The sequence below is a fragment of the Chionomys nivalis genome, chromosome 6 (genome assembly GCF_950005125.1).
Source record: "Chionomys nivalis chromosome 6, mChiNiv1.1, whole genome shotgun sequence".
NCBI lineage: Eukaryota > Metazoa > Chordata > Mammalia > Rodentia > Cricetidae > Chionomys > Chionomys nivalis.
This window is the reverse complement of record NC_080091.1, coordinates 66119245-66407602: the sequence shown is the minus strand read 5'-3', so window position 1 is coordinate 66407602 and position 288358 is coordinate 66119245. Positions and strand designations below refer to the sequence as shown.

The following is a 288358-nucleotide window of genomic DNA, read 5'->3' as shown; positions in this document are numbered from 1 at the left end:
ATAACCTTACATGGAAATGTGATAATAAAACACAAGCTAAATCCAGGACCAGAGACTTGGTCTTTTATTCTTCTTTGGTACTAAGGAGGATTCAAACTAGAGCTTTCTGCTCATCATGCAAGTGATGTCCCAGCTGAGATCAACCCACAACCTCTTTCCAAATCAAGGAAAATGGACACTTAGTCAAAAGAGGCAGACAGAACCCAAACAAACATGACCAATGAGGAAGATCTCCATGACATATTTCGTAGTTGTGATGTTAAAATACAAAGCAAAGAAACCACACAAAAAGATGGCAGGGAGGTATGGTTGACAACCACACTCCAGTGCATGGCTCCATAAATATATAGGCAACACAAATTGGACTCAGAAAGTTATTTTTTAAAACAAAGAAAGGACATGAAGTTGGGAAGGAGGGAGGATGCAGGGGTGGATCTTGGAGGAGTTTAGGGAAATGTCAGGATAAATGCGATCAGAATGCATTATGTGAAATCCTTAATAATAAAAAAATATATTTTTAAATTATGGAAAGAAGAATTTTATCTGGACTAGGTAATAAAAACGGAATTCTGACTAGCTTAGGAGAGGGGAGGCATAGGAAAAATGAGCTGGAGATGGAGAGATGGCTCAATTGGATGCAAGCACAAGGTCCTTATGCCCCTTCCCCACCATGAAGTCACAAAAACAATAAAAAAAATGTAACAAAAAATTATATGCACCAAATACTGGGGATCATAGTTTTATAAAGTAAACACTGATGGATATAAAGGGCCAGATAAGCCCTGATACAATAATAATGAAAGATTTCACTTTTAGCTTTTATTTATTGTGTGCATATATGGCAGTGGGGTGTTGTGTGCGGAGGTCAGAGCGCAACTCAAGGGAGTCGTTTTTCTACTACCAAATGGATTCTACCAGGCTTGGTGGCAGGTGCCTTTACATCTTAAGCCATCTTCCCAGACCATAGCAAAGGATTTTATAACCTGCTCTCTTCTTTGCTAAAACCAACAAATAAATCTTAAGAGTTAAACTACGCCATAGATCAAATGGGCTTAACAGATGTCTACTGATTATTGTGTCCAGCAGAAACACTGCAGACACTTTTCTCGGCAGCCCCTGGAACCTTCTCTAATCTAGACCACATTCTAGGCCACAAATCACATGTTCCCAAACACAAAGGAATCAAAATAGTCTCTTGTATCTTATCAGATCACAGAGCAATAAACTAGAAATAAACAGCAATAAAAACTATAGAAACCATACAAACAGACGGATACTGGATGCTCTTGAATGACAAGTGAGTCACTTGGGGAGGGAATCAAAAGGCCTCATGACTAAGTTAAAATGAAAGCAGAGCCAGCAGAGCCTCCCAAGGTGGAAGATTTAAATCTGTGCATGCTCATGTTAAACAGTCAAAAAGATCTGATAACTAACCCATTCATGCACCCCACACTCTGAGGAGTAATCCAGACCCGAAGCAGTGTGTGGTAAGAAATAATAGAGATCAAGGCAGATGTGAATAAAAGGGAGGCTGAAGGAGCAGCACAGTAAACCTATCAGAATTTATACTTTGAAAACACAGACCAGAGTGCCAGACCTCCAACCAAACCACTGAAAGAGAGAGAGAGAGAGAGAGAGAGAGAGAGAGAGAGAGAGAGAGAGAGAGAGAGAGAGAGAGATCAAAATCAGTAAAATTTGAGGTGAAAAAGAAGAAATTCCAACCTAACACAGAGAGTTACTGGGAAGTACTTTGAAAATGTTATATTCCAAAAACCTGAAAAGTCTAGAAAAAAAATGATGAATTTCTAGACACATCTGACCTAATAAAATTAGATCAAGAAGATATGAAGAACAAATCAATAATGCTCAGATTAAAGTAGTAATAGAAAGTCTCCCCATGAAGAGAAGACCAGAGCCTAGTGGCTTTACTGCCATATTCTACCAAACCTCTATAGAGGAGCTAACACCCAGGGATCTCAAATTGTTCCATAAAATATAATGGGAAGGGCTACTAACAGATATTGAGAGCCACCATGTGGATGCTGAGAACTGAACTCCTGCCCTCTGAAAGAGCAGCCAGTGTTCTCAGCTGTTGAGCCATCTCTCCAATCCTGACAAAACCCTTAAACCTGGTAAACACTTTCAACAAATTATCAATATACAAGCTCAACATATAACAATCAGTGGTTTTATTATATGCCAATAATGAGCTTACTAAGAAAGAAATCAGAGATGAAAAGTCCCATTCACAGTACCTTCCAAAAATACCCGGAAACCTACCAAAGAGATGAAAGACATTTACAGTGAAAACTTTAAGACACGGAAAACATTGAAAGGGACACTAGAGTATGGGTAGATCTCCTGTGCTCATGGTATGAAATATTAATATTGTGAAAAAGGTTTCAATGCTGAAAGCAAACTACAGGTTAAATGAGAGCTTGATCCCCACCCCCACCCCCCCGCTTTTTCACAGAATTAAAAAAAAAATCTGACCCCAAGTTTTATTGTAGAGTTATAGTAATAAAAGCAGCACAAGGCTGGCCCTAACACAGACCCATTGATCAGTAGAATAAAATGAAGAGCCAGAAATAAACCAACACAGTCACAGCTTCCTAGTTATTCAGAGAGCTATCAAAAACAGACATGGGGGAAACCGCCTGCTGCAGTTTGGATGATTATGGGATTCTTTGGCCTCTTGAATTGGTTTATGGGAGGAATGTGTAAGAGTTTAGAACTTTGGTGTAGAAAGATCTCTGCTTCTGTAAGCATGTGTGTGTATGTGTAGGTGTGTGTTGATATGTTTGTTTGTAGGTCATAAAAAAGTAGGGATCATCAATAAGAGGATGAAATCTTAAAGGGGGGTGGGAAATACAAAGGATAATGGGTTACTCTGAAGGAAAGCAGAGGAGACAGACTCACTGGAGAAAGCAAGGGAGCCAGCAGGAGGGGAGGAAAGGACAAGGACACCAGGGAGGTCAGTGGGGGAGGGGAACACGTGAGAACAGCTATGATGCACTCCTGTATGAAGATGCTATGATGAAACCTATTAAGTTGTGTGCTGACCTAACATTTTACTTTAAAAAATTACTAGGCTCACCAAAACCTAACGAGGCATGCAATATATGAAAGAGAAGTCACGATAGTTAAAGGCACAATCCGAAAAATGTAGACTAGTCCTGAAGGCTCTACTCTCATCCCCAGTGGTAGCCATAGCAACACACCTTGCTGGATTCCCCACAACCACCAAACTCCATGAATTAACCATGAGAAACAACTGAGCCGGAACAATCCATCTTCATTATTGTATCTTCTCAGTAGCTGAAGAAAACAAATGAGAGAAGTTGTCTAATCGGAAACTGGGAAACAAGAAAAAGCCAAACTATCTGAAACTGTAACATATCCAACTAGAGTTACAGTTATGCTTACAGTTATACCCATAAATTGTTAACTACTACAATAAGTATCACAGTGAAACGCCACAACCATCTACACATAGGGTATGATTCTATGCCATAAAGGATTAACAAGACAAAAAGAAATTCCTGACCCAGGATTTTATTTATTTACACATTCACTTGAGATGGAGAGTTCACTATTGTAAAAGGAGACTGCTTGTTTGTTTCCCAGTTGCCCAGACCTGAATAATCACACAGAATCTAAATTAATTACAACACTGCTTGACCAACAACTTAGGTGCATTCCTAGCTAGTTCTTACATCTTAAATTAACCCATTTCTATTAATCTGTGTATTGCTATGAGGCTGTGATATACCAGTAGGTTCTGGGGTATGTCTTTTTTGGCAGCTACATGGTGTCCCCTTGACTCTGCCTACTCCCTCTTTATATCTCTGTTTGGATTTCCTGCCCGGCTTTTCTCTGCTAAGCCATTGGCCAAAGCAGCTTTATTCATTAACCAATGGTAATAAAACATTTTCACAGCATACAGAGGGGAATCCCACATCATCTTCCCTTTTCTGTCTAATTAAACAGGAAGGTTTTGACTTTAACATAATAAAATTACATATAACAAAAATAGGTATCGAGCAATAATTACAGTTACAATATTTAGTCATCTAGCCTATCTTTGTGAATCTAAAGTTTTATATCTAATTTATCTCTTATCATAACTAAGGAAAACTATAATTGTCTTCAACTCTTCAAAGACCCCAGAAGGATATAATATTATCTAAAACTTCTAAAACTTTAGAATTGACAGAGACATCTCACTGCCTGGACAGTCACCCAGAGTTCTTCTGTAACGTTGGGGTATCCATCTTGAACCTACAGGCCCATAGTATCTAGCAGACTTTACCATGAATTTGAAGATCTGTTTAGCCTATATTGGCAGTTTGTCAGTTACTTTCTTCTGTGTCCTGCAGAATGTCTGAAAGACTCTTTCATGAAGCAGGAACCTTGAAGGACAGTCTCATCTTTTGGAAAGTTCAGCAGTCACTTTTCTGTGGATCCTGAATGTCCAGTTCATACAGTAGACCATCAAGCATTCCAGACAAGAGCAGTTTCTTGTTCAAATGTCTAGCCTTGTCATATTGAAGGCAAATTTCATAATGAGTTTCTTCAATGCCCATCAACATCTCTGAAGTAATTGGTGCTGCCAGAATCAGACATGACTCACTGTTGAGAAAAGTCTAAGTTCTTAAAACATTTTAAGTGACATATTCTGTAGGTCTTTGGAGTGTTGGAGATTATCTGTCTAACTGAAATATATCTCTATATGTTTAGAAAAGCCTAACTGATATGATGAAAATTTGATTATTATAAATGACTATTAATCCGTAATTTTTAATTATAAATGAACTGTATAAACATAATACCTTAAAAAAAGTAGAAATGTGCATACAACAAAACTAACGTTAAATTTGTATCAATAAACTAAAGTCCATACCAATGTAAAGTATTCATTTCTATATCACATGCCCCTTTAAATAAAAACAAACATTTATAGACAATCATTTTGGGAATTTGGGCACTGCTTCTAGACTATTTCCTGCTGATTGCTAGATGATGTATTCTTAGGGTTCACAGAGACCTTTCAGGGGGTCTTGTTCTTTCAAATCATATTAGCCTGGAAGGAATCCATCGCACTGTATTACCAGGGCCAGACTGGAGCTCTTGGGCTCAGAACCTTAGTGGTTTTGGAAGGGAAACTGTGTGCCTCCCTGACTGGCTGGCCAGAACCATTCTTTTTGAGAAGATAATCTCACAAGAGACACCAGAGTTCTATGCTTTGATACATGAGGAAGCAAAGATAACAGAATGGCGACTTGGGGTCATCCTGGACCCCCCAGTGCTCCTTACTCCCAGACAGGCAATTCCACCAGACACGTGCATGGGCCAAAGCATGGGATGTCAACCCCTCCAAAAAAAATCTGTGAAATTAGGACTAGTTTTGGAAGAGAGGTTTCCAAAGCTCAAAATAATGACCAGAAATTATACATTAAAATAAATGTTAAGTTTGCGTACTAAATTCAACATGAGGTTGTTCCTTCCCCTCATCAAACTTAAGTCCACTCTCCTTAAGTGACATGATCAGTGAGAAAAACATATTCTGGGGATGGGAATGGGAGGGGAAGTAACCTTCGGCTCGTGGGGATGATGGCAGGGACAAGCGGGAAGGCTGGGAATGTGCATGAGTCTCCTTTTCTTACTCCACATAGAGAAAGGCCTCCTGTGCTTTGTTTCTCGCAGAACTGTTTTTATTAAGAAAGGACAATACAAATTTAGGAGGAAGATTTTGAAAGAGATAAAATTGAGCAAGGAAAGTTTAAAAATAAATGTGAAGTGGTATATATTCTCAGAAGAACAGTCTGACCATATCTATTAATATATAAATGACCCTAATGGCTTCCCTGTGAGCCAACAACATCATTCTTGGGAATGTTAAGGAAATAAATTATGACTTCCCCAAAATACTTATATATAAAAGTGCTTAGGACCAAGGAGATGGATCAGTGGATAAAAGCCTGGCATTTGAGGTCCATTACAGAACCCACGTTAAAAGCTGGGTTTGGTGGCAAGGCACTTGCAATCCCATCCCATTAGTCCTGAGGTAAGAGGGAAAGCAGAGAAAAGAGAATCACTGGGAATCTCTTGGGCCGATTAGCCTGAAGTAAGCGTGCAACACCAAGAACAGAAAAGACCTTGCCTCAACAAGGTGGACGTGAAAACAGACTCCCGAGCGTTATTCTCTGACCTCTGCCAGTGTGCTATGGAGTGGTATATGCACGTCACACACACACATACTCACACACACACTCGCATAAGCATACACTATAAAAATAAAAACAAATAAAAGTGAAAGACAAAACAAAAAAATAAAATCCTCATTGTATCACGAGCTATGAACGTGACAATCTTCAGACAACCTAATCGTCTAACGATAGAGGATTCCTTGAGAAACTGAGTGCATCCTACAATAAGATTCCACAGTACATGGAAGTGCCATAGACAGGAGTCACGATGCACACACAACACTAAAAATCAGACTGAAGTGTAGCTCAGTGGCCGAGTACTTACTTGGCACAGGTGAGGCCCCGGGTCCATGCATAGTGCACCAAAAAAAAAAAAAAAAAAAAAAAAAAAAAAAAAAAGTGACAAAATTTAAGCAACCAATGAGACTTCTATTTAAAATATGCCTATCTGTGGAGTTGTGAATTTGGCCATCTCCAATCATCTTAATTACGAGTGATTGTACATTGTATTATCATTTGTTTTCTAAACTCTGTTGTGAATTTGATTTGGTTGCCTTTTCCTATATTTCAATTTTTTTTTAGATTTCTTTATTTGGGTTTCTGTTTATGAATGTTTCACCTGTATATATGGATGGGCACCATGAGAATGCCTGGTGCCCATGGAAATTAGAAGAGAGTGTCTGATCCCCTGGAGTTATGGATGGCTATGGGATGTGGGAATTAAACCCGGGTCTTTTGTAAAAGCGAGTGCTCTCAACCACTAAGCAGTATCTCCAGCCCTTTTTCCAAGTTTTGAAAATGAAGTAATGTTACAGAAATGCTGGATGATTCTTTTAAGGTATAGTCTGAATATCTAGAAAACAATTGTCTAGTGTATTGTTTGGGTTTTAACAACATATGTGCACAATGAAGGTATAGAAAACGCCCCTTGAATGGCCTCTGTAGTCAGCACCCTCTCCCCTCTGTTCAGCCCCTGGCGGTCACTGACCTATATCTGTTCTTCCTGTGGTTCTGACTTTCCCAGAACATCACAGAAATGAACCATAACAGTGTGTGGTCTTCTGAATCTGGCTTCTTTAACATAGCATAAGGCTTAATTAAAATATTCTAGCATGAGTATCTCATGATAGAAACAGATGAAAACTTAAATACCCACTCATGAACTGACGGACACTTCGGGGGCAGTCTTTCCATTTTCGTGTTTTGATGGCCATATTCTCCGACTGTGTCCGATGCTGCTCTTCCATGTTTCACACACACCGAGAGGAGTGCTGGCTAGGTTTTGTTTGAAGTACATACCTGACTCTCAGAAGCAGCTTGTTGTGCAAAGTTGACTGCAGGATTTTCCATCAATTGCTTTGTAGACCAGTTGGTCTTGAGAGTTTTGTTTCCTTGCATTTGCATTTTGACATTTTTTTTGAAGCTGTCCTGAGAAGTGTACAGCCACATCCTCTGGTTCAGGTTTGCATTTCTTTTGATGAACTGGACCGTGTCGAGCATCTTTTCATGGGCTTCTTAGCAGCTGTCTCTTCTAGGAAAGTCTCTTCTACCTTTCACCTAGTTCTAGAGGAACTTTGTGTTCCTTTATTGGCTGTGCTCTGGAGATCTCTCACGAAGGGGTGTGTGTGTGTGGTGTTTTCTGCCACTCTGTAGCTTGTCTCTCAACACTGCTTTTTAAAGAACAGGTGTTCTTAATTTTGATGAAGCTAAATTAAATAATTTTTAAAAATCAGTTGTGCTTTTGTGCAGTATCTTCCCCACCCAATGTCACAAAGATCTCTCCTATGTTTATTTCTGGAGTTTATGGTTTTAGATTTACATTTATATTTAATTATATTTAATCGATTATATTTAATTGGCTATGTATCTGAAAATAGCCTATTCATCCCATCCACGTTCTTCATTTCACGTTTAAGGTGTTCTTAGAGGGGTTTTGAATTTCAATGAAGACAAATTTATTTTTCATTAGTTTATTATGACCCTTTTTACCCTTATATTTAGATAAAAACGTTCTAATTTTTGTTCTTCTTCATCCTTCCACTTCCCCCCATACTTTTCTCCTTTCTTCCTCCCTCCCTTCCTTCCTTTTCCCTCTTCCTTTCTTCCCCCTCTGCTTCCTCTCCCCAACCTTCACCCCCCCCTCTCTTTGGAGAAAGCCCTCGAGAGTGGTCTCTAAAGGCAACCGTGGTCTCTAAAGGCCAGTTTCTCTGAGGTTTCCACTCCAGTAGCTTCTCAGGGCTCAATCAGAAGCACTCTGAAGAAAGAAGAGCAAAACTGCTGATAAGATCACCAGCAGATACAAAAGACAAGTGTGTGGTTCAGGGGGTCATTAAAGCCACACACTTCCTATTCTCTCTTCAAAAGCAAGAGGAGCACAAGCCTGAGTCTCACGGTCTCTATCTGGAAACGAAGTGGAGCAGAAGGAGAATCACTGACTGTCCCCAAGGGGGTCTCCCACAGCTTCCAGCCCAGCAATCCATTGTAGGCAGCCATTGAAACAGTGGCCAGTGGAGTGCATGTTTTAGGAGGGAGGGTTTGCAGTGCCTCCTATTTCCTGGGTCAAATAAGACCAGAGCCACTTCAGACATGTTCTATGACCTGTAAGGATCCTGGGATCTAAGGCTGATCTCTACTTTTCATATTTCATATGCATTAAGAGTCAGTTTTAAAAAGTGTGACATGTCTAAACAAAATTACCTGAAATCAGCGATGAACTGGCTGAGAGAACAAATATCAAAAATTTAAAAGAAAATTTTCTTAGGATGTCATTTAGGGAGAAAAACTGAGACTTTTTTGTATTTTGTATATCAATCTTGTTTGGGAATTATAATAGTCCTCTCTCTAACCCAGCCTTGGCTCAGGCATGGGCTTGGTAGAAACAGTAAAGTCATGAACTGAAATGAACTTGAAAATTCTCTATTCATTTCCACACAGATGAATCTATCTTAGAACCTTGGGGAAAACAAATCAAAACACCAGAGTGAACAACAGCAATGGCTCCTGGAGCAAGTACATCCCCCTCCAAGCAAGCACATTCCCTCCATCCCCTCTAAGCAAGTACATCCCCCTCCATAATCTCCTTGCCCTCCATCCCCTCCATCCCTTCCGAGCAAGTGCATCCCCTCTGAGTAAGCATCCTCTGCCTTTACTTGGCTGGTCTAAGATGCAAGAGGGAAGGGTTGGTGATAGCCAATGAGTGTCCTGACAGTCACTGGTGAAACATGCTTGCTTCCTGCTCTCTGAGAAACCCTTAGACCCCACGGAAGTGACACCACAACTGTGGACTCACACGTCTTCTTCTGAAAGTCCAGAACAAAGAAACCTCTGGCCAGGAAACAGCTGGTGTGGGATGCCATCCTGCGCTGTAAAAACCCTGCAATGGCTAGGACTTGAAATATTTTGTGGGGAAAGACATGGGCCAGGCCTGCCTGGAACTCCTATTGTTCTCAGCCTGCAGTTAGGCCCTTGTTCAAAGGGTCACAGTGGCTCACATGGCTTCTCCCTCTAACTAATCCTTCCATTTCCTGAGGGCATGGAAACCCCACTGTATAGCACAGTGCAACACTATATAGGAATGCATGAAATAATTGCTGACTAATACCCTATGATATAAACTTTCAGAGGCTTAAAAATAGACAACTCTTACAATACTACAAAAGATTTGGACCCATTCCACCATGAGGTGTGTGTTTGAGACAGTGTCTTTCTGTGTAGCCCAGACTAGGGTGAAACTTGCGACCACCTCTCTCAGCCTCCCAACTGCTGGGGTTATAGGAGTGTCCCACTATGCTCAGCTATTAAGGAGGGTGTGTTTGGTTTTTTTTTTTTTAACAGAATTGTTGAAAATGAAAATGCACTTTCCATGGATTTTTCATATTATTTCTGTGTAACTTTCCATTCCCTTTCAGCCCTAAAAAAATCTAAGCAAAAATTTCTTGGCGTTTTATGACTTCCATTTATTCTCAAGACTGTCTGAGAAAGCATTATTCAACCCAATGCACTTAGTCTCAAGGCATAATTAACTAGAGAGCAAAGTTTTAAAATGTAGAAAAATCTGAACATTTTTTTCACCAAGAGGCACAAAACCCACAAATGAGTGCATGCAAAACTCAAGGGCACTAGTTAGGAGAGATGCAAAGGAAAACCACAGAAAGATGCTATTCAAGGGGAAAATCAAAGGACAGACAACACCAAGTGTTGGTGAGGCAGACAGCCAGAGGAACTGTCACACAGAGTAAGCAGGAATGCAAAGGAGTGAGGTCATTTAGGACAACCATTGGGTGGACTCTACTATAGATGTGCTGTTGGACCTAGGAAGCTCAGTCTGTGCTTTCCCTCTAGAGAAAACAAAGTATACGTATGCAAAGATTACAGACACTTCTTTTTACTAACAACAACAACAACAACAATAAAATACACATTAACTGACATGTAAACAAATTGTGATATATCCATACAATGACAAATATATTCATTAATAAAAAGAAACACAATACATGTAACAGATGGATAAATATGATATATTTTATGTAAATGACTAAAGCCAGACTCAAAAGCTATAGATTGCATGCTCCATTTAAACAATCTTCTGAAAGGGCTGACATGAGATAGGGCCAGAAAATCCATAGCTGCCATAGCTGCAAGGGAAGCGGGGAGGGTGAAGCATGAGGAATATAAAAGTGCCAAAGTATTCTCTGTCCAAATTATGATGGTCTCTTGAACTTATGCACTTGTCAAAATAGATTCACAAAAACAAGCAAAAGAGACTAGTAGTCTGGGCTAGGATTTACACCTTGTCTCTTACATGGGGAGGATCTGAATGGGTTCCTTGAATATTGTCCACAGAATGGCTGTGATCTCTGCTTTCTCCATGCCCTTTGCTATAGCACTGCAGTGGAAGCTGTCTCTGGAACCTGGGCACCAACTCTGTCCCTGAACTGCTGTGTAGCCCCTAGAAAGTCATCCCTGTTCAGTCCTGTTCTCTCTTCTGTAAAATATCTGTTATAGTCTAACCAGGCAGAAAGAAACAGGAGCAAATGAGATGAAAAAGCCTCAAGGAGGTGCCATCTGGTTCTTAAAGGGCATAAAACCTGAGTACAGAGGAGAAAAGAGCACAGTGATGAGAGCAGGGAAGGAATCTTCCTGCTATGTCATCTCCATGTCAGCCCAAACATGCACATGCATACACATACTCACACACACAGCCAGATGGATACATACAAACAACATAGAAACACACAGAGACAGACAGATACACACAAACACAACATAGAAACACACAGACAGACAGAGACACGAACACAACATAGAAATACACACACACACACACACACTACTGCCCAAGATCACTGGTCTCTCTGTTCTTGGCTCTGTTCACTTTGTGTTTATTTAAAGTCTATTTTAAATAGCTCTGAAGAGGAGGAGTTGGGGGTCAAACTTCTTACAAGAGTTTAGTGATTAGAAAGGAGCCAAGATTAACAAGTGGGAGAAATCAACTCTCTCTATTTCTCTATTTCTCTCTCCCTCCCCCACTACCTCTAATGCCTCAGGCTTTTCCTGCCATAGCTGCCTTTATGTTGAGTGAGAAACTCTGAAGATTATATCTACAGAGACCTCAAAGAGCAAGTCATTGTGAGAAAATCTCTGATGGTAGAGATTGTGGTATCTTTTGACAATACCTGCACTGAGAGACTGGGACAGAGGCGTGCAATCCGGGTGGACAGCAGAGTGGAGAATGCTAAGAAAGCCACCACCACACTGCTCAGTCCCTCAGATTCCTCATCCAAGAAAACAGCATCTGCCTTGCCTCCCTGCGGCAGGGCTAAGGGCAAGACATGAAACGTAAGAGTACAAAATTGTTTTCCACAAATGCAGGAGGATGATAGACACCTAAGCAAGCTTGTACTGACTGACAGACACCTGAGTGACAGCTGATGCCAGAGGACAGCACTTCCCAGCTTTGTTATAATTCCTCAGAAGCTAAGGGATTGTGGGGACAGGCTTCAGGGGCAAAGACATCATTACAAACATCACACTGGTTGAACGCTGTGTTCTGACCAGAAAGCCTCCTCGCTCTCCTCTAATGGAATGCCTGTCCCATTTAACGTGATGTGTCTGGTATGGGGCCTCTAATTAAAGACTTGTGAGAAAGATAAAAAGTTATTATGTCTCACCTTAGGAAGCACTTGCCTTACTTAGGGCTTTCAGTGAATGGCCCTAGGGAACATCTGTCTTCTCAGACTTGGCAGATGCACCAGCCTTCTAGACTCTTCTGCACAGCATAACCAAGATACAGATGTTCCTAGGCTCTAAGCGCCCCTGTCAGCAGCACTCTTGTGTGCGCACAGACCTTAATCCAGGGCCCTAAAAAGGACTAAGAGAGGAGGATCAAGAGCCATCAATCTCTAGTCCCTGTGGAAAGAGCAGGCAGGCCACTCCTGCAGCAGGTGACTCAAGACACTGAGCAGGGCGTGGGAAAGACAGAGGGAAAGGAAGCAAAGGGGGACGAAGTAGCAGGGAGAGGAGGAAACCTCACCACCATGTCTGACTTGTACACAGATGAATGGAAAATAGAACAGACTTGGGCAGCAGGCTGGGAAAGGGAGGAGGTGTAGGACTGGGGAGAAAGATGCAGGAAGGTATTGAGGGAGTTCCAGGGAGAAATGAGAAAGATCTGAGCCAGGATCAGCAGGGGGCTGAGAACTGGTTGGGTTTTCATTCGCCTTAAAGACCTCTCGAAGCTCCATCCCTATGCGGTCTCAATACCTGGTCACACGTGGAAGGGAGTTTGTACTTCCTGTCATGCCAACCATATCCCAGGCCGTGGTTTCTCTGAAATTAGGACTCTGAGGAGCAGGGCGCCCTAGATCCATGAAAGCACAGTGCTTTATAACTCAGTCGCTCTGATGCTATTCGCAAATTACACCAAACAAACTGAAGAGGGATATTCTGGCATCTGCTTGTAATCCAGCACTTTGCAGGTTCATCTTGAGTTTGAGGCTAACCCAGCATATATAACGAAAACCCTACCTCACAACAAAAACCATATCTCAAATAAATAAACAACCACAAGGTGTTTTAGGAGTGTATCAAGGGTGGAGCATCCCTTTGGAGCCTTGCTTTTGAGGCTATATGGACAATGCACGCATTACTCATAAAATCCTCTTTGACTGGGCATTCGGAAATGTGTCATGTTGTGGCTATGATATTGACACTGTGGGAGGCTTCTGGCTGGATAGCCTATGATACTGATTTTGATGGTTCCTTTGAGTCCTTAAGATCAACTATTAGGTACTCCCCAACTCCATTTCCCTACATACTGGATTGACTTGGCTATTGTTTTTAATTCAAGTAAAAAAAAAAATAGTACTTAAGCAAAGCAAATTCCCTTTCTCTTTGAGATCCAGTAATCCATCACGTTCTGTTGGTCACCTGTGTCACCACAGCACGTATCTCCTCTGTGTTTCCAGGGCATGTCTCTTGGTCATCTGTCCACCTCTCTCTGAATACCTCTGTGTCTCTGTCTTGTTCCCATCTATTGACTCAGCACAGTGTCTGAGCTTACAATGTTGTGCAGGAGAGATGAGAAAAGACTAGGGATTAGAACAGGTGGTTTCCATGCTATTGAGGATTGTAGGACCAGTGTAGAAATTTAGGGAGTATGGATAAAGAAAAAAAAAGCAAGGAACAGACACAGTGGCACAATGCCTGTAATACCAGCACTTGAGAGATGAAGGCAGGAGGATTGGGGTTCAAGGCCAATCTTGGCTAAAGAGAGCCCTGGTATTGTTTCTCCATTGGCTTGGTGGCTACACCTGAATCTACCTATCTGATTTTTAACTCTTTTAACTACCATGGCCTGGTGAGATTTCTGGCCCTACTGGCACCAGTTCTCTTGCTGCCTCCAAATGCAGTTTTTAACTAAGTCTCTATCATTCTATCTACCAAAAAAGACTTGAGAATCAGATGTTGGGGTGAAAACCTGATAGCTCAGAGGGGCCAAAAAGCAACCAGCTGACCGTCCTTTTGGCCAGAGAGCCAGCAAGAGAAGCGTCTCTCCATTCTTCCCTAACCAAAAAGACCTCAAATCTCTAAGTCCTCCCTCCTCTTTCTTATGCCTCTCTCTATTCTTCTTCCTGGGTCCTTCATACTCTATGGCTAATTCTATCTCCTAGTTGTTGGCTCTACCTCCCGATTCAAGAATTTTCTAAAACACAGTTTGGGGGTTTCACAGTGCCATCAAATATCCCGCAACCCTCCATTCTGTCCTGGATTACATGACGCCATATTTAAAAAAAAAGAAAGAAAGAAAGAAAGAAAAGAAAAGAAAAAGGAAAGAATAGAAAGGAAAGAGATGAGAGGAAGAAAAGAACAAAAGGAAATAAAAAGAGGAAGGAAGAGAGGAAGGAAAGACAGAAAGAAACAAAATGGCACCATTTCTAATATTAACATCTTTAGTTGTCTTTAATGATTTCACTGTGATCTTTCTTGTTTACTTTGGTGTATGTTTGTGTGTGTGTATGTGTGTGTGTCTTTGTGCGTGCATGTTTGTGTGTATGTGTGTGTACCTGTGTGTAACTAAAGTGAGATGGAAGAGTTGCACAGCCCACTTTTAAACCACACATTAAAAACATTTCAGTGCTATTAAAGTCTTTCTAACATTTAGTTTTTAACATTCAGCACTGTTTTTTTGTTTTGTTTATTAACAACTTTCTTGCACCAAGCATGTGGGCCATTTCTATCTTGGGGTCCTTATAACAGGTACAACAGATTTTTCAAGGAGCATATTTTCCTTCCTTCCTTCCTTCCTTCCTTCCTTCCTTCCTTCCTTCCTTCCTTCCTTCCTTTATTTTTCTTTCATTTTTATTTTTTATTTTCAAGACACTGTTTCTCTGTGCAGCCTTGCTTGTCCTAGAACTCTGGAGACCAGTCTGGCCTTCAGCTCGTCCAAATCTGCCTGCCTCTGTCTCCCCAGTACTGGATTAAAAGGCATGTACCACCAACAACTGGCTAAAAGAGCCTCTTTTCAGCTCAGAGATTCTCCCTGTAGCTTAAAGTCTTTGAAGTCAATCCTAGGTCAAAGAGAATGCTAAAGTGAGGTAGAACCAGGTGCAGGGGTTCCTTTCAGTCAGCCCAGCATTTGGGAGCTTGAGACAGGGGAATCACTGGGAGTTCCAAGCCAGCTTAGGCAACACAGCAAAACTCTGCCTCAACCAATAAACAGAAAGTGAAACAGCTATTCTAGTTTTATTTTAGGAAGTATAAGCATTTACCTTGGGTTTGCTGAGAGATTTTCAGTAGGGCATGCTACTCTACCCTTTTAATTCTCTGTGTCCTTGGTTCTCACTAAAGAATGACCTCAGTCATTGACCTCAAGGTGGCCAGGCAGACAGGTGCATGGAATGAATCACCCAGCACAGACTTTATTTTCCTGTCAAAATCCCCAGCAGCTTGGTACTTCCTGTGCCCGGACCCTCTGTCTTGGCCATGGATGCTCAGACCTTGCCCTTCCTGTTTTCTGCCTCCCGAAAGATGTGTGCACTTTGAGTCACTGCTCTCCACACGGCCAGCTCTCATCTGTCTGAGGCTGTCTTTTAAGTTCAGGGGCATTTTTCATGGACAAGTCTCTCATCGGTCTCCCTCTCCCAGAGGTTGTAACTCCTTGTCATCTGATCGTCCTGGCCAAGCTCCGAAAGATGATCGCATCGTAGAGATCATTAATAAAGACGAAATGTGTAACACCAAAGTGAGCTCCCAGCCCTACCCAGCACTCCACCCTGTGTCCGTGTCATCCCTACACTTCTGTGCTTTCTAATTTCAGCCCACGTGACCAACGCTGACTTAACAAGCTGGACTCTGCATCCTGAGTCCCCTGCAGGGTCTGCATCACTGACCACACCGCCTGTTTGATTTCTTTCCGCCTAGAAGTGACCTGTAGGACTTGCTGCAACAGAATTCCACGGGGTTCCGGTTCCTTTTTGGGTTAGCACAACAGGAAGCCTTGAGCTAGGAAGGAGGTCAGGCAGAGATCTCTCAGGGCCCTCTGTAAAAGTTGCAGGGTAGCCGTTGCCTCTTCACACAGTGGTCCCCCCATCCCGATGCTCTCTACCCTTTACAGCCCTGGGCTGGTAACAGTCTTTGGAAATCACTCAGTCTTGCACCCTCCCTCCATCTGGTGGCTTCACTACGCCCTGGCCATTCTTAACAGACATCCTTTAAACCTCCTGAGCGGAGCCAGCATGAACACGCCAGCTGCTCTTTACTGGGTTCTGACGAATATGCCACAGAGTGTGACCAGCCCCAGGCTAATGCCACTGCAGGGCTGGGCTGGCCACCACACCTGCCACCTCTGCTCCCAGACATTCAGCAGTTCTGCCAAAACCCTCTGGGGCACCAGCCCCCCTCCTCTCAAATCCACAAATGTTCAGCGATTTTGGAGTTCTTACATTTGTTAATATAAAAGGGCTTTGAAATTCTCCTGGCAAGAACTGCTTTCGATGTTCCAGCGTTTTCCATGTATTCATTTAACAAATATTTGTTGAGCTCCTCCCATGTGCCAGACACTGAGCTAGACAGCAAGCACACATCTGTGGGCAAAGCAGACTCAATCGGGGCTGTGGGAGGCAGCAAGAAGTGTTGACCAAGGGGCTGGAATATTCTACAGGATTATTGATGCCCTCCTGCCGCACAGGGTCAGGGGCTGTTTCTAATGGAGAATGTTCCGGTTCTTACCGGGGACTTATCTCCAACATATCACGATGTCCTAAGAGAATGTCTGAACAAGATTATATAAAAGTAATACTGCCCCCCCCCCCGAAAGAGAAGCTTAGGAAGTGGGAATAACCAGCTTCCCTTCATCAGCTTCACGTGTTAAGGGCTGCAGCAGGGCTGAAAGAGTTGATGCCTCATGTCATCTGCCCTCGCCTGTCATCTTTCTGTGCCTGCCTGCTCTCACTTCATCTGCCCTACTTGCTAGACAAGATGTGTGTGTCCCAAGACACCTGCCGCAGCCTTTGCTCCCCTTTCTGCATTCTGGCATGGTCTCCCTCCCGCCCGTTTCTGGATGCCGAGCCGCAGACGCAGCTGTCTCCAAGGGTGTGCCTACTGTACCTGTAATGGGGTGCTCTCCTCTTGCCCATTTCCTGAACTCAAGGTTTCTTTTCAATCAATCCCTTATTACCTTTTCTTCAGAAGCCACGGAAAGCCGCTCCCCTGGCCCCTGCCCTCTCCCTGCCCTCTTCCCCCTGCCCTCTGCCCTCTGCCCTGCATTGCAGCACCTCTCCTTTCCTACCTTGACAATTTTGCCCCTCGGTCTTCCTAACCAGCTCTACAGCATTTCTTATTTTGAAAATAGATGTTTAGGCTGGGAAGATGGCTCAGAGAGTAGGAGCATTTGCTGTGAAAGGAAGAAGGCCAGAGTTCAAATGCCTAGCATAAAAAGTGGGCATGGCCGTGTGAGCCTATAACCCCAGTGCTGGGAATCAGAGACGGGCAGATTCCAGGAGCTTCCTACTTAGCTAGGCTAGTCAAAATAGTGAGCTTCAGTTCAGTGAGAGACCTGTCCTAAAAATGAGAGAGAGAGAGAGAGAGAGAGAGAGAGAGAGAGAGAGAGAGAAGAAAAAAGGGGAGGGGAGAGGCTCACCCAGCAACTGATGGAAACAGATGCAGACCCCAGCAAACATTAGGCAGAGTTGGGGAAATCCTGCAGAAGAAGGGGAGGAAGGTCTGTAGGAGTCAGAGGGGTCAAGGACACCAGAAGAACATGACCCACAGACTCAACTAACCTGGGCTCCTAGGGCTCATAGACACAGAACCGACAACCAGGGAGCCTGCATGGGATCAGCCTAGGCTCTCTGCATGTGTGTGGCAGTTGTGTAGCTTGATCTCCTTGTGGGACTCCTAACAGCGGGAGCAGGGGGCTGTCTCCGACTCTGTTACCTGCTTTTGGGACTCTTTCCTCCTCATTCAGCCTTAATAGGAGAGGAGATGCCTAGTCTTACTGAAACTTGTTATCCCATGGCTGGATGATATCCATGGAAGTTCCACCGTCACTATATTATATCTAACTTATTTTCTTTTTTAAAAATTCGTGTGAGTGTGTGTGTGTGTGTGTGTGTGTGTGTGATGGTGGAACTTCCAGCAACAGTGTTTTCTCCATTCCAGGCAGGTACTGTAGTGAGAAGGTTGTACGTGCATGAGTCTGCTTCCCATTACTGCAGCACACTGCCTGAGAAAAACTCATATTGCATTACTGCAGCACACTGCCTGAGAAAAACTCACATTGGTTTACAGTTTTGAAGGTTTCGATCTGTGGTCAGTGGACCACTGCTTTGGGGCCCATGGTAAGGCAGCAAACAGTACTCGGAGCGGTGGGGAAGGAAACCCTGACCTCATGACTGGGAATAAAAGTGAAGAAGAAACCTGTGTCCCATCCTCCCCTTCAAGGGCAGCCCGCATGACCTAGAACCTCTCATGAGACCCCACTTCTTAAAGGCTACACCCCAATCCAGGAGGATCAAGCCATTCACACAGGCATTCTGGGAGCCCATTCCAGATCAAAACAGTGCAGCTAAAGCCCATGCTACCATTATCAAGTTTCCTGCCGACGAAACTGAGAGAGATGCTGTGCTTCGCCATGGTCACAGCCTAGAGCGGACTCCATCCCAGTTTCCAGCTTTGCTGTACTGTGAGTGTCGCTCGTTCTAGCATCCCTCGAAGGAGAGGCGGCGGTAGTGGAAATCCCCCACCAGCTGCCCACCTTGGGAGGTTAACGTCTCACACAAGGGGCATCCTCAGTAGGCAAAACCATCCTCCATCTTGGTGGCAGAATACCTTCTTGGTTATTCTCCTTCTTCTGCTGGTCCTGTACTGGGTGTGGGCAGGGGGTGGGGAGCTACCAAGCCACCTCTTCTCTCTTCACCCACAGCTCCTCTTCTCTGGCTAGAGAGATGACTCCCCTGTCAGCTCTACCCAGGAGCAGCAGTAAATACATGCACACTTGTGACCAGGATTCTATCTGACCAAACCAGCCTCCTTATAGCCTGTGTTTCTAAAAGGAAGAACTTCATAGAGAGCAGATGCAGACAGGAAGTTGTATACCTACTAAAATCAGGCCATACAAAACATCTATAGAACACTATTAGTGTGTCAGATAAGGAACAAGGCATAGGGAAGTTTCTTTGAGGAAGAAAGAACATCCCACGTGTCCCTGGGGTAGACTGTATCTATCACCCCTTCTCACCCTGTTTTCCTGCCCCACTGACATGGGATGTGACTTCATAGATTACGTTGGTGGTCTGTGATGTCTTATCTCAATTGTTAACTTGATGAGGTCCACAGTCAGCGGGAAGATGGCCTTCTAGAGAATCCCATGGGGATTATCTTGATAGGGGTTAGAGGAGGTGGGAAGACATGCCTCCTGTGGGTGGCGCCATTCCCTGGGCTGGGATCCTTGGCTATAAGAAAAGGAGAAAGTGAACTGATAACGATCATCCATCACTCCCCGCTTCCTGATTGTGTATGTGATGTGAGTGGCTTTGAACTCAAGCTGCCTTGACTTTCACACCACGATAAACTGGACCCTTGAGCTGTGAGCAGAGCAAACCCTTTTCCCCTTAAGTTGCTTGTCAGAGTCTCTTACCCCAGTGGGAAATGAAGATGTCCACAGTTTGTGGGTAGAAATAGCAATATGCCAGTGTCAAGTGAAATCCCTGAAGAGGTATTGTGGTTATCAGTCAGCTTCCTCATCCTTCTCTCCAATAGGACAGCACGGCTTGCTAGTGGGTGTGGCTCTTAGAAACTAGAGAGGGACAGCTTTGAGTTGCACCATATACCCCACACCACTGCCGGGCATGTGAATAAACAATATCGATCTGTCATGGAAGGCCACTAGAGTTTAGGGATTGTTTGTTACATGGTATCATCACAATAAAAACTGACTCACTCCCATACAGAGCTCTCTACTGAACCTCTCCTAAGATGTTAATAAGGCTTTAGTACATAATAGGGAACATCTTCTTATAAAAGAGAATCTCTTCATTCAAAATAAACTATGTATCATACACAAAGATGCTTTTCTAATTGAATTGTTGTTCCAATGTCTCTGATCCACCCAAGAGATTTTCAAGTGGTGGAAGCTGTCTAAACAAAACCTTGTTCTCTGTATGTCATATACTCTACGTGCAAAAGTTCCAGATTCTAATGCCAGTTCCTCTGTGAACCACATTATTGGCCAGGCCTGATGACACAAGACTGTGATCCCAGCTATTTGAAAGACTGAGGAAAAATTACAGGTTCCAGCTCAATTGAGAGAGACCCTGTCTCAAAATAAAAAGTTTTTCAAAAAGGCTGGAATATAGTTCAATAGCAGAGCACTCGCCTTATATGCGTGTACAAAACCCTGCGTTCAGGCCTTAGTACATATACATACACACATAGAACCACACACACACACACACAGAACCAGAATATTGTCACTCATACTACCCACATGTACTCTATTTCTATTGGTCATTATTGATCTATCTTTTTTTCTTCACTATGTGTGCAGGCAGGTACACGTGTGCTGTGGCGCTCATATAGTGGTCATAGGGTAGCTTTCAGAAATCCATTCTCTCCTCCTACCTTATGAAGACAGTTTGTCTTGTTTCTGCCATGCTGTGTACTCCAGGCTAGCTGGCCCCTGGGCTTCCAGGGAATCCCCCTGTCTCTGCCTACCATCTCACTTTAGAAATACTGAGATTACAACAACATGTCGCCACATCTGGGTTTTTACGTGGGTTCTGAGACTCAGACTCAGGTCGTCAGGCTTGTATGGCAAGTGCTTGTTGACTGAGTTTCTGTCCTGCCCAGTCCCCCAGCCGTTTAGTCCCAAAAGCAATCACACAGAGGTCTCCATTAATCATAAACTGATTGGCCCATTAGCGCAGGCTTCTTATTAACTCTTATAACTTATATTAACCCATTATTCTTATCTATGTTAGCCACATGGCTCGGTATCTTTTTCAGTGAGGTAGTCACAGCTTCCTTCTTTTGTGTATGGGCAGGACTGCAGAAAAATGGGCTTTCCTCTTTCCAGAATTCTCCTGTTCTCATTGCCCTGCATCTACTTCCTGTCTGGTTGTTCCACCTATACTTCCTGCCTGACTACTGGCCAATCAGTATTTATTTTAAACATAATTGACAGAATACAGAATTGTCCCACACCAAGTGCTCTTACCTGCTGAGCCATTTTTCAGGCTTCATTGTTGTGTTAACACAACGCGGCTTCTAGGGCAAGTCTTTGTGTACATTGTCTGAAGATATAAACTACTGTCTCTAATCCAGAAGTTCTCCATCTGGAGACCCCTGTGGAATGACCCTTTCACAGGGGTCGCCTAAGACCATCAGAAACCACAGATATTTATATTATGATTCATAACAGTAGCAAAATTACAATTATGAAGTAGCAACAAAAATAATTTTATGGTTGGGGGTCACCACAACCTGAGAAAATGTATTAAAGGGTCCCAGCATTGGGAAGGTTGAGAATCACTGCTCTAAGCCAAGACCAAGTCAGGAAGACTATGTATGACCCCTAGTCCCCCAACTCTGATACCATCTGGTACACTGAGGAAGGCCAATTGTCACCATTCCCTCAGTCTAACAAATAGATTGTGTCCTCCCATAGAGCAAACCCTGGGGATAGCAAAGTGACCAGGGCAGCTTCAGGTCACATCAACTCACTGGACTGCCATCTCCTGTACAAGCTTAAGTATCAAGATGTCCTGGTCCTGGGAGGCAGCCCTGGGGCCGAGCCCTTGCCAAGTGTGCAGAAGCCCTGGGTCTCATCACAAACATCGGGAGTCTGAGGGGACAACAAAGGTAAACCCTGTGAGAGAGCAGCCAATGTTAGCCAGAGGGGGCCAGGTCCAGCAGGGGTGGGGCGTGCAGAGAACACAAAGCAGAAGGCAAACTGCAAAGGCTGAACCGGCAGGAGTAAGAAATGTGGAAATTCATAAGACAGGTTGGACAAGAACCCCATGTGGACAACTTTTGATGTCAGGTTGCTGTATCCAATTGCAGAACGACTGAAACATTATTTTACAGCCATGCCCTTGACCTGCTTCAAAGCCAGGTTCATGAACCCCTTCATGTCCCTGTCCACAAATACCTCCATACCCATGTCTGTGAACTCTTGCCCATCTATACCCATGAACTGTATCATCCATGAGCACAAACTCTATTCATCCATATTCACAAATTATTGTTCTCTCCATGTTCCAAACCCGCATTCACGCATGCCAACTCCACCCCACTAATGTTCATATACTCTATACCACCCATGTCCATGAGCTTTCTAACCCACCGTGCCCATGAACCCTTGTCCATTCATGTCCACCATCCCTTCACTTCCCTTCACTGGACCCAAAGTCTGGAGTTGTCTGAGAATTTAAGTCATAAAAGCATTAACCTCTGTAGAAACACGAGATAAAAGCTACCAGTGGGAAATGTTTATGACAAGATGGTTGCCATGATGGCAAGCAAGAAAGAGCACTCTACGCAGCCTGAGAACAGCAAGGAAGAACTGCTCAGCTGCTCCACAACTGCCATCTCTCCATGCCTGAGATGAGCTGCTCTCCCAGGCCTGGCTGCAAGAGGAGGAAAGACAGCACAAAGGCAGATCCCTGGTCTACCCTCGGAGCCTGGCGTGGTGTCTCTCCTCCAGGAAGGAGCTCCCAGAGCTGCTTAGGGAAGCCAGGGAAGGTTGAGAATCACTGCTCTAAGCCAAGACCAAGTCAGGAAGACTATGTATGACCACACCCTCCATCTCCCTCCAGCTCTTTGCCAGGCTGCACCTGGCCTCTGGCCTCGCCTGCCCCACCCAGTCACACCCATGTTTCCAACAGCATTATCAGCAATAACAAAACAAAAGGAAGAAATTCAAGTCCCGCCAGGTTCCAGCTGCGCTCAGCTGAGTTCCTGCAGGACTGCCTGGTGCCTCAGGCCCTCTGCTCCTTCCCAAACCCCAGGTGAAGGGCCGGAGCCTATCTGACTTCTCTCAGGGCCACTAGGGTATCTGTGTGCAGCAACTATGCCTGACTGGCACAACAGGTCCAAGAGTAGCTGCAGATTTTATCATCTGCAAATTGTAATATCTTCTCTCAGTCCACTTGACATAGTACCTTGTTTCATTCTCCCCACAATTCAGTCTTATGGGGTAATTTACTAGCCTAGTTTATAAACAGAGGAACTTGAACCTCAGACCAGAGTCGTCTCCAGCACACACAGTTAAAAGCAGAGGTAGAACTACCTGATTAGAGTAAGGCCTTTCTTGGAGGATCTGATTTAGATGTCATGAACAAACCTGATTTCCAAAGCAGGTAAGACTTAGAAAGTCCATCCAGATCCTATCAGGTGGGTTCATCCCAGGCTGGAATGTGGCAGGAATTATTTTGCCAACTCCTACCTCCGTCTGATGTGTAGCTCTCGGTCTGAGTTACTCAGAATTACCCAGTCTCACTTTGCGATCCCTTCTTCAGGGTCACACATGCTAGACCAGGTGAGAGCTGAGGTAAGAGCCAGGGCAGGTCACTATAGAGCCACAGGGACCCAGAGACCAGCAGACAGGCTGGTGCACGCATCCATGCAGATTCCAGAGTAATGAAGAGAGACAAGAGCCGTTTCTGGACAGACACTCAGAGAGCTCTGGCTGGAGACTGCTGGGAATTCAGGAATAAACACATCACGGGAGCATCAAAATATCACTTGTCCAAGGACATTTTTTTTCCTAATTCTCTGGGGAGTGCAGCCACAACTCTTTCAGATTTTTCTAAAAAAGAAAATCATCCATTAGCCACCACTGAACATAGGTCACCATCTACTGGTTCCTGTAGCCATCAGACAGCACAAAGTATGTCTAAAACAAGCTGTTTTATTGGCACACTGACCCCAGGTCAGAATCCAGAGATAAAGTGTAACTCCAGGCTTCTGCCTTGGGGCTTCAGGAACAGCGAGCAAGCAGGAACCCACCCTGCTTACACCAACTGGCCATTCTGGTTCATCAAGATGAACTTATTTTCATTTGCAGTCACACCCAAGTGCTCCACCCGAAGAAGCATCCAGGCTGGTTTGACCCTTAGACAAGGGCTCCTGCCCAAAGCCCCATGGAACTCACGTCTGCCGCCTGGCCAAGAGCAAAACTTCCGGGGAAAGGCATGTGGGTCCCTTAGAAGCCATAGTAGAAGAGAAAGGCCTCTGGCCTGGAAGCTTTCTCTTTCTCTACCTGTGGAAGATCAGTCCACAACCAGGTTAAGCTTTAGCTCCCAGCATCTCTCACCCACAGAGAGGAAGACAAACTCAGCTGAAATGTGAGGTTCCAAAAGGCTTGGGGACGTGTGGAGGAACAGGTTGATAACTGTTCCTTTTCCTTTTTTAGCCTCTCTTTGCACTCAGACTCTAAGGAAATCAGCCCCATTAGATTAAAAGCTGTTTTCTCAGACACGCCTGCTGTTCCTTAACATTAGATGGGAGGTTTAAGTAAGCGGTGAAGTGATAAGGCAGGGAAGAGCTGTATGCCTTATTATAATCAGGACCCTGACCCACCTGGCTCCCTTCTTCCTTTCCCATCCATCGGGTGCGAAAACCCCCAGTCAGGCCACTCCCAGGCTCATGATCTCATTTTTTTAAGAACCCTCGAGAAATGTTGGAATGCTGAATTTATCAGATGCAGGGGGAAGAAATCGACATTTGTGAATATGGGTAAATTAAACTCACTTCAATTAACATTTTTTTCCGCAACATTGATCTAGAGACAAGATTGGGATATTTATCTTTCTTCTCCCACCAGGAACTGTCTTGTGATTATTTCATTAACAAGTATGGGTCTAAAATCAATTGAAGTGCTGGTGGGGAGTGGGGTGGGGGTGGGATTTTGGAGCTTGGGAGTAGATAGTGGAAAAACCAGAATCAAAATACACAGCTGTAGTCTTATCCTAGGTGTAATGGTCTGTCCTGTTCCTTTAAGAGACAAGCCCCGCCCAGATGGCTGAGGCAAGGAGATCTTCCTTCTGCTTCCAGCCTGAGTTCCTTCCTTTCCATCTCTCTCCCAAAGAGGCAGATTCTGCCTCTCTCCCTTCTCCCCACTTCTCCCATACCCCCCTTGTTTCTCTCTCTGCCTCTCTTTGCTCTTTCTCCTTCTCCCCTTTCCCCCCTTTCCTTTTCTCTTTCATAACCCACTAAATAAATACCCACATTCTTTGCATGGCATGTCTCTGTCTCTCATCTACCACACGGCTCCTGGCCTGGGACCTGCTGGCCCTTGTGGCCCACGGGCACTCAGGGAACTGCAGCATTTTACCATCGCAGTTCCACATGGCCCACTGCCCACTGCCCACTGCAGCCACTCAGGGAATGGCGCTGTTTTATTTTTACCATAACACTAGGCTCTTTCTGAAAGGTGCTGTTCACATCTCATCAGAAGAAGGCAGGTGTAGGGCTGACCTTCAGCCACTGTCTCCGGAGAGGACTCTGGCATTTTTCTGGCATGCTGATTACCTTCCTGGCTGAAAATATGACTGTCATTTCTGGGAAGTCCTCAAGCCCTGGAGAGTGGGTGTCATTTATTTTGGTTGTTGTCCCTCCCATTGTTTGAGCCTTGCTTAATGTATCTCTCCTGGCCAATTGTGGGGAGTCTCTACACACAGATGGGGGCTGGGGAGATAGCTCAGCCATCAAGAGCACTGCTTGCTCTTCCAAAGGTCCTGAGTTCAATTCCTAGCAACCACATGGTGCCTCACAGCCATCTATAATGAGATCTGGTGCCCTCTTCAGGAAGAGACCTGGTCAGTCATCCTCATCAACTTAGACTACGAAACCCAATATGGACAAGTTCAACAGAACCACCATCTACAGGCTGCCCATGCATGCTTCAGCATTGCCAGGGCATAAATTTCATTTTTCAAAACGTCTACAAACAGGCAGCTAATTCCCTTATTCTGGTCTTGTTGTTTAATCTTCTAAGTGTCTCATATCCAGAAACTTTCTATTTAGGGGCTGTCATGGGACACACTCCAGCACCTTTTGGTGATAAGAGAAAAAGACCATCAAAGACATGCCTGGATTGGAAGGTGGTGACCTAGAGGTCAAAGGTTTCTGATTTCATAACATTTCTCATATTAGATGCCCCTTTGGCCACAGTTGCAGAAGCACCTAAGCTTTCTGTACCCAAGTCACTTTCTTCACTGCCTCCTTGAGAGGTGACATCTTCCAGGGCTAGAGTTATAGTTGAGTGATGACATGCTTTCAGGACCAGTGATGCCCTTGGTTCAATCCCCAGCCCTGAGAGCTGTGGAGCCTTCCAATCTGCTCAGGCCCTTGTCATGTATCCTATTGACCAGCTTCCAGAATGTTGTTGTTGTTGTATCTTTCCTGGTCCCTTGACCTTGTGGGTGTACGCTTTCAAAGAGTGTCTTAGGATTTCTATTGCTGTGAAGAGACACCGTGGCCATGGTAACTTTTATAGAAAGTATTTAATTGGAATTGGCTTGTAGCTTCAGGATATAGTTCATTATCATCATGGCAGGGAGCGTGGTGGCATGCAGTCAGACATGGTGCTGGAGCAGTAACTGAGAGCTTTATATCCTGATCCACAAGCATCAGACTGAAAACCACTGTATCTGGCATGGACTTTTGAAGTCTCAAAGCCCACCTCCAGTTATTTCCTGCAACAAGTTCACACCTCCTAATCTTTCTCAAACAGTCCGGCAACTGGGGACTAACCATGCAAATATATGAGCTATGAGGGCCATTCTCTTTCAAACCAACACAAAGGGGTGTAAGGCTGAACGCCTGAAATCTCAGCACTCAGGAGGCAGAGGCAAGAGGATCACAAGTTAGATTCAGTCTCAAAGAAGAGGGGCCAACGTGTCAGTGGATGGCTTCACATCCATACACATTTGAGTGACACTCATTTTTGATGCAGTGACTTATGAGGGAGGAGGAAGAGGAAGGAACATAAAATGGAGAGGATAATAGTCAATCTTGGAGGATTTGAGGGAGAGTTGTGGGGGCCCACAGAAGTAGGTTTGTTCCACCCTGACTGAAGGTCAGAGACCTTAAGCCTGCTCTTGCTCTTTTGAAGTTATTGACAAGAAGTCTAACTTCAGGAATGGGTACAAACAAGATGTCCTGACCTAGGGTGTGCTTACTTGGTGTTTTGAATATTAAGATGGCCCATAGAGGCGAATCTGCTCCATTTTGACCAAAGGTCAAAGAATTCAAGCCTATTCCTGCTCCTTCAAGGATAAGGCAGGAGGTTTGACACAGGCAGTGGCTGCCTACAGGACACTTGGACTAAGGTGTAGTTACCACATGTCCTTCTTAAAACATCAGAATGCTTAACTCAGGAATTAGTGGCTTGACGTCTCAAGTATCGTTCTGGTTTGTCCTTTGTGTCATATTAAAGCAGTCTTTTGCCTCCCCCCCTTTTTGGATTTGGGTGTATAAGTATATAAAAAATAAATGTGGGCATATTCAGCATTCAGGATTCACTGGGTTGCCCTCCCAGTACTATCTATGTCTCTGTATTTCTTTCATATCTCTGTTCCTCTTGACTGATATTTCTAATCCACATGCCCCTATACTGAGACATATGAATCTGTCGAGGCTGGACCCTGACAGAGAGTGGTAGTGGATATGATCAAATTATATTTTATTTGTGTATGAAATTCTTTTTTAATGTAGTTTTTAAAACTTAAAATTATAAAATGCAATTCTTGAATTTTTTAATTATAAAAAAGTTGTAGTTCAAGTGAACAATTCAAAGTCAAAGTGCAAAGTGCACAGACACAAACACAATAGAAAGACTAAGATGAAAGGCAAGAGGGTAGGAGAGATGGAGTCACAGAGAAGGCTGGTGTCCTGGTAACATCTTCATGGATGTCCTTTTGGAGATGGCAACTTGGAGCGACTGAAAAAGGAGCATTCTAGAAAGAAGAGTGAAGAATATAAAGTAGGGCTTGGGTTGAGGAGCAGGGTCAACATGTTTCAGAAACAGCAAGAAATCAGAGAAAGGCAGGACGGCAGGAAATGAGGCCATGAAGGGAGAACAAGCAAAACCTGGAAGGCACTAGACTCTCTGGTCATAGGGTGGGATTTAGGAAAGCCCTGGAAGGTTCTGAGCAGAGAACTATGGGATTGACTGACCTTTCCACACCATTATCCTGAATCCTGAGGGAAGACCATTTGGATCAGTGTAATGACAGGAACTGGAAATCAGACCAGGGCTTCCACTCAACAGTCCCTGCAGAAGAGGCAAGGCCAGAAGCAGAGCCACAGTGGCAGCGGTGACGAGAGGGGCTGAGAGGGGCGTAGGCTGACTCTGGCTCTCTTCTGAAGCACAGCTGATGAATCGGAGGTAGAGCTGGTAAGAAATGTAAGTCTGACTTTGCCCTAACTAATCTGAGGGCATGGAGGTTGGATCTGTTGCTTGCTGAAGCAGGACAATCAGGGGAAAAGCAGGTTTATCCCAGGCAAGATCGAGAATTTGGAAGAACGGACAAGGTTTAAGAAGCACACCAGACACGCATAGGGAGACGTTATGGCAGCTGAGGTGAAATTCCAGGGACAAAGACAAGATGAACACCTGAGCTGCCTCTTTAGGAACACCCACAGATGTTCACAAACCCACAGAGCTGGAGAGGCAGACTCAATCCCCTGGGCCTGGGAAGCACCGCAATAAGCCACGCTGATCCTTGAGGCTGAAGCTCACTGTTATTTGCACTATGTGTTTTGGGTCTTTCCTGGGACTTGTCACTCACTTGTCCTTTTCAACCCTCCCCTTTTGGATGTCTAGCTTGTGTCTGTGCCACCACTGCATTTTAGAAACATGTGACTTATCTAGGTCAGCGGGGTCACAGCTAGAGAAGCACTTCCTGAATCCTCCTTTGAGTCTCCTCTGTACTCCATTTAGTACACCAGACACCCATTAGATATTTAGACCTTTGAGATGACTCCAGAACAGATTAGGACTTGAGGCTATTGAAGGATTGGATGTATTTGGAAGGAGAGAAGAGCTTTGGGAGAGGGCAGAGACAGAATACAGTAGGGTGAATATTCATTCCTGCATTCATTTTCAGAAATATCTTCTCCCAGTGTGATGAGCTTAGGCAACAGGCTTTGGACTGTGATTAGTCCAGAGGGGTGGAGTCCCCACAAAAAGGATTAGTGCCCTAATTTTCTTTTTCTTTTTCCATTTCTTTTGGTGTCTGTATCGTGTGCATGTATGTGTGTGCATGCTTGTATGTGTGGGGACACATCTATGAGTATGTGCTCACATGTAAGTGCATGTGTGTGAAGGCTCCAGGTTGACGTTGGAAAAGACCTTCAGTTACTCTTCTACCTCATTCACTGTGACGGGTGCTCTCCGTCAAACCCGGAGTTTGCAGATCTGACTAGTCTCCCTCGTCAGCTTGCTTAGTACACCCCCTCTTTCTGTCTTCCAAAGCCAGGATTACAGGTGGGTCCCCACAGCTCTCCAGCATTTATACGGCTCTGGGGATTAGAACTCATCCCCAGACTTGCACAGTAAGTACCTTAACCACTGAGCCAACCCCCTCTGCTTCCAAGGAGTGCCCTCTTAAAGAAACCCTGGGTAGCTTGTCCTGTCCACAGCAGGAACATGGCGATGAAGATATCTGTGGAGTCACCAGACACAGGATCTGAGGAGGTCTTGATCTTAGACTTGCAGCCTCACGAACTCTGATGAACGAAGCTGCTGAGCCTACCCTGCTCAGGCTACAACACTGTGTTACAGGCAGCCTTTTGGCTGAACTGAGAAGCTTCCTTGTAGTGGACTCTTTAGCCAGCAATGTCCTTACTCAGTGTTAGCTGGAGCACAGAAACCCCTACATATCAGCCCTGAAAACAAGAGGAAGTAATGGAATGAAGTCCATAAACCAGTCTGCTCCTGTGCACAGCAAGGAGATACTTAATGCAGACACAGAGAACTATGACGTGATGTATCCTCTGGCCCTCTCCCCTCCTTCTATGGTGTCAGAACCAGTCTGAATGGGTTTCAAAGAAGGCATTAGGAGGTGGGGGTGGTTTTAACCTCGTTTCTGGCAGGATGGGGAATGCCAACAGTTGCTTTGCATTTTCTTGCTTAAATTTGATCTGGTTCCATAAGAGACTAGCAACATGATGAGGCGCTTCCAGAAACTTCTTGCCTCCACTGCATACAGAAACAGTTCAAAAGAACAGTAACATACAGATAATGTTTGCTTTACGCAAATGAAACATTTTAAGCTGAGCCAGGTGACATCTTCCTGCCATCCCAGTAGCTGAAAGGTTGGAACAGAAGGACCTCGGGTTTGAGACTAGTCTGGGCTATAGTGAGAGACCCTGTAGAAGAGAGGAGGGGGGAGAAGAAGGGGAAGGCAGAGGAAAAAGAAAGAAAGACGCCTGGATTCATGAGGGGTGCAAAGCATCCTATCCTGGATCGACATTGCCCAGTGCTGGGCCTGCAAGCCATCCAGACCTAGCACAAACAAGGGAGCTGTTATACCAAGCTCTGAAAGGCTCAGGAAAAGCCTCTCGAAGGAGCAAAGGAAGCTGCCAGGCCCCCTTCTTCACACCAGAGGAGGGCAGGCCGGGCCTCAATCCCGGGCTGCTGACAGGGGTCTGCTGATCTCCCAGTTTTCTCACTATCAACCCACACAACAGCCATAGGACCTCCACCACCCAAATAAACACAGGGCTCAATTATGTGTCTAATAGTTAACACGGGGTGTAAATGCCATGGGTCACATGGGTTAATTCAGAAAGAAAACAAATGCAATCATGCCATTAATCATTGACTGGCGATCTTAACTCCCACGATAGGCTGAACACTGGGACTTTCTTCAGAAGAACAGTAATAAAAGAGGGTGGCCCCCGTGGGGCTCCTGGCAGCTCTCTAATCAGAGGAGATTGCAGGGACCATAGATTTCACACTGGCAATTAAGCTTCGGGGCTAAAGCAATGCTCAGTCCTGGCATATTTCCCTAAACCCTATGTTCAATAATTCCAGAGATTGGAAGCACACTACACAAAGGCAGCTGATTCTCGCGGCTGCAGAGCAAGGGCACGGAAGTTCACATTCCCCTTGGCAGGCCGAGGCAGGGCACCTTGGCAACTTTGCTGAGTCTGGTTTCAATTCCCCACATCTGCCCCGAGGACTCTGTTCTCAAGAGGATGGTTGGCAGCAGGAAGGGCCTTCCGTGATTGATTTATTAGCCCCCATACCTTATTTACAACTTTACAGACATTGTAGCAGGGAATGAAATCAGTTCCATGGAAGCGGATCAAGCCTCCTGTGGCCTGGTGTTTTGTTGATCCTTGTAACCCTCACCCCTAGAGCCCTTAGCTTTTGGAGCTTGTGTGAGGAGATGGGTTGAGTGTGGAAATAACCAAGAAGCAGTGTTTTTGCTTTAAAAACAACAAAATAAAATAGACAAACAAACAAAAACGTAAGCTAAACTAAAACTGCCTTTATTTCCAGACCTCAAAACACATGGGAAGGACTATGTTTTAAAAAGAGGAGGGGGCTGGAGAGATGGCTCAGCCATTAAAGGCTAGGCTCACAACCAAAAAGAGGGAGGGAGGGGGCTGGGGATGTAGTTCAGTTCAGAACTCTTTCCTAGTATCCATGAAGTCCTGGGTTTAATTCCCTGAGCTTCACAAACCTCATAAAAGGCACTGTGGCACACACTTGTAATCTCAGCATTTGGTTAGTAGAGGCTGGAGGACACCCTTTTCTGTCTAACACACTTGAGGCAACCCATACCACAAAAGAGCCCATCTTTATAAGGGTGGGGGAGACCCCCCCAAAGTGTGGCCTTGTCCCTGGCACTGAATAGAGGCTGAATGAGTATATGAGGAACTAGGCACAAAGCCTGGGCCTTTCCTGGGATCCAAGACATTTGGCTATTCACTTCCAATAGAGTCAGATCTTTCTTCCTGCCCCCAGCAGACATTCCAAAGCAAGCATCACTCAGAAGTACACGCACAGAATCTGCTACAGGTGGAAGATGAGAGCCAACTCATACACACACACACACACACACACACACACACACACTTCAAACATTTGCTACGAACGTTTCATGTGCCAAACAACGGACTCAAATCCTCCAAATAAACCTGTAAACTAACCGCAGTACTTTTAATACTTTTTCACACATCTGGGTGAAGAATTGTGGAGAAGTGAAGTGGCTTGTTAAGTCGGCACATGGCTGTGAGGACGACAGAAATGAAGGTAGAACCTAGAGGTTTTCGCTCTACCGTTCGTTCCTGTACTTCCCCAGTCTCCTGCAGTCTGCCTGTCCAAATGTGGGGTCTTATCAGTTCATCAGGCTGAGGTGGCTTATCCATTTGAATTCATTTCCCCTCTTAAAATATTTGTTGATTCCACTAAAGGAAAGAGCAATAAAACTTCATAAACCTTTTTCTTTAGTAACTGAACATCTCAACAGAAGGGGAAAATCTCAGGTGATGCTGGGTTTGGGTGGTAGTGGGTGGTTATTTTGTTGTTTTTTGTTCTTTTGTTTTTTGTGTCCCCCCCCCCTCCGCCGCAAGACAGGGTTTCTCTCTGTAACAGTCCTGGCATCTTGGAACTCACTTTGTATACCAGACTGGCCTCGAACTCACGGAGATTCGCCTGCCTTTGCCTCTCGAGTGCTGGGTATTTTTAAGAGTGATTTTTCGGTCATAGCAATATTGCGCCATCTGCCGTATTCCCGTGTCTGCCCTTTGTCTCCCCACTAGCAGCACGTGCTGTCAGAGCGGGACTTTGGTCACAATAGGCCTGCAGTGGCACATTATCATCCAAAGTCCACAGTTAGTCCACATTAGGGTTCCGTTTGGCGGCGTTCAGCTGTGGGTGTGGACAAATGTGCACTGTCACACATCTGGAAGTTGGCGCCATAGTAGGCACCGCAAACAGCCCTTCTTAATCAGGGCAAACTAAAACCGCCAGGAGCACAGCAGCCCTGGGCAGACAGTGCGCCATCTTCAGAGGTCTCGGTTTCTTGTCTCTTTCTGAGCTCTTCCTTTCAGTCTTGTTTTCCTCCACCAAGAGCACCAGCAGAGTCAGAGAGCTGGGTCAGTGTTCAAAGCATTGGCTGTGCAGGCGGGAGGACATGAGTCCAGGTTCCAAGGACCTATGTGCTCTATTTTTATTTTGTTGTTATGAATAAACACGCAGACCAAAAGCAAATTAGGGAAGAAGGGGTTTGTTTCACTCACGCTTCCAGGTCACAATCCATGACTGAGGAAAGTCAGGGAAGGAACTTGAGGCTGGAGTCGTGGAGACACACTGCTTGCTGGTAGTAGGTTTTCTGTTCCATCTGTCCCTCCCACCATAATGGTTTTCTCTGCCAACAGAGTAAGTCAGATTAAGCTGAACTGAAAAAGTGTAACAATAGGTTTATTTGAGCAAAGCAATTCCCTGGTGGGTTCTCTAGTTCCTGGGATTGAGGCTGGAGAAGCTGCGCCCACAAACAAAAGCAGGGAACCTTTATAGGTTGTTGGTGAGGGGTGATGATGTGTCCACCACAAGTCGGGTTTGTGCCCAAGTTGAAGGCTTTAGGCAGGGACATGGGTGGCTAGGAACTTCAGGGGAGGAAGCTGTCATAGCCACCAAGAATCCTGAACTGGACTTTTTGGTGCCTTCCCTTTGTTTGCATAGTCTCTGAGTGGGTGGAGTTTGGAAAGACAGGAATGGGGGGTTATGGATTATACAGGGACAAGCTGGAGGTTCCAAATGAACAACTGGCTCTCTTTTTGACCTGCTGTGGGATTGGTTTAATGAAATGCTGATTGGCTAATAGTCAGGAAGGAAGTATAAGCAGGACAACCAGACGAGGAGAATGCTGTAAAGAGAAAGATAGAGACACAGTGGCCTACCAGACACAGAGGAAGCAAGATGAGAATGCCTCACTGAGAAAAGGTACCAAGCCATATGCCTAAACATAGACAAGAATTATGTGTTTTTAAGTTGTAAGAGCTAGTTAATATAAGTTGTAAGTGCTAGTTAATAATAAACCTGAGCTAATAGGCCAAACAATTTCTAACTCAGATAAGCCTCTGTGTGTTTCATTGGGACTGAATGACTGCAGGACCAGGCAGGACAGAAACTCCCATCTACATTGGCCCATTCACTTGTTCATTCTTAGCTAGCTTTACTATACAGCCCAGGAAGACCTACACAGAAAAGGCAGTGCCCACATTATGCTAGGTCCTCCTATAACAACTAAGACAATAAAATCCCTCATGGACATACCAACCACACAGACCAACATGATAAATATACTCAGTTGAGACTCTTATTTCAGGTGATTCTAGGCCATGCCAAGTTGGCAAGTTAATACACATAGGACACTCCACCCCTTGTCAATTGACACACATAGATCATTTTAAGTCAAAACCTTTTGTTGTTTTTTTGTCATCATGATTTTATATTAATATTAAAGTATAAAACATAGTCCAACTTTTAAAAATTCCACAGTCTTTACATTTTTCAGATTGTTAAAAGTACAAGGTACATTTAAAAATTCAAAATCTCTTCATTATTAGTTCTTATAAGATCAAGAATAAATCACACACTTTTTCACTCCAAAAAGGAAGAACCAGGGAATATAAACAATCACATCAAAGCAAAACTAAAATCCAGCAGTTTAAATCCAAATCCTATCTTACAACTCAGTGTCCATCATCTTGGATGCAGTCATGATCTTCTGGCCTCCAAATGAACTGTGCTATCCATAGTACACACAGCTTGTCTTGTATGCTCAAGTTTGCTATACTCTATGTTTCCCACTGTCCTTGATGGATCTCCCAAGGTCCTGGAACTTGCAACATTCTGAAGTCTCTACTGCAACATAATGAACTTCCTCTAATGGCTTCTCCTGGCCTCTTCTGAGGGACTTTGACTCTGCCACATGGTTCCAAGCTTCGGCTGCTCTCTATGACCCTGTCAGTTTTACATCTTTCATGCCTTTAAAATAAGTGCCAAATTTATGACTCTTACACATTGCAAAGTTTGCCTGCAAGTCTGAGATGCGGCCTTTGCTACGTGAACCACAGCATCTATGTACTGGCCCTGAAAATACTTTCCAGAAGATTTCATCTCAGTAATACTGATCTCTTATTAATCACCATTAATTTTTCAGTCCCAGCTAACTAGCGAAACATAAAAGGTTTCACTCCAGAAGTTTCTGGTTCTTCAGCAGAGTGAACCAGCTACTACAAATACTTGGAAAACATATTGGACAAATGACCCCTGACCCGATTCTTAATGAACTCCTTGCTCCTCTCTGAAACCTCACAAGTCAAACCCCCACAGTTCACATTTCTGTCTGCATTACTATTGTTCAAGCTCTCACAAGTAATGCCCCCCTCAGTCTGCTTGCCATTTGACATGTGAGCTCCCTGCTGCTGCTCCTGCCAACATGCCTACTGCTTGTTGTTATGCTGCCCTACCAAGATGGACGCTAACCTTCTGAAACTATAAGCCAAATTAAGCTCTTTCTTTTAGAGATTGTTTTGGTCATGCTGTTTTATCACAGCAATAGAAAAATAAGTTATGCCCAAGTGAGCCTAATACTAGAAAGTGGACCTGCTGCTGTGAAGAACCTAGTATGTGGGGTTCATTGTCCTTCATGGCTTTTGTGGAGTTTTTTTTAATGTGGACTTTGAACTAGAAAAACAGCTGAACGAAGCAAGCCAGGCTTAGCAGGTGCCTTAGTAGAAGCCTGGGAGACAATTGATGAGAACTATGTGGATCGACTCAAAAGGGTTCAGAGAGAACTACCGGACTTCAGACTATTCTGTGATATTTTGACAAAGAATATGGCTGCTTTTTGCCCATCTCCTAAGAACTTGCTTGAAGCTAAATTTAAAAGTTATGGACTAAATTCTAGGGTAGAACAGATTTCAAGGCAGCCTAACATTAACTCTATCATGTGACTACTAATAATTACTCTTATGCATGTCAACAGTAAAAAAGAGCAAGTGGGTCAGAAAGAAATACTAATGTACAGTTTGAAGAGAACAAGAGCAAGGCTTATGCTGAAAGAGCTAAAGAGAGGCTAAATTTACTTTTGAGTAAAGGAAAAGGTGCTCTCGGGACATAACCCCAGGAGGCTAGGCTTCCAACACATAGAAGGAACCAGCTCAAAGAAATTCCTGCTCTTGAAAAATGTTAACAAAGGAATGTTGCTATAAATGTAGTGGGGGAGCAGGATCCACCCTAAGAGAGCAGACAAACTTGGCAGTGTTGTCCATGTGGATCTGGTTTTAGAGTCATGAAGAATTCAGGAGAAAAGGGGTTGTGCAATGATTTTACCCAGCACTGGACTCTGCATGTATCAACCTGCCAGGAAAAGTAAGCAGTAGTGGCTTGACTATTATGGGCAACCACGTTCTGATCAGATTTGAAGACTGCTCCACAGGAAGGAATTTATGCTGGTATTGTAAATCTAGTCAAAAGTCTATGGCCGGAGAGGCCTAGACCCTCAGCAGGAGCCTAGTTCTGATGTTCTAATAAAGAGACATATTGTCAAACTGCCCTTTAATATTGAAGTTTATACCAGTAGATTAACGCTGCTCTTTGAGTTGATCAGAGAATTTGTTTTACAGCAAATATGGAAACACATAAAAGGTCAAAGGATTGAGAATAAATTACTGTCGCATGTTAGTCTTAAATGAGATATCTACAACACCCTCGCCAAGGTTCAGGGAGCATTAAGAAAAGGTGAGGTGAAAAAAATGTAAGAGCTGGAAAAGGGGGGCAGACTGCTGTGCACTGCTGTGTTCTGGACACGAGTGACTGTTGTGCTAATCAGCAGTGGCTACCTGCACAAGGCCAGGTCTATCAACACCTCATCCTGGTCAGAAGGTCTCCATCCTTCTCGCAGGAGCTTCTGGCTATGCTTGAAACTTTTGGTTGACTGTGTATGGTTTCTGGAAGAGGAGTCACATTCTTTGGTGGTATAGCCGCTGGTGAGTTGTTCTTCATCAAGTGAATAGCCCCCAACTCATGCAAATAACATTAATGAAATGCAGTGAGTTACCAAACAGAAAGAAGATATGAAAATGGGAGGGGGTTGGTGTGAATGGAAGGGAGTATGAGAGAATGGGGACAGGGCTGAAGAAATGACTCAAAGGTTAAGAGAGTTTCTGACTTTGTAGAAGACCTGAGTGCCTTTCCCAGCACCTACTCCAGATAGTTCAGAACCACCTATAACTTCAGCATCAAGGGATCTGATGTCCTCCTCTAACCCTCAATGGGCACCTATATTCATGTCACCTGCATGCATGTGTGTGTGCATACATACATACACATGTGCACACACACAATTAAAAGTAAAAAATAAATGCTAAAGAGACAATAATGGGAGAATATAATCAAAATACAGTGTATGTATAATTTTAAGAAATAAAAATTAAATTTAAAAGTAAAAGAGATTCAGAATACAATGTATAGCATAAATAAAAACCAAATATTAATATCTATAATATAAAAAGGAAATTATTGAATTTGCCCAAGAGAGAGAAAGAATAAAATATAACAGAGAATAAAAAGGCAGTTCAGCAGAGAGTTCATCCAAACAGCAAAATCATTTCATTATGACCAGGAAATACAAATTTTTACCACAGTGAGATTATCAACTGACTCCTGTTACACGCCAAAAAACATTAAAATTGAAAATATCAAGTGACCAGAGATGCCACAAAAGAGGTGACTTTCCATATACTGATGGTAGACACAAGCCATAGTGGCCTTCATGAAGAGCAGCCTGACGATGCTATTAAAATCCAGTAAGTGTCATCTCCCCTTCTGCCTGCTAGTCCCCTCTGCAGAATCCATCCTGTCAACATTAACAACACACTGGAAAGCAGTGTTTACAAGGATCTTTATTGTAGCCTTGCTTGAAAAGACAAAATGTGAAGCAATGACCATCAATGGGAGAATGATCAAATAAACTGTGTTTATCCACACAAAAAGAGATTTTTATCACCACTGGGATAAATAAAGTAGAGCTTTTTCAGTTGTCTTTGAGAGGTCTTCATGAAGCTTTACTGAATGAGACCTACAAGGGTGTATAAAATGAACCTATTCTTAAAGGGTGAATAATGCCACATTTTCATTTGTATAGTTACACGGCCATGAATGAAAATTTGTCAGATTATATCCTAGCCTATAAACATGACAGAGACACATGACCTAAAGAAAGAAGAGAGGAAGAGAATAAGACACAAAACAAGGGAGATAAGACTATGGGATATATTAATACATACGAAAAAAATCACATGTAGACATTTTTCTATAAAGTACCTAATTTTTATTATTTACGTTTAAGTTGGAGAGAAAGGAGAGGTTGTTCACTGAACATTTTGACTTGTTGGGGGAGAAATTGACTTCATAAAGCCAGGACATGATGTGACCCATGTGTGTGTGTGTGTGTGTGTGTGTGTGTGTGTGGACATCAGAGCATCTCTAATCTGGGTACACGTAGTGAGTTTTGTTTTATCTCTCCCTCTACCTCTTTCCTCTCCCTGAAATCCTCTCTTCAGAGTGATCTGACCTGTAAACCTGGAAAGTCATCAGAAGCCACCGATACTAACAACACAAAGAGTTCTTACGGCTTAGAGGCACATTTGGAGTCTACAAAGCCACCTTAAGAAGACACACAAAATGCTGGCATCAGGTGTGAGTCCAAAGGCCTGGAAGCAAAATGCTGGTGAGAACTGGGAAGGAAAAGAGAAAGCACGAACCAGAGTGACTGCTGTCTCGTGCAATGCAGTGGAACAAGGTGACCAGAGCAGCTCCCTTGCCATCCGTAAAACATTTTAAAAAATCATTTCTGTAAATCTATCACCAAGCTGGGGAGCAAGAAAGGCCTCTCTCCAGGCCAAATATAGAAGAAAGTGAGAGCTTAGACGGCTGAGCCGCTTTGTTCGTGGAGCTTGAGACACACCTCGGCGTCCCTGAACCTCTGTTTTGACAAGAGCTTTAAAGCTAGCTTTCAACCAGCATAGGAAGAATTAGAAATGCCCTGCCCAGGTCTGAGACCTCAGAGACCGGCACTGTCAGCATTGGGGGAGACTATAAATAAATTAACTCCAAAGAAGAGGAAATAATATCAGGGCAGAAATTAATGCCTGTAAATATACTTATGCAGTAGACAGGATGCATAAATCCCAAGCTATTCTTGAAGTCAGGTAAAGCTGACAAACCTCTAGCGATCTCAATCCAAAGAGAAAGGAGTAATAATGTTTTTAAAGCCCCATTATACCAGGTGGTGGTGGCACACACCTTTAATCCCAGCACTTGGGAGGCAGAGGTAGGTGGGTCTCTGAATTGCAGGCCAGCCTGGTCTACAGAGCAAGTTCCAGGATAGCCGGGGCTGTTACACAGAGAAACCCTATCTCTAAAAACCAAAAAAAGAAAAAAAGAAAACCAAACCAAACCCCAAAAAACCCTGCATTATGTGTGACTGGAGTAAATATAACTGTGATTCTGTGAATATTAAAAAGAGAGCGAGGGTTTTAGGTCCTGATTCCCTTTCTTTGCTTTGTAGAGGATCTTCCTCCCTGTATGCTTGCTGTTTCCTCGCCCTGAGAGAAACCTTTCTTCACTGGCAAAACAAGTAACAGGTGTGACAACTAGAACTGGGTCTACCAAACTGGAGGCAGAAAATTCTAAGAAAATCTAAAACACTAAGTGAAATGTTGCCCAAAAGAAAAGGGATAAAAACTGTAATTTTATGAAAGATTCTAAAAATTTTAAATCTTCTAACAAAGTAAATATATTGTCTCAGTCTTAAAGAAATCCTCTACACAATAGGAAAATAGACAGCTGTTCCCACTTCAAAATCTGGACTACACGCTAGAAACCAAGGCTGCTTTGGAAATCACACAGCAGTTATCTGCTGCTGTGTCCCCACCATGATGGTCATGGATTCTCACCCGCTGGAACTGAAAGCCCAAATAAACTATATATGTATATGTATATATATATATATATATATATATCCTTTATCAAGGTGTTTTGTACAATAGAAAATTTACTAATATACATGTTACATGAATTCAAGTTGCTAAGTCCAAGGCATCTGCCATAGCATGGCATTCTTACAGAGACGCTTATAAAAGGCCCACAGGCTCTTCCTGATATTATAGGAAAACTATAGCGTAAGGTTCTGGCTAAACTTATGCCAAGCTGACATACAAACTAGAGCTATCTGAAAAGAGGGAACCTTTTCAGGCTGAGAAAAATGCCTCCATAAGATCTGGCTGTAAGGCATTTTCTTAATTAGTGATTCATGGGGGAAGACCCAGTCTATTGTTGGTGGTCCCATCTCGTGGCTGGTGGGACTGGGTTCTATAAGAAAATGGGTTGAACAAGCCAGGAGGAGCAAGCCGGTAAGCAGCATTCCCCCGTGTCCTCTGCATCAGTTCCTGTCTTCGGGTTCATACCCTGTTTGAGCTTTTATCCTGCCTTCCTTTGATAATGAACAGTGATACAGGTATATAAACCAAGTAAACCCTTTCCTCCCCAGTTTGCTTTTTGGTTGTGGTGTTTCACCAATAGAAACCTTAAGCAAGATAAACAACATTGCACACATACAAAAAGTTATCAGATACTGTTGAAATCTCATATATTATTACCCAACCACAATGAGCACAACACAGTCCCTCATTTAAGAGACCACAGAGCTCCTGTTCCTCACTTCCAACCCTCAACGTACTGCTGTACAGACATCTGAGAGCTCCGTGAAGGTTCCTTCCACTGACTGCTTGAGGAACCAGACCCCCCCATCTTAGCCGCACACACAGCTTCTGCTGTTAATTCCCACTAGTAGTTTCTAGAAACAATGAAAAGAAATATCTTTGTGTAAAATAAAACCCCTTTTCCAGTCGTGAATCTGGTCTTGTGGGCCTAAGGTGCTTTCAGTAACATACTGGGGCAAAATAAGAAGAAGCTTTTGACTGTCCTCATCATGAGCCTTTTATGATTACTAATGAAATGACAATTTGTCAAAGCAGGCCCCCTACAGCACCACCTCACACTGCTGCTCCGCCCCCATGTCCTCTTCTACACAGAACCGCTCCCTCTCCTACCAAGTCATGGTTTCTAGCCTTACTTGCAACTTAAAGACTTAAGTCCAAGCGCACGGTTTCTCAATTTTGACATTCCCCAGACTCAGGACAAGGCAACACTTTCTGTAATGACTGGGTTCCCAATTCAGGGAAATTTTGAGACTTCTGAGAGCTTGAGTTCTGGGACAGCTTGAATTTCCTTCCTCTTTTTTTTTTTTTTTTTTTTTGTTTTGTTTTTTGAGACAGGGTTTCTCTGTGTAGCACTGGCTGTCCTGGAACTCACCCTGTAGACCAGGCCAGCAGACCTCAAACTCAGAGCCTGCCTCCTGTGTGCTGGGATTAAAGGTGTGCACCAGCGCCACCACACCCAGCTCCTTCCTCTTTCTTGATCTTTGTGTTTGAGGAAGGTTTTTCCTTTATCTGAATCATTGTTAAAATGTTTGTTGTTGTCATTAACAAAATCACTGTTAAAAGTAAAACAACCCTTGCCTATCTGCTAGAGTTTGGACTTTAAATATCTTCCCCAAAGCGTGTTAAAGGCTTAATTTCAAACTTGGAGATACTGAGAGATGGAGTATGAACTTGTCTGTGGAATTCTGGTTATTGTGGGCTTGTCCTTGAAGAGGAATATGGTACCTGGGTCTCTTTGTTTGTGTCCTGACCATGGGGTAGATGTCTTTACTCCCATCATACACCTACCATCATGTGCTAGCTCATCATAGTCCCAAAGTAACTGGGCCAATCAGTCATGGACCAAAAGTTCCCAAACTGTAAACTGAAAGAAATCTTTTCTGAGTTATTATCTCAGGTATTTGTTTCAGCCATAGAAAGCAACTAACATAACTTCCTACTCCGGCCTCACCTTTGTGTTCCCTCTGGGGCCTGGGTTTCCCAGAGTCCTTGAACATTTCCAGCATCCTGGGGGTGATCACACCGAGCACACCCAACTAGATTCAGCCAACAGTCGTTGTGGAACAGTCACTCTCTGGGTGTGGAAGGAAGAAGGCTAGGGAGGAAAGAACTGGGTTCAAGTCCTAGCTCAGATATGTACCAGTGTAGCCAATCCTGGACAAAGAGCACCCCCTCGGTGGGTCTCAGTTTCCTCAACAGCAAAAGAAACATCAGTCTATAGGATTGGTTTTAGAGCCAGGCAGCTGATGTTCTGCAGAGACAGGGTAAATGTGATGGTTACTCTTCATGGTCAATTTGACAGGATTTAGAATCACCAAGGAGACACATCTCTAGGCATGTATTTAGAGTGTGTTTTTAGAGAGGTCTAACTGAGAAGGGATGACCGACCCTGAACAGCAGTGGCAGCATCCTTGGGCAAGAGTCTCAGATTAAATAAAACATGGAAAAGGCACAGTGTCTTTATAAATGAAATTCTCAAAGAAAAATTCTTTTTCAAGAGAGGAAAGGAGAAAGTATGCTGAGCAGCAACAATAATCTGTGTTTCCCAAGGATTCAGTATGACAAGCTATGCCATATTCCCGCCACTTCTTCCCATCACACCTTCCCACCATGAAGGACTGTGTCTCTTTAAACTGTGAGACCAAACAAACCTCTCCATTTGCTTTCCACTGTTTTTGTCACAGAGCTAAGGAACTCATTGCTCCAATTTGATTTCTGTTGCTGTGGCAAAACACTCTGACCAGAAGAAACTTATGGCAGGAAAAAATTTAATTCATCTTACAGTTCACAGTACATCATCCACGGAGCTCAGGGCAGGAGCTCAGGGCAGCACAGGGAAGTTCAGGGAAGGAATACAGGGCAGGAGCACAAGGGAGCTCAGGACAGAAGCACAGGGCAAGAACACAGGGCAGGAAGGGCAGGAGCACAGGGAAGCTCAGGGCAGAAGTACAGGGCAGTAACTCAGGGGAGGCACACAAGGGAGCTCAGGGAATCTCAAGGCAGGAACATAGGGCAGGCGCTCAGAACAGGAGCACAGGGCAGCCATATGGGGCAGGAGCTCCTTGAAGCAGAAACCATGGAGGAACACTGCTTGCTGGCTTATTCTATGGCTTGCTCACAGGTTCATGCATAGCTAGCTTTCTTATGCAGCCCAGGACCTCTTATCTAGGGATAGTGATTTGGTCCTATGTTGTAGGACATTTGCACACCATATAAAGATGTATTACTGTGATCTGTGTAATAAAAGCTAGATGGCCAATAGTTAGGCAAGATGTATAGGTGGAACTTCTGGACAGAGAGAAAACACTGGGAAGAAAAAAAGGTGAAGTTTCCAGCCAGATGTGGAAGAAGCAGGACATGCAGGAGAAGAGGTAACAGTCATGAATCATGTGGCAGGACATAGATTAATAGAAACAGGTTAATTTAAGTTGTAAGAACTAGTTAGGAAAAAGACTAAACTATAGACCAAGCTTTCATAATAAGACGCCTCCATGTCATTATTTGGGAGCTGGCTGGTGGGACAGAGAAAGACTCATTATAGTCCTGACTATGTCAATTAGAAATCAAGATAATGCCCACTGGCCAGGCTGGTTTTGCAACTCTTTAACTGAGGTTTTCTCTTATCTAGGTAGTGTCAAGTTAACAATAAAACTAGTGTGAAACTAACATACTGACTATAAACTCTAGAAATGCCTGGCTTCCACTTAACTCTAGCTACTCCATTACTGAGAAAATATGAGCTATGTGTTGTTGATGCTTCTAAAATTCCAAGATGGACCTCCTACATAGACCAATATTTGAACTCTCTTTATTCTGTTATCAATAGTTCAAAGTTGGTTTTTTTTTTTTGGGGGGGGGAGGTTCGAGGCAGGGTTTCTCTGTGGTTTTGGAGCCTGTCCTGGAACTAGCTCTTGTAGACCAGGCTGGTCTCGAACTCACAGAGATCCGCCTGCCTCTGCCTCCCAAGTGCTGGGATAAAAGGCGTGCGCCACCACCGCCCGACTAGTTCAAAGTTTTGTAAACCATTGTGGTCTTTTTTGATGAGACCTTTATGGCCTCCTTTGTATAGCACACCCTCTGATCGTCAGAGCATGCCTGACCTGCACGCTGCCTGGAACTGTCTACAATTTTCCATCTTGTCCACATCCCCAGGCTTCCCAAAACCATTACCACCAAGTCAAAAACTATCACAACATGCACTAAACCTATATCCACAAAGAGGAAGCAAAAGAGAAAGAAACTCTTACAGCGTCTAGCTAACCCTCGGCTGACCTGGAAGGGATTCTGACAGCCAAGCTCAGCTTCTGTGCCTTCTACAGCCTTCCTCTCTCCAGTACAAACCCACTTTGGGGGAAGATCCGAAGACTTCCTGCCCCTCCCCAGCAGGCTGCTTACTGGGAGTGGCAGCTGTGGGTTTCTGCACTCATTGTTTTTTGCCTGGACAGCATATGCTTTTACAAACAGATCCTAACTGCTCTGAAGTTGTTCCTGTTCAACATTCCCATAACAAGCTGCTATATTGTTTTCATTTCCTGTGCTTTTAACTCCCTTGTCATAATATTATCCTATATTCATGGCGCCGCTAGTCCACGGGTCAGAGTGATATACCATCACTTGGAACCGCTCAAAACCGTTTCATCCTACTTCAGTCACGACCATACTGAGGGGCACTGCAGAAGGTGTTCAGGATGCAGGGAGAACGGTGCCGGAGAGACGGCACAGCAGTTACAAGCACAACCTTCTTTCTCAGGTTCGATTCCTAACATCCACATGGTGGCCCACACCATCTGTCACTACAGTTCTTGGGGACTTTTGCTTGACCTCTATTAAAGTAACCACACACATAAAATAATTTTTTAAATGTTTAAAAAAGAGATAGGGAGTAAATGTCACATGAGTGCAAGGCACGGCTTCCAGCATGCCATATGGTTTCCAGATAGGGAACTCCATGTTAAAAATGGTTTGGAAGAAACCAGTGTGCCCAGAAAGCAGCCTAGAGGCAAGTGTGAACCACACACGGATGAAAGGGGTATAAATGCATGCTGAGCCTCTTTCGCTTCCGTCTCCTAAGTCGGGAACTCAGAGAATACATGGCCATAGGCCTGACCTCTCCCAGACTTCTTCTCTCTCCCGTGGCTAAGCTGTCCATGCTGCTGCTCCATATAGTGACCAGACAACCCTAGTCCCAGTTACTGTCACAGACCCACACCCTGACTGTGGCACTCAGTACGTATAACACCTGACACAGGTGGACTGGACAGTCCATCTTCACCTAACAGCACTCTGAATGTGATTTAAAAGGCGTCAGAAGCAAGGAAATGGCCAATGGCAGCTGAAAAGCATGAGGCAGTCTTACATCAAAAATGTTAAAGCTAATGCAGTATTATGGATTTTTGACTCTAAAATGTTAATATTTTAGCTGTTCAGTTCTTTGGAGTACAAGGCCCCCCATTCCTGACAATCTCAATGACTAGGAGAACACTAACATTTTTTACATCTTAGAATGTGGATGAGATGAAACCATCAGGTTTCCCCCACTGATCCAGTCTGGGGTTACCACCCTGATTGTCCTCTTCTTTCAAGAAGAATTGTCTCTCCTGCGAGAGAAGCCGCATGGATTTACATAATCAGAGGCCGAGGAGAGGGGAAAGCATTGAGGAAAGGAGAGAAATAAGCCACCAGGATTTGGGATTGGGAACTGAGGAGCTGAGGCACGTTGGGGTGCTGAGAGAGAACTCTTTATTGCTGGGCATGGTGTCTTCTGCCCTCTGTACTGTCCTTCAGGAGACAGAGGGAAGGAGCGAGATGAGTTTCCATTATCTGTGGCCAGGGCTTTTCAAGACTGACTCTGAGACTGAGCCGCTTGGAGCCAGTTTGGGCAAATTAACTGGGACATAGGTGCTCTGATGAGGCAATGTAAGCCTCATTCTGCCGCATCACTGAAGAGAACACAGTCTCTGAGGCATTAAGGGATGTTGTCCAAAGGATTTCCCGGGTGAGCAACAGAGACTGAAATCAAATCATATTTTTTTCTGATTCCAAACTAAGTCGTCATTCTCTGTGGTTTTTAAAAGGGGGCATTTAAAACATAATTTCAAAAAAATTGTTAAGGATTTGATCTCATTTTTTATTTTGTACATGTGCGTATATGCACATGAATGCAGTTGCTAATGGAGGCCAGAAGAGAGCGTTAGATCTCCTGGTTGTGGAGATCGTTGTTAATGGTTGTGAGCCACCCAATATGGGACTGAACTGATCCTCGGTAAAAGCAGAACATGCTTATAAATGTTGACCCCTCTCCAGCCCCTAAAACATAATCTTTAAAATGCTTCTGGGTCTAGTAGTACAGGCCTGTAATTCCACCCACTATGGTGGCTGATACAAAAAAAATTTATAAGTTCAAGGTCTACCTTAGGAAGACCTTGTCTCAAAATAAAGAGGGGGGCTGTGTCTGGGATGTAGCTCACTGGTAGGAAACTTGGCTAGCATGCATGAATCCCCACATTCAATACTGAGGACTGGGACCTTTCTTTTAACCAAGAGATAATCTTCACAGAGTCAAACTGATAGAAAGAATAGTCAGATAAGTATCAGCACATCCTACGACAGAGAAGATTTCACAACTGAATGGTGACGCCTGAATTTGTAAATGTTCCAAAAAGCATGGACAGTCACGACACTATGAAATGTACTGCTAAGAGGAAATGCGCCCATCAAATCTACTACTGAGTGGGTTTCCACAGAAATCAAAAGAGGTCCCTAGAGTGTCCTATTGGCCAATGTCATTCTCAACAGCCGGAAGGTGGAAGCAGCCCAAATATCCAGCAACTGGTACAAGAGAACAGAGTGCGAGGCGCATGTGTGCACTGAGTGCATTCAGGAGGAAAAAGGAAGGAGCAGCTCCTATGATCTGCACCTCGAAGAGCTTCACACCTCAGGCTGAGGGAGAAAGGCTGATGGCTCCGTAGGGAGCATACGCTGGAGGGCAGTCCTGTGACACACCTGGACAAACCAGTCTCTACTGACAGAAAGCAGACCAGTGAGGCTGTTGAAACGGCCATGAGGTGTTCCACTAGGGCAGTGGAAAGGTCTGTAAACTGGACCATGTTCAGGATTGTTCCCCTGTTCCTTTACTGAAAGTCATTGACCTATCATACAGTTAAACGCATATGGAATACTGATTGGGCCTTAAAAACCATTAAAAGAAGAAAAGGGGGGGAAGGTGAGAAATAAGAAGTGTGCAATTCTAGTGGACCCAAAACAGATTAATAGAGGTAAGAGAACTGGATGAAACTGGCTTTGTGAACAAAAGCGTTTCTCAGCTGGAGGAAGGACCAGCAGTGTGTGTAGGCTGAAGCAGGCGGAAAGCATGCAACTGGTTTGTTAAGGGGGCTAAGAGTGATTGACAGGAAGGTGAAATTTTGAATGTAAGGCTAGAGGACCAACACCAAGCACCAGTGTCCGATGTTGAAGAGGCTGGGTGGACCTCAGAGGCAGAGCTTAACACAGACTCTGACCGGCATGCTTCGCTGGAGCACTGGGTTAAGTCAATATCGCTTTTGAACAAAAGAAATTAATCACCTCTATAATCTAGCAGCCAAAGGAGTTTATTTCTTCCCATAGGTAAGTCCTTATTCCCTGGATACAGTTTCAAATGATTGCTTTGAAAGTAATTTGTGCTGACTTTTATGATATATAAAGTTGTATGTCTTATTTACAGTAGGGTTTTATGAACCAAATGACTTAACTTCTACCGGTGGAAACTTCAAAAACCAAGAGAAACACCTGGTCCTGATAAGGCTTAAAGCAAACAGAAGAAAGTACCAAAGTCTAGGCAAACAGTAGCTTCCTTGTGCTACCTGGAAGCCAGAGGGACTCAGAAAAAGTCAAAAAAAAAAAAAACAAAAAAAAACCTGAGAGCTTCACAAGGGTGCTCGCTCCCCACAACTTCTGTACCTGCTTCCTGTCCACCCCTTCTCTGTCCCCTCTCAAGATGCAAAGGAGAGGAGGGTGTTACTCCATCCATCTGCCTGCCTGGTGCCCCTAGAAAGGGTAAGTTTACATGAAATTACAAAATATTAAAGGGTCCTACCATTATCTCCACTCTCTGCCATACTCTACAGCAGAAGAAAAATGGCCACCCCTGTGCCGGGCATTCCCTTACCCTGTGAGTAAAGAAGGCCTTCTACCAGAATCGACAAAACCTACTCAAGTCTTCAAGATGGCTTCCACCAGGGCCTTGCTCTTATATGGATGGAAGGGTATACCATGGCGTATGAGAACATGGCAATCCTGTCTCGGCAGTGCAACAGCCTGGGACTCGCCCGCTCTGAAGATGAACTTTGTCATGTTCTTCCTGGGGTTCCCATGTAGTCCTCAGAGCTACCTACTGAGATGTGTGTCCTCTCCTTTGGCAGAGAAAGAAACTGAGGCTTGGGAAGGCTTGTTTAAGAACATTCAACAGATTACAGGGACTTCTAACCTCATGTGCTGCTTCTCCACCGTGCCACAGCTTCCCCTGAGCTAGACCAAGAATAAACCAAGGTTGGTTTATGAAAGTGGCGGCCAAAGTAGAATCCTGTTCCTCTCCATCTAGATAAGCCATAGTGGTAACCTGAAGGGCATCAGGCTGGACAGGAGGATGGCAGCAGTCACAGTGAAGCTGGGAGCTCCATTACAGATCTGTGAGTCAGGTGGCCAACGCTGACAGAATTACATGGCAGCTGATACTTCAAGTTCCTCCCAACCTGGGCTTGACTTTATCATCATCATCATCACCACCACCATCATCACCATCATCATCTGTTTATATTTATTTTCTCTTGTGTGTTTTGTTTCATTTTACTTTAATTATTTTGAGAAAGCGCAGGCTGATCTTGAACTTACTAGGTAGCCACGGATGACCTTGAATGTCTAATCAACTTGCTTCTTCCTCTCACATACTGGGATTATAGGCAGGTGGTACATAGGTACATATGATTCCAGGGCTTCCTCCATACATGTCAAGCAAGCAGCCTACCATTCACTGAACTACACTGCGTGTTTCGGCCCATTTTAAAGAGGATAGAATTTGGAGTTAGAAGAAGATAAAAGTGTATTTTAAACCAGGGCTTTGCAATATAGTGTTGTGTGATCTTGGGGAAGTTGCTGAAGCTTTAGGCCTCTCTGAAAATGAGAACATTTGCCCCTCCTCCCTCACAGAGTTGTTTAGAGACTTAAAGAAGATTGAGTTTTCTAGAGACGAACCTTGTAAGGTGTTGTCCTTATAGTAATGAACAGTTTTAAAGTATTGACCCTCTTATTTTGTTAAATCGGTCTAGTTCCCTGTTGTTTATGCCAGTCCCCAATTTTATAAACTAGTGTCTGCTATCTTTATCCAAGTTGTTCAAACAGAGAAGAGAGGGGACAGAAAGAAAGGTGGAGAGGCAGGGAGAGGAAGAAAGCCCAGGCAGGTCCCGGCAGAGGACAGAGTTCTATTGTTTGATACTGGCAGCCACACTCTGGTTGGGGGGAGTACCCATGATTCCTGACATCACAAGTCTCTAACCAGCCAGGCACTGGTCTCCTTGTCAGCTTATGTTTCTCAATGCTTTTCTGAAAGAGATCATGAAAGCCTGTGTCAAAGCCCTTGATGAAAGTCGGGGTTCTCCTTGTGACCCTCCCTTGACCTGGCAGTCAAGTTTTAAACAAAGAAATCGGGTCTTCTGTGCCATCTTCGCCCCCCCCCCAATCTCCTTCAGAAAAGATTGTGAGTGGGGGTGGGGAGATGGCTCAGTGGTAGGACCACTTTCTATACAAGCATGAGACCTGAGTCTGAATTTCAACTCCTGCATAATAATTTGGGTGTCACATATATGTCTAGAACCTTAGTTCTGTGTAGGGAAGAGAGACAGGAGAGCCAGGGTTTGTTGACCACCAGCCTAGCTCCAGATGCAGTGAGAGACCCTGTCAGTGGAAGAATGTGGAGAAGGATGGAGAAGGATATCTTGTAACCTCTTCTGGCACTTAGATACACTTGCATGACCACTCACCCACACATACATTTGTATAACACATACTCACACTCAGAGAGAGAGAGAGAGAGAGAGATATGCCCATGAGACACTTCTATCAAACTTGTTTTAGAATGGTCCTTGGGAAGTTATTGGTCCTTGGGAAGTTATCACTCCTCGGGGTGCCAAACATTGAGAAATCTGCCCTCAAAGTAAAGACAATATGTGGTTGGCATCAGACTTTGTCTGAACAACATGAATGAGAAACAGGATTTCATGGGCATTTGTGAGGGAAGAACACATCCATGAAGGGGATCAAATCAGAGTTTGGGGTATAAAGACGTTGAAGATTAAGGTCTTTGTACATCAAGACTGGGAGCAGAAGGGGTGGCTGAACATAACCCACCCTTGCTGAGGGTTCCATGATGAAAGCAGGCTTTCCCCTAGAGTTCTTACAAAGCATCTGTCCTTGACACAAGAAGAAAGAAACTCAAGCTTGGATAGTTTCCAGAGCCCGGTGCCTCTCGCTCACTGAAAACTCATCTAGTTGTGTCTCCTGGTGCTTACTTGTCAACTCTAGTGCCTGAAAATCATAACTAACACTCTTCTTACATCCCGTTTTTTCAGTTCATTCAGTGGAGTTGAGTCCAGGTTAAGAACATGGGTCTTGGTGCTACACAGAACTGGGTGTGTGCACCTAAGAGTTCACTAACTCTCTTGGGAGTTAATGTTGAATGTAGATTGCTTCATTGAAAAATAGGGATAACAGTCAGGCGGTGGTGGTGGCACATGCCTTTAATTCCAGCACTTGGAAGGCAGAGGCAGGTGGATCTTTGTGAGTTCAAGGCCAGCCTGGTCTACAGAGTGAGTTCTAGGACAGCCAGTACTGTTTCACAGAGAAACTCTGTCTCAAAAAACCAAAAGAAAGAAAGAAAAATAGGGATAAGAACAATCAAGCTTCACAGAATGGCAGTGGTGTGGGGGTCATGGAGATGACTGTAAAGCACAGTACACTGCCTACATTCTAAGCATTCACCAATTGCTCATGCCTCCCAGAACCAGCATCTATCGCCATGTGACCTTGCAGTCCTCCCCATAAAGATGGAGTGTACTTGGTACCCCAGTGGTCTTGACTTGGCTTGCTCCAACTGGTAGAATGGAACAATGAACACCTTCCAAGCAGAGGCCTTGAGTGTTCTGTATTTCCACTCATCCTATTTGTATTTCCTTCATTGCCAAGAGAAGAGCATGCCCCACAGGGACACTGGATCCATGATAATGGAAGACTCGGGCAGCTGACTGGATGCAAGCCACAGTATAGAGCTATGCCAAGAAGAACTCAGCATAGATTGGCCAAACCCTTGTTAGACCATGAACACATGAACGAGAAACAAGGACATATTGTTATAGACCACAGAATCTGAGGGTGTCTTTAAGTTATGTCATTGGGATCATTTCTAGTTTCCTTGCAAATAAGACCTATGATTGAAGCTTGTTGAAAGCAGTTAAATGGGTTCAGTTCCCATCAGCCCTCTATACAATGAAAAGAGGCAAGGTTTTGGGAATCAGAGAGATGTAATTCACATATGAGTTCGGCATCTAACTAATTGAGTAAGTAGCTTGGGGAAAGTCTATGCTCTGAGCCTCTGCTATTGTTTGCTCTGAGCTTCTGCTATTGTTTGAATGGCTCCTCCAAAACTCATGTTGAAAATTAATTGCCAATGTAGTACTGTTGTGATGTAGGGATTTCAAGAGGTGATTGGCTGTGATGGCTCATGCCTGTTAATCCTGTTCTCAGGAGACTGAGGCAGGAGGATTTCTATGAGTTCGAGGCCAGCCTGGGCTCAACAAACGGAGTTGTAAGAACAGAACAGCCATGAATGGATTCACATCACTAAGTAGTGAGCATTTGGGGGAGATGTCCTGGTTACTCCTCTGCTGCTGTGGCAGTCACAGCTTAGAGAAGAGGGACTTTGGATACAGTTCCAGGGGAATAGAGGCCATAAGGTGCAGAAGGCATGGCAGAGGGAGCTGGAAGTCAGCCTGGCAGTGGGTAAGTAGAGAGATTACTTCCCTCTGCATATGGGAAGCGTGGGAGGAGGGGAGAGGGAGAGGGGAAGAGGGAGAGAGACAGAACAGGAAGTGAGGCCAGACTATAAACTTCAAAGCCTGTCCCCAGAGATTACTTCTTCCAGCAAGGTTCCACACCCAAAAGTTCCATAAATTTCCCAAACAGCGCTACCAATGAGGAACCGAGCACTCAAGTACGTGAGACTCTGGGGAAATAGGAGAGCAGGCCTCTGATAAAATGATAGGTTTATCCCTCCCTCTTCCATAAGTTACTCTCTGTTGCTGTGATAAACAGTATGACCAAAAGCAACTTGAGAAAGGAAATGTTTATTCAGCTTATGTTTCTAGATCACACTCCATCACTGAAGGAAGTCAGGGCGGAATTCAGGTAGGAACCTCAAGGCAGAAACTGACGTATGTGGCATCTTCAGTAATAGGGTCTTGCCATCGAGTTCTGGTGGCCAACCAAGAACAATGGTGGTAGCCTGTAATGTTGGGGGGTGGGTCTCCAGGAGGCCTCTGATCAGCTCCTTGAGAAGGTATCTGTGGTGGTTTGAATAAAAATGACCCCCATAGGCCCACAGGCACACTATTAGGTGGCATGGCCATGTCGGAGGTGGTGTGGCCTTGTTGGAGGAAGTGTGTCACTGGGGGCGGGCTTTGAGGTCTTAGATGCCCAAGCTGCACCCAATGTGACAGTCTCTTCCTGCTGCCTCTGGATCCAGATCTGGAACTCTTAGCTCCTTCTCCATCTCCATGTCTACCTGCACATCACTGTGCTTTCTGCCATGATGATAAAGGACTAAAGTTCTGAAACGGTAAGTCAGCCCCAATTAAATAAGAGTTGCCATGGTCATGGTGCCTCCTCGCTATACCCTAAGACAGTATCCTATATCACACTACCTCTGCTACTGTACTTTTTTGGTTTTGCAAATTATGGTTTCTGGAAGGATGATTATTTCCTATGTAGGGTAATTCCGATTAAATATGTATTCCATATATAGGCTCCCATATAAATTTTCAAATATCCTTAGTATTAGTTATTCCTCCCCTACCCTATCCCTCCATTCCCTGTCGCCTTCATGTCATCTGTGTTCTGTCACACACCCCCTTAAGATCTTTCTTCTCCCTGCACACCAATGGTCCCTTTCTAGTCTCCTGGGTTCTAAGGAACTCTGGATGAATCACACAAATCTAAAGGTTCAATGCTGAGAGTCATATATGGAGCAAGATGAGCAACAGTTGTCTTTCTGGGTGTGGGGAACTTGAAATCTTAAGACAAGAAGGTAAATCTATAATATGAGGGGTTGAGGCTTATTTAGCCATTATTTCCTGAATGCCCACGATTTTCAGGACTGGTAGATAGAAACAGAAGACATGTTATAGAAAAACAAAGGATCTAATTTGGGACAAAGAGGATTCATCAAGCTCAGCCAGTAGTTTGCTTGAACAGGTATGAACTCTAGAAATGAACTTGGTTGGGAATGTTAGGGGTGTTGAAGACAACACTGTAGTCTTGCTATGAGCTGGCATTGGGCATGGAAGCGGGAGGGGGTTAAACGTGATGACATATTTTCATTGGTCGGTGTAGTCAGGGTCTGAGGAAGAGTGAGGACAGATTCAAAGAAAACAAACACCCCTAAGAAAGGGCAGGTGGAAAGGAAAAATCAAATGCTCACACTCACTCCATAGGCATGCCTACAGCTCTCGGCCACACACAGAAACGAGGGCACAGGTGCAAGGACAGCTGCCATGAGGCGACAGACCAGGTGAGTGCAGAGAAATCTGTGCACCCCCTGGGCAGAGGCACCCAGGGAACCCACACAGCCAACACAGCTGCCATCGGCTCCCCTAGGCTTAAGGGAGCTAAATCCAAGGTATCTGGTCAAGGGGCTACTTATTTTTTTAAGTGAGTTATTTTATTGAACTCAGTCACTAAAGACTGGAAGATCTGAATGGGAAACAAGAAAACCTTAGATGGAGAATTAGGATTCCTAAATATCCATCCAGACCCGAGTGATACTCAGCAATGGATACAGACTAGTAGGAAGGACTTCTCCAGCCACGCTATAGACGATGCAAAATGCTTCTCAGCATCTTGGAAAACGACTTTTCAGGTGACAGTGGTTGACAGAAATTGTGCCAGATGCCACACTCAAACCCTAACATGACTAGACTAAGGTTTTGAGGTTAACAGGATGAAAGCCTGTCTTCAAGAGAGATAAATGATGGATTGCACCTGATTAAACAATCAAACCTGCAAACAGTCAGGGAATGGTAGACACGGCAGGTGTTCGTGTAGGAAGAAAAGGAAGAGCCTTGGCTACATTCACAAAAGCACACAGGACAGAGGAAGAAATTTTCTTATAAATCTATCACGTCGGATAATCCCAAAAACTGTTCACATTTAGGCCTCACACTCTGCATTTTTTAAAATCGTATTTTTAAATGAAAACTAAGGATAAATAGTGTTAAATTGGTCTTAAGACTACATGTGCCAAAGGAACACCCATGACTGAAGAACTCTAGTACAATGAGAAAATGATTAATCCCAAAATGTATCAACATGATGCTGTATTTTCAGACTTTTCCAAGTCTAAAGTCACAGAATGAGGGCCCCCAAATGCTACGGTAGCTCCTAGAATGTCATTCTGGGTCTAATGCCATTTTCCCTGATTTGAGTGGACAGGGGGGTCATTTGTCCTCCCTCAGCAGGGCCTCTTATACATCCTTGAAGAAGTTGCAGGGACCAAGGCTTTGGTCACAAAGGACCGAGCTCCTGCATCTGAGTCCTCTGCCTCAGCATGGAGTACACTGGATTACTACTCACTGACGCACTTTAAGACTAACTTAGACCTTCCTGCAGTCTCACCTGGCAAGTATGAATCACAAATACACATCAACACCAGTGTATGAGTTAGGGTTTCTAGTGCTGCACTAGAACACCAGGATCAAAAAGTGAGTTGGGGAGGAAAGGGTTTATTGGTTTAGACCTCCACAGCACTGGTGATCACTGAAGGAAATCAGGACAGGAACTCAAACAGGGCAGGATCCTGAAGGCAGGAACTGACACAGAGGACATGGAGGGTACTGTTTACTGACTTGCTTCCTATGTCTTGCTCAGCCTGCTTTCTTATGGAACCCAGGACCACCAGTCCAGAGATGGCACCACCCACAATGGGCTGGGCTCTCACCCATCAATCACTAATTAAGAAAATGCCCTACAGTTAGATCTTATGGAGGCATTTTGTCAACTGAGGTTCCCTCCTTTCAGATAACTCTAGTTTATGTGTCAAGTTGACATAAGACTAACGGGCACAGATAGTAAAGTACCTTCCAATCAACCACGGTGTTGTTAGAATCTCAGCACTCAGGAGGGGGAGGCAGAAAGATGAAGGATTCAAGGGTAGCCTGCCCCACAGTTGAGTCAGGGACGGCGGGGAGAGAGAAGAGAAATGGCTCCGTGGTTAAGAGTACCCAAGTTCCATTCCCAGCCTGCAGAAATTCAACAGCCTTTTCTGGCCTTCCTTGGCAACTGTCCTCACAAGTGCACATTCCCACACAGACACTTATGAATACACATAATTAAAAATAAAAATAAAGGAAGTAAAAGGGAAGGGACAACGGTTGCGGGAGAAGAAAAATAAAGGAAATAGAAAGGGAAGGGAAAATGGAAAGAGAAGAAAGCCTCCTGTAACCTTGACACACCAACCTTTCCTGTGTTTGTGCCGTCTGTGTCTTTTCTTGGTTGTCACAGCCCCTTGAACTGTAAGACTCCCTCTCTCCCTGCATTCTCGCATTCCTACAGCCTTCCTATCTACTCCCTTGACCAGTGTACCATTTCTCCAGGGGAAAAAATTATCTCCCCCTTTCCTGGTTAAATATCCAGTTTTTGGAATCGAAAAGACTTGAATCCAAGCTCTGGTTTTACCATTTGCCATCCCGGCAACTGTGGTAGACTTGGGCCCTCAAAGTGTGTCCTCATCTCTAATAAGGGGACAGTGACCGCGACATCCCAGAACTGCTGTGAGAGTTCAATTGAGATGTCGGGAAGTAGACTAAGCGTGGTGACGGGCCTATGAGAAGGGTCTGATGAACAGAGACTAGTTGATCCATAACATAGAGCGGGGTTCCTCTACACTTCTCAACACACAAGGCTGACTGTGTCTCGTGCTAGGAAAAAGAACCAAAAGAGTGTAGAGAAGCCATGTGCTCCCCCCTCGAAAGAGAGCAAGGCAGGATCCAGATACTTGGGCCTCATACTTCACACTTGCTCTCCTTCCTGGGTAGGGATTTACCTGCCTAAGCCCCACTGCAAGCCTGTAGGTCAACCTAGCATCACTTTCAGTAGATGTACATTCACACTTTAGGGAAACCAAGTGTTAAACAGTCCTGTGAAGCAGACACATCTGGTCAGGCTGAAAGGACCTCTGCAGCTTAGGAAAAGCTGCTCCTTTAGAGACAGGAGCCCCATGCTTAACAATGTGCTATTCATAGAGACTGCTGGGACAGCTAAGCTCTGAAGCCAAACGCGAGAGTGAAGCCCCTTCATTAAGTACTCAAAGGTGCTCCCTGAAGTACAAAAGGCAAGTTGTACAGAAGTGCTGACTAGTGTTATGTCAGCTTGACATAGGCTACAGTCATCTGGGAAGAGGAAACCTCAATGAGAACATACACGCCCCACACAAGATTAGCCTTGGAGTAGCCTTCTCTTGATTAGTGGTTGATGTGGGTGGGCCAATCTTCAGGGTGCTGCACCACTCCCTGGTGGGTAGTCCTGCATGGTACGGGAAAGCAGGTTGAGGAAGCCATGAGATGAAAGGAGCCCTCCTACAATGCCTCCACTTCAGATCCTACCTCCAAGTTCCTACCCTGCTTGAGTTCCAGCCCTGACTTCCCTCAGCAATGAATTGTTGTTACCTGTAAGCGGAAGGCTAAATCATTCCTTCCCAAGTTGCTATTGGTCATGGTGTTTAGCACAACAATAGAAATCCTAACTGGCTGGTTCGTTTGCCTCTGGTGGAGTCTTTAGTATGTATCTAATGTATGTATGTAGACAATGTACATGTGAAATAGGTCAATGGGACAGTTATCATTTCTCTAGTGTGAGAGGAAGAACCCTCTTAAGTCAATTAAACATTCATCCATCTGGCTACTTTTTAAAAAAAGATTTATTTTTATTTTGTGTGTGTGTGTGTGTGTGTGTGTGTGGGTGTGTGGGTGTGATATGTGTGCCAGTGCCCTTGGGGGCCAGAAGAAGGCCTGGGATCCAATAAAGCTGATATTACAGATAGGGGTGAATCACCCTACATGAGTGCTGGGACCAGACCTTGAGACCTCTTCAGAAGCAGCAAGTGTTCTTCACTGATGAGTCATCTCTCTGGCCCCAACTGGTTACTTTTTATTGAACATTTATTGTGTGTTGGATGATGAGCAGGCATAGAAGCCATTTTTGGATGCTGCTATGACATATATGTGACTTGTATGTGTCTACATATACACTTTACACATAAAGGATAAAACCATGAGGAAATTACCTGGTGAAACTTTGGGTCAAACAAGGGGCCCAGAGGCCAGTCATGACCACTCTGTTACATAGTTCAACCTGCCCCAATCTCCACACACCCAGTCCTTCATCTCCTTGACTTTTTCCTGAAGCATCATGCATATGTACATATATGTAATACAATATGTTCATGTTTTTATGTGCTTATATAATTTGTTTATTGCGTATCTATTTTACCCTGCTAGAATGTAATCTCTCTGTGTGCAAGAAAAGAGTTTCTTTTGCTTTTGCTTTTTTTAACCAGCTTTGATACAACCCATGTATCTAGAATAAAGTCTGGCATGGAGGAGGCACCCACTAAAGTTTCCCAGATGCAATAGATCAGGTGGGGTGACAGCCATCCATCCATCCATCCATCCATCCATCCATCCATCCGTCTGGCCATCCATTGAGTATGTATCTGTTCTCTAGGTAGAGAAAAGACATTTTTATCTTCTTTAGGGTGTGGTGATCTGTACAGAGGACAAAGATATCCCGACTGGTATCATAATATGAGCCAAGGCTGCAGAGACAAGTGCACAGGTCACATTCTCAAGCATGCCCGACCCTGGGTGTGGTGGTGACTTGCTGGGAATGAGGTTGGCCAGACACTGTGGGCGCCAAGTCTGGAAAGCTAGTCCCTTGACTGAGCAGCTGAACCTTTACCATCCTCAGAGACATAAGCTTCCTTTTAAAATAACTCTCTTTAGATACATACTTAAGACTCCACCAGAGCCAAATAAGTCAGCCAATTGAGAGGCAGAGAGCCAGATGGTAGGAATACAAGAACACTCTTTTCCTCGCGTGGCCGATGTTGGTCAAACTTCACGTTTTGCCACTCTTTGAATCACGGAGGAATGGGCTCACGTTTGCAGGTACATTAAGAACCTACTCAGGCTTCCTCCAACTGTACACCGATCATTCCAGCCGAAGGAGCAGGAGGCCAGGTGGGGAGGAAACACTCTGTGGCTCCTGGATGACCAGCCGTCTCCAGGGGAGGAAGACTGGCCCCAGTGGAGCAGAATGCTCCTGGGTCAGCCAGGTACCCTGTGCAGCTAGAAAACCCATATGCTCCCTCAGCTCCAGGCTGCAAGCAGCTAGTCCCAGGAGAACTTGCTGAACCTTGTTGGATAATGAGCTCCTTGCCGGGCACCAGGAACAGCTACAAGAAAACCAAGACAGGTGTGGAACAGTTCATGACTGACCCTATGGAAGGGAGACAATGCTATAAAAATCAGTTGCATACTGGCATCAGGAGACAGGCTGGCTGCTCTAGCAAAAACAGCATATAAAAATAATTCTGTTATAAACCGACTCTCTCCTATATATAGTAAAGACAAATAATCACCCACTTCCCCCGTTAATGTATTTTGCAAGTTCCTGTTTTTAAATACCAGTTTTTCTTTAAAAGCTCACCTCACAGGCTGAAGTTCTAATGATGGCCACAGAGGGACTCTCCGGCCATCATGGAGGTGACCTGTAAGTCCCTACAGGGGTACAGGAGGTAACAAATGGGCTGGTGCAGGAACCCTGTAGCTCATCCACAGGGAAAATCAGGCCACTTAGGAAAAATTCTAAAGCATCAGTTCCAGACTTTCATTGCTGCTGGTTTCTGTGTCCTGGCAGGCTGGAGGACTCTGCAGAAAGGGGACCTCCAAGAACTCTTCCAACCTTCTTGTCATGTGTGACCTGCACCTGCTCTGGAGCACTAGGAGCAACACGGGGACAGGAGGAACCTAAGCCGTGTGCGTGGTCAAGGTCTAGGAAACGTACCGATCTCTAGGCTGTTGCGATGGTACCAAAACCATGTGTGCAGCTCAAATGAAAAGACCCAGACTTCCTTCCCATGAGTAGCTCTGCCCAGGAGCCACATCCCAGCAAATGCACTGAGAAAGATAGGTCCAACAGTAAGCTGGGACCGTTTCCTGCGGAAGTTCACGGCTAGGCATGAATGGAAGGAGCCATAGTTAGCCTTACAACTTCCCAACTGAGTCCTGCTGGGAAATGCCTCCTCCTGTGTACCTTGTCTTCCTACCCAAGAAACTTCACTCTCTGTCCTTTTTACCTGTTTCCTCACTCCATCTTGGGAAGAGGTTCGAGTCCCATTGCTTTTCCACAACATTCTACTGGGAGACGACTTGTCAGATAAGAAGACGTTGCAGTAATAGGAAAAACCATGAAGAATACCTGTCTAGAGTTTCATTAAGCCCCAGGTTACGGGGAATAGGACACTAGTAATGTCACTGTGATGACTGTAAAGGGAACTGAAAAAGCTGCAGAATATATTGTTGGCGATCTTCCCGCTACTTCAGTCGGAGGCTGGGAATCTACCATTCACTTGATAAGCACGCATGGAGTGCAGTGTCTGCACCACTCCAGGCATTGCCAATAGCTCAGTGAACCGTTCTAGACCCAACCCTCCCAGACTCCTACCAGTCTTGCTATTATGGTTCCCAGTGTATGATCAAGACCACGGTGGACCTTGAAGATTGAGTCATTTCTCTAGGAGCACCCAGGTACATCCCGAAAACCCAGAACCAAGGTCCCTTCAGGTGCCACACTTAACTGTCCCACCACCTCAGTGCCCCAGGAGAAATGTCCAAGGGAGACTGTGCAACCCACCCTAAGACATTGGTTCCAGGCACTGCCCTCAGAAAGTCCCTCACCGAGCATATGAACCTCTCCTGCTCCTTCCTGTCACAGTCCATTTCCCCTTCCTGGACTCCACGCTAGAGAATTAGGTGTGGCAACTTCCGAGAAGGAGGAGGGGGGCAGCCTGCAGGACATCCTACAGCTCGGAATGTGAGCATTCCTTCACGGCCGGCCGTTGTACTGGAACCAAAGCCCTTCCTGTGAAGGTCACCTGCCCCCATAGGAAGTCCCCCACCCCTTTGTCTTCTTGTCAAAGCTCTCCACACACTGCCACCCTCTCCACCTTGGAGAGCAAAGGTTCATTAGCCTGCTAAGAAATCACATCTCTCTGCCTCTGATGCAACCTGTCTGGGGGCTTGTCAATCAACAGCATCTATTGCAAGGGGAAGGGGGACTTTAGGGCCTCGGGCAAATGGTACTTTTGGTGCCTTTGAACTTCTGTAAACCTGGGGTTCCATCTGATGGCATTAAATAGCCTTCTTACATTTTGGAGCATGCTCAAAAGTCAGACCCACCACAGGGCTTGTTAAAATTCGGAGGGCAGGAGGGAGGGGGAATGGAGTGGGGGAAGGAGAAGAGGAGTGGGGATAGGGGGAGGGGAGTGGGGGGAGGGAGCAATATGTGGGAGGAGGGGGAGGGAAATGGGAAACGGGGAGGAGGCGGAAATTTTAATTAAAAAAGAATAAAATAAAATAAAATAAAAAATTCGGAGGGCAGGACCCCAGATATTGGTAGGACCCCAGAGCTTGCATCTCTAAGAAGTTTTCAGGGGATGCTGATGCTGCTGGTCTCGGACCACATTCTGTGTCTCCAGAGATTCCTTTGTGGAGTTTGCGGTGCTGTGTTAGCCCCAGCTATGCCATTTCCATCAAGCACAGTTTACAGCATGATTCCAGGATAGCATATTACGTAAAATCCCAGAAGCACAAGTTGGCATACAAGGTCACGAGGTAGAGGAGAGTGAAGAAGTGGAAACAGACAGACAAGCCCCAATCAAACATTTAGGAAGAAAACCCTTGAAGACTGCGTCTCTGGTACCCAGCACACTACAAGGACTGTGGGGAAAGCCATGTTTATAGTCAGGCTTGCCACCTCATTCCTAAGGCGACCAGAGTGGATCTGGGTAAAACAGGCCTGCCCTGCCCAGACCTGCCCAAGTGTTCCCTCATTCCTTGCAGGTGGTGATGGTACAGGGTAGGGGTGGGTGAAGGCTATGTGGGCCGTGGACTGGACCATCTGTCTGTGCCAACCTGCCAGCCTAATTGGGCGCTAGCATTTCGATATGAGTGTCTGAGAAGAGAGGGTTCTGATGATTCTTTGCTACAACCCATGTCTAGAAACATAGACATTAGAAGCTAGAACATGAAAAGATTAACGACTCAACTTCTTTCCAAATTCCTTTGCCCATTCCGTTCCTTCTGAATGGAAATTCCTTTCTTGTGACCACTCCTAGTCTTCCCTCAACAGCCAGTTATGACATTTCTGTATGGGGGAGGGGAGGTGGGGGAGGGAGAGGAGGTGGGGGAGGGAGAGGAGGTGGGGGAGGGAGAGGAGGTGGGGGAGGGAAGGAAGGGGAGGCCCATCTGCTCACCCTCTTCCAGGACCCCTAAGCCCACAAGCATCCCCAGCCAGTCAGCACCACCTTTGCCTGCTCCTTGTTCCAGTATCTCCTCTCTGTCCTCTCTGGGGAGAGGGGTTTTCCTTTCTGAGTTATCCTTTCCCCCAAAGACATCGAAAACAAGAACAGAGATAAGGAACCGAGGAGACAAAAGGAAATGTGGCTGTGTGCCAAGCAGGGCGGCAAAGACGTTTTCTGTCAGAGAGGAAAAGGAAAGTGTGAAAGCTTGGCAGGTCCCTGGAGGTTTTGAGGAACAAGTACTCAGTCAGGTTCAGGGTGAGCAAGCTAAAGAAACAGGGTGGAGGCTGTGTAGCAGGGGTAGCTCTGCCGAGTGTTCACAGAGTGTGAAAAATGTAGGGAAAGGCCTGTGGTTATTGTGACACCTCTTTGGGTCCCTAGGACCCTTGCCATGTGACTACATTGTCACTCTGGAGCTAGATGGCCTGGCCTCAGCCTCCCTTGGCTCAGGTCCTCATGTTCCTTCCATCTTTGACCTTGCCCTTCCCTGTCTGGCACAGGGCCCAGGCCCTGGGAGATGCACAGAAAGGGCTCCCTTCTTTCCTCTCCTCAGCTCCAGGGCACCCTTCGTGTTGACATGGTGGCAGAATGGAGCCGAGGCTGCTAGGACAATGGGGGACGAGGGAGGAGGCAAATAATACATCCCACTGAGCCTCCCTGGACCAAATACCAGTCGCACAATGCTGATCTTGGCAGGGAGCCCACCATCTACCAGCCCCCTGCAGGCCTCTGGGGTATGGCTAATTAAAGACATGGTTACTCATTTCATTCCCAAGTCACTATTTAAGGAAGTAGAACCATGCCATTCCTATAAGGCCTCTGACCCGATACTAGAGCGAACAATGCCAGGGCTTGTCCAAGTGGCCATAAACGCAGAGCTGTTCAAAGAGCAATTGAGGGCCAGAGAGGGAGGACAGCGCAGGCCACACAGCTGGACCAGCTGCTGCATGGTCCCTCCTTCCATTCTCCCCCTTTCCAACTCCCTCCCCCTCTGTCCCTCCCTCTGTCCCCTGCGGAATCTGGTGGCAACCCCTCCCAGTTCCCCTGCAGTTAGCTCCTGGTTTTCTGAACTTATTCAGTCTCACAGCTGACTCAGAAAAGTCCCCCCCCCCCCCCCCCCCCCGTGATCTCTGAATTTAAAGCAGAAGCCGTGTTAGGGTTTTTTTCCCCCTAGATTTTTGTTGTTGTTTTTAGAGTAAAGAAAAACATGGCTTTTGTATGTATGTGTGGTGTATATGCATGTGTGTTCAGGTGTGCAGGCCAATGCACACATGCAGGCAGAGGTCAAAAGACATCTGGTGTCTTGCTCTATTGCACCCTTCTTTATTCCTTCTAGACAGGATCTCTCTCAGAGTCTGGGTCTGGACTGGAGGCCAGGAAGACCTAGGGATGCTGTCTACTCACTGGGGTTAGAGACAAACACATAGCCATACACAGCTTTTTATGTGGATGCTGAGATCCAAACTCATGTACCACTGCTTAGTGCTCTTTCTTGTTGAGTCATCTGTTCAGTCCCAAACACAAACCTTAATCAACAAACTCTTGACTGAGATCTGTTCTGGTATCAGATCTGGTACTGAGAAGGAAACAGACAGAGAATACAAAGTTTGTGACAGACAGTAGAGGACCCCAGTCAATAGCGTCCAGAGGCCACTCTCTGCTTCCTGCACTGGGTTGGAAGCCTCCAGCTTATTCAGGTACTTGCCCCTGCAGTCATGGGCTCTGCCATACCTCCCTGCTGGGATGGACTGAAACCTCTGAAACCATGAGCCAAAATAAACTTTCTTCCACTGTCTCTGCTTTGGCAGTGATGTGAAAGTCACTAATAGAGAAAACGATAGCGGAGAAGTGGGTGATTTCTGTGATCACCCCAAAGACATACGCTTAGGCACTGGGAACTGATTTGTGGAAGGAATTTGGAAGTTTGGAGCCGTGGGATAGAGAAGCCCTAAAATGCTGTGAACCTAGTGTAATGGATGATTCGGGTGAGAGCATAAAACACCCAGAGCACTGATAGAGACACAGATGGCAAAGGCCAGGCTGGGAGGCTCAAGCCAAGAACAGGGCTTCTATTGGGAAATAGATCGCAAGCCATTTGTATTACATCTTGGCAAGGAATTTGTCTATATTCTTCCAATGTCTTTAAAACTTGGAATGAAGCTGGATTTTTGCTTGTTTGGTTTGGTTTTGGGAAGCGGGGGTTTCTCTGGGTAGCCTTGATTACCTTTGGGACTCTCTTTGTAGACCAGGCTGACCTTGAACTCAGGGATCTGCCTACCTCTGCCTCCTGAAGGCTGGGATTAAAGGTATGAGCCACCACCTGACTTTGAAAACTGGTTTTTAAAACAGTAGGATAATTTATTTGGTTGAGAAAAATCTCAAAACTTCAGAGCATTCAGGTTGACACAGGGTCATTGTTGGCTGCTTTTAGTCAGGTTTCTAGTGGGGACTGGGAACAAAATTCTGAGCAAAAAGAAGAGGGAAAATATGCAGTTTGACAAAGAAAAGAGCACAAACTTGTTTAAAGATGGAGATAAAACAAGTACAGACAAAGCAGCTAATCTGTTAACGAATGAGACTGGCATCCTTAACGAAGGCGCAGACGGAACTAGGAGCTAGGAGTGGAGAGTGAGACCCAAGACTCAATGGTACAAAGTACAAATTCACTTGAAAGAACTTCCTTTAAAGAGAGTCAAAAACATGCCTTCCCAAAGAGGCTCTTGGGCACAACAGAGCTGCTGACGTGATCTCTCGGAGACTGTGGTGCCCAAACTAGACCTGTACACTTTCAAAGCAGACAAAAGCCATGTACTGAGGCAAGGGTCCCTCTCCTAACCAATCCTAAGCAACAAGCTAGTTGCAACTGAACCTGTTGGGAAAGGGAAGGTCTTTTATCTTCATTGGAGTGACACTCAGATCAACCACACACTCCAGGGTAGACTCCAGGCCCCGAAGTAGTTGGTTAATACAAAAATAGACTCCATGTTTGTTGCGCGGTGGCAGGAACACAGCCCGCAGCTCCGTCTACACATGTTAGTGTATGTGTGTGTGTTTTGTTGTCTTATCTTATTTTTTGTCTTATTGAATCTCTCTTCGTTTTTGTCTGTTTTGATTTTTTGGTTTTCTTTTCTTTTAAAGAGAGAAATTACATAAAGTTGGGTGAGTAGAGAGATGGGAAAGATCTAGGTGGAGTTGGGGGAGAAGAAATAATATGATCAAAATATATGGAAGGAAAAAAGTTAAGGACCTCCTAGAACTGCACCGACTAGGCGCATTTTCTTTCATTTAGCCAAGCAGGCACTCAAGATGTATGCACCTGGATACTGCAAAAGCGGGCACTCGGGGGCCGCCGTGCCCAGATAGTGCACAGATGGGCACTCAAGGGCTGCATGCGCCCAATACTGCACAAGAAGCTACAGGATTGAATGGTTGTTACGCTGGGCTTTGGTTTTCCTTGGATCCGATCTTTTTCGCCGTCCTACTGTTCCTCCCATTTCAGAATGACAATATTCGCCCTATGCCGTCTTATACTAGAAGTATGTCCTTTTGTTTTTGACTGAATAGCTTACAGCTCAGAGTTTCTTCTGCTCTTCAGAAGAGACATTGGACTTTGGCACTTTGTTAAACTATTATGGCAGAACTACAGGAATTCTTAAAAACTGACAAAATGCAGTCAGGCAGTGGTGGCGCACGCCTTTAATCCCAGCACTCTGGAGGCAGAGGCAGGCTGATCTCCGTGAGGTCAAGGCCGGCCTGGTCTATAGAGCGAGTTTCAGGAAGCCAGGGCAACACAGAAAAACCCAATCTCGAAAAACCATCAATCAATCAATCAATAAATCGATAAACAAGCCAAGATGTAGCTTGTGTCCCGAGATGCCCATGAGCCTTTGGGTCCAGGGGCAGAATATTATGGTTTGAATTTGAAGTGTCCCATAGGCTCAGGCCTTGATTGTTCATTCTCCATCTGGTGGTACTATTTGGGGAGGCCGTAGAATTTCAAGTGGAGCCTGGCTGGGGGCAGAAGGCCACTTAAGTCAGGCTTCAGAAGGTAGCCCAGCCTCTAGCACTAGCCCAGTGTGATCTGAGAGTCCTCCATCACCCTCCTGCTGCCATGAACTCTGTCACGTCTGCCCGGCTCTTCTCAATCCTGGAGTCCAAGGAAACTTTCCTCCTTAAGCTATTTCGGGCAGCTCTTGTGGCCACCATGGTATGAAGGTAGCTGACACAGAGAGGAAATCAGATAACAGTAAACCACCTCCAGGATTTCATGCCAATCAGTGTATATTCATCAGCCAAAGACAGCGTGTTCATGTCATGCTGGAGACCAAGGAAGAAGACATTAGGTGTGCCCTTCCACGGAGCCTTTCTGCAGGTGGTTGTGCAGTCATTTACGATGGTCTGACAGGATGTAGAATCTCCTTAAGGGCAGATCTCTCCTTCTGTCCATGAGGGATTATCGACTTTAGGTTAATGGGGTAAGAAGACGCATGGGGACAGTGCCTTCCAAGGACTGGGGTCCCACATTGAATGTTAAAGGAGAAAATCAGTTGAACTCGAGTGTTGGCTCCTCCCTGATTTCTGACTTTGGGCACACAGTACCCAGTTAGCTCTCTTAATTTTCTTCCACCACACCTCCCCACCATGATGGTCTGAACGCTCAAGCCAGGAGCCAAAGTAAACCCTTCCTTCCTTAAGCTGAAGATATATTGTCATAGCAGCAAGACAAGTAAATTATATGCCACTTAAGAATAGAAAACATCTTTCAATGCATCAATGTCCCTAAGAAACTATAGTATTATTATTAATTATTATTATGGATTTACTTTGGTTTATTTCCATTTTAATAAGAATATATCTGTACAACATGAATTCTTTTTCTTCTGTCTAAATTCATAAACCTCAGTGACATTTTAGACTAGTTAGAGCAGACAGGATGGATGGCTCAGCAGGTGAAGGTGCTGGTCACCAAGCCTAACAGGCTAGGTTCTCTAAATCCACATGGCAGAAAAGAAGAACCAAGTCACTGGGGTTGTCCTCTGACCTCTACATGGGAGCCTTGGCGCATGTGAGGAAATGGATTTGTAACAGAAACAGTGAATTTTAAGTTACTAAATAACTTTAAAACTTATTCTCATTGAGTTAATCTCACAAAATAGCTTTAGTCCAAGCGAAGAGCTTGTTTCTTAGTTGATGAATTAAAACCCATTCAGTCTGATAAAGAAGACCTCTGGGAACCGGACAGTGTCTTCTCTGAATTGAGCTCAGGCAGGAGCTGAGAGGAGATAGCTTGGCCAGCCTTTGAGAGCGAACCAGACTAGCTATGTGGGGACTCCTGCTGACTTCAGGCAGTGCCTCAAACCCTGTGTGTCTGCCTTCCCTAGTTGGGAACTGGAAGTCACCTTTCCTTGCCAGAGGGATGACAGGGTTGTTTGTTTGTTTGTTTGTTTGCTGTTTTTGTTTTTGCTTTCCCCCTTTGAGAACATAGCGTTTCCTCTTCTTTCTTGAGGCCAAGATCAAACTGACCTCTTTGTTCCACAGACTCCTGTTGAAAAGGGAAACCATTCTGGTCATCTAACTTTTCCCAGCCCCACCCCACCCCAGCAAAGGAACTTAGTGCCAAATCTAGCACCGACCTCCTCTCCAGGGATCCCAGAGGCCTGTGAGGTGCAAGAGTGGATCCCAGTCTCTGTCATGGCTCCCAGGACTGAGCCTGTGACATTCACGAAGTCGTATATGTGTGTTATGGGAGTCTGCCTCTACAAATGCCTCTCTGTATTTTCAAGAAAAGGGCATGAATTGCAGTTTCCCCAGACCCTGGAGGTCTCTAAGAAACTGTAACCATCTAGAGTTGCTTTCCAATGGCACATCGAACCAGCAGATGAGTGACTGGTGGGGAAGTCAAAATTAAGTTTATACTGATTCTTTTTTGGCTGAAGAAGCCCTGGTAACACCTCCTTACATCTAAGTTTGCTGATCTGTGAAATGGGTTCATTTCCCTCTCCAGGTGGTTTCCCAGGAGAAATGAGGCAGTGTAGATGAGATCATTAAAGAGCCTACAAATCCAGCACTCCCAAAGCCAGCCTGGCTGCACAGTCAGTTTCAGACCAGCCTGAACCATGCACGTGTGAGGCCACATCTCACAACAAAGTGATGACAAAATCCAATGATTGACATGAAGTAACGCTTATAAACAGGAGCTTTTTTTGCTTATGCCACCGTTGTTGAAAAAGAGTTCACATGGCACACCTAGGTGGGTTTCAGGAAAGAGGACCGAGGCGGGTTAACCGGAAGGTCCTGCTACCCATCCCTGTAAAGGGATACTTTCCATAGCAACGCGCGGCTTAAGTGGGATCAGTCACCTGGTGGTCAGATGTTTCCAAGTTCCTGGGGGTGAGACAGTTCTGCCGTGGAGCCCAGGAATGCAGTCTGATTTCCTGGTTCAAAAATCACACCTGTGAAATTCTATCCAGGTGGGAAATTCTTCTGCTTGAGCCTCCTGAAGCCATGGTTCATTATCAAGTTATTTTTTTTCCAGGTCACTCTGAGGTTACCTCCTTAATACCATAGTCAGGGAGGATAGTCACCCCGGTCAGCAGCGGGGCTTTGCCTAAAAATCTGCTATGACACCTCTTTTGCTGACCATTTACTACGCACCAGGTACCACACATAGAGCCCTACCTGCCTCCATCTACCTAAGACTCTAACTACTCTCCAGGGTCCGGCTACAAAAATCTAGCTAAGACTTGGGAACGCCCAGCCGTTCATCTAAGATCACAGTCAGCAGGTGGAAGAAACAAGGCTCCAGGTCTTTCTGATTCCGGTACCTGTTACTATCAGTCTCGACTTCACAGAAGCCCATTGTCTCATGTGTTTACACTGCAGCAGAGAGCCAAAGGGGTTTGGGAATCTCATTTTTCTCACCTGCTAAGGAAGCAACCCAGCCTGTGGCCAAAATCAGGTCCTACCTAATGTATATCTCCGTGCTATCCAGAGGATTCTCCTGGTCTTCCTCTTACCAGGTCACCCTTGACCCCGGTGTCTGCTCAAGACACAATATACTATCCCGTTTTGAGTTCTTTGGCTGTCCCTTTCTGAAACACCTGGTTGGAGCAAGAGTGCCACCTGGTGGAATGTCTGGGTCACTGCTAACACTAATTCCTCCAGGCGGTAAAGCAGGTTAGCAGGACAGAGTTTCTGAAGGTTGAATGTTTTTTTTTAAATATATTTATTTATTTAGTATACAATATTCTGTCTGTATGTTTGCCTGCAGGCCAGAAGAGGGTACCAGACCCCATTACAGATGGTTGTGAGCCACCATGTGGTTGCTGGGAATTGAACTCAGGACCTTTGGAAGAGCAGGCAATGCTCTTAACCTCTGAGCAACAGTTCTGTGAGGGCTGAGTAGCGCTTGCTCATGCCTCCTGGACATGTTCCTGGACAGCTCCTAGAACTCACTCCTAGAACTCCAGGTCCTGATTTCACTGAAACAGACAGGTGTTGCTCAAATACAGGTCTGAGACTTCGACGGTGTTCATTGCCCAGGTTCAAAGCCCAGGGCTGGGATTAAGAAGACAGAACCCAGAACCATGCTAGTACAGGACTGTATTCTATCTTTCTGTAACATTTTAAAAGGTTATTCGTTATACCTTTTGGTATTCATTTTAATGCTTTAAAGATATGACTTAGCTTGTCTGCAGAGTTTGAGGAAGCACCGCTCTCATTGTTTTTGTACTCAGTCAAATGCCTCCCTCACCTTTTCCCAGTAACCACCCTGCCAGAGCCCTCTAGGGAAGGATTCTGCTTCCTCGGGAAGCTCCTGTTAAAAACTGACAGTACACAGACCTTGTGTGTCCACATACCCATCTTCATTCCCGCTGTCTAACACTGGCCTGACTTTACCATCTCGTCAACACACACCTCCTATCTGCTGGAAGCACCAGCTCAAGTCACCAGCGAGCACACAAGCCAGCACTCACGGCAGGTCACTCGGGACTGATCTGGTAAAAACACACAGTCATGGCCTTGCGGCACACCACTGCTCCTCTTGCTGTCAGTGGCTTTATCAAGTTACGCGATGCTTCTGGTCTGGTATATTCAGGACCACCAGGCCAAAAACCCAGGCAAAGACTCCGGTCTGCACTCTGTCCTCACCTGACAGTAGCCACAGCAAACTGCAGTCTGTCCAGGGACATCACTAAGAGTCGCTGAGTTTTAACGTCCCCACACAGCCCTGTGCCTGCTAGACTGGATCATCCCTGATCCACATCAGGCCAAGTAGGGAGCTACCAACCTAGAATGTATGAATGGCTAGCGGTGGAAGTGTCCAAAAAAAGTTGAGGGTTTATGCCATGAGTATTTGTATTTTCTGGGGAGATGGTTTATCATGTCCTGCCTACTGCCCAGGAAAGTTTTGACTTAGTAAGGCATAGTCTTTACAAAATCTGCAAGCTTTATCAAGCAAATCAAAGACCAGCAGTGACCAGCTGTCATAGGTGGAGGTTACTTGTTTAATTCCCAGCCGCCCAGACCCAAATAATGATTACTCAGAAACTATATTAATTAAAACACATCTTGGCCTATTAGCTTAGGCTTCTTAGTAACTAACTCTTACATCTTAAACGAACCCATTTCTACTATTTTATGTTTTACCATGAGGTTGTGACCAACCGGTAAAGTTCCACGTGGCATCTCTCTGACTCCCCCTACTCCCTCTATATCTCTGTTCAGATTTTCCACCTTGCTATATTCTGTCCTGCCACAGCCCAAAGCAGCATCTTTATCAACCCATGGTATTCACAGCATACAGAGAACTTGGACTGCCCGGACACAGAGACCCAGGCATTTCCCACTGTGCAGAGTTGAGGCGGGGTGAGGGAGGCAAGGACAGAGTAGGGGTGCTCTTCCATATAAATAGAGTCTCAACAGCGTGATCCACACGCCCTTCTTTGCACCTCACTTGTTGCTCCCAGTCATCTCAGCCCTACCATGGTACTCAAGCAGAGTTCTTGGGAAGCTGTAGACCCTCCTTGGGAACCCACCCACCCCAGAGTTTCCTGCCTTCTGCAAGGTGGTTACTGGGCCAGCCCTTACTATGTTTCCAGGCAACCCTGAGCACTTCACAAACACTCCTATTAGCAAACAATTGTTTTTCCATATTATATTCATGTTTATCTATCTTCTTCACAATATGGTAGGCTGGGAGGACAGGCTACCAACTCTTATTCATTTTGAAATCCTTAGCACAAGTATTAGGATGTTTCAATGAATCAATAATTTAATTGTTATTGAGGGAGAAAATACTTGTAATATTCTTTTCCTAAAAACACTGCTTGGCTCTTTCAGACTTGGTGTATCAGCCTATACATATCAGCCTTGGCAGGGATGACAGACAGACCCCACCCCCATGCTCAACATTTCCCAGATGAGGAGCCAGCCCCTGGTAGTCACAGCATGTGGGTGTAACTCCCCGTTTGCCAGAGTGCTCAAGAGAGAGACCACTGACTAGGGGAATTCCCAGAAGAGAGTGGTCATCGGCTGAAGCCAGCTGCCACCCTAGCAGGGCCTGGGAACTCACAGCGTTGCTGTTAAAAGGCCCAAACAGGAAACTAGTTGACTCAACTTACTTCCACATCAGGATAAAGAGAACTGGGTCTCATGACCAGAAAGGCATCCTCCACGAAGTTCACCGGCTAGCTTTATTCTGCTCCTTCTGCCAGAACAAAATTCATAAGAAGTCTGATAAGATCTTGGGTTGACCGCTCCAACCTCTGCTTCTCCCAAAGACACGTCAGTGGAAAGCAGCTCGAGGCAGGAGGCCTACCCAGCAGGCTTATGCCCACCGTGGAGACAAAGCTACCGGGAAATGACTGAGGCCCTGCAAGGCTGTGGTTGCCACCGAATCGTCACTCTTGCCCCACACAGCAGAGGACATTCCTGCGCTCTGCAGAATGAGGCTTCTCACTCTGTTCTGGGTTCTCCTGGTGATATGGTGGGGCCTGGTAAAGTTTCCTCACACTAGATTCTCTTGTCTCAAAGCCACCGAGCCACGGGGCAGCTGCCCACACCACTTCACAAAGATGCGGCTCAGCTTCCATACACGGAACCCAAGAACTCAACCAGCCGTGGGCAGAAGAAATAGTTAAACCTACCATCTGCCCTGACTATCACAGACTCTTTTCTCATCTGTTTGCTCTAAAATATACAGAAAAACACCAACTTATACAGGATTTGCATTGTATTGCCATCTAACGTAAGATGCATTCAAGGTTAGAGGTGATTTAAAGCATGCAGGAGAATATGCACAGGTTATTTCAAAACTGCACCTTATTCCATTTGTTTGTTTGTTTACTTGTTTGTTTATTCATCTACTTGTTTGGGACAGGGGAGGACATCTCACAATGTTGTTCAAGCTGGTCCAGCCTCTGGGCTCAAGGGATCCTCCTGCCTTAGCGTTCCTAGTGTTGGGACTCCGGGTAGAAGCTGCAGATGTGACATGCAGATGTGGCATGCAGATGTGGCAGGCACAAGAGTCCTGTTTCCAGGAAGGAACCTGCAGAAGACTCAGTGTCTATCTGCAATTCCCTGAGTAGCAATTTGACTGTCTCCTCTTCACTCCTCTGGGTTAGAGGCCTCTCTTAAGAGCACAAAAATCCACGGAGAAGGAAATGAGGCGAGCAGCCCAAATTCAGAGTTAGCCATGGAGAACTCGCAAGACAATCTCCCTTGGATGCTTAGGCACTTTCTGGAGCTGCAGTTACAAAGGGGCCACCCTGCCCTGACCAATGGCTTTCTGTCCTGTGCTGGTCTTACCCGTGGCTCCAGGTCTCTTTCCGCTCTCTTTCCTACTGGTGAAGTCGGCTTGTATGGATTGATTTCAGCCTCAAAATCTAAAGTCAAGAACACATACACACACACACATATATATATATAAAATTAGCCACTTCCAAATGTTGTCTAGCTACGCCCTTTATCTTATAGTCAATGCTTACTATAAGCCGCCAGGTAGGTGGCTGTCACTGGGAGGCTACGGGCTTCAGCATCTTGGTCCTGGAGTTTGGATTTGGGGGGCAGGGTCTGACTTATAAAGCTGTTCTCATCATTCGGGGACCCCTGGTGTTGCAGAAAAGGGCCTAGGAAATCTTTCAGTGCCTGAGCTCATTAATAATGGCACCTAAAAACAAGGCCACAACCAGCTCTGGGGGAGTCACACCAGCAAGTCAGGGTACCACTCCTGGTAGAGTTTCAAATACTGCCCAAGCCCAGCCCTCCTTCCTAAGGTCCTCCCACTGCCCTGCCGTGTAACTACCCCTGCACCTGTGCGTCTCAGCCCTACGCCCTCTGCGTTCCTTTCTCCAGCTTTTCTAGTCCTAGGACAGACACACGGCAGAGCCTGACGTTTTTGAGGTTATATGCTGCTCTTAAGCTCACCCCAGTTATGTCCGTAGCTAACTAAGTCTACGCACCACTGTAAAAGGCATACTGGACCCCCCAAATCCTTCTCACCACAGCCCTCCAGGTGGCCACTGCCAATCAATCAGCTTTATTTCTACCTGAAGCCTAGTTTCACCATTAGCACAGCAAGTGACCCATGGCATTTCCTTGCTGGCTGCTTCTAACCTTCCTGCCTGAATCACCTGGTGTTTCTTAGGATGGAAAGGATGAGGAAGGGAGGGAGGGAGGGAAGGAGGGAGGGAGGGAGCGAAGGAGAAAGGGAGACTCCCTGCTGAGGAGCCTTAGTTGGGACCACACTTTATTCCTGACTTCATCCAGTTCCAGTATCACCTTACAAAACTCACTCTTCGTGTGCCTGTCACAGGAACTGGTGAGATCCGGGGGTCACCCCGAGGCCAAGGAGGCTCCCCTACGTCAGCACTTTGTGCCTCACTCACACTTCCATCTTCTTTTTAAAGCTGCAGCTGACGGAGAGGTTTCTTGTCCCGCTTCCCCCTTCTCTTGTCCCCACCCCCGCCCCACCACCTTGTGTAAAGAAGTAATTGTGATGGCTTTCTGGGGAGGAATTAAATACTCTTTGGGGTTCTGGGAGCCTTCCGTGTCTGGACCTTGGACCACACAGCCCTGCATCTCTGAATCAGCCCGTGCTTGCTGTTGCTCTGGGTAGCAACATTTTCCCAAGGCCTCTCTAGAAGCACTGGCTTTTGCTTCTGAGTCAGTTCAGCATTGGTGCTTCCGGGTTTCTTTTCTTGGCAAAAGACCACTTGGTGTTTAAGGAAAGGAACGGATGAACTATTGAGGAGAACTCGGGGAAGACTCGAATTGCTCTTCTTAAACAACATTTTGGTGATCCCAAAATAGGGAGAGCAAAAGCCCTGGGTAGCATGCTGTCTAAACACACTCATTTCTTCAGAAAAAAAGAAGAAAAATTTGCCGGGGAGAAGTATATTGTACAAAATGGTATATACTGGAAGATAGCTGTGGAGTTTTGGAAGAAACCTGAAATGTAAGAGGGTTAGCTCAGACTTAGTTATTAATATCTTGGAACCAGCTGGGGAGTAAAATTAGGCTGTAAAATCATTGCACCATTTGCTATGCCGAGCTGGAAATAACACGTTTCTCGCATACTTCTCCAGGGGAAAAACAACACACTGGAGTGCAGGAGAGATTTGTTCTTTGTCTTCTTGTTGGTTGGGTTTCTAACTTCATTCACTGAGTTCACAGATTGAAGGGTCAAAGTGCAGAGGTGAAGGCAGGGTCTTGGAGTCAAGCTGCTGGCTCTGTCGCCAGTTGTGGTAGGCTCGCACTCTGCCCTTGTCCCCTCATCTAGAGAAGGAGCTAATGACAGTTGATCCACTTAGCAACCAGGTGGAGCACAGAGCACTCTCCGTCATGCTAGCCGCTCTGAGGTGCGGTCTGCCACCGGTCTGCTTCAAAAACTGACAGCCCCTTAGGTAGCCTGGTAAAGAACAAGAGAAAGTACAAACAGCTGAAGGAGGGATGTCCCCGCCAAGCTTACAGCAACAGACTCCCAGGAGACAGAGAAGGGTAGTTGTATGCCAAGGGCTCAGACAGCTTGGATGGAGCGCATCTCTAGAAATGCAAATCACCTGACTATCACGGGTAGGAAGAGAAAGTCACGAGAGATCTACATCAAGAAACTGAGCCAAGAGAGAGAAACCTCTCTGTGAAGAAATCTCAGGGCCAGGTGGCCTCCTTTGTAAATTCTCCAGAACATTTCCAGAGTAAACACCCACTCGGGTCCAACGCTCCCAAACAATATAACAAGATGAGCAGTTCTGAACTCACTCTGGGAGGTCAACATTGCCCAGAAGCCATAAACCAGTTCCTTAGTCCGGTTAGAGCTCTGCCCTCCCTGACCATTAGCGCCCTCCATCTTCCCTCACGCCACACTGTTTTCTTGTTAACGTTGATCCCCACCTTAGAGGTATCCTATCCACCTTGCCTTCCCTACTAGAATTCAAGTTCCATCCCAGCGGGGCATTTATTTGAGTGTTTCTTGGTAACTTCTCAGTGCCTGGGACGTTGTTACCTATTACATAATAGATGCTCCGTAAAAGTTTACAGAGTAAGGAAGTGAACACACCATCTCGTCATTCATGGCCGGGAGACTACTGCACAAACAAGGGGGTGGGGGGACGGTTACGGCTGCCAGGAGAAAATGAGAGATAAGCCAGAAAGTGCCCTGTCAGGAGGATCCAGGAAATGAGTTTCTTAAAAGCAAGCACACTCATTGTGTCAATCAATGCCGGAAAGTCAGAACACAAATGTCCACTGGAACTTCCTGTGAATGAAGATTACTAGACACATCAGAGGAGCCACGTGGGGACGTGGGGGGGATGAGTAGGTGGGACAGATTTGGAGAGAGCCAGGTCCTCGGATAATAGGTGTGATTTCTTTTTTACTGGGTACAGAGTGATAACTTGATACATGTATATAATGGCATGTAGTATGTGATGTTGCGGTTGGGGTAGTGAGCCTCCCTTCTCCTTCAACAGGATTTCTTAGTGCTGGGACCCTTTGAGATACTCTCTTTTTGTCTTTTGTTTTTCTGAAATTGTTTCAGTTCCCACTCCTGTGCCCCCAACTTAACAATGTGTTCCCATTGTGTTCTGGCTTCCCCTTCGCCTCTCCTCCTTCTTGCCTTTCCCAGCCCCCATTTCTACTTCTGCTCCTGAGAAAATAACTGGTGTAGCCGACACGAATGAATAAGGGACCACGGCATCGTGTGTAGCACTTCACCAAGTAAGATGCCCACCCAGCTTCACCTCACTGCCACCAGAGAGGCAGGGATCCAGTTGCTTATATCTTTAGGCAAGGTTCTGAAGTAGTTTTTTTCCTATAGAGAAGGAAGTACAGAGATGGGGAAAGTGCTAGAAAGCCTGAGGGACAAGTGAGGATATTGTTTTCATGTGGTAAGGACTTCTGTAAGTCTGAGGGCCTGTGGAAAAATACCACCGAGAGAGGAAGGGTGCTAGGAGAGCAGCTGGATCCCAAACCACAGGACCAGTGTCTGCAAGGAGAAGCCATCTTGCCTGCACCTTAGTCTGCAGGCAGGAAAGTAAGATGTGGTCCAGTCAGGACCCAGTCTCCCAGAACACAGTCTGCTTACTGTGTAACTCTTCTCTGACTCGTTTGAGAATGCTTTTAAGGGGCAGGGCAGAGGCTGAAGGGGTGGGGAGCAAAGCTGAGGAGTGGAAAATGCCCACTTCAATACTGTCATGTTTGTGAAAGACACTCCCCATCCTGAGTGATGTTCTACCTCTGGAGTGATGCTCTCCCTCCGCTGTGATGCTCTCCCTCTGGGGTGTGGTGTCCACCCTCTGCTGTGATGCTATGTCACTGGTGTGAATCTCTCCCTCTGCTGTGACTCTCCCCCCTGGAGTGATGCTCTCCCTTTGGAATGATGTCCTCCCTCTGGTGTGATGCCCTCCCTCTGGTGTGATGTCCTCCCTCTTGTGTGATATCCTCCCTCTGGTGTGATGCCCTCCCTCCGGTGTAATGTCCTCCCTCTGGTGTGATGCTCTCCCTCCGGTGTGATGCTCTCCCTCTGGTGTAATTCTCTCCCTCTGGTGTGAAGCTCTCACTCTGGTGTGATCCCCATTACAATAATAGCCTCCCTTCCAAGTGTGAGGAGAATTACCCAATGGGTAAATTAGTGGTGAGAAATTGGACATGCACAGCCTTCCAGCTCCTTTTCCTTTAAGGAAGCAGATGATAAGCATAGGCACAGAGCTTCATTCCACACCTGTGGGGAGGGCAGGCATGGTCTGACCTTGCCATGGTTCTATGGGTATAAATGGACAACGCCTGGGTTCGGCCTTAGGAAATCCTTCACCCACAAAGACTCAAGTTCTCCAGTGCCTGCTCTAATGCAGGAAAGGTGGTATTTTGGGTTCTATCTCTCTGCCTTTGTTCACCACTCTGCTCTCTGCCACCTCCACAACCACCACTATTGCCACCACCACCTCCACCACCGTGGCTGCAGCCACCACCACCATTGCCACCATGGCCACCACCAACAACCACCACCATCGCTGCAGCCACCACTGCCGCTGCCACCACTGCCGCCACCCCACCACCACCAACAACAACAACCATCCAGAAGGTTCAAAAAGAGACAGGGAAGAAGCAGGAGGATTACCACACTGGTAATTATACTATCAAATGTTGTTCCTGGAAGATGTTTCTCAAAAATCATTCCTTTTGAAAGATAGCCCCCCCCCCCAAAAAAACAAGAAACAAACATTTTCTGATACCATTTAATAATGGACCCATTTTTCTTGAAGAGAATAATTGCAGTGTAGAAATGAGAACCAGACGCTTTGATGGACGTGTCCAAGCCCCGGGATCTGCTTTCTCAATTCAGCCAGATCAAAGCACAAGCCAATCGTTTCTTCAGCTCCTTCCAGGATTCCACGGTTTTCTTGAAACAACCATCACCACATGCACCGCTTCAAGCTTGAGAAAATGCCCCCAGTCGTCCCAATATGTGCAATATGTGCAGACTCAGCAAAGCGGCAACCACACTGCGAAGGCAGGCGAGCGCCTGCCAAGGCTCATTCCTGATGGGTGAGAGATAGCAAAAGCAGGTGTTGGCACCCAGCATGCACCGCCCCAGGCTCAGTCTTCAGAGCTGTAATCGCTTTATTTTTTTAAACTTTTAAAACAAGATTTATTTTCTTACATATTTTCAGTATATGAGTGCGCTGTTTGCATGTATGCCTGCATGACAGGAGAGGGCATCAGACAGGCGAGGGCATCAGACAGGAGAGGGCATCAGACAGGTGAGGGCATCAGACAGGCGAGGGCATCAGACAGGAGAGGGCATCAGACAGGAGAGGGCATCAGACAGGAGAGGGCGTCAGACAGGCGAGGGCATCAGACAGGAGAGGGCGTCAGACAGGCGAGGGCATCAGACAGGAGAGGGCATCAGACAGGAGAGGGCATCAGACAGGCGAGGGCATCAGACAGGACAGGGCATCAGACAGGAGAGGGCATCAGACAGGCAAGGGCATCAGACAGGACAGGGCATCAGATCCCATTACAGATGGCTGTGAGCCACCATGTGGGTGCTGGGAATTGAACTCAGGTCCTCTGGAGAAGCCGCCAGTGCTCTTAACCACTGAGCCATTTCTTCAGCCCCCATACTCATTTTAAAAATGGTCACTCTTCCCTTCCCCAAGTCTTTACTTCAGTCTCCACACTGCAACTTGAAAACTATGGGCTCAACTGTCCACTCCCTCTCTACAGCGTCTGCTGTCTGTAAGTTTACCAAGCCATCATCAGGTCTGTGCGTGAACACAAAGAACACCCGTGTAATCGCTCTTACAATTCAACTAGTCTGCTCCCTCCAGAATCAGAGGGATGGAGGCTGTTCAAAGTGTGTGTAGAGGGGGCATTGGAATCTGTGGGAAGCTAAAACAAATCTGGGGCTGAAAAGAGTGGGTGGGGCCCCCACTGTGAGCGATGCTGCTAAGGCTGGCGCTTGTGTGTGGTCCTCACGCTCACTGTGCTGCCTATGGCGAATAACCTCCTGCCATCTCACGTTATCGTGGCTGTTGTTTGATGTGTCCAGTGGGAGACACTGGCCCCTGGTCTTTCCAAGAAGCAAACATTCCCACCCCACCCCCAATCAGACAACAGTCCACAGGAGCAAATCTCCTAAAAGGAAGATGGGATGCTGACAGAATGATGGGACTAGGGTGACAAATGCCGTCATCCCTGGGCTCTGTGAGGACACTGGGTTGTGCAGGCATCAAGTCAAGCTCTTGTTTCACCCAGGACTGCTTGCTGCAGGCAGCCTGGCAGCCTGGCAGCTCTCAGCCCTTCCACCTTCATTATCTTCCTATTGTTGAGGCCCTTCTGAACTGAAAGTGGGGACATGCTGGTAACCTGACTCACCCTTGACCTTCATGGAGGGCACAGTCACGTCAATGCAGCTGGCTTAGAAATAACCACCAGCCTCTCTCCCCTTGTTCCGAGCCCACAGCTGATGGGAAAGAATTATATCCAAAACCTAGGCTCAATCTTGAGGAAGTTGAGTTAAAAAAAAAAAAAGATTCCATCAAGACGGGACTTGAGATTCTAAAGATGGAGAGAGCTTCAGGTTTGAATTATCTAAAACTGAAAAGGCTAACCACTGTGAGGTGAAGGAGATGGGAGTGTCACCATGTCACAGAGGATAGCATCGTCATCCAAAGATCACGGTCAGTAAACACAGCTTACTGGAAACATTGCTACATGCAATTCCAGAGCACAGTGATTCAAATAAACACTCCCACCTCAAAGATCTGTTGTAAGAGATATTAACTTTGAACTCAAAGAATGACGTAGGGGGAAGGGGGCAATGAGATGGCTGAGGGCAAGAGAGCTTGCTGGCAAACTCGATAGCCTGAGACCATTCCCCAGCGTCCACACGGTGGAACGGGAGAACTAACTCTGTGAGTCGTCTTTTGACCTCCACACAAGCACTATAACATCACACACACACACACACACACACACACACACACAAATAAATGTGAAGAATGAACTGAGCTAGTTAAAAAGTGGGTGGAGAAGGTGTTTGTGTGGGGCTGTGCATCAGGCAAAGGCTGAGCTAACTTTTCCTTGTTTTTCATAGTGACATTTGGCTGATGACAACGGTCATTGTCATGGAAAATCACAAACCTTCCGGGTCTGACTCTCTGTGGCCTTAGTGAGCCATCATAGCTTCCCTGAGGCTCACCTCCCCACTATGACACCAGCAGAGGACTGCCTAGCACTGGTCATGCCCCGACCATGTGCCAGGCTCAATGCTGGAAAATTTCATTATTTGGTTTGGTTTGGTTTTGACAGGCTTATACTATGCAACCCAGGTTAGACTGAGCCTCATGATTCTCCTGGGTCAGCTTCCCTAGTGCTAGAATGACAGGCATGAGCTGCCACTGCTGGCTTCATGTTGAAATTATATATATATTATATTATATATGTATATTATATATTATATTATTATATATATAATACATATATATAATTATATATAATTTGTCACAAAATCTATTAAGATTTTATTTCTACTAATTCTACAGTAAAGAATCAGACACAGAGCACTGATACAATTTACATAGGGCCCCAAAGCTGATAAATCTAGGAGAGTCAAAACTTTTAGCCCAAAGTTGTGGCCCCATAACCCATGCTCTCCAATAACTCGTTCCACCGTCTTCTAGCAACATGTCTGGTTGGAAAGCCCAGTCATGGCTGCAAAGGTCTTAAAACTCCCCTCCCAGCCATTGATCGCACACCGAAGCTCCTGCTTCACACTTAACCAGCAAGCGGTTTTCACTTAGGGTGTAAGAAGGTTGCTTCTGTCCAGCATTCCAGCTGGCAAAAGGAACACCACCTGAAAACAGGATGAAACATTCTTCCTTGACTTCCAGTGACCACGCAGCTGTCCATTGCTGCAAAGGATGCTGGGGAAAGTGGTCTGGTTGCAAGAAGTCATCTGCCAAGCTGAAACAATGGGATCTTATTGTTAGGGAAGAAGGAAGGAGTGACCCTGCAGGGCAACCTCAAACATTTGGTGTGCGGTCCGTCGATGACATCAGGCACTAAGTTTGCCGGGTTCCTAATGGCTACTTCCTGACTATAACTGGTTGCCTGTGAAACACACACAGAAAAAAATAAAACAATTCCGACCATGCAAAGAGAGGTAACAGCATGGGGAAAGGAGGAGTTTTAAAGTCTGCCCAGGGTTCTATGTCGGAGCCTCCCTTTCCAGGTCCCCAGCACATAGCCTTTGCCCTCTGAAGCAGCTCCAGGTCCACGTGGAGGGTGGTAAGGAGAGGCTTCAGCAGGCAGCTCTGCAGAACCAGGCCTCCCAGTAAGAGCCAGGGCGCAGCACGGTGCAGGTGATTCTGTTAGTAAATAATTCCTACTGCTGCAGTTAATGGAAATGCAGTTTTCATTACAGTAAGGAAATTGAAATCGCAGCCGCCCTCTGTGGGTTCCATCTGGCCGTCCTTCATTTCTCATAAGACGATGTGTTGTTTGTATTCCCCTCTCGGTTAACCTTTACTGGGAAGGGTAGGAAGCCGGATGATTGAGATCCTCAGGACCTTTTCACCGTGCTGCCATAGTAACAAGGAGGAGGCGGGAAGAGACTGATTTTGTTGTTGTTGCTTGTTTGTTTTGTTTTGTGGAGATGTTATTTCGAAGAGAAGGTTCCAGGTGGCCATCCTGAGTTGAAGAACTGACAGGCATGCAGAAAGAGGAGAAATGAAGGTAAATGAGAGCAAAGTTGCCCACGTCCCTAAAACCCTAAAACTTTCCCAGATGTACCTGACAGCCTCCCCTGGGTGAGGGATATCCGGGGCCTCGATATTGTGAATGCTCCCGCTGCAGTCTGAAGACTTACAACCATGATGCCCAAACTCATACATGAATATTCTACCTATGCAAGTGGTGATCTTAGCAGGTAGAATCTTCATAAGGACACTGAACCATGGGCCGAGCTCCAAAGGAAGTGCCTTCAGGGCCCCCAGGAAGACACGTTACTTCTGACACATAAGGGTGTAATAAGAGGCCGACTAGGAAGGAGCCCTCGGCAGACATCAAATCCCTATATTTCTGTTGTTTATAAGCTACCCAGCCTGCGGCATTTTGTTATGGCAGCCCAAATGGACTAAGAACTATTCCAACGCAAAACATGTTTTCGGCTCAGTTTAGCTCTCTGAATTGCAATGGTTTGTGGCTGTGCAGATCTTTTCCCTCACTAGAGACACGAGCTGGGAAAGGATGGTACAGGCGTGCTTCCCCAGCTGCTCTTTCCTCTGCGTTCTGGGTCACATCCCAGCTCCTGATGGCTCAGAGGACCCTCCCTGCCTTTCTGTCACTGTCGGTTTCTCCCTGGCAGATTTGATTTTTGCACCACCCACTCGGCAGAGGAGGCACGGAGCTAATAGCTCTATGACAGAGGGGACATCTGCTCAGCCACAGCAGACAAAGTGCTGAATCTCATGATTTTGTTGAGAACACAAAGAGTAAAGACACCCTCTGTTGGTGGAGACCTATCTTAGGGTGTTAGTTCTTTCCTGTGGTTTCAGTGTCTGTGTTCCTTAAACTGAACAGTTTCTGACTTTATTTTTTTTTCTCTCTCTCTCTCTGACCAGAACTGATATTGTGTCAACCGTTGGGCTGGCTAGTTTTATATCAGCTGGACACAAGCTATATGTTGGGGTCCAGCCTCGACTGAGTTCACACATTCCAGGGTATGGGCACATGGATTAGAAAAATTAGGTAGTAGGAACAGAGATATGAAAGGAATACAGAGATAGGATAGAACTGGGAGGGTTATTCAATGAATACTGAAAACACCCACATTTATTTTCCATGTGCTTATACATCCCAATCCAAAAAGGGGGAAGAAGGCAAAAGACTGCTTTAACATGAAAGAAAAGACAAAAAGAACAATTATTTGTTTCAATATTTGAACTATCAAGCAACTATATCCTTTAGTTAAGTATTCTGTTGTTTAGGCAGGATGATTAAAGAATGACCACACCTTAGACCAAGCTTTCTAAAAACAGCCACTGCCTGGGTCAAACCTCCTGTCATATCCTTGAAGGAGCAGAATAGGTATGAATCCTCTGGCCTTTGGTCAAGGTGGAGCAGATCCACCTTTATGGTCCATCTTAATATACAAAACACCAAGTAACTACACCCTAGGTCAGGATATCTTGTTTGTAGCCATTCCTTAAATCAGACTTCTTGTCAGTAACTTTGAAAGAGCAAGGGTAGACTTGAGGTCTATGACTTTCAGTCAGGGTGAAGCAGACCCACTTCTGTGGGCCCCTGCAGCTATAGTCACCTGAGAGATTCCCTCAACTGAGAAAATGCCTCCATAAGATCAGGCTGTAGCCAGGCAGGGGTGGCACATGCCTTTAATCCCAACACTCAGGAGCCAGAGGCAGATGGATTGCTGTGAGTTCAAGGTCAACTTGGTCTACAAAGTGAGTTCCAGGACAGCCAGAACTGTTACACAGAGACACCCTATCTCAAAAAACCAAAAACCAACCCCCAACCCTGAAAAAATGGATCAGACTGTAAGTACGCTTGTAGGGCATTTTCTTAATTAGTGATCATTGGGGGAGGTCCCAACCCATTGTGGGTGGTGCCATACCTGGACTGGTGGTCCAGGGATGTTGCTGGTTGTTTTTGAACTCTTCAACTTTTTGACTCTTTGGGGGGCCCACCACCCAGCTCCCAAATAGATACACACAGAGTCTTATTATTTAAGAATGCCCAGCCTTAGCTTGGCTTGTCATACTTAGCTGCAAGAGAAGCTGGCAATGGAATCTATGTGGGAAGTCATCCAGAAAGCAAGAAAGACAGAAAGATATAGGTTCAAATCCATTGCTTCCCATTGGTCACAATGTTGATACAACTAAGCCTCTTTCTGCTTCACTTTGTTGACTTAGTAGCAGTTTTCTCCTATTGGACACTCTCATTCTGGGGTTATTTTCTAGGTAGCTTTTATGTTCCAGGGGCTGTTGTCTGATCTGGTGAACTGGCTGTGAACAAAACAGATCATGCTGCTAACTCTGGAATCAGACGCACCACGAGACTGTTGAGAAACTGTGCGAGGACCTTTTCTCTCTATTCTCAGCTAATATTCATTTTGATGTCTCATTGTCTTTCCAATTTTTGTTTTGTTTTGTTTTTTTGAGACAGGGTTTCTCTGTGTATCCCTGTCTGTCCTAGGACTAGCTCGGTAGACCAGGCTGACCTTGAACTCAGAGCTCCAGCTGCCTCTGCCTCCCAAGTGTCACCAACACCCCGCCAAATTTTTTTCTTTAAAAACACCCTTGGATTTAAATGTGCTTCAAAGCACAGAAAACAAATTTTCATAGAGCACACATCTTAGTTGGGTTAGAAAAAAAAAACCTAAGATACATATACATCAAATAGTGAAAGTATCGATACAAAATACAGACAAGGTCAAAAGACAGGGATATGTGTATTCATGTGCATGTACGTGTTTGTGTGTGTGTGCGCACGCGCGCACACGCGCATGCATGAATATATGCACGTGCAGGTAGAGTTCAGAAGTTGATACCACCTGTCTTCTTCAATCTGTCTTCACTTGCTTGCTTTGTTTGTTTATTTGTTTGTTTGTTTGGGGGGCAGGGTTTCTCATTGGATCCGGAGTTCACCGGTTTGGATAGACGGCTGGCAAATGAACAATAGAGATCCCCCTGTGTCTGCCTCTCTGACATTGGGATACAGGCACCTGCCACGCCTTGTTTTAGAACATATTTTTAAAATGTATGTGTATATGGGCATTTTGCCTGCATGTATGTCTGTGAACCACATATGTGCAGTGCCTGCAGAAGCCAGAAAAGGACACTAGACCCTGACATTGTGTGGGAATCGAACCCAGGTCTTCTGGAAGAATAACCGATGTTCTTAATTACTGAGCCATCTCTCCATCTTGTTATGTTGTCTGTTTTTGTTTATCTTTTTTTTTTTGAGATATGTTCTCTCTATGTACTCCTGGCTGTCCTGGAGCTCTCTATGTAGACCGGGCTGGCCTCGAACTCACAGAGATCTACTTGCCTCTGCCTCCTAAGTGCTGGGATTAAATGTGAACACCACTATGCCTGATTCATTTTGTTTTGAAATATGGGTTCTAGGGGACCAAACTCAGGTCTTCTTGCTTATGCAGCAAGCACTTTGCTGACTGAGCCATCTTCCCAGGCCTGACACTGGTCCTCTTTAAGCTGTGCAGTTGGAAACCCTTTCTAAGGGCAGTATCATGTGTGTAGAAACGAGATGAAGGGAGGCGCTTCTAGTTTCTGCGGCTGTGAGGATGACTGTGATTCACATCCCTGTGCATAGATCTTCATGTATGCTTCTGATTAGTTCTTTGAATCTATTTCTGGTGTGGAGTTCATGAGTCAGAAGAACAAATGTTTTAAGGGTCTCGAGACAATGTGCTGAAGTCTCTCTATTGAACCTTCTCAGTAGAGTTGAGAAAGAAACAATTAGCAGAGACCTCAATTTCAAGGCATTTTCGGTGTCTACTTAACCTTTTGCAATGTCTGAAGATGCTAGAGATTTCATGGGTTTATACCAGTCTGTCTGAGCCCGGCTGTGCCCAAGATCCTACCTAGTTCTCTCTGTCTCCCATCTCCACATCCTTCCAAGCCATTCTTCATGCTAGAGCTGTGTTAGGCCATGAAATATTAGTGCAGGAAAGGACCTTGATGATTACAAGCCCACCCCCATTTTATAGTTGGAAAAATTGAGACCCTGAGAGAGCTACTGCTCAACTTCCTAAAGCCTCATGGTAAGTTCGTGATCAATAAAGCCTCACTCTTCTGGTTCCTGCCTCTGCCACAGAACCAATGGGAAGGGAAATGTCCATGAGGTGATTTGTATAAACACACTGAAGGCAGAAGTTTAGGGTCAAAGCCATGAATATGGATTGCCAGATTCACCTATCATACAGGGTGGTAGTGAGCATTAATTCCATTAGACAGTGGTTGTAAAGGACATAGGGCAGTGATGGACATTGTGACCTTTCAGTGTTAGTAATGGCCACTTCTTTAGTGACAAAAGACATGTCCCCACACTAGATATGGGGCCATATGGGAAAAGGCACAGGTGAGTGTGCCATGGCCTTGGGCCTAAACAGAAGACCTCTGTAGAAAGGGGCCAGTTCTTCGGCCGTCAGATCCCTTCAGCTGGGGAAGGAGTCGCACAAGGCCGCTTTGAGGCTCTGAGACTCTTTAGCCTAAGTCAGGGACAACAAGAGAAAAAAGCCCAGCTGGAGGCCTCTGACAGGGTCAGCTTTCATGGGCTGCCAGGTCTCTCCAGGGAGGCCAACTGTCCAGCCCAAATGTCTTGGGCCACCCTGCCACGTGAGAAGAATCTTGTTCCCTCACCTCTCCCCTTTCTGGGCTCCATTCCAGACATACAGGGGAATGGCGCCTAGCAAGGGGAGGAGGTGAGCAGAGAGAGGCAAGGAGGAGGAACATGCTCCCTTCCCAGGGCAGGCTTCCAGAAGGAGGAAGTCAATGCCAAGAGAGAAGAGAAGAGTTAAGGTTAAACCAGTTCCCAGTGTTTTAACTATTACTTTAGACTTAAAAGGCCAAGATCTGAATGGAGGCTATTTTTTTTTCCAATTCAAAGGTTTTTTTTTTTATTGCCTCAACCCAACACAGAAGTTAAAGGCCTGCCCAAGTCATTGAGGAGGGCAGCAGAATTCTACCTGTAGTAGATAACTCTCAAGGAGACAATGAGAGACACCTAGTTAATTTTCTCACTGATGTGGTCAAACAAAGGAAACAAGAAAGGAAAGGGCTTGTTTTAACGCATTGGTACATGGCAGGAGCCGACCAGCTCGTGCCCATGGTCAGGAGGCACAGAGATGGAAGCCGGCACTCAGCTCCCTTCTCCTCGTATTTTCTGTTATTTAGTCTGGGACCCTAAAAAGCCTCCCATATTCGGGGAATTTCTCTCCTCAGTTAAACCCTTCGGGAAATACAGTCATGGCGTGAGTGGCATGTGTCTCCTGATTGATCCTGAATACAGCCATGTTGAAAGTAAAGACTACCAACCATCAGAGAAAACCACAAAATTTGGATCTGCCCCTACTGCTTTCACGGGGTAAATAGGCAATAGATAACAGTAGATAGGTTGGTAGGTAGGTAGGTAGATAGATGATAGATAGATAGATAGATAGATAGATAGATAGATAGATAGATAGATAATAGATAGATGATAGATGATAGATAGATAATAGATAGATGATAGATAGATAATAGATAAATAGATGATAGATAGGTAATAGATAGATAGATAGATAGATAGATAGACGAATGATAGAGATGCCTTGTGTTCACCACCACTATCTCATGCTTTTCTGTGACTCCAGATACATATAAGGTTGACTTGACCTGCATTCTGGCTGTCTCACTTACACACAATGGGGTTTCCTAAATAGCCCTTGCCTGCCAACTGGACATTATTCTAATCTCATGCACTGACCTATGAGTCAAAGTAATTTTTAGACTCCTCTGTTAAGCTTCAGCTGCATGACTGTGTTTTTAAAATGTTTTCTTTTCTTTTCTAAAATCTTTTCACCCTTTAGAGCCCCAGATGCATGCACGATCCAGGTCAATGTCACTCCAAATAAAACTGTGAGTTGTTTCGCGTCTGAAGGCCACAGAGGTTCATGAAGCCTTTTCCTGTCCTTCTACTGAAAGTCCACGCAGATCCCAGTCCACACGGTATTCATCTGTCCCGACTTTGGTGGACTGGCTGCCCTTTGTCTACAGTCGCTCTCCAGAGAGCTGGTGTGCACACCTGGGAGACGAACAGCAGCCCCTGCTCTCACCCGTGTCAGGACGGTACGGATGCAGAATTGTGGTGAGTAGGATGCCTCTGGTGTAGTCAGAAGACAGGAGAGCAGGAGTGTTCCCCCTAAACTTCATGCTGAAACGTAGGTCCATTGTGTGATGCTAAGGGAGTAGATACCTAATCTGACTGTCTTTGGAGGTGGGGCATTTGAAAATTAAGGTTAAATGAATCAAGTGGCTGGACCTTTAGCCCATAGACCTATGGCTTTATAGCACAGGATAGACCTGAACACAGGTCCTTCCCACTACGTGATGGCCTCCGCCATGTCCTGACTAACCACAAAGTCTCTCACCAGGTGCCAACGGATAACAGCAGCACTCTCTGTGGGGCACCCTGTGCCCCCACACCCCTAGTTTCAACTCTAAGCTCCAAGCATATTCATGGTACCTGAGGGTAGAGAGTATAGATTTCAGCATCAGAGCCTCAGCTAGGCCTGCCCTGGAACCGCTCAAGGCAGAGATGTTATATATGACCAGACAAAGGGCCAGCGATCTCACCGCCAAGCTTTAAAGATGCTGTGGCTTCTGCAGTACAAGGATCCTCCTTTCTTTTGTCTGCTAGAGAGAGATCTGCACACTTTGCATTTCCTATTGCTGCAGTCACTCACCTTTGCAAAGATTTTAAAAATATGCTACTATATAGAATTGTATCAGGTAGTGCTTTCATTTAAAAACATTTCCAGTATCAACAACAGCTGGTGGCCGGGTGGCCTGCAATCTATTCTGCTCCTCCTGCAAGTCTGAGAACGCCTACCTGCTCTCTGGCTTTGTGTCTCCCCCTAACAGGAAGCCAGTGAAAGTGATCATCAGAGAGTCCCCCTTTATGTCAGGGGAAGCTGCTAGCCCACCCTCCCCAGGACGTTGGCAGGCACTCTCATCCCCAGTAGGGCTATGACATAGCAGGGAGTTCCACAGTATACCAATACAGCACACAGGAGATCAGCATCAGTGAGTCGTCAGTGCCCCAAAGTCTGTGGTAGCTAAAAATTCCAGAACTTTCCAGGACACTGGCAGAGGCTTCAGGTTGAGACTTCCTCAGACACCAACAACTGAGGCTCCCCTCTCTAGGGGAAGCATGGTTCTCTCTCTCTCTCTCTTTCTCTCTCTCTCCCTCCCTCCTTCCCTTTCTTTCCCTCCCTCCTTCCCTTTCTCTCTCTCTCTCTCTCTCTCTCTCTCTCTCTCTCTCTCTCTCTCTCTCTCTCTCTCTCTCTCTGTCTCTGTCTCTCTCTCTCTTCTTCCCTCCCTTTCTTTCCCTCCCTCCTTCCCTTTCTCTCCCTCCCTCCTTCCCTTTCTCTCTCTCTCTCTCTCCCTTCCTCTCTCTCCCTCCCTCCCTCCCTCCCTTCCTTTCTTTCTTTCCATTTTTTTAAAATCCCAAACGCCTATGCCTACGTCCTGGAGGCAGTAGAGAAGTGCTGGTTCTCAGTTGCTGCCCCACCATGGCCACCATCACCGGTTCAGAAGCTTGCCAAGAGTCAGCCAAGCATAGACAGCTTGTGTTCAAAGTTGCTGTGGGCCGGACTCACCCCACCCACCCCACCCAACCTCCTGTAAAAGCTTAAATCAACAAGCATGGAAAAAAAAATCAAACAGGCCATCTTAGGATGGGGGGAGGAAAAATCCCAACCGACAGCTGCTGCCTAATTGGCCTTCTAAATAGCTAGAGGGTTGCCAAGTGCAGAAAGGAATTAAATAAGCCTTTTCCCCTTCAGGGTGGAGCGGCAGGCTCCAGGTCTCCACCCAAGTCACACCCTAGCTGTGGCTATTTATAATATCTAAAAGCCAGATGGAACCTGCCAAGGGGAACAGAGATCGTGACAAAAAGCACAGACCCAAACCCAGCTCCCCCTGGAGCAGACACAGATCCTGAGGGGTCCCCTGGGACTGGAGGGGTAAGGCAGAGGACTGTAGAGGAACCTACCCCTCTGCTGAGCCTTCCGCAAACTCAGCCTTCTGGGGGGCGGGGCACCGCACAGGTTGAGAATGGGGTGCCTCAGGCTGTACCTGCGGGAGCCGCAGGGAGCCAGCTGATTCCAGCAGTGTTTGCTCCCTGGCAGCTTGAACCCAGTTAGCAGGCACAGCAACCAGATGTTGATTTGCTAGGTGGAGCGACTGGGTTGACCCTTAGTGGGACAGAACCCCCAGTAAGGTGGTCTAGTGCTTGGTGGTCTAGAGTGCTTCCAGGGAGCTGGGAGTAAATCCTGATTTCTTGTCTGTGAGATGTGCTTGTCAGTCAAACCTAGGAGAGTTTGTGTCCTTATTTATGAAACACAGGAAGTAATCAAGCCAGCCAGATGGGATGTTTGAGAGCGTTCAACAATCTCCAAGTGCTCAGGATAGTTTTGCAGCCTAGAGTCCACAGCTGTTACTCTGGTGTCTGCACTTAAATGTGCCTCTGTGTTGACCACGGAACACCGGTCTCTGAGAGGGCAAGTCCCCATAACCCTTCCGGGCTGAAGCATCTTGGAGAGAAATTGCATCTTGACCTCCTACTTCCTGCCAAATGAACAAAGGCTGGTTTGAGCCGACAAGCTGTCCAAAATAGGCACCTGTTAAAATCCCGCTCACATCCATCTTCCCAGGCTGCCCTAGGCAGCTAGTTTGGCCCTGGCTCCTCCAAATTCCAGCCCCATCATGAGACACACATTCCTAGCTCAGCCCCGGCCTGTACTGTCCAGTTTTCCTAACCCTCTACGGTGCATCTTCTGTGTCCCCCAAGGGCTCACGTGTTGACTGAAGGCCCCAGGGTACTGGGTTGGAGACCTTTAGAAACTGACTGATCATACTCCTGTGGCTAAGACCTCCTGGGGGAATTCATCTACTTATGGGCTCCTGGCTGAATGAGTTTTGGAGGCGGGGCTTTATACAGCAAAACATGAGGTCCTCCTCTGCTTCCTGGGCGCTAGGAGGTACGCAGCTTTCCCCCACCGCATACTTCTGCCATGATGTGCGACCTCAGGCACAGGCCTGAAAGCGAGCAGGCCAAGTGGCCACACAATGAGTGAGATTCAGGAAACCGTGAGCCCAAATCAATCTTCTTTTCCCATATTTCGGGTGTTTTGTCAGAGTGATGGACCGCGAATACACTCTCAGACCGCACTGACAGGTCTTCATTTTCACTACTCCTAGAGCAAGACCACACAGTGACACACACGTGCTCCTTCAAGTTTCTTAGTAGCCACATAAATAAAAGTCAAAAAAATTAAAGGTTAAATTAAGGACAACGCTCTATTTAATCTACTCTCTCAAGAATAATACTATTTTGGGATGCAATTGCTATTAAACATTATTAATGTACGCTCTCTTTTTATCTGAGGCATCTAAGCTCTGATATTCACTTTACACCATCTGTCTGCTCTTGTTCCCCGTCCAGCGCTCTGAGGCTGCCTGGGCCAGGGCTCCCGAATGCCTCGCTACCATTCTAGAGCATTTGCGTGACTTGCATTGTCTTGTGTGGGAGTTGAGGCTCCCCATTCTGTTAGGAGGATGACAGGACTGTCTGAAGAGCCTGGAAGGAAGGACTACCACCTGAGGGTGGAGCTAAATTAGGTATAAGTCAGTCTCAAAGCACCTGTTGCTACTCCCAGGACGTCTGGTTGTCCCCTTGGGTCTGGGGTGGGGATGCATGATGGGAGTTGTAAACCAAAAGCATCCTCCCACCTCCAGAGAGTGGCAGGTCAAGGGGTGACGGCTGCTGTCCTTGGAGCCCCCTCTAGGAGAGGGTAGGTTTTGGTTGCTGTTGCTTCCTCTCTAGCTCTCACAGCTAAAGTGAAGTTTCTCAAGGGGGTGTCTCCCAGAGAGAGGATGAAGTGGGGCTGGAAGCCAAAGGGATGGGAGAGATGCTGGGACCACCGTCTGGGAAGCCTGTCAGGTGGCTTCAGAAGACAACGAAAGCTTCTTGGCCTTTTGGGGTGTCTGCAGAATTCGGAGGGCTCAACGGACCTTGGCAGTGGATATTTCCCATGTCACATGAACAGTAGCTTCTTTTAGTGAGCTGAGCCCCCTTTGATCTGCTTCTCTCAGCCAACGGTACAGCACTTCCTGACTAGGAGGTGTCTGTGGTGGCAGCTGCCCACAACCCACTGTGCCCCAGGAGGACGGATGCTGGGACCTTCTAGCAAAACCTGGGAAGGGCCAAGCGGTAATTTTGTGGTTGGTGCTTACCTCTCCCGGAGCCAGGGAGGGAAGCCACGTTCTCATTAATTGTTCCCACACCCTGCCAGGCCGGCCTAGCGTTGACCTGTCTTTCCCAGGCATTCACTGCTCTCGCACTGACCCACACAGCACAGTCACCAGAGAAGATCTGGAATCTGGGTGTAACCATCCTGGCAGGAGGGAACATATTCTAAAGAGGGATATTTGTGCCCCTCCCTTTGGCTATCAGATTATTGAAACAATAGTCCCCAAGGAAATGGAATTTCCCTGAATCTCCTGCTGTGAGAAGGCAAGGCTGTGTAGCCTGGTGTCAGCCGTGGGGGGGGGGGAGGCTGGGGTAGGGGGTGACAATGACACACTTGTCTCCCAGGAAGACGCAGTTCCCTGTGTCAGACTCACTTACATACTTCTTACCCTCTGCTTAAACCTAAACCTCATGAAGTAACCTTAAAGTGGGACTCAGGGAGAATGTGCCTCTTCGTAGTGCGGTCACACTGAGTTAACACTTCCCACCATCCTATTCTTGTCTCTTTAACTGGTCTGTTGAGGATGGTGCCTGAGCCTGGCTGGTGAGGGCTGCCAGGACCCAGGCTCTGACCCTAACTCAGGCAATGTCGGGGAAGGAGAGAAAACACACAGCGGGATTGACAGGTCAGATCATCTGGGGGATTAATTTAGGAGGAGAGCCTGACCTGAAATGACCTCTCTTGGCTAAACTGGCCTCTGCGGACCAGGCCTAAGGGCATCTCTGCCCTGGGGGAGCTGTCGGTACTGGGAACAGAGCCGTGAACACAGCTAGACCTCCTTTGTTTCAGTTCTCATGGGCAGCAGGAGGGATGGCCAAGGGGTACCTTGCTCCTGAAGATAGTTTCCTAGGGAGATTGCTACATCTCCATCCCTTGAAAAAGAATTTGTTTCTCCCTGATCACTATAAAATTTGAAAATGTACAAGCTGAGGAAATGGGGTTCTTTGATATCCCCCTTGGTCACAACCCTTTTATTTTATTTTAAGTGATACTGAAAATGTTTATCGCATGGCTTAGCCTGTCTTTAATCATTCACGACCCACTGGGTGGCAGGACACTGGTATTCCAGACAGCAGTAGCCACAGCCAAGCTATATACAGCCACCAAGTCAAACCCGATCTCAGGCCTGCCATCGGCCGCAGTGCCTTGTTTCTGTAAGTGCTTTCTGCCAGATCCCTTCAATGAGTTCATTCGGCAATAGCATAGGTACAGGATTCAACACAAGGGCTTGAATCAGTTGGGTTCTGCTGGAGGCCTGGCTAGGGTTGAAGTCAAATGCTTTTGGCTCCCACATGATGCCTGACCGCCTTTTAACTGTGGAATGACTTTAGCGTTCACTTGGCAAGGGCGTTTCCATTTGGCTCCCGATGAAGTCACAGAAATTCTAGCTATTTCTGCAGTGTGTGATTGCTGGTTATTTATAAGAAGCACCCAGCGGACTGAGTGTCTCTTGCATCTGGAGTCACTTGTGTTATCGCAGTTACAAAACGTTTATTTTCTTAGATCAGCTACAGCTGACAGGGCACTCTGGCGGTCTCCATTACAGTTCTTCTGACCTAAGGCGGTTTAGATAAGAACATGACTTTTGGGGTGGGGTTAGAACGTCCAGGGAGTGTCACTGTCTCACAGACCCTTCGAGACCTGGAGTCCCCTGTGAGGAAGATCCCTGCCAACATCCTTTGTTCCCTCTAGCTCCCACCCTGGCCTGGGAAACAGCCTGAGGAACCGGAGATGAGGTCACTGCTGAGGCAGAAGGACAGAGGCCATTTATTATACCCAGGGCACAAGAAGCCCCCAAAGGATATTCCAGATTACCAAGGGCTTTTGTTGTTGTTGTTGTTGTTGTTGGTCCAGGGTTAGGATTTAAAATTTTAAGAGTAAATTCATAGCTCTCAGTCACTGAGTGATGGTGGTGGTCTGGTTGCTCCTCTGCCTGGGTGCTCCAGGATCTAACGTTGAGGAGGACAGACCTCAGTCTCACTGACCTTACTCTCTCCTGGCAGGGACGAACAGAAAAGTAAGCGTGGAATCTGCTGTCAGAGAGCAGTGGGGGCAGACGGAGAACAGGCCTCCCCGGGAGGGTGGTCAGGAGTTAATGCAGGCCAGAGGCTAGACTGCAGGGATTATCTTTAGTGACAGGATGAGGTGGAGGGAGCTGGAGTGCCCTTTACTTTCATCTTGTACATGCCTGTTCACACATGTAACATACCCATCACTGAGAAGTCGTTTCAGAAAGACCATATACTGAAAGGGTAGAAACTAGGTTTCTCGACTGTAGGTCTTCTTCAGCACACACAACTCACGCTAACAAGCATTCTAACAAGACCTGGGAAAGGATGGGCTGGCACTTTTCTGGGCAGTCCTGAGGTGGTCGCTGCTGCTTCACAGAATCTTCCTAGGCCAGACAGTCGTCAGAGGAAGCTATGACTGGCTATGGTTGTAGCAAAGTCTTTCCCAAGGTCTTTGCAGGATTCGAATTGGCTTTCAACACTTAGTTGTGAAATCTGCCCTCAGATATGATAGCTCTTTCAGACAAAGAAATCCACTCTTAGTCAAAATCCCACACACTGGCTTTGCATCTCTGCTTACCTCCCTCTTGCCTGTGTGTGAGCATCACCCAGTCATTAGACTATGGGAAGGTGTCTGTTCTCTGTCTACACCCCAGCATCCTATTTCCCACCAGTGTCTCAAGGTGCACGCATGTCATATGAATGCACTGGACCAGGGAGACTTCCGTTACCTGTAGTATCTTTCCTGACTTCCTTGTGTCTTGTGGTGGTTTAAAAGAAAATGGCCCAAGAGCTGGAGAGATGGCTCGGAGGTTAAGAGTATTGACTGTTCTTCCAGAGGTCCTGAGTTCAATTCCCAGCAACCACATGGTGGCTTACAACCATCTGTAATGAGATCTGGTGTCCCCTTCTGTCATGCAGGCAGAACACTGTATACATAATAAACAAATAAAAAGAAAGAAAGAAAATGGCTCCCAAAGGGAGTGTCACTATTAGGAGGTGTGACCTTGTTGGAGGAAGTGTGTCACTGTGGGGGCGGGCTTTGAGGTCTCTGTTGCTCAAACTTGCCTCAGTGTGGCTGAGATGACTTCCTGTTGCCTCTGAGTGGAGATGTAACACTCTCAGCTCCAGCCCCACGGCTGCCTGCACGCTGCCAAGCTCCGCGCCATGGTCCGCGCCATGATGCTAATGAACTGGACCTTTGGATCTATAAGCGAGCCCCCTTAATTAAATGTTTTCTTTATAAAAGTTCTCATGGTCATGGTGTCTCTTAGCAGAAATGAAAACCCTAACGAAGACATGTCTCTTCCAACTTCCTTGCCTTCTCCTGTTCCCTCCACACACTGAGGCAGAGTTTTCTAATAACTCTCAAATAATGTTTAACTCCTGGCAATCATTCATTTTAAAGTATCTTTACTGTTTATCCCAGATTCTCAGACACAAGTCTCAGGCAGGAGCTCCGATAGTCTATGTATGACAAACAAGGAAGTGAAGTGACATTACCCTCAGCACTAATGCTCCAATACCATGCGCACATCTTTCCGTTTGATTATCCATCTGGCTCAGGACAATGCCTGGCACACGGCAACCGGTATGTTTCCATTGTTACTGTTTCTTGACACTCTATCTACACTTGCTGCTCACCAATGGCCTTTCTCTGGAATCGCTCAGATTTACAATGAACAGATCTGCAATGTGAATGTGGAACCTGGAGATTAAGCACACAGCACGGCCTGACAAATAGGAATTTCCCAGCACTTCTTTTTTGCAGAGGATCTGGGTTCAGTTCTCAGCACCTACATCAGGAGGCTCACAACTGCCTGTGACTCCAGTTTCAGGTGCTCTAACGCTCTCTTCTGGCCTCCTTAGGCCCCTGCCCACATATAGTGCACACACAAACAAGCAGGCATTGACACATATACATTAATAAAATAATAAATAAAAAACAGCAACAGTATGTGTGTGTGATTGTGTGTGTGTGTGTGCACACGTGCACATGCGTGTATGTGGGTTCGTGGATGTGCGTATGTTCATGAGAGTGAATTCTGGAGTGTCAGAGGACACTCAGAGGGGTCGATTCTTGCCTTCCACCTTATTTGAGACAAGGTCTTTTTGTTTTCTTTCCTCTGTGTACACCAGGCTACCTGATTCCTCCTGTCTCCACCTCCCATCTTCATTTAGGGGCACTGGGATTTCAGATACACTACACATTCAACTTTACACAGCTTCTAGGGATTCAAACTTAGGTCCTTAAGCTTGCATGCTACTTTTACCCACTGAACCATCTCCCCAGACCAAAAATAGCACCTCTTAGCAGTCATCGCTATTGCCAGCCCAGATGCCTCCCATTCTGTTCTTGTCCAGGGGCCTTCTCCCCTCCACACTATGGTTTTTAATCTTTAGTATGTGGCAGGAGTCTCTGGAGGATTAAAGAACCAACCTCGCCTCCAGAGTCCTGAGTTAATAGCTGAAACAATAGCTTTGGTCCGAGTCTACACTCAGCACTGCTGCCTACCTTCAAACTTAGAACCTAATGTGTCAGGTACGTGCGGCTCAAATCAGATTACTTGTCAACACCAGTCTCAAAGCCCTGTCTTCCACCGCATGTGGTCTGAGGAATCTGAGAGGCACAGTCCTGAGTCCTGCGTCCAGGTCACTGATGCAGATGTGCACCCAGTTGGTTAAGGACCTATAAATAATCTTTAAATAAATTAAATCCCAGCTCATCCATTATCAACTAAAGCACTTGCTTCCAATCTTAGCTCAACTTTAAAGTCATTGAGCCCCATCACAGGGAGTCTGGTTTATCAGCGAGAGCTCCACATGGCCCTGGGGTTTTACAGTTTCCTCTGGTTCTGGGGGGATGTAGCTCAGTTTATAGTGCGTGCCTAGCATGCACGAAGCCCTGGGCACCGTCCCCAATACTGTATAAAACAGGCATAGCAGCATCCGTGTTATCCTAGCGCTGAGAAGTTGAAGGCAGAAGGATCAGAAGTTTGAGTGTGTTGGGCAGATAGGCAAATGGCATGACCTTGGCCAGGCAAGGCTACGTGAGGACCTATCTTTAAAAAACAAAAAGATTTCTGGGTGAGTCTAATGCATAACTGGGGCTGAGGACAACCATCAGGGTTCCGTTGGCTTAAGCACTCACAGGACACTGCCATGGAGCTTGAGGTTTTAATAAGCTTTGACTATTGTGAGAGCTGTCCTCAAAGCACTGTTGATATCTAAGAACGGTGTCCTACCGCACATCAAATGTTTGGCCTAAGCACTCTCAGCAACAGTTACACTGGCCTAGCATAAACTGATCTTAGGGACTCATAACAGTGATTCTTAAAGATCTCGATTTAAAATGTTTATACCCTGGGGTGGGGGGATTTCAAGCTCAAAGACTAGATGCAGTTGGTTTATGGTATCGGAACACAACGACAACTAACATTTACTGCTTGCTAATGTTCCCTCAGCCTCAGAACTTTGTGCTTTCCACAAAGAAACAAGCAAATCACTTCCTTCCATTTTACACACCCGGGTTGGTTTCAGCTGACTCCAGGCCTCTGCTTGTAACTATAGCATGTTCCTTCTGTTACTGGCACTCAGTTTCATTTTGCTCTTGATATCTTGAGAGTGTATATATTTAAAGCATAAACTAATCAAGGCCAGCCTAGGCTACCTAGCCCTGCCCGGGCTATATAGTGAGAAACCATCCCTAAAAAATAAATCAAATCAAATCACAAATTCAATGGATTTAAGTAAAAAGTGGATAGAGTCAGAATGAGTCATGGGTTAGAACCAAATGCCCGCACACCGATGGTGGGAAGGCTACCAATTTAGCTCTGAATATTTATGTCAAGTCACAATAAGATCCTATGATTAGTTGTGCAGTTGGCATTCGATTAAACACAAGTTTACCTGAGAAGTTCCCGGGGCTTCTTTAGAGGGTGCCAAGGATTAAAGAAACATCTGCTAAGAACACCATGGTCCACAGACGAGAGTGCCCCCAAGGTCAATGAGCCATGATTACACCGCTTGCTATTGTTCTAGTTTTATTTGTTGCTATGAGAAATATCCTGACAAAAAAGCAACTCAGAGAACAAGGTATCTATTTTAGTTCCAGAGTCAAGGTTGTTTTTCATCACTTCAAGAAAGGCATAGTACGAGACCAGCCTGGTCTACAAGAGCTAGTTCCAGGACAGGCTCCAAAACCACAGAGAAACCCTGTCTCGAAAAACCAAAAAAAAAAAAAAAAAAAAAAAAAAGAAAGACATAGTCACATGTATAGCCAGGAACAAGAGAAAGAAAGTGTGCGTGCTTACTGTGCTCAGCTCAATGTCAATGTTCTTACATAGTCCAGGATCCCTTCCTAGGGAATGGTGCTGCCCACATGGGGCTGGGTCTTTTCACATCAGTTAGCCTAATTAAGACAGTCCCCCATAGTCAGCCCAGAAGCCAACCAAATCCCCCACTGAAATTCTCTTCCCAGGTGATCCTAGGGCCTGTCAAGTTGACAAAGTTAACCATCACACACTTCCTACTTCGTTGAACAAGCCGGGAATTTTAGATAGCTCTGTGATCTTCAAAAACATCTGTGTTCTCCTTTCCAATACTACTTTCCACCACTGTCAACTCATTTTGAAATAGTATGGAAAGCAACTGGGGGAACTTTTGCTCATATCTTCTTAGTGCTCTGTAATGAAATTTGGATAGTCTGTCCCCTCATGTCAGGAAATCACGCCTGAGTTCTCTGTCTTATAAGGTGTGTTTTCCCAAGACTTAGATTCCCCGTGTATACTACTAGCCACATCATAAAGTGGACAGGGCACTGTCAACAGCCTGTATATAAGACCTGAAGGCCAGGCCATGGTAAGGCAAGCAATAGTGTGACCTGCCACCAGGAACAATCAACAATATCCATGTCACTAACTCATCTTTTCTCATAGCCTATGCTAAGTTGAGAGGAGAAGATTTCCTGTGTCCATTTAAACACTCAATGGAGCAAGAAAAATAACTTACAGTTTCTATTTGTGGGCTAATATTGTTGTGTTTTGAATGAGAATGGCCCCCATAGGCTCATATATTTGAATACTTAGTCCCTAGTTGGTGGAATTGTTTGGGAAGGATTAGGAAGTGTAGCCTCATTGGAGGTGGGATTGGATGTTACAAAAGACTTCCACCATCCCCAGTGTCTCTTTCTGCTTTGCTTTGTGGTTGTCTCAAGATAGGTGCTCTCAGCCCCTGCTCCAGCACCATGCCTACCTGTTGTCACTCCTTGCCATGGTGGTCATGGACTCTATGTAATGGTCTGTCCTATCCCTTTAAGACACAAGCGCCCTTGCATCATCTTCCTTTTGCTTTTAGCCTGTGAAAAGAAGTAGCTCGTCTTCTCCTCTCCTCTCCTCTGCTTTCTGTTTCTTTTTCTCTCTCTGCCTCTCTGCTCTTCCCCCTTCTCCCCTTTCCCTTTCCCCTCCACAGCCCACTAAATAACTATCCAACCTCACTCTGCATGGCTCTGTCTCTGTCTCTCACCCACCATGACTCTTTGTGGGCCTGGCTGACCCACCAAGGTCTCTCACCAGCCACGCAACTCCCTGCCTGGGGTCCGCTGCCGCCCTTCAGAGAATCAGGGAATGGTGCTAAGGATCCAACTGAGGTTCCAGTTCCTTTAAGGAGATAACTTTGGATTCCACCAGTGAGTGGTTTGCCTACAGAATGTTTTGGTCTAGGGTGTAAATGTGACTTGTTTTGTTCTAGCAACAGAATGTTTAACTATGAATGTAGCCGTGACCTTCAACTGGTCTGTTCATTTCCTTGTTTCAAGTTAATGTAGTTTTTTTTTTTTTTTTTTTTTTTTTAATCTTTTAATCTTACTCCTACCTCTTGGGGTCAGGGTATTTTAAGCAATTAGAAATTAAATGCAGGTGATTTCAGTATTCACTGGGACTCCCTCCTGATACTATTCATGTTTTCTGTTTTTATTATTTTCACATCTTCATACTCTTTACTTATATTTCTGGTCCCTAAGCCCCTTCCCTGGCAAGTAGTATTTTTGTTAAGTCTGGTCCCCAACAAGAGTCCTGGGCTGTTTAAGAAAACAAATGAGGGCTGGGGAGATGGCTCAGAGGTTAAGAGCACTGACTGCTCTTCCAGAGGTCCTGAGTTCAACTCCCAGCAACCACATGGTGGCTCATAACCATCTATAGTGATATCTGGTGCCCTCTTCTGGTGTGTACATACATGCAGGTAGAATACTGTATACTTAATAAATAAATAAAATCTTTTTTTAAAAAAAAAAGAAAAAAGAAAACAAACTGAGTAACCATGGGGAACAAGTTGGCAGCATTCTTCTATGGCCTGGGCTTCAGTTCCTGCCTCGAGCTCCAATCCTGACTTCTCTTCATGATGGGCTGAGATGTCTAAGTGTCAGCTGAAATAGCCCTTTCATCCCCAAGTTGCTTTCAGTTAGTGTTTTATCACAGTGACAGACAGTGATCTCATCCGTGAGTGGAACCCTCAGGACTTCATCATTTCCCAAGGCTCTGCAACTCAATACAGTCAAGCTGGATACTAGGATTGAGCAAATGAATTATAGGGGAGGAGACATCAGGTTTCACAGTAGCAGATTTAGGGTTTTTGAAAGGACTTGGTTCATGTGACTCAAGCTACGGCATAATCATGCATCACTTGGACTCCACCCACTAATAATCAGCCCAGGACACACCCACTCTATTAGCTGCTTCCTTTTCTTCTCCTTCCAGTGTCACCTGAACACCAGCACCGTTGAGCCTTCTCTGATCACTCTGTGTAGGCAGCCCCCACCCCATGGGTGACTGGTGCTGATTACCTACAGCACTTGATGAAAACCTGAGTGACAGCAGACACCCACCTTGTAGTCCCAAGATCAGGTTTGCTACATGGTGAGGGCATCCTAACCATTGTTGGGGTGAGTGAGCAGGCAAGCAGTCATACTTTGTACATGTAGTCATATCCAGGGATGTAGAGCGGTCCAAATCTATTCTTTGAATGTGTGTATGTGTGTGTTCATTATAGAAGGAAGATCCTGGGTGAAAAAGTAGATTTTTACCCCGCCTAGCAAACAACCCACTGAGATGATCTGAGTACATAATGTAGGACTCAAGTCAACAGTTGTGTATTTCTAACAATAGCTACTGACCCTCCAAACGTACTTGCCTCTACTTCCCTAATACACAGCCTCCCCGAATGGTCCATCATGGTATCACGTCAAGGGTGCTGAGAATCCCAGGCTCAACTTAACAGTAAACGAGAGCCAGCTTTTCCACACACTCAAAAGAAATTAGACACATTATTTAGGATCACAGGATTTAGAAAGAGTTTCCAGAGCAGGAAGGAAACACTCAAAATTGGTCAACATAGATTCAAACTTGGAATAAGAGAAAACCAAAGACAAGAAATTACTGTCAGAAGAGTGAGGAAGATGAGCTGGGTATGGCTACATATGGCTGTCATCTCATCCCCTATGAGGCTGAGGCAGGAGGATCATGAGTTTGAGGCTAGCATAGGTAACATAAAAACAAGGTAATAGGGTTGATTATCCATGGCCATGCCTGGTTGTCCAGAATCTGAGAACGGCCATTGTAGTAGTAAAGTGCCAAGACTAGGGGTGCAAGTGGGGCACAGGGCACTCACAGCTTTGTTTTCTAGATCTCTCTCTTCCTCCACTTCTCTCTCACACACGCATATTGCTCTGCACAACCATGAATTTCTTGTAACTTATAAAAAAAAGTTGCAATCCAGACATGTTACTCATGTATCTAGATGGTTAAAAACAAATAAAAAACTGCAAACCAAAAACCCAAGGACTAGGACATTCTTCCACTCCCCCCGCTTGACTGTCCAGAGCAGAGGTCTCCAAGGAGGCTGAACCCAACAAACATTTACTGAGAAAGTACTAAGGGAGGACTTGTGAAGGGCTTTGGGAGGGGCTCCATTGTTTAAGTCATATTTTGGCAAAAATCATGGAAGGGTGTAACTCAGATAAACTTGGAAAACTTTTATAATTGGTTAGGGTTTTTTATTTAAAGAAAATACTTACAATGCATTCTTTGATGTTTTCATGTGTGTATACAAGGTGTTTTATACCACCCATCAAACCCAAATGTTCTGTCCTATTCCCTCCTGGCCCCTCCACTTCTTTCTTATTGGATCTTGTTCTTTCACAACTTTATGTATTTGCACAATATGCTCAGGTTACTTTTCCACCCTCCCTTATTTCCCCTCCCACTTCCCCTTCCTTAGGAATCATTTTATCATATATACTAGTTTTTTTTTTTTAAGCTTATTTAATGTCCCACAGAGTTTAACTACATCTTTGTGTGATCCTGAATTGGAACTCAGGATCCTGGTGGGCTCAACTGTAGGTATAAAGCTGGCTATTATGCCTCCCCTTTCCCAGAGCCCGTTAGTTGTTAATGGGGCAACAATAACTGAGTTCCTTTATCCTCTGTAACTATTAGGAAGACCCAACTTGTGTGAATTCCAAGTCAGTAGGTGTAGCCGACATTTCACAAACCTTTTCCCTATGGTTTTTTTTTTTTTTTTTTTTAAACAATCTTTCTGCTGTAGTTTCTGGTTGGGAAACACCCAGAGGCTCCCAAACAATACAGGCTTTTGCCATTTGCCATTACCCAACAGAACCAGCTGGTAAGACCCTATTGCTGAAGATACTACACACTTTAGATGCAAGATATAGAGACATCAAACTGGACTTGAACTGGAAACATCCTCCCTGTTGGCTAGCTCTCAGTGCAAGAAGGTGCTATGAAGGTGGCTGCCTGGAGAGGAGGGTAAGGGCATCAGTGGTCTAACCTAATCCTGTGAGCTATATCAACCTGGCGAGATACGCTTATTAGAGCAATAGTGGCAGGACTGCTATGGGGCTGACCAACCACTCCGTGTTTGGATTTGAGGCCCACTGTACAAGAGGAAATCCTCATCCAGAGCTGTAAACCTTGTCTAAAACCCATTACTGAAGAGGTTTTAGGTCCAGGAGTGCAACCTAAGGCTGCTGTTTAGCAGGATTAACATCCTTTCAAACTACCTCCTAAGTGTCTTTATGTTTATACTCACATATAGAAGCTACTTAGTCTTAAACAGAGAAACATTTTCTTGCAGCGAAGGGGGGCAAATTAAGCAGAACTTGAGTAAAACAATGAAGTTCTGTTTATTTTTCCTTAAGAACACTGGGTAGGGCTGGGAGGAGAAGCTCAGTGAGAAAGCACCTACCTAGGATTCATAAAGCCTTGGGTTCAAACCCAAACTGCAAAAATAAAAACTACTCTTCATCCTTAGCTTTCAAACAATTTCAGTTGACTTCACTAATAACTCTTATTTTCTAATTTGCTTCATCACACAGCCAAGCCCGGTGCCCCTAGCAGAGTGCCACCCAGGTTCTACACAGCAGTGCTTGAGGGTTTGACACAAGTGTCCAAGACATAAACGATATCAAAAGAGGGACAACTTCCAAGTGCACATGCAGGTATGGAGTTGTGCACGGGGAGAGAAATTGAACATGGACCTTGATTTAATAATTTGCCTGAGATTGCTCATAGTAACATGAGTTGCCTCTGTGTATTTCTCTCCTTGCTAAACAGCTGTGACAACGTCCAACCTATACCTATAGGTTCACTTAGGAATTTATAAGAATAGTATGCTGGCCCAATACAGTCTTGTAATGACAGGTGGTGTCCACACAATGGGAAAAGCCAGTTGCCTTGGTGCTAGCATGCATAGCCCTAGGGAAAGGTGTCCCAACATCATAGATACTTGGGCACTGATTCTGGAGGGAGAGCTAATGTCTCAAAAATGACTGCCAGCGATGAGGTGAGAGGCACACTGAAGCCACGTTCACTCCTAGCTGCCAAGCCAAAACTCAGAATTTGAAAACAGACGCCATGAAGACACAGGTGTGAAATACCGGTTTTATTGCTTTCTTGTTTCTTATTGTAGAGTCAATGTTTTGAACAGTAATAATATGTCCAAACCTCAACATTTTAAAACATTCAAATAATAAAATACAATGTGGAAAGAAGCCCCCACAGTTGCCTCCTCTAACTACCCCTGGTGGAGCCTCCTGGAAGAGAGGCAATGGGACTGTTGATGTTGTTTTGTGGAGAGAACAACTTTCCCCTGAGCTGGAGGGAGTCTTCAGTACCACCTGCCATTTGGTGTCCCTCTGAAATAGCAAGGAGATACCAAATGACACCAAGGATGGTGGTCCCTCCTTTCACCCCAGGCTTAAAAGGCTTGTTTCCTACCAAGAGAGCTGCAAAAGACTTCTGTGGAACAGGGGGCCGAGTGGTAGAGCCCAAGGCAGGACCAATTCCAATACTCAGGAGGCTTCCCGTGCCCGTGGTTCTTCCCCATGCTTGCTGTGCATATGGGCGATGCTCTCTGCAGGACCAGCTGGAAGCAGGGTGACTGTGAGCGGCACTCTGCCTGAAGGCACAGAGTCCTCACCATCCCAAGGGAGGGGGGTCACTGTATTTTGAGTGCTTCTCAAAACACGCAGCCTACCTCGGGAAAACTGTCAGCTGCCATCCGATTGCAATTTCAGCCGGGGTTCTTCTGCAATGTTTCAGAATCTTAGGAGCCCCTTGAAATCTTGATGTGCTCTACTCCTTCTAGGCAGAATCAGAGCTCCAAGGGGTCAAGACTCAAAGGAAGACATGGCTGTGGTACATCATCCATCCCACAGACAAAAATAAATAAGTGACCCTATAGTGTGGCTATGAAACAGTCACAAATAAATATCTCAGACCCCATAGCGATAGTTCACACACTAGAAAGAACAGGGAGTCTAAAAACTGTGATTTCTTTACGAAACATTTATCTACCAGGACTTGAAACAGTGAGTAAAACCATTAAAACACTGGGTAAAAGACGAGCTTCTTCAGTACCCGTGGGAGCGACTGTGGAGTCGGTGACGATCAACACATCCAATTTCAATAAACCCTTCAGTCCTTTCCCATGGCCACCTCTGGTCTCCATAACAAGAGTAGACAAAGGCCCCCACTGAACCTCATGGTGACACCAAGGGCATGGTCACAGGAACCTCTCCTTGCAGACTGACAAGGATCACACTTTTGCCTGAGGAATTACTTCAGGTCCTTCTTGCTTTGCTCTCTTCAAACAGTGTGCCTCTGGAGGGGAGGGAACATAAAGGGACATTACTCATGTCCATGCCATCTAAAGCTACAACAACCAGGACTGGACAGGGGGTGAATTTAAACCAAAACAACAAAAACTCCGGGACTTTAGCCCTCCCAACTCCAAGTCTGAGCGCAAAGCGTCTGCGGGCTGGCGAGCCAGTTTCCTCCCTGAGGAGTCCTCTCTTCTCTGCCTCCAGCTTCTGTCTCTCTCCATTAAGGCCTGGACAGTGTTAGTGGTGTGCAGTCTCTCCGGGGAGCTGTCAGTCACCTGTCGGTTCGGGCTGGGTACAGTCCGGCTCCTGAGTGCTGGGCTGGGCACCCTGCCCTCGCAGGTCCTCCACCATCTGCAGCAGGGCAGAGCGCTCCAACTCCAGGGTTAGCGCGGTCTGCTTCAGCTTGCTCTCGCTGGCTAGAAGCTTCTCCACCGTAGCTTCAAGGCTTTGGATCCTAGCGTTTGCCACCTGGAAAATGGAAGGAGCAATGAGAATTGTACCCACCTGTGATTACACAAGAGGGGGTGGCTATGAAGGCCACCACTCAGCCTTTGGGGGCCTCTGGAGCAGAATCTGGGCAGCAACAAGCCAACTGACAATCAGTTCTGGTCATTCAAGAACTATCCCTGTTTCCACTGCAGGAAGGCTGGGCTCTTACAAACACTGTGACATTCTCCTGTGTCTTTTTCCCTGGTTTGACTCCTCTGGAGATTGAGAAAGCAGCATCAGAGAGCAGAGGGAACAGAACCCCCACTCTCTATCTGAGTACACGCAGGATGCTGTAGCAGGCCAGGTGGAAGACACAGCATGGCCTGTCCCAGCTGACCATATATCTCCACATACAAACTGGTTTCCCAGGAAACAAGGCATTTTCCTTGAGACACAAAAAGTCAGAAACAGTAGTATTCTGCTGAGGTTTCTCTCTACTGTCGCTTACCGGCCACCGCCAACCTTGTAAAGAACAAGTCCTTGGTCTCTCTTGGAGACAAAGCATTGTCTTAGGTCACATCCTTAACACCCAGCACATACCAGGTCAGGGAAGTGCTTCGTTAGCCCTAGCTCCCATCTCCTGTCCACTGGGGCAGGCATCCCAGGGGTGGTCGGTTCTTGTGACCTGAGGGGCCCTCTGAGAGTACTGAAGCAGCTCAACCTTGTACTTTATATTCAGGCCTTCTGAGCCTGCTCTCAGTGCCCAGCTGCACTGACAGCACTCTGGACAGGAAGGGGTGGCCCACCTTATCAGTCCAGCCTTTTTGTGTGTCCCATTTATTTTAGCTAGGGGAAATAATACATATAATTCCCCACTTCATTTTCAAAATTTGGGAAACTGATTTTGAACAAGACAACCCTTGTGTTAGATAGAAAACCTGTGACTCCAAGTCTAGCTCCTGCTGTAACACCAGAACCCTGAAAACCAAAGGGGAAACAGATTGGAAGGCGCAGCTCTTCGGGCTCAGAGAGGGAATGGGCAAGCCTGGTGCATATCCTTAAGTGGTACCTCCCACTCCAGAACATTCCCCACTGTCCAGGCTGGGCTGGCCCATTTCTGTTCTGACGGCTGATGGAGGAGGGTCATCTTTCTATCTGTTACTTTCATTGGTTAATTAATAAAGAAACTGCTTGGCCTCTGATTGGGTAGAATTTAGATAGGCGGAGTAAACAGAGCAGAATGCTAGGAGAAAGAAGCCGAGTCAGGCAGTCGCCATGATTCGCCCACCAGACACAGACGCAAGTTAAGATCTCCCTGGTAAGCCACTAGATCGTGGTGCTACACAGATTATTAGAAATGGGTTAATCTAGATATGAGAGCTAGCCAGTAAGAGGCTAGAGCTAATGCGCCAAGCAGTGTTTAAAAGAATATAGTTTCCGTGTAATTATTCCAGGTAAAGCTAACTGGGTGGCGGGACGCATGCCCCACCGCTCCCACTTCAACAGATGGCCATGTAGTTCATGGAGTACTTCCCAGTTTGCACACTCACTTCCCATGTGACTTAGTAGTGAACCAATCTGCAGGATGCTTTACCAGTGGCACAGACGGCAGGTCTCCTCAATAGACTAAACAAAGCATGTCTGATCTCAAGGTCTGGTCCCCAAGGCTCTTCAGCTGGGGACCACCTGTAGCTAGCAGATTACTAGGAAATGCGCTCATGCCACCGCCCAGCACACAAAGTCATCGGACATACGGCTAGCAAATGGCAGAATCAAGACTTTCATCTCTTGTTTCTGGACAACTCTTTGTTTTTGAGTCAACCTATTTTTACTCTGTGTGCTTATTTTAAATGTATAAACTCTGTGCTAACCTGTGAATATTACAGTTTAATAGGCAAAGAAAATTTTAGAAATTTCTCAAGTACTTTATAAGTAAACCTGTAATAGCATTTTAAATTTTGAAAAAAATTATTTCTAGTCTGCTAATTTAGATGATATACATTCAGTAACCTAAATTTGGCATTTACAGTTTGAGAATCTATTAAATGTCAGGAATAATTTCTGGCAATAATCTACTATTCCTTTATATACATTTACATGCCCTCGAATAGCTTGTGCTACTTACAAAGGTAAAAATGCCTTTGGACTTAAAGTAATAGCAGAATGCATATACTTCATAGAACACTAAACTTAGCCTTTGGTAGCGGAACACTGAAAACTAGTGCAGGGTGTCTGCTGTTTCCCTCGCAGCAACAGTTGCTACTGATATTTAGTGCATGATCTTTCGTATTCTTTTTCCCCCAGAACACACATCATACTTTTAAAGAAAAGCACACCACACGGTCTGTTTAGTAATTTGTTTTTCTGCTTAAAACATCATGAACACAGCTCAACACACTTGAAAACAACGGATGCAAGTTCGATATTTTGAATTAAAGCACAATCCAATATAACTGCGAACAGTGTGCTGTTACCAGTTTTATTCTCTCTCCTACCCCTTTCTGTATAGACCCTGATATGCTGGTATGCGTACTGAGGCATGCGGGCAGGGCCAATGTCACTCATTTGAGAATTTGCCCGACATTGCTTAAGGCTGCAGAAAAGAGAGCCCTTGCTCACAGTACTGGGGGACAGTATAATTTCCCCATGCAGTCCCTTCCACTGTTGTCTTTGCAACCTAAATTTTAAGAGCCATAATTATTAACATACATTAAGTGTCCATGTTAACGGGTTTCACTGTGGCATTTCCATACAAGCAAATACTATGTTTTGATCATGTCTACCTTACCCTTTCCAACTATTTTCCTTCCTCTCCACTCCCATCTTCCCTCTCATGCCCCCTCCCCCCGTGCCCACCCTGTTAGGCCATCTTTCTTAGTTTTTTCCTCCACATGAGAACTAACAGGCAACACTGTATATTACTTGTCTTTCTGTATGACATCACATCAAATGTTTAAAATATAGATAGATAGAACTTTGGTCTGTCCATCAATGATATGAATGGAACCAAGCTAAAGACCAGGTAAAATTTGATACTCAAGGTGGGGAGAAATGTACTTTAAGATCATATTGAAAACCTTCTCATACAAAAAACATGAAATACATACGGGAGACATAACTTCCAGAGAGGATCATGGGAAAACTACCTCTAAACCAGCCCAGGGCCCAGTAACTATCCAACTACCCTTGCCTGTGTTTCTCAGAGCAGCTGACTCAGCTTCTGCCCAGCACAGGCTCAGTAACTACAGCGGGCTAACAAAACTATAGCCCTGTATAAGATGCTCCTGGAGCCACTTGGCTCAGAGAGGAAGGAATTCAGGAGACACCAGCGACCTTTTCTTCAGTACAAAGGTTTCTCAGCAGCATGTCACGAGGCCCTCTCCTCACACAGAAGCAGTGTATATAACTGCTTTCAAAACTCCAAAGACAGACACTGGCATCAGCTTAAGAAATGAGCCCAGAATATACTTCTGCTTGTTGCAAGTGGAAAACTTTAAAATGCAAACGTGAGCTCAGTGGGAGGTGCTCCCGTCAAGATCCATGTGTGTGGGGGGGGCACTGTTGCCTTCCAACCTCTGGAAATGACCATGTGCACAGTGTGCCCTCGTGGGACACAACAGGCTCTTTGTCCCCTATGGCTTCCCTTCAGGTGACAGCTGAGACTTCCAGGGAAGAGTGTAAACATATTTCCAGTAAGGGCAAATAAACCAGTGTGGCTTCCGAGGTGCCTGGTGGTTAGGATGGGTGAGGGGAGCTTTTGTTTCTGGGTGCTACAGTAAGGATCTACTGGTCTCCTGTGGGAGAGCCTGCTGGGAGGAAGGTATTTGAGGCAGGGAATGAGTAAAAGACTCTCAAATGCTCACCTCTTTTACATCATTGACAAACTCAAGTCTGCAAGGTGGCAGCATCTTATGGAGAAAGATTAGAACTGGGTAAGGATGGAGAATATGTTCTATGGAGCTCAGGGACCCCACGAATAACCCGTTTTAAAAACATGCCTCCAATAATCTCTGAACACTGACACATTCTCTCATTTATACTATTAGCAAGAAGAAAGCAGGGTTACTTAGTGCTGTTTGACTGACAGGGGCCACACTCTGCAGTGAGGGTTTTGTTTTGCTCCCATCACACTGATGAGGGACAAGCCTGGGAGCCATGTGCACGGGCCACCTCTGGACTGTGTCCCAAATCATTCCCTCACCTTTCTGCATGTACTATTTACACGGCAGTTCTTCTGTGTCTCACCTGCACTTACCCACTTAAGATGGAAAGGTTCTAGGGGGAGAATTGTGCTCTCAATAAACAGATCTTTGCATTTGTACTCCACTTATTTATAAATAACTATCATATGTTCTAGTTTACTCTGTCAGACAGACTTCTATGTCACTCCCCTCCTTTAATATCTCTCCAGGGACCCAGGTTGTCTCACCCCCAGGCAACGAAAGCTCAAGACCATCCCATCCTTATTCAAAGTACAATTGCTGGCATTCAGCATCCGGGACTAAGCTGGTCTCTGGGTCTCTGGGCCCATCTCCTGCAAAGCTAAGTGTAGAAAAAGCCTCTCAGAAAGCTCCAGGACTGTCTGACCTTAGCAAGGACAGCCTGTCTGCTCTACAATAAAAGGGCCGATTCTCCTGGGACACCTCTGATCGCAACTACAAACGGCGCAGGGCTGGAAAGGTCCTCCAGTCCTGGGAAAGCCCAGGCTGCTGTGGCCTTTGCTGAGTTAATGAGCTACTACACAGAGGCTCAGGAAGCTGCTTTGCAAATATGCTCTACCTGCAATTGTTCCAGGAGGTCAAGGTTCTGTTTGCGTAAGCTGCTGTTGGTTTTCTCCAGTTTATCCATTCTTTGGTTGTCACTGAGAGGAGAGGAGTCAATGAGTTCTTCTTGGAGCACATGATACTCAACCTCGTAGGCCTGCAGCTGTTTGGCGATGTCCATCTCAAACACCTATTAGAGACAGAAAAATCATCAGGCTCCGAAAATAAGACAAGCTTCCACATGCATAGGTACCTGTGCACACATGTGCTCATGCCAATGTGCATCTGTCATCCCTACATGCTTGGCAGCATGACTGTAATACACATGACACATGATAAGGAAATTCAGCTCTGAGGTCATGATTTTACAAAGAGAAGATAACAACAAACATCTAGAAATGATTTCAAAGGATAAAACAAGTATAGGTTTCAATACCCTTTTTCTAAAAGGCCAAAAAAAAAAAAAGTCTTAAAAGACTTTCAAGGGGCTAGAGGACAGCTCAGCAGGTAAAAGCACTGGATGCTCTTCTAGAGGATCTGAGCCTGACTTTCAGCATCCACATGGTGGCTAACAGCCGTAAGTTTATTCCAAGGGATCTGGCACCTTCTTCTGGCCTCCATAGGCACCAGGCACTCAGGTGGCATGCATGCATACATCCATACATACACTCACACAGACAAAACACCCACATACAAGTAAACAAGCAAAACAAAAGCCAGATCTGAATGAGACTTTCAAAAATTTTAGTTCTTGAATGTTTTCTGTGCAAATTCTATTTCATAAATATACTGACTCTGGGTTAAAAGGTGGCAAAAGAATCATGTCCTGCTTGCAAAGTCTCCAAGTCCAAGTTACGATCCAGCTGCGTCTTCAGAGTTGCAAGAACGACAAAGTAACAGAACTGTTAGTGAAAACATCCTCTTGACACAGATATGCAAAAATTAACCAACCCCAATTGTTACCCACACGCATGAGTGAATACAAAACAATGCTTGAGCTGTCTCTGTCCACAACAGCATTGGTGGTGATAGAGTCACACGTGTGAAACAACCCGCAGTGCAGAACTGACTCAAGCGGCAGTGTCTGCACTTTCTCCTGAAGAGGAAGTGACAGGGCTGCAGTGAGGTCAGAAGACAGATGTGGTGTTGCCCAGTGCAGCCCCTTCTCAGGGAGTGGGCGAGGGAACCCCACGGGCTGAAGCTGCTCAGCACAGGGCCATGCTAGTTAGCCTTCTCATTGCTGTGACAAAATGCTCAACAAAAGTCAGAATGCATGACAGGTTTTGGCTCAGTTCAAGTGTGCTGAGTCCATCAGGGTGGCAGGAGCATGGGGTGGCTGATCACAGTGCAACCGTGGTCAGGAAGCAGGGGGGGGTGGGGGGGGCTGATGCTCAGCTCCCAAGATGGAGCTGCCCACATTTAGGGTAAGTCTCTTCACCTTTTAAGCTAATCTGGACACTCCATCAGGCAAGGCCTGAGGTCCGTCCTCTAATTCTATCTTGTCAAGCTGACGGGGCTCTGATGCTAATGTTCCCAGGACAGGAAATGGCCTCTAGAGTGGCATGTTTGGGTATTCTCCAATTCCACATGAGCTTTGAATACCGGGGACCTCGTGCCTTCCACTACCCTGTCTGTCTCTCAGTCTCCAAGGTTTCAGGAAAGTTCCAGAATTTTGGTGCTGAAAGGAGCACTGTCTTCTGTTTGTCAAAGCAGGAGCTATTCTTTCCCTTATGTTCAGGATTTTGTCAAAAAGATACATTATCAGTTTTGTTACCAAAGCAAGAAAACTAGAATGCAGGGGGCACGGAGAGGAGGAAAGCTCAGCACGGCGTCCTTCACCGTTAGACTTTCTCTCATCTTTACTATTAGAAGCACATTTTCTTCTAATCGTAAACAAAACTAACACCAAATATCCTTCCCCATTCACTTTTTCCACTTAATTTTATGTTCTAAGGGCTTTCTTGTGTGGCGCCATGTTTCCATAACCACCACAATAAATGGCTTTATGGTTCTTTACCAATTCAGCACAGCACAAACGTATAAGCCCACTCGGTAAATGCTGGACATCTTGATACTTCCATTTTTTTTTTTTTTATTATTACAAATGACAACTCTAAGAAAGTTTCCTTCTATATAGGGCTCTCCTAGTGTTTTGGCCCAGTTCCTAAGAACGCATTCCAATAGTTGGGATTCCGGCACCAGAAGGGTCTGATGGCTTTACTGGCACATACTGCCTCTTGCCAAACTACTTCCCACGTAGGAACAATCAAGCCACATGTACTGATGTGCCAGGTGCTGCGTGCCCTTGGCACTGCAAACTGATGTTAAAAAGTTGTTTTGTTAGTCTAGCAGGCAAGGCATTATATGCTATGCAGAAATTTAAGTTACACATGAAGCTAAATAGGTCCCCAGATATGTGTCTGCTAGATGGCTCCCCTTGTATGCTTATATTTTTGACTCACTGCTATTGAAGTCTTGGTGTCTCGCTTTGCAGCCTCTGAACACGGCATAATGAAGGCACTGACTTGTGGCTGGCAAGCCATACTTTCTGGCTTTCCTAGACCCTTCCCAATCTGTTGGTCTCAGCGGCCCTTAGTGCAGGGCAGAGGAGCAGTCTGCTGGGGGATCTGAGACAAGGAACACACTGTCTAAAGTAAACGTCACACTGATAAGAAAGCCAACTAGAAGTCAACCTGACTTTAATCATCACAACATGTGGCGGTGGTAACGCATGTGTCCCCAAGGCACACCACTCTCTTGGTGAGGCACTGCTGACTGTCCTTTTGCAAACTACTCATTTCTACCAATGCAGTGGCTCGAGCTAGGGCACAGGGCCACCCTGCTGTGGTAGCCTCCTTTGAACACAGGGACTTTGTGAAGATTGGTTTCTGCCCCACAAGGTCAGGTACAACTGGGAACTTCTCTTAACACTACCCAAGGCACAGCTTCCACACGGTCTTGTGGCTCTAGTAACCCTGCAGATTCCTGAGTCAGCAGGCCCGGGGTGGGTCCCAAGATTCCTCTCATAACAAGCCCTTACACATCCGACAGTGCTGGTCTGGGACCGCAGGGCAGAGACTACAGCAGGCTGCAGGCCTGCCTCTCCAGGCAGCCCTTTGATGTTTGCTGCTGTGAACTGAATCAAGGCTTCAGAGTCAGAGCGCTCACTCACGGTTACGTGACTGTCACTCCGGCTCCCACAACACCTTTCAGTACTGATGGTTCCCAGAGGGCCCTCTTTCTGGGTCAGCAGACACTTACGGCCTTTTGCATCTGACAATTGTGGTGAGCACAAGGCCACACCGAGGAAGGTAAGTGGCTCCAGAGACCCCAGCTCTTCCGTCCTGGACAGTCAACCTTGGAGATATGTCTGATGCTGCTCCCAGCATGAGCCTACTAAGGCAGGGTTCATCCAGGAGCCAGGCTGGGACCCAGCTGCTCAAGTAGTCTACAAAGGGCATCTACTGAAATGGGGTTATAGCACCAGAGAGGACTGCCCGTCCACCACAGCCTATCTAGACACGGGGCTACATGCTGCCAGAGTCAATACCTGTCCATCATTTCCACCGTGAGGACTGCACAGGTTTGAAGCTGGGAGTTCCTCCGACCACTGAGTAATCATTTTGCACACCTCAGACTTGCTCTCTAGTCTGTCCAGACGTAGGTACCTCTGGAGGGGAAGGGGCAGCAAGCCTGAGTTCTCAGAGGTCAGGCTCCAAACTGAACCACGAGCGAGAAGGAGGGCAGAAAGCTGTTGGCACTTGACCTGTTTTCTAACAAGACTGTTTCTGGAATGAAAGCTTGGGTTCCCAGTGTCAATTTCACCCAGCCCATGCCCTCATTACCTCACCACACACTGAACACTTGTGGCACTAGAACTAACTACTTTCTGTTCTCTTTCTCGTCTGCCTCTGGCATGTGGCTCAGCCAACCACAGCCCGCCTTGCTAATATTCTGTTGTAACATGGCTACTTCACCCCTTTACCCGCTGCAAAGGCAGAGCTGTGGAACTGCAGCAGATGCCTTCTGAGCTTCGGCTGAAAATCTAAAACATTGTCACACAAAATGCTGGCCGTCCAGAAACTTCTCATTCTTCTAGGCCCAGATGAACCCAACTCTGTCAGCTCCAACACTCGATACCCAGAACTGGTCTTTCCCAGTTAGGCCCTGCCATTGCATATGGGGTGCTGGACCTGCCTAATCTCACTGAAAATGGAAACTGGAATTTCATGGCTTAGATCTGCTAAGGAGTCTGGGGAGTACTGTCTGTCAAGTTCAGAGCAGCTGCACGAGCCAGTTCATGTGCACAGATACAGATGGGTGTCTTCCGGTGCTGAGACACCATAAGCTTCCGGTATTGAAGGGTACCTGATGCATAGCAGAGTATGCAGTGCTCCCAGTAAGTACAGCTCTTCACAGAAAAGGGGAGGAACAAACAAACAAACAGCCATTGTTCTCCTCTCTCTCTCTGAGGCTGTATACTCAGGAGGTAGATCAATGACATGCCTTGGAGCTGGGACAAGAAGTCAGTACTCAGTGGGACACAGACTCAATCTAGGCAGCCAAGACTCTGGGTTCACCTCAGAAGCTGTGAGCCGCTAAGTATATTTAACAAAGACTATGAAGGGAGTAAACAGTGCAAACATCAGAAATAAAGAGCACCAAGAGTTTATCCTGTGTTAAGATTCAAATATAATCTTGAGGTATGTGGTGTGGGCAGCTGCTGAAGCTCTCTGAGGTGAGGTACACCCGAAACCTCACCTCTCCCCTCTGCTGCAGTGAGTGTAGGCCAGCTAATAACCACTTTCTGTCCTCGGGAATGTGGTCACGCCTGCAAGAACTCATGTGATATATAGATATCTTAGGACCTGGCAGAAAGGATGGACTCGGCAAGCGAAGCGGTCTACACTGAGCGAGTGTACCAGGCAGGTAAGACCTGGAGCCAACCAGTTAGCCAAAGATAAGTACAGAGTGGCCAAGAACTCCTCACCACGGGCACAAGCAGTGTGCAGAGATGCAAGGTCATGTGCAACAGGAAGTCCCATCCTGTGCCAGGTTTGCACCTTTTTTCAGTACTTAACCCCTAAGGTAGAAGAGCAGATGAGCATCACAGCTGCAACTAGTTACAATTCACTGGACCAACCGGCCTGAGCTGGTTCTGATCAGGAATGATCAGAAATCCTTACATAAGCATTTACTTTTTAAAAAAAGCTTTATCTCACCATCTGTGTTTAAACGACTTATCTAGATTTGTATCTACAGAAAGCATTCTAAGCTTAGGAGAGCTGACTGCTGACTCTGCAGTGTGACCCAATGACGACACCCCTTCGAGTACACTCTGTGTGATGGTTTATTTTGCTTGTTGATGTGCCTGGATTGAGGGATGTTGGGTGATTAGTAGAGCGTGGCTGGGTGTGTCCGTGCAGGTATTTCTGAAGATGACTGGTGTGTGTCAGAACAACTCAGAGGAAGACTTGTCCTAAATGTGAGCAGTACTCCAAGAGGCTGGTGGTGTGGGTGGGGCAGTCACACAAGAGCAAAAGGTGGAAAAACCTTTAATCCTAGCAGCTCTCTGTGCTGATGCCAGCCTACATAAGTGAATTCAAAGGCAGCCAGGGCTACAAAGTGAGATCCTATCATAGGGGGAGGTGTGCAGGGAAGGGGGAGCAGCCTGCAAGCAAGCCGAGTTCTGCTGCTCCTGGGCAAGTACGGTTACCGCTGCTGCCACCCACTGACACCAAACTCTAGCTCCTTTTGCCTTCAACCCACAATTCTCCAGGAGGATTCCAGACCTTCTGCTGCAGACTAGGACCACATCGTTGGTTTCCCTGAGGCTTCTGGCTTTGGGAACTGCACAGCTAGTAGACTTTCTGGCTCAAAGGTATGCAGATGGCAATTAAATTACCTAGGTTCCAATCATGCAAGACAATTTAATAGACACCCCCCAATAATTATGGCATAGCCTATTGGTTCTGTTCATGTAGAGAAGTCAGATTAATACTCTCAGTCACACAGCCTCTGGACGCTTCTAGTAGTGACTCCCTCACTCCCACTAAGTATCTTGCTTTTCCAGTGCAGCAATCATTACCAGAAGTCTTTGTTCCCAAATTGTTCATGTTCTGCTTTAGTTGTAATTCCCAGCTAAATCTACCTAAAACATTCACCATTTCAGAGTAATGGTTCTATTGCATATGAAAGCTAGAGATGCCAAAACCTTCCAACAGTAACAACAGATTAGATAGAGCAGAGTCATGAAATCAACCTTATACTGATTACAGAAAAGTCATTTTCTGAACATTTCAGTTAGTACCACTGAGTGGAAAAATCAAAGCATTCATTTTTACAAAATCTGGCACCTTACAAAAGTTTGCATTTCTGAAGAACAAAAGACAAGAATGGAAGCCTCCTACATGTAACAAACTACTGATACTGGTCCTTCTTAGCACACCTGGTTTCCTGGTGCCTTCTGCCATTAACACACACACACACACACACACACACACACACACACACACACACACACAGAGTCAGATATTTCTTCTTCTGATGCATATCTGTGATGTGCCTTCCATATGCCAGGCACTGGGTAAGATGCCACCCAAAACACAAAGTGGTCAGAATCAGCTCCTCTTTAGAAAGTGACACTCCAGACCTCAGTGGTGTATGGAAGCCCGGAGCAGGCCATACCTGACTGACACACTCCAGACCTCAGTGGTGTATGGAAGCCCGGAGCAAGCCATACCTGACTGACACACTCCAGACCTCAGCGGCATTTGGAGATCTGGGGCAGGCTGTACCTGTTGACGGCACTCCAGATCTCAGTACATTTGGAGACCTGGGGCAGGCTGTACCTGTTGACGGCACTCTAGATCTCAGTGCATCGAGAAGGCTAGTACAGCCGTACCTGATTGATGGTCTTCTCCATTTGCACTAAGCCCAAGTTGGGTAGTGTGTTCTTTATGAAGTCCACTATGGTTTCCAGGTTCTCATGCTGCAGAATCAAGGGCTTATGGCTTCCCAAAAGACTTAAAGCCACTTTAAATATGACCTCTGATCCCTGAAGAAAGATCATATCTAAGAAGACACAGAAATGCAGAGTTAAGTCCTGCCAGCTCCTGACAATATACCACCCTCTTCTCTCTTCCTCACACTAACAAGTAGAAGGGTTGGAAATTGAATCCAAGTTACAAATTTTGTTTCCTTTTTAAGAGCCTGTTATTTCAGACAGAGTTGTCAAGACACTACTGCAAATGATAACAATTAAAAACAACAGATAAATATATGGCTTAGGTTTTGTCACGGGTTCAGATAAAAAAATTTATACTCTGAAAAAACAATTCAAAAGATCTTCAAAAGTTGAGAAAATTTTTATTAGCTTATGATTTTCCATAAAAATTATTTTAAAGGAATTGCCAAAACATGTTTTTAAAAGACCAGTTTTTAATTATGTATATGTGTGTATGAGTGTGTGGAGTATGCACATCTATACACCCATGTGCATTTATAGAAGGCAGAAAAGGGTATCAAGTATCCTCCTCTTCTCCCTACATATTCCTTTGAGGAAAGGTCTCTCCCTGAAGCAAAGGCTCATGTTTTCCTGTCTAGGCTGGCAGCCAGCCTGAGAGATTCTCCTGTCCTGGTCCCCCTCAGGGTTGGGTTACAAGCATGTCTGGGGCACCCAGCTAGTTACTCCGGGACTCACGGCTGTGTAATAAGATCTCTTCACCACTGAGCCATCTCTCCAGCCACTGCAACAGGCTTTCAATTAGTAAAGCCTAAAGACTCTTGTAGATGGGGAATTATATTTTGAAATAAAAAGATAGAATGAAAAGATGTTTAAAGCTTTTAACAGGCATACAAAAATTCAAAAGCACCCTGAACTTCATCAGAACAATGGCATCAAGAGCCATTCTTCCGTCTGAGGAATTTAAGTTGGGTGAGGCTACTCTCCAGTTCTTGTTGTGTTTTCTCATGATTGTTGGCAAGCCACAGTAATTCCTATACTGAATTTATACAGTAGGATGAGGCAGTGGACAAAGCAACGAACTGGAACTGGAGCCAGTACAGATGAGCATCAGTGCCTGAGCTGGAGCAGAGGAAAACTGGCTACTGGGTGTCTCGGCTCGGGCACGTTTGACCCAGTGACTGGAATAAAGTGAAAAGAAAAAGGTGAAGTTTGAGTACAACCAGGGGCAACTAATCCGTTTCTCTCCTTCTTTGATACTCCCCACCCCACCCTTGGCTGCGACACAGTAGAAAGGGTGAGGAAATGGCGCCGATGCAACCGCGACACCAAGGCAAACCAAAGCACCCCAGAGAAGACTCCCCGCGATGCCCCTCCACGTGAGTCAGAATGACAGCACGTGAGATCTGTTCATAAACTGGAACAAGGCTGGACACCGCTGGAAAGGTGAGAAACTGAGTCAGGGCAGCATCTGGACAAGGCACAGGTGAGGGGGTGCTGATCTGTAAGCTTACTCAGCAGGCTAGTCCTCAAGATATCTGAAACGTTTACTGTGTCCCCGGCCACACGACTGGAGTTGGTGCCAACTGGGATGGTCTGTGCTGGAAAATGAGGGCACCAAGTGCAGTCTGAGACTGCTGACCACATGGGGAGCCCTTAGCTACTGAAAACGCCACACCTGCTCAGGGCTCAGTCTGGCCCTAGCTATGGGATGACCTGCTTCCTCCTCAGGGTTGGTTGTTGAGGCTCAGACAATAACTTCAAGATTGGCGTGGCTTAGAGGAAGTATATCCATACCAAGGCTGTGTCACTGGAGAATCTGTGACATGCCTAGCTTGTGGAACACACCTACATATAAACCTCACCATGCTAGGAAATGACAAGATGGAGAATAGCGCTATAGGACTTATTTTTATTAATTTGTGTGTATGTGTGTGTGTATGCACACACACACACATGCCAGCCAGAAGAGGGCAACAGATCCATGGGAGCCGGAGTTACAGGTGGCTGTGAGCTGCCTGATATGGGTGCTGGGAACTGAACTCAAGGCCTCTGGAAAGCAGTAAGCTCTCTTTACTGCTGAGCCATCTCTCCAGCTCTTACAAGATGTATTTTAAACATAAACGTTTTGTAAAAGGACAATCAAAATGATAAAAGTTTTATGTACTCTGAAAAACTTTAAGCCTAATTTGTAAGTAACTGAAAAAAAGTTACCTACAACACAGCCCCTCTATGCCAGCCCAACTATTTCTATTCTGGTCACCTTCCCATGCTCACACCTCTGCATTTGGGAACTAAAATAGTCAACAACAGTAATTGTCCTTGGAAAGCCCCTGCAGGCAGTGACCACTGGGTGGGTGGAGGTCCTGCCAAGCTGCAGCTGAGCTGGGGCACAGCTGCCCACTTCCCCCTTCCCTTCCTTCGCTGCATTTTCGAGCCATTCAGAAACAGGCAGGAAATAGAGGGTGCCTTAAGTTCAGCTGACCTCACTGCAGAGCACAGGACTTGCTGAGAAGAACACAAATAACGACTTTCCCTTTGAAGACATTCCCACAGCTCGGGCTCTGTGCCCCATCACACCTGGGACCTCTGTTTACAAGCCCATGATCTGCAAGTGCGATTTCCTTTGGTGACCTCATTTGGAATCTCTCTCCCAGCCACATGATTGCTGTCCAGGACAGCCCCACCCTCTCCTAACGTTCTCCTAGGAGGTTGCAATCCTGTGCAATCCTAACACGAATGTGACAATCACCGTTCAGGCAGATTTTGCCAGGGCACACTGTTGCTACTATGTCATACTGCAGAGCCGACGGTTCCCTGGCCATAGGAAAACTCCCATTTCCTACTCTTCTCACCCTAAGGCTTCTGTGCCTTATGTCAAGCCCTCAGTTTTATGCCCCACTTTTATCTCCTCAGCAGGGCATTCTATAGAAGGATGCAGAGCCAGACCCTGCAGCTGCCTCCTCTAGCAGGAAAGCCAGCTCCTATTTCTCCCAAAGGCAGATGTGATCAGAAGGTGAAGAGGCATTTCTTTCCTTCCTTTTTAAAAAAACAGGGCCGGGCGATGGTGGCGCACGCCTTTAATCCCAGCACTCGGGAGGCAGAGGCAGGTGGATCTCTGTGAGTTCGAGACCAGCCTGGTCTACAGAGCTAGTTCCAGGACAGGCTCCAAAGCCACAGAGAAACCCTGTCTCGAAAAACCAAAAAAAAAAAAAAAAAAAAACAGATGTATTTTACTTTATATTTATGTGCCTGTGTGTGCAGGTGCTTGTGAGGCCAGAAGAGGGTGTCAGACCCGCTGGAGCCAGAACTATGGGTGGCTGTGAGCTGCTTGAGGAGGGTGCAGGTGTAAACACCGGGTCTCCAGCCTCCATCTTTGGAGGCCCCACCCCTGTGCCCCTTGAATCTTGACCTCTTCCCAGGAAATGTCAAGACTACTCCCTCAGGCTATTTAAACTGCCCCCCCCCCCAAATAAACACGTGTTTTTCCCTCTTTCCTCCAGTGGTCCTGTGTTGGCGGCTTTCAGGTTCCCCGCGGGAGTCCAATTAAACCTGGCTATCTTTTAATTTGGTCTGATTGGGATTATTTTGGGTCGGCAGAGAGCTCGTGTTAGAAAATATTCCTAACAGCTGGGAGCTGAAGTCCGGCCCTCTGCAGGAGCAGCATGTGCTTTTAATCTTGGAGCAAGAGCTAGTGTTTCAAGGTCCATGCTCCACTCAGACTAAAATCATCCAGACCATGGGGTCTAGGACAGAGGGCCACATCTACCTCAGTATGAGCACCATGAGGTCACAGGATGTCCTTTTTTTGGAGGTGGCCTATTAATTAATATGGGAGCTATGCTGGTGCACGCTGGGAATCTCTTTCCATTTGTTTATTTAATGTATTTGTACGTGTGTGCCATGGCACTACTCATGGGAAAGCCAGAGACAACTTGCAGGAGTCAGGTTTCTCCTTCCTCCACGTGGGCTCTGGGGACTCAACCCATGTCATCATGTTGTGTGACAAAAACCCTTAGTTGCTGAGTCATCTTGCTGACCTTGCAAACTGGAAACCTTCAACTCAGGTATAAAAGAGAGAATATCAACAAAGGCTCATTGCTTTAAGATTTATCCAGGTTTAAAGGCTTAAAATGGGAAGAGGTCCCAGGCCAGAAAGGCCCAAGAGCCTGAACGGCAGAAACTATGCAGCTTAACTACTGATCCGTATGGAGCTCAACGGGCTTGGTCCCCACCGCTATAAACGGAAATGGCCGTGAGAACGCTACCTTTTCAGTGGGACCAACGGCTGAGCTGGACCACTGAGATGTGAGCCAGCCAGGAACTCACTAGTACAGCGGGGAGCTGTGGGACCCAGGAATTTTGCAGACATTGGCATCTTTAGACACACTGTATATAAAACTCTAAGACTCATCACTCCTTCAGAGAAAAACATCCTGTCTGAACTGGCTTCAGCTTTTATTATTAGACTTTAAGTCACGAGAACGTGTTGCACGGAGCGCCAAATTATCCTGCAGCAGAAAGGCTCTCCTCTCCAGGGAGGAGGCTGCTTGTTTTTCCTGCCCTTCACCAGCCTAAGCAGCCTCACTTGGCTCTCCTAGGGACCGGAACTCTTTCTCTGTAGGTGGCGGCTCCAGTTTGGCCCTGGGCAGGAGTGCCTCACTCATCCCCTGTAGCTGAGTCTGTGGTCAGTTCAGCCCCCTTGGCAGAGTTTCTCCCACAGACCCTGGAATTCAACTTCTCAGTTGTCTCCACACTACCAACAAATTCTCCCCACCTCCTGCTCAGCTCTAGTCCTCACACAACCCGCACAGCTAAAGGAGCGAGAGAGAAAGGGTGGGTGAAGCGGGGCACCCCCACCCCATTCCAATTTATAGGAAACTAAAGCTCAGAAAGTATTGGCAAGAAAGACTGAGGCCCACAGCTAGAGATGCATCCTGGGATCCTTCTGTCAGTGTAGCAAGCGCCCAGTTCTGAGGCTTTTATTCTTTACGTATGGTCTGAATGCCGTGAAATCTCACAGCTGGCCAAACTGTAAGACAGCTTTTACTACCCATCTGACTTTAGTGATCCACCTTCCCTCCCAACCCTGAACGCTAGAAAATAAGTCAAAAGAGTTACGCAGAAAGGAGTTGTTTTACGGATACAGATCCCTGTCACAGAGGGAAAGTCTCCAAAGGTTCTTGTGGACAGACAGAAGGAAATAAAGGTAATAAACAGTTCAGCATTCTGCTGGGAGGTGAGGGGAGAGGAAACCAACACCCACTTAGCCTCAAAGACCAGCGTTAAGGGAAGGAGAGACAGCTCAGTGGTGGGGAGAGCTTGCTGTTCTTCTTCCAGAGGACCCAAGTTCAACTCTGAGCATCCACGTCAGGCCCTTCAGATTACCTGTAGCTACACTTTCAAAGGATAGGTTACCCTCTTCTGGCCTCATGGAAATTCACACACACACACATCTACTCACACAGGCACACACACATACACAAATAAAAATAAATTTAAAAACCAAAAAGCTAGTTTCGTACTTTTAGGATGTAGAATCTTAAGATGTCTATTCAAAGCATATGTATAGCAGTGTACACGCAATGCAATGCTTCTGAACAGTCCCTCAAGACGCTCTCCGAGGGGCTGGAGAGATATAAGTACTAGCCATGCAAGCATGAGGGACTGGGTTTGGAACCCTAATGCCCACAAAACGGGGCATCATGGGGCAAATCCCAGCTCTGGAGAGGGAGAGATAGGAGATTCTCTGAGGCTTCAATGAGACACCTTGTCTCAAAAATAATGTGGGGAGGGATAACGGAAGGTTACCAACCTCTCGCTGCCACATGTATGAGCATGCTACGTGTGCGCACGTGCGCACACACACACACACATCCTCTTTGGTTCTGAAAAGAAATCTTTGAAATTATGAGATTACACGTGCTTCAAAGTAAAAGAGGTGACTAATGGGCGGGACTGTGTAGAACAGGGTCTGACCTGCTCACAAGATAAGGACTCCTAGGCAACCAAACCTGACTAGACAGTCACACAACCAACAACGACCACAGGCTGACAATACAAGCTGCTCACTGACAGGAGAATGCTGGCTGGCAGACACATGGAGGAAGCTCACCAAAGACCCTGGCGACAAAGCCGAGTGGGAACTGTGAGGCGAACACCGTGAGAAACCAGGGAGCCGCGTAGAGGCTGGGGCCAATCTCCTGCTCTTCCAGGTGGTTGTAGAGGTCTCTGTGGTAATCATGGAGGAGCCGTGACAGCTGGTACATCTGGATCTGCAGGAACACACATCCACAGGGCTGACAACTACGTACCTACCACATGTATGGACTTACTACTCATCATCTCACAGGGTGGGAGGGAACTTTCTGTCCTGCTTCTCTTCTACTTGGCTTAGGGTATCCACTGACTTCAGTGACTAATGCATCCCTGGAGCTCTTGGGAACAGGCTCACATGAGGTCAGTGGAAGAGCCCCAGAGCGATAACGTTGGGTCAGCTTCCACTTCCTTCTTTGTCCCCTTGTGTTCCTTGGCTAAGAGGCCCTAGATGCCTGCCTGTAAAAGCATCATACAAATTCCCTTACAAATGCACATTCTTAGAAAAACTCCAATCAAGGGGAATTTGAAACATAAAATTCCATCTAGGTAGCAGCAAACCAACATCACCTTTATTATGGTTCCAGAGCATAAATCCACTGTCCGCGCTCAACAGCCAGTTCCCTCTGGACTCCCAGAATCACTCCAGCAAACCAATTTCTTAGGTTTATTAACAAAGAAACACAGATTCTGAGCAACTTAAAACAAGAAATGCTTAAGATGAACAAAAAGAAAAACAAAAACTTCAAGCTAAAGTTCCACTCTGGGGTCAAAGGCCACTTCTTCAGAGAATGTTGCAGCTCTGGTAGGAAGCCTACCCCGTTCCGTGTAGCCTGTGGCTCACACAGGACCTCAAGCAGACTAGAGCCCAAAGACAAAATAACTCAGAGAAGGCCGGAATCTGACATGAGGCACTGGGGTGGATATGTACGTCCATAACTGGGAAAACTGAAATACAACTTAGATCATAAGTTTTCCTGGGCACCCTCCAAGCTTCTGAATGAAAAGCAGGAAAAAGCCTGTAAAGTAGGCTAAGTGCCGTAAAGCTGAGCCACTCCACTCTGGTGACAGCTGCCACACATAAGACAGTGGCAGGGCTTGCCTTTGTGAGGTTCATGTTCACAGGGTTCACAACTCCAGCGAGAGTCGAATGGACTTTCAGTAACACATACTGGTGTTTTCAAACCAAGCCCTCAGTTCTGACAGTACATTTTAAAGCCTCAAGTTAAAGAATCCTCCTGGGAAATGCACAAATGAACAGGCCTCCCGACAGTTAAGCAGTGCTTAGGGACACCTCCAGATCAGGGCCCAGAGCTTTCTCCGCTTCTGGAAAACAACAAGTATAGTGCCTGTCAAGCCAGACACACAGCTGTGTCGGTTTCTCTCCTTCCTTCCTTTCCTCCCTCCCGGCCTGGAAGCTGGGGCTAGAACCCAGAACTTCACCATGCGTTAGCAAAACGCTCAACTGCTGAGCTACGTCCCTAGACATTTTGTTTGTTTTTGAGACTGGGCCTCATTATGTAGCTCAGACTAAACTCATGTGTACAGGCCAGGACAGCTTACAACTTTGGATTCTCCTGCCTTAGCCTCCTAAAACTGGGGCTTGGTTTTCTTTGGATATACTTGTTCATTCACTGACAGGGCTTCTATTCCATTCCAGGCACTGCTGGAAACTAGTGCACAACTCGACACAATCTTTTCCTCTCGCTAAGGAAATCAGAACACCAGACGGTAGGAAGTAAGCGGCTAAGGTGATTTATGGCAGGAAATGTCTTGTCCTGAAGGCATGGGACGAGACAGTATGAAATGGCATGTCTAGGATGAGGGGACACAGGGTCAGTACAGGCAGGAAGAGCTTCTGTGGTACAGTATGTGGTAGTGCAGCTGAACCCTGGGCGACAGGCAGTGGGGATGGAGAGAGGATCCCAGGCAGAGGATAGAGCAGATCACAGGCTTGGGACACCAGTAACATTGCTAGGAAGGGAAGGAATAGGAGTTAAGGTCCTAGAGCCAGACAGACCTGGATTTAAATTCCACTTCTGCCACTGGCTAGCTGAGTGCCCTGGGCCAACTTCATATTCCTGTCTACAAGCTGACCCAACTAATAGCATCATCCGGAGAGCCATTATGGGAAGCACACAGATGAATGCCTAACACACAGTGAGTCAGCGGCGGCCATCAGTGGAGAAGAACCTAGATCCGCCCAAGGGGAAGGATGCACATCTCCAGCATCTCTTTATTTACAGCACAGGGAGGCCTGGTACCTGTAAAATGATCATGTCTGGCCGGTACTGTTTCCGCAGCCCCATGTCAAACATCAGGAACTTGAGCATCTTGAATGCCTCCTCCTCACTCATATGAAGCAGCAAAATGCCTGCCACAAAGCTGAGGCCTTGGCAGTATCCTACTTCCTGGTCCAGAAGTGAATAGGCCTTCAGGATGTTGTAAAGGGACAGCTGACCTGCTCCGAGCTGGGCAGAGAAGTACGGGTGCGTTGGAAATGTTCGGCCTGGGAAAAGAACACAGGTCAGGTATAGCATACACAGGGCCTACGGAACCAGAGAAGCAGCATGCTGAAGGCAAGGGTGCTAACGTCTGTGTCCTCAGCACCACCTCTGCCCTGTGAACGTGGTCAGCTGGCAGTAGGTCCTAATATAACATCTGCAACAATAAATGGTAAGTTTGATAGCTCTGTTGTTGTATTTAGTTTGTTTGCTTTTGAGACTGGGTTCCAGTTCACAGTTCTGGCTGGCCTAGAAGTTGTTTGCTGTGTAGACCAGGCTAGACTTTAACTCTCAGAGAGTAGCCCATCCCCTCCCTCCCAGGCACTGGGATTAGAGGTGTGCACCACCGTGTCCAGTGAGTGGTGGTTTAGGTATAATTACCTTTTATCTGGTGAATATTTGTGTCTCGATCACATTTGGATTGAAACAAGAACAAGCCGCTAGTCCCGACAACAGAGCCCTACTTCTTAAGAGCACGGCTCTTTCCAGACGTCAACCCAGCCCCTTGTCATTCACACACCGGGACAGATTGTTGAGGGAGCCGCGGGCCTCTTCCCACAGCCCGGCTCCCGCATGGTTAGCTTTATACCCGAAATAACAACACAAGCATTGTATTCTTTTAAACACTGCTTGGCCCATTTTTATTCATGTGTGTAGCACCCCAAGGTGTGCTTACCGGGAAGATTTTAGCCTACGTCCATCCTGGGTCGGAGCTTTATTGCGTCTGCCGGGGAAATGATGGAGGTGGGTCTTGTATTTATCTGTTGCTTTCATTGGTTAATTAATAAAGAAACTGCCTACGCCCATTTCATAGGCCAACCCTTAGGTGGGTGGAGTGAACAGACAGAATGCTGGGAGAAAGAAGCCGAGTCAGAGAGTCACCATGATTCTCCCACTCCAGAGAGACGCAGGTTAAGATCTTTCCTGGTAAGCCAGCTCGTGGGCTACACAGAATATTAGAAATGGGTTAGATCAATATGTAAGAGCTAACCAATAAGAGGCTGGAACTAATGGGCCAGGCAGTGATTAAAAGAATACAGTTTCCGTGTAATTATTTTGGGGCATAAGCCATGCGGGCGGCCAGGTGTCGGGGACGCAGCCCCGCCGCTCTTATTACAACAACAGCTCTTTGCCACAAGCTTTTCCAGACCATGAGTTCTGCCCACAAGTGGGTCTCACCATGGGATTCTTCTACACTTTTAAACCAGAGGCTGAGATCTCAGACAGGCCAAGGGATAGTAGGTGTTTTCCTTTACACAAAACAGTGACCTTCTGAACAGGGGATAAAACAGGTCTTAAAATCATGGGGCTAGAGAGATGGTTTAGTGGTTACGAGCATTGGGTGCTGTTTCAGAAGACCCAGGTTTGATTCCCAGTACCAGCACCCACACAGCACTTCCAACCTCTTGTGGCTCCAGTTCCAGGAAACCCATCCAATACCCTCCCCTCCTCTGACCTCTACGGACACACATACACACAAATAACTAGATAGTTTTTTTTAAAAAAAAAAAAAAAAAAAGAAAGAAAAAACGAAAAATCATGACTATTTCCACGAAGTTGATACCAAAATAAAAAGACATGGGCCTGTGAGAGGGCTCGGTGGGGCTTGTCATCAAGCTGGCAGCTGGATTGTGATCTCCAGGTACACACATGGCAGGAGAAGAAAACTAACTCTACAAGTTGTCCTCCAGTCAACATGTGTGCTACGTCACAAGTATGTGCACAAATAGGTAAAGCTGTCATAAATAAGTTTAAAGTATAAAGTAAGTTTTAAAAAGAACTTTTTTTTTTGCCTTGTTTCATTCAGGAGTCTTTTCCTGCTGATACCTGTGAAATTCTCTTGTGACATCCTGGTGATAGACGGAGGAGAGGATTTCTAAGGAACAGTGACTAGAAAGCGCCACATTAAAAAGTTACAGAGGGGCACAGGACCAGGGTGGACACAGGTGAGATCCATGCCTGGTTGGTCACTTGGGCCGCAGCAACTGCTAGCCAGAGTTTTTGAGCATCAGCATCAGGGCAGGAGGACAGAGGCACAGGTTTGTCCTCAGCTTCTCTAGAAAGCATCTACTTCATCTTGATGAAACGTGGCTGAACCTGGGTTTCCAGAAGACAGCCACAGGTTCCTGCTTTTCAATCCCTGTTCCCTTCCTGTCTCTGCCACCTCTTCCTCCAACACATTCCCCAAATATTCTGCGCAGTCACCCTACTGCTCAGGAGAAGTAAGCAGTGCACACAAAACAAACACTCCCCTCCATCAGTCTGAATGAGCACACTCATTTCCTACTCCCAGATAAGCCCTTTAGGCCTGTGAGGCCTGGGAGAGAGATTCCCAGGGTCTCCAAGACCTTGTTCCACTGTGGACCCCACTGAAGGTGTGCACATGAGCAGAACAGGCAATTACTTTTGTTAAGCCCTGAGTGATGGCCGCATATGGCTATGCTGCAAGCTATAATGAGAATTTAACACTGCCTAGCTGCCATATTAAAGTTACAGGTAGGGCCAACAAGATGGCTCAACGGGTAAAGGCACCTGTATGTAAGCTGGGTGACCTAAAGAACCCATGCATGGGTGGAGAGAGCTGACATGACAAAACTGTCCTCAGATCTCCACACATGTACCATGGCACATCTAGTCACACATATACATCATACACAAACACAATACTTTTCTAAGCACAGGTAGAATTATTTTGAATAAGCTGTTTTGTTTAATTAAACATATACAATATTATCATCTCAATATGTAACCAATATGAAAACATCAAGGCATTTTGCCTTCTCTTTTCATATGGCACTCAATTCCAGTGGTTCTTGTGAATGACAGCACACCTTAATTTGAGCTCATCACATTTCAAGAACTCCACAGTCACTTTCGGCTTCTGTACTGAATAGGCCAAGAGTATTGCTTTCCTTGGGTTATCAGAAGCAGGCAGCATTCGCCCTTCTCCCTTCTCACTCAGTTCCCTCACCGGCTCACAGGCAGACTGAAGCACACCCTCAGACAAGCCAGCCAGCATAATACCCCTCTTCCCTATTTAAAAAGATGTTTATTTACTTACTTATTGGGTAAGTCAAAGGTATGTACATCTCACATGTGACAGCCAGAGGACAAGTTGGAGAAGTCAGTTCTCTCTTCCAACCTCGTGGGTTCTGGTACCAAACCTGGTTTGTCAGGCGTGGAGGCAAGCCGAGCCACCTCACCACCCCACTATCTGCCATTCTTTTAGCCCTGTGCTTCTTTCTCGCTTTCAGCCAGAGGATCCTGGGAGTCTGTGAAGCCTGTTTAGAGTTTGTGAGGGCCATCTTTCTGTTTTCAACTTCAGATCCATATAAAGTCGGCCTTTTCTTTGTTTTTCTCAAAGAATATAACCAGAGTAGACTAAATGAAGGTAACATGATAATCAAGTTGGTCCTATTAAGTAAGCTATGAAAGTTGTTTTAAAACTATAACACAATGTCATAAACCATCACTGATTTTCTTTCGGAAGACAGTTGTTTATCATTGTACAATGAGCTAGCTTTTAAAACAAAAACAAGCTTTTTTAACTGTGTCAGTTTCGATTTCTAATGCAATAAATATTAACACATTTTCCATATAAGCCAAAGCTTGTTGGGCTACTCAATTTGAAAGAGAAAGGAATCCTGACCTCCCAAGTTAAGAAACCCTTGTCCCAGGCGAACACAGCTGATCTGTCTTCCTGGCTGCAAATCCAGAAAGGGGGAAGGCCGGGTACTGCGAAGAGAAGGGACCATCTGGGTTAAAAACGTTTCCTGGGCAAGCCACTCCTGTGAAGCCAGTGTTAGTGTGGCAGCCCCAGGGAGGAGAGGGAGACACACCGCATCCCTCATCAGGTCTTCGGTTAGTCACCTCACAGACACAGCCCCCGGACCTTGTGGGATGTATACCCGGGGCATTGGTGGTCCGATGGGCCTCACTTCTCACTCAAAGCTGCTGACCACAGGTAAACCAGCAGCGGCTGTGCGCTGTTTGGCACACTTTGGGAATAATAAAATGAAAGTCCAGGGCCAAGTCTCTCCCGCAACGAGCCTGGCACAATAACCCCTAGGCATATCACTGGCTCTAGAAGACCCTGCCAGAGGAGAGTAAGAAACTGAGGCATCCTTGCACAAACCCACCGGAATAAGACCTTCTTCTTTAGTAAAGTACACATTATAATTTACCATGAGACTTGGTAGAGAACTGCGGGTCCCTTCAATTTCTGCTAAAGGAGATGCAGGCTACCTTCATAGACCAAAAAAAAAAAAAAAAAAGATAGTTGGAAACTGTCATATGGGCACAAAGAAACTCTTGGACTAGGGAGATGACTCGGTGGGTAACAGCACTTGCTGCATTAATACAGAAAACAGAGCTCAAACCCCCAGAATCCACATAAGTAGCGAATGTGGTCACAAGCATGCCTGTAATTCCAGCACTGCGGGTGGGTGGAGTCAGGAGGGCTTGCTGGCCACCACCAGCGTAGCCCAGGTTCAGAGAGGCCCTGTGTCAAAGGCATAGGTGGAAAGTGATAGAGCAGAACATCAGATTTGGGCTCTGTGTGCCCTCCCACTTCAATGAGCTTCCTACAGTGCACGGCGCATCTAGGTGCCCAAGAAGATCCTTTGTAACTGCAGCTGCCGGCACCTGTGCGCTCTGTCCTAAGTGCCCAAGTGTCCAGAGGCACTGGAGTTAGCATGATTCCTGGGACTAGCTTGCGGGGCTCTGCATGTGAGCACCTGCGCCAACCCACCACCTACTAGATACAGTGGGAGTCTTGTCACTGAACACTAAACCCCAGAGGTCTTTTGAGGCATTGGGAAACCGAGAAGTTTCTGGAGACCATCGGCTGACTGGAAGGGTGCGGCAAAGGAAGGACATCGTACTCCGCTTTACTCATTTATCGTTCACACTGCTTCCTTGCCGCGAGGTGACAGGCTGGTTCACTGCTTGCCGCCATTACCTCCGCTGCTGCGATAGCACACTCTGACACAGCAGCTTGAGAGAGAGGATTTATCTGAGTTTGCAGCTCAGGGAAGTCAGGGCGGCAGGCATTGAAAGTAGCTGGCCACATTACATCCGAAGTCAGAAAAGAGCAGGGAGTGCATCCGCGGTAGTGTTGAGCTGTCTTCTGCTCCACACAGTCCAGAATGCCCTGCCCAGCGAATGTCCTCCCTCACAATTTAGACAGACAGATCTTCCCACATCGCTTAGCCATAATCAAGATAACCACCCTGCCCAGAGGCCAGTCTCCCAGGTGACTTCAGATTCTGTGGGGTTGACAGCTGACACTAACAGTCACCCAGGGCATATTTAGAATGACCAAACAAAGTGAGTTCATGTTGAAATCTCGATAATATCAGAAGCACACACTCTTCTGAATAATTCATAGCACTGTTGGAGCAGGAATTTATTACCTTCCAGAACTGTGATGTTTAACTGATTTCCACAGAAGAGAGTCCAGTCTCAGGCTGGACACACAGGCTAGTGTGGCTGCGGAACAAATTCTAGGCATATTTCTGTCTTTTGCCATCAAGGTTTTTCACCTGTTTTACTGTACCCCTCAGTTAGCAATAAAGACCTGCTCATCTTTTATGAATTCTAAAAAAGCAGCGAAAATTCTGCCTCAGGTTTGAAGCCTCTGGTTAAAACACACTAAGCGGAAAGAAAGCCCATGACAGTACCTAGCCTGACCCTGCGCCCGAGTGGCTCTGATGGACGTGCTCTGCCTCTCCTTGCCAGCACAGGCAACCCTGCCATGCCTGGGTTTCACAGGGGAAGCGTCTCTAAGAAGCCCATCGTTTCTGAGATCAGAAATGGCGGCACACCTGCAATTGAGGCAACAGAAATGTAGGCAGGGGGACTTGGGGTTTGGACCACACAGTGAGATCCCGACTCAAGAAAAGAAGAGCAAAGAACTGGAACCCAACGAGAGACTCATGGGACCCTCACGGAGTCATTTCATATATGGTAACAAGACTGCAAGGACTTGATACAGAGAAGGGAGGGGCAGTTCCAACTCCCGCTCCAACTCAATGGTGTTTCTGTGTCTCTGGACTGGGTTGTGTTCTTTCTACCAAGCCCCTGTCTCTCGTCTCACCCCCATCACAGGAGAGGCTACGCAGAGTCACTGGTAGAGACAGATAATTGCTGACATGCAGGATGGGTACCAGGGAAGATGTTTGGAACCCCCATCAACAGCCAGAAGTGAACAGGAGCCCCAGACACAAGGCAGGGTGTTGGCAGTCCATGTTATCCACCCAAGATGGAGAGTCACAGAGCTGAGGAGAAAGGTTATTGTCATCAGGAGGTCAGGCCAGAAGATGGAGCTGGAGCCAGGGTGACACCTGCTAAGCCTGGCAGCTTTCTCCGGGCTGGCTGTGGTCTGTGCTGAAGGAAAGGCCAGGCGACACATAAGGAAGCAGTAAGCAGAGCTAGGAAATCAGGCCATGAGGCACAAAGACGAAGGACTCTGCACAGAGCCTGCCCCAGCTCTTGCTTCCACAGTAAACTAACTGCGCAGTCCACAGCAGGCCATGCAGAGGTGAAGTCAGGCCACATCTGAAATCACACTTTATAAACTAGAGAACACGACTAAACTGTAAGGTTGACTATTCTTACTCCTTGAAGGAACATATCTTGCAAAAAGCTGTTTAAGCAAAAAACCCGGTTTCATAAAATAAAGCAAGAGACAGGAAAACAAACTCATGAAAAGCCAAATACTTCCCATCAGTGATGCTTTTTCCTCCGGCCAGTATAGGAAAGCCACTTTGAAGGAAATAGACTGTGACGTCACTCTATAGCACACACTTTCCCTGGGCCCAGAGACTGCCACTGTACATATAAAGTACACAGCGTGGGCTCAACAAGAGCTGGTGGGGTGAGCTGAGCTCTGGCGTGTCCCGCTGGTCAGGACAGTGGCCAGAGCTGGAGACCTTCTGGGCCAAGCCTACTTGATGTCAACTCACAGCAGAGCCAGAGCCCTGAAGAAGAGCACCCGCTCCAATTCTGGGTCTGGGCCAGCAACCAGGATTTCTGGTTCACACAGGGACAAGAGCTAATGCTGGCAGAATCCCTGGATCACTAGGAGCCCGGTGGAGGTAACTTAGGACACGGATTACTGCAAATAGAGGTTCTTTAGACCCTTGGGAGGAGGTCTGGAGGCCATCCAAAGTGGAGACCAGGCAAGCACTGGGCCAGAGGTGAGGAAAGAGAAGGGTCAACACAGTGGGGGCTGGGTGTAGCTGGCCTTGGGAGCAGAAGGGAGAGGGTGGGCCGAGCAGGGGCAGGGAGGATGTGAATCAGGCTGTTTTCTAGGGGAGAGGCCACGGAGCTTGGGCTCAGACAAACACTACTTCCTAGGGTGAGGCCTGGCTGGTGGGGTGGGGGCGGGGACGTGTGGCCAAGCTGGACTTCATGCTCTTTCTGCAGGAAAGTGGTGACATTCAAGCAGTCTGAGGCAGAGGGCTGACCATGCCCAGGAAGAGTGAGGGCCAGGCAGACAGGAGTCAATGGAACAAAATGCAGAACAGGGAGGGAAGTCTTGCCCCCATTTCCTCTCCTCCTCCCAAGCTATGGAGGAGGGGGTAAGGCAGGAGAGAGGTGATATGCACACTCCCTGTCACACTCCTACCCCCACTTCAGCTCATGTCACATGATGGGAACATGATGTCACTGTTTCTATTTTTTACCTGCCAACATATAAACAGCCATCCACCCTCAGGGTCACCGTACCAGATGGGCTTTGATTGGAGGCCTGTCATGCCTAGCATCTCCTTGGCAACATGGAGCCTGCTGGGCTTGGCAGTCTTAGGGATGGCAGAATGATAGGGGGCAGGTCCAGTACCTCTGCTCTGACGACCATGTGACTTGATTGCTCAATGTCACTTTCCTCATTTCTGAGGACAGAGGGTCAGGTTCCCAGAGAGGAGGAGGGAGGTGTATGAGAGTGCCTCCCAACTAACATGGTAGAAAGATACAAGTGCCTACTACGTGTGGGGCACTGTCCTTGGGTTGAGAGTGTACTGTCATACAGCCCACGTGCAGCCATGGATGGCTGAGTCCTACCGAGCAGAACCAGGGGTCAGGAGGGAACAAAGTTCTCATGTCACACTGCTTATTGGAATATTTATTTATCCAGGTTATAGGACCTCTCTGTGCACTCATCTGTGTATAATGTGAACGATGACATATAAAGCCAGCACTACAGAGTAGCCTGAAGATTGTATGGAAGCATGAAGTGTATGGTTTGAAACCGTCTCCTGCCTGACCCAGCCCACCTTCTCCATTGTGGCTGCAGCAAGGGAAGTACCCATTGAACGGGGCCACTGAGTGCCCTGAGCAAAGACAGGGACCTGGGGGGAGGGGGGGGGTGCAGAGACGGCCTCGGCACCCAGAACTGGCACTCTGGAAGCAGGACCGCATGCTCCACCAGCAGTAAATGAGCTGCAGCCATGGAGCCAGCACCCTGCAGCAGAGACAGACCTTGTGAGAGGGTGGAGAGAGCACCCAGCTGCCCAGCAGTCAGAGCATCTCTTGTTCAACGTAATTCCATTCTAAGTCAGTGAGGTCTTCCCCATGGCAACTGCAAAGACATCCAGCACACTGCTTCCTTCTTGTGTTTTAAAAGCTATTCCAGAAATAAGGCACTGTCCACTTTCCAAGATGAAACTGCAAACACACAGCTTTCTACAGCTTTTCTGATGCACGCCACAGTCCAGGGGATGCTCCCAAAACTAAACCAAGCCAGTGTGTTTCTCTGAAACTAAACCAAACTAGTGTGTTTCTCCTGTAACTAAACCAAACTAGTGTGTTTCTCCTGTAACTAAACCAAACCAGGGTGTTTCCCAAGATGCTTCTTCAGTGGGCTGCAAACCATCGCTGGAAATATGAATTACTGAACTAAAGCAGAATTATGTCTCTACATCCTTAATGACCACTTACCCTTCTCCATGCCCCAGAACATGCCAAGCAGAACAAGCCAGTCACCATGCAAAAAGGGAGATGCTTATGCCCTCTCAGAGGATGTCTGTGACCACTGTAGGGTTTTGAAATGAAGTCTCAGCACTCAATTGCAGATCACTAAACGACCTGGCCACCTCTCCAGATTTCTCAAGTGTGGAACATCCTCTCTTGTCTCCAGGGGGAGGGCAGACTCACCGAGGTCAATGAGAATGGCGTGCTGCTGGGAGGTCAGTTTCTTCAAGAGTTCTTTGTAGGGCACATCCTTTGGTTGCTGTTTACTGGGAAGTGGATGTCGAAGGAGAAACTGCTCAGCTAGAAATTTCCAGATCTCACCCCGGTGATGGCGTGGCACACCTTTAACAGAGTGGAAAATGCTAAACCAGACTTTATGCACAGAATTCAATCATTGATAAAAAATGAACTGTGTCCTTTCCCGTGGCTGCAAATTCATGTGTAGTGCGTGTTCTTTGTGAGTATACATACCTATACATGTGCAGGGCATGTGTGTATGGGTACACATGCACCCGTGGGTGCTGTTCCTCAGGTACACATCCACTTTATTCAGAGACATGGTCACTCACCGGGCTGCATTACCCAAGTAGGCTAAACTGGCCAGGGAGCCCCAGGCATCTGCCTATCTCTGCCTTAGCTGGTCATTCCCAGCTTTGACATGGGTTCTGGGAACCAAACTGAGGTCCTCATGCTTGTGAGACCACTCTTTACTGCGCCATTCCCCTAGTCTCCAGTGAATGAAATTCTTTTCCATTATGAACTAACTGCACAGGAAGCAACAGAAAAAGTGTTGCGTTTCCCCTCCATCCCTCCACCTCTTACCTTCCCCTCCCCTTAGCCCTCCTTCTTGTCTTTCACCTTCCAAAAGATACATTATGATCTGAGCAGGTCATACTCTCCAAAGGACAAACCCATGAGTATGGCAGAAATCCCAAGCCCACCTAAAGCCAACTAACAATGCTCTAAGAAATGAAAGAGGGATACGATGTCTCAGAAAAGGAGCAAATCAAAGTGAGACAGCTCAGGTCAAAGCAAGCGGCTCTGTGTATCTCAGCAATCGAGATCTCAGCCTCTGGCGTGCAAGCCAAGATGAAGGAAAAGGAAAGAGAACCAACCAGAAGGAAGTTATCTTGAGTGGGTCAGGTACCTGGATAGTTGTTGATTTTTCCCCACCCTGTGTATCAGCTTGAGAGAAACGCAAGGAAGGCCTAACTAAGTGACCGGATCCCACACCCTCTAAATGTTTATCTCAGCACTAACTTGACGACTTAATCATCACTGTAATTCCAACTCTGTACCTTGAGACAAGGGTCCTTGACAGCAGCACCCAGAGAAGGAGCTGAAAAGAGAAGCCAGTGTGCCCATGGAAGCAGAAGAGAGTTTCTGTCAAGAAATGCTACAGCTGGGGGCTGGAGAGATGGCTCAGTGTTTAAGAGCACTGCCTGCCCCTCCAGAGGTCCAGAGTTCAATTCCCAGCCACCACTTGGTGGCTTACAACCACCTACAGTGGATCTACGGTGCCCTCTTCTGGCCTGCCAGCATGCATGTAGGCAGAACACTGTATACATAATAAATAAATAAATCTTTAAAAAAAATGCTACAGCCAGCAAAAGCTGGAAAAGCCAGGTACAGTGGGGCTGATATCTGGACTTGGGACTGCAAAACTGTGAGAGAGAGAGAGAAAAAAAATGTGTGTGTTTTACCTTTTAAAGTTAAATTTATTTGACAATTTTTGTACATGTGTACAATACATTCTGATTGATGTCACTCTCCATTTTTCTCCCCAGTTTTTAAATATGTTTCATATAATATATGTTGACCACATTCTTCCCTTTCAGCTTCTCTCAGAACCTCCTCGCCTCCCTAACTTTATGTTTTCTCTTTCTCTGAAATCAAACAAGAAAAACAAACAAACAAACAAACAAACAAGCCAAAACAAATACACACACACAAAAAAAATCTCTAAACCTACGGAATCTGTTTTGCCTTGGTCAGCTACTTCAGAGCATGGGCCTAGCCTGGAATTGGCCATACTGTTGGAGAACACTGATTTTTCCTGTGCCAGCAGCTATTAGTTACATGTTGGGTAGGGGTAGGATTTCATGTTCACTTCCCCTTCCCAATAATGGAATTTGTGTGTCTTGAATGTTTACAGTCTTGAAACTTATTTTAAAGAAAACCTTTGGGTGTGTGTAAGTGTAGGCACACGTGTGCCACCGTGCTTGTGTGGCAGTCAGAAGACAGTTCTCAAGAGCTGGTTCTCTCCTTTCACTCTGAGGAACCCAGAGGCTGAACTCAGGTCATCAGGCCTGTGCACAGACGTCTACCCCCTGCACCCGCTCCCTGGCTAACTTGTGTTTTAGCCAATGAGTCTGTGGTTATTCACTGTGCCAGGAGCCTAGCAGCCCCAACAGCTGCTTTCTTACATCAGTACTACTCTTTTTTCTTTGCTTACCATTCCTGTTCAGGTCTGCCTTAGATGTACACACACACACACACACACACACACACACACACAGCAAACCTGTAATACTTCAAACTCCGACTAAAAGCAAACAGTGAACAAGATCATAGTCAGCATGATGAGTAATTTATAGAGGGGCTTTTTTCACCAAATACTTTCTGGCAGACTGGAAATTCCTCCCAATTAGGAGATGTCCAGTTTCCTCTTATTCCTAAATCATTCCCCTTATCTTATCGGGATTTATTTTGGGGAGGAAGAGAAGATTGGTCATGCTACCAGTGAGCACCAGATACTCTCATACTGCAGAATTAGCCAAATCCGAGACAGAAAGCAAAGTCATTCAGTCAGACCCAGTGCTTTTGCTCAGAATGTCCTGGAACATCTTCCCCCATGCTCAGTTCTGCTTTCTCCTAAGCTCAAGAGGAAACCTGGTCATTAGAAGGCCAGCAGGCAGGGAATTCTGGGTAAGCAAGAGACTGTTCACCCAGCTCATGTGTGAATAACCATTTCACCAATGTGAAACTAATATACGCTTACTGCTATAAAGGGAAAAGTTCTGACAATGCAAAAGTATAAGATGAAAAGCAAAAACCCCACTCATAACCAGGGTGGACATATACTTTCAACATTCACAACAGAAAGCTTCAAAAAGTGGGGAGGAGAACCCCCACTGTTCATCAGGACAAGAGTTAGCACAGGGCACTGTGCCGATGGCCCAGGAGGCGCACTCACCCACCTCTAACCTAGACATGAGCGAATGCATGGCCAGAGTGTCTCTGTGTGAGAGACCAACTGTGAGACTGAGTACTGTCCTTCTCTCACACGTGGAAACGCCCACTGGGCTATTTCCCGGGAAGACGCATGGATGGTCACATGGCTGGGCCACTTTGTTTTGGTTTCAGCTACTAAAAAAAAAAATTGAATAAGCATTCTTATCGTAGCAATCTGTGGCTGATTAATTTCTAGAATAAGTTTCTGGGAATTGCATTGCTGGGTCAAAGGTAAGTGGAGTTTACATCTGACCCATTCTGCAGATTGCTTATGGCCACTTCACAGTAACATACTGAGAGACACAGCTATTTGCTTCTAGGATTCTGAACTTTGTTGTCTTTCAAGAAATCATCTGAGGCCCATCAAACTTTGAGTTACTTAATATTCCGCAGAATTCTTTTCCCAAGTTGACTCCTTAATCCTGCTACTCCCATTTCATGTTAACTTGGAAAATTTTCTAAGTCCCTACGGGGAGGAAAAGCCTCATCAGTTACACAAAGACTGTCCTCTGTTTCAGTTGCCTCTGCTTGGAAGGTCAAAGTCAAGGTTTTAGTTTAGTATTATTTAAAAAGTCTGAGGCTCGGATGAGCAGTGGTCGTTTGTTTGAAGTTGCTAAGTCTCTGCGTGTTGAAACTAGATGACGGAACCTCTGACTGTTTACATTCCTTCAGGGAATGACCAAGTCAGAGAAGTCAAAGGAGTTCCAGACCAGCCCTGGCTTACCACACTCTATGACAATCTATGACGTGCCTCACAACCCCCCCTATTCTAGCCCACAGGGTCCAGATACCTGGAGCCCATCATCCCCTCACCACATGAAACAGGAAATAAATACCCAGGTTTGCAAGGCCTCTGAGATGCTCAAATATTTGGAGCAGCTGCCAGAGGGCAAGCTACTGCTGCTGAGGTACCACTTCAGCACGTCACCTAGCTAACTGTGAGAAGGAAAAGACGGTGCACTCGTTTCTGCTTCCTTACCTTTCAAAACAGCCATCTGCAACCACCCACCATGAAGGTCACAATGCAGCAGCCACGATGGGTGCCAGATTCATCAGCACCGCAGGACTGCGCAAGAGTGACAGCCTGGGCCAGGCCTCCCCTGCTGCCAGTCAGACTCCTACCCAGCATCACACGAAAGCTGTGCAGAACACGCCTCCAGCCCTATCCCACATACACATGGGACCTGAGAACAGCACTCTGAGGCGTGGCTCAACCAAATGCAGATGGACATGGTGATGAGAATTCCTGCAAGCTGAGGGCCCGATCACCCAAATCTCCCTTAATTCGTAGGAGGGGATGGTCAAAACTAGCAGTAACTATCCACGAGCACTAGGACGTCTGCTGTCAAAGCCCAGTAAACGGTTTTGTTTACTTATTCAATCTATTTGCATGAGTTTGTTCGAATGTATGGGGTCATGGTACGTGTTTGTGCATACCACAAAAGCTGGCATCAAGGGTCTTCCTCAATCGCTCTCCATTTAGCTTTGGAGTCAGGGTTTCTCACTGAACCTGGAGGTCTGACTGGTCTAGCTAGTCAGCCTTCCTAGGGAATCCCTGATCTCTGCCTCTTGAATGCTGAACTTATGGGTAGTTACCCCCTGTCTAAGTTCTACATGGGTTCTGGGGATGTGAACTCCCAGTCTTACACTGGCACTGAATTATCTCCCCAGCACAGTAGAAGGTTTTTAAGGCTGTCTAAAAGGGATAGACTTACAGCTCAGTCCAAAGACACTGACCACTCTTTCAGAGGATCTGAGTTCGATTCCCAGCACCTACACGGTTGCTCACAACTGTTTTTAACTCCAGTTCCAGGGGATCTGACATCCTCTTCTGACCTTCTTGCACACTAAACATGCACATAGTATACAGACATACATATAAGCAAAACATCCATACACATAGAAATAAAAATAAAAAATCTTTATTAAAAGAAAATGACCGTGGTAGAAAACTGCTTGGTCCTAATGGCCCTCTTAGCAGTGAGTAACACACGCACGTTGCTTCCTACTACACAATCACAGGAAACCCTGCATTGCATCTGTGTTTGCAGCCCTCATTCAGACCCTGGGTTACAGAACTGATGGAGCAGAGCTCAGGAGCATTAAGTAAACAGATTACTCTCAGAAGGCTCCCCCTCACACCAGCGCTCACCAAGAGAAATCATACTGTTTACTGGAACATAGGGAATTACAATTAAAATGAGAGAGAGGCTGGGGCAGAGGGATGGGAAGAGAAACAATTGGGAACAAGGTAAATGACACATAGTCGTGGAAATGGCAAAACCTGTTACTTAGTATGCCAACCTAGTAAGTTAAAAAAAAAATGAGAGAAACATAATGATAAAGGACAGACTCACATTTTTTTTGAGACAAAAAACAAATTTTGTGACAAATTGCTGGAACCATTTCCAGACTTCATTTCAAGCTACGGGCTCACCTCTGCAGGGACAAAGCAAATTCGGACTGGCAGACGGCAGGGAAAGGCGCCCACACTTCCCTCCTCCTATATCTAGGACAGCAGACTCAGGTGCCATGCTCCAGGGTTTCAGTGCATTTATTCTTCACAGCCACCATCGTCAGGCACACCTTACACACATACACGCTGAGGCTCACGGCTGGAATGATGCGCAGCACCGCAGAGTACTTACTGCTCTCACAGGGGCCTGAGATTGAACACCACATCATGTAACCGCCCATAGCTCTGCCTCTGCCGCCTGTGGGCACGGACACACTCTGGGGACCCACTGCCTCTGCCGTCTGTGGACACTGACACGGACACACTCTGGGGACCCACTGCCTCTGCCGTCTGTGGACACTGACACGGACAGACTCTGGGGACTCACTGCCTCTGACGTCTGTGGGCACTGACACGGACAGACCCTGGGGACTCACTGCCTCTGCCGTCTGTGGACACTGACACGGACAGACTCTGGGCACCCACTGCCTCTGACATCTGTGGCACTCACACGGACACACGCTGGAGAACCACTGCCTTTGACATCTATGGGCACTCAAATGCAGACTCACACATGTACATGGGCACCCACATAGACAGACTCACACATACACACATAATTAAAAATGAAATACAACTTTTTAAACAAATTTAAAAACCAAGTGGGGCTCACAGAGAGAGGTTATCTTTGCTGAAGATCACACTACAAAGTGCTTACCTGGATGTGGTCCAAACCCAGACCCCCACGAGATGGGCCGAGCACTTTGTTGTTTCCCCAGCGTACCCAAGCAGCAAGAAACCACATGCGGTTTCTCTTTAGTTTCCTAATTAATTTATCGTATCGCTTAACCAGCTCAGACAACTAAGCCTTAGGTTTTCCTGTCAACATACTGGTCCCTGGTTTTCCGGGCATTTTCATTACTGTAATTAAGATCATGAATAGTGGTGGAACCCACATCAATCAATCAGACATCTGGAAACACAGTGAGCAAAGATGAAAAGGCCAGACTGTCACAAAAATGGGACTCGCAAATGCCTTCACTCTGCTCTTCTCGCCATCACAGAAGGTCACACTCACCTTGCCCAACAGCTGTGTGCATTCTTTCCATGTCAAATTTAATTTTGGATCTTCCTGGAGTGCTAAGCATCTTTTCCCACACGGTGGTTACTTCTTTAAGACAAGGAGTGACTTCTTCATAATCAAGCTTCAGGCGTTTGTTCAGCAGATCATTCTCAGAGGCTGGAAGAGATGAGGGGGGTAGGTGAGTAGAGGCCCCAGGGCTGCCAGCCGGAGGACTCCACACGGCCCCTGCTCACCACTACTGCGAGGTCAAGCCCAGGCAGCCAACAGCACAGGCACATTAAGGCCACCTGCTCTCCTCCTCCTCTTAGAAACGCGAAGATGTTTCTCTAGCCAGACCACCTGTGCCCCATCCAGAGACTGAAAGCTGTGTAAGAAAAGTAGCTGAGCAAGGTAGGTGAAGGAAGCATTTCTCCATGGCTTCTGCTTCACTTCCTGCCCTTGTTTTTCTGGTGATGGACGGTAGCCTACAAATCAAACTCTTTCCTCTCCATGTTGATTTTCTTTTGTGTGTTTGTGTGTGTGTGTGTGTGTTATCACAGCAATAGAAAGCCAACTAGGACAACGCATCAGTCCCAACATCAGCACCAGTTTTCTGTGTCCCTAGGAAAAACCACAATCCCAGCTGCCATGTGTCGACAACACAAACAGAGAGACTGAGATGGTGGGGTTGAGTCTGCTGTGGGATGGAAGATTTCCAGAGCAGTAATTAGTACTGGATCATATATTCAAAAAGCAGAAAGCAGGCTTAGTGAGAGGAAGTCTTTGTTATGTGGGGTCCTCTATTTTCTTTCAACAAGAGCATGCAAGCCAGCTTGAATCCCGGTCTATTTCAGGGGCCACTCACACCTGCAACTTCAACTTCTTTTAAGAAGGGCATGAATGGTTCCGTGTACACAGTGCACCTTCTGACTGGGTCCCGTCTGACCTAGCGTCTTTGTCAACGAGAAAGTTCTGCCTCCCCAGTCACTCCTACCAAGCTTCCTAAATATTTTTAGCATTTTAATATTTTAAGCAATCGGCTTGCTACTGTTGATTATTTCTCAGTAATGCAGGTATAGCACAAACTAATGGATTGATGCTTCCTATATTAAATTTAGCAAGTTGATTACATTTTGATCACAAGACAAACATTTCCTGGGCTGTACAGGTAAGATGAATGAGCTCAAGCAGAAACGCTCCAAGACCACCAGAATCAGCACTGCCAATAAACCTGCCAAGCAGTCGACTGTATCACAGCCCTGGCAAGGTGGCTAAGGCAACACGCACACACTCGGCTGCTCATGCTGATCCGCCTACTCATCCCTGGTAAGGCAGCACACACTCTGCTTCTGGGGTATACTGATTCTACTTCACCAATTATAGTCATGACTTCTAGTACTCCCAAGAGGCAGTCCGGCTCACGCTCCTTCTTCAGGTATACCTCCGCTTTCATTTAGACTGGCTGAAAAGCACTGTTAGGACCCACATAATGAGAATTTCTGCCTTTTAAGTTGCCAACAAAGATCTCCAAATACATAGCTGTTAATTACCTGATGTCACATTTTGTAAAGCTATGACCATAAGAAGTTTTTATTTATTATTATTGTCAGTACCCCCTGCCTCTGTGTGTGTATATATGTGTTCGTGTGTATGAAGCTATAATGTAGGGTCCATAAGATAAAACAAAACCAACCAAAAACATCAAAATAAAGAAATAAATGCCCTGGCTAATCAGAGAAGATTCCATCTGCAATAGATGGAAACAAATATAGAGAGCCACAGCCGGACAGTCAGACAAGGTGAGACAGTCTAGACCGCTCGGTCTAAACAGGATGTCTCCATCGGTTTCCTCCCCTCAGGGCTCAGGGAACCTTACCAAAGAGGAGGAAGAAAGACCATGAAAGTCTGAGGGAAAGGGGACAACAAGGAAACACAGCCTTCTAAGCACATCAGGACCGCACATATGAACTCAGAGAAACTGTGGCCACACGCACAGGGCCTGTGTGGGCACTGCCAGATGGGCACCAGTGCTGAGAGACGGGGACAACCACTTGCAAATGAAAAATTAGTTTTCTTCACAGGAGTCTCACTGCGGATACAGACCACTTTTAAGGGCAGGCCCCACGCCCAGTAGCAGATGGCCAACACAAAGGGACCTCAGGGCCATCTTTGGATATTCTTTGTCTCTTTAAAAGTTTTTAAGATACCTGCTTTTAGAATTACCTTTAAGAGTACACAAGGAAAAAGGAGTAAGAATAAAGCAGGAAAAGCTTAATACTGACCTATTCAAAACTGCCCTTCCTGTACTCCAACAGCTTAGAGCACCTGACAGGACAAGCTACTCTTAGCTTCGATCCTCTCAGCAATGAGCACGGGCTTCACTTCTAAGCCTGGCTCCAGCTGCTGTGTTGGGCAGTATTTTCAGGTGTTACCTTTGTTTATGCTGCATTTGTTTAACTCTGTGAAGCTGTCTAAAACACCTGATGGCCTACTAAAGAGTTGAATGGCCAATAGCAAGGCAGGAGCAAGGATAGGGATGGCTGCTAGGCAGAGAGAGCAAATAGGAAGAGAAACAAGGAAGGAGAGGAGGACACCAGGGGCCAGTCACCCAGTCAGCCACGGAGTAAGAAGGAAAATAAGACACACAGAAGTAAGAAAGATAAAGGCCTAGAGGCAAAAGGTAGTGGGGATAATTTAAGATAAGAAAAGCTGGTTAGAAACAAGCCAAGGCACGGTCTGGCATTCATATAGCTAAGAATAAGCCTCTGTGTGTGATTTATTTGGGAGCTGGGTAGTGGGCCCCCCAAAAAGCCAAAAGAGTAAACATCACACAACACTGTTGGACTACAGTCCCATCAACAGGGTTTGTTCCTTCAGTTCACTGCTTCCTGATCAAACCTAACGATGCTGAGTCTTTATCACTTGGCACTTCACCAGTCTGCACTTTCTCAGCAGCAGGAGCTGCAGTCCTGGTATCTGGTGCTGCTGTAACTCTGAGGCCTGATCACGACGGGGCTACTCACTGTGACACCAGCAAAGAAGAGCTGCGGAGTTCTAACCAACAGGGCCTCAGGGGACACAACACATTCTGAGAGATTATCCATGAGATCTAATGTCTTAGTTACTTTTAACTTTATTCAAACCTCGAGGTCCTTATTAAAGGACAAAAACCTGTGACCAAGGATAATGTTCAATGAAACACACTAATTACAACTGCCTTAAGCAATGTCACTATGAGAAAACCCTCTGCTGCAGGAGTGTTCAACTTCCCACTCAAAACCTTTAGGACTTCAAATCCAGGCAGCGCCTTACACCCTAGAGTCCGCTTGTTTCCCACAGGGGACACAGGTGTGAATGCATGAGCTACTCTGGAAAGGGCAACTATTGATTCAAGTCTTGAAATGAAACAGGAAACCAAACCTAAACTTTCTAAGTTCCTTATAGTTTGGTAATATCGGTTATAGTGGAAAAATCTTTTTGTACACTGTGAAGATGTGTTGCTGCCAAAGCACCTTCTGATTGAATAAAGAGACAACTGGCCAATAGCTAGGCAGGGGAGGGCAGGCGGGACTTCTGGGAAGAGAGAGGAACTCTGGGAAGAAGAAAGGTTGGATTCACTGGTGATATGCGGAGAAAGTAAGATGTACACTATGAAAGAAAGGTAATGAGCAGATTAATATAAACAGGTTAATTTAAGTTATAAGAGCCAGTTAAGAATAAGCCTAGCTGAGGCAAATCTTTCATACTGAATAAGAAGTCTCTGTGTCTTTATTTTCACGCTGGCAGTCCAGAGAAAGTTCACCTAAAGTTGGTATCCGTACAGGTAAAGCTCAGATAACTTTTTTTCTTCAGGAAATCACTAAACAACCACATAAAATGAAGTTATACACCTTAAGGATTTACATACATAGGATCAGTTTATCCTCAGTATCTTGGCAGAAACTATGGCTGGGCATAAAAAAGGGAAAAAATAAAAACAAAAACCCATAAGCCCACCACAGAACTATCATCACAACAAACAGACCAACCAACCAATCAACATAAACCACTTCTGATGGTCAGAGCTTAAATGGTGCTTATATTTCAGAAGTTATAGACACGGCGCTTACGATGCCAGGGAGGAAAACGCAACACAGGAAGATTCCCTTTAAATGTCTGGAAAGGAAATGGCCCAGTGTTACTTAGAAAAGGTAAACAGGACAAGCATCCATCGCTTGTTGCTTTAAGACTGATCCTGATGGCTGTTTTTAAGGGTAAATCCCATGTGAAAGGATCAACTAAGAGCATCAGTTCTGCTCGGCTTCCAACTCCAAACCAACCTTGTAGCTTCTGATTCTCCTTCTCCATCCTGAGCAGCAGTATCTGCTGCAGAATAGCTTTTCTCCACAGCTCTCGAAGCTCGCGTGATGTCCTCTTCTTTTCTTCTGGTACAGGGCCGAATGGTCCATCTTCACAAACTGGTTCTAAAGGGGATCGTGGAGGGAGCTCTCCCAGCTCTGAATAATCTGTAAATGAAAAGGACATGGCAAGATGGCATTTCTCTCCTTTTAAAATTCTGTGTGTGTGTGTGCATACATGAGACACAACATTGTGAATTGGTTCTATCCTTCCATCTGTATGTGGGTCCTTGGGACTGAACTCAGGTCACTGGAGTCATCCCACCAGTCTTGGAATGGTTTGTTTTTTTCAACAACAAAAAGTATGTATTCAATGCTTTATCAATTCAGAAATTTCTGCTCAATTAGCTAAGGCACAACACCAGCAAATGTAAAATTTATGTTCTGGGGCCAGCAAAGATAGCTCAGCAGGTAAAAGATATTCTGAGAGAGGTAAACGTCCTTAGGGACAATAAGAACCAGCACTGTTAATAGATCCCCAAGTGCAGGACACTGTACTGGGCATTCGCACAGGTACTCACTCACTCATCTGGACAACTGCAGAAGATACACAATTGCCTGAAAAGGAAACTGAGGCCCAGAACAACCAATGGACTAAGCAAGCAGCTGTACAGGGATTCCACAGGAGTCACCTGCTTACCACGAGAAGCAGTTTCACCTCCTATGTTCCCAACGTCCATTTCTAAATACCTGTGTTTTGTTTAACTCCTCGCATTTCATGAATGGAAATTCCCTTTATCTGCAGAAACTATGTTCCTGTTACACATGATATTGTGAGCCTTGCACTAACAGGCAACAGAGGTCCCTGAACACCTGGATCTCACACGACAAGCAGCATTTCAGGAGCTACTGAGTACACTGAACTTAAGGAACACGGGTCTTAAGATCTGCGATTGAAACACCCTTCACAGGCAGCTTAGGCCTAAAATCACCCAAACAAAAACGGTTCTGACTGGCAGCTCCAACACAATCCTGTGTTCTCGTTTCCCTAGCCGCCATTGGTACTGGACAGTCACTGCCTTTCTTGATGTTGAGTTTCCTACTATGAGATCCTTGGGCACACACAGAAGCACAAAATGCTTCATTTCTTCTAATAACCTGCCCATCTGAACTAAAAACACTGGGTTGTAACTTGGTCAGGAACAAGGAATACTCCTAGTGGTTTAGGCTGCTTGGTCTCAAGTCCATTGCAGCTTCTGACCGGAGCTGTCTACAGAGGCTATGAAGGTCCAGTTGTGACTTCAGTTTTCCTCAAAACTGCAAGGTTGCAAGCACCTTTTGAGGTGACGATGACCCAAGGTTTAAAATATAAATGCCTTCCTAATGTTCTCTGCCTTTGCCTACTTGCAAGTCATCAAGGCAGTTTGCCGGGGGACACAGATAAGCTTGTCTGATTTTCATAAGGTCGAATGAAAGACTTCAAACCAAAACCAATCAGAAGAGATGGGGAAGGACATCGTCAAAGGAAAATCCACCAAGAGGACACTGTAATTCTAACATCTATGCACCAAGCACAAAAACACCCAAATCCCTAAAAGAAACACTAGAACTTAAATCACATATTAAGCCACACCCACTGATAATGTAAGCCTTCTCTCACCAATAGACAGGTCAAATAGAGAATTACAGGAGCTGACTGACATTACAAACTAAATGGACCTAACATATTACACAAAAGAATATACCTTCTTCTCAGTACCTCACGGGACTTTATCCAAAACTGAACAAATACTCTGATACAAAGCAACACTCAACAGATACAAGAAGATTGACAATAGTACCCGGCACCCTATCTGACCACCGTGGATTAAAGCTGGATTTCAACAACAGAAAACCTACAAACTCATGGAAAAGGAACAACTCCCTACTGAATAAAAAGTGGGTCATGACAGAAATTAAGAAAGAAGTTAACAACTTTCAAGAATTGGGTGAAAATGAATACACAGCATACTCAAACACGAGATACAAGTTCATAATGCTAAGTTATGTTAAAAATCTGGAGAGTGCTCATGCTAGTAACTTAATAGCATATTTGAAAGATCTAGAACAAGAGTAGATGGCAAGAAACAATCAAACTCAGAGCTGAAATCAAAAAAATAGAAACAGCAACAACAAAGCAACACAAAGACTCAATGAAACAGAGTTGGTTCTTTGAGAAAAAATCAGTAATATTGACAAACCTTTATCCAAATTAACTAAAAGACACAAAAAGAAGATCCAAATTAACAACACTAGGGGTGAAGGGGGGGGGCTAACAACAGACACTAAAGAAATCCAGAAAATCCTGAGGACATGTTTGTAAAAAGGCTACACTCCACCTAACCGAAAAATCTAAAAGAAATGGATAGTTTTCTTGATAGCTACCACTTACCAAAGTTAGATCAAGATCAGATAATAAATTTAACAAATAGCCCAATTTAAAAAACAGGGCTATAATCCCTACTGAAAAACAAGTAGTCATTAAAAGTATCCCAATCAAAAAAAGTCCAGGGCCTGATGGTTTTAGCAAAGAATTCTACCGGATTTTCAAAGAAGAGTTAATGCCAACACTTCTCAAACTGTTCCACAGAGAAGAAACAAAGGATCACTGCCCAATTTGTTTTATGAGGCCAGTTACCCTGATACCCAAACCACATAAAGCCCCAACAAGGAAAGAGAATTACAGACTAATTTCTCTTAGGAACATAGATGCAAATATTCTCAATAAAATATTTGCAAACCTAATCCAGTAATATATCAAAAAGATCTTCCACCTTGATCAAGTAGGCTTCACCCCAGAGAGGCAGGGACAGTTCAACATATGTAAATTGAGAAATGAAATCCTCTATATAAACAAAATGAAAGACAACCACATGATCATTTCATTAGATACCGAAAAGGCCTTTGACAAAAATCTAATACCCCGTTCATGAGAAAAGCCCTAGAGAGATCAGGGATACAAGAGACATACCTCAATCTAATAAAGGCAGTTTACAGCAAACCTTTAGCCAACATCAACCTAAATGGAGAGAAACTCAAAAACATTTTCCCTAAAATCAGGAACAAGAGAAAGTTGTCTGCTTTCCCCGTATCTATTCAATATAGTATTTGGGAGTCTTAGCTAGAGCAATAATGTAACTGAAAGAGACCAAGGGGATTACATTGAAAAGGAAAAAGTCAAAGTACCTTTACTTGTAGATGATATGATCTTATACATAAGTGACTTTCAAAATTCTACCAGGAAACTCTTACAGCTGATCCACACTTTCAGCACAGTGACTGGATACAAAATCAGATCACTAAAATACATACGATTGATAGACTGAAAAAGGAATCAGGGAAACAACACTTTCCATAATAGCCTCAAATAATACAAAATTTCTTGAGGTAACTCTAAGAAAACAAGTGAAAGACTTGTATAATAAAAACTTTGAGACATTGAAGAAAGAAAATGAAGATGATATCAGAAGATGGAAAGATCTCCCATGCTCATGGGTTGGTAGGATTACTCTAGTAAAAATGGCCATCCTACCAACGACAATCTACAGATTCAATTCAATTTCCATCAAAAGTCCAACACAACTCTTCACATATCTTAAAAAGAAAATTTATAGTCTCACATGAAAACATACACACAAAACCCCAGGATAGCTAAAACAATCATGAATAATAAAAGCTGTGGGAGGTATCACCATTCTTGACCTCAAATTGTACTATAGCTATAATAAAAAACAAACAAACATATGATATTGGCACAAAAACAGCCAAGTCTCAACAGTGGAATAGAAGAACCAGACCAAAATCTATACATCTATCGACACCTGATTTTTTTAAAAGCCAAAAATATAGACTGATCTAACTGGATGTTAGCATGTAGAAGAATAGATCCATACTTACCACTATGTAAGTATGGATCAACTCAAAATAGATCAAAGACTTTAACATAAAACCAGATAAAACATAAAGTTCTGGTAGAAGAAAAAGAGGGGAATAGACTTGAACTCAATGGCACAGGAAAAGACTTTCTGAACAGAACGCTGTTAGCTCAGGCACTAAGGTCAATAATTAAGTGGAACTTCATGAAACTGAAAAGTTTCTCCATGGTAAAGGACACCATCATCTGTTTTATTAAACCAACATGAGTGACAAATCTTTACAGTGTACAAGGACACTCTCCCACATCACTCACCCATTGTTTGTGGGAGTACAAACTTGCACACCACCAAGGAACACCCAAAACAAACAACAAATATAAGAGCATCCCAGAAAAGGGAACCAGTGAAGCCTGGAACATCCTGCAAAGAATAAGCAGAAAAGAAAGAAATGAGAGGGACAGAATCAGAGACATCCTACAGTAGGAAAAGATTTTTACCAACTTCTTGTTCAGTAGAGGGCTAATATTCAAAATACAAAAAGAACTCAAGAAACTAAATACCAAGAAAAGAAATAAGCCAATTTAAAAAACAGGGTACAGCTCTAAAAAGAGACTTCTCACAAAAGGAAACGCAAATGGCTGAGAAACATTTAAAGAAATGTTCAACATCCCTATTCATCAGGGAAATGCAAATAGAAATTACTTTGAAATTTCATTTTACACCCATTAGAATGGCTAAGATCAATACAACAAATGGCAGTTCATGCTGGTCACTTGAGGAATAAGGGGAATACTCATCTGTAGACAAAGTTTCTGTCCTGCCTGATCCCCCAGCCGTTCAGTTCCAAAGAAACACACAGACACTTATATAATTATAAATTGTTTGGCCTATTAGCTTAGGCTTATTATTAACTAATGCTTACAACTCAAATTAATCCATAATTGTTATCTATGTTTAGCCACATGGCTTGGCACCTTTTCTCAGTGAGGCATTCTCATCTTGCTTCCTCTGTGTCTGGCTGGTGACTGCCTCACTGCCTTTCTTCTTCCCAGAATTCTCCTAGTCTAGTTTCCCCACCTATATTTCCTGCCTGGTTACTTTTTTATTATACCAATACAAATGACAAATGTTTACAGTGTAAAAGAGCATTCTCCTACAGCATTCATCCATTGCTTGCAGGAGCAAATTTGTACAGCCACCATGGAACCCCAAACACAACAAATATAAGAGCATCCCAGAAAAGGGAACCAGTGAAGCCTGGAACATCCTGGAAAGATTGAACAGAAAAGAAAGAAATCAGAGGGACAGAATATAGCATAGCCTTGTACAGCATGCAATATTGGTAACAAGTGACTGGGCTGCAGCTCTCTAAAAATAACTTTATTCTTAAATTACATAAACTCTATCTATCTATTTATCTATCTATATCATCTATCTCATTGAGAGCTACAGAGATAGGTGGATATTTATCACATATACCTTTATATACATATAACTTTATAAGAAACATCACAGACTCAGTATTAATCCTCATGAGACCAAGCATCCATCCACTCCAGCTCAGAACAATGGTGAAATAAAACCAAGTTCTATTCTTTTTTTTTTTTCTTTTTTTTTTTTTTTGATTTTTCGAGACAGGGTTTCTCTGTAGTTTTTGGTGCCTGTCCTGGAACTAGCTCTGTAGAGCAGGCTGGCCTTGAACTCACAGAGATCCGCCTGCCTCTGCCTCCCGAGTGCTGGGATTAAAGGCGTGCGCCACCACCGCCTGGCCCAAGTTCTATTCTTGATAACTGAATGGGCCCCATTCCAAACAGTGTCAGGAGTGGTTGAAGACAAGTCAACAGTGGTGACAAGAGTTCAGAGGGCCATTAATGATGAATGAGCCAACCAACCCTAACTGAACCCTTCTGTGGGACTGAGGGCCGTCAAGTGCTGAGTCCTGAGATATAAGTGCAGCTGCCAAGGCCAGGGAACTGTGTGAAATAAAGCATGGACAAAGCAGCAGAGAGAATTAGAGACCACAAAGAGTTCCACCAAGACCCGGGTCAACACATGAAGGCCACCTGCTAAGTAAGACCTCTCCCCTGATAGACACGCAGAGGAGAAGTGAAACAATGGCGTGCCACAACTTCTGTGTCAGAGTGTCAGAAAGCAGGAACCAGCTGACTGGTACCCACACTAGGCCATCAGATTTCATCCACAAGAGGTTTTAAAAAGTCATCAGGTCACTCAGCATTGTGATTTACACTGCTGGTGTCCAGGATTACAGTTGATGATGAAGCTTCCTCTCCCCAGAACTTACAATGGGCACAGAGAAAAGATCTGTCTCAAAGCTCCCTCCAACAGCATGTGGGTCCCCGTATATAAAACGTAGCAACAAGTTCAGTCCTCAGAATGCTTCTCAGAGTGTGGCCCCAGCAGCATCAACAAGAAGCAACCCTGACAGGCGTGAGAAAGGCAGCCTTGGCTCCAACCATCCAGGCCTGAGAAATCATACACCAAAGGGTAGACCCAGTGAACGAGGCCTACACAACTGGAATTCTACTCACATACATGTTTGAAAGCCCCAGATGTGGGCATCGGCATGTTCACTGCTGCTACATTTTCATCCGTTTGCCTTAACTGGTGGCGTCACACTATGTGACACTGTAACATGAGACAGCATGTCTTGTATTTACTCTTTGCAGTGCTGGAGACCTTAACGAGGGCTTCGGGAACACTCAGCTAACCCCTTAGCCCCAGGCGTACCTTTAAATAAATTTCACATTAAACAATGACTCTAGCCATCATGTGCACCCTGACCATTAAATAAGTACAAAAATACATGTGTCTTTTCAAACACTGGCCAAATCACATTACTTTAGTCAAAGGCAATTGTTTGAACTAAAATTAATACCATTTTCTTAAGAAATGCATTCAGAAAGGGGTCCCTCCCTGCTGACCCAGATCCACCACCCACACAAATCAAGTCATAATAAACTTCCTTCCAAAAAACCCCAGATCTGAATATAAATAGACAGGGGCAGAGACCAGTGAGTCACTCAGTACAACAGTAAGATATACTACAAAAAGCTAGGGCAAGATTTCCCAACCCATGTTGTTTAGTTAACTGCAGTGAAGAGGCTTGTTTGGAGCAGAGCTTCTAGCCACCCCCCTCCCCCCAACTGCTGTGCACCTTTTCCCAGCCTGTACCTCTTCCCAGCCCGCCTCTGTAAACCAGGATGCTCCTGGACCACTGGCTCTCTCTGCTGCTCAGCTGCTACGGAGGCATGGGAAAGAGAACCACAGAGAAGACACCCACTTCCTCACTCACCCTCAAGCTTCTCCCAGCCACGGCACAGGTGTAACCATGGCACACATGTTATGGGGTGTCAGGAGCCATTTTCCCAAAAAGTATAGTAGGGACTATTGTCCTAAGGATGTTTGTGGAGAGCCCCACACCCCAACTGTATTGAGAACTGTTTGTTGGCAGAGCCCACCCCACACCCAACTATCTTGAGAGCTGTTAGCGGAACCCGCCCCACATCCCAACTATCTAGAGAATTGTTTGTGGTTGGAATCACAAAAGGAACTATTCCACTGGCATAGAGAACACTAGGTGTGTCAACTCGTGACCGACTCGTGACCAAGTGGCGACTAGTGACCATTGCTGCCCCAGCAAGATCCCTTCCTGCCCTTGCCATGCCCCTGCCCCCATTCCAAGCCAAATTCCTCATTCAAGGGCTATATAAGCCACAACCATTTCACTAATAAAGTAAGGCTTTGACAAGAGAATTTTGCTTGGCCTCGTTCCTCTTTCCCGCCCATGTCTTTTTCAGATAGTGCCTCTTCGGGACCCTGGAATAACTGACCCGCTGGGCGGGTTACAACGGGGGCTAACAGTGGAGCCAAGAAGAGTCAAGAGATTAATTACACCATGGTGAGGGAGAGGGGAGAGAGAGCGAGTATGCTGGGCAGAGCTGTCTCAGGTTGGACGTCTACAGCTGGACCTAATCTCCTACCCAATACCATCATATTGGGGGCCAAAGCGTCAACATAGGACTATGTTGCAGGGGAGGGGCACACATCGAACCACAGCAGGGGCAAATGCCACTCTAAAATGCCCCCTTGTTCCACTTCCACAAACAGTTTTGGCTCAGTGCTCAACAGGAATTCTGTAAACATGACAAATCCCGGGGACAGGGACTACGTCTTATACATATTAGACATTCATTAAAATTTTCATTAGGGACATGGCAAGGAGTATTACAAGGGCTGGATGTTACCCCTTTTAAAAAGACTATCACACACACACACACCCTAAACAAAACAGAAGAAGAGCTATTGCGTAAAGGACGACACAGAAGTCTGAGTAGAAAAGACAGACAGACAGACAGACTGTAACAGGGCAGCACAACTGGCAACTTTCAAGAGAAATTTAATTTTCCCTTTCCTGGTCGGGGGGGGGGGGGGAGTGTAAACATTTCCCTTCATATTTGCATATTTTTGCATATTTATGAAACCATGCATCTTTAAAGGGCCAGTTTCCTGCAGTCCTGTTTCCCCAGGATAAGCGTTCTCCTGGCCCTTCACTAAACTGTCTGCATACTCCATTTGCTAGCACTGCCCTGGGGTAGCTCCTTGGCCATAACTGCTCTTTAAAGCACCAGAATGGCAAGGCAGGCTCTGAAGCTCTGAGCATGTGTGCACTGAGCCAAGGTTCTGAAGCAGGGGTTCAGGAAGAGCAAAGTGGGGTGCACACCAGGAACTCTGGAGAGGGGCACTGGAAGTTTACAGCCAGGTCACAGCACAGCCTCTGCTGGGTGAGCATTTCTTAGTGCTGGGGAAGGGAAGAAAGCAGGGAGAGGAAGTGGTGGCACTATAAGAATCTCAGGGAGAGGGCAGCAGGCGTGGTGACCTAGGGGGGAATCAGAATCTCACACGAGCCTTTGGTCAGGACGCTGCTGGTCACAGCAGGCCTGAAGCAGAACTCCATGCTTGAGTGGCCAAAAGCTCCAGCTACAAGCTCTGTTGCCCCCCACCCCCAGAAGCATCTGTCACTGACACCCTAGTCCCATCCGCTTATTATGCAATGGTTATGTGTGATCTAAGGCTGGACTCCATGAAAGGAAGCCCAAGGCCTGAGAGCCAGGAAATACTTTTGTGCTTTGCTGGGGAGAGGGGATGGGGAATCCATGCAACAAAACACAAAGCTTAAACAGTGGACCCAGTTCTTCCCCGCTCCTGCAGTGTTCAGCCTGTTAAATGTGGGGTTGCGGCCCTCCTCCCTGGGAAAGCCAGCACTCATGTGACAATAGCTTCAACTGGCCGGCCCCACATCCCCACTACCATCAGGCAGACGCTGTCGCTATATTGTGCATATTATGGTGAAGGAGGTCACCAAATCACTGTTAGCCGACAGGTCACAGAGGAGCCACCATGGGTAATCACCTCACATCTATTAGAATGACTCCTATCATATTAACCAGAAAGTGGCAAAGGTTGGTGGGGATGTGAAGAAACAGGACCCCTTGGGCACTGTGCCAGTGGGAAGGCACAGCTGCCGTAGAAGGTGTGGAAGCTCCTCACCAAAACGTTAAAATACAAGGGTTACGTGATCTGGCATCCAGCTTCTGGTATTTGTACCCAGGTTCACAACAATGTTAGCTAGAACAGCTGGGAGATGGGTACCAACAAAGTCCAGTCAGTTAAAGCCAAACCACACACATGACAGAACATAGTGTGGCCTTGAAAGGGAAACCCTGCCATAAGCTAGCTGGAGGAAACTATGTTAGGTTAGGCTGCACGATTTCACTTACCAGAAACATCTAAAGTAGCTGCATTCACAGAAATAGAAAGTCGAGCAAAGGTTAATGGGGGCTGGGGACAAGGGAAGTGTGCTAATGGCTTTAAGGTTTCAGTTTTACAAAAAGGAAAACCCATAACCAAAATATACCATCTTAACCACTTCGAAGTGTAAGTATGTGTTTTACACAACAAAAATCATTTGGAAAAATTTTTAATCAATATCCTTAACCAGAACAATGCCCTGACTCTCCAAATGATCGAGTATTTCCAAGGTCACAGATGACTCTCTCTCAAGTGGCTACAAGCCAAGAGCAGAATTATTTATCACAGTGGGAGTGATTAACTGGCATGGAGCATCTTCTTTTTTTTTTTTTAAGAAACAGTGTGGTCCAGTCTGGTCTCAAACTCTCTGATCCTCCTGCCTCAGCCTGGTCTCAAACTCTCTGATCCTCCTGCCTCAGCCTCCTGAGTGCCGAGATTATGGGAGTGCCCTCCCATGACTGGCTCTGAGTTTTGATTTGCTTTGCTTTTACCACATGACATACCAAAAAAAACAAAGAAAACAAACGGCTGCTACTGGGAAGAGGTCGTGGAAGGAACCTACAGAACCCCCACTGCAAGGCTGCAGCTGGGAAAAGGAGGGTGTGTGAGGTCAGGCTTGGTGTGATCAGACCCCCAAGACCTCCAGCAGTGGGCTGCCCTTCCAAAGGTCGCATTATTTTCGTACTTGAAACCCCCACACTCCAGAGCTCCAGCTCTTGATGTGGGTGTGTGTCGCAAGTTCTCTGTTGCTTTCTGAGGCCTGACACTTCTGCCTTATGTGGGATGCCCGACTCTCATGCCCTGTGTAATACTGCCCCTCACAGCTCCACACAGTGACTGCGGACAGGGAACAAGGAGGGGAGACAGGGCACCAGGCAGAAAGCGCTGAGAGCTAGCTGAACGGCAACGCAGCACCTAACTTCTAACCAGGCTGCTCTGCAACTGGTCAGCACTAAATGCTGACCCTGAATCTTCCTACACACAGGGCAAATGAAGGCTGCTGTGGGCACTGGCGCTGTGGGCCTCAGCCTCTCATGGATAAAATGAAGCACTAAGTTAAGAATGGTTTTGTTTAACAAGGAAAAGATCTAAACGCTCAAGAACTTACCACAGTCTATAGTCTCAGTATTTACTGATGACAAGCATTTAAGTGCACAAAGAATCTTCTCACCTTGACCGCAGTGTGCTGTCTCATGTGGCTGGAGAAAAGGCCAGGTGGTTAAGAGCATTTGCTGCTCTTACAAAAGACCCAGTTTTGGTTCCCAGCAGTCCTGTGGGTGAGCCAGTTAGCGTCACCTCTGATTCTTACAACTCAGTAACCTCTGAAGAGGGCAGGGTTGTGTTCATCCACTGTTTCCCGAGTGCTCTTGGGCACAACTGCACATAAGGAGACAGCTGAGAAGCGGAGAACGACTTTCTCTGTCAGAACTGAAAACTAGTGAGAGGGGAAGAGGCTCAGGGAAGACAAGCTGGTTGGTGACCTCAGGTGTCACATAAAGAGTCAAGAATTGGAAAGAGATAAGAATCTACCATGGAAAGGCCTGAGTGACCTTCAATGGGTTCTATTCCCACAAGCCACAGCTGTCTCTATCTGTTAGGAATTTGAACAGATGACTCTCAGCTTTCGCCTGCTGTCACATTCCTTGAAAGTGCAGTGTTCGATACCCATCACTTACTGTCAGCAACGCTACCGTGGGGAGAAGTGTGGGAAATCTTGAATCTGCCCGTAGATTGCCACGTCAGCGAGGAGAGAACATACAACGAACTCGGGCTCTGCGACAAGTGTCTGGGTTCTGAGTGGCAGGCAGTGCGAAGGGAAAGCTAACAGCTTCGCTCGGGGGCAGGGCGGGGAGTATTCTAAAGCTGTGCCCTTGAGTACTGTGTGAGCTCACAAGTGGCCCCTGAGCACTTAAAGTAAGGCCAGCATGAGGAGCTAACTTCTTGTTGCTTTCAAGTGTGGCTGGCTTACTCTTACATTTGAAAGGCTGGATGTGGCCAGGGTCGCTGGTGTGGAAGTTACCACAAATGACCAGATGTAAGAAATAGGCACACCCATAGGGACACCAGAAGTCGGTCAGGAGCACTGGGACTGGGGGAACCAGCTAGGTCACAAGAGGAAAGGGGAGAAATATCGGTACTGAGGTGGCCTGGAAGGATGTGGGAACTCTCCCAGTGTTACAGCATAGATTACCCACAGAGGGGAGAACATAAGCAGGAGGCGCGTGATGTCCAGAGAAAAGATCCACATAAAATATGGCTGCCTGAACACACAGCACAACAGGAAGCAACAGACCTCCACACAGGCACAACTACAGGCCTCCAGCCCTACCTCACTTCACAAATACTACACAAGGCAGAAATGCACTGAGCTAAATATCAAGGCTTTCCAGCTTCCCTGTCACTGCATTTGTGGGAGAATTCTTCTCTCTGGATATGAAGGCTTGTGATTGGGCTCACAACTTTCCTCCTCAATGCCGCCTCTGTTCACAAGGCTTGGAGATGGAGGAAAAATGGACGAAAGAGGCACGGGAGGCATTGAAAGGGTAAGCCCGAGACAAGGTCAGGGCGCACTGGTAATGTCACAGGGTCAACAGAAGGAGCATTGCTCCTGCTGACCATACTTGTTACAGGAGACAAATGAGTCCCGCTGTGGTCACACCAGTGCGCATTTGCTCAGACACAATCTCTAAACAATCTCAGTTCTGATGGTTGGGAATGAGAGACGAGAAATACAAAGACAACTGAGCCTCAGCAAGTGAGGAGCTCCCCTCCCCTGCAGGATAAGGACATTCAGTGACCTGGTTGTGTGCTGAAAGAACATATGGGCTAAGTGTGTGTGGCTTCTGGACACGGGGACAGACACCAGGCGGGGCCGAGACTGCAGTTAGCAAAGAGTTGCAGAGACTACCTCAGTGGTGCGCGCTGCTTCACTGAAGAATGGTGAGCTCCAACCTTTCTTTCTCTGCAAACATCAATCTGAACACTTTGTGACAAGAGGAAAGCCACCCCACACCCCCACCTTCCAATCTAAGTCCCATGGAGGGTTTAAAAAAATGGCCTCCAAAGGAAGTGGCACTATTAGGAGGTGTGGCTTTGCTGGAGTAGGTGTGGCCTTGTTGGAGGAAGTGTGTCACTGTGGGGGTGGGCTTTGAGGTTTTCTATGCTCCAGATACCACCCAGTGTCACAGTTCACTTCCTGTTGCCTTCTGATCAAGATGCAGTCAGCATGAAGAAACTGCAAGTTGCCACCTCAATTAAACGCTTTTCTTTCTAGGAGTTGCTGTGGTCATGGTGTCTCTCCAAAGCAATAGAAACCCTAAGACAGAGGAGGTTCCAATCTAAGGCCCCATTGAAACCTCACAGGGCTGAGGAAGTCAAATGGTTCTATATACCCCACCATACCCCTAAATTCAAGCCAATATACAACCCCAGAATGGGGACTGAGGGAAAACAGTAAAACCGTCTGAGACTAGAAGTGGCTGTTCATCCCAGAAAATAGAATCTCCCAAAATGTCCTTTACCCAAAGTTCTCCAGCTAAAGTGCCCCGATAAGAAATGAACCACAGTTCTCGGCTTTCTATGGAAAATTCAGTTCTCTCAATTATAAAATTTGTCATTTGCCACTACCAATTACATCCAGAATTATGCAAGACCATAACTATAGTGTTTTTGTTTTTGTAAACAATGTTTAAAATCTTTTAGGACTTAGGCTGAAAATATTTTCATTTGTATGAAAGCACTAAAACAAATTTACTTGGACAAGTCCATTTAGAAACAGCATAATGCATCTGTTGGCTTTGTCTCAGGATTTTCACAAAAGCAAGAGCTTGCTGAATGTGTCAAGAACTGTAACCCTGGAGCTGCCAGCCCACACACAAGGGGTACACACAGCATCCCCATCCCCAGGGGACAAATGTTCCTTCTTCTAAATGTAAAGGACAGAAACCATCCAACTAGGCAGATCTTAAACCTCCCAGAGCTTTGGGGTTCTTGGAAGCCTAAAATGTATGCTTTATTAGTAAGTCATCAGGTAAGGCCACAAAACATCCAACTGGAGGCACGCTCATTTACTATGGCACAGCCTCTCTCTGCACAAGGACTAGCTGAAGTGCTCAGACCAGACAAAACTCTTCACAATTTCTTCCTAAAACTGGGAACAGGTCATCTGTGCAACTAGAGAGTGGATTTAATGCTAATTAGAACTGACTGGAACTTAGCTGCAGAGGGAGCTAATCAGAGCAGAGGGAGCCATGTCCACCATCCCTAAATGAGTGACACCAGGACTTCTGTGTGTGTAAATGCAGAGACACTAGATGCTTAAGACACACGGAGGAGAATCACTACAGCTCCTGCTAGGGGTCAGAGAGTTTCACGCAAAGAAAACAGTGTGCGGCACCCCAGTCTGCTACAGGCTACAGTTCTATATTGCATTCTGATGTCCCTCTTACTTATTACTCTGAACTTTCAAGGGACAAATTTTGACCAGAAGATGATGAGCCCTTTCCTGTAAGTGACTAGGACCTTGAGAGTGCCTCTCCAAATAACTGATCTCCAGAACCAGGAACTTTTTGGTGATGCCCAGCAGTCTGTTTCCACAAGTCCCCAAAGCATTCTGGGTTGTGCTAAGATTGAGGATAGCTGAAGGAAATGTGGTACCTAGCAAATGCCGCCAACCTGTGACCCTCTGGCTGGCTCCCAGGGGCAAAGGCAAACTGCGGAGCCCTGAGGGAGGTCCCTTGGATACTGGGTTTCCCATGAGCTCTTGAGGGTAGGACCAGGATGTAAGAGCTGAAGTGAAAGCAAAGACAGTCTGCAGGGAAGACTTAGGTGCCAAGACCCCTGCTCCCTCTATCCCACTGGGTATAACCAGCCCAGTGGGTCAGAGGTACGGGCATACCTGGGAAGGGAATTCCACGCCAACTCACCCTTCAGGGCTGGGCTCAAACCCAAGGCCTTATGGATTCCAGGTAAATCTCTACCAGCATATTACACCCCTAGTCCTAACTCCCTCTGTTGGGGGCTGTGGGCCCCCAGACCCTGAATTTCTTGTAAACAACTTGTTAGGCTTGTAGCTGCTCTAAGCATGAGATCCTCAGGAGTTCCTGGTGGCAGGGGAGTGGTTTCTGGTGGCTTGCAGCTGAGAGTTAGGGCGTGGCCATTTGTCAGGGAAGGCACTATATAAGCTGCCCTGGAAACAATAAAGTGTGCATTCTCGGGGGATTCAAGGATGACCCGTGTCACTGTCTCTCTGTCTCTGTGTTTGTGTGTTTCAATCTCCAGTAGTGCAGGCGGTGTTCTGCAGGCATGGTAGGTGTAGTACAGGCGCTACAGGACGGTAGTACACGTAGCAGCGTGGATGTTACATCCCTTTCTTAACAGTCATCCACAAAACCCCTTTTCCCAACAATGCTCCAAACAACCCACATGTCTACTGACTGGGAAGTGTCACGCAGAATGTAACATGCTTGCAGGTTGGGGCACTGGTCTCCATCAAAAGGATGAGGCACTGACAGATGTGACAACACTGAAGACCTAAGGAACATCAGAGAAATGGAAGGAGCCAGCAGAGGGCCACCTATTCTGTAGATGCATTCACAGGAAGTGTCCAGGATACGCCTATCTACAGAACAGGATTAGTGATGGTCTATCAGCAAGGGATGGGATGTGAAGGGATGGTTAGAATTTTTTTCTAGTGACTTAAGAATTTGAAAATTGCTTTGTGGTGATGGCTGCACAATGTTGTGAACAGATCTAACCACAGCAACATTGAACTGTAAGCTTTAAAGGAGTGATTTGTACAGTATACGAACTGTTTCCCCCCAAAAGCTACTTCTTAAGTAGAACTGAGCTGTTTCTTCCAAAGGAAAAAAATCCCTTCTCAGAACTCATTCTCCCCTCCCCTGCAGGGTCATCCCAGTGCCCAAGGAGGCTGTAGGGCACACAGTTGAGGATGCCAGTTTGTGCAAGGACCATGAGGCCAGCAGGCTGGTGCAGTGCAGAAGTCAGGAGACATTCACCATGGGGGAACTCTAAGTACAGGGCTGGGAGCCTCCTTGTACCCTGCTGGCCACACTCTTACCACAGCCTTCCTTTCATGTTTGCACAAGTTCACAAATTCTATCCCCTTGAAAACATTTTAAACTTGCCACTGCCTTATTTTAAATACTTCAACAGCCACTGGAACCTACAGATTAAAGTTTAATGGTAAATCATAAGCTAGACATGGAAACCACATCTGTAGTTCCAGTACTCACAGGGCTGCGAGTTCAAGGCCAGCCTTAGCCACACAGAGTTCAAATCAAAACCTTCTATTTTGAACTTCATCCTGGGGGCACACCAGCAGCCTTGGAGCAGTAACTTAGCCCTGTGAAGGAACTCCCTGCCGGCTGGGTAGCTGGGTGCCGCGGTCAAGTGACAGCCACCTGACAGACCATTCAGCTCCTATGCTGTAGTACACGACCCTCAGCTCTACTCCATGAGTCTTGCAAGCAAGCAGAAGTTGTCAGGGTGCCCCATAAATCGCCCCATAAATAGTAGAAGGACTAGCTGTTTAAATTCTAGAGGCACAACAGGAAAAGCTGACAGTGCTGGCTTAGCAGTTCAATGGTGACAGGCACACGAGCAGCCAGCCAAAGTCAGCCTCCGTGGCTGCTGACTTCTGAAGAGACATGCCAACACACACACACACACACACACACACACACACACACACACAATCAGATCACTGGCCTGAAAGACATCATCTCAAAACCTGGTCTTCACTCACCACAGAAAAGCAAAGTTCAAGAACAGTAAACAAAAACCACCCTGTCAGGGTAGCATATTCCTACAATCCCAGTATCTGGGAGGTTAAGGCAGCGGCTCCCATATCTAAGTCCTAAAGAACAAAACCCATCTCAAAATAAAGTAATTAAAAAAAAAATTCACATCTGTTAACTGGACACAATCAGCTTCTTCATTGTTTTGCCCTTGTAACAAAATCCTTTAGAAAGAGAGAAACTTGACATCACAACTCCATGTTCAAGGAAGTTGAAAGTGGACAGGAAATATATCTCAACAACTCATAAACAAAACATGCTGGGGAAAGGAAGCAAGTTCTTTTGGTGGGATAGGAGCCTAGAGCCATCAAGACAAGGGAGAAACACTGCCACCAAGTGGTGGCAGCGACTCCAGTCACCCTTGAGGTTGCCTGGTCTCAATGCAGCAGCAATCAGAATCATCAGAAACTTCCAAAACAAATCCCAGCATGATTTGGGAACTTAAAATCTTCCAGTACTAGGTTGGGTACCTATAATCTTCCAGGAAGACTAGGGATCTGGCTCAGCTGGTAGAGTCCATGCCTTGCATGCATGCAGCCCTTAGTCCAACCCCCAGCACTACATTAGAATAAAACAAGAACAAAAACGACAAGGTTCCACCCACTACCACCACCAAAAAACAGGCATGTGGCACACCAGTGGACTCCCAGCACTCAGAAGTGGAGGGAGGATCTAGAGTGCTATACAGTTTAAGGACAGTCTTTGCTCCTGGGGACCCAGTTTCAACAACTGAGTCCCCCGATGGCTGTGGTACTCATGAAAGGCAAGAATGCCTAACCAAGAGGTAGTGATTGTGTAGATGTGAATATGGTGCTCACGTTATTCCTCTCCTGTCACTCATTAAAATCTCCCCAAGGTACACAAACTCCTGAAAACAAATCTGACACAAAACGCGTCCTAACTTTTCCAAAGGAACACAGAAGTCACACTAAAGATCACTTACATGCTTTAGTTGGCACCAACTGCTTACATCTCAGTTCATGTGTTATCTAACCTAGAGTTCTTCACGCTGGAAGTGGGGCAGGCTGACCCAGATGTATTCACAAGACAAAAACCCTTTCAACTTTGGCTTCCCTGGACTATATACTCACACAATGGGTTTCAAGTCAATAAATCATTCTTATTTGTGCCAGAATGAGTTTCCTTCCCTTTTTCAAGACATGTCAAAGTCTGAAGGCATCCATTGTTGGTGAAATGCGCTCTGTGCTATGAAATGCTCAGAAGAAAAGAACTAGACCAAGACGAAAGCTGCGCCCTGGCACAGACAGAACAAAAAGATTCTCTCCCGTTCCAAGTGCAGCACTGCCTAAAAATTATTCCTTAATGGCAAAGGGTTCTCTTTTGTATGGTATGCTGAAGAAAGAAACTGGAGCACATGAGCCACCGCGGATCTAGGGAAAAGCCAATTTCCAGCATCCTGTGCAGGCCTGACAATTAGGTGAGAGCCCTTGGCAAAGAAAACAAAAGCTCTGTAGACACTGGGTCCTTGAGCAATCCACGGGGTGGACAAGGCTACCTGTGCAGGGGCGAGGGCAGGCGGCTGCTTTCCCAGGCCCAGCAGCAGCACTCTATACACACACACTCACACACACACACACACACACACACACACACACACACACACGACTTCTAGTAAAAGGCTCAGGAGGGCAGCACTTGCCCAGCAGGCACGAGGCCCCATGTTCAATTCCTGACACCACAAAGAAAACAAGAAAGTCACTATTGGAGGTTCTGGGACCTTGGGAACTCCTGAGTCCCAAACAGAAGCCCAAAACAGTCTCACAAAGAGACTAGCTAGCCCGGATCATACACATTGTGGCAGCTTACTCTAAATCCTTACTGCTTAAAATATGGTGTTCACATCAGCATCAGTGGGACAACCTTCCAGAAATGGAGGCACTCGGGATGTAGCTAGAACCACACGTCACAATCCATCTTTCAACACGACTGTCCAAGGACCCCAATCTCATTAAAGCTGGTCAGATACTGTTCTGATCCACGACTGGACAAAGCCACTTAATGTACAGGTGTGTACATAATTTTGCCCAGGGACAAGAGCATCACCAGTCTCTTGTCTATGGTAGGGCCATCAGCGAGGCTCTGAAAACGAGAGGCTAATTCGAAGGTCGGGCATCTCTCCTCTAATCAGATGAGCCAGTGTGTGCCTGCCTTCAGCCATGCCTTGGGATGCATTCCTGAACACACCCAAGTTACTAGAGTGTTGCCCTGATTTACTGGCACTCTCGTGATACCACCCTGGCTGGAGTGAATACTTTACCAAGTATGGTCCTTTCACACGCTCAAGCGCTGCAAATCCTCCACCCAGAGAACCCACAGCACAAGAGGGGGCACCACGATATGGGAGCATCGTGACACCCTGGACTCTATATTTAAGCCACCAAGCAGCTTTCAGCATCTCATTTCATGACCTACGTTTGTTTCGTTGTGAAAACACCTCTCTTGCCACGGGTAAAACCTGATGGTTTCCTATTTATTGTGCGGCTCTGCTTCCATGTGGTGAGTGCTGCACATTTGACCTAGCATCTAAGACATAGGGACCAGCCCCTTTGCAGGCACAAAGGTAGAGCTAGCCCTCTCTACCTTTGTCAGTCCCACAAAACTCCAAGTAGTCACTGCTGAACTCGGGTGAGGCAGAGGACACACGGGGGTATAGCTCGATGGTAGAATACCTGCCTGGCTTGTGCAAGGGCCTGGGTTCTATCCAGCATGGGTGGGTGACAGACATATTTGAAGATGTTTCCCTAGTCGTATTAGACAGTGAGACTGTAAGTACAGTTCAACTTCCTTTCTTCAGCTAGGTCTCTATTATAAAATTCCGTATGTGAGACTTAGTTCCATGGCTTGGACACAGGGACTGTCATGCTGGGCTAGTACGGTTAGAGATGGTGTTTGTCCAGGCTAACCTCTTCATCACTACTTCTCTGTTCACTTCGTATTTCCCCTTCTATTTATGTATTTTGTCCACAGTCATTAATAGCCTTTTCTTCGGCCTCCAGGACCTACCTCATGCCTTCGGGTTTTGGCTCAGACATAAAAATGGGAATTTCTACTTTACAGATCACACCCCTGCTCTCACAAGTAGGACCATTATGAGCACAAGCACCATGCTTTTAAATGACTACCAGTTTGTGCTGGGAGCCTGTTCCTAAGCAATGAAAGGTGTGAGTACGGACATCCCTAGCTTGCTGTTCTACTTAAGGCAGTAGTAAGGTACCCTCTGGTCAGCTCAGGATTACATCGCTGGAGTCTAAATGCAGACGGGACAGTCATGCAAGCAGCTGAGTCTGTGCAAGGGGCCACCAGGCTTGTTTGCTACCAGAATGATTTTCTTTCTAATACAAGTTTAGACAGCTGCCAGGAGTGGTAGCACCTGCCTTGAATCCCAGCTCTTAGGTGGATCTGAGTTCAAGGCTAGCCTGCTCTACACAGAGTTACAGGCCAGTCAGTGTCACATAGTGAGACCCTGTCTCAACACCTCCCCACCCACAGACACATGCATAGGTGTGGCAAAAGTCAGGATCCTAGGTTACTGGGGAGGATTTCAGACAGCTCAAAGTTCTCTCTGGGGAGGACTGGAGTCTGAATAAGGCCTCCAGGACCTACCTCATGCCTACATGATGTTACGGTGCTACTGGTCCTACATGACTTCTGTGTCCTTCCCTAATTTCATCTGAGACTACCTCTCAGGGCATCTGAGGCCCTCTGTGACTCTGGAACTCCTCAGGGATGGCCTTACCTTCATATCTGCTTGGGGAATCACACGTCTTCTGTGGAGTGGCCACTCGAAGGAATATCTGCTGTCTCCATGAATGGCGCCGGGTCTTCACAGGGGTCCCATCTGTGTCACCCAGGTGGTTTGTTTTGGATTCAATGTCCCTAAAATGGCGACATGACTGACTCATGAGTGGTCAGGAAGCTTAGGGCTTATTATCAGCTAACTTTATCTTTCCATAAGTAGATAACTTGAGAACCACAGAAGCTAAATCAAAGTCAGAGTGGGTCAGTATTCTTAAAGGACACTGTGCAGAAAGAACAAGATCGCACCCCCGTACCACTGATCTCGTAAGAGACATTCTAAGGAGTATGTGCCACAGATAGTAGCTTCCAATTTGTGCCTTTTTGGGTGCTACTTCAAAAGAGAAAAAAAAATCCCAGCTGGGCACTATCACCAGTACCCCAATCCATCTTAGTTAACAGGTAGGTTTATTTTTCTCAGCACCAGCCAAAATCTCCATGATTGTCACAAATCACACCCCTCCACATACAAGCACACATGCACCCCCATGCGTGCATGCACAAACACACAAGCTCACTCTCCCATGTGTGTACACCAAAACAGAAAATCAGATGTAGTCTAATTAGAACCATCAAAGAATTGAGGATAAAAATCACTGGTGATGCTGCCTACTTAAAAACCTTTAGCTTTAAAACTATAAACAAAGTATAACTGTTGATATATAAACATCATCTCACTAATTTTCTTTCCATTCACAAAACAATCTGGGCAGGCCCTTGCAATTTACACTCAGTCTGCACCCCAGTGAAGCCGTCACCACCCCTGGCAGATGGGCTGGCTGGCTTCTGGAGGACAGGCACAGGCTACTGCCCTCCAACAGCCCTGCAGAAGGCGGAAGGACTCCTTATTCTTTGGAGGACAACAACGTCAACAAACCAATCCTATGCAAAGCTGGAGAGCAAGCTGCCTTCTTGCTTTAAAAATGAGGCTTCTGAGGGGCAACAGCGTAGGAAAGGCGACGCACCAGACTTAGCTCACATGCTCCGAATGGCCGAAGGTCAGTGAACTACCCACATTTATCACACAGAAACTCAGCACTCAGAACGCCAGAGCTGATGGTTTAAATCGAGCCCTACCTGTTTGTGTTCATAAAGTCACAGGTGTGATTTTCATCTACAGGAGCCAGAAATTTTAGAAAATTTGGCACAGAGGAGGAGGAGTGGAGTTTTTTCCGCAGGGCATTACGGTAGGAGACGCTAAGAGTTTGGTTAAAAAAAGAGTTTAGGATGAAGAAATACAAACACACAAAGTAAAAACTCTAAGCCTAAAAAGGAAACCTTTTCACTGTAATGCTAAGTAAATCAGGTAAGACAATTAAAATACTCTGTGAATGAAAGTGACTTTCGTTTTCATGAATTAGGAAAAAAAAGTCAGCCTATCCTCCAAATGACAAGACATGGTACAGATTCCAGTTGCATACAAACACAGCTGTTAGCCTGTGCACATGCATGTGTGCGTTCCCATTGGCCAAGTGAGGTGCGAGTTAAGGGTGAAGACAGTTCACCATTGACACTTTTCGCAATAGCTTAAAAAAAAAAAGCCAAGAATAAAATTACGTATTCAAGTGACAGCTGAAAATAGTGAAATCAAATAAAACCAAAAAGCCCTGCCCCCCAAAAGCAGTGACTAGGGCTTCCAGAAAGGACAGCCCCCATGCGGCCGGCCGGCTGGGCTGAGTCAGTGTGAACTCCAGGGCAGACAGACAACACTGGCCATGCGAGTGTGCTCACCTTTTGGGCACAGCGTTCCCACTTTGTTCTCCACCAGAATTGTGTTTTAGGGACTTAAAAAAGTTTGGTGAGGAGGCGGAGGGGTTAAGACGAGGCGGAGGAGGAGCAGAAGGCTGCCTTGAGCTGCACTTCGCCTCACCCCCAGGAAGATGGTCCACACTAAACAGCAATCACAGAAAGTAGGGTTAGAGAGGACGGGGCAAACTACAAAGGGGAGGACGACAGAAGGGGATCCACAGGAACTGGCGGTAGGGTTCCCTTCACTCCCCCCGCTCTCACAGACCAACACTGTGTATGCTTCCCATAACACTTTCTACTCTCTTCCATTGCTGGGAACCGACAGAAAAAATTCTAGAAGTAAAGCAAAAGAAAATAACCCAAAATTTAGAACCCACATTTCCCTTTAGGACATCTTGTCCTGAATTTCAAAGTCCTGTCTCCTATCGACTGAGGAGGAAAGTTCACAAGAGGGAAAGCAAAGTCGCTATGCAAAAGGCAGGCATTTCCCCATCCCTTTCACGGCTGGGCCATGCCGGGCCACGACAAAGCTCTGGGGAAGGAGCAGTGGCAGCACTGGTCCTCCCAGCTGCGGACTGGCAGAGAATGGGGGCTTTGCAGGTGGGAAAGATGCTGCTCCCAGTGTGCTGGAAATCAGGGCACCTGCTGGGCTACGGCTGAGCCACACGTCTCAGAACCCTCAGACTTGTCAAACATCTCCTGGGGGATGTCCCCCTCCTGCCCTCAGTCACCCAGCTCAACTCCAAAGAACCCATGATTCCCAGTGAGTGGCTCAGGAGAGCGAAGCTGACAGCTCTGTATGTGACACGTCACATTTCCCTCAACCTACAGCAAACACCAACCACGGCACTGACTCAAACACCTGGCGTGAATCACATGGGCACAAATGTCCCCAAATTCTATTGTTGCCAGCCGAAGAGAGGCAGTCAGCATTCACGGGTATAGCCCCAATTTTAAACTTATCTTAAAGGGTACTTTGGGGCCTTGTTACAGACTCTGGTGCTTGGGGTTAGTCACTAACAGACCCAGCAAAGTACGGGGCAAGCGTCTGCCACCACATTAACTATGTTTTTCTATGGCTGGAAAAATTCAACTGTTTATTTGAGCCTATCCTTAAAAGCAGGGCTGGCTAGTTTTATGTCAAGTTGACACAAGCTGGAGTCATCAGAGAGCAAGGAGCCTAAATTGAGAAAACGCCTTCATAAGACTGGGCTGTAGGCAAGCACTAAGGCATTTTAGTTAGTGACTGATGGGAGAGGGCCCAGTCCATTGTGGGTGGTGTCATCACTGGGCAGGGGATTCTGGGTTCTATAAGAAAGCAGGCTGAGCCATGAGGAGCAAGCCAGTAAGCCGCACCCCTCCATGGCTTCTGCATTAGCTCCTGTCTCGAGGTTCCTACTGTGTGAATTCCTGCCCAACTTTCCTTCAATGATGGACTATGATGCGGAAGTATAAGTCAAATAAACCCTTTCCACCCCAACCTGCCTTTGGTCGTCATGTTTCATCACAGCAATAACAACCCTAAGGCAAGGAGTGCATCCTGAATGACCAGACTTCAAAAGGCATCAACTCTGATTCTGTCGTACAGTCATTCGACAGATCACACCTAGGTCACACTAGATCACGACAGCCAGGGCCAGAGTCCAGGCTTCTGGGCATCATCATGGGCACCCATAGCCCATCCCTCCCACTCTGCCTGTGGACACTGTGTTCCTATCCCACCACAGCCCAGATCTAGGTATCCAAATGGGGAAATTCCTCCACTCACACCGTGTGCCGCTTTTCCCAAGGCAGCAGACAAGTCCTAAAGTTAGCATCTCAGCGTTAAGGACTAATGATGCATGTAAGGACCATTTCTGCTCATGTTTATCTGCTGGCTAGCAATGCTTGCCTACCCTCTACACTTCCTGAGGAGCTGGGAGGAACATGACACTACTTCAAGCTTGTTTTTGTCTTGTTTTGTTTTGTTGAGACTACGTGTAGCCCTGGCTGTCTAGGAATTCGCTCTGTAGACCAGACTGGCATCAAACTCATAAGAGATACACCTGCCTCTGCCTCCCAAGTGCTGACGTTAATGGCGTGTGCCACCACTGCCCAGCAACACTACTTCCAGTTTTATCTTTTGATGTTAAGGGTCAAATCTGACCTGGGTTGCTCTTCGGCACAAAAAAGCGCACTCAGGATACACAATAAACGTGACCCTTTAAGCAAATCTTACTTGCGTTCATGAGGCGTCTCTGTGCTCACGGAGTGATACCTCATGAGCTTTCTCTGAGAGACCCCTGGAGAATTCTGAGCAGGTTCTGGAGGCGCCGGGCTCTCTACAGGGAAATGACTCAGGGTGTTGGCTCTCCTTCTGAATGACTGTTGAGGTGACAGCAGAGCAGACTCTTCTGCAATGTGGCCTTCTGAGTCACTGGATAGGTCATCTGAGGAGCCAAGGAGCTTGAAGGAGCTCTCAGAGACGGGCAAGGCCTCCTTGTCACCCATGGACAGCTCCTGACAACAGACAACAGATGAGACATACCACTGGGAAATTGAAAGCAATTCTCTGGTGAGGAGCTGGAGTTCAGACCCCTCATTCTTGCACCAGAGCATGCTGACAATGACGGGGCAGTAAAGGGAGTGGGGCTGTCTCCTGAACACCAATCCTCTCTAGTTTACCTCTTGGTAGTCACAGGGTTAAACAAACCAGGTTCAGGCATGTGTAAATGCCTCCAGAACAAGACAGGAAAGCAAGGAGACACACCAGGTGGGTCACCACAGAGGACTGTGAGCCAACTTGTTATACCTGTGCTCGGTGGCAGACCACAGGGGCAGGGTTTGGCTGCTTGCTTAACCATAATGACCGTGTGTACTCACAGTCAAGGGTCAGCGACAGGACAGGCTCAGGGATTTATGACTCAATTCCCTAAGTTCATAACCCACCCTCCCACCTTTGAAACTCTCTCAAATTTATTTATTTTCATTATTGCAAAAATCTACTTTGGATAAGAAACTCATTTGTTGTTATAAATTAGATCTCATTTGACTAAAGTTACGATCTTGATTCTTTGTTTATGGGAATAGTTATTTGCCTTTTTATTTAAAACTTTTATGTTATGATAAAAAAAAATCACATGAGCCCTCCACTTGTGCAGAGAGGCCTGGAAACATTAAACGTTTTACGACTGGAGGGATGTGGGTTTTTTTGTCCTTTCTACAGAGCTGTGTAGATAAGAGGATGGGCAGGCTGCTGGCTGGATCTTGGGGTACCACTCAAGGAGAATACACTTACTTTGCTGGTGTTACTCAGAGTACTAGAAGTGGAGCTGTCCAGATCCACACTGGCAGAGTGGTCCTGCAGGCCTCTGGCTTTATTACCCTACATAAAGAAAAGGCACTTGAGATAAAACCCCAAAGCATCAGCTGGGGTAGCCTGGCCTCGTTAAGTAAGCTCAGAAAACTGAACTCCCTCACAAACACCGCAGAGCTTACTCATGTGTTAAGACCATCATGTTTCTGCTATCATTTAAAGGATCATACCAACCTAGATGATCTATAAAGGCCCGAGAATAAGTCATTTGCTGCGGATCACCAACAGGAAGAAGGAATAATTCCTCTATGATGCTCCCCAAAGTACTCCATAAAAAGCTCTTTCCTGAGTCACAGGTGGTCATAACCGGCCACCTGCATGTCTCAATCAACCTGCATCCCTGAGGGAACTCTCAGAGGCAAGCCCTTCCAGCCTTGGTTTTGTAACTGTACTGTTTTAAATTATCTTAAGGAGCATTGTGAAATTCTCAGTTATACCATTGGACAAAGTCATCTTTGACTGACTAATGTTTCAGAGGGAATATGCCCTACCATTCTGAAGAACTATAATGAAATAGTGCAAGCTCTAAAAAGGTCAAGTTTTGATTTGTTAGACATAACATAAGGATGTTCACACGCGTGGGATAGGCGAATGCTTTCCTAAGGAACTCCCAGGTGATGCTCACTGTGTCTGGACCTTCCTAAGGAACTCCCAGGCGAGGCTCGGTGTACTTGGACCTTCCTAAGGAACTCCCAAGTGATGCTTGATGCATCTGGACCTTCCTAAAAAAACTCCCAGGTGATGCTCAGTGCACCTGGACCTTCCTAAGGAACTCCCAGGCAATGCTCAGTGTATCTGAACCTTCCTAAGAATTCCCATGTGATGTTCAGTGTACTTGGATCTTCCTAAGGAACTCCCAGGCAATGCTCGGTGCATCTGGACCTTCCTAAGGAACTCCCAGGAAATGCTCAGTGTATCTGGACCTTCCTGAGGAACTCCCAGGCAATGCTCAGTGTATCTGAACCTTTCTAAGAACTCCTGGATGATGTTCAGTGTACTTGGATCTTCCTAAGGAACTCCCAGGAGATGTTCAGTGCATCCTAGAGAGCTCTTGTGGGCAACGTTTTCTACAAAGGTCTTGATAACAAGTATTTCATAAGCATCTCACCAGTTCTAAGTCACGTGGCCTTTCTGACAAGTATTCAATTCTCTACAAAAGTAATCTTAGATAACAGGTAAATGAATGAAAGGCACTGTGTAAATAAAGTTAACTTTATTTATAAAACAAGAGACTGGTAGGATTTGGGCCATGGGTCAATTTATTTCATGAAATCTGCCTACAGGGAGTTCCAAGCATTTAACAAAAGGAGCTGATGGGACAGTTTCCAAAGCTGTCCCCAGGGACACCAGGGAAGATGTGATCTCCATCTTGGCATACATAACCTATGTTCTTTATAGGGACAGTCTATAAAAATAACAACGCTCTTGGGAGCAGAGAATCCCATGGGAGAGACCATGAAAGAGTGTAACTTCCCAGCACTTGGGAGCTTGAGACACAAGATTGGGAGTGTGAAGTCAGGCTATGCTACGCAGTGTGACACCATCTCAATAAACACACAGATAAAGAAAATGTAGATAGTTATTGCTCTAAGTCTGATGAGACAACAAAATCGGGCTGAATCCTAGGCTCTGTTTAAGAATTATTTAATTGAAGTAAGAAGAAAGGATGTCACCTACCCGGGACAGAATGCTCTCCAAGGACTCTGTTAGGGACCGCTTTGCTCTGTTCTTCAGCATATCTAGCCTGAACCGGGTAGCGCTGGGTGGCAGTTCACTCCCAATATTCTCGGCTGCCACCTGTGGTGTCTAGAAAGAGAAACAAAGAAAAGTCAAGTCAATTAAAGCTCCAACCCTTCTGTGTACACACGAACCACCTCTGGGTCCCATTGCTTTGAGAGCCTGAGGTCTCGTATGCTCCTTAGTGACATGCTTGCAAGTCCAGTACACAATTTGCTCTCTGAAGTGAAATGAGAAAAATAAATGTGCTCTGAACCTCATCAGCTGGCTCGTTCAGGCTAGGCAACCGCATCAGAAACCTGCTGTTTCCTAACTGTAGCCTTGTGCAAATTTCCCATTTTCTCGGAGCCTGGCACACTGGGAGCAACAATCACCTTCGCACGTCTCTGACATAAATAAGGATGATGCTGCCAACGCTGGTCCTGACTGCGAGGCTCAGGCTCTTTCACATCGGCTCTTGTGTTTGGGAAATGAAAAAAAAATAGATATATTTTCTCCAAGGAACTGACTGTGCTATGCCCAAATCACCCTGAATCCATAAAATTAATTTGTACTTAGGTCAAAACTTCCATCCACTGTAAGTGCTTCATTCTGTTTTTTCTAACAGTTATAAGCCATTTCAAAATTATCAATTTCTTGTCAGACTGACTCAAAGAAAAAAAAAGGCAGAAAACATTTTGTGGCACAAGGTGTTGCATGGGTGGTGGGAGTGGGATGGGGGGTGAGCGTGTATGTGAAATAAATCAGCTACAGTGAACTAGAAACATCACTGGAAAGCCTGACTAGGTGGAGCCATGCCACTGGTAAAGAGACAGGAGGGCTCAGGACCCCGAGATGGCCACAGGGACAGGCTAGGAAAGGAGGGCTGGCAGGGGACTGAGGCCACTGCCCCAGGCCTCAGCTGGCCAATGAGAAAGCACGTTCAGAGACCATGAGAGCTCTAAGAGCTCAGGAAAAGAAGGTGACTGCCAAAGCCAACTGGCAAGAAGACACCAACTGAAGGGAGTTGCTAAGCCTGTACCCAATTAAAACAGCACCAAATTCAGGTCACCAGACAGCAATGGAGCCCGTGGGGAACAGCACATGCAGAGCATGCTACTAGAACTCTGCACTCACGTGCCCTCTGCGTGGGAATTTGTGTCTGGGACAGGCTTAAACACACAAGAAAATGTACTTCTACAAAACTAAGGAACTTGATGGCCTTTCACTGATTTTTTCCCCTCTAGATTTTTCTGGACCAGTGACTTCTGTTGTTAGGAGGCCTCTAGTTAGTTCCCGGCAGCTTAGCCCCGAAATAATCACACAGAAACTGTATTAATTAAATCACTACTTGGCCCACTAGCTCTAACTTCTTATTGGCTAACTCTTACATCTTAAATTATCCCATTTCTAGTAATCTGTGTATCGCCATGTGTCTGTGGTTTATTGGCTAAAGTTCCTGTCTGGCTCCGGCAGAGCTACATGGCTTCTCCCTCACTCCACCCTTCTTTCACCTTACTATAGGTCCAAAGCAGTTTCTTTATTAATTAATCGACCATATTCACAGCATACAAAGGGGAACCCCACATCAAACTTCAGCAAATATAAGATGCTCAGGATCAGAGCTACTAATAATGAGCTAACAAGATGTGTGCTGGATCCCATACTTCTCAAATGTCTTGAAGGCAGAGTCTGTGGAGATGGGAAGTCGCAGTTTCAGCATGGTACCCCCACAAGAACTAAACAAGTGTGTGAGCAGGAAGAGACATGGGAGAGACAGCACTCCACCATCCAAGGGGAAAATGGAAGTTCTGACTGAATGCGTGGAGTTAGGCCTCCCAACCCTCATCGGGCAGGCCAAGGAAGCCTGCTCACATTGACACAGCACTGGCACAAGGAAAACCTTGCAGACCCTAAGTGTACTCCCAAGGGGGGCTGGACAGTTCATTGCGACTTTTCAAAGAGCAAAGGTGACTAAGACCAGCTTCCCAAATCATGCGACCTGTGACTATAATCTGCCATGGTGCAGACAGAAACATTTGTCATCTTTAACACAACTAACATTCCCTCATTTTCTCTATGTGTGCAGCAATAAAGATAAAGCTTAGGTAGGAAAAAAGGTTCTGCCTACCCCCCAAATCCCAATCCCGTGTACAGAGTCACCCTAGAAAAGTGCAGGGCGTCACCACGTGCCTACCTGCTTTGGCTCCCCAGTGTGCTTGTGCTCTTTTTGCTTCTCTTCATACAGACATCTCAGAAAAGAAATAATTAATTCATTCTCTCGCTGCTCGTTTCTTGGCCTTAATTTCTTTAAAAAAAATACAGAAGCATAAACATTCTATTTATTTTTAATCGTCAACAAAACTGCTAACACATCCCCTTCAAAAGGGCTAACAGCATCAAGCTAGTAACTCCATGCTTTTCTCGATGCTCTCACTAGGGGGCACGAGTGACATTAAGAGTGGAGGTCATTTTTTAAAAAGGACAACAGAGACCCTGGGCCAGATTGAGGAGCTGATCTTTGATGTTCTTTTGCCCAAGATAATTTTTTAATATCAGACAGTGGCGGTCAAAACAGTTAATACTTAAACAGCTTTTAGAAACAGATAAAGCAAAATTTACGTAAATGTACAGTGATAATGACTACACATATAATGACTATTTATAAACTCTTAAGGTTAGAGACCTAGAAAGGAACACAGCACGCTGTCACATGGTGAATGTGTTCATCATGAGGCACTCTGTGGCATCCCCGTGAAGCGGGTGCTTCCGTGAAAAGCTACATGCCAAGTTCTCCAGCTGTCCTTTCCCTGCCCTCTCCTCCTCGCTGTCTCTCTACATCCCTCCCCCCTTTTAGTCTTCTTTCTTTACACCCTCCCTAGGACTTTTAATTTGTTAGCACTGGCATGGCACATCATTCTACAAACTAGCACATGCAAACTGTAGTTACTTGCAGAAACCAATTAATTCCTCAAGCTTCCCCTAATAGATCATGGTCTCCTCCAGCTCCCAAATCTCTGCATATAAAATACCAGCCACAATAGTTTTAAAGTCATCTAATTCAATACATTACTTTCTGTGACCATAAAAAACCAACCACCGAAAGTACCCCAGAGAAACAGTATCTGACCCATCGCTTTGCTAATACTGTCGTCAGCTCCACTGCCCAGTCCTCCTCTTTATCTCCAGACATCTAACCAGCCCTTTAACAGTCAAGAGGGTGACAAAGAGACCAACTACACAAGCAGCAGAGTCTCTGGGTTAATGCCACTATTGGCAAACTGCTCCCCCGCTAACGAAGGAACAGTGGTATCATCCTTAGAGTCACAAGCATTAATGACAAAGGAAACCTTGATCCAGACTTCTGATGGGCACTTCCTTAGAAAAAGGTCATTTTAAATGGCAAGTTTTAAAGGTTAACAAGATGGAACTTGTCAACTAGAACCACAGAGTGGAAGTTGCGAGTGATCATGCGCATCCATACCAGAGACTGACAGCTAAAGAGAGAAGGGGATGAACTGTTCGAATTGGCAGAAAATGAAATCGCAAGCAGGCATGGCAGAATAACTGCAGTTGCTGCCCACTGCCCACAGGAGCCATGAGACCCCACTGGATCTCACCAAGCATCCCGAGGCAATCCCTGCAGTGCAGCAGAAATGCATTATCTGCGGTGTCACACCAAGTCCAGAAATGAATACTTCCTCAAAATAACTGAAATACGGAGAGGCTACCCTTCTGCACTCACCGAGATTAGGGGTGTGTCATCACCCTAAAATCTCTCATGCGGCTTCATCCTTCTCTACCGTGGTTAGACCACTACTTCTTTCAAGTTCTATACACATTCATTAATCAGAGTGACAATCACGAAAATGACGATGAATCACAGTGCGGTCAATAATGAACTTGCTTGTTCACAATCAGAGGTGTGAGGAGCTGGGATGCAGTTACCCAGGGCAACAATGAGGTACGGCTGGCAGCAAGGGAAAGGCTCTACACTCAACCTTGATGCTGACTGCACAGGTACATAAACCATCAGTTTGTATGCTCTTCCATAAACATTTTCTATAGCATGATGTTCTATAAAGATCAATTTAAACAATCCAAAGCAGTCAACTTCCTGCCAAAAGTTAAATTGTTTCTTAGCCATGTTTCTCCAAGGGTCTTGCAGAGCACCATAAAAGCGACAGAAAACTCCTGAACTGACGGCAAGTTCAGTGTCAGAATCTGAAAAAGTCTAAGGAGCTTCCAGGAAGTCACTTAAGACATGCTTCACTAGGATACCACACTCGATATTAATTAAAGACTTTGAGCCATTCTTCTTCTTATTATTGTTACTGCAATGCCAGCCTGGAGGTAGCTATTTCTGGTGAAGATGGCCAGAGCAATGTGGGGCACTCAAAAGTGCCTAAGAAGAGAGGGAGATCCTGTGTTGTGACTGCCACAGACAGCCCCTAGGTATGTTTGAAAGCCACGTACTTCAAGTTTGAAAAGAAAAAGGTAGTTCTGTGGTATTGTGGATTCCTTTAGGAACTGAGAGGCTAATATCCCAGTGTTTATCCACCATCGAGGACTCTGAGGGCTCAAAGCCAGCTGCTATCATCTCTAGTACCATTTGCCTACTTATTATTAAGCTTTCTCCTAAAGAAATACTGAGTATCATATACATGTTTTAATAACAAAATAATAAATATCACTTATTACTATAATACTTAATATTACAAAAGGCAATTACACTTAAATAATTGGCCTTTGGGAGGGTTTTTCAGAAATAAATTACCCCCAAGGAATTTATATGACATTTTTATATGACCTGTTGGAACTATATGAATTTTCAAATACATTAGTAGGGACTGCCGCCCATCACATGACTGAGCCTATAAAATATCTTAGGAAAACCATGCAGGTCTTGCAGGAAGACCATCAATGCACCATCAGAGAAGATCCAATGTGTCTCTCTCAAAAGGAACTCCATGGTGGAGCACAATGGATGAGCTGGGCTTTCCAAGCCAGTGAACAGCATGGCTGTTCCTCTTCTTCAGAGCAACCGAACACCTGGAGCTCTGCACTCTGCAATACCGGCTGGACACTTATGTGTTTGCAGTGAACCTTTGCCATCAGCTTTTATCAAGTGTCTCTGTTCATGGAGGGGAGGGATCATACCCATTAGACTTCTTACTACCGCAGAAGGGGGCTCTGGGAATGGCCCATACTGAGTCATCAACACACTGTTTAGGGAAAGCTACACGGTGCCATCTATATGAAAGTGAAAACCTGCATTGGGGAGGGGAAGTACATCTTCCATGCTTACCAGGACGACGCTCCCTAAGTGACCTGGTACCACACCCTAAGCGGGTTGGCACTGATGGCCTTGGCTTCAGTTGCAATGCATTAAGAATGAGATGGCAAAGTTGTGAGTCTCAACAAAAAACAGAGGCAAATAAAAATTGTGAAAACAGCCTTCAAGGTCATTTGTAAAATTAAAACAACAACAAAGCAAAAAAAACCCTCCCCTATTCTTTCTTTCTAAAAATGCATGCAAGGGAATTAGAGAACTTCACTGAGACACCAGGAATAAATGCAGCCTTTTTCCTGTCCTCCCCCATGAGGTGGTGGGACCAACACACAGCTACCTGCTTCTTTGGTTTAATCACCCCCTAACTGTAGAACTTGTCAAGTCACACACACACAAATGCACATACATACACATACACACACACACACACACACACACACACACACACACACACACGACATTACTTCTCTGTCGCAGTAGACTTGTCTCCTTTGAAAGGGGCCAGAAAATCACAAAAATGGCTTTCAGCTCTGGCAGGCATGAAAGCTGTGTTGAGGTCATTAGAGATTCATGGCAAAAAAGCCATGGGCTGGCTGACACACCCGGCCAGCATGGTTTGCCAGAGGCAGCAGCTCCAAGCACGATGAGAGGGGACCTCTGGGTTTGATGTGCACAGTGTATGAGTGTACCTCTGTGTGTGCTGAGTTCTGAGTTCTGAGTTTTAATTTACTGTATAGCTCTAAACATATAACACGACACACATATTTTCAAAAACGACAAAAAACCGATGTTGGAGGAACAATTGGGCTTAAACCCATATATAAACGTCTTGTGACTCCCACAGTGGGAGATGAAATTCCGCGTGGGAAGAGGCTGAGAGTTCGCAAGGAGCAAAGGAGAGCCCGTGGACCCACACCCGGGCCTCCGTCTCCTGGGCGGGGGTCTTCCCACTATATAACACTGCAGCACTGGCTCGTGTCCCTGTGGGGGTGACAGTGACGACTCCTCACACTCAGGACACAGGACGCTCCACAAGCAGGCTCTGGTGTGCTTTCCCGACAGACACGATAGTGCACTCTACCTGAACTTCCTCAAAAATAGTTGCCTGCTCCTGATTGGTCAGTGTGGTCAGGTGCTTCTGGAGTTCTAACTTGGTTTTAGATGAATTCATTCCTGTGGGGAAGAGAGAAAAGGACAAAGGGGAAATTCAGAGTGGAGCTATTGCCTTAACATACTCTCCTGCTTCAGGACACGGCCACTAGGCAGCAATGGCGTCACTGCGAAGTGCAGGACACCAAACATGAAACTGCTCCTTCTACTGAATTCTCAAAACAACTCCATCAGAGTACACTCCATCCCAGTTTCATATTCGGGAAAACCATGGACACACGAGTTTATAAACTGACTTCACTACCCATTTGTACTCTGCCATGGGTGCAGTTAGCGCCAAATTACTTATTTGGTAGTAAAATACCACAGACAATTCAAACATTTCCTTCAAAAATGCCGAGCTCTTCTAACTACATGAGAACATGAAAAGACCTTCCTAATGAAAAGCCAGCGGTACTGAGTTGAACCTGATCCGCACTTCTCCCTTAAATTCTACGTGTGGCCCCTTCACACAGCAACTCCTGGCCGACCATGCTCCTCTCACATGTTCAACAGTCTGAAGACCAGCTCGTTAACAGTGCAAAGGATTCTGGGAGCACTTACAAACGACTACCCAGAAGCCCAGCCCCCATTAGAATCTAACATTACAACATCCCATTTCACTGCTGTGGGAATCCAGTTCAGGGCCTAGTTTGAGTTCTCTTGATGTCAGGTATACATGTCACAGGAGATGTGAAGATTGAGAATGAAAGAATTTGCTAACCCGACTGCCACAGAATAAAGATCAGTTGCTGGTTTCTTCTACTAGTTCAATAATTCAAGTCTCCCCATGCTGAAGGGAAGCCCTGTTCAGGGGTCAGACTAAGCCTGAAGTATCCACGTGAGTAATCTATGGGCCACCAAGAATATAAGGCCAATTATGAGTCCTTTATTCAAGTTGGTAACTGAGAGCAGACTTCTGCCACCAAAATCTCTTGTCCTGAATTGAGGCACGGTAGGTTTTATAAAGCCAAAAACTACAATTACATCATACAGGAGGTAGGCTGTGGGATAGGGTGGGGTGGAGTGGGGGGTTGTTCCAATTCAATTGATTAAAATAATCACTGAACCTCCCAAGCTGCAGGTGCGGCTGCATGGGAACGGTCTGCTCAGCAGGATGTGGTTAGAGGCCTGGGGAACAGATAAGCAACTGAAGACTGACTAGTAGTACTCTGGTGGTTCAATAGCAGGAGCAGTGGTCAAGGCACCGCCATGATTGAGGGCTAGAGAAAACCGGCCAGAGCAGGGAGTCTGCTGTGACTTGGGAAATAAACCTCTGCTTTCCAGTTGAGTTTACTGCAATCCACAGGAGTCTGGGAACTCATGAGAGGTCAGAAGGCCAGTCAGCAGTCAGCCTGCCCAAAGCCGGTGAATGTCCCTCCCTCCTCCTTTAGCTGGAGGTCAGCCCAGCCCCACTTACTGGCAGCTTCTAGGCACAGGGGGCTGACCCTATGCAAAATACAGCAGGCACCTCAGCTTCTAGAATGTCATTCTTCCTTACTTTGTCTTCAGCCAAGATGGACTCCAAAAGGCCACCATAAAACTATTGCCTCTGCACTCACTACGTCATATGTTGAAGCCTCAAAACATCACTGCGGTAGGAACTTCGTTTTTAGTAATCCTGAGGTATCGATAAGAAATGGAGACACTAGCCGGGCTGTGGTGGCGCACGCCTTTAATCCCAGCACTTGGGAGGCAGAGGCAGGCGGATCTCTGTGAGTTCGAGACCAGCCTGGTCTACAAGAGCTAGTTCCAGAACAGGCTCCAAAACCACAGAGAAACTCTGTCTCGAAAAACCAAAAAATAAAAAATAAAAAAAAAGAAAAGAAAAAAGAAATGGAGACACTGAAATCACATACTTTGTTCAAAGTCATTCACAAATAAGAGAAATCAGATCCTATGGCTTCCACTGACTCTCTTGACTGGCAGTGCCCAATGACCCAACACACAAGGGGCTCCAGTGCAGAGGGAAATTTAGAGGTGGGTGGAGGTAGAGAAAAAGCTGTAGGGGGGCAATTCACTGATGTGCCCTGCCACCCGCAGAGTTATGCAGAGCTAGAGGAGCATGCACATGGCTTTCTATAGCAATCAATACTTCAATACTGAAGCACAATGGTTTTTGAATTTATTAATAACCACCCAGTAATCACCAACTAAAAATCCTCCCAAATATGAAAAAAAAAAGTCTCTAATGTAGTCAAGTCTAAACATACTGTATTGTTAGCAAATGGGGGAAACTATAAGCTCTTAAGGAAGTTAGACTAGAACAGTTAGGCTCTGGAAAACCTCAATGAAATCCTAAGTCTCATCCTCTTCTTCTTCATAGGCTGGATGGACAGGCCCACTGACTGGCCCCTAGCTGGACTTCGGATGCCTCAATACAGTAAGGAGATCCTTCTACCTCAACTCAGCATTTTGTTTTTCAGAGAAAGCATGATTAATTTTAGCAATCCTCAAATGTTCCTCTAAATTCTGAAATAAGCAAAATACTATTCAATACTATAGCAGTTGTATGGCTATACAATTCAAGTAAGTAATCCAGGATAGCTCTGCTTCTTGGAGGCTGTGCAAGCATATTAGCATTGGGTATCTAGTGAAATCACACATACAATGTATTTATTCTGTACATTCTGGGGCATAACTTGTCTACATCAACTGCTTAAGGAAACATTTTAACATTTTACAAGTCTTTCAGCTACAGTTCTTTCTAGACTTTGTGGAGTGCTTGGTCAAATCATAACTTCCTAATAGAACACTTCTTTTTTTTTTCTTTTTGGCAATACTAGGGATTGAACCCAGGGTGTTATGCAAGCAAAGCAAGCACTCTTACCACTGAGTCACAGCCTTGGATTTTGGAGTCTTTTAGATTTTAGGATTAGGGGCGCTCAATTGGTAATGACAAGATGGTTGGTGGGTGTTCTTGGTGATGGAACCTGGAACCTCATACATGCTTGGTCAGTGCTCTACCACTGAGCTATGCCCCCACCAGAGACTACCTTTACAGTAATATACAATGGATTTTAATAAATTACTCCATTCCACTTACTAGGACTGCAACCACAAAAATCAATGGACCCCTAATCTGTCCATTAAGTCATCAGTACTTCTACCAAGGTGGCCTCTCCTAATTCACCATCTAGTCCTTTAAAAATGCTTCCCACGCAGTGAGTAAAACACACACTCCCCAGACTTCTCCTGGTACTGTTTCATGTATAATGGATGGTCTCTACAGTTTCCTGCCTTGATTAGGTTTTATTGTGCAAAGAGAATTGAACGATTATTCTTCAAACTACAACAGCGAAATCTCGATCATGATTAAAAGTTTCAGCTGTAATTTTGGACACTCAGGCCCAGTGCAGATTTCCCAAATGGAACTCAGCAGCAGCAAGCTCTGCAGATCACAACCTCCTCTGTCTGTAAGGCCAAAGTCACCACTGGCTTCTTAACAGGCCCTGGGGCATCTCCATAATCATTTGCCTCATCTTGACAGCCCAGGGAAAGAGTCAGTGAGTCTCTCAGTTGGGCTCTTTTGTTAATGCAACATCTCATTCCCAGATACAGTTTATATGCTGTCAGCAAACAGTAACGGCATGGAAACTTGGAAACTAGTTTTTAAAATGCATCAATCACACTCATTTCAAGAGTTTCTGTGATGTTCAAAGTGAACCCTTTCAGATTTTATTATGTCAACTACTAATTTATCTTATTAAAAAATAAACCAGATAAACAATTTGTACCTATTAGGACAGCTCCATCATAAAATTCGCTTCTGCAAGGATGCAGAGAAGTCAGCATTTGTGTATGGTGCAAATATAATCATTATATTACAGTAGAGAAGGGCCTGAAAATTAGAGGGATCCACTGTACTGTCTAGCTTTAATGTCAACTCAACACAGCTATAGTTACCTGAAAAGAGGAACCTCAACTGAGAAAATACCTCCATAAAATCAAGTTATATACAGCCTATAGGGCATTTTCTTAATAGTGATTGATGTAGGAGAGCTCAATCCATTGTGGGTGGTGCCATCCCTGGGCTGGTGGTCCTGGGTTCTATAAGAAAGGAAGCTGGCAGGGCAGTGGTGGCGAACCCCTTTAATCCCAGCACTCGGAAGAACTGTGAGTTCAAGGCCAGCCTAGTCTAAAAGAGCTAGTTCCAGGACAGGCTCCAAAGCTACAGAGAAATGAAAAAAAAAGAGAAAACAAACACCCCACTTTCTGGATTCCTTCAAATGAGCCTGACCAACACCAGCACAGTATCTTCCACCCCTCTGCTGACCCACACCAGATTCTATTGCTGCCCCCAGAGCATTCCTTGCTCGGGATCCTTCCACTCTTGAGAGTGGCTGACGGCACTAACAACCAGGGTGGTGGATCCTGGGCTTTCTTTTGCGAGTTTATCTCTAGACAGCTCTAATCCTCCAACAATGTATTTATAAAATTACACAATAATTCACTTGAGTTCTCATAAACATAATGAAGATAAAATCTTTTAAAAACAACTTAGCACAGTAACTAGCTCCTCTTAATATCAAATAAAAGCCCGCAAATGCTAAGGTTCCATGTAAACTTCTAGAAGCTCTAGTTAATATGGTAACCTCGTGTTTTATTCCCTCCCACTGACTCCTCGGTTGTGGCCTGTTTTCTGCTGCCCTCCATTAACTGCCCTGCGGAGATTACAGGGGCCCTCTACTGGGAAAGCACAGGAGACATTCTTTAGGCCTCACTTTACAATCTCAGTGATGGCCAATCCACATGACCTCCCAGTCTCACTCGGCTCAACAAATGTTTGAAAACATTTACTCCCTAACTTCTTTACTACTCCAAGAGTAACGGGTGCTTTCGAAGAGAGATGGCAAGAAGGTCCTTAGCTTCGTATCCATCACACCCAGGAAAACCTCCTGTCACACAGAAGACATCCACTGCCCAGGGTGAGTTCACCTATGACACAGCCCTCTGCCACAATCCCTCTGCCACGGATGCTCCCACCCAAGGCGCTTGTGCCTCAGGCCGACAGCCTCCAACTCACCCTCGATCCTCTCGCAGAGCTTGTGCAGGCCCTGCAAGGGACAGCTCTCGCACAGCTGGGCTGGTGCCTTGGCAGTCTGCTGCACAGCAGCCACGGTGAAGGCCTGCTTCAGAGTCATCATGATCTCATCGACCTGAGCACAAGAACAGAGTGTCCACAGAAGTTCACAGAAGGGACTTTGTACAGTTTTTCACAGACTACCAGAACATAGTGGGAACAGTTGCTAGGGCTGTGGTCTGTAGTCTGAGGAGGACCACGTACAGACTCAGCCCTCTTAACACAGGTGAGGTACAACGTAAAATCTTATTACTAAGTACAGAGCAAGTGCCTCTGGTTCAAAGTTCACCAGGATTCTTCTTTTTTTAAAAAAAAAAAATTTTTTTTCCTTCCCTGTTTCTTTTCAGTACCGGATCCCACGATATGGCTCAAGTGGGTTACGAACTTACCTGCCCTAGAGTTCTATAGCTTGTACTCTCCCTACCTCAGGCCTAAATGCTGGGGTTTACAAAACAGGGCCACCCCACTGTGGGAAATGAAGTTTCTAAATGCTGCATTAGGGTAGAGAGTGAAAGCAAGCATGTCTTTCAAAAATATTGAAACCTACAATGAAAATTGAAATGAATTTCAGATGCATAGCAGAACGGGATTGGTCATGGGTGAATAACGAAACCAAATATTGCCATGTCAGCAAGGCTCTGCGTGGGGCTGAAATTCCTCGTGAGGCTTGCAGCAGGCAGCGTCGTCCTCTTACCAGGGCTTCATTTGTGCACTGGAACACGTAACAGACAAAGTGAAAGCCGCCGCCACCTGAGCACTCCCGGCAGATAAACCCAAAGTGGTCCACGTGCCTAATGCCCTGTGCAAGAAGGAAGAAGGGGGACATGTAAGTGGTACAGAGGAGAAGTACTGCTGGCGGGAATACAGCTTCAAGGGGACACTGTCCCCTTCAAAGAGCACTATGAGATAACTGCTCACATATTTTTACATAGAAATTAGCATCCTACTAAAATGTTACTTGTATCATCTCACAATGAGAGCCAAGGTTTGCAGGCAGAGATACAGGGAGAAAGGAGGCGGAGCTGAGGAGAGGCCAGCAGTCACCAGAGGAGTAAGATGCCAGAGCATTACCGGTGAGCCATGGGGCACGTGGTGATATAGGGATTATTAGGAATGGGTTAATTTGTATGTAGAGCTAGCCAGTAAGAAGCTTGAGCCACCAAACAATTATAATTAATATTAAGCCTCCAAATGATTACTTCATAAGCGGCTGTGGGGACCTGCGGACTGGAGAGAAATGGGTCCAGCGGGACCAGACACGACAGAGAACAGACTTCCAGCTACAGAGAACAGCTGACAGAAAAGCTAAAACTTTGGGGTGTGTGGGGAGAGCACTAAGGAATAAAAGGTACTTTAAAAATCAACAGCACAGGGGCTGGAGAGATGGCTCAGAGGTTAAGAGCACTGGCTGCTCTTCCAGAGGTCCTGAGTTCAATTCCCAGCAACCATATGGTGGCTCACAACCATCTGTAGTTTGATCTGGTTCCCTCTTCTGGCCTGCAGACAGAACACTGTATAAATAATAAATAAATTAAAAACAAAAAAACAAAAAAAATCAACAGCACACCGCATTAAGAAACATCTCACACACCAACACACATGATCAAGTATGTACACACAACTCATATATATATAAAGGTTAAAAAGAGATTCAAAGGCTGGGCGGTGGTGGTGTATGCCTTTAATCCCAGCACTTAGGAGGCAGAGGCAGGCAGACCTCTGTAAGTTCGAGGCCAGCCTGGTCTACAAGAGCTAGTTCCAGGACAGGAACCAAAAAGCTACAGAGAAACCCTGTCTCAAAAATCCAAAAAAAGAAGAGAGAGATTCAAAGTACGGTTGTACTAAAATCACAAGCAAATCACTAAGCAGGATGAAGAATGAGCAAAACATTACTTATATGCCAAGACAAGCAGCTGTGAAGTCTCTGAGACTAAGGCCAGGGCTCTGCCGGTGTCCCACAAGCTCTTTCTCATAAACAAGCCTTAACACATAAGCTCGATCTGAAAGCCACAGGGACAGAAGCTGACAGAGGGTCTTGTCGCTGCCTTCCAAGTCTACCAGAAGCAATTGTGGCAGCTCTAATTTTTAGACTTATTTAATGTGTATGAGTGTTCTACCTTGACATATGTATGTGTACTGTGTACATGCCTTGTGTCGTGGAGGTCAGAAATGGATAATCTATTCCCCGGAACTGGGGTTAGGAATGGTTATGGGCCCTCAGCAAGAACAAGTGCTCTTAAACAGCGAGCCATGGCTCCAGCACCAACAGTTAGTTTCCACTGTCACCCTGACACGATCTAGAATCACCTGGGAGAAGGGCCTCTGGGAATGTCCGGGGATTGTTTCGATGACATCAACTAGCTAAGTAGACCCACACTGAATACGGACGGCACAAGGACCACACCCTGGACTGAACGAGAAGGAGACCGCAAACTGAGCACCATAACCGACTAGACCTCAGAACCGGGACTGGAATGAAACCTTTCTCCCTGAGCTGCTTTTATCGGGGTATTTTACCATAGCAACAGGACAGGAAACTAAAACAGCAAGTTAAGTCCAAATGAAATATCTTCTGTGACTATTAATTCTCAAGGCCTCCGAAAGCATCGCCATGCGGAAGTACAGGCACACGTAACTTAGGGGTCAGAAGCTCTTCAGGAAAGAATAAACTACCACACTACTCTAAAACAACAAAGGTCTCCTAGCATGGTGCATGTCCCTGATTCCAGCACTCGGGAGGCAGAGGCAGGTGCAGATCTCTGTGAGCTCAAAGACCAGCACAATCTACAAAGTTCCAGGACCATGGGCTGCAGAGAGAGACCTTAAATGCCTAACAGTAACATTTTAACATTTCAACATAATTAGGATCAATCAAGATTCTGACACTAATGTCATTTCCAGGCAAGTATTTTCCAGCCCATAACTGCCGACATATTCTGATCTTAATCAATGTCCTCCATCAGCAAGCTAAGAATCTAATAGAGGCTGCTGTGTGGGGGATGCCATTTATCAAAGTTTCTTTGAAAAGGCTTCTCTATTCAACTTGTTAAAAACATTACTTATTATCAAAATCAAAAACAGTATCTTTATGACCACTTAATTAGCTTACATTTTATATTAACAAACAACTAAGATTTTTACATCTTAGTACAGAAACGAAAAGTTAGAATATAAGAAAAAAATCACCAAACAGTAACATAAACGATTTCTTATTTGCCAGAACAATCCAGAGAAAACTGGCTCATCACAGTTAACAGATTCCTCCTAAATCTCTCTATGAAACACAGCTGGAAGACTAACAAACACGGAAAGTTTCACGTAGACACTGCATTCTGGGTAAACCCCCTCAAAGATAAGTACAATCCATCACAGTTACAGGAAAAGTAATAATGAAAATACAAAAGATTAAAAATTTCAAGACTATGAATTATATATAAAGCATATATAATTCTATATAATATATATGATTATATAAAAACAGATATTAATTACATATACCATATGCATATATATCAAGCATGTACATATATCAATTATACATAAGACATGTGCACACACATATACATACCAATTATATATAAAATATGCACATACATAAAAGCCCTTGGAAAAAAGCAAGAAGATATCAATACCACTATAATAGGGGAAAAAAGGAGGGTAGATAATTTTCTCTAGCACACTGTTCTAAAAATCAAAATTGTTAATTTTAGGATTATAATTTACCTCAGTAAATGATGAGATAAAGAGAGATGGAATCCAGATTAAAAACCTGCTGTTTTATACAACATTGCTTCTCCTGTGTGCTTAGAAGAACTAAAATTTAATTAATAATTTGTCTGCATTTACCTGAGAACAAAAGGATATCTCCTTAAAATTTTTCTCCAGTGCAATCTTTTTGGTGTCAGGGCTGATGAGGTAAACTTCAGACTGGCCAATCTTAAAAAACAAACAAACGAAGAGAAAGAAATGTGTTTCTCCTGAAAACTGATTCATTATACACGTCATGGCCTATGGGGATAAGGATAAAGGCAAGCTCTTATAAAACTGTATCGCTGTAAAGAGTTTCAAAGGTTATGCCACGGATGTCAAGTGACAGGAGACACCTATGTGACACAGCAGTAATCCGATGACAGTTATAATAATGGCAGCAATAATAATGATCTTCCAAGTCCACACCCCCCTTCAAAGGAAAATTAGTTTTCTACACAAGTGAGTATTCCAGAAAACTACAGTTTCTATCTAAAATTTCCGAAAGACCTACGGAGCAGAGTGTCCTAATGCCAGGCTGGCTATGGGAGTCTGTAGTGATATCTGTGTTTTAACAAGTAAAGCTTGCTTGAAGATCAGAGAAACGTGTAGTGAGCCATTAGAAAGCCCTTTTCCTCTCAGATCCAAGGGGCGATCCTGCTCGCTCTCAGACTGCCACCTCAGACTTCATCCTCTGACTGCATCCTCAGACTCAACTGTCCCCGCCACACCTCAGACTGCATCAAGCTCTTGTCCCCTCCCGCCTTCTATTCCTCTCTCCGCCCAGTCATATCCCTCCTGTCTCCACCTCCCTAGAGCTGGGATTAAAGGAATGGGATCCCAAGTGCTGGGATCACCTTTGTGTGAGCTCTGTTTCTCTTTTAGACAGATTCAATGTTAAGTAGCCCAGGGTGGCCTTAAACTAAGAGATCCCTCTGCCTGGGATTAAAGGTGTATGCCACTACTGGCTGACCTCCAGTGGCTTAGCTCTGCCCTCTGATCTTCAGGCAAGCTTTGTTAGATTACAAACAAAACATCACTACAGAAGTCTGCCTCCCTGGCCGTCACCTACATACGCTGAAGTTTCTCGGTTCCTGTATGTGTTGGTTTCTACAGATTTAATCCCTCCTCAGAATCAACATTAGCGGTCACTCTAACAGACAAGCTTCACTTCCAAGCCCTTTACCCTTTGGAGAACAAGACAGAGGCTGAAATGCCGGATCACAAGGGGCACAAAGGTCTTTACTTGTTTACTTGTCATTAAGTGAGATCCAGGAATGTGAGGTTGCTCCTGGTCTCTCTGTCATGACTGCTTTCCCATCACATCACATCAGCAGAGATCTGATGTGAGGAATAAAGCCCGGACAACTAAGGGGCCTGCCAGGCGAAGCAGTGGAGTGAAGTCTTCAGGTCTCTGAGGTATAGAGCACCTTCCCACCTCTTGGATCCCACCTGCTGCTCTCTGAACCCAGGAGGAGACCCTGCCTGTTGGCCGTGCGTGGAAACCTCTGCTGGGTGAGAATCGCATCAAAGATGCCTCTCCTGATTCCGAGCATCCCCACAGCATCCACTACTTCTCCAGTGTGCGCTGCCGTCGTAATTGCATAATTGCTGGTGTGTCAGTTGCCTGTCCGCATTGCTGGAATCTAAATTCCGCGTGGGCAGAGACTGTTCACAGTTCTGTTTCTAGGATATTGTAACCACTTATAAACAAATGCACCGAGCAGCCTTTCTCAGTAACACTGCAGTGTTTAGGAAGAAGCGTACAGACCACAGATTAAAGCACAAGTCTTACTGCCAGCCCAGGACTCGTCCATGTACTACGTCAGTTACGAAGAGAGAAGTCTGACACACCATCTGGATAGTTTAAGGATGCATTATGCTGTGTGTGTGTGTGTGTGTGTGTGTGTGTGTGTGTGTGTGTGTGTGTGTGAAGGTGTTCACAGAGTTCAGAAGAGGATCTCTGAAACCGGCGTTATAAGGGTGCAAGTCACTTGATGTGGGTGCTAGGAACCAACTCAGTTCCTCTGCAAGAGCAGAATGTGCTCAGAGGCTGAGCCATCTCTCCAGATCCATTTATGGATCTTTAAAGCCAGCTATAACCACACTACACTAACCTATGTGGTCAGTTCCCTTACTGCTTGGCCTTTCTGGTGCCTAGGGCGAAACACAGAAAGCCACACTGTGTCTAAGCCAGTTTTGCTCATTACCATGAATAAAGCAAAGACGCAGAGGCAGAAACTCGCCAAGGAAAAAGCCACAGACCAGCTCACTTCATGAAGAGGGCAGAGTCCTGTCCATTCAGACCCAGGGAAATCCAGAAAAATCCAAGTCTCCATGAAACTCCAATAACTGGCTGGCTCCCTTATCTATCCCTTTTCTTCCATATGGCTAACAATTTAACAATTTTCTGTTTAAAAAACAAAAATAAAAACAAGCAACTAAACTAGTATTTTAGTTGGGGTGCAAGTTTTAAATATAAGGTTATCTAAAAATCATATTACCCTGATAAACAATGGTATTTATACATTAATAAGAGTACTTTCTGCTTAAAACTGTGTTGAAACTTACATAGTTTTGAACCTCGTTTACATAACTATTCTTTCTTCAGTGAAAGGGTGTGTACAACCACTGACGCATTAGCTGATTTTTTTCAGACCTTCAGGGTGCAGAAAACTGCCCAAGACTTTACCGTGAATAGCATAGTTCGGTTCTCCTCCATGTCTGTGGGCTGAACCACACTGTGTCCTCCGATGAGGTGGTTTTCGATACCGTCGTCGAAGGAGCTAAAGGTGCTGCTGCGGAGGCTGGCGTCCTGGAACTCCTTCCTGAAGGCCAGTGAACGCAGTCCGGGCTGAGAAAAGGACTTGCGCATTGGCCGGGGTCCTGGCGCTGATGGCTGCCCCGTGGGCGCGTCCCAGTCTGCTCTGCGGCCGCAGCTCACGTGGTTGAACTTTTCGATGCACTCGTCGATCAGCGCAGGTGGCGCCTTCTTGTGAGCCACAGTGACCCTGCCGCAGAAGAGCACCTCGAACTTTTTGGCGAAGGTGTCATCGAATTCCGAGGGGCAGCGCAGCTCCTCCTGGCGGGCAATCTTCCCCGCTTGCCGGATGGAACTGATGATCTCAGGCACCTGCGAGAAGGGGAGCAGGGTTAGTGACATCATGGGCACTGGGTAGCGGTAGAGGGCACACAGGACCAAAATCAGTATCACTCCTGCTGTATGTGACTCACAGACCACAGCGCCCTCCAGCGTTAAACGGCCAGTCCCAGGCTGGCTTTGCGCTCTAATCCCTAAGGTCCTCAGGTCATCTCCACTAAGTTTTGTCTAAAATGTGATTCACCTAAACGTACCAACTCTTTCAGAAGAGTTCCAGTCAGTGTCGTCTGAGAAGCCTTCCTCAGTACATGGTGGGACAAAGAGCTCTAAAATCGTCTTGCTTTTATTGAAACTATAGCACCATTGTTTTTTTCAACAGCAACTAACAAGTTATGACTCGATGCTGTATCTCCTAACGTTGATTATAAAACAACAGAGCTAGACAGTTTGAAACAAGGAGGGCAGAGAACCCAGGCCTACTGTCACAGGACACAGTGGGGCTTCTTACAAAAGAGGTTTTTTTTTTTTCCAATGTAAAAGTCTTAAAGCAAACGGTCTCTGGTGCTATAGTGTCCCTCCCTCCCCATCCTGTCTGCTTATGAGTAGGCTCTCCACAGCAGCTTCAGAAAAAAGATGGAATCCATACCACTGTCAGTGAACACCTTGCCCTGCTTAGGTGACCAGCAGCAGCCACAACACTCACTCTGACATTCATGGTCTGTGAAAATGTGGCAAGCATGGACCTAATCTTCCAGTTTTTGCTTTGACAGGACAGGACACATATTTCTTGTATAAAACTTTGGGTTGAAGGCCAAACACCTACAGGGCCCTGTTTATTTAATATCATAACCAGAAAAATCCAATCCCCTTTCCAATTCAGATTAAAAAGATTAACCACTGTGTACAAAAAGGGAGATTGCTTCAGTTCGTCTTTAAAGAAAGCTTGTATTCTATGTCCATGACATAATTCTCAAAGACCCACTGACTCTCAGTCACTAAATACTGAGCACACTAAACATAGCCTTTCCACCAGAAAGATTAGGGTATCTCCTGTCAAGCTGTTTTAGCACCAGAGTCAAGGATGTCTTCAGAGAGAGATGTGTCTTTAATAGCGGACTCCTAGGCTGGAGGGAGGGTGACATCAGCAGCTAGAGCACTCACTGCTCTTTCAGAAAACTGGGATTCAGTTCCCAACACCCACATGGTGGCATCTCTAACTCCAGGCCCAGTGGATCCAATGCCCTCTTCTGGCCTCATAGGGTACTGCATGAACATGGCATACAAACAGGTAAGCAACACACACACACACACACACACACACACACACACACACGCACACACAAATCTATAAAAAAATTATTTGTAAAGCAGAAGATTTAAATAATATTTAAAAGCTGAATTGTAAGCTGGTGAGTGGTAGCCCAGGCTTTTAATCCCAGCATGGGGGAAGTCAAGGCAGGTGGATTTCTGTGAGTTTTAGTCCAGCTTTGTCTACATAGGGAGTCCCAGAACAGCTAGGGCTACACAGAAAGACCCCAAAACAAATAAAAAGTTGTTTTTTTTTAATGTGTGTGTGGAGGGGTGAGGAGCTGTTCACATTGTTGTGTGTGTGTGTGTGTGTGTGTATGTGTGTGTGTGTTGAGGTCAGAAGACAACCTGTTGACTTGGTTCTTTCTCTCCACGTGGCCCTGAGACAGAACTCAAGCCATTAGCTCTGTCAGCAGGCACCGATACCTGCAGAGTCATCTTGCCAGCCTGAGGCTGAGCTTCAAATGGCAACCATAAACCGGTCCTTTATACGCTTGTGCTATAGCCCACTCACGTACGGCCAAATAAGCTTGGGAAGCCTGTGGCAGTCTAGACATTGTTGTTGGTAGAAAAGTACAGAACAGAAACAGCAGGAAGTCTAAGCTGCAGTCAGAACGTTGTTAATGATTCACAGGACCACAGCAAAAAACAAAAGACCATGGTTTCTCTCTGTGGGAGAGGGACTTCAAGATCAGAAGCACTGAAGATTGTCTAGTGAAAAGTTAGTTCTGTGTGGTAAAAACAGCATCGCCAATGTACGCAGCGCCAACTTTCTCAGCAGGGTGTGAGACTGTTCTAACAGGAGTCACGTGGCGCTCCCCAATTATTAACTGTACTTCCGCACAGAACACACATTTATTCAGTCCTTTGAGGACTGCTAAGCTAGCCAACGTCTCTATACGCTGCACCCACAATGACTCAAGTGAGCAATGATGCCTTCCATCATGTTTCAAAGAGGGGAAAAAAATGTTTGGAGCCATAGGAACTTACAGCACTTCAACAATAACACAAGGGCTACAGAATTGAGGGCTCAAGGATCCCCTTGGCTCCGCCAGTCGGAGCAGCTGAGTAGCACATCACACCCAGGTCAGAGTTGAGGCTGCATGGGTTTTCTAAGTATGGATTTCTTCAGTTCTTTGATTAGAATCTAAAACGGACACACTTCATTCAAAGACCATGTCCTATCTCTCTCTCCTTGCTGGTGGGCCTCATAATTTAGACATAAATTTTACTCAAGCCTCCTGCCATCCAGCACCAAGAAGGCACATGCAAAGTGATGTACAGTAGATAGCAGGAGATGGGCACCAGCTCATGCAGGACAAAGGGTGAGGTGAAGCTCTGGACGGCAGGGGATGGGGGAAGGATGAGGAGGGGATAGTGGGAGGGAACAAAGGGGCCCTGGAAGACCTGGCATTAATTCAGGACTGAAGAGACTAGAGAAGGGCAGACCATGGCGTGGCAGACCAGAGGCCAAGCAAGGGTGACGCAGAGATGTCATGTGAAAGTAGGTGGGCAGGAGCTTGAAGCTCACGGATGTCAGCACTGACCCCCAAAATAAACATAACTGAAAAACAGTCTGTATGGTCTATAGGAATATATACATCAGGTTGCAATGATCCCTGCCCCCAAACAAAACAAAACAAAGACCCCAAGACCTTCTTGGGGCAAACACACTGGGGTCACTAGAAACTCACTCCCTCTGATAAGATCTGGGCCTTTTACTGAGAATCTTGCCTGCTTCGATCAGAGCACTAAGAACTACGTCATTCCTGTTCGCAGATAAACCGATAAAGCAAATCCAAACTCACCAGAGCAGAGCAGAGAGCCTGAAAACGGTTTTCCTGGAATAAATTTAACAAGGGCTTGGGTTTGATTAGAGCATCTGATACTATGGGAACCATAACAAAAAAAAGTTAGATAATTAAGATCAATTACCCAAAATTAATGAAACAGGCCTGTTCAGGTACATAAAATTCTAAGAATCAGATATTTCTGTAAGTCAAGTCCTTGTTCAAGCGCACGGGTCAGCTTTGTAAGGATTTGGGGATTTTAAGGGATTATAAACACACTGCAACTGTAATTTTATTCACAAGGATTTAGGAGGGCATTTCTGAAATAACCTTTAGAATAAAAAAATGTCACTTTCATTTTGCACTTACTGGTTTGTCTACCAACTATTAACATATAAATATTAAATTATTCTTTTCAGTGTCTTGGCCTCCTCTTCCTGGAGCCTGGGGTGACCTGTGAAGATGATTCCCTACTCTCTTGACCCCAAACCCTACAAAGTCATGCTAATCAAGAGGTTCAAATCTTTTTGTGTACTTTTTTTTTTTTTTTTTTTTTGGTTTTTTGAGACAGGGTTTCTCTGTGGTTTTGGAGCCTGTCCTGGAACTAGCTCTGTAGACCAGGCTGGTCTCGAACTCACAGAGATCTGCCTGCCTCTGCCTCCCAAGTGCTGGGATTAAAGGCACCACCGCCCGGCCTTCTTTTTGTGCACTTTAAAGACACCCGTGACACTGCCCAGGCCATCAAGGGCATGCATATCTAAAACGCCACAAGTTACCTTAAGCATGTCGCTTTAAAGAAGTCATGTGTGTTGTGGTGGTAGGAGTGGCGGAGCTGGTCAGTGCACTCAGGCTAAACAGTAGGGTTGGACACGGGGTTGGGGATCCAAGAACTGTTTTGCTGCACATGACTAAAAACGCAGAGTAATGCTAACTAAAGAGTAATGCTAACTGAAGAGTAATGCTAACTGAAGAGTAATGCTAACTGAAGAGTAATGCTAACTGAAGAGTAATGCTAACTGAAGAGTAATGCTAACTGAAGAGTAATGCTAACTGAAGAGTAATGCTAACTGAAGGGCTCAGACACAGGTCCTCCAGGCACTGAGCAAATCTGGGTGAACACAGCACCCAAGATGGCCGGCGAACTCACAGAGCTCACAGCCAGATTAACCCACAAGTGAGCTTCCCCTGCCACATCGAGATGATCCCCACTGAAAAGGAACAGATTGTTCCAAAGCCAGAAGAGGAAGATGGTGCAAAGAAGAAAAAGCCATCCCTGAAGAAACAAAAATTTATGGCATGGGAGTAAATTCAGCATAAAAAGAATGCAGATAAATGTTTTTAAAAGTCTAGCATCTCATTTAAAACTATAACAACATTCATATTATATAACAGAGAAACCATCTGAAGCTGCAAAAAGATGGCAGGAACACTCACTGCTTCCTCCCTCAGAGGAAACGTTTTGTATGGTAAGGAGTTAAATAAAAGCAACAGTAACAGTAATGACAGTAAAAATAGTCATAGAGAAACAGCTTATTTCATATTAATTATTTTCCCAGGAGGAACAGATGCGTCTGTGCTGATAATGAGAATTAGTGCTTGTTTGTTGATCATGAGAAACTACTTTAAATCAAGCTCCTCTTCCCCATACCTTATCTGCCTCTAATTTCACACAAAACTCTTTTCAGTATCTTACTGGTTTTAATACCATTTAGAGAGGAAAAAAACAACAGCCACCCTCTATATAATATGCAAGGCCATTCATGCTGTGCACTAGGCTGGCCTCACAGGATAAAACTGAGACTTCAGCAAAGGATGAATGGGACAAAAGCAGCCACACCGCGTGGTGGATTCCAACCACTCTCCATAAAGACGAGCACACTGTCGAAGGCTACACAGACAGAATGAGCACAGGACAGTGACGGGCCGGCCACAGGAGGAGCGCTAAGCACATACAGAGGAGAGAGAAAAGAGCCCAGGCCTTCTTAAAGAAACTGAAATACAGATTAGACTAACTTCGGGGTTTCCCACACTTGGCCCTTCCTAAAATAAAACCAGGTACCAAAGTGCCCAAAGAGTCCAATTCAACTCCATTTTTATTCCTATGCAAGAAAGGATTTAATAAAATTTCAGGCCCCATTTAAAAGACAATATTCAGAAACAGAGCCCAAGAGAATTCCTGTTTGAATTGTTTTCTGTTCTCCCCACACCCTGCCTTCTGGCTGTCACGTAAATAAAACAAGGGGGGAAAATAACCACACAGAGTACCAGTGGACAAAACTGGGCAGGAGACACGAGTCCCCTGCAAAGTGTCCAATGCTACCTCACATCTGGGCCAGAATGCCACTAGGAAATGTCTGCTTCCTCTCCTTGAATGGGATTCATGTCTGAGTTCAGAGGTATCTGTCCTGATGACGGGCAGGGCAGAGGCTGACATCATGAAGCCTCGTGAACTCTCACTCTGGGACATCACATGCATCCTCTGTTTACCTAGAAGCAGAACCCACCTGGCCGAAAACACAGCAGAGGGATTTTCTGGGTTTTTGGCCAGATCTCCAAAGGCAAGACTTCATTTCTTATATAAAAGGCAAGGCCTTCCTTCCTTAGGGGACAGGAAGAAAAGAAGAGAGCTCTGCCAGCAGGTACAGACCCCAGGTGACAGGCAACAAGAGACACGGTTGTCCCCAAGGAGGCTGCACTTCTCTCAAACCCCAGCTGGGAACCACATCACACACAGACAGGAAAACACTGCTGAGCACGCTCGCTAGCCTCAGAAACTAAATGGAATTGTAACTTCCATTCTCAGAACAGCAATGCCCCCCATTCATAAACAACTACAGCTAGCCAGAGCCAGCACCTCTGACCTCATCTACATACCCACCATGACAGAAGCAACGAGCTCATCAGAACCAAGGCATCCACTAGCAATGGAGACTTTCATCTTACATTCTTCCTTCGCTATCTCATTTACGGAGTAAAATTCCAAAAGTGTGTTTGTGCCAGTAGAGCTCGCCCCCTTGTGCGCCTTCTCCCTCAGCAGTCCCTGGGGCCTCAGGCCTAAATCCGTACCCACAGGGGTATCTCTGCGCTGTGACCCTGAAAGGTCCATAATTGGGGGGCAGTAAGATGTCAGCCTGTTGCTACTCAACAGAACAAACGGAGTAAAGAAAGGTACAGGCCTGCCTTTGCCCTGTTCCGCCCCCTCGCCTCAAAGAGGCCAAGATTAAGGCTCAGGCCTGGACTGCCTGGCCTAAAAGGGTCAAGCTCAAGACCCAAGGAAGAAACAAACGTAAGTATTGCCATTTTTCAATAATCCATCCTCTTTTTCTTTTAAGTAAGGTTTTTTTAAGGCAGGATCTTATTTTTTTTCTCAAGTCAAAGCTTGTGTTTCCTTAGCTGTCCTATAACTCGCTCTGTAGACCAGGCTGGCATTGCACTCACAGAGATTCACCTGCCTCTGCCTCCTGAGTCCTGGGATTAAAGGCGTGCGCCACACCGCCCAGCAATCCATCCTCCTTTTTAAACACAGGAGCAGAATGTATTCTTCAGTCACTTTGATACATATTTAATACACAGTCACATCCATATTTAATACATATTCACATAGATATATATTACATACATATTTAATACATATTCATATAAAAAAAAGCCCAGAAACATCTATAGCTACAGGGTTTTTTTTTTCTCCTGTAGTTCATTGTGTTATCTCATTTCCTTCTCTTTCTCTCTTATACACACACACACATACACACAGGCACGCACACGCACAATGTTCTGCAACTATTATCACTGGGACCCTATATTATTGACATATCAACCCATATAGAACCATCTCATTCCTTTTAGAAACTATGGCATTAATCTTACTGCAAGATATGATTTGGATCGTAACCCCTCCCAACACTCATATATTATGAAAAGCTTGGTCCCCAACAGGCAGCATCATTGGAGTATGGTAGAAATCTTAGGAGGTAGGGCCTGAGAGCTAAGAGCATCTGACAGGGTGTGGCCTTGAAGGGAATGCACGAATCTCTAATCTCTGTCTTTACTTTCCCCATCAGGAGGGGAGCAGCTTTCCTTTGCCACATCCTTCAGCCTCAGATAAGCAGCAGCAAGGCTAAGTACCTCTGATGGGGCACACTTGAAACCTTGAGCTCAAAGAAAGCTCTCCCTGTCTCAAGCTGTTTGTCTTGGGTGTTCTATCACAGAGAGCTAGCCAGCACCCGAGGTGAAGACCAGGCCTTGATGCCTAAGACTATTCAGATCCACCTTGGTCACCTGCTGCCTTTCAGAGCACACAAGGTGCGCTTGGACGTGTGAGCGCGGGGAGAGGGGGCTACAGGAATAAGCCAGCTGCCACTGCTAAGTACTACACCAGGAGCACAACCTGGGAGAAGGTGGCACAGAACTGCCCCTTAATAAACAGAGATGGACTCTGGCTGTTGGTAGAAACTGGTCCAGAGTGAGGCCTACATCCTGAAGCAGTTGACACTGTAGTCTCCTGCATGGACAGATCCCACAGGGAGACATATGCAAGAGAATACTGTGACATTTGCTGATTCCAGCACAATCCAGGCAAGTCACCCAAGCCCCAGGATCTCAGCTGCTGCTATCAACAGAACCCCAAAATGTAGGGTCATTTTGCAGCCAAAAATTAAATAAGGTGTGTAATGGTCTGTCCTGTCCCTTTAAGAGACAAGCCCCGCCTACTCCCTCCCCTGCTCCCTTTCCCTTCCCCCAATAACCCACTAAATAAATACCCACTTTCTCCACATGGCATGCCTATTCATCTCTGTCTCTCACCTACCGCAGCTTCTCGTGGGACCGGCTGCCCTGCCAATGACCCACCAAAGTCTCTCACCCGCTGCCTCTCATCCGCCTGAGACCCACAGAGGCCTCGGGTGGTGGGATCAGCTGCTGCTCCTCATGGCCTGCCATGGTCTCCCACCCTCCGCTGCTCTAAATAACCCGCAGCAGCCCGCCCCTCAGGGAACTGCACTGTTTTACCTTTACTTTGGTGCTCATGGCTCAGCCAGGCTCTCTCTACGCCCCTTCCCTCCCAAGGGTGGGCTGAGGATACATGGAACCCTGGGCTCAGAACCGGGTATTTGCCTGAGTGCTGACCTCTATGCAGACCAGCAGCTTCGGTGGCGAGTTTTCCCCTTCCAGTCACCTTAACCACTTCTCTAAACCTGAGGAATTGACTGTTGTTCCTAGAAATGGGAAGGTTGAGCCCTTCACTGACATTCATCTCTGGTTGTTTTCCATAGCTAAAAACGTGATCAGACTACCCAGGGTGGTCTTCCCACACTAGCACTGCACACACTGAGCAGTGCATTCACTTTGGGGCCCGGGGTCCCTCGGATTTTTCTTTTCTTTTGGACTGCTCATAAGTGGTCCCTGCTGTGAGAGACCTGTCCAGGACGGCCTCTATCCTCTGGCTTCCCAGTCGCCCAGACTGGAGTCGGCTTCATTAACACCCCACCTGTAGAGAGAAGACATTCTCCTATAGGCTTTGCAGTGTTCATGTTTTCACGTTTTCAGCCATAGTATCAACCCTCAAACTATTAGCTACCCGCCTGTGAATGCTCTGCCAGTATCCCACTGGCTCTGCTTCTCCTTTTGCTGGGCAGTCCCTTCCCCACCCGCCAAGGCACCAATGTAATGGTAAAACACCATGGCACAGTTCCCCAAGGGGCAGCAGCAGTCTTCGGGTGGCAGTGGGCCACTGACAGAGATGGATAGGAACGCCATGCAGAGAGAGGGTTTGGGTATAGTTTATATGAAGGCGAAAGGGGGAAAGGAGAGAAGGAGGAAGAACAGAGAGAGATGGGGAAAGAGAGAGAGAGGGGGAGGAGGGGGAAGAGGATAGGAGAAGAGAAGCTACTCCTTAGGGAGAGAGATGGAAAGGAAGAGGAAAGAGATAGCTCAGGATGGAAGCATAAGGAAGATCAGCTTGCCTCAGCGGATGGGGGAGGAAGTGGGTGGGGTTTGTCTCTTAAAGGGACAGGACAGACCACTACAAAGAGTGGAAGAGAGAACCTACACTTAATGACTGCCAATGAATGTTGTTCATCATGATGTTTGCAAGACAAAGACTAACTCCACTGCAGTTCCCAGAGGCAAGGAGCTGATTACTATTCTAATCACTGGGACTGACAATGACAGAAATGTACTCTAGGCTATGAACGAGCAAGCATAATCCAGCCAAATGCAAAAGAGTAGACTACACTTTCCACCCAAACTCTCCTCCACCAGCAACTTTCCAGCAACCTCACAAAGGGCACCCTGCCTTCTCCTTCCACCACTCTAGTATCCTAGCCCCCACAAGAGCATCATGGAAATCATGAGCTTCTGAAATACAGCAGGCTTGGAAGTGGTAAGCAGCTCTGTGACATGCTTAGGTAGGCTCTACAGACTTGCCAGAGTAAAACACCTAGGCGATAAGTATCAGCTCCAAGAGAACACAATCTCCATCTCTTGCTCACTGATGCAGGTAAGCCAAGGGACCTGAAAGAGCGTAGTCGCTGTATGAATTACAGCAATGCAAACTGCAATGCTAATAACTTCAAAGTTTTTAAGTGATAAAAAAAATTAGCCAGAGTGATGGTTCACATGTTTACCTGAAAATACTCCAGAGTGTCACAGAGAAACTGTGTAGGTTACAATGAAAACAAACAATAAAAAGGTTTCGACTTCTAACTTGCCCTATAGTTTTGGAGGAAGTGTGCCCAACAATTCTTCATACAGCCCTGTGCACACCTTCCTAAAGAAAAGAACACACTTCTGGCAGAGTGTTGACTTATTCTTCAAGAGAACTGCAATATAATTGTGTATGAAAGACTGTTATTTCTTCTACATATTTTCATTCATAGATGCCACTTTAAAACTACTACTTTATTAGTACTGTGCATACGGAATGTACATGGGGTGTCCACATGCAATGGGGCACAAGTACAGGTCAGACAGCTCTACGAAAAGAGCTCTTCCCTCCACCTTTATGTGAGCTCTAGGGATCAAATTTCTCTTCAGGCTTGTACAGCAAGCCTTTACCTGCAGAGCCACCATCCCAGCCAAAACCAGATATAGTTAAACAGAGCGTACTAAAGAACAGGGCTGAGTGGTGCCACGTGTGCAGGCTCCGGGCAGCAGCAATAGTAATACAGTAGTTTGTTATTTTCACACGCATATGGTGCTTCCCCCTGTACTTTATACACATTAGTATTGTAATCTTTGAAGGGTTTAAAATATTTAAAGCCCACCTTTGGGGTCTGTGTGGTAATGCACCCTTCTTTAATTCCAGTGCTTGGGAAGCAGATGGCCTCTCCCGACACAGGTGGATCTCTGTGAGTTTGAAACAACGCCATTTTGGAGCACAGTCACCAAAAAAGTATACTCTTTACTTAAACCAGTCCTTCCAAAGTTTCTTTCTACTATAGTCGAGTAAGGCCTTCTAGTGGCAAATAAGCTAACAAATAGAAAATCCTTCAGCGTCAGGAGCATAGTGAAGTGTGTAAATTATTAGAAATAAGCTGCAAACACAAAAACAACAGAAGACAAAACCCTTTTCAGTTGGTAAGTGTCCACTGCAGTCTCAGCTCGCCCAAGGTTCATGTGAACAAGATTTAAGGACCTGAGTTGGCTGTAAGCCTGGGATAAGCCCACAGAATGACCTGGATATCCAAAGAATGGAAGGAACAAAACCCTAGGGCATTAGGAGAAAGGTCAATCTCACATCAAGTGAGAGGTCACGACCCTACACTCTTGCTGATCAGACCGCAGGCATAGGTTCTGATCTTAGAAGACTTCCAAAGCCACAAGATGGGGAGGTAGTGTCTGCAAAATCCTGAGTGGAGAATGGGGGAAGGGGCCCAGGGATTGAGTCTAGAGAGGCCCCCAACTCCCAGGGAGCAAATCTGCCCCCAGAAAAGGCTTTAGCATTACACACCAGCAAATGGGAAACAAAAGTGAGTTGAGTTACACGCTGGTTTGTAATTTGAATCACACAGTACACAATAAATGTGTGCATGCAGTTTCTGTGTGTCAATTTTTTTTTTTTTAAATTTAAGGAGTGAGATGGGGGTGGCAAACCCTGAGAACCTGGCTGCAGCCTCAACGTTCAAGGGTCTGCTGAGCACAGGGCATGAGGGGCTCAGTTCTCTCCAGCTGTCCACCCCCACCCCTGCGGGGAGGCTGCCTTCATTTCACAGGAGCCCTCATTCACTATCAGGAGCATTCCTAGAGAACCAACTCAGAAACCAGGCTGACGAGATAAGAGGGCTGCAGCTGCCCAGAGCTGCTGCTGGGAACCGGCCCACGGCTGGCTGGCTGGCTGGCTTGCTTGTACAGAGAGCAGTACAGCATGGCCAGAAGCTTCAAGATTTGCTCAGGCTGAACTCTGATCTACCCACCAAAATCAAATTCCATCTACCAAGAGGGAACTAAAGTCTCTGAATCCTAAAGTCATTTTCAAAAGTGACACTCCGTCTTGATTTACAAGGACAAGAGGGAAATGCAATAGAATAAGCCCAAAGGAGGTTAGGGGCATGCGTAGTATGGGACCTAAGTGACGCCCTTGGATGTGTGTGGTTAGTACCCGCTGTACAGCCTTCCTCGACTACTGCTTTAGCATCTGCTCTAACCCAGCGGAGGATTTATGGGCTCCTTCGGCTGCACCAGAGGAATTGGAGAGTGGGTGTCTTCCTCTGCTCTCCCCAATGCCCAGCTCTCCACAGAGGACTGTTTAATCTATATCTCTACCTTCAAATAGTTTTCTAACTTGACCCAAATGCCCAGCCACCTCTTTAAGGTGTTTTTCAGGCACCTTGACCTTCCAAGATCCCCATCAACTGCATTCTCTTCACCATGAAGTGGGTCTCCCTCCTTATTCCCTGGTTCCCAAGTGCTTTCCAGGTGATCAAGCTTAGCCTTGGCCAGAGGCTTCGACTCATTTCTCCTTCCATCAGCTTTCCACCGTGAGGGTGCACAATTTATTCCTCAGCTTGAGCCCGAATCTCAAGTGCTGGTCAAGCCTGCACTTAGTCCAGTCGGATGATAGCAAGGCTCTTACTCCACCCAGGGCCCCAGCCTCCGGCCTATCCCCAAATCCACTCGTTCTGCTTTCCACAGATCATGCAGAACCACATTTCTCAGGAGGTCGGGCTTCTGCTCACGGACCCTCTTCTGGAACCCCTACCGAACACAGGCAGCCATATGCACCAGGGTCTGCCTCGGAGTGGCAAGAAACTCTAACTGCCTTATCTCACTCAGCTTGACCAGCCTTTTTACCAATCCCTCTGCCCATCGCATTTCCACCTCCACAGCTTCACTAAAGCAAATTCGGCCCTGACTCCTGCACGGGACCCTCCAAATCACTCATTCAACCTGCTCATTTCAGAGCTGAGGAAAAGACACCGCAAAAGGCTAAAGCGACTGGCATCAAATCACAGAGCTCAGGCGAAAGGAACTGGACCTTCCCAGACACGCTGTTTTCCTAGATCACGGGATCTGCTTTTGCTTTGGGATGAAGTAATCTTTGGGGTCAAAATTCCTTGTTTGGCTAAAACCTCTAATAACAATAACAATAATCTAGAAGAACAACATATGGCCATATGGCTAGAAACACATTGTGGCGTCTCTGAGACCCACACCTCACCAGTTCCCACTACATGCTTAGCTGCAATGATCCATGATGGATCTGCAGTCAAGGCTTGGGGACAGGCACCCTTTCTTCCACTCTGCTGTCTGCCTATTAAATCCAAATAAAGCATCCACTTATTAGAGCAGTTAAAAACACACACCTACATCAGCAGACAGGTGTTCCAGGCCACCACAGCTGCTTCTCAATACATCCAAAGTATATCTGTGGTGTGTGTGTGTGCGTGTGTGTTGCATGTGTCTGTTTATTCATGTATGTGTAGAAGTGTGCATATGCATACGTGTACAGGCATGTAGAAACCAGAGGTCAATGCCAGGTGCTTTCCCCTATTGGTCTCTATTTTTTTAAAGATTTATTTCCTTTGTTTTATGTGATGGGTGCTTTGCCCGTATGAATATCAGTGCACTACAAGTATGCAATGACCTCAGAGGTCAGGAGACAATTTCAGATCCCCTAGAATTGAAGTTACATACATTTGTTAGACACCACATGGGTGCTGGGCATAAACTCTAGTCCCGTGAAAGAGTTGAGAGTGCTCTTAACTGCTGAGCCATCACTCCAGCTCTCCCGCTTACTTTTGAGACAGGGTGTCCAACTGGACCTGGAGTTCAATAACCTGAGTTGACTAGACAGGCTAGTCAATGAGCCTAAGAATTCTCTTGTCTTTACCCCTATGCTGGGATCACAGTCTCTAATTCACTCACAATGAGACTCTATCTACATAGGGGCTGGGGATTGGAACTCAGGTCCTCATACTTAATTCGGAGAGCCCTCTACCGACTAAGCCATCTCCCAGGCATCCGGAAACCACATTTATTTTAAAAGACAAGCAATTCTGATACCTTTGCACACATCTGCCTTTCCCTCTAATAGGTCCTGTCTCAGTGTGCACCATCACAGATTTGCACAACAATGTATCCAAGTGCACAATGAACTTGGAGCAGGCGCGACTCTTAGCAAGGGTCTAGAATGAGCACACTGCTCCACTGAACAGCAGGTGACCACAGACCGTCCATGTGGAGCTCTGTGCTCTCCTGGTCTCACACGTGGAGCTTTTCCTGGGAGGAAAACAATCCACACAGCACAGCCTCAGCCAATTAACACTAGAGAACGGCCTGAATGTAATGCTCTCACGTACACCAAAATCAAGTGGAACAGACCGGAACGTCGGAGAGATGCAAATTCCTAGGCATTAGTCATGGATTTTGAGAAATGAAAATATTTTACAAATCTTTCCACTCACTTGGAAACTAGAGAACATGGCTATTTCTGGAACAATAAGAAGGGTTTGACCACAGTACCTATATTAATATCATGCTCAACATATAATTTGCTAATAATCAAAATACAAGGAGCCACTAACTTATTACTCATAAGTGAGTTTTCGTTTGTTTCTGAAATCAAACTTTGTAAGTTTTAGTACTTTTTATTTAGAATCTTACATTGTATTAAAAATGGACAATAGAAACAGTCACAAATGACCATAAGCAAATATTGTCTCAAAAAAATCTTTGGCTATTTTCACCTAATGACTGATTTCCTTAGGGTCCGCCCAGTAAAAAGAACTTCCGCAGAATACCATTCTTGGCAAATTTTCTGCCTTTAACAGGCCTATAATTGTAAACTTCACTGAACAAATAAACTTCCTTCCTATTTTTGAAGTTTTCCAAAAGTGGAGTGTCTAATGTTTTCGGTTAGCCAGCTTTTCCTAGTTTAAAATCTTGGCAATAAGAAATTCTTCACAGAACCCTCAGAGAGGAAAAGGCCCAGGGACAGTAGAACAGTCCCCCTTGGGGAAAAGGCTGGAATTATGACCTTGGGCAAAGACATTCGGGCTGCGGGCGGCAGAAACCAATGTAATATCTCTGCCCTCTATCTGATCTAAATGACTTGACGCTTGACAGAAGCAGGTGTTCTTTCTGCCACACCACGTGACTAAACAAGTCAGAACCCAAGCACGACAGCAGGAGTGAAATATAAAGAAAGCACTGGATTCCTCCTTGGTATGTGTGCGGGTATGTGCGGGAATGAATGGGTGTGTGCAGGTGTGCATGTAGGAGCACAAACCCGTGCACACACGCAGAAGTCAGAGGAGGGTGGTAGAAGATGTCAGGTGCCACGTTCTGTCACCTCATTCTCCATCTTAGGCTTTGACAGGAGGTCCCTCACTGAATCTAGAACTACGCCCCCAAGAATCCTTCTGTTTCCACCCCATACCATGCTGGGATTCAGGGGTGCACATGGTATGCCAAGATTTTTACATGGGTGTTGGGGATTTGAACTCATGTCTTCACATTAGAGCAGCACTACCCACTGAGCCATCTCTCCAGTCCCTGAACATCCTAGCTGTAGTCACTTCACCCATAAAGGGGAGGAAGAGCTGAGATGGTAGCTCAGCGGTAGATTACTTGCCTGGCATCCTCAAGGCCCTAAACTCAATCCTCACCAGCAAAAAGAGAATAGTGCTGGCAATAATAATAAATAAAAAGAAGGAAAAGGGCTAGGCAACCGTGGAGTCATCTCTAACCACAAATGCAATGAGGCAGTGTTGATGAATCATACTTAAGTGCTTAATCTGGCCCAGGAATTGTTTCATACTGAGTAGCTAAAAGCTAAGTAGCCTGAAGGAAAGCTATTTATCCCCATTCTACTGACAAACACACCGACATTTAGAAACAGTGAGACAGCCCGCTCCATAGATGTTTCCCTATTACTGGAGAAGCATGGGTGAAGATTTATGATTCTGGCCCAAGTTGCAATCACAAAAACAATTCCAAATGGAACAAGAATAAAGTGGATATTCAACACCATATGCTCACATATCAGAATCTGGGACCTAGGGAAGTCTACCACACCCAAGCCGAAGAGACTGAAAAGATGTAGTTGCCATCAGTTAGTCTAGAAATTCAAGCTAAAGCAAGCCTGGCAGCCACAATCCCAGCCCTGGAAGGCCTGAGTAGGAGACCAAGAGTTCCAGGCCAGCCTGGGATGCACGGAGACAAGGGACAAGGAAGGAAAGGGGGAAAGGAAAGGGAAAAGGAAAGAGGGAAGGGAGGAAAAGAGGAAGAAAAAGAAGCAGGGAAGAGAAGACAAACCCAGTAACCGCCAATAAATTGCAATCACGGCCTCCATCACCTCAAAACTGACCTCTTGGGACTACCCTTAGCCTTAACTTTCTTCCAGTCCTGACCATCTTTGATTTTCTACCAGGGTTTCCCCTTCCTACTTTCCTCTCTCTCTGGCCAAGAACTCCTGAAATATAGGGCTATGGAAAGTATTGTTACTGGCAACTGGTTCCGCCCTTGTATGGCTTCTCTCAAAAGCAGGCGAGTTGATCATTTATGCCTTTCTCTTAAGGAAAGAAGTCCCGTTTCTCAGTGGACAAGATCCTTTTCTAAGTTCTGCCAACCTGTTTCATAACAGGACCACCCCCGTGCTACCCGGACAGCACAGCTATGGCAGATGAAGCATGGCAAACTTAGAACCAGACAACTCAGGCCTTAATTTTAGCAGCTACGACTTGTGCTGTTCAACATAGCGGCACAGCCAATAATGCATAATACTCCTGGGAAAGAGATGAGAGAAGAACATGAAGTGTCTCTCCTTAGCAGCAGTGAATATTTAAGATAGGGTGTGTGCCAGTCAGCTAGATTTAATCATTCCATGATGTAATACTTCATAACATCATGGAAGGTATAGTAAACACAACTGCATCTGTCTAGAACAACATAACTTTTAAAAATAGCTGTGTCTCTGTGAGTTAGAGGCCAGCCTTGTTGAAAGTGAGTTCCAGGACAGCCAGGACTACACAGAGAAACCCTGTCTCAAACCCAACTCCCACCCTAAAATTAAAAAAATAAATAAAAATAGCTATCATGAAGCCAGAGATTTGGCTCAGCACTTTCAAGAGCACCGACTGCTCTTGTAGAGAGCCTGGGTTCAATCCCAACACCCATATGGCTGTTCTCAGCTCCAGTTTCAGGGGATACGACGACTTCCTCTTCTGACCCCCACTGGTACTGCACACACACGGCACACAGACATACAGACAGGCCAAACACAACACATAAATTTTTTTTTAATATTAAAATGGCTCTGATAAGTTACCTAGCTTCTCTAAACTTTGGTTTCTTCATATCCCTTGCCCCCCCTCATTAACAAAACCATAGGAAGAGCCAATAATCGCACTAATATCACAATTATTCCAAGAATCAGGAAAGCTATTGAAGTTGATTACTCCCAACATAATGACTGGCACACATAAAATGTTCAGAATGTGATTATCTCATCCTCTCCTTGGTAGTTCAATGATAACCCAACTTTCCCTTCTCATAAATGCCCAATGTAGGTAACACTTTTCCAGACAAAATCAATCACCCTACTGGAGGAAGGGAAATGCATTAGACATGTAGCTCACTTCCTGTGAGTCTTCTGGGAACAAGAGCACTAAATGGACCAGTGTGTCACCACAGCTCAGTGCCAGGGAGCGGCTCTGCCACCCTCAGCCCCAATAGCTCACTCTGCAAAGGTTCAGGCCATCCTTTTTCCCTGCCCCCAGTTCACACAGCTGGTCCTTCCAGGCCACTTGGGCTGTGTTCATTTACTGCACTTTTCCTAGGTCAAAAGCTTTCCATTGGCCCCAACTGCTCACACTCCCTACCTACACCTGTCCATTTCCCATGGCCATCTTGAGCTGACGTTCACAAGTATGCTCTTACGTGACTAAATGAAGTATGGGGAAATACATTGTCTCAAACATATGCATGGTTTGACTCATTAGAACAGTTTGATGATAGTACAAGCCAATCAGCAAGATAATATTAATGTGTACAAAACTCAGAGACAGAAATTTGGGTAAATGTTCAGTCATAAATTAGCTACGTGAGCTACTACTCTGGGGCCAGTTTCCTTATATAGAAAAGAACAAGCAGAATCACGTTCAAAGCTTTACTCCATGTACTCCAAACAACAGGACTGAATTCCAGCAAAATGACCACACGTGAACACAACCATTAACAGGATGTGCTGGGATGAAAGAAAAGACTCCTTCAGTACTGAATCCCCCCAAGTCCCAAGAATTTGGTGACAATAATAGGCTTTCCCCCAGGGATAAAAAGTACTGGAGACAGAAGGTGCTAGCAAACAGCTAAGGGAGGGAAGCAACCAATCGTCTTATCCAGTTGTGCTGCCTATGAGCCACAAGAACGGGGAAGCCGGGGTGGAAAGACTGTAAGAGCCAAAGGCCCGGGAATCTACTGTAGGGTTGTGTCTCCTAGAAATGAGAGTGAAGTTTCACCCATGTTACCTCTACAATATGGCTAACCTAAACAAGACCCGAACAAGGCACCAACAGACACACTAAACAGAAACCTCCCAGGGCTCCACCCCTGGATAAATATCTACAGGTAACTAAGGGGTGCTGAAGGTGGGAGAAACAGTCTTCCACCATGGAGGTGCCACCTAATTATCATCCAATACCAAATGGTTAGTACTGAAATCATATACATGCAATACTGAATGGACTTAGCAGGTTGTATCTATGTATTTATGTGCACGCACGCATACGCACACATTCACACAAAATTAAAAAGAATAGGCCATGGATTTGAAAGGGGACAGGTGGGAGGAGGAAAACACATGGAAGGGACTGGGGAAGGGAAAGAGGACACAGGTAACACAAACTAGACTTGATGACTTAAAAAGAAAAGACGACACAAATTTGAGTGGGTAGGCAAGGGAGGTAGATCCAGGAGTTTGAGGAGGGGGTTGACTAAGATAAAAGTACATTGTATTAAGTTCTCAAAAGAGCTAATAAAAATTAGAATGGGGAGGAAAGAGGGAAAAACACAGCAAGGGACAAGCAGGGCTCTCAACCTGCAGTGACTCTCAACCTGTAGGTGGCAACCCCATGGGTCACCTAAGACCACCAGAAAACACAGATTTTTACATTATGATTCCTAACAGTAGCAAAACTAGTTATGAGGTAGAAACAAAAACAAATTTATGGTTGGGGGTCACCACAACAAGAGGAACAGCATCGCAGCATAGGAAGGTTGAGAACCACAGGGCTGGACAGTGGGCTCAGCAGTTAAGAGCACTTGCGGCTCTTGCAGAGGATCTGAGTTTGGTTCCCAGCACCCATGTCAGGTGACTCATAACCACCTGGAACTCCAGCTCCACGGGATGTGATACCTCTGACTTCCATAGGCACCTGCACTCACGAGCATATGCGCACATGACGACACACACATACACATAATTAAAATATAACAAGTCTTTTTAAAAAAAAAATTAAAAACAAGGCAGCAGAGTTAGACAACCCTGAATAACTCAGTCATACAAGGAAACTCCCACTTGGGCTTCCTAGCCATGCTTTGGCATAAGCTACCACACTGCCGCCTCCTTTACCCTTTCTGAAGATTTCCCTCAAACCTCACCTTCTAGTCTCCTCATAACCCTAGCTGGGCCATTCATAAACACCATATTCACATTACAATCAACCTTCACAGGTCTCCTCTCCCCACTAAACTGCAAGAAGCTCAAAGGATGGGAATGACGCCTCCTTTCTACACCCACAGCACCTAACACTGCGTGTGTGCACAGCCTCTCACCTCAACTACCCACCCACCAGGTTCTAGACAGTCTATGCCGTGTTCAGCATCCACTCAACTACCTGCCTAACCAGGTTCTAGACAGTCTATGCTGTGTGCAACATCCACTCAACTACCTGCCTAACCAGGTTCTAGACAGTCTAGGCTGTGTGCAGCATCCACTCAACTACCTGCCTAACCAGGTTCTAGACAGTCTAGGCTGTGTGCAGCATCCACTCAACTACCCGCCTAACCAGGTTCTAGACAGTCTAGGCTGTGTGCAGCATCCACTCAACTACCCGCCTAACCAGACACTGCAGAAAATGTGCCAGCTGAAGTGCAAAAGGAGAGGCAGAGTCCAAATAACCCAGTCTGGACAGTGTTGGGAGCAGAACCAAGAACTCCTGGAAACAAGGCTGGAAACCTGAGAAGCTGGTTCTAACTGCTGGGAAGGATCTAGAACTTTCATCACCATCTCACCCCCAAGACCAACCCTGAGGGTCCTGTCTTATTTGATATAACCCAAAGAGTCCCTGTTGATCCTTTGCCCCGGCTCACAGAATTCTACAACTGTCCTGCCGTCAACTGTGGCCAGTACAATCCATGTGCCACAAAACATCTCTTCCACTGTCTCAAAACAAACAGACAGACAGACAAACAAACAAACATTATAAACATTAGAGCACCAAACCCAGGCAAGAACACAGAAATCCTTATTGCTGATAGGAATACAAAATGGAAGACTGGACATTCTTCACAAAAGTAAATGGACGCCTACCATAAAATCCAGAAATGTCCCATGGTCTCCCCCCAGAAAACATATGCCTGCAGAGAAGCCTATAACCATGATAGCAGCAGCTTCACCTACAATTGCCAAACCGAAACAGTAAGGCCCTCTCGTAGAGGCAAAAGAGTCAGTTACAAAACATCCAAATAATGGAATACTACTCAGCAATAAAAAGAAATGAGACTTTATCCCTGGGGTAGGAGGCTGGAGAGATGGCTCACTGATTAAGAGCTCAAGCTGCTCTTGCAGAGGACAGGGGTTCCATTCCCAGCATCCCCATGGTTGCTCACAACTGTCCATAACTACAGTTCCGGTGGATCTGCTGCCCTCATATGACATCCGCAGGCACTCACCCCGTGTACATACATGCAGGCAAAACATGCATCCTCATAAGATAAAAACCAAGGAAACAGAAATGTGTATTTCTAGGTAAAACGAGTCAATCTGGAAAGACTGTATATGGCATAGTTTCCATAGGCAAAAATACACAGACAAGAAAAAGATTTGTGTTTGTCACAGGTTCAGAGGGGACATTAAGGGACCCAACACAGAGAGTTGAGAAGGGAAAGTGGTCTAAAGGACACTGGAAGCTGGTTCAGCTCACTGTTCATTCTGTCCATGCCCACCAGAGGGTCACTGGTGGTAACAGGACAGACCATGAGGAGTGTGCAGTCAGGCCTGGTAAGAAGCCTCTGCATCGTCCACTAAATTTCCCTATAGAACAAGCACCACTTCCCTCTTGCTCTTTTATGAGGCCCTGACTGCCGCATGTAAAGTGGACCAACCTCAGCCTCTCAGAGATCTTCCAACTTCTCCTTCCTGAGCGGCATCAAAGGCTTGCAGTCCAACATCTGGCTCTAGCACTGTTTAAACATGGCGTTTTGGCAAGAAAGGAGAGGAGGCAATGTATCCTCTCCATCAAACCCCATTCCAATTCCTAGCCCGAGGTAATACCCCACATTATGTGGGGTTACGTACAAAAAGAGCAAACACCAAAGACTCTGAACTTGATAAACTGAATCTTTACTACATAAAAAGTTCAACTTCTTAAAAAGGTGTCAGAGCATGAGGTGCAAAGATTTTCTTCGACTTTTGCTCCCTAGCTACCTGATTTCAAGATCACTGATCTTCTCTTTAGGCTTCTCTTATAGAAAAAATAAAAACAAGAAACCCAAATGGAACCATGGCATATGTCCATATATATATATATATATATGAACCTTGTTACTTGCAACGTGGTCTCCAGCCTGGGAGCACCCACATCACCCAGGAGCTCACTCGAAATGCAGCAATGAAGGATTCCATTCCAACCAAGTAAACCTCAGGCACATTACCTGACACTCCCGGGTGACTTGCACATGCTGTGGTAAGGCACCCACCCCATGCTGGTTTCCACTGCGTTTTCAGACCAGCAAAAGGACTGCACAACTTAAATAACACAACGCAAGGCGTCTTCCAGAGTGGAGCAACAGCTTCAAGTCTGAGGGAGATCAGTCATGGCTCTACAGGGTCCCCACTGTCTTGGGGTCAAATGACAGCCTTTCTGAGAGAGGCTGACTTTCACGAGGGTCCAGGTGACCACTCACTTATCCAGCCTCACAGCACTACTGCACAGTCTCCCCAACATAGCCACCTACATGGGACTTCAATTGCCACAGAATCCCAGGCTTTTTATTTACAATTCTAGCAGCCCAACAAAACCAGCCCTACCCTTCCCTTACCGGTACTCTCCACTCAGGCAAGGATGAATGATTAATCAGGGATGCCTCAGGAAAAGGACAGAGGACGGAAGGGTTCTGACAGAAACGAACCATTAGGGCATAGACACATACAGACTAAGATGAGTTAGGGAACTCGTCCAAGCAACAAACTATGATTAACCTTGTTTCTCGAGAGCCTGGCTCTGGCTGTGTTCTGCTGGAGACAACATCCGCTCCAGCGTTCCTCCATTTTCTCTTCATAGGGACCACCGATGCTTGAGGTATTAGCCCAAGAGAACCTGCACTACTGCAGACAGCGATAAAGGCTCCCCCGAAGCTGGACCGACGTGTGGCTTACTCCAGTTGCACTTAGCAGAGGCAGCACATTTTCCAAGCTCAAGCAGTGGCCTGACTATTAGTAAGGAGTTCTTCGCTCTTCATTAAACTTAAGCAACTATTAATTAAATGTAGCAATAATATAAAGAAAAAATGCCTGTGCTTCAAGGACACATCAAGGACAAACCAACATAGGACTGACTTCAAGCAAGAGTGCAGTGTTGCCTAAATAAACACTTGCCATAGCCAGGTGGACACCTCCCAAGAAAAGCACAGTGAGAGCGGCTATTCTGTGTTCTGCTAACAGAAGAGCAAGTCCAGCCGACGTTGGCACTGAAGGTGGGCTACTCCAGACACAGAGAAACTCCAGGGTGAATAAATAAGCTGCGAGCCTGAACAAGACTTGACTGAATGCTGTGGTTAGCAGCAACTGACCAAAGAACAAGACGCAATTGTACTCAACATGCAACTGTACAAATAACAAGGAAGAAATTGCTTCAGGAAAGAAGACTGAGGTGAGCCAGCAGGCCAGCTTGCAAAAGCTGCAGAGCGATGATACGGCCTTCCTGTCTCACTACCCAAGCCTAGGTTACCACCATCACCTAACAGAGCCACAACAGCCCAAGTATAGCCCAAGAAGTCAGCGTCCTCCCATCCACAACACACATTAGCGAACACCACCACTTCCTTCTACCCCACCTACTGGCCTCCTAGTGTGTTTAAACACCATCCAAACCCAGCCCTGTGCTCAGAGCTCTTATCCAGCTGGCCTAGAATACCCTCCACACTCTGGATGGAGTCTGTCTCTGCACCAGCTCACTGGGCCTTCGTGCTGCCTCTGGGCACCAGGGCAAGCTTGAGGCTCGCCCCACCCAACCCAATCCCCACACCCACCTTCTCCATCTACTTCTCTTCCTAGCACTGACCACCAGCTGGAATCACCTTGCTTATCTATTGGCTTCTCTGTCTCTCCTTATCAGAATGGAAAGACCATAAAAATAGGAAACTGATCTACCTCTCGCCGGCTGAACCCCAGCTGGTTACGACAGAGGCACTGTAAGTATCTACATATTAAGTGACCTATGAATGAAGATGACTACAAATGCATGTTTTAGACAAAGACAAAATAGGAAAAATTAGCAATCAATAACTTATTTAAAAATTATTCTTTTCTAAGGCATTTTAAAATATCTGCCTTATAAAACTTCAGGTGAGCTAGGTATGGTGGTGCATGTTTTTAATCCCAACACTTGGGGGGAAGAGGCAGGAGGATCTCCATGAGTTCATGGAAAGGCTGCCCTGGCCCCCTCACACACACACACACACACACACACACAATTCAAGAGGTAGAGCAGGGAGATCACATGTTTGAAGCCAATGAGGGCTAGATAGTAAGATTCTGTCTCAAACAAAAAACAAAAATGAAAATCTTCAATATGCAATTCTTAAAGGACAAACCTATTGTGCAAAATATACCTCCAGTGCAGTGGGTCTCCCCTTCCTAATGCTGCAACCCTTTAATGCAATTCCTCAGGTTGTAATGACTCCTAATCATATAATTATTTCATTGCTACTTCATAACTGTAATTTCTCAATTGTTATGAATCTTTATATTTGATATGGTTATGATATGTGACCCCCAAAAAGGTGAGACCCACAGGCTGAGAACACTACTCTAGACCATGAGTGTTACCTGGTACACAGAGAGTCACAATATACACTTGCTGAATGAACTTACAGTCTCTGGAAAATAACATACGGCACAATCCATATGAAAATACCTTGAATTTCAGACACAGCAAGTCTGCCTACATTTTTATATGCCATCATTCATTTTTATCTGTAAACTGATATATACACATACACTCAAAATCCTGTGACACTAGCAATAACCTTAGTCACAATCTTTACAGGCCGGTACAAATCCAAGTGGATTTCTAGGGTTACCTGGCAGGTTTTCTGGGATCAGTTTTCACTAACTGATATGTAGAAGCAAAGATTCAAGCACCAGACAAGCTCAAGGCTGTGGGGCTGGGGACATCTGCAGGGTTAGTCTAAACACCAGAAATCTCGAGAAGTTTCTTTTTACTTATTACGGGGGAAGAGGAACAACGATCCCCAGGAAGACTTATGAAGAAACTGTACTTAAATCCCAGATCTATCATTTATTCAGTGCACACCTTGACCAAGCTCCATGCTCAACTAAAAGCAGAACAGGGCGTGTATACATTTAAAAACAAAACAACAACTCTTAGAGGTTTTCCCACCTAGGTCTTATTCCTTCATTACTAGGTTGCTCTCTACAGTTAGCGAGTGCCATCCACACAAGGAGACTGCCAGCTCAGGTATCCCTCTGCATCAACCACACCCACTCCCCTTTTCCTCCCTTGCCAGGTGCAGAGCTTCCACTGCCAAGGTCAAAATGGAAAATAAATCAGCTGAATGATGGGTAGGTGTGGTGTGAAGCCTATGCCTGTGTGCATCTGAGTGATCGTAAGCATCTCTAAGTCGACTATAAATGCCCGTTAGGATTATGCCCATTGTGTGTTACCTATACTTTTCTTTCCGCCTTTAGACCATTCGCTATTCTAAAACAAAGTCTTCACCATAAGCAAGCACAGGTCTACACAGGTTCCCATAAAGTGAACGTCACTCTTATAGTCTATAATCCCGAGTAGTTTTTCTTTCTTTCTTTTTTGATCTTAGTTTGATTTAGTTTTAGTTTGAAACTCAAGAGACTGAATTTCTTGAAGCCTATACTGACCATACCTTGATTCGTAGCTGAGGATGACCCTAACTCATTATCTTCCTCCTCCACCTCAATGTTTACAGGTATACACCACCACACCCCAGTTTATGAAATACTCTCAAAAAAGGTGACATTCTTCATTCACAAAACACTGGGTGAGAAAATTAATTCAAGATGTAATCTATAATTGCACGAGCTACACAATATATACACACACATATATACATTATACATATGTGTATGTTTGTATTTATATATGTGCATATATGTAAAATTATACAGCTGGGCATGGAGGCATACAACTTTAATTCCAGGATGTGAGAGACCAGACTAAAGGCAAAGGGTAGATTGTAAAGATCTACTATTCCTAACAAAACAAAACAAAAAACCAAAAAACGAAAAAAGCCGCTATTGCTTCTTTGTTTTTGTTTTTCAGTTGTATTTACTTCTCCTTGCTGGTGTTGAAATGAAACATCTCTGTGAAGCTCAATTTTCCCCTTAGAGTACAGTATTAAAAAACAGCAATAACCAAAATAAACAAATAAACACCAACAACAATAATAAAGCAACTCAGTTCTGCACCTGAACCACTTCACAAACTACATTAATACTATTTTTTAAGTTTAGCGTTACTTAGAAAAGTTACACGAGTCTTCAAAGGCAAAAATGTGAACATTCAACAGAAAATCATACTTTGTGGACAGGCTCAAAGCTTTTCTACAACCCTCTCAGTGAAGCACCAGCTGCTTCCGGAGGCCACTCTGGTCAGGACTCAGTGTTGGGATGTTGTTCCTTGGTGTCACCTCATAACCAACCTTACCTAGTTTCTGTCTCCATTTTATAACTTAAATTACAGGCGAAGCCACACGTGTTCCCAAACAGGTATTCAAAAAATGTAATTAGTGGGGGAAAACCAACCCACTCTGAACGGCCTCACATCATAACTGGAGATATAACTCCATCTAATTACTATTTATAAAGGGTCAGAGACGAGCTAACGGGTTCTCTCCAGGTGAAGTGTTCTCTCTCTCTCTCTCTCTCTCTCTCTCTCTCTCTCTCTCTCTCTCTCTCTCTCTCTCTCTCTCTCTCTCTCTCTCTCACACACACACACACACACGAGAGGGGTATCGTATCCAGTGTCCACGAGAGGAGGTGGGCGTCTTCCATGGCTGGAAGCAATGCACTAGTCAAAACACAACCCAAGCAAGGCTGGAGGCAATCCGGGCCATTCCGCCAACTTTTTTAGTTCAGCAGCCCTGCGCCGGCCTGGATTTCTAACGTTCGGCTCTGAAAGTTGGAGAGCTACAGTCATAAAACTTTGGGCAGACAGAGAAAGTTACATTTCACACACTTAGAACTCGGAGCTTGTCCTTTGAAAGCTGCGGGTTAAAAAAGCTAAAGGCAGGCAACATCCTCGGCGACCCGCCCCAGCCACCCGGAGCAGAGAGGATCCAGGACGGCAGGGGCGGACCCACAATCTGGGACCACACCTGGGACTCTGGCTGTGCCTCAGTCTCCCCAGCTGGGAAAAGGACGCGACGCCTTCTGAGAGGCTGGCCCGCGGGGTGAGAGGAGGAATGAATGAAAAGTACTCCCAGGCTGGCTCGAACGGCCTGGCGCCCCCCCACACACACACCCCGCGCCGCGGCCCGGCAGTTGGAGACCCCCCGGCCCCCCTGGGCAGCTCTGGCCCGCCGCCGCCTACCTTGGCCACCCAGCTGAACAATGGTGACATCGCTGGCCGGGCGGCGGCTCCTCGCCCGCCGCTCCCGCTCACACGCGCCTACCCGTGGGCCTACGGATGGCCGGGGGCGGGCTCGGGCGCGGCGGGGTGCGGGCGGGCATCGTCCCGAGACGGCGGCCGAGCGGCGGGCTCCACCCCTCCCCGAGCGTCACAGCCCGAGAGGGCGAGCCCGCCGGGCAGCACAGCCAGAAAGGGAAGTGGGGAGGGGGGGTGCAGGGGAGGGAGCGGAGATGGAGGGGGCTCCGCCAACCACGCCCCCAGACGAACACGCCCACCGTCCCGCCCACCCGGACCTGCTCACGCGGGAAGTTGGGACGTGCAAGGGTCGCCCCCTGTGGACGTCCGCGGTGCTTGATCCCTGGTGACTGAGGAAGGCTAGGACTCTACAGGTCTCGGGCCTTTTCGGGCAACTTCAGAAATCTGAAGTCTCTCGCTTTCTTCCTTTGATTTAAAAACCGCAGAACTGGAGCGAACACAAGGCTGCCCTGCTTTCAAGGGGACGGACCTCTCTCTTCTCCCCTAGGAACTGGCAGCCCAGCTTTCCAGGGGGATTGCTCCCTAACCTCTCTGGATGGCTGGTGACCAAAGGGCCAGTGTTACCAAGTCCCTGATACTTTACGTAACCAGAGGTGCTTCTCTTGGCCTCGTAAAACCCAGCTGAGGAGACAGAAATGACGCTGCCGGCAGGGTGATTAGATTATGGCTGCGACAAAGGTTAAACTGAGTTTCCTATCCAGACGCTACCAACTTCCACGGTGAGAAAATCCAAGTCCAAAGGTCTGAAGTAGTTGGTGGGTGAGGCACACGTGTGTCAGAGGAGCGCTCACAGTTCCTCCGCCCACTCGTAAATCCAGCCCGTGGGTCCTGTTCTTGCCACTTTGTAATATTGATTATGCGTTATTTTCAACATAGTTCAATAGTCTCCAAATACCTGGCATCTTCGCAGTTGTTGGTTACCTACTGCCCTTTAACAAGTTGTTCCCAGACTGAGCTGCTATGGTAACAAATCCTGTATGGCAGAAACTCAGGAGAACTTAGCTGGGTGTCCATAGCTCAAGATCTGCCTTGAGTTTAAGGCAGGCAGTAAGGTGAGGCTGCATGTATCCCAGGCCTGGATGGGACAGAAGAATCCACCACCAAACCAATATAGATTTGCTCCTAGGATTCAGGACACCTTCGGAGAATTGAACCCACAGGGCTCAATGACGTGGTGTTTCCCAGAGCAGAGGTGGTCACTCTGCACCTCAGCATGTATTCCAAGCAGAGTGCCATGTCCCAAAGGGGAGTCAGTCCTTTTGTCAAATTAATCTCAGAAGTGACATTTCAGCCCTTCTGCATTTTTTCTTTCTTTTCTTTTTCTTTTCTTTTTTAATTCCTCTGTGTGTAACAGTCATGGCTGTCCTGGAACTCACTCTGTAGACTAGGCTGGCCTCGAACTCACAGAGATCCTCCTGCCTCTGCCTCCCAAGTGCTAAGATTAAAGGTGTGCACCACCACCTCCCAGCTTTTTGTTTTTCTAAGGCAAGGAAAGAAGATGATTCAGTTTGGGAGAGATTGCCCAAGGGCATGAAAACTAACTGGAGAGGGTGGTGTTCTTTTTCCCTTTCTTGGTGAAGTACACACAGGAGATAAGCCATAAAGGGGTAAGCAAAAGGTCATTCAAATGCACCTTGGAAGCTGCTTTGGTGACGGACGGGCAGGTGCCTTCACTCATTAATCAGTTCCCTGAAGATTACCAAGAGGCAGGGAAGGGAAGGGCTCTGCAGCCTTTTAGCTGAATCTTCCTCTTGTCATCAGAGGACATTCTGGAGCAAAGAGGAAAGCTAAGAGTTTTATTAAAGCGAGAGCCCTTCTCTGTGTGTGACCTCCCTCCTCGCGGTGTGGTCCATGGATCAGCAAGCTCAGCGTGGACTGTCGATCCACTGGGAATCCAGACACTCAGCCATTCTCTCAGGACTTTCATTATGATATTATGTTCTGGCCTTTGTCCACAGTTACCGGCTTATGAGTCCTTTCCAGAGGGCAGCCATGAAAATGAGTTTCTCTTCTCTGAGGCAGCTCACAGAAATTCTCAGTCTTCCCTCACACTACTTCTCGGATCTGGCCTTAAAGAGCTCTGACCTGTCTGTTCTTGTCCAATAGCGGGCTAAAACAAACAAAAAAGGCCTCCCTCGTTCCAGATGGGGCCTGTCCCATCTCTGCAGGAAGGAATGCTACACAGAGGCCATGAAGAATGGTGACACAGACAAACCTTGTCTGTTGGGTTTCCCCAGCCACTCTGTTAGTAATCGTGACCACGAAAAGAGGGATCTCTAAAAACCCAAAGGATAGGGCATAGCTTTTGGATGGCTCAACATATGGAGGTTCCTGGAGCGTGAGATGCCTAGAGAAGGCGAGGAGCTTCACACCACACGTCTCCCCCAGAATTCTCTCCGGCATTTTATCTGTAGCCTGTAGCCTTCTCAACCCATGGGTCTTGACCCCACTTATCAGATATCCTATAAATTAGGTATTCCCAGTGTGATTCATAACAGTAGCAAAATTACAGTTATGAAGCAGCAACAAAATAACTTGATGGTTGGGGGTCACCACAACATGAGGAACTGTATTAAAGGGGCACAGCATTAGGAGGATGGATGCCCACTGCTACAGAGTGTCCTTTAAGAGCCTGGTGTTTCCCTGAGTTGCATCAAATTAACTGAACCTGAGAAGGCAGGTGTGGGAACCTTAGTTTATAGAAGGTGGGTCAGAAGTTCAAGGAAAACAAAACCTTGTCTGTCTCCGAAACAAAGCCACACAGATAAGCAGCCTGGGTTTGCAAGCCGGTATCTGATTGGAGGTGAAGTATCTTAAGGACTGAGGTCCTAATCTGTTCTACGACATTATCGCCCAGGTACACAGCCTCAGAACCGAACTCCATTAGAGAACACCCAGCTGATGTCCACTGCGGCAGGACCAACTGCTTGTCTGCTGGTGGAACAAACCCCCACACCTTGAGGTCACAGAAGTCTGTGGTATGAGGGCAGAGGGAGCAGGCGGCTTGTTTTCTCTTAGACACATCCCGTGACTGGTTTACACATTGATAGCTGAGATTCATTATCACTGGGTTTTCAGATATATTGTCAATGAATTATGGACCAAGGGACCCTTGGGAAAATAGCACCCAAATGATTTTGGGATAGTGGGAACTACTGGGGGAGGGGTGGGGGGAGAATGTACTGCAGAGTTTCAAAGTGAGTGAGTGGTAAACAAGGACCAGAGCAGAAAGGCTGGACAATGGCAGATGGAGTCCTTAGACTCCATCACAAGAGCCCCCAGACTGAGCACTCCAGAAATTCCCAGCATCCTGAAACCACTCTGGAGAAGGGGAGAGGAGACCCTAGAATTGTCTAAAGAAACTAGAAGCACATGGAATGGTGTTTTCTGGCACGGAAGATAAGTCTACTAAAGAGAGTTTACAGAGAATAAGGAGTTAAATATTAAACCAAGTGTGGTGGCACATGCCTGCATTCCCAGCTTCCCAAAAGGCTGAAGCTGGAGGACCCCGAGATTGAGGCTAGCCTAGGCAATATAGCAAGAGCTCTGTAATTAAAATAAAGCCCTAGCATTTCTTGCAAAAAATGGGAGGGGGGAAGTAAAATATGATCAAATACTGACTTGTAAGGGTTACAAGGAGAAAGTGTACAGACAAGCAAAGTAACAGACATGAAGGCTTCAGGGTTTCAAGCTGGATTCCGTCCTCCGGCTTGCATAGGTGCACTGAGGGTACAGCCTCAGGCGCACTCTAGTCTGAACTTGCCGTAAGTTCATCTACTCCAAGATACTCACAGGAGACTCTCAGAGGCCTCGCTCTGAGCCAGGTCTCTTGGCCTGAGCCAGGAATGGACAGAACACTTCTTTCATGGGAAAGCGGGGGCTTTTCCATCGAGTGCATTTGATAGGGACTCGTAGAACATTAGCACCAAGTATTTTGAGAAATACACATGAAAAGCCCTCATTTTTTTTTTTTTAAGTTTACTGGCAGCATGCAACTTACCAACCACATGCACAAAGAAATTCTCTGTTACAGTCTGGAATTTCACTAAAAGTAAAGTACTGACATCACATACTCTACCAAAATCCAGCCGACCCTACACTCAAATATGATTTTCCTTAAAATACCCCCTTTCCTCCGACCTGAAAAAAGTCTCTTCCTCCAAAAAAATGTCTCCTGGAGGAGAATGTGTTCCACACTCTTGTGGAAGTCTGCATGCATCTCGGGCAGCAGTTATGTGTAACAGCTCCCAAGCAATCTGAGTGCAACTGGAACTCACTGCTCAAGGAGGCTGGTGGTCCCTAGCCCTAGCTGTCATGGGAGGTGATGGGGGGCTGACAGCAGATAACTTATTTGCTTTGAGACCAAGATCAAATTCTCAAAAACCTCAGAGGAAAGGCAAGTTATACAAACATGCAAAGTGAGGAAAAAGTGGAAGAACAAGGAATGAATGAATGAATGAATGAGAAATGCATCATGGAGAATGTGTGTCCTAACATTAGAACACTCCATCCAACCGGTTGCCAGGCAACAGAATCTGACTGGAGAAGAGGGATTATTATTGATGTTGACTTCTGGGTTTACTTAAGGCTCAGATACAATTTATGAGATGCATCACATGCATATTCTAGTATGTGATCTGCCAAGATTGAGAGCCACTTGCACAGTTCTATAAGCGGGGAAGGGAGTGGGTCGGTAATCACCCAGCTTGATAAGAGCTAGAGTCACCTAAGGGACCGACCTCTGGGCATGTCTGTGAGGAAGTTTCTCCATTAGGTTAACTGAGCTGGGAGGACCCAACTTAAGCGTAGGTTTGCACCATCCCATGAACTGGAGATTCACACTGAATAAACTAGAGGAAGCCAGCTAAGCACCAGCCTTTACCTCTGCTTCCTGATTGCACCTGCAATGTGACCTGCTGCCCCACACTTCCGGGACCAGTCTTTTCCCATCTGGGTGGAATAAAGCTCCCTTCCTTCCTTCCTTCCTTCCTTCCTTCCTTCCTTCCTTCCTTCATTGCTTTGGTCAGGTGTTCTCTCACACCGAAGAAGAAAAGTATCTGACCCGGGAGAGTTGTGTGGTGAGCAGCAGGCTCATCAAATGGCTCTAGCTGACAAGTGTCCCTCCAGAAAACCCAAGACGGCTGCCTTTCTATGGGACTTCCAAAGGATGCACAGAAGGACAGCTTCATCAGTCTTCCTGAAACATGAAAAGGAGGCAGACTGCAGAATGGGAGAAGGGTGCCTACCAAGCCTGGCAATACCCCACAGGCAAGCCTAAACATTCCTGCTCAGCATTTCTCCAAGTTCTACCCTTGCTGTTTGGTTTGTATGGTTCTTTACAAGTTCTCCCTGTCAGCCCCCTGCCTGGACTCTATAAATGGCGATGATTTCTTGCTGTGGAATAATCCCTTTGTACACTGTGAAGATTTGTCACTGTGACTGTGTTACTAAAGAAGCTGACTGGCCCATAGCTGAACAGAGTAAGATTAGGCAAGAGGACCAGACTAGAAGAATGTTGGGAGGAAGAAGGGCAGAGTCAGAGGAGTGGCCAGACAGAGAGGAAGCAGGATGTATAGAAAATGAACATGATAATAAGCATGAGCCATGTGGCAAAGCATAGGTAAGAAATATGGGTTAATTTATATGTAAAAGTTAGCTAGTAATAAGCCTGAGCTATTGGCAGAGCACTTAAAATTAATATAAGCCTCAGTGTGTTTATTTGAGAGCTGGGTGGGACAGAAACGTCTGCCTACAACTTCTTTCCCATTCTGTAGGCTACCTGTTTGCTATATGTATCATTGCTTTACTGTGACACATTTTAGCTGCATGTAGCCCCATTTGTTAATTCAAGAGATGAAGAAACAAGGACTGGAAATGTTCTGTGTATTCAGAGAACTATGGCAGACAGGCTGCAGACCTCCAACCCAGGGGAGGAGGAAGCCAGGGAGAATAGAGAGCATAAGAAAGCATGACCTCACCCACCAGCTCCTTCCTCACCACAAGACCTGGTTAAAAATAGGGCCATTGTAACACTAATTGTACAAGGAGATTCTACGGAGTTTCAAGTGAGTCAGAACCACTTGGCAACTAGCCAGGGATTTATTCTGTTCACAAATACAAATATTCATAAGTACCTATAGTGAAAGGCAAGGGAATCATTGCAGGAAATAGGGACAGTGAGTCAAACCTCAATCCTGCCCTCAAGGGGCATAAAAGTCAGGAAATGCAAGCCAAGACAAGAGGGCAAAAATGCCAAGAAAATGGCAAAGCTTCCAGGCATTCTCACAAGAGGAAAAATAACTGCAGGCTACAAAGACAGAATGGCCTTCTGTGTTGAAAGATGTCAGGCTAGGCCTCGTACAGAAGGTGCAAATGGGAGTGAAGGAGTAGACTTTTCTGGACCAGACAGGACAGGCTTGGAAGAGACGGACCCAAAACAAGCTTACATGGGGTGAAAGATTGTGTGTGCGTGCGTGCGTGCGTGTGTGTGTGTGTGTGTGTGTGTGAAGTACAGGGCGGGAGTACAGAGGGGAGAGGGAGAAGGAGAGGAGGGAGGGGGACAGCAGGAGAGAGAGAGGGACAAAGGAGGGATGGGGAGGCAAGGGGAGGTGAGAGATTGATTTAGTGAAATAGCAGCTTGAGTTTTTCCCTTCTAGTCATGAAAGTTTATTTCTAGAGAATTACATGAGACTGGAATGATGGCTCTGCGGTTAAGAGCACTGACTGTTCTTCCAGAGGCCTGGATTTTGTTCCCAACATCCACAGAGTGGCTTACAACTGCATGTAACTCAAGTTCAGGGGATCTGATGCCCTCCTCTGGACCCTCAGACACCTGCCCCACACACAGACGAGCAGGAACATAGGCAAGAAATATATCTTTAAAACAATTTTTTAAAAAAGAAAGATTTAAGAACAATATCAAGTCTAGAAACACCACTGTAGTTTGAATAAGAACAGCCTCCATAGACTCATATATTTGAATGTTTAGTCATCAAGGAATTTCACTGCTTGAGAAGGATTAGGAGGCATTGTTGGAAGAAGTTTGTCATTAGGGGTAGGCTTTGAGAGTTCAAAAGCTGGAGCCAGGTCAAGTGTCTCATTCTCTCCTTTCTGCCTGAGGACCTGGATATAGAACTCTCAGCTACTTCTCCAGTAACAGGTCTGCCATGTATGATATCATACATCATACATGTTGCCATGTATGATAAAGGCCTAAACATCTGAAACTGTAAGCGAACCCCAATTAAATGTTTTTCATTATAAGAGTTGCCATCATTGTGGTTCTCTTCATGCCAATAGAACACCAACTAAGACAAAACCCAAGACTGAAAATGCCTGCGTATAAATTGAAACCAGATGCTCATGCAAAAGCCTGTCCATGAATCATGAATGCCACTGACTGGAGCACTGTCAACAACAGTTAAAAATAGTATATCAACTTAACGGCTGCACGTGGCTCTAAACGAGATGCATTCACAGCATGAATGGACTTAGGCAATATTGATATTAACCAGTCACAAAAAAACTACATAATGTGTGGTTGCATTTACATGAAATGTCAAGAAGAGGAGTGTAGATCAATGGTGACCCAGATCTCTAACAGTTTCCTCCTAGATTAAAACATCCCATCCTATAGGGACGCTCCTTAAACCAGAAGATAGACAATTCAAAACAGCTTCAGGAAGTGCAGGAGGGAGGTGGCTAGTTAGTTCCTCGCCACTTAGCCCCGAAATAATCACACAGAAACTGTATTAATTAAATCACTGCTTGACCCATCAGCTCTAGCTTCTTATTGGCTAACTCTGACATAGTAACTCAACCCATCTCCATTAATCTGTGTATTGCCATGTGGCTGTGGCTTACCAGGTGAAGTTCCCAGAATCTGTCTCTGGCAGCAGCTCCATGGCTTCTCCCTGACTCCGCCCTTCTTTCTCCCAGCATTCAGTCCAGTCCTCTCCACCTAGCTCTGCTCTGCCCCACCCTGCTCTGCTATAGGCTCAAAGCAGTTCTTTATTCATTAATGGTAATCACAGCAAATAGTGGGCAATCCCACATCAAGGAAGTCCCTGAAACTGACAAGATTCACTAGGCACCTCTCTCCCAAGAGTAAACTCTAAAGATTGCTGAGTGTCACCCTCAGGCAAGGCAAGCCACAAAGAAGATTCTGAGACCAGACCTGCTGTCTGGACCAAGCAGAGGCCAGCCAAGCTGCCTGAAAGAGGCTTAGACCAATTGAGTCACCTGGAAAGGACACTTTCACAGCTGTTAAGCTGCACACTGGCTGTGCAGTGAGCTCCAGGTTTCCAGCTTTGTGAGATGTTTACCATGCTAAGGTAGGTTTTTATGATGCATCTGTCTTTGAGTCATTTCTGCTCCTGTAAGTAACCCCTCATTTATATTTACCAGTAAGTAACCCCAATAAAAATCATTGGTTTACCAAATTGGACTTTGGTAGTATCTAGACTTTGGTTGGTAGGGGTTTCCTCTCTGGGGTGAGTAGATGTGTAGATTTCCCCAGGAAAAGTCTTGTCAAGCAACACCAGGGCGGGGGAAGAAGAGGGGGAAGATGGAGAAACTCTCTACATTGATGAACATGTTTTGGAGTTAGCAAGAATGATTGCACAAATTTGTGAAGCAAAATTTTATACTATATGAGTCATGTCTCAGTCCCAAACTCTCTTTTACGTGGATGGCTGAACAACCAACCCTAGGGAGTTAATTCCTCCAGCCTTTATCATGATGGAGCCTGAACTTAGTGGGTGGCCTTAGGGATGAAAGCACTGAGCGAGAGAATTCTGACCTATGGTGACGCTCAACACATGCTCGCTGTGGTGATGGTGGCGACAGCAGCGTGAATTGCTGGGATTGAGCTGATAGTTATAGGGGTGTCTGCTTGTGCACTTGTGTGTGCATCTGTGTGTACCCATAGAATCAGAGAAAGATATGGGGTACCCTCCTCTATCCCTCTCCACCTTGATCATTTCCGACAGAATCTCTCGGCGAGCTTGTGTTTTCTGGCTAGGCTTGCAGCCAGCAAGCCCCAGCTACCTTCCCATCTTTGGCCCCTTCAATGCAGGGATAACAGGTGTACACAGGACACACCCAGATTTTATGTGAGTGCTGGAATCTGAACTCCAGTCTCGTGTTTGCACAGCAAACACTCTTAACCACCAAACCATCACTCCAGCTCCAAATATGGTCAATGTTAAATAAAAAATAAAACACAACGATCCAAAGGCCCCGAGTTCTGATACAAGTTACAAACATAAGCAAATATAGCAGAACAAACAGCCAAAACCAACTGCAGGAAGGGTAGGCCTCCAAGGTGTCTCTCCATGTTTCCATCTCTTTTTTTTTATGAGTTGCTATGTCTACCATCAAGACTGTGCTCCTTTTTTTTTTTTCTTTAACTCTAGAAACCAAGGAATGCATATTCCAAAATTCTCTGGTGAATTCTGGTCATTCTGCTGGGCAGCCTCAATATGCACACACATTATTAGCCCCTCTTGCTTTATTTACGCATATGGGTCTTTGGCCTGCATGTATGTCTATGCATCACATGCATGCAGTGCCCATGCATGTCATAAGAAGATACTGGATCCCCTGGAACTGGATTTTCAGATGGTCCTAAGCTGCCATGTGGGTGGCTAGGAATTGAACCCAGGACTCTAGAAAAGTAGTCACTCTCCTGCCCTGGCTCCTCCTCACCTTTAGGGGTTTGGAAATTCCTCTCAAGGCTTTATATCCCATCTGCTTATAGGGAAACATGCCCTCCCCTGTCCCAAACCTCTACCCCCCATTCATATCCCTGACTTTTCCAGGACTCACACTCACATTTGAAGTCACTTGAAAGTCAGAATAAAGGCCCCCTGGTGGCAAAACTGAGGCAGCTTCCAAGCTTACAGTGCTCAATAAGGTGGTGACAGAAGAGCCCAAAGGTTAAGGGAAGGGGAATCCAGCGAACACTTATTTGGAGATAGACTGTAAGTTCACTGCACCCTACCTAGAAAGGCTAAGACTCCGTGGAGAGATGGGAGCAACTGAACCTGAACCTCCAGGAGGTTCCTCAAGAATAAAGTTCACCCCATCTCTGGAGTGCTTCTGTTCTGTGAGCATACAAGCCTCAGGAAAACTGACATTTGCCTGTGAAACAAATTTATCTCTTCAGTTATAATATAAAAGAGTCAACTTATCAAAATGCAGTGCCATTTCTGATCACATTTTGCTATGTTAAGTATCTGCTTTCTTCCCCATGCTGTACTGCCCATGTACACGGTCAGGTTCACTTTTTAGCTTGTATAGCATTCCAAAAATAGAAACAGCCCTCATCTGTTTTTTAGCTCAGTCTACAAAGTTAAAGCAAGTAATCCTCTTTCCACAGCACTGTACATGTTTCCGATTCATGGGAAAATCCAACCGTAATGAGCTCATAAAGGGAAATGGTAAAGAGGTAGAGTGAAAAGATTTTGACATCTACACCTTGTGTTATAACAAAACAGGAGCTCAGCTTTCATCTCAGACTCTTGTAAAATCTATAATGGAAACATTCAAGTGATCCATCTGTGTTTCACAGAATTTCTGGGTGCACTAATTTCACAAAAATAATGACTTCTAAATGAAAAAAAATATGTTCCTCATTTAAAAGTAAGACTGAGAAGTGGGTTGGAGAAATGGCTCAGTAGGAAGGGAAGGTGCTTCCTCCCTTGCGAGCATCAGGGCCTGAGTTCAATCCCCAGAGCCCATGTAAAAATGCAACAGCAAAAAACCAGCCCAGGTGTGCAGTGGTTCATAACCTGAATGCTGGGGAAGGGGGGAGATGGGCGGATCCCTGGGGCTCTGTCAACAGCCAGGCAGCATAGCCTAGTCGGTGAGCTCCGTGGGCAGTTCCTGAAGAACACCAACTCAGGAATGCCAACCAAGCCTGACCCCTGGCTTCCGTATGTGTATACACATGTACTTACACACACACATGAACATATACACTACACACATGTAGACAATTTGAAGATGGAAAAGTATAAAATCCTATGTCCTGTCTAATTATTAGCAAATAAGAATCCATTCCAGACTCTTTCCCTGCCTCCACAGTAGGTCACAGTTTCTTGTCTTGTGTGTGTGTGTGTGTGTGTGTGTGTGTGTGTGTAGAACTTTCTAACTAAACTGGATTCCTTTAAATGCCCAGGTTTTATACACAGCTTAGCCTTTGCTGTCAGTCCCACTCTTCTCAAGTCTGAAATGAATATGCTTCCTTACGTTAGGTCAGAATACACAGTGAACACCTTACAAAGGATGGTGGCTTCACCAGGATTGTCACTTGGGCCTGAGACAGAGCCACAATCCTCTGCACAGATACACAAAAGCATGACTCTTTAAAAAAAATTAACCTTATTATTATGTATATGAGCATGATAAGGGGAGGCTGTGTGTGTGTATGTGTGTGTGTGTGTGTGTGTGTGTGTGGAGGCAGAGGCCAACTTGATGGAGTTGGGTCTTTCTACCATATGCCTCTGAGGGGTTGAACTGGGGTTCTCAGGCTTGGTGGGGTGCCTTTACCTGCTAAGCCAGTTTGTCAGCCTTAAAGTATACTTTTGCTTTCTTGCTGTAACCTGAGATTTGAGATTTCAAGGTAAAAACCCACTGAGCTGCCACAAACTCCTGTATCTCAGCAAGTGCCGATGTGTGCTTTTTTTCAGGTGTGACTTTCAGGTGCACTGATGACCCAAATGTCTGTTTCTCGATAACTGGCCTCTGAGAGGGGGAGAGAGATGAAGGAGGAGGAGGAGGAGGGGGGAAGAGAAGGAGGAAGAGGAAGAGGGAGGGAGGGAGGGAGGGAGGGAGGGAGGGAGGGAGGGAGGGAGGGAGGGAGGGAGGGAGGAGTGAGAAAGGGGGAAAATAATGCCCAGTAAAGTCTCTGGGGATTTAGTGCTTAGCAGAGAACACCTGCCTGGGTGCATAAAAACCCACATGTGCACCTTGGCCTCCAAGCACAGCTGGAGAAGGCACTGAGCCAAAAACGGCTAAACTGGCACTGGCAGATGTCAGGACTAAAAGGCCTAGGGAGAGAATGGCTTCTCTTTCCCACTTGTATTAGAACCCTCATCCAGTTTCTCAAGAGCTTTTGTGCGGGAGGTCTGAGGCATAGCTCTTCTTACCTGGAATTCTGAAAATGTAACAATGATAAAAGTATGGGCAACATGAAGATAAATGCTGCTTTCAGACGAGGGTCGGGCAGCTTCTGCTGTGATTGGATTAATCTTCATGTGAACGTTTGAATCCTGCTCTCGGGAGGCAGAATAGGAATGACGTGGGGCCAGGAAGATGGCATACTTCTACCTGTGCATTCCACAGGCCGGTCACATCTGGATCCGTTTCCCCTGTAAGTTACTGTGAAAGATATTATAGGCTTAAAATTCCCAATCTTCCTTCCAAGCTTCCTTCAGGAACACGGTAACATTGTGTTGAGGTGATCCCAAGCCCAAGGCATGGGGATGAGGGGTTCCAGGCCAGCCAGAGTTGCATACGGGGTTGCAGACCAGACTCAGCTATGAGACCCTATCTGAAACAAACCCGATGAGTTATGGTTTGGTGGCCCTAGCTCACAGCTATCCTTGATTGCTAAACTCAGAGTCACAGTTAGCTGGTTACCAAAGCTCCTGGAACTTTCCAGAACCCAGGCTCAGTTCCTTCTTTCAGAGAAGAGATCAAGAAAGGATGGCTGCCTCCTCTCTGAGATCTAGGATGGGGGGAAGAAAGCAATATCCCCAGCACTTACTATCTGGGGGATGCTTGTCATCATCTCATTGGTCATTGCAACCCTTGGAGGCAAGAGAAATGATAGTGGGGATAGAGAGAAATGCCAGACCTCGAGGAAACCAGTGAGCCTTGGCTAGAGACAATGAATCCCCCAAGCACTGTGGAAAGTCTCCATAGTGGATGAAGCAGGGAGCCTTGTGACCTCCTGGAACGGAAAAGTGAGCAACAGTTGGGACAGGACATAGCCAGAATTCAGGCCTGTGCTAGCTAGTTTTACATCAACTTGACACAAGCTAGAGTCATCTGAGGAGGGGCCTCCATGAAGAAAGAGCCTACATAAATGATCAGACGTAGGCAAGCCTGTAGGACATTCTCTTAGTGATTGATATGGGAGGGCTCAGCCCATTTGAGTGGGGCCATCCCTGGACTGGTGATCCTGGATTCTACAAGAAAGCAGGCTGAGGCCATGATGAGTAAGCCAGTAAGCAGCACCTCACCCCTCCATGGCACAGTTCCTGCCTCCATGTCCCTGCCCTGACTTCCTCCAATGATGAACGGTGATGTGGAAGTGAAAGCCAAATAAACCCTTTCCTCCCCAGTTTGCTTTGGTCATGGTGTCTCATCACAGCAGTAGAAACCCTAAATAAGCCAAGACCCCTCTTTGCTTTAGCTTACTGTCCCTAATTATCTCAGAAACCTGCTGCCCAGTGTCATTTATTCTGTTTTGCAGATGAGGAACTGGAGTTCGCGAAGTTAAGAGAGATGCCTGGCCTGGGACAGTGCCACCAATATATGCCACCTCTCAGAAGTCCTCCAAGCTGATCCCCAAATCGATGAACAAGGGGATTTGCGCACTAAGATTTCAGGTTTTGGTTGGCCACGAAGGGTTCTCCAGCCTGCCCCCAAGCTCTGGCAGCTTCTAGCTAAAGTAGGCTTGGCCAGAGAAGGAATCTGCCTGTTAACGGGGCTTGAGGCATTGGGTTGATGCTAGCCAGCTAACCTATATGGATAGGGCCTAGAAATCGCAGCAGATTGGAATGAATGGAAGGGACGAAGGGAGGGAGGGAAGAAAGGAAAAAGGAAGGCAATGGAAAAAGAAGTTTCTTTGGGTCTGAGGCAGCAGGCCCAGCTATCTCAGTGGATAGCCAAATCAGGGGCTAAGAAAAAACAAAAGCCTGCCACAAGCTATGATGACGAACTGAAGCTATGCTGGCAGCTGCAAGCCAGACAAACCTGCACCCAGGACAAAGCCTAGGCTGGGCTGTTGGGTGCGGGCAAGGCAGGAATGATACTTATGCAAAACGCTGGCCTGGGTGCAGCTGGAGGACACTGACCTCCCAGTGCCCAGGAAGTTCAATTGCACGTGGTCTGGCCCCTGCCAAAGCCTAACGGGAACTTGATTCCTTAACTGAAGCATCAGTGGCTTCGGGACAAAATTTAGAATCACTTCCTGTGGAACACATCACCCTGCTGCCCGTCACCTCCAGCTGTGAGTCAGGCACAAGCACAGCAAGCTGCCAGAACCCAAGAAAGGGATCCCGAGCCCGTCTGGCTCAACAATGCGGCTTTATCTATGCAGTCTGGCTTATCCAGTGGTAATTTCACATACACAACCCAGCCCAGTGTGCGCACAGCAATGAACTCACCCGCCAAGGGACAGACTTCAACTCAGTCATCTACCAAATGTCTATGGCTCATTACCACACATCAGTCCCTGGGGTGCAAGGGCACCACCTGCCCTTGAAGGACATGGTACAGTCTAGCAAGCCCACACTGCAAGCAAACAGGAAACAGCAACTCTGGGTGATCAGCACAGGGAGGGGGAGAAGGGCTCCTAGCCCAAAAGCAGGCCACATAAGCAGCCTAGAGTCTTCATCAGGCACCAAAATGTTAATAGAAATGATCCCCCTATAAATAAGAGGAAAGAAACTACCCCTAATCCGTTAAGGATTAAAATTAGACACTGTCAGGATTTTACGTTTTTTTAGATTTATTATTTTATGAATATAGGCCTGCATATATGTGCTCCATGTGTATGCCTGGTCCCCATAGAACTAAAAGAGTGTATTGGATCCCCTGGGACATGGTGAGCCACCATGAAGTTACTGAGAATCAAACCCCAGACCTCTGGAGGAGCAACAACTGCTCTTAATCACTGAGCCATCTCTCCAGCCCCTGGATTTTCATCATATTATTCCTGTTTCCTACAGTTTAATTCATAACGCATTCCCCTCCTAATTGATCAGCCTATGACAGATACGCATTCTTACAGTTCAAATATGGCTTGTCCCCTCCAAGACCCACACTGGAATTCGCTTGCCATTGCCTCAGTGTTGGGAGGTGCAACGGGAGGCATCTGGGTCATGGGGACACCGCTCTGAGGCATGGACTGATTAATGGCCTTCTGGCAGGCATGGAGTAGTTCTCACAAGTGGGGTCTGGCTCCATTTCCTCCCTTCCGTAAGTGTGTCCCTTGCTTCTTCACCAGGAATTGAACACACCAGGGTCTCACCAGAAATAACTGCCTCACCTTGGGCTCCCTAATATCTAGACGTGTTCTAAATAAGTCTCCGTTCTTTAGGAATTAGCCAGCCATAGGTATTCTGTTACAGCAAAAGGAAATAGACTATGACACCCATGTAGCTTCTCCCCAGTCACAACAGTCTTTTAATGTTTTATGCATATATATTTTTTACATATGCATTTGTGTGTGGTGTGTATGGTATATGTGTGTGCATGTCTACACATGTGTGGATGCATATGGATGCATGTAGAGGTCAGAGGTTGATGCCAGGCGTCTTCTCCAGCTGCTCTCCACTTTATTTCCTGTGGCAGGGTCTCTTACTGAACCCGAAGCTCAATGATTCAGCTAGTCTAGCAAGCCTGCTCGCCAGGGGCATCAGTCCCTGTCTTTAATTCTCAAGAGCTAGCATTACAGGCAGGCTGCCATGCCCAGCTGGCTTTTCACTTGAGTTCTATGCAGACTCTGTTCCTCAAGCTTACGTGGCATGCTTTACCACTGTGCCATTCCCCCAGACCCCATGCTATGTTTGGTTTTCCTTCTTACTCTAAAAGCTAACACCACTGTGCACTGAGTGGATCATCTCTTTCTTCCTATTTTTAGATATTAACCCCACAGACACCAACCCACAATATTATAAAATAGTATTTTTTGCTTGTACATTTCCCCCTACATAGTATCACTGTGTGTGTGTGTCCTTTAGAAACTGTTTATCATCAATATTGTATTATTTTAACTGCTGAACTGTGTTCAAGTACATGACTATTACATAGCTTAATTATCTCTTCATTTTTGAAATGGAACTTAGAATCTCCCCATGCCTACTTTGTTTCTTTATTTTCTGTAACAACAACCTTGCAGCCATCTTCTTACTCACTTGTCTCGTTGCTGAGTGTCATACTCAAGATTGTTATTCCTAGTACCATAGACTGGGTGGCTTCAACAACAAACATTGCTCATGGTTCTAAAGGTTGAGAGTTCTAATGACAAGGTGCCAACACACCCGATGTCTACTGAGCACTATGGCCTGGTGTAACTGGAAGTTTCCCTCCTGCCCGCCAGTTCCTGAATCACCACTCTGAGTCTTAATACTAATTACAAACTGTTCAGACTATTAGCTCAGGCTTATTGTTAGGTAGCACTTAAAACTTAAATTAACCCATTTCTATTATTCTATATTTTACCACGAGGCTTGAGGCTTGTGACCTCACATCTTGCTTCCCCCGGTGGCTCCTGGTGTCTCTCTTGAATCTGTCTTCTTTCTCCCTGTATTCAGTTTGGCTTTCCCACCTAGCTATATTCTGTCCTGCCATAGGCCAAAGCAGCTTTATTAATCAGCCATAAAAGCAACACATATTTGCAGTGTACAGAAGGACGTCACACATCAGCCTGGCTTGCACAGTGGCCTTCCTGTACCCTTGCACTCTGTGGTAGAGGGGAGAGAATGGAAGAAAGTTCTCATGTGATTGTTCCTGTAAGGACATGAGTCTCACAAAGGCCCCATTTTCATGTCCCAGTTACCTTTCAAAAGTTCCTGATACAAACTCACTGAAGGTTATGGCTTCAACATGAATCGGGGTGGGGAAACAAACACAATCCACATCACTGAACAAAGGGTGTTCATGTTGCAACTTAACTTCACGAATCCTGATATTATCAGGCTCTGAGGTTTGGCAGAGCTAATAGGTAGGTTTTTAATTTTTATCGGTTTTTACCTGGGAAAAACATATCACCATGCTTGGCTATTAACTGTTCATCAATTGTCCTTTGATATTATTTTTCAGTAATAATTTTGATAAGAGAATCACTTTAAACATCAGGACCATCTATCAAATTTGCAGATTTTCAGCAGAGTGATTCTCAGCACTGAACCTGGCTTGCGTTTGCTCTGTGGTTTCATGCCCCAGGCCTTAGAGGTTCTTATGCAAAAAGGTATTGGAAGAGTTAGTGTCCAGTGCCAAAAACAAAGTTAAATGGTTATGATTAGAGACTGTCATGAAAATGTTAAAAGATCTCAGAAAGGCCCAAACTGTAACACTGTGCTGACCACAAGATACACCTATCTGTGAACTTTAGTCATTTCTGAAATATTCCCTTTTTTGGTCCAATTTTTAGTATTCTCATAATAATCCTGAGAAAACAGAGAGTCTGTAACCAAAGACTATCATAATTGCTAATCTGAGCACAACCAAACAATAAAGGGCACCAGAACTGGGGAGCTGTCGGACAGCTAGAACTCTTTATTAGTAGGTGGGAGAGCTGAAAGCTGAGGAGTCGATTCATCTGTTTATCCAAAAATACTGACTGAGTTTCTCCTCTAACAGATAACGTGTATGCATTTACTAGGTACCAGACACTATACATTTAAGCACTAAAAATGCAAACATTTAAACATATTTAAGCATCTAACAGTAGCTTTAGGACACCAGATATAAGCAGTTAGACAGTCTGTTCAATATTGCATAGCTATCAAATGGGAAGAGGCAGGTTAAGACTAGAACATCCTATTCCACAAAGACTGCCTGTCTTGTCATGAGTTATGTATGCCTATGGTACTTGGCCCAAGTTCAGAGATAAGAATCTTCCAGAAGAGGGGCCCTAGCATTTATTCACTATGATGTCTTCATTTGTAGAAGAAATCAGTTCACCTGGTAAAGGGCACCATGGATGGGTGAGAGAAGATGCCCACACCCAGTGGACACTCACCTTTGACCAGCTGACCCAAGGCAAAGGTTACTTGGATAGAAGATTCCACCCCAGAATCCACTCCAGGATAAGGGTGAACACTTAGACCTCATGGTGACAAAACAGATACCGTCCCTGTCCTCGTGGGCTCGCGGTACAGTGGGGACAAAAGCGATATGGGAGTTCACAGACATTTTATGATTTGTCTTCGGGGGAGAGAGAGTGACAAGATCTTCTCCCTGCACCACCAGAGGTGCCTAACCAGGAGACCTTTCATTGAGAAGGAATCTAGAACACATAACCGGTCTTGCCTTTAGCTACATCTACGTGGCTTCTTGTGAAATAGCACATTCAGAGCCATTACCATCACCCCCTTTCACTAGTATTAGCAAACTCATAAACACATGATGCCAACCGGCTTGTAATTTAGAAAATCCACTACGTCTTGGAACTCAGCAACTATACAGAATCCCCACGAGCCTCCCAGGTGATCCGGATTGATACCAGGTACCACTTGGGTCCCTATTAAAGCACAGAGTCGAAGGCATGGACATGAAGTGCTTTAAATGATAGCAAGAGAAGCAAAAGAAAATTATAAATATTATTTGACCGAGCAGTCATTTTAATAATTGAGGTTAACAAGAAGTATTACTAGCTGCTATTCTGGCTGATGCTCAATATAACCTTATTTCTGTCCCCCAGCTTCTAGGACCTCCTTAAAGCTTTCATTTGTCTCATGATGAGCTGAGAACAGAAGACGTGGGAAGATCCTGACCCGGCCCTGGCCTTTTCCCCTTTCTCCTTTGCTATTTCCTGTCTCCTGTTTTGTCTACCGGAGTAAATCATGTTCTTAAAAACTGTGGGCCTCGTTTTGAAAGGACTGAACAAGCGTGGGAAAGCGGCAGGAGAAAGGAGCAACTTATATTATATAGCCAATTGTGTTTAGACAAAATATCAATGACAGCACAACCCACTGTTGTCAAACAAACTTACACACTTAGCACATGATCTGAGAACCAAGATACTCACACACCCTCCCTCCCTCCCCCTCCCTCCCTCCCCCTCCCTCCCCCCTCCCTCCCCACCTCCCCCCTCCTCCTCCCTCCCTCTCTCTCTCTCTCTTTCTCTCTCTCTCTCTCTCTTTTTCTTGTTTTGTTTTTGAGACAGGGTTTCTCTGTGTAGCCCTGGCTGTCCTAAAACTCTCTCTGTAGATCAGGCTGGCCTCGAACTCAGAGATCTGCCTGCTTCGGTCTCTCAAATGCTGGGATTAAATGTGTGAGCCACCACTGCCCAGCTAGAGGATAGCTCTCTTTGGGACACACTTAGCACATGATCTGAGAGCTCTTGCAAGGAGCCCAGACCTGAGGTCAGATAGACGTGCCTGGGCATTTCACTGGCATCACTTTCTCTATGAGATTTGGGTAAGCCCCTTTCCCACACCCATACAACAGAAGCAGCATCCATGCAGCAGACATGCAGAATGTTCCAAACCTGTCAGTGAAATGAGAACAGATAAGGGATAAAGAGCAGCTGAATAGCACTTTCTAATTTATAATTGACTTTCACAAAAGAAGTAACAGAAAGCAAACAGCTTGGGATTCAGAAAAATAGAGCCCCATTTGGCTGGAGAACGGTTCAGAATCTTGAACCTAGAAGGAAAGGTACAAAAAGCCATCCACAGCCAAAGGTTATCAAAGTTTCTGTCAAGCTACGGTATCCATCAGTCTAGGGTGAAAGCAGCCTGTTTAGAGAACGGGCTGTCTACATGAATGTGTGTTGCCAAAGCATTCTTTCCTCCCCACACAACTTCAAATTTAAAAACTTTGACACTACCACTGTGCAAACACACAGACACATAAATAAATTTAGTCACCATAGATATGGTGGGAAAAGGAGACATTAAAGCTGGCCACAATCCAACCAATCTGCCCATCTGTGTTTCTCCTGCTCGGAGCAGAGGTCGGCAAATATAACAGGTAAAACAAAACACAACTGTGATGAACTTCTGTATCCAAGCGAGGTTCCCACAAGGGACTAGTGATCATTTCATCCGGCATGTAAAACTAAATATGCCATCAACAGGGCATCATGAAAAGCCACCATCTGTTACACAATTAACCATCGGCAATGGAAGAAAGGAGGAGGGGGAGGGGCCTGCCTGCAAGTTTGCCATGATAACTCAATCAAACGTAAGAATCAACTTTAAAAGGGCAATAATGACGTAAAAAGAAAGCCATTAAACAACCTGTTCTAAATTTTTATGAGAAAACAGTGTGAGCGATGTAAATTAGAGACTAGAGACAGAAAGGACGATGGAATGTCAGGAGCCTCGTCTTGCCATGCAGTCATGTCTCCAGTAGATTCAGCCACCCTTAAAGGCTGTAATCATTGTTTACTACTTTGGTGATCCCGAAGGGTAGAACTCTACATAGTAACGTGTGACACACACACAGGTCACCTGCTTCTTCATCTGAGAAAGGAAAGGGCAGGTCTGCCACATGTCCTAGTGTGGGCAGAAGTAGTCTACAGACTCGGCGGCTTTTGCATTCTGCCAACACAGGACAGGCCGTTAAGTGACTACACAATCAGCTTGAGTCTTCATGAGAGAGGAGGAAGACAACGGCACGGGTACACACAATCCTCCTCACTTAGACCTCCCTGGAAATGCCATCCCAGACAAACCCAGCATCATTCTTAGATGATTCGGAATCCGGCCAAACTGACAACCGTCACAGGGGCTAATACTAAGTGGAATAAGGATTATTAGGGCATGAACAGTGCACGATTGTGACAATTGATCTGGTAACTGAGCCGGCAGCTAGATGATGAACGGGGGCTACAGCAGTGGTTCTCAACCTGTGGGTCACGGCCCCCTTGGGATTGCATATCAGATATTTACATGATTCATAACAGTAGCCAAATTACAGTCATGAAGTAGAAAGGAAATAATTTTATGGTTGGGGGTCACCACAACATGATGAACAATATTAGAGGGTTATAGCATGAGAAAGGTTGAGAACCACTAAGTGTAATTGCTATAGACTCTTTTTTGTTTTTTTTGGATTTTTGAGACAGGGTTTCTCCATAGCTTTTGGTTCCTGTCCTGGAACTAGCTCTTGTAGACCAGGCTGGACTCGAACTCACAGAGATCCACCTGCCTCTGCCTCCCAAGTGCTGGGATTAAAGGCGTACGCCACCACCGCCCGGCTGCTATAGACTCTTATGTATATATCTTTATTCCTGTCAAAAGCCTCATTTTGTTCAGAGTAGACAAAGACTCCTCATGTTAGCCTCAGGGGTGCTCATGAATTGGCAAATAGTCACTTTTTAAGCTGAATGAGTCAATGGTATACATTAGGCATATATTTCTGCTTCCCAAAGGCTAGTGAAAAGGACCCAAGTCTGGCTAATAAGAAGGTACCTCTGCCATTCTTCCTGCTTGGGACTCAGTTGCTGGAGGAGCAACAACAGTTATCTTACAACTCTGAGGCTACAAACATAAACCATGACAACAGAAGAGATGGAGATGAACGCCTGGATTACTGACCATGGAGACGACACCACACTAGGCCAGTCTACCCCCAGACCCTTCGAAGTGAGATATCTACACATCTTTATTGCCTAAACCACATTTCAACGTGCCTATGAATCACTTACAAATCTCATTAAAATGATAATTCTGGTTCGATAGACCAGAGGCAGAGCTAAACACCCTGTAAACATTAATTACAGGCTCTCTCATGACATTGCCACTACCCTGTTATGAGGGATGATGATACAAGCCACTATAAACTGGTGTTTTATTACTCTGAGCTAAACTCATCCTTACCGCTGCCTATATCCCACATACCAAGCTAACCACACTAAGCCCACAAACCTCTCGCTCCACATAAATGGTCTGCCAGGCTCCCCAGAAGGAGCCATAAGCTTCTGCTGGTCTCATCACTATTATACACATCCACCTTGGTCACTTTTTCCGCCTATCATCTATAGCCCAACTTCCTCAAACGTGTTTTCTATAGAATTATTCAAATCATTACTAAATGATTACTGTGATATGCTTAATGGGTAAAATGTTATTGAAAGACCTCAAACTTAATTGCAAAATTACTGAATTCCCCAGCCAATGTTCTATATTATTCTACATAAGTGTTTGTGTTCCATTTCAGTAATACAGAAATTAAAAACCCCAGGGGCAACATTCTATTACGAGTAATGACATGCAGGTGCCTCTCCTTGCGACGCTTTAATTGCATGTGGCACTCTGAAAGCTTTTTTTTAAAAAAAAAAAATAATAATAATAACGCCTGGAATTAAAATGTAGCAGCATAAAAGGAAGCTCAAAAGAATAATTCATGATCTCTCCCAACACAACCCTCCTATTTTGTGTAAGGCATCCCCACAGGGTTCTAATTCAGTAATCATCTGACTTTCTATATCTCGTTGGGACATTCCAGAGTTGAGCGTTTTGTCAGAAAAGGCATCAGATGACTATATCTGGATGCAAAACCTGTCCACAGCCAGAGTGGGAAGAGACACAGAGGAGATGTATCCGCATGGATAAGTAGCAGCTGCAGCTGTCGCAGGACCTGCATATCTACAGTATGTCAATCAGTATGCCAGTGGGTATGTGATGAGTGCACATTGTCTAGTGAGCTGCTCTGATCACCACGGTGCACAACTCTCCCATGTCTGTGCAAAGAGAAAGGCCACACAGGATAACCGGGATAACCGGGATAACCCAAACCCGGACTCAGAGGCTTACACTCACATTTTCATGACTTTGCATAAGAATTGAAGGTCCCTCAAGTTAAAAGAACTTTAAGTCACTCACTGTCTTAGCTTCCTGTTAGTTGCTGGGACAAAATACCTTGATTAAAAATAATTTTCCCAATGGGTTTAATTCAGTTCACCATCCCAGGTTAGAGCCCACCAACTCAGGGGAGCCCCAACAGCAGAAGCTGGTAGCTGGTCACACTGCATCCCCTGGGAACAGAGAGCGAAGAATGAGCTCAGCTGGCTTCTTCCTTTTCATTCAGTCCAGGGCCCGGACTAGGAAACCACACCCCCCACATGTAGGGTGGGTCTCCCCACCTCAACACAAGTAGGGAACTCCCTTCTGGGCATGTCCCCAGGCTAAGCTAATACATACATGTGCATCTCTTCCCAGCAGATTTTTGGAGTGTGTCAATTGACACTTAAAACTGACAATCACAGTCACACACTGAGATTTTCATTCTTAGCTCTCAAGCCTGTGAAGATCGTGTGAAGCTTCAAAGAATGGCATGAGGAAGAACAAACAGCCTAGGGGCTAGGAGTCTGAGTTGTGACAGTCTTGACCTTGCTATGGTGGTGGTCACTCAGGGTTGCTCTCCAGGTAGACCCTTCTTCTTCACTTTCTCCTCCAAAGGTCCCCTGTACTGAAGTGAGCAGATTCTAATCTAGGGAAAGTCTTATTTATAGCCCGCGGATTCTTAGGATTCACATATAGATTTGTGCCCTCAGAGAGCTGCACATGGTGAAGTACACGTGAATTATCAACTCTCCTGTGTGCCAACATTCCTAAAGTTACACATCATAATGATTTATTCCTCTGGGCAGAGACAGGGACCTCTGCATAGATCTCAGTGTTTCACCCTCCTGGATAAACACAACAACCGTTCTCCAGATCTGAAGGATTTTCAGGAGCCAAGACCCAAGCCTCTCTCAAAATCTTGTTTTGAAAAACCCTCCTTTCCAGTATCTTCTCTGAGGTTTGCTAATGCGTGAACACAAAGTCCACTTCCCTATCTTTGCTGACTGGCACAATGTCTTCCCTTCCCTGGTGACCCAGTGCCACAAGGTTCACACCCTCTCCTCTGAACACATGACCTAGATCTAGCAGGGAGTCTTGGGCATACTCAGGAATAAAAGAACCTGTACTTCCAATACGTTAATTAGGACATATTGGTCCCCAGCCCCTATGTAGGGGACAGTTCCCTTCTTCCTATCTACAATGGAGTTCTTACCCCAGTAAAGTTTTACTTATAAATTCTGAAGATGTGGAGTCTTAACCAAATCATCTTAGGGAAGTTTTTGAAAGAAACAGGGAAGAATTATAGTGAACCTCTATCATTCAACTTCAACAAAAGTTATCTCAGGACCAATCTTGTTTTATCCATATCCACACACAATTCTCTCTCCAGAGATCAGTTTGAAGATAACACATTATTTCATTCATGAATATTTCACTGTATATTCCTAGAAGACAAGGTTTCTTTATGGTACTTAGACACAAAAGATAACTGATTTTCAAACAGAGACATAAGTATGGAGAACGCAAACAGTACTGGCTTGCGATTTGTATTTTGTATAATAAATCATAAATAACAATGGATGTATGTTATTACGCAATTACCCCAATCCACCAGCTACCCGCAGAGTAAAGCTTAAGCTAAAACACCTAGACTTAGCTGATCTTGATGTGTTAATCTCTATTTTTTAATTGTAGCAACTGTGCCCCTCTGCTATGGGTTGCAGGAGGCTTTGCCAGTGTGGACAAGGGACCATGGGAAATCTAGACACATCCCCCTAGCCTCCCAGTTTCTCGAGGAACCTCAAACCACTCCATTCAAAATTAGGGCTTGGGCTAGGTGTGGTGGCACATGCCTTTAATCTCAGCACTCAGGAGGCAAAGGCAGGTGAATCTCTGTGAGTCTGAAGCCAGCGTGGTCTACAAAGTGAGTTCCAGGACAGCCTGTGCCACACTGAGAAACCCTGTTCCGGGAAAGCAAAACAAACAAAAGCCTAGGGCTCGGTACTGAGGAGAGGCTCTTTCAGTAAAGGGTCCTTTGCACGGATATGAGGATCTGAGTCACAGAAACTCCATATTAAGAAGCACTAGGAGGTGAAGACATATGAACCCCTGGGGTTCACTGGCCAGTTAACCTACTCTAACCAATGAATTCGAGACCAGGGAGAGACTGTGTCGAAACCAAGGCGGATGACTCCCGAGGACGGGCACCTATGGCTGTCTTCTAGCCTCTGCATACATGCGCTCAGAAGCTGCTAGATGACCACTGCTGCTGGACTGTCTCTCCAGCAGGCAGTGCGAGCCAGTGGCTCCCAGGAATCCCAGGTTGAGTACAGAGCACTGCGGAGATAAGAGGCCGTTCCTGGACCCTGCCCCCAAAGCAACAGTCAGGTCGTCTGGGCTGCAACGCCTGTGGGCCTCCAAAGCCTCACCTGCAACAAAGCTAATAACACTTCACACCCACACGAGGGCAGGAATTATACCGGAAAATACATGTTGGCTTTATAGCAATTGCCTGGCACAGAAGAACAAATATTATCTACTATTTTGCTCACAGTCTTCCTAAACACTAGTAATTAGGAAACACTATCAGGGAGACCTATGGTCTCAGTCTGAATTCTCTATACAAGGGAAGAGTGCCAAAGAGTCCTCACACGTTTTCTTAATTACCAAGTAAACCAGATGGCCTGCAAGTAGCCTTCTGCTTGCACGGCATCTGCGCCTGCTATAGCTGCCCCTCTAACAAATCGCCATCATTGTTTAAGCAAAACTGATTGAGAACCGAATTTGGTAGCACATGTCTATAGTCCTAGCTCTCCAGAGGAGTAGCCGGAAAACTGGGTTCTAGGACAGGCTGGGGCTACATAGAAAGTTCAAGGCCAGCCTGAGCTGTGCAGAAGATCCAGTTCTTCAAAACGGGGTGGTGAGGTTGGGCTGTAGCTTATAGAAGGTCTGCCTGTGTATTTGTAAGGCCCTGGGTTCCATCCCTCACTGAAAAGACAAAGCAAAAATTAGTAAACCCACAAAAGCTGAGAACTATGATGACATTACTGATAACAGAGGGAAAATGGAAACAACTTAAGGAACCATCAACGGATAATCAGATGAATCAAACTGCATATAATGTAATGTCACTCGGTCACGAAAAAAAAAAATCACAAATTAACATTACATGCCATTACACTGACAAATCTCAAAAACGTACTGAAAGAACAACACTAGGCACAGAGGGACACACAGAGATGATTCTCTTCACACGCAATGTCCAGAAGAGGAGACAGCGGCTGGCTTACACCCACGGGAAGACGATGAGTGAGTGGCTAGCTAGCATCAGGGAAGGAAGAGAGCTTGAGAGTGGCAGGGTCGCATTCGGGAAAGCCAAAGTGTTATGAAAGTACATTGTCCATGGTTGCACAACCCTGGGACTATATAATAACCAAAAACTACTGTGTGTACTCTTAGCTGAGTGACTTTATTGCCCGGGAATTAACAACTAGGAAAGTCAAATTCTTTGTTTTTTGAGACAGAGTTTCTCTGTGTAGCCCTGGCTGTCCTGGGGCTCAGTCTGTAGACCAAGTTGGCCTTGAACTCAGAAATCCACCTGCCTCTGCCTCTCGAGTGGAGAGATTAAAGGCATATGCCACCACTGCCTGGCTCAAATTCTTATATTTAATAGTTCTCATAAAACTTCATGGAATTCTCGGGTACCCACTGGCACTGCCCCTGAAAGGTCCTGACACACTTCAGCTTACCAATGCTGTGGCCTGTTGAGCTCACTGGTTAGCCAGATCTGTGCCAACAGCATGCTAGCCACAGCTCTGCCCTGATGTACAAAACTGGGCATGTTTTTTAACCTCTCTAGCTTCATCTGAAAAAACTGGGATAGTAGCAATCAGTGCTAAGTTATTAGTGAGTGTATGTCCTGACATTTATTGAACATGTGCCATGCCTTGTTTTTTGTATCTTTAGACATTTCTACAATGGGCTTACCTACAGACTGTGTAATGCTTCCTGTGTTTTGATACGTGAGAGTATCTGTGACATCAAGGAATTTCCAAAGTTCTTGTCTATCCCTCTCTCTTTGCTCTCTCCGAGGAAATGTTGCTCTGTTCTTGTCACTGAAGGGTCTTGGCATTTTCTAGAGCTTTATGGAAGTGGAATTATGTACTGTATACTTCTTTCATGGATCGTGGAGAAAGGTCTTCTCTAACTCACTCTGAGGAATGATTCTGAGATCGCTCCCCAAACCCAACACACTACACACAGACTACACGCACACACAGATTACATACACACTACACACACACATACACACACATACTACACACACATACATGCACATACACACACATCCATGCACACAAGACTACATACACACATTACATACAGATACACACACAGACTACACACACAACACTACATACACACACTACACACAGATACATGCACACACAGACTACATACACACACCACACACATACACACACATATATGCTGTTCATCAACAATGTGATTATTATCTGTCATACAGTATTCTCTTTGCCATTTCTTCACCAGCAGCTGGGTCGTTTTTCGGTTCTGAGTGGTTTTTCAGGTTATGTAAAAACTTGTGTGGGTGACATACTTTCATTTCTTATGAGTAAATTGCAAAGAGCTGAGTCTTGTGGCTCTCTGGAAATTTTGCAAAGCCCCGTGAAGGGCACGGCCTCTGGTCCACTGGTAGAGCAGGCTAGCGTCAGCACTGCTTGGACGGCTTCGCTCCTCCCACACGTCTCCCCCAGACACCACCGTTACCCCAGCTGTTTGACCTCTGCAACCACATCATCTTCCTCTTCCTGAAACAGACATCTCTAGCTCTCTTCCTTAAATGCCCACTGACTCCTCAATGCCCTGGTCATGGGCTAGCCTTTCTCTGAGACAGGATAAAATCATTTCCTGTGTAGACAAGTTAAGGGCATTATTTCAATAGTCACATGCTATAAACTTCCCAGTATTTCTCATTTCCAATGATTGTTTGTATAACCATGAAGATGCTGAGACAAAAAAAAGCAACATAATTTAAATTAAAACACCAAAAGCCATTGCTTTCATTTATTTTTATGTTTTGCCATTGAAACTAGTATCTTCTTTAAAATAGCCAGTGTATAAGCAAAATATTATAGCTCTCATCTTAATTATCTGTGTAAATATAAAACATTTAAAACTTTTTTAAAAATGTAAACACTACTTTTTGTATGTTATCAACACTCAAAACATCCATGTGTTCAAATGAATCATAGCCAAGTTTTATTTTGGCTGTGACTCCAAACTAAAATTCTCTCCATTGATCTATTTTTATATTACTAATCCAGCGTGGGGTCTGGTGGTGTAAGCCAGCTATTCGAGAGACTGGAGCAGCAGGATCCCAGCCTGAGCAAGGCAATGAAGCCCTGTTTCAAAATAAAAGAGAGGGCTCAGGAAGTAGCTGAGTGATAGATTGTTTATCTAGCTCGTGCCAAACCCTAGGTTCAGCGCCAATACAGCAAAACCAAAATCTATAAAGAGACAAAAAAAAAAAAAAGAAAAAAAAAAGAAAAGAAAAGAAAAAAGAAAAAATCCCAGCTATATCTGTGCATTAAATTATATCAAAAATGTTTAATGTGATCCAGGTGTTGTGGTACATGCCTTTAATCTCAGCACTTGGATCTCTGAGTTTGACGCCAGCTTGATCTACACAGAGTTCCAGTCCAGCTGGGGCTACATAGAAAGGCCATGTCAAAAAAAAAAAGAAGGAAGGAAGGAAGGAGAAAGGGAGGGTGGGTAAAAAGAAAGGAAGGAAAAAGAAAAATGATGTCTCATTTAACAAGTATACAAAATGGAAATGCTGCCCTTTTAAATATGCATAGAACACTGATTTCAGCCATAATAGCTTCATACAGGACTCCTACATGTTCTACATAACACGCCTACTTAGTGTAGAAATTCTAAGGATGGGTTACTTAGTAGAGAAAAACACATGGTACCTACCATTCAAAAACTAATGTATAGCACCTTCCAGAGGCAGAAACCCAAGTAAGGAGTAACAGTACAAAGGAGGCAAGATGGATGTTCTTAGGCTCTTGGGAGGTCTCACTGGTGACAGACAGATCTGAGGTTCTTCTTTTGGAACCGACTCAGCTACTGTTATGGGTCAGCCCCCTGATAACCAGAAGTGCAATTATCCAACCTCGTTCAAGTACATCATTCATGTATTGCTGAGTTCAGTGTCCACGACACCAAGAGTGAGCCACCCACCAACACAACAAAAAAATTGAGCAGATGGCACTGGAAACTGACTCTCTGGGGAGACAGAAGATGGTGGGCTAGTTCTAGAACTTTGCTTTAAGAAGAAAATACTCAGAAAAAAATACTTTTGGATAATTTAGGAGCAGAACTGTTCACATGATTTATTCTGTATGGAATGCTGTTCTCCTGATCACTAAAACTTCCTAAGGATAAGGCAGAGTGGATACTTTCCTTCCAGTAGAACTCATCTTGGTTTACCCATAATGTAGGGTGTGCAGGGCCAAGGAAAAACACCCTGATCCTGATTTGACCCCAGGACTAGGGCTTGAAATCTCACTAATCTGTGAGTTTGCAGAGTTAGGCTGCAGAATCCCTCCAATCCCTGAGCACAGAATCCCACCAATTCCTGAGTTTGCCCCAGAAACAGGCTTCAAATTTCCACCAATCCCAAGCCACTCTGGAAAACTCCACACACACACCCCACCCAAGAAACTTTATATAAGCTCTGTACCCTGTTCTGTCTGTTGTTGCTTCTCACCCTAGAGGCTGCCACCCTCCTGGCTTCTTCCTTCCTAGTAAATCCCTTGAGTGAGGTTTGTTGTGCAGGGATGACATTTTCGCCAGGGTGAACCCAGCTGTAACAGCTTTCACCAGAGCTGGAGCAGAACATAACTGTAACACTTTTCCTGGGAAACTGTCCCCTAGTGGAGCAGATTTGTTACACTCCAGGGGAGACCTGAGCAGAGCTGTAACACTTCTACCCGGGCAGAGCTAATAACTTTGCTGGGAAAACCCACCCCTGCAGGAGCGGAGCTGTTACACCTGCACCGGGGAAACCTTTCCCTGAAGCAGAACTGTAAACTGCTACACCTACTGCGACTGTGTGGTATCCCTTCGCTCCCGACTGCCAGGATACCTTTCCATCCCAGCTGCAAGGCTTAGGCATAAACTGACAGACACCATCACATCCTTGATCAATTTCAGGCAGGCCATACCCAGAGCTTCTTAACATAACACACAACACACCAGCATTGAGAGCCAGTGTGCTCCATGTTCATGGGGCAGACTGTCACTTCTTGTGAGTTACCAATAACCACCACACACATAAACAAATCTTAAGACTCTAAATGGCCATTTTATCCCCAAGTAAAAACACCAGAGCACAAGCTTCTACATGAAGGACAAGCATTCCATTACAGCTAGGAAGTCTATCCTTGTACATATCCAAGAAGCATCTTGAAGACATGTAGAACGTTATCATAACAGTTCTTTTAAGGATGGAGTAGGATTAGGACGTAGAAAATTGTGGACTTACAGTTTCTATTTTATGGCCTTCTGAGTTGATGGAATTCTTTATACTATGTATTTCCTACTCTTCAAGTCTGTGAGATCAATTAATATTAAAAGGCTGTCTTGGTTTAGGTAAAAGCCCTAAAACAGGTAGAAGCATGCCCCTTCCTTTGTTGAGCACAAGGATGTGATCTCTCCAGCTCTCTAGCCACAAAGTGATGGACACTTGACCTCAGCTCACCCAATCAGATATTCCTGTCTGCGTCTGTGACTCTCCGGGTGGCAATGTCAAGTCACAGAGTTAATGAGAACTGACTCACAAGAAGGGCAGTGGCGCCGTAGCTACTGCCCAGCAGCAGCGGCAGTGCCAGGGGCAGCAGTGTCTGGTAGCAGGGCCAGGGTGGTGCCCTTGCCAGGGTATTCCTGTGATGTAAGCAAGTTCCTCTCGCCTGACACCCCTTCCCAGCGGCGATTGGCCAGGCTGGTTTTGCACATGTCATGATGACTCCGTGAACTACCCTAATATTCTTCTGAATGATTCTTTTCTACTGATGTTGGGTCCATGCTCATTCTTGGAGCCAAAGAATTTCATTCATTCATTCATTCATTCATTCATTCATTCCTCATTCATTCACCCACTCATTCAAGGAAGTATGGGTTACCTGTTACATGCTGAGGACTGTTCTAAGAATAGGGATCATTCAGGGAACAAGATGGAAATCTCTCCCCTGAAGGTATATTCTTCTGAAGTCTATGATTTTTCTCTGTAAATATATGTGAGAGAGACTGCCAGGAGAAGTGACATTTAAGTGTATACATGACAAGTAAGTTAAAGGTAGCCATCTGAGGAAGATACGGAGTCTGCATTGCTTGATTCTCTGAAGGTCAAAGGGCCGCGCGTAAGAGCAGAAGTGTTGATGGAAACAGAAGGGCACGTCACCATATCTGCAATGATGATGTCATGCCTGGAGCTGACTCGCTGGAATGGGGAAGGAAAGGGTGGAAATGCAAGACCATTTAGGAACTTACCAGAATAGTTCAGATAAATGCAATGCACGGAACTAAAGCAGGGCAGGAGAATCGACAGGAAGCCTGGGTTCAAAGGACTAACCTTACATACAACCAAGGGACTTTCTGATTGACAGCTGATGTGACGGAAAAAAGCATGAGGTTGAAAAGGACTCCCGGGTGCCTGGTGTTGTCAACCTGTGGGCCATGGGCCATTAGCGGAAAGGACTGATATACACAGGAAGAGAGGGCTGTAGACAATCAATATTAAAAGGCTGTCTTGGTCATGTTTCATCTAAAGGGAGCATCCAGGAGTGTGATCGTGAGCTGGGTGTGAAACTCGCTCTCAGCCTAGACTCCTGAGCTAGCGGAAGGGATGTAAGTGCATGGGGACAGTTACTGAAGTCACGGGAGTAGTGAGATCATGCTGGAGTAAGAGCACTTGTGTGGAGGGCTGTGCTGTCACAAATGTTCATTGTCCCTCTCTGGGGAAAGGTTAAAGCTTAGCGACCTATGGGTGCCAGGTTTAGCCACTGGACTTGTTCTGGCCAATGAAACTTGGGTAGACATTACATTTCCCTTCCTTTCTGTGCAGAGGCTCTAGGGTAGCTCGTTTTTCTAGTCTTTTCCTTCTGCACCATAGCAGAGATCACAAAAGAATACAAGAGAGAGACAGTGTGGAGAGCCAGGCTTCAGAACAAAGATTACAGGCTACTGTCATTCACAGCGCACAGGCCACTAGAGGTGTGGGGTTCATTTGTGACCTAAACACACTTGAGTGCTGAGCTACTGCGTCTGGTCTGAGATGGGGATGAGCAGGAAAAGCACACGACAGGACCGGCCACAGGAGAGGTGGCATAGTGGAGCCTGGGAAGACAGCCCCTCTCACACTGAGCTCCTCCCCACAGAAGTGAAACCTCTGCAAATTAGCCTGGGTCAGACTCCCCTCTGCTGGCCAATTCAGGTTCTAGTCCACAGTGGGGAAGGCCATCTTCCACTTTTCTTGGCACAAATAGACAAAGAAGCAAACCCCTTCCCCCACCACACTAGGTCCCTGCTATGCCATGGCCTTGAATTACTCTCTTGTCTCTCTGTCTCTCTCTCTCGTTTCCAGTCTGGTTCTCGGACACAGTTCCGGCTAACCTCGTTCTCAGCCCTGACCCCATCCTGTGACTGGATGTCCTGGCAGCCCAGACTCTGCTTGTCCTGGCCCGGCCTCTGAACATCCCGCATTGGTCCTACCCAGAACCATTCTGACTCATCCTGTATGTCTGGCCTTGCTCCTGGACAGACAGCTGCCTAGCCAGCTGATGTTTCTAGATTCCAGCAGTCTGGTTCCTTATCTGACCACAGGCCAGCCTTGCAGTCGCAGCCCTGAGAGCCACAATACACGGATGCCCACAGCCGACACTGCTGCCCAGTCATTCCTCCCACTGGGTCCAGCGGGCCACCACCCACCACAACCAACTGGCATACATCAATGTCTTTGTTTACGCAGAACACATGCAGTACAGAGGGCCTTGCGAGCCTCTAGTAAGTTCTCTGGGTCCCCCACCTGCCAGGCTCCTGAGATGCTTTTGGCCTTTCAGCACAGATCAGGGCTGGTCATGTGTGCGCTCTTTAAATCTATCTTTTTTTTTTTTTCAAAATTAATAAACCTATGCTGAAATTAAAAGGAAAATAATAAATCTTTTTTAAAGAGCTGGAGAGATGGCTCAGCAGTTAAGAGTGTATAACTGCTCTTACAGAGGATAAGAATTGAATACCCAGAACCCATGTTTTTTACAATCACCTGTAACTCCAGCTTGAACACATGCCTCTGTGTGTGTCTGTGTCTGCGTGTGTGTGCGTGTGCATGTGTGTGTGATGCTCTCTTCTGGCCTCTGCAGATACATACACACAAATAAATAAATAAAAAGTTAAAAAAATGAATAAATAAACCCTCCAAAGACTATGACACCTCCCTTGGTTTAGGTCCAGTCCTAAAACAGAGGACTGCCAGGTCTCACAGGCAGGTCACCTCAATGAGGCATGGTATAAGCCAGCCTCCCATGCTGGGTGATCCACATGGCGGCCAAGACCACGCCTCTGTTGTCTCTGGTGTACTCACCATCCAACACGCTGCACATTCGCTGCCTGCTCAATGGTAGGGCAGAAGCAGAACCCAGCACAGATGCCCTATTCTGTCTGTCATTACTCAGTCTAAAGGAAGCAGGTTTTTCCGAAACACATTTTAACTGTCTTTATAACTGCCAAGGAAAACAGCCCATACCAATAAAGATCTAGGTTTTGTTGGGCACAGTAGCAAGGTCTGTAAGCCCAGAACTTAGATGGTAGAAGCAAAAAGATCAGGAGTTCAAGGTCATCCCTGCTACATAACAAGTTCAAGGACAGCCTTAGTTACAAGAGACCTTGTCAGAAATAAACATGCACACATGCGTGTATGCGTGCATGCATGAGTGTGCACACATACACACACACACACACACCAGGGCTGGTGAGATCAGTGGCTTGGTGTGTATAGGCTCTTGTCACCGAGTCTGAGGACCTAAGCTTGATGTCCAGGACTCACATGGTAGGAGAGAACAGACTCCTGTGAGCTGTTGTCTGCCCTCCACAGCCACACACACCATGGCATGTGAGCCCTTAACCCAAACAAATACATGTAATTAAAAAAAAAATAAATCTAGGTTTTCCAGCTCCAGAGTCCATACACACACACATGCACACACCACAGACACAGACACACACACACATTTTACTATCTTGTTCGATGTATATGTGCTTAACTCTGTGTGTATGTATATAAGGATGTGGAGATATATTTGTGTATGTACATATACACATATATAGAAGAGAGTTACATATGTTTATGTAAGAAAAACATGTATACAAAAGTCTATATAATATATATAAGAATGGAGATTGTATATATAAGTGTGCACATGTATATTTGTATATATGTGAGTTTATATATATATAACCACATGTATATATCTATACACACACACACATATATATGCAAATATGTGTATATTTGGGTGTAATGAAAGGTGTAAGATTTCCCTGGTCTTTTTTTTTTTTTTGGTTTTTCGAGACAGGGTTTCTCTGTAGCTTTGGAGCCTGCCCTGGAACTAGCTCTTGTAGAACAGGCTGGCCTCGAACTCCCAGAGATCCACCTGCCTCTGCCTCCCGAGTGCTGGGATTAAAGGCGTGCGCCACCACCACCCGGCTTCCCTGGTCTTAGGGTAGAAGTCAGGTGCTATATCCTGCTTTAGCCGCACAGTATCACATCTAAGATAATATGGTAGTCTAAGAGAAGCTCTCAAACTCTTTTAAAATTACAGTGTATGCAAAAACCATTCAGACAAAACTGGTGCATTTGGGGTGATATGGCTGCAGACTAGAAGCCATTTAAATTTAAAATACTGTTTTGGGGGCTGGAGAGATGGCTCAGTGGTTAAAAGAACTTGTTATTACAGAAGACTAGGGGTTGGTTCCCAGCACGCACATGGTGGCCCTCTTCTGGTCTGAGAGGGCACTGCATGCATGTGGCACACAGGCACATATGCAAACAAAACACAGGAGTACATAAAGTAAAAAATAAATTAAAAGAATAAAAAAGAAATTGCTCTGTGAAGGTTAGGTGTTGTGGCAAACACCTTTATTCATAGCCCTTGGGAGGCAGAGGCAAGTGGATCTCTACCAACCTGAGGCTAGAATGGGCTACCTAGTGAGTTCCAAGTCATCCAGGGCTAGACAGAGTCAAAGGAGCAGAGGGAGGAGGGGAGGGGGAGAATAAAAAAGGGGAGTAGGGAGAGGAAAAGGAAGACAAGGAGAAATTGGGGGGGGGGCAATGGCAATGACCATGCAGATGGGGGAGGGGAAGAGGAGGAACACTGGAAGGAAATTGCTTATGAGGGGAGAAGGGAGAATCAGTAACCTGAACTGCACAGCACCTCACTTCTCTGACAGTAAGCTTTGGTTTTTGTTGTTTTTTTTTTTTTATTTTATTTTTGTTGTTGTTTGGTTGGGTTTTTTTTTTTTCATGTGTAAAATGAAGTATCTTGATTTGAGACCTTATCATGGCCGTTTTTACTCCCAAACCCCACAACTGGGGAAAATTGGCTATCACACTGAATCCTTCCTTGAGTAGTATCCTTATTACTACAGTAGAACAATCTGGGTTCTAAGTGGCACTGGAACCTGTGCTTTGGAATTTAAATGCCTTTTCAACATGAAATCTTCATAGTATCATGTTTTTCCAAGCATCAAGAGAAAATAAAGTTTAATTCATTATGCGCTCCCAACTGATGTATATATTACAGCAAAAATAATTCCACTTTGTCGGTGATGATCCTTAGTTTCCTACATAGATTAGAAGTGAATTAAGCTGTATATTTTCTTGGCATTTAGTGGGGTACCGAGTGTATCATGAAAGGAATCGTGGCAGAGAACAGAGGCTATTTTTGTAAAGGGCAAACTGAACCCAGATGGGTTCACACAGAACCCATCCTTCAGCAGTGCCTCGAGTTGGGTTTCAGAGACTCCGCTAACAACTTGGGTTGTTTACTCTGGCAGCTGCTCGTGAAGGCAAACTTTAGCTGCCACTGCGGAAAAAACAATGACGGGTGAGATCAAGATTTTCCCAGATGATTCCAGTTCCACCAACCAAAGTTCATGGGGAAAAATACCGCAGAGACTCAGAAATAGAAGGCATTAAATTCAATTCATTATCTGAAACTTTCTCAGTGATGATCCCGAGGCAAAGTAATCAAGAGAACAAGATCAAAAACTGCTTCACTTTCTGATCAAAGGAAGGACGGGTTTGTAAACCACATGAATGAGTTTGAAGTTAAAGGGATGAAGGGGGTGAAAAGGTCAGGGGTTATGTGCTTGACAGTTTCTCGTGCTTAGGAATTTTAAAGAAAATTGGAAATAAAATATAGGAGTAACTACCAGGTGAATGGCATAAACCGGGCAAAAAATAATGATGGCCCTCGTACTATTTTAATTTTTCCAGTATTGGGAATGAAGGGGGGGGCGCGCTGTGTACATTAGGCCAACACTGGGCCACTGAGCTATGTCCCCAGCCATGCTTTTCTCTTTATTTTAAACAAGAGTCTCACTGAGTTATCCAGGCGGCCTTTGAACTCTCTCTGTAGCCTAGGCTTGCCTTGAACTTTTCCTTCCGCCTACCTCAGTCTCCCAGAGCTAGGATAAGCAGGTCCACCATCAGTATTAGTGTAGAAATCCAATCTCAGAAGATCTCAGCCTGGGGAGTGTCGGTCTGGCATGTTCAAGGATCTAAGTTTGATTCCTAGCGTACTACTGACTGTGCACACACATGCACACATGTGCACACCCACACGCACAATAATGAAGGTGATGATATAATAACGCTTTTGGCATTTAAGGGAATGGAGATGTAACTGACTGATAGCGTGTATATTAACTATCAAGTGCTCGATTCCCAATCTGACACAAAATAGCCAAAAAACAAAAGTTCAATTTTTCTCACATCTTACTTAGTCCACCAGAATACTTGGCTTCTAGTACTTCCCTTTAGTTCAAGTTAGATAGAAGTCTAATACATGATCTTATTTAAATTTTCCCGAGGAACGGAGCTAAGCGCGTGGAATCAACACACAAGGCAGCAGAATCATTGGGCCAGATACAGATGTTCCTTGTCTTACAGTGGGGGCATGATCCTATAAACTCATCATCAATTGAAAACCTGTGAAATACCTTAATTGGAGATAGTGAGTAGCACTCTGCACAGCCCCATGATCCTATAGCCAGCTGAGCTGTGGCTTGGGGACAGTATCCTATCTCATGTCACTACCCCGATAAATATCAAACTTCAAAACCTGTACTCTGCCCAGATAGGCTCACTTTCACACCAACGCAGAATTGGGCACCCGCAGTTCTAACCATCTCAACCCCAAGTTGGGTCGTCACTATCCCCACTACATCATATGTAAATTTGCCTTCCAACTGCATTTAGTGGGTTTCTGAAATTTTAGTAGCTTGCCCTGAAGACTGCATACATCAAGTGAGCATCAGTCTTTTGTCTAACAAACAGCTGGGGATGAGAACTTAACCAAACACAAGCAACCGTTTCCAAACAGTGGGCATCCATTCATGAGAGAAAAACAGGAATGACGGACATAGGCAGACACAACACTCCTTTTCCTTCGTGCGTGTGTGAACTCTTTCCAGACCGTGAGTGAGTAACTAAATGGGCCAATTTCAAATTTCCTTAGTAAAAGGTTACGAAGGAGAAGGCATTTATGCCAACTGTAAAAGGTTCAATGAGAAAGAAAAAATACTGATCCTTTGACATGTAACAGGGTGCTGACTGGCCACGACCGTCTCAGGGTCATGATTACCCTTGCAGCGAAGGGCTGAGCTGACCTTGAGCGCTGACAATCATTTGGTTTCCTCGACAGTCCTCATCACCTCTAAACACTCTTTACATCCAAGTGTAGGGGCCGGGCGGTGGTGGCGCACGCCTTTAATCCCAGCACTCGGGAGGCAGAGGCAGGTGGATCTCTGTGAGTTCGAGACCAGCCTGGTCTACAAGAGCTAGTTCCAGGACAGGCTCCAAAACCACAGAGAAAAACCCTGTCTCGAAAAACCAAAAAAAAAAAATCCAAGTGTAGGCAAGCCTGTAGGGCATTTTCTTAATTAGTGACTGATGTGGGAGGACCCGGACCCAGCCCATTGTGGATGGTCCCATCCCTGGGCTGGCACTCCTGGGTCTTACATGAAAGCAAGCTGAGCAAGCCACATGAAGAGCAAGCCAGTAAGCAGCACTCCTCCATGGCTTCTGCCTCAGCTCCTGCCTCCAGGTTCCTACCCTGCTTGAGTTCCTGTCCTGACTTCCTTCAGTGATGAACAGTGATGTGGAAGTGTCAGCCAAAGAGACCCTTCCCTCCCTGTGGTGCTCCACCACAGCCACAGTAGCCATAACTAAGTCAAGGGGGGCAGAGTCCACAGTGGTGAATGAAAGAATGGGAGCAGGAGATGAAGCAGAGGGTTCACATCTTGAACCCCCCAAGTACCAAACAAAGAGCAAACTTGGAATAAATTACACATGTTTTGAAACATCAAAGCCATTTCCAGTGATACCCCTTCTCCGACAAGGCCGCACCTCCTAAACATCTCCAAACAGTGCCACCAAATGGAGACAAAGTGGATTCAAAGGCTGGAGATTGTGAGGAACTAGCCCGCTCAAATCACCAGACCTCCCTTTCCTGGGAAAGAAATGACTTCCTAAATAGCATGTTAGCTCTGCCTCTGCTCACTGGCGGGTCGCGGCTGTTTTTAGCCCACCCGGCTTGCTCTCATCAGCATTTTATTTTTCTGAAGTGTCCCAGGTTGCTGTTTAATTGTCGTTTGCTCATGGAAACTGGGGTTTGTGTCCTCTGTAGTTCACAAGTAGTCCACGCTACGGCTGATGGACACCGACGCTGTTCACAGCCTTTGTTATTTCAAACCGAGCTTTTTTTACATTCATGTCTTCTCACATTAGTCTGTATAAAACTCATAGTATGTATACTTAGGAATGGAAATCCTGGATCACAGGGTGTACCAGGCAACTTTCTGTGGCTGTAAAATACCGAAGACAAGCTTCTTTACATAGAGAAAGACGTTTATTTGGCTCACAGGGTCACCAGTGAGGGTACATGTGGCCCTCCTGGTTTGAGGCTGGGAGCCTCCTTTGGTAGCGCCCTTCCTCCCCTGCCAGGGAGTCAGGAAGAAGCTAACCCTTAGGACTAGAGGTTTCTACATGCTCACCTGCAACTTAAAACTGTGCAAACTTCCCTTGCCCCATCCCCCTCACACCAAACTGAATCCTCAGAACACTGTATTTTATGTATACTTACAAGTCACCTGGGACCACTTCTGCTCCCAAAGCTGAACTGGCACACAGATGAGAAATGTAAGAGCCCACACACAGGAAGGAAAAGCTGCTTTTTGTCATCTAGTGGCAGGTGCCAGTATAAAATTTAAAATAAAAATGGATTAGTGGCACTAACCAATATAAAATCCTCAGGGGCCGGGGATGGGCTCACTAGTAGAATGCTCATACCTAACAGGCTCGGGGCCCTGGGTTTGATTCCCCACATCGCAAAAATAAAACCATCAAAAAGTTTAAAGAGACACAAGACTGAATGCGGTTTTCCATTGAGCCTCCCGACAGTTTCATCAAGACTTGCTATGTGCCAATCAAGGGGACCACGGTGAGTTCAAGCTGTTTCCTAAGTCACATGTCTGAAGCTAAGTCTGGAGACCTTTCATATAGGACTAAACCACTTCAAAGAATTCCACCTGTGGTTTGTATTAGCCTGGATTTCAGGAAGTTGCCCAGGGGATGGAGAGATGACTCACTGATTAAGAACATTTGCTGCTCTGGCTTAGGACCCCAGTTTGGTTCCCAGCACCCACAAGGTGGCGTGCCATCAGTGACTCCAGTTCTAGAGGACTCTATACCCTCTTCAGGCTTCTGCAGGCACAGGTGAGCATGTGGCATACATACAGACTTGGAGGTTAGACACTCAAATACGTAAAAATAAATCATTAAAAAAACGAAAGAAAAAGAAGCAGCTTGTCTACAGGAATGACAGTACTGGAGGAAGTGATGTGAGGGCAGTGGCCACCGCCAAACTCAAAACAGCACCTGTTTCTACAACAGGAAACACTGGGGTCCCCCACAGTTGGACTGCCTATATTTTGGTGGCGTTTTGGCTTCTGACTGAGAAGCACACAGTATCCCCAACTAGAGCAGTCAGGCATCAATTCCTGTCGCAGAGGAGCCCTGAAGAACACTGGCACAAATTTTCATGATCCAAACTTTCAGAAGTATACAGACTTCGAGGGCTGGCAGTCTCGCTGCAGAGAGCAAGACAAAGTGAGATCCAGACAGGCTACGCGAGATTCCAAAGCCAGGGCCTTGCCACAGGGACTGGGAAACCAGCAGGAAAAGACTCAGCAGTCACACGGGAAAGGAAAACAGTTCATTCTGCTCACTGCATGGACTTTGACTCTAATAGCAAACCTAGTCAGGCCAACAGGCAAAGCAGCTAGGGTAACCATTATCAAAAGCTTACAAAACAAAATGTTAGTTTCAATCACTGTTGAATGTCATCACAATTGCCTTGTTGAAAACAATTTTTAAAAAAGATATAGTAAGAGTTGGCAAGGCACCAGGCATGGTGGCGCACACCTTTAATCTCAGCACTGGGAAGGCAGAAGCAGGTGGATGCTTGGGTTCAAATCCAGCCCAGTCTACAGAGTAAGTTCAGGACAGCCAGGGCTCCACAGAGATACCCTGTCTCAAAAAACCAAAACCAACCAACCAAACAAAAAGGACTTGAGCGTGGTGATGCACACTTATAATCTCACCTTTAAGGAACCGAGGCAGGGGATTGCAGGTTTCAGGCCAGTCTGATACACAAAGCAAAACAGGGAGCTGGGGAGGTGGTGTAGTGGTAAGAACACTTGCTCTGCAAGCATCAGGGTCTGAGTCTGGATCCCCAGCACAGGCACAAAGGCAAACGTCTGTAACCCCAGAAATGGGGAGCAGAGACAGGAGGACCCCAAGAGCTGCCTAGGCAGTCAGCCTCTCTGAGCTCCTAGTGCAGTAAGCAAGAGACAAAGGGGAGAATGTGAATGATACCGGAATACGGAGAATGATACCGGAAGACAGAGAATGATATCAGAAGACACCTGTTATCTTGCTCTGATCTCTGTATGCACGTGCACAGGTGAACTGATCTGCACAATCACAAGCATGTACCCCGCCCCCCCCACACAAGCAAAGCAATATTACATCATAAAATGTGTAACCTGATTCTACTACGCTTCCAGAGATAATGGCTAAAATTCATGTCTTACTAACACAAGCCCAATTTAAGTACTATATACATACTAACTCACTAAGCTTTTTTTTGGCAACCAAACTGGCTATATTTCCATTCTATAATTGGGGAAACTGAGTCATAGATAGGCTAACATCTTCTCCCAGGTCCTTCAGCTAGTATGTGGCTGTGTGCATTGATAGCCACCACAATAAGAGGAAATGACGACCTGGATTTTAATCTAACAATATTGTGAAAGTACACCTGCCAGATGAAAGCGTAGAGATCTGTATTTAAGCAGGCAGCTCGGCTTCGCTCTGCACCACACACTTCTACGAAATTGTATTTAATTTGCATAATGGCATAATGATTTGTTTTTAACATGAAAAATTCATTTACTGTGTCTACAACAAAGGAACGGGCTATTTTTTGCTTTAACAAAAACATCACGGTTAAACAAAAGTCTGGGATGTGTCCTGCAGGAACTGGGGATCTAGGCTCCGAAGAAAGCCGGCACTGAAAAGCAATGGACAAGGCTGGGGATGTGGCTTAACTGGTAGAGTGCCTAAATAAACCGGAGCAGGTGGTACACGTCCTAATCCCAGCACTTGAGAGGTAGGCAAATCAGAAGTTCAAGGTCACCACGACTGCATATCAAATTCAGGGCCAGCTGGGATAGTAAGACTATCTTACAACACAAAAGCAATAGTTAGAAAAGACTTTAAAAACAGCTTAAAGGAGAGGGAAATACAGTCCTTATAAATTCAAGAACAAATACTAGGAGATTAGGAGATAGGTAGGTAGATACATAGATAGATACATAGATGGATACATAGATAGATACATGAATGACAGACTGACTAACTGGTAGGTTTTGGCTATTGGTAAAAAAGAAAGTTTCACCTTCAAACAAAAAATAATAATAAAATCAAGACTCAAGATACCTTTAAATGGGCTTGCAGCTTTAAAAGAAGTAGCTTAGCTGATTTTTTTTCTTGTCCTTATTAACATCTTATATTAATTTAAACAGCTGCTAACAGTATTATCAAATATATCAAATAGTTGTATGCAGAAAGCTACTTGCAATAGCTATTGCCGGGGATTAGAGGATTAAAGTTCTCATTTCTACTACAGAGTTGATGATGGTGTGTCAAGGGTGTTCCAAGGTAGCTTGCTGTAGGGACCATGTTTGGATGATAAGAACTCAGCAGATCTGTATTACACAAAGGTCCACATCACCAAGACTCAGAGAAAGAAATGTATCATCATATGTCTAGACTATCGATAGTGCCCACAAGCCCAACGGAGAGCAAACCTCAAGAAGAAATAGAGTATCGCGTGTTGTTCAATGAACAAAGGATACTAGACAAGGAAGCAATAGATAAAGGGATCCAGTTGCCAAGCTCCACCTAGAAGAAAGGGCCTGTCTCGTTCACACAAGGTTCTGAACACTTGTTGGGAGCAATGCTAATATGTCAAGGAAGAGTCACAGCAACCAGACCAGAGCAAACGAGAGCAGAGTACCCATGCAGGTATGAAGGGAGAGACTCTGGTCCTGTGGCTTGCCCAATGTCACTTGAGTCTCCTCTGCCTCCAGCGCTATCTATGCAATGTTTATGGTTGGTCCTCCCAGAGAAGTCTTCCTGCATGCCTCTTCACATGGTACCTTCCTTTCAAAGCACACACATTCCTTCTACATAGCTGCAGCTAATGCAGACAGATTATGGAGCATCTTCTCCCAGTGATGATGAATAAGCACGATCCCTGGGTACCATCTGGCTCCTTCTCCAGGAAGAACACCCTCCAGACAGAAAGATATAAACCAACAGTAACTGAACTGAATCATGTAAACATGTCGGAGGTGGGTGGGATCAATGTCCCTTTTGGGTGGGGTACTTTTAGGGTCAATGTTCCTTTTGGGTGGGGTACTTTTAAGGTCAATGTCCCTCTTTCATTTTATTGTTAAAGGTCATCAGTGACAACCACATCACTAAAGTTTGGTGACCTTTATGGTTATATCTCTCTATCTCTTCATCCCTCCCCTCCATTTCTCTTTACAGGGTCTTGCTATTTATTCCTGAACTCCTATTGCCTCAGTCCCAAGTACTGAGATTACGTGGTACACCATTACCCAAGGCATTTGTCAGCTGCTATCATTTTTGATATCTTAAAAATTATGATCTGCCAGGTGGTGGTGCACGCCTTTAATCCCAGAACTTGGGAGGCAGAGGCAGGTGGATCTCTGTGAGTTCCAGGCCAGCCTGGCCTACAGAGAGAGTTTCAGGACAGGCTTCAAAGCTACAGAGAAACCTTGTCTCAAAGGAAAAAGAAATCATTGTTACATTTATTTAGAGGGTGGAGAGCACACAGCACAGTGCATCGATAGAGTCAGAGGACAGCTTGAGGGAATCGTCTCTCCCCTTCTATCACGTGGCTCTCTGGGATCAAACTGGTTGTCAGACTTGGGGACAAGCACCTTACCTTTGCATCCATCTGGCTGGCTCATCATTTCTGTTCTTAACACTTTTCCCCATTCTTAAAACCCCTGCTGTGTCCTTCTGCCTTGATGCTCTGTTTTGGACTCCCCTTTCCCTCTCTAACTCCGACAAATGTTATCGAACGATCCTTGGCAATTTACATTGAATTATGCTAACATTTTATAAATGTCTAATATGCGAGAAACACTGTGTAAATTCAAAAATAGTATACGTTGTCTATAACAAGGAAAACAGCATCCTTGATGACTGATAGATGAAGCGTACATTTGTTTATACATTCAGTTTGGAGACTGATCAAACATGGTGAGGTGAGCCTTGGGAAGCAAATGCCAAAACCACACCATGATGATATTGGTTTCTTCACTACTTACAACCTAAAAGCCAAAGAAAAGTCTGAAATCTTATCTGACCTAATTTTATCTTCTTTATAAAACGCAAATGCTAGCTGCAGCCTTTTGACATAAAACAATGCTTTTTCTTTCCTTTATTGTAAAAGCCAGTGACTGCTGCCCCATTCACCATGGATGGACTGAGGCGATCCACAGCTTGGAAGGAGAAAGGCAAGAACAGATTTTAGAAATCCAAATGGTATAAATGGTGCTTGTGGAACGAAAGTCACTTGGATGTGACAATTATTCTCTTGCATGTACAATTTGTCTCCAGTTGTTGTTTCTTCTAAAGTTCTGAATCCTAATAAGGCATGCCACCCAAATTAAAATGTAATCTCTACTTTGAAAGTTAACATCAGGGAGGTGGCATAGAGCAGCGTGGCGCTGAGCCATGTGGCTGTTAAGGCTTGCTTGCTTTCAAGGGAGAGGGGCATGTTTCTATGAGTCTGTATTAGTTTGCTACATCTGCTTGGAGCCAGCTGTAAAGCAGATGCAAAGGAAACTATCACGAGATGGAGAAATGGGAAAAGCATAGATCAACTGTTAGTGAGGGCTGGTTAAATCATCATGAAGTCCCGACTGCAGCAGAAGTTATTTTCTCACTGGAGGTTTTAAGCGTTGGGTCAAATCTTTGTTCTTAAGGAGAGAGAGGTCCAGCAGCCATAAAATCTCTCCAGGGCTTTCTGGAAGCTCAGTCCCCTGCCCAAGCCCAGGCTGCCTCTCCCTGTTTCTTCTCTGGGGCCTCTTCATTCTCTGTTCTTCCACAAACAGTACTCAGACAACTTCTTCCTGTAGCCAACTGCAGAAAATGTTTGGGGATATCCGTAGGGGAAGTCACTGGGAGAAACTAGAGAGTCCACTGGACATACACATCAGGGTAGCAACTAATGTCCAGACAGCAAAATCTCTAGTCAGAAGGCCCAAGTTATTTCTACTACATGGCCAGCAAAGACGGGCTTCACTCCTGCCTCGGCTCTCCCACTGACAAAGCCTGGCTTTCTTTAAAATTGTGTTCCTTTCTTTGGCTAAGAAATTTAAAAGTTGGGGCTGAAGAAAATGGCTCAACAGTTAAGAGCACTGGCTACTCTTCCAAAGAACCAGGATTCAATTCCCAGCACCCACATACCAGCTCATAACTATCTGTAACTCCAAGATCTGACACCCTCACACAGACATACATGCAGGCGAAACACTAATGCACATAAAATAAAAATACATATATTTTTAAAAAAAAAAGAAAGAAAATTAAGAGTCATCTTCAGTTCATGCTGGTCACCCCCCTACCTTCCACCATTTAAGTTGGCATTCTGCTGCAGACTCTTCTTCTATTGCAGACAAGGGGCTATTGTACAATTGTGATGGGGGCAATGAGAAAAAAATAAAAAGATGGGGAGGCTAGAGAGTTGGCTTAGTGGTTAAGAGCACTAGCTGCTCTTCCAGAGGACCCAGGTTCAATTCCCACTGTCTACATGGCTGTTCGCAACCATCTGTAACTCCAGTTCCAGGGATCTAATTCTCTCTTCTGGCCTCCTTTGCCATCAGGCACCCAAGTGGTACACAGATATACATATAGGCAAATATCCATACACATAAAATAAAAATTTTAAATTAAAAAGTTTAAACGCACCATAAAGAGATGTATGCATGTGTATGTTTACAAGTACACATATAAGGAAGAGAGTGAATGAAATAAATAAAATTATTTCCTATAGAGAGATCTGATTTTATAAGTAAGAGCATACACCTATAACAATATACACTAATGTTTTAATGTTGGTTTCTGTGGGAGATGAGAATAAGGGGAAACTTTTTTTTGATTGATTCTTTGTTTGTTTTGTTTTTAGCCCTGGCAAACTTGGAATATATTATGTAGATAAGACTGGCCTCATGTTGAAAAGATTTGCCTGCCTCTGCCTCCCCAGTACTGAAACTGTAGGCTGTGTGCCACCATATCTGGCTTACAGATAAACTTTTAACTCATTTTTAATTTTTAAAAAGAAAAGTTTGTGCATATTAGTGTTTTGCCTAATGAACTGCACCATGTGCATGCCTGGTATCCAATGAGGCCAGAAAAGGTTAGATCCCCTAAAACCAGAGTTACAGGTGCTCATGAGCTGCTGTGTGGGTGCTGGACATCAAACTCAGATCCTCTGCAAACCAGCAAGTGCTTCTAACCTCTGAGCCTTTTCTGCCGCCCCCACGTCTAGCTGGGTTGTGCTGGGATTTTGACGCTGAAGAAAAATACTTTTATAATCACACACACACACACACACACACACACATCTTTTGTCTTCTGTAACAGAACAAGCAAGGAACCGGGCCTATGTCGCATCTGAAAAGACTTAGCTGTCAAGATCCTTGTCAGAGACTGATCTACATCCATGAGCCCCTTCTCGACCATCACCAAGAAGACCAAGATGATGCCGTAGATACTGAAAACTGAAGAGAGCTCGCGCAGATGCCAGGGGACTAAGACAGTGAGTACTACTCCAAGAAGACTCTAAGGCGCTGTTTTCCACCTTCCTACTGCTGCGACCCTTTAATACAGCTCCTCATGCTTGGGGTGAACTCCCCCCTACACCAGAAATTAACTTTTGTTGCTACTTTATAAATAATTTTGTTACTGTTATGAACTGTAACATAAATATCTCTGTTTTCTGATGGTCTTTTGGGGGGTCACAACCCACAGGTTGAGAACCACTGCTCTAAGGGTAAAGAAGCTCAGTCATGATGGCCAGAAAAGGGGCCACCTCAGAACACAATTCTAGTCATAGAATCTGTGTAATGACAGAGGCAGGGAACTTGTTTGATTGCTCAGGGGGTGTGTCAGCTTATGTTCTGTTTATGTTCTGTGCAAGTGTCACTGAGCCATGGGTACTCAAAACACTGACTCTGGGTAGGTCTGCAACAGTAACACTTGAATGGATGGACTCACTTCAACAGATACTCACTCACATACGCACACAAGAGAAAGAGAGAGGGAGAGAGAGAGAGGGAGAGAGAGAGAGAGGGAGAAAGAGAGAGAGAAACGGGGGGGGGGGGCTGAAAGGAGCCACGGCAGCAGCTACCTCTTTGAGAGAGAGAAAGAAAAAGAAAGAGACTCAGGGTGGAAGCAGAAGGAAGATCCGCTTGCCTCAGTAGTCCAGCACACTTCTGGATTTAAGACCTGGTCGTAGCTTTGAGATGTGACCTTTACAGAGGTCACTGAGCACCCTACCCTGTCATTAGCAAATCAAAGCAGCAAAGAAGGGAACTTGTGGTCTCCTGTGAAGAATAAAGAGCTATTTCCAGAAACACTTGTCAGGTCACCAGACTATTCAACGCTAACCAATGGGAAGAGGATGTAAGCTATACCTGCGTTTTTAAGTTATCTGGTAAACAGATTTGAAAATGGTAAAACAAACTAATTTTTGGTCCACGTAATCTAACCCTGTATATGCAAAACATTTCCAGCACATAACCCACACAGAATCTTATCGAGATATCATCCATTCTGTTTCTCGAGCTGTGCCTTAGTATCCACTCTGCTCCCACTGACTGGCATCTCATTCCAGAAGAGTCACATGACTCGGTAGCCACATGGTTGCTGTACTGGAGAGGAATGATCGAAACCATAAATAAATCCCTTTACAACACAAGTTAACTTTAGGTTCGACATCCTTGTAAAATCTAATCTTAGGAATAGATTTATTTTCATAAACAATTATCAAACGCAAAGCCTTGGGCTAGAAACGTAAGGCAATATCAAGTGGTACATGCTGAAAAGAGTAAAAAGACGTTGAAAAAAATGTCCAAGCATGTCTCCTCCTAAAGCAACTGCTTCTGGAGCCCTCAGACTCATTTTTCAAAGTCAAAAATACATTATGTAATCAGTCCAGTGTCGTGAACAGAGACCTTCCAACAAATACTTCAGAGTTCATCAAGTCTGGGACATTCTTTTTATAGATGAGAAGAACCCTTGCCAGCCCTGCACCTGGCAGCCGACTGGTCTGGCTGACAGTCAGTCAACTAATTTTTAGCTGATGTGGACACTATGCTGTTCCCTGTGACTGCACAGTAAGACATAGCTGCCGAGCTACCCAAAAAAAAAAATTTCAGAGAATGCACTGGTGTGGATGGAGAAAAGTCTTCAGAGCACAGCTACCAAAACCTTCTCAGAACCCGATCCTGAAGAGCAAAAGCAGACAAAGAGATGAAATTCTGGCATAGTTGCAACTTTCCACTACAGTGGGAAGGAAAGCTAAGAATACCTGGAAGCCTGTATCGTGTTCTTCAAAGTCTCTGGACTACTTGGGGGCACAGTTCTCAGGGTATCCATCCCCTATCTTCACTCTGGCAAAGTCAGTAACGAGCTGGCTAACAGAACAGCCATGCCAGAGGCCCGCTGGTGGCCGGGCTCTATCGACGGTGGTCCTGAAAACCACGGTGTGGATAACAAATTGCTACATTAAAATTTCAAACAAACGGCAAATTTGATTGCTTGTTTTGAGACAGGGTCTCACTATGTATGCCCGACTGACCTGGAAGTTGCTATATAGGCGCAGCTGGCCTCAAACTCACAGAGAGCTGACAAAGGTGTGCATCACCACACCTGGCCCAGATGGTGAAATTGTAACCCAAGTTGATCCCTGATAAAACATAAATAAAGTTAACAGCAGAAGTAAACAACTTTAAATGTTTTTAAGGAAGAAATGGAGCAACCCTGGCTTTAATATGGGGGGGGGGGGGTGATGGTTAAGCTCTATTGTTCGTTTATCTGCATTTAGAATCTCCAAGGAAACATGTCCCCAGTTATTTATGAAAGCATCTGTGGAGTTTCCAGTTTAACTGAGGAAGAAAGCCCCTCCCTGATGGTTGGCAGTTCCAACCCATGGGCTAGGATCCTGGACTGAATATCAAGGAGAAACTGGACGGAAACACTAGCGTTCCTCTCTCTGTGCTCTCTGATGAGGACCCTATGGCACCGGTTGCCACACACTCCCATCACCGTGCCTTCCTTACCATGATGGACTCTACCTTTGCTTAATCCGTGCACCAAAGTAACAACACTGAGAAAAGTGATAACACAGGGAGATTGAAGTAACAGTCAGGTGAGTTGCCAAAACCACTGTCTGACTACCTTTTCTTTTAAAGCAAGGCAACCCAGTTGGGATGGGAAAGAGATGTTCTCAGTCCCATGGGACTCCTGAGAAAGATGAGGGGATTATAGAGTCTCAAGCAAGGATATGCTGTCTTTTGTTTTTTTGTTTATACTAGAAATTTCAAAAAGAAACATTTATTGCTTTTAAGTCTATGAACGATTATAGGAACTTAAAATTATTGTTAAGGGAGCCTGCACAATTTACTTTGAGATTTGTGTCACCTCCAAGCAGTGTGGTTTATGGTTTATGTAGTTTATGGCCTGCAAGACAGTTCAGTGGGTAAAGATGCTGGCAAAATAAGCCTGGAAACTTGAATTCGGCCCCTAGAACCCACATAAAGGTGGAGGGAACCAACCCCATAAGGTTGCCCTACCCATGTCTGTACACAGTGTATCATGTACACAGAAAGTAATACAATTGCAGTAATTACAACTGCAGAAAGTAATAAATCAGAAATTTTAATAGAACTAAAAAGGAAGACTTTTCCCCCCTCACAGGCTATAAGAAGTATACATCTTCTCCAGCACCATTTGATCCGCTTATCTTCTCCAAGCGCACTTCTGGTCACGCGTCTCCCCCACAGTTACTCCAGCGTCACCCTATTGGCCCTCTCCCTTCCCCAACCCTTGCTCCCCCTTTCTCACATCAGCCCCCCAAATTCAGCATCTCTTTGAGCAGCACAAAAGGAATACATACTCTTTGGGAAGAGGCATGAGGCTGCAATGGCAAGAGTTTCCTGGCAAGGATGGGACGGGGCAGCCTAGGAACAACCCCACAGCAGTGACACCTGTCTCATCGCAGTTATTAAACACTCATGCTGTGCACAGACTGGACAAAAAAAAAAACAGAAGACCAGAAAGAGGGCGAGAAATAGTATTTGAAGAACTGTGTTCTAATGCGGTAAAGAACAAGTTAAAAACATCTGGCACTTAGGAAAAAAACTACTCCCATTGTGGTGCTGGAGAGACCACTCAGTAGTGAAGAGCACTTGCTGCTCTTCCTGAGGGCCTGAGTTCAGTTCACCCATGAGAGGTGCCTCACAATCGCCTGTAATTGCAGCGGAGGGATCTGACGCCCTCTCTGGCTCCTGGGGCATCGGCATACATGTGACGTTCACTCATACAGACACACAGAAACTTATGAATAAAGATAAATATATCTAGAGGTTGCAGAGATGCTCAGAGGTGAAGACCACTTTCTGCTCTTCCAGAATTTGGTTTCCAACACCCACATCATCAGGTGGCTCACACCTGTCTGTCACTCCAGCTCCAGAAGATCCAGCACCTTCTTCTGCCCTCCCTGGACACCTGCACGCATGCGCACAGATTCACACGCAGACATACTTGTATACACTTTGTTACTCAGAGATAATAGTGTCTAAGTAATCAGTGCATGACGATGCAGAATCAAGCTTAAAATACTTAACTAAAGCACAGGTTAAAAAGAACTTAGTTTTAATAGAAAAATGTGTGTAGAGCCTTGTGTAGAAACGTGTGCAGAGTGGCTCAGATTTCTCGCGGCAGCCAAACCTTAAGAGGGCAGCATTTGCTGAGTTGTAGAAACATGAAAAAAAAGTCGCCCCAGTGTCTCTGTTTTTTACTGCCTATCTGTCTGAAGCTAGACTTTCTTCAGATGCTCAAGTAAAATGACACACCACAGAAGAATGAACAGAGAGGCAGCTATGAGGGACCTACCTCCTCCAGACATGACAGAGATATGAAAAAATAAAGCTAGGCAGCCATTCCCACTAAACACTTTTTGGAAAATATAGTTACAGTTCATGAGAACATCCCATATATTGATGTGTAAGGAGTTCACTGCTTTTATATATTTTTTAAAGATTTATTTATTTATTATGTATTCAGTATTCTGTCTACAGCTGCACGCCAGAAGGGAGCACCAGATCTCATTACATATGGTTGTGAGCCACCATGTGGTTGCTGGGAATTGAACTCAGGACCTTTGGAAGAGCAGGCAGTGCTCTTAACCACTGAGCCATCTCTCCAGCCCCTGATTTTATATTTGAATAAATTTAATAATCAGTATCTTTACAATATGTCCGTTTTAATTTCTAATAGAGTGAGTGTTGAGAGACACAAACCATATAAACTAATATTCTTTTTTTTTTTTGGTTTTTCGAGACAGGGTTTCTCTGTAGTTTTGGAGCCTGTCCTGGAACTAGCTCTTGTAGACCAGGCTGGTCTCGAACTCACAGAGATCCACCTGCCTCTACCTCCCGAGTGCTGGGATTAAAGGCGTGCGCCACCACCGCCCGGCAAAAATAATAAATAAATAAATAAATAAATAAATAAATAAATAAAATAAACTAATATTCTTTAGGATACTTGATAACTTTCATTTTGTTTTGTTGAGATAGGCTCTCCCTAGTTATCCCTGGCTGGCCAAGAGCTCACTTTGTAGACCAGGCTGGCCTCAAACTCACAGACATCCACCTGCCTCTGCCTTGGAAGTGCTGGATTAAAGTAGTGTGCCACCATACCTACAAGTTTGACAACTTTTTTAAAAAGAACACTGGCCCTCAGGCAAAAGCATTTCAGATGCTATCCTAATGCATATGGTTATGGAAACTTTTCTCTGTGAAGTGCACACCCAAGGGAAGGGCCATGTCACAGTGTACCTGTAAAATGACTCCTTTACCTGTCTAGTCTCCTTGGATATTCTGCAGCACATTAATTCAAAGGATTCCCTCCCAAGCAGCAGCCCTATGCCTATGCCCATGGCAGCGAAGGCATGTTTGCTTGGGCAAGCACAATCAGGGCTGACCTCATCTGCTTAGAAGAAGCTTTAATCTTGGAAATTCTTTCACTGAGCAAACGTTACAGACCAGTCGAGAGAGAAAAGTCAGTGCAGGTTTGCATACTCCTACAGCAGATAATCCTGTTAGGAGACATCTTGCCAAGGTGTCTCGAGAGCATAATAGATACGTCAGTTAAAATCGGGGCCACTGTCATTTCCTATTCTATTTCTGACAAGAACAAAATGCCTGACTTAAGTAGCTATGTTGCCAACAACCCTTTCAACTGAAATGAGCGGAATGGCAGCAATTTGGACTCTAATGACAAGTCATGTTGATAAAAACTGTGCGCAAGCCAAAAAGATCTTAAGAACTAATTTATATTTCAAGGATGGTTTTTTTAGAATATAAAGGGGCCTGAAGGGATGGCTCAGCCATTAAAGGCTAGGCTCACAACCAAAAATATAAAAATATAGAGTCAGACTAATTCTCTACTTGGAGCAAGACTGAAAGCCTTGGATACAGAATTTTGCTGTAAATCTCTCGCTTCTGTCAGATGTCAAATGACTGGCCAGAGCTTGTTCACAGACGGCTGAGGAAGACCCTGGGGAAAGAATCAAAACTGAGGTGTTGGACAACATTCTGGGCAAAACCCATCACCAAAGACAGCTGTTTAAACCTCTCCTCTTTATTCTGGGAGCTTCCCAAATAATAGGAATTCTTGGGTTTATTCATGGGGTTTATGGGAGGTGAGTTAATGTTGCCCAAGGATGACAAGAGCATCATCCGAGACCTGAGGACGCGCCTCTCCATACACCTACTCTCTCCACACCACATCTTTGGGACGATGTCACCACTCAATCTGCTTCCATAAACCCTTCTTGAGTACAGAGGCCAATGATACGATTCAGTAGGTGCTGAACAGCCTGCTGGGGTGCCTGCTGTCCACACCGATGGCCTGAGTTCCAGCCCCAGGACCACAAGGTAAAAAGAAAGGCAACAACTCAAAATCTTCCTCTGACCTCCACACACACCCCACAGCATGGACAGCTCCCCCATCAAATGCACACAAAATAAATAAGTAAAATACACTTTTAAAGCTCTCTTGAACACTTCCCATGGCCATAAGTGCTTATAGCTATGGGTGTTTTCCTTCTTTCCTTGGCAGTGCTAGAGATGGAAGTCAGTGATTTGTGCCTGCAAGGCAACTGCTTATAACCTCCAACCAGCATACTCGGTTTGGGATCCCATTCCATCTCACTTAAGCCTCCCAGCCACTGTATGAAAGAATTACCATAGTCATTCCCGTCTGACAGATGAGCAAGCACACTCAGCTGCCTGAGGTCACTAGTTTCTATGTCACAGAGACAGGATTTAAATCCAGATGTTACTATCGCTGGACTTTCAAGTGTGACTCTGTGGAGCATATATCTGAGACATAGGTGTGGTTAACACGAACATGATTCCTAGCTCTGAGGCAGTTGAGTAGGATGGCGGCTTTTAGCGCTACACATCAGCTTTACTAAAAAAAAAAATGCCCTCTTCCCTACACAGGCATGTGTGAGACTTCTTTCTGCCACGCTCTTGACATGCGCCACTGAACCTGATCCCTCCTGACACATCTACCTTCCTCTCTGCTTCTGCTAATGACCTCTGAGACACTGGCCGGAGTAGCTATCACTGAGCAAAACAAAAGTGGGTGTCCGCAAATCCACTGCGGTGTCTTTAGGAGAGTTGTCCCAGGATCCCACGGGCCCCAGAACCCCCAGATGCTCTAGTCTCCTGTACAAGAGGTCAGAGTTGGCAGGTAGCCCCCTCACCACCTCCTATATCCTTCAAACAACCTCTAGATTGCCCACAACGCCTGACATGACGTCAATGCTCTGAATTGTGTTTGTGTGTGTTCAGCATGAATTAGATGCGGGGGAGGGGGGGCTGGCAAACATTTTCTATCTGCTGTTAGCTGAATCTACTGGTATGGAAGCTGTGGCTATAGAGGGCCAGGTTATACTTGGCAACAAAAACATTAATTTCCAAATGATATTCTTACACCCTGGGGATTATGCAAAAGAACCCAGTAGGGAGCAGTGGAGAGTGCTGGCATTTCTATTCATGTTTTAAACTTGAAATTACGAACACATAGCTGGATGTGGGGGAGCACTCCTGCAACCTCAGCTCATGGGAGGAGGAAGCAGGAAGTCTAGCAGTTCAAGATCAACCTTTGCCACGAGAAAAAGAAAAGGAGCCAGGCAGTGGTGGCACATGCCTTTAATCCCAGCACTCAGGAGGCAGAGGTAGGCAGATCTCTGAGTTCAAGGTCAGTCTGGTCTATAGAATGAGTTTCAGGACAGCCAGGACTATACAGACAGACAAATCCCATCTTGAAATAGACCAGAAAAGAAAGGAGAGAAAGGAAAGCATGAGAGCCCTCACTGTCATTTCCCTGGGAACTTTGGCAGCTTCACCCAGTCAGCCTACAGCTCCAGGCACAGGGGATGCTCATGCCTAGCACCCGAGACTGCAGACCCTCAGATGGGGTTAGCTGCAGGGCCCATGACTGCTTCTTGTATACTGTACGAAGCTACATTTCCACCATAGGTCCAACTGAGAAAGTGGCTATATGGATTTTATTTTCGTTTTAAGTCACTGATGTTCATGAGATGGGCAAGCCCCGTGAAGAACTACAAAGAACGCTGGCAGCGATCAGGCAGAAATAGGCAGGGAAGTAGCCGAGTTTGGGCCACACCTCATACATTCCTCTCAGACACATCACAATACCAGGGTGATCAGATCTGACTAGACGCTGGCAAAAGGAAAAACACAAAAGAACACCGATAGAATCAAAACTTAGACTTGTAGCTCCTGTTCTTATCAACAATCTTTGTAAGAAAAAAAATGTTATCACTGCCTTGGGAAACTGGCTAAGAGTATTTCATATTTTTCTTAATGGGATTAAAGAACTTTGCTACTCAAAATGCAGTTTGCTATGAGCTAGCCGGGCTTTCACTGGTCACTTATGGGACACGCAGTCTTGGGGACCATCAAGCTTTGAGCCATGATTTCTACTTTAAGCCATCACCCCAAGGTTCAGGTGCACACTGGAACACGAGAGGCACCGGAGCTTTAAAAACAATGCCATAAACAACACGGGCCCCGACAATTCAGCTCTTGTTTATAATTCTAGGCAGGCTTTCTGTTGAATTTTTAAATCCTGAAGCTTATCATTTTAAATTTATATTATAAACATCCTTCAACAAACACTATAAGCTCCCCATAAATCCCAAATTTCTGTTACACTATGTGTAACAGCCGCATTTTTCTCATTACTCCCAGTATACTCAAAATAAGCATCCCGACCCCAGCACCATACAAACCCCGCGGCCTTATCTTTTGATCCCACCTCCACTTACTTTAGTTTGATCGTCTGCTTTAAACACATAGCAAAGGCTCTGACTGTTGGCAGCATCCTCCTTAATGAGACAAGCAAAGTAACTCGGGTCGTGACTGTTGTGAATCAGTTTGTGGACGTGCTGAGGCTTGCACTCAAAAATGCTGGAACAGATCAGCGGGTCCCATTGTTGACTTTTCCTCAAGTCAGGTTCACATCTCAGTCCAGAGGGCGAAACCCAGAGCCGGACTTGCTTGACTCCAGGCTCCTTCTTGGCGCCCTGGCCACTGAGTCGTCGTACCTCGGCTACCACCCATGGCAGCATGGGCATAGTGGTGAGCGAATGCACAGGTAAGGCGCCCACCAGCTGCAAGCCGAAGTCCACAGAGCTCTCATTAGGGAACGGATGCTTCCTCGCTGTGAACGTGATCGCGTCCATCCTGGGAAAGGGCTGGAGAGCCAGGAACTCGTGCTCCTGTTTTCCTAGTTAGATGGAATGATCTATTTCACATGCTTCCGAAGGCAGATTCCTGGGGGAGAAAAACAAAATTTAATCAAGTCACAGCAACAGCTGCTTGCAGAGTTATTATCCCAGAATTTAACAGTCTGATACTTAAATGTAAGAAGAAATGAATATTTGTTCAAATGAACTCTACCTAGAATGGGATTCTCTGTAATTGCTTTACGCATAAAACCTAGAAATGGTGTGACTGTCACATTCTCTGTGGGACACAAAGATCCTACTGGGAATTTGTTGGAGAGTACCAGCCTCACAGTGTCAGAAAGAAAAGCAGGGTGGGCGAGGGAGGGTTAGAGAGATGGCTCAGAGGTTAAGAGGACATGTTGCTCTTGCAGATGACCTGGGCTCAGTTCCCAGCATCCACATGGTGATTCACAACCATCTGTGACTCTAGTTCCAGGGGATATGACACCTTCTTCTGACCTTTGTGGGCACTAAGCACACACATGGTGCACAGACATACATGCAAGCAAAATACTCACACATAAAATCAAATGAATAAATCTAATCGAATCAAGTATATAATAATAAAATGTAATATAATACAATACGCGTGCACCCGCACATGAGCACAGGAGAAAGTGAGACAGTTGTGACAGTTCCACACTCTGTTAGAGCACTTACAACTTACTCACGGGGTTTCTCTAAGACAAAATTCAATAGCGGTCATTCCCTGCCCCCAAAAGAGAAATATTGTGAGGAAAAAATATCAGCCCATTCCTTTTCATAGTTTACTGAACCAGACCCATTTTATACAGCTGACCACCAAATTTACTTTTTAAAGAAAAACCCAGGAGCTCACTCATTCTAGGCTCCTGTTCTACCACTAAGCTCTAGCCCCAGGTCATAGTCAAATCTTACTTTACTTTATTTTTTGAAGAACAGCTAGAGGTTTTTGTTTTGTGTTTCTTTGTTTGTTTGGGGTAAGAATGTTTTGCCTGCATGTATGTATGTATACCATGTTGAATGCCTGGTGCCTAAGGAAGCCAGAAGACGGCACTGGATCCCCTGAAACTGGAGTTACAGATGGTTGTAAGCCACTATATGGGTGCATGGAACCAGCCCAGGTCCTCTGTAAGGTAGTCAGTGCTATTAACCGCTGAGCCATCTCTCCAGTCCCAAGAGTTGGAGTTGGTTAAGATAATTTCATATAAATTTAAGCTCTAGCATTGGGAGAATGAAAGGAGGTGGGAAAAAAAACAAGACATTCTTGAGGATATAGGCTGGGCTCTGCAAAGCAGTGTCCCCTACTCAAAGTTTAAAGGGCCCTCCCTGAGCCTGTCCAGAGGTTCAGACTCACAAATTCATACTCTTTTAACACACGCTTGGCCTTATCATGGTCAAAGCATATCGTAAAGATTAGCTTAATTCATTCACTGTAAGCCCGCATTTCAATCTTGTGCCATTCATCAACAGACGCCAGTCATCTTTTCCGAACCCAAATTCTCTTGACTAAATTCCTTATCCTCAGCAAGTGCCTTTAATGCACTTTTATTAATTGATTGGTTGACCTTTTTTTAAGATAGAGTTTCTTTGTGTAGTCTTCCCTGTATCCCAGAACTTGCTTTGTGACCAGGCTGGCCTTGAACTCACAGAGATAGATCTACATGCCTCTGCCTCCCAAGTGCTGGTATTAAAGGTGTGTGCCACCATCACCTGACTCCTGTGATGTATCTTGAAACTCAGCCCGGAAGATGGCAGAAGGCTGTTGTGCGAAGCTCAGTTGCCAATAGTGCCTCACGCATCCCCACCCATCCCCGCTCACCCCAGCTATGTCCATCCCCGCTCACCCCAGCCCCGTCCACCCCCGCTCATCCCAGCCCCACCCATCCCCGCTCACCCCAGCCCCATCCACCCCCACTCACCCCAGCTCTGTCCATCTGCTCTCACCAGCCCTGTCCAGCCTTCAGTACTCATACCTCCCTCTAGAGTACTGACACCAAGAGAAACCCCATGAAGGGCGGGACTGTACCTGTCTTCTTCGTTCTGACACTGGATCTGACACAGAGTAGGGCCTCAAGGGTATCTTAGAGAATGAGAGAATCATCTCCCAGCCTAAGAAGGAGACTGATGACAAAGAAGGAAGAGAAGAAGGCTATCTTTGAAACTCCCTAGCCCTCAAGTCTTCCTTTCCATTCTTCTCGCACAAATTTCTTCCATGTATCTTCCTCTCGATGTCCTCTCTCCCTGTTGCTCATCTATGATATGCTTGGGAGCCCTCAGCTACACTGCAGAGCCACTGAGACCGCGTGCATTAAAGCCACCTGGGTCTTCCGGGTTGTGAAATCCAAAGACAGCAAAGTGGCCCTACCCTGCCTCGCTCCCTCTTGATGGATTTTTCAGGCAAGCCACACTCCCTTCTTCCTTTCTTTTTGCATTATCACGCATGTTGTCATGTGTGGACACAGGTGGGTGGCAGTGTACAAGGAGGGCAGAGGTTGAGGTTGGGAGTCATCCCCCAGTGCTGTTCCAGCTTACTCATTTAGGCAGGGTATTTCAATCAAGCCCATAGCTTCCTGGTGTAGTTTCCATACCCAGCTTGCTCCGAGGATCCCCCGTAGCTGCCTTCCCAGGCTGTAGTTACAGGCAGGATGCCATGCCCAGCAAGCATGTCTGAGGGCTCTGGTGACCATAACTGTGATCCCCACACTCTCATGGTTTACTGTCCTATGTCCCCAGATTTTGTACATGTCCCTTCTTGAGACTCTTCTGGCTCCTGTCTTATCTGCCAGGTACTTGTCTTCAGATTATTAGAAGGCCCCCAATTTCTGTTTGGCCCCATTCCCTTCCCTTATTCCACCTGCTTTTTCTTGTGCCAACAAACAGTCAAATGCTCATATTACCGTGAACATGACGCATTCTACGTATGTTAGCTAGCAGTGACTCCTGTGAACCAGGAGACCAAAGTCCTTGACTATCTTGTCACAAAGTGACATGGAAGAGTTTGCACCTGGCCCTGAAGCCCATATTTTTAAATAGTACCTTCCCCCAAAATGAGTTGATCAGATACACCCTAATAACTCCCAAGTTTTTTTTTTCTCCCAGACAGTCTCCTTTCTGAGTTCCAGATGAGTCATTCATATTTCTGTATGGTCTCAGCTGATCAGCTCCTCGGCCTGAGCTTAGCTGTCTTACAACGAACACAGTCTCAGGTCCCTGTTGACCAGAACTTCTCCTCCTGCATCCCAGCAAACTGCATCACTGTCCATTTTATGCTGTTCACTGCTTCCTGTTCCCAGAGCAAACCCTGAGACAATCAGCTTAGAAAGAGAAACAGTTCACTTTAGCTCATGACTGCAGTCCCTCAGACGCCGATGTTGCCGCTGTCAGGAGAGGAAGAAAGGACGCTGTGGCAGGAAGGTGCGGCACAGATACACCACTTAATTCCCAGGAACAAAAGAGAGGAAAAGGAAGGGCCCGGGGTCCCGCCATCTCCTTCTAGGGCACAGTCTTAACTTGGAGACTTCCCACAAGGCCTACTTCTCTCCCAGCAGTGGCTTCCCGAAGACCATGCTTTTACCACGTGGACCTGGCAGCAGCCTGGGGGCACACAATAGCACTGGCCGAGTCACCGGGGTTCCTCCGTCCTCCCATCAGTCCTGACTCTACCATATAAATATATCTGACCTTTCCATCCCCCTAGAGAACCCTTCTGCTATCTATCAGCCATCACATGCCATGCGCTCTGTACACAAGCCCTATATTCCCCCTAATGTCCTCTTCTACAACACTTTTTGGTTTTTAAGACAGAGAAGCAGTCACAATCGCCATATAAGATGTGGGTTCTCGTGGCCTGGTGCCACGGCACACACTATCCCATTCCCCTCTTCTGAACATGAGACTAGTCACTGACTGTAAGGGGCCAGAGAGTTTTTCTCACTTGAAGGGGACAAGTTGGTCTTCACAGTTAAGCTTCTGAGAGAAGAAATGAGATTCCTACATGGGAGGTAAAAGACCAACAGCAATAACCAGAATCAGCGGTGATGCCGATTTCCCATCATCCACAGGCAGGATGACACCTGTCACAGTGCATCACAGTAGAAGAAACCAGGCTTAGGCATCCTGCCTGCATTATGGTGAAGAATGTATCCACCTGGCACCAGAGGAAGTCACTACTTCTAGCTACCATAGATGTTTACAGCAGAGGCATGATGGGAAGTGTAGTTCAGAATAAAGGCATCCGGTGACCCTGCTCATGCTGTGTGTAGAAACACTGGAGACCCAAGGAGAAGAACCGTCTCTCAGGCAGTACCACGTTCATCCCTCGAGTCCAGCTACATCACTGCTGGAACGACCATGGCCTCTTTCTTCCTAGGGAGGTCAGAGCCACCGGCAGCATGCCCTCTCTGTGCACTCGGGCCTCATTGTCACATGTATTTTAAGAGTCTGAAGAGGCATCCTTCACCAGACTGCGAGCTTCATACACCAGTCAGGTTTGGGGGTAGAAAAATCAGTATTTGAATTTTAAACCTTTTCTAAGACAGAAATGAAGTCTGTTCTTTATTCTGCTTTCCCATTTTATGTGTGTGTTCTAAAAGTAAAGTTTTATAATGTGAACATAGTTTACAGCTATTTTAAGATTTACTTTTATTATTTTTAACTATGGTGTATATGTGGGGTATGTGCACATGAATGCAGGGGCCCTAGGAGGCCAGAGACACTGGATCTCTCTAGAGGCGGAGTCACAGGCAGTTGTGAGCCACTCCATATGAATGCTGGGAACTGAACTCTAGTCTCCTTAAAGAGAAAAATGCACTCTTAACTGAGGTACCTCTCAAGCCCCAATGCTATGGTTTTGCGTTAAATTTTTTTCTTTTTCCTTTATCTACCTGTTGGTTTATTTATTAGTTTTTAATTAAGTTTATTCACTTATTTTACATCCTGACCAGTTAACCCTTCCTCCTGTCTTACCATTCCCTTCCCCCAATCCACTCCTCTGTTTCTGTTCAGAAAATGGCAGGCTCCTATGGGTGTCAACACAAAGCATGGCGTATCAAGCTGAGGTAGAACTGAGCTCCTTCCCTTGTGTTAAGGCTGGGCAAGGTAAGCCCTTCTGAGGAATAGGTTCCTGGAAGCCAGCCAAAGCATTAGGGACAGTCCCTACCTAGGAGTCCCACAAGCAGATCAAGCTACACAACTGTCACACTTACAATGTAGAGTCCCTAGCTGTTGGTTCAGAGTCTATGAGCTCCTATGAGCCCAGGCTAGCTGTTTCTGTGGGTTCCCTTGTGATGACCTTGACCCCCTGGCTCGTATAATCTTTCCTCCCTCTCTTCAACAAGGTCCCCCAAGCTCAGCCAGTGCTTAGCTATTGGTCTCTGTCCCTGTTTCCATCACTCACTGGATGAAGCCTCTCTAATGACACCTAGGATAGTTACAATCTGAGTACAAGAGATGGTCAATTCAGCTACCTATCCAATATTGCATTTATTGGCTTTTGGACACGGGGTTTCCCTGTGCTGCCCTGGATCTCCTGTAACTCACTTTGTAGATCACGCTGGCCTTGAATTCACAGAGATCCACTTGCCTCTGCCATATATCACCATGCCTGGCCTTTCTTTTCATTTTAAACATTGAGACCTACCAACAATAAAGCAACACAGTATTGTTTTTGAAGATTTACTTATTTATTATGTACACAGTGTTCTGTCTGCATGTATGTCTGCATGGCAGAAGAGGGCACCAGATCTCATTACAGACGGTGGTGAGCCACCATGTGGTTACTGGGAATTGAACTCAAGACCTTTGGAAGAGCAGTCACTGCTCTTAACCCCTGAGCCATTTCTCCAGCCCCCCAAGCAATACATTACTTAGTTCCTGAATAAATTTTATGAAAGTGGGGGTCTCCTTCCTCCAGTGTACAGCCACGACCACTAGTATACAGGCACTCATGGTAACAGAAAGACTTAAAGTTCATATAATCCAATAAATAATATTCCCTCCCCCTTTAGAGGTGAAAGTGGCATTAAAAGCCGGGCTTGACATCCAGTCCTGTAACTGAACCTGCTTTAAGTTCTAGCCGTTGACAGCTGCTAATCCCAAGACATGTTTAACGAAACCCTAGAATGAGCACAAAGGACTGACCTGAGGTCTATCAATTATTTTAGGTAGCGCACTTATAAATCAGGTGGCAACAAGCATGAAAAATAGTTCTCTGCTTTCTTGTCATTTTAATCATTTGGTGAACAGTCAGTCATCAAATTAGTTCTGCCATTTTATTGGCAAAAGTATTTGAATGCTTCAAAGGCTCCGCTTTTCAAGCAGCTGTGGGACATTCGAGTGTATCTGTACAAGAAGTTAGTCCTCATAATACTTAGAAAAAGAAGCAAACTGAAGCTCAACATTAGATATAATTATTTCTGAGTAATTCAGATGATTCTAATATGACTGCTACCGTTTAGATATGAACTGGCCCCGGTCTCCTGTTCTGAGCATGTGGTCCGCAGTGACTGGGACCTGTTTTTGGAGGTTGTGTGACCTTTGGGATGTGTGGCCTAACTAGCAGAAGTGGGCTAGCTGCTGTGGACAGGGCACTAAGGCTAGGTCCACCTCTGGTTTCACCCACTCTCTGCTTCCGAATCTACCAAGATGTTAACAGCCTCACCACACGTCCAGGAACACAGGCTGGCCCATCTCCTCCCCTCAATCCCAGCAGAACAGGCTTGCCACTCTTCTCCCCGCAATCCCAGCAGCACAGGCTGGCCCATCTCCTCCCCGCAATCCCAGCAGCACAGGCTGGACCCTCTCCTTCCCTCAATCCCAGCAGCACGGGCTGGTCCACTCTGGTATTTCTGGAAACCACAGTCCAGAATTAACTCTTCCCTCTTCAGTTCTTTCTGCTTAGTATTTTATCAAAGCAACAAGAAAGTAACTAACACAAAGAGATTCAAGATAACTCAGACTAGGTAAATAATCATATCCCTTTTTGATCAAAAATATCATGGAATAAACAAACTATTGCATAATGTAAGCAAACCACCGCATTGTTTCAGAGCTATCCTAAATCACATCATCTTCAGGGGAGAACCTTCTACATTTTAAACGCCAAGGAGAACCACCTATTTAGAGGTCCCTTCTGTCTTGTACCCAAGCAGTGAAAATCATGACCTGCTATTCCAGTGGGGGTTCTGCTTAAGTTCTTGTTAGTAAAGTCACACATGTACAAGCCTGACCCTTTAGAATAGCCTTTAAACATAGCAGCTACCCAACCAAACACAAGAGCGTCCTTTTTCTAGAACCCTTTCAGTAATCTTGTTAACGAGCCCTGCTAACCCTGGAAGCATGAGCTTGGGATCATGAACTTTAAAAGGTCCTTTCAAGCCATTTACAAATTTTCCTCATATATGAAATGAAGCGACTCTGTTCTGGAGAAGGGGCTTGTCTAAATTTAGTGACAGATTTGGGACAGTCCAAGTCCCGGACTCCCATCCCCAAGCTGGAAAGAACCTCAATTTCCCCGTAAGAACACTTTCAAGTGTGAAATTGAAAAAGCAAGTGACTTAACTTCTCCAAATCTGAAGTTTATTCTTATAGGAGAATAAAATAAAATCCTCTCCGAGGTTCTTCTGTTTCTGAAATCTGGTGAATGCAATTTCCATAATGCAGAATACCAAATGTCCCCCACATTGTGTGAGGATACAAAGCTGCTTCCGTCTTTGATTTAAGAGCAAAATTGTGTGTGTGTGGGGGGGGGAGTCTATGAGTCTAAGCACAGGAGAAGCCAGGGTAGAGTTCACAAGCTATGTAGGAGAACCCTCTCCCTTCCTAGTTCCATATCACCCCATCCCAGGACACAGAGGGTGGAATAAAATTCTCCAATAGCTAGCCTAGGCAGTTTCAGCTCTCACCTGATCAGAAGGGTACAACGACTGCTTAAAAACATGGCCTATCACTTCTTTCTACTCCAGCCAGGGCAGTGATCAGGTAAGGGTGATCCTTTGCAGTTATAGATATGGCGTTCCGGAAAACAGTGGTCTCACTTTCTCACCCTCTGGGGTGCTCAGTGCTGGGGTGTGCTTCTTTAACTTGACATGTCAAGTGACAACCTTTTGGAATGGCTTCTTATAGAAGTCCGAGCTAATTCAAGCCAGTGTGTGTGTGTGTGTATGTGTGTGTGTGTGTGAATCTTCCCTCCTGCATGGCTGCTTTGAGTAGTAACAACAGTCAACACAAATAGCGCTGTGTATCTATTAACTAACTTAACACACAGCAACCATAGACAACTGAGAGAAAAGAAATGGTGGTTCCCTCCAGGGAGAGCACTTGCCTAAGGTCATATGGCTAAGCACAGCGTGAGGATTTGAACCTATATCTTTTGGCTCTTGGGTTCTCCTCTTCTTGGACTTGTTGCAGATGCCCTTCTGGACTCCCACAGTTGAGAAGGGTCTACTTTATCCTCCCATTTCACAGACGGGTTCTCTCACTAATAAATGGTGAAGGCAGATTTGAATCTGGACCTGTTTCATGCACAGACTCTGGATCTTCTCACTCTTATGGTCTCATTACTCCTCAGACATCTTTCTCACTGGCGTAGGTTGACTGCTGTACCTAAATTTTCCATAACTTTTGAAATTCAAACTTAATGTTGGAAATAAAATATAAAATAAATAAACATAAAAATAGCAGTAATTTTTTAATTAGAATACAGGTATGTTTTAAGCACTCTACCTGTATAAGACCATAAATTCTGACAAGCCTATAAGTATTCTCTTAGTTTGGGAATACAGATTCATTTATTATATATGATATTTGTTTTATTATATCTGTTTTTGTACTAAGAATTGAACCCAGGGCCTCATCCATACTAGGCAAACATTCCAATGCTGAATTATATCGCAAGCCCCTTCTTCTTTTCATTTTAAGACAGAATATTTTTTAATTAATTAGGCTGGCTTCCAACTCTCCATCCTCCTGCCTCAGCTTTTATAGTAGTAGGAATTGGGTATGTATCACCCTGTAAAACAATAAATAAAGATGTGCTAAAGTTAAATGAGTTTGTTATCTTTTGGTGGGGGTTGTTTGTTTGGTTTTGGGGTTTGGAGACAGAGTAGCCTGTAACCCAGGAAGGTCACAAACTAATTATGTAGCCAAAGCTGACCTGGAACATCATGTCTTTGTGAGGAATCTTCTTTTAAAATATTTTCATTAAACTATTTCAGTGGGGTTGAAAAGGAAGCAAGTGGGGAGGAGTGAGCAAAGACAGCAAAGCAGCTTGCATGGGAGCAGCTCTGAATGGAGACAAGAGTCCATTTCCTTGCTCCCAGGATGCGAACCCTGCACACCCTCATTGCTGGGCCATTCAGTTATTTTAATGAACAGTTTCTGCTTCTCCAAGTTTAATGTCCAAGAACAGAACAGGGCTGGGAGGCAAATCAAGCCCCGGGATTACCGGGGTCGTTAAACTTGAGAAGGGCAGAAAGGCAGACACAGAAAGGGCAAGGCAAAGTCATGGTGCCAGCCCAGCCACACACAGGTCCTCACAGGGGCATATGTTTTACATTTCCTTGTGACTATAAAAATTTTGGGGCCTGGGACCTACAGAGAAAGGTTGGGGTGGGGTGCTTCAGGGAGTTGTCTTTGCTGAGAAAAAAAAAGAAGCATGTTTAAAACAGTTGCCTCTCAAGCAATTGTGGTACTTGTTGCCCCTTATTCTATCAAACAGCTGGTGGGGAAGGGGGCACAGGCAGTCCTTCTCTAGGGGCACAGCCTAGAAAACAATGTGCCACAAACACAACATAGCTCCTACCAGCACCACGGCTACAACATGGGCCACTACATAGCTCCTACAAGCACAACAGCTCAGCCTTCGTGGTCCAGGCTGTCTTCTGGAGCAGCAGGGTCAGGTATTGACAAAGGACAGATAGTCAGGGGAAAGGCAACACTCAGGGTTCTTCCAGCCACCCAGCACCAAATGTCCTCAGATAACTGTGACAAAGTAGGTCTTATAAGTTAGAAGACAAACACTGACATGATGTCATCCAATCAGGAATGTCCCCAAGGTGATCAGGGAGCCCTTGAGTTCTCCATGGGACAGATCAGGGTAGAGTGTGGCAGGGAGTCCCATTGCAAAGCTATCCTTTGGTATCAATAATTCATAACTACACCAATGTTCCCCCTTTTTTTCTACTGGTTTATAAATGACTGAACAAATCCACAAAAAAAAAGCATCCCCTTTAATGGCCCCCTACTGATTTTAAGCCTTCCATCAAGCCACAATGGATCCCTTTATTGTCTCTTGGTCATCAGTTAATCCATTCAACATGTTATGGGATACCCTCCCACTCACTGGTGCGTCTTACCATTCAGTAGCTCATGCTACATCAATGGTGACTTACAGATAAACTTAGAGAGTTAATGTCTATAACTTGGTAGGAACCAACACCTAAAAACAGACATGCTGGAGGCCCAGCAACCCATTTCTAACAATTGGAAAGCACCCCTTACATAGTCTTTCATGTACCTTCCTGATTCCCCAAGAGAGTCAGGAAGACGCTGATTCTGCGCGAGAGGAAGCAACCCTCTGAATGCTAAGGAAAGATAAAAGAACTTCTATCTTTCAGAGAGCTACAGAGCTCTCAGTCAGGCGCAGGACAGAACACCCGGTGGGGAGCCGGGTAAGTGGCTGCAAGGTGCATTCCTACCTCTTGGTACAGCTGCTCTCCTCCTCCCTCAGACCCCTCCCACTCTGAACAGGCCCCACAAACAACAAAGGCCAAGCGTGGCCATCCTCCAACTCACAGCAATCCCACTTCACGTCTGTGAGACTTAAAGCAGGCTCTTTTATCAGTGTAGGTGCAATGCAAAAAGTTTAGAAGTTTAGGCTTGTAGAGATAGCCGAGTTTCTTGGGTGTGACCCATTTAAATTAGGTCATCAAAAACTCCCTTCCAACGCCCGATTCTACAAATAAAAGAACTCTCCCAGTCACCTAAGAGAAGAAAGAGAGAAGGATGAGGTGAACGCCTGTCCATCCATCAATACCGGGGCGCTGAAGACTCAACTGTCTGCTGAGAGGAACAATCATCACTTTCAATTTCTTCTCCTTTTTAAGCAACTTCCGGAGAACCAGCCATTTAAATTTAAAAAAAAAAAAAAATCACAACCGGGAACGCCACACCTAGGTGGATTTCAAACAAAACGACCCATCTTTCAGAAAAGAAGAAAACAGCAACCTGTGAAATTTGAAAGAGTCTTACTCACGTAGCAATCCGGAAGCAGCTAGAAAACAATTAAGCCGGGTTTCAAAATGACCAGGACAGGATGTGCCCATAGAAAGAAATGTTGAGTGCGCCGAGAAGCTGCCAAAGTTGGCGCTGCAAAGTACCCTGAACTTTGAAAAGGTATCCTAGGGTCACTCTGACCCCTTCCTCCCAAGCTGGTAGTCTTACAAGCACTTTCGCCCTGGTGATAGTGTTGGTGATATTTGGCGGGAGGGAGGGGGAGGCGGGAGATGCGAGAAGAGCTGGGGAGAAGCCTGCCTGAGCGCTCTGGTCACAGAGAGCATCAAGGTTTCGGTTCCCTCCAAGCAGGGGACAAAAAGGTGGCACTGAAATCCTTTCTCTTCCCCCTCCCCCAACGGCGCACCCCTAGAGACCCGGCAGCAACGCCCTTGGGTGGCGGGACCGCCGCTTCTCCGCAGCGAGGGAGCACAGGGGCTTGCAGGAGGTGGAGGGCTGCGCGAAACCCTAGGGACCCAAGGTGGAACCTACCAGCGAGGTGGCGCGCTCAAAGCTCGGAGCTGGGCTAGGGCTCGTAGGTGCTCCCCAGCACCCTGAAGATGGCCTGGGAGGGCCGGGCGTCCATAGTCTTCAGCTGACTGCGCTCTTGCCGCCCTACGTAGCTGGAGTGGGGACCGTTCCACAGTCTGGCGCTGCTTCTCTTGCGGGCTGAAGACACGGCGGGTCCCGCAGCGGCTTGCAGCAACAGGCACCGCGGTGTGGCCGGCGGCGGCGATAGCAGCCGAGCAGGAGGTGTCTGCGCGCTGCTCGCGTTTCCTCCTCCCAGGCTGGGCGAGCGCGGGGGAGGCGGGGGCGGGAGCAAGGGGGCAACAGCGGGAATCTCCTTAGTGGGTTCCGCGGGAGCCAAGAACAGGACGCAATGCCCTCCCTTCTCCGCTCCGTGCGACTCTGGCGAGGCGACACGGCCCAGATTGGCGAGTCACAGGCGAGCAACAGCTGCTGCAGTGCGGGTCCTCCACGGCCTCCCTCCCCTTGCTCCCCAGCGGTCCATCCTCAGCCCGCCCAGGGACCACCAGGCTCCACCCCACGAGAGCTCGGAAAAGGTGCACGGATCGCTGCCCCATCCAGCCTCAGCGTGAAGTCCTGGCCCGGAATATTCCCCGCGTGCTGGGGACGCGGGCCCACGAATGATAATGGCCTTCGCAGCGGGATGTGCGTTTGCACATCGTGTTCTTGATGGCCTATTTATAGCAGGTGGCTCTGACGGTGGCTACTTTGGCCCCGGAGGCTCTCAGCAGGTGGTAACGTAGCCTGGGCTCCGGCTAGAACCCAGCTCCTCCACACGCACTCCTCCGAAACTGACCGGGATCACTGTGCAGCTTACCCGCAGGCCACCCAACCACCAGCCCTCCCCCGCATCACCCTTCTTCCTGCACTGGGGTCGAGTGGCAAGAGGGAGGAAGCCAGGCACCAAAGGAGGCTGGGACGCTGGTACTCCAGGCAGGAAAATCAGGGACTCAGAAAAACACCCGGGTTGGAGTGCCCTCCGTGAATTAAACACCACTAAGTCCATCTCTGACCAGGTGCGGGAGTGACGCAGAGCCCAGACTGCGCGCTTTTTCCCTCCCTGCGCGCCGAGCACACACGCACGCACGCGCGCTTGTGTACATGCCAGAGAGCCACGAAAAGCTCCCAAAGCATCCCAGAGCATCTTAAAGCGGGTTAAAGAGGCAGTTTCACTTAGAAGAGCAGAAGGGATGGAAGAAAAATGAGCACTGCAAGTGAGAGCTGCCAGCTTGGGTTGTATCTAGAACACCCTGTTGCTACATTGTGGGATAGCTTACTCTTTATTACGGCATAGTTTGTCTGCGTAGTTTCAAATCTAAAAAAAAAAAAAAAAGAGTTAAAGAATACATACAGCCACGAATAATCTAATGAGGAGAATACTGACAAGCTTATGGAAATTGTTCTGCAAAACAGGTCAGATTTTCCAGTTAAACTAAAATTGTCTTAGGGATCAGATCATTATTGTTTCGTGTTTTTTACCATCAACCCCATTGTTCAGTTATCCTTCCCTCTCTGTGACCTTCAGACCATGGCTACCTCCAAACGGGTCAAGGCGGGTGACCAGTCAGCCATTTCAGGAGCACCACGGCCACCTTTCAAAGAGTCTGAGAGATGGTATTTGGACCTATTGTTTAATCGCCTTGCCTGGCAGTCCCCCCTGTGAAAGAAGGGACAGAGGATTTGCTGGACTATACTTGCAGAGCAGGCCAGAGCCACCTCAATATTACTGCTTCTTTCCCTTTTCTTGTCCTCACCCCTACACCTCCCCACTGGACCTAGAGTGCGGGAGGCTTAGCAGCCAGGTGGAGGCCAGGTGGTATAGGAAGGCGGGGCTTGGGTACAGAAGTGGGATAGTAGAGGAGCCTAGGCCCAGTCTTGATGTTGTGAGGCAGGGGAATAGTTCATTCCCCATGAGCTCCAGAAATTTATTCCCCATAAATTCCAGCAAAGAGGTGTATAACGGAGAGGCAAGCAACCTCAATAACCCTGACCCGGGTTGGTGAAGGCGTGGTGGCCTTGTGGCAAGCAGTTATTTCTGCATCACCTCTCTAGTTTCCAGGGACATTTAGTGTCCCGAAATGATAGTGAGAAACTGTATAGGACTTTATAAAACAGAATCCATCTATAACACAACACATAATAGAGAATTGTGAACGTTTTGTCTTTTCAAGCCCTCAGCTGACTTATTCTAGATATCAGGAAACAGCCTGCCTACCTAGCACTTTGGTTGATAGCAGCTCTGGAAGAAGTAGTGAAGACTCTAGAGCAAGGTGGACATGTGGGGC

General features: G+C 45.8%; 1 protein-coding gene and 1 pseudogene across 4 annotated transcripts; one reads left to right on the top strand and one right to left on the bottom strand.

The window, feature by feature from the left end:
- Positions 1-104139: 104139 nt before the first annotated feature.
- On the bottom strand, positions 104140-287073 carry Tbc1d1 (TBC1 domain family member 1). 4 transcript variants are annotated; one of them, XM_057771450.1, is made up of 23 exons: positions 286038-287073; positions 273834-274341; positions 191356-191796; positions 188763-188852; positions 185611-185715; positions 184860-184992; positions 179766-179857; positions 175589-175699; positions 173353-173481; positions 171598-171684; positions 170539-170819; positions 168303-168461; positions 167649-167768; positions 166513-166652; positions 146177-146362; positions 141873-142034; positions 135289-135447; positions 125893-126137; positions 123648-123807; positions 117473-117642; positions 110585-110758; positions 105652-105844; positions 104140-105374 (listed from the first exon to the last, which is right to left on the bottom strand). In XM_057771450.1, the coding sequence occupies exons 2-23, from the start codon at positions 274248-274250 to the stop codon at positions 105310-105312; spliced, it is 3819 nt and encodes a 1272-aa protein (XP_057627433.1). In that variant the 5' UTR covers positions 274251-274341; positions 286038-287073; the 3' UTR covers positions 104140-105309. The 4 variants fall into 4 exon arrangements, with proteins under 4 accessions (XP_057627433.1, XP_057627436.1, XP_057627434.1 ...); XM_057771453.1 differs by lacking the exons at positions 273834-274341; positions 286038-287073 and adding an exon at positions 218387-218527; XM_057771451.1 differs by lacking the exons at positions 167649-167768; positions 168303-168461 and having other exon boundaries at positions 286038-287072.
- Positions 195324-196167, top strand: LOC130875515 (60S ribosomal protein L17-like; annotated as a pseudogene).
- Positions 287074-288358: the final 1285 nt, after the last annotated feature.

Coding starts and splice junctions, on each gene's coding strand:
- Tbc1d1 (XM_057771450.1), bottom strand. CDS start 274,250: ATGGACGCGATCACGTTCACAGCGAGGAAGCATCCGTTCCCTAATGAG. Junction 175,700..179,765: donor CTATTTTTGAGGAAGTTCAG/GTAGAGTGCACT, acceptor TTTTTTTTAAAG/AAATTAAGGCCAAGAAACGA. Junction 105,845..110,584: donor ACCTCCTGGAACAATTGCAG/GTAGAGCATATT, acceptor TCCATTTTCCAG/GTGGCAAACGCTAGGATCCA.